At 33.7% G+C, this 236160-nt stretch overlaps 31 protein-coding genes, 3 long non-coding RNA genes and 6 pseudogenes across 39 annotated transcripts; 23 read left to right on the forward strand and 17 right to left on the reverse strand.

Annotated features, from left to right (window-relative positions):
• Positions 1-2080: 2080 nt before the first annotated feature.
• Positions 2081-4821, reverse strand: LOC120171426 (annotated as a pseudogene).
• Positions 4822-12903: 8082 nt separating this feature from the next.
• LOC120171418 lies at positions 12904-15901 on the forward strand (annotated as a pseudogene).
• A 1511-nt stretch (positions 15902-17412) lies between these two features.
• On the forward strand, positions 17413-21896 carry LOC120171486 (cyclase-associated protein 1-like). Its single transcript, XM_039179196.1, has 10 exons — positions 17413-17769; positions 18349-18517; positions 18941-19005; positions 19440-19746; positions 19831-19981; positions 20074-20183; positions 20285-20340; positions 20424-20480; positions 20629-20772; positions 21694-21896. Exons 1-10 carry the CDS (start codon positions 17491-17493, stop codon positions 21778-21780), a joined length of 1425 nt encoding a protein of 474 aa, XP_039035127.1. The 5' UTR covers positions 17413-17490; the 3' UTR covers positions 21781-21896.
• A 4031-nt stretch (positions 21897-25927) lies between these two features.
• LOC120171625 (glucan endo-1,3-beta-glucosidase 7-like) lies at positions 25928-29226 on the forward strand. Its single transcript, XM_039179305.1, has 6 exons — positions 25928-25985; positions 26077-26372; positions 26528-26896; positions 28137-28460; positions 28553-28841; positions 28999-29226. The coding sequence occupies exons 1-6, from the start codon at positions 25928-25930 to the stop codon at positions 29034-29036; spliced, it is 1374 nt and encodes a 457-aa protein (XP_039035236.1). The 3' UTR covers positions 29037-29226.
• Positions 29227-31659: 2433 nt separating this feature from the next.
• On the forward strand, positions 31660-34211 carry LOC120171624 (annotated as a pseudogene).
• A 4640-nt stretch (positions 34212-38851) lies between these two features.
• LOC120171628 (ras-related protein Rab7-like) lies at positions 38852-41551 on the forward strand. The gene is made up of 7 exons (XM_039179307.1): positions 38852-39148; positions 39358-39384; positions 39506-39605; positions 40510-40656; positions 40750-40830; positions 40919-41064; positions 41286-41551. The coding sequence occupies exons 1-7, from the start codon at positions 39096-39098 to the stop codon at positions 41350-41352; spliced, it is 621 nt and encodes a 206-aa protein (XP_039035238.1). The 5' UTR covers positions 38852-39095; the 3' UTR covers positions 41353-41551.
• Positions 41552-43074: 1523 nt separating this feature from the next.
• LOC120171629 (protein NONRESPONDING TO OXYLIPINS 2, mitochondrial-like) lies at positions 43075-60358 on the reverse strand. Of its 2 annotated transcripts, none has more exons than XM_039179309.1 (5): positions 60158-60358; positions 50885-50888; positions 44144-44305; positions 43945-44063; positions 43075-43178 (listed from the first exon to the last, which is right to left on the reverse strand). In XM_039179309.1, the coding sequence occupies exons 1-5, from the start codon at positions 60345-60347 to the stop codon at positions 43159-43161; spliced, it is 495 nt and encodes a 164-aa protein (XP_039035240.1). In that variant the 5' UTR covers positions 60348-60358; the 3' UTR covers positions 43075-43158. The 2 variants fall into 2 exon arrangements, with proteins under 2 accessions (XP_039035240.1, XP_039035239.1); XM_039179308.1 differs by lacking the exon at positions 43075-43178 and adding an exon at positions 43444-43795.
• Positions 45324-47704, forward strand: LOC120171626 (NADH dehydrogenase [ubiquinone] iron-sulfur protein 8-B, mitochondrial-like). Its single transcript, XM_039179306.1, has 8 exons — positions 45324-45392; positions 45752-45830; positions 46145-46198; positions 46291-46382; positions 46499-46612; positions 47103-47170; positions 47240-47351; positions 47428-47704. Exons 1-8 carry the CDS (start codon positions 45339-45341, stop codon positions 47521-47523), a joined length of 669 nt encoding a protein of 222 aa, XP_039035237.1. The 5' UTR covers positions 45324-45338; the 3' UTR covers positions 47524-47704.
• Positions 48022-50877, reverse strand: LOC120171623 (probable LRR receptor-like serine/threonine-protein kinase At2g16250). Its single transcript, XM_039179304.1, has 4 exons — positions 49243-50877; positions 48971-49099; positions 48823-48845; positions 48022-48684 (listed from the first exon to the last, which is right to left on the reverse strand). Exons 1-4 carry the CDS (start codon positions 50445-50447, stop codon positions 48200-48202), a joined length of 1842 nt encoding a protein of 613 aa, XP_039035235.1. The 5' UTR covers positions 50448-50877; the 3' UTR covers positions 48022-48199.
• Positions 60359-69421: 9063 nt separating the features above from the next.
• Positions 69422-71401, forward strand: LOC120171435 (3-ketoacyl-CoA synthase 4-like). The gene has a single exon (XM_039179143.1). The coding sequence runs from the start codon at positions 69720-69722 to the stop codon at positions 71238-71240; it is 1521 nt and encodes a 506-aa protein (XP_039035074.1). The 5' UTR covers positions 69422-69719; the 3' UTR covers positions 71241-71401.
• Positions 71402-81923: 10522 nt separating this feature from the next.
• LOC120171583 (polyphenol oxidase I, chloroplastic-like) lies at positions 81924-83819 on the reverse strand. The gene is made up of 2 exons (XM_039179258.1): positions 83629-83819; positions 81924-83541 (listed from the first exon to the last, which is right to left on the reverse strand). Exons 1-2 carry the CDS (start codon positions 83736-83738, stop codon positions 81957-81959), a joined length of 1695 nt encoding a protein of 564 aa, XP_039035189.1. The 5' UTR covers positions 83739-83819; the 3' UTR covers positions 81924-81956.
• Positions 83820-87617: 3798 nt separating this feature from the next.
• On the reverse strand, positions 87618-90034 carry LOC120171568 (annotated as a pseudogene).
• A 65-nt stretch (positions 90035-90099) lies between these two features.
• LOC120171584 (protein RER1A-like) lies at positions 90100-92194 on the reverse strand. Of its 3 annotated transcripts, none has more exons than XM_039179261.1 (4): positions 91980-92194; positions 91061-91420; positions 90515-90695; positions 90100-90397 (listed from the first exon to the last, which is right to left on the reverse strand). In XM_039179261.1, exons 2-4 carry the CDS (start codon positions 91408-91410, stop codon positions 90344-90346), a joined length of 585 nt encoding a protein of 194 aa, XP_039035192.1. In that variant the 5' UTR covers positions 91411-91420; positions 91980-92194; the 3' UTR covers positions 90100-90343. The 3 variants fall into 3 exon arrangements, with proteins under 3 accessions (XP_039035192.1, XP_039035191.1, XP_039035190.1); XM_039179260.1 differs by having other exon boundaries at positions 91061-91429; XM_039179259.1 differs by lacking the exon at positions 91980-92194 and having other exon boundaries at positions 91061-91456.
• Positions 92195-96500: 4306 nt separating this feature from the next.
• Positions 96501-98142, reverse strand: LOC120171401 (40S ribosomal protein S25-2-like). The gene is made up of 4 exons (XM_039179104.1): positions 98055-98142; positions 97905-97979; positions 97650-97784; positions 96501-96732 (listed from the first exon to the last, which is right to left on the reverse strand). Exons 1-4 carry the CDS (start codon positions 98055-98057, stop codon positions 96619-96621), a joined length of 327 nt encoding a protein of 108 aa, XP_039035035.1. The 5' UTR covers positions 98058-98142; the 3' UTR covers positions 96501-96618.
• A 5672-nt stretch (positions 98143-103814) lies between these two features.
• LOC120171448 lies at positions 103815-104608 on the forward strand. The gene has a single exon (XM_039179155.1). The coding sequence runs from the start codon at positions 103945-103947 to the stop codon at positions 104605-104607; it is 663 nt and encodes a 220-aa protein (XP_039035086.1). The 5' UTR covers positions 103815-103944; the 3' UTR covers position 104608.
• A 5996-nt stretch (positions 104609-110604) lies between these two features.
• LOC120171569 (salicylate carboxymethyltransferase-like) lies at positions 110605-113020 on the forward strand. The gene is made up of 5 exons (XM_039179247.1): positions 110605-110679; positions 110987-111403; positions 111466-111726; positions 112450-112477; positions 112674-113020. Exons 1-5 carry the CDS (start codon positions 110605-110607, stop codon positions 113018-113020), a joined length of 1128 nt encoding a protein of 375 aa, XP_039035178.1.
• Positions 113021-124878: 11858 nt separating this feature from the next.
• On the reverse strand, positions 124879-125653 carry LOC120171570 (protein SHI RELATED SEQUENCE 3-like). Its single transcript, XM_039179248.1, has 2 exons — positions 125383-125653; positions 124879-125258 (listed from the first exon to the last, which is right to left on the reverse strand). The coding sequence occupies exons 1-2, from the start codon at positions 125651-125653 to the stop codon at positions 124879-124881; spliced, it is 651 nt and encodes a 216-aa protein (XP_039035179.1).
• A 3310-nt stretch (positions 125654-128963) lies between these two features.
• LOC120171491 (coatomer subunit alpha-1-like) lies at positions 128964-134450 on the reverse strand. 2 transcript variants are annotated; one of them, XM_039179200.1, is made up of 4 exons: positions 134297-134450; positions 133943-134172; positions 132300-132794; positions 128964-132002 (listed from the first exon to the last, which is right to left on the reverse strand). In XM_039179200.1, coding segments are annotated over exons 1-4 (3675 nt in total). In that variant the 5' UTR covers positions 134299-134450; the 3' UTR covers positions 128964-129054. The 2 variants fall into 2 exon arrangements, with proteins under 2 accessions (XP_039035131.1, XP_039035132.1); XM_039179201.1 differs by having other exon boundaries at positions 133943-134182; positions 134297-134410.
• Positions 134451-141072: 6622 nt separating this feature from the next.
• Positions 141073-144247, forward strand: LOC120171505 (squalene synthase-like). Of its 2 annotated transcripts, XM_039179209.1 has the most exons (12): positions 141073-141162; positions 141322-141396; positions 141593-141662; positions 141880-142023; positions 142132-142236; positions 142333-142479; positions 142600-142675; positions 142925-143013; positions 143152-143243; positions 143333-143378; positions 143469-143536; positions 144179-144247. In XM_039179209.1, coding segments are annotated over exons 1-11 (903 nt in total). In that variant the 5' UTR covers positions 141073-141160; the 3' UTR covers positions 143526-143536; positions 144179-144247. The 2 variants fall into 2 exon arrangements, with proteins under 2 accessions (XP_039035140.1, XP_039035139.1); XM_039179208.1 differs by lacking the exon at positions 144179-144247 and having other exon boundaries at positions 143469-143584.
• A 683-nt stretch (positions 144248-144930) lies between these two features.
• Positions 144931-147865, reverse strand: LOC120171502 (SH3 domain-containing protein 2-like). The gene is given in 11 exon segments (XM_039179206.1): positions 144931-145256; positions 145352-145426; positions 145520-145669; positions 145763-145825; positions 145923-146123; positions 146206-146307; positions 146526-146677; positions 146774-146806; positions 146809-146842; positions 146930-147046; positions 147664-147865. Coding segments are annotated over 11 exon segments (1104 nt in total). The 5' UTR covers positions 147724-147865; the 3' UTR covers positions 144931-145139.
• Positions 147866-148807: 942 nt separating this feature from the next.
• Positions 148808-150170, forward strand: LOC120171503 (GATA transcription factor 5-like). The gene is made up of 3 exons (XM_039179207.1): positions 148808-148925; positions 149070-149374; positions 149472-150170. The coding sequence occupies exons 2-3, from the start codon at positions 149075-149077 to the stop codon at positions 150132-150134; spliced, it is 963 nt and encodes a 320-aa protein (XP_039035138.1). The 5' UTR covers positions 148808-148925; positions 149070-149074; the 3' UTR covers positions 150135-150170.
• A 1432-nt stretch (positions 150171-151602) lies between these two features.
• On the reverse strand, positions 151603-154047 carry LOC120171506. The gene is made up of 5 exons (XM_039179210.1): positions 153816-154047; positions 153522-153670; positions 153070-153133; positions 152126-152195; positions 151603-152015 (listed from the first exon to the last, which is right to left on the reverse strand). Exons 1-5 carry the CDS (start codon positions 154003-154005, stop codon positions 151904-151906), a joined length of 585 nt encoding a protein of 194 aa, XP_039035141.1. The 5' UTR covers positions 154006-154047; the 3' UTR covers positions 151603-151903.
• Positions 154048-155021: 974 nt separating this feature from the next.
• On the reverse strand, positions 155022-164371 carry LOC120171508 (zinc finger CCCH domain-containing protein 19-like). Its single transcript, XM_039179213.1, is given in 13 exon segments — positions 155022-155337; positions 155340-155465; positions 155468-157312; positions 157393-157538; positions 158133-158203; positions 158525-158576; positions 158670-158728; positions 159118-159245; positions 159343-160255; positions 161239-161426; positions 163287-163366; positions 163449-163792; positions 163901-164371. Coding segments are annotated over 13 exon segments (4539 nt in total). The 5' UTR covers positions 164336-164371; the 3' UTR covers positions 155022-155185.
• LOC120171509 lies at positions 157970-163130 on the forward strand. Its single transcript, XR_005520878.1, has 3 exons — positions 157970-158100; positions 161284-161289; positions 163119-163130. It is a non-coding gene; the product is annotated as an uncharacterized LOC120171509 (long non-coding RNA).
• On the reverse strand, positions 164371-165082 carry LOC120171507. The gene has a single exon (XM_039179211.1). It carries the CDS (start codon positions 164962-164964, stop codon positions 164386-164388), a length of 579 nt encoding a protein of 192 aa, XP_039035142.1. The 5' UTR covers positions 164965-165082; the 3' UTR covers positions 164371-164385.
• Positions 165083-166297: 1215 nt separating this feature from the next.
• On the forward strand, positions 166298-169019 carry LOC120171571 (annotated as a pseudogene).
• Positions 169020-172496: 3477 nt separating this feature from the next.
• Positions 172497-175355, forward strand: LOC120171473 (NADH dehydrogenase [ubiquinone] 1 beta subcomplex subunit 9-like). Its single transcript, XM_039179181.1, has 6 exons — positions 172497-172704; positions 172799-172840; positions 173128-173209; positions 174078-174133; positions 174703-174777; positions 175133-175355. Exons 1-5 carry the CDS (start codon positions 172573-172575, stop codon positions 174742-174744), a joined length of 354 nt encoding a protein of 117 aa, XP_039035112.1. The 5' UTR covers positions 172497-172572; the 3' UTR covers positions 174745-174777; positions 175133-175355.
• Positions 175356-185131: 9776 nt separating this feature from the next.
• LOC120171670 lies at positions 185132-188350 on the forward strand. Its single transcript, XM_039179349.1, has 5 exons — positions 185132-185421; positions 185671-186994; positions 187072-187204; positions 187285-187369; positions 187831-188350. The coding sequence occupies exons 2-5, from the start codon at positions 185676-185678 to the stop codon at positions 188070-188072; spliced, it is 1779 nt and encodes a 592-aa protein (XP_039035280.1). The 5' UTR covers positions 185132-185421; positions 185671-185675; the 3' UTR covers positions 188073-188350.
• A 5805-nt stretch (positions 188351-194155) lies between these two features.
• Positions 194156-194516, forward strand: LOC120171454 (auxin-responsive protein SAUR50-like). The gene has a single exon (XM_039179162.1). It carries the CDS (start codon positions 194196-194198, stop codon positions 194511-194513), a length of 318 nt encoding a protein of 105 aa, XP_039035093.1. The 5' UTR covers positions 194156-194195; the 3' UTR covers positions 194514-194516.
• A 2371-nt stretch (positions 194517-196887) lies between these two features.
• LOC120171661 (auxin-induced protein 15A-like) lies at positions 196888-197404 on the reverse strand. Its single transcript, XM_039179344.1, has one exon. The coding sequence runs from the start codon at positions 197291-197293 to the stop codon at positions 197054-197056; it is 240 nt and encodes a 79-aa protein (XP_039035275.1). The 5' UTR covers positions 197294-197404; the 3' UTR covers positions 196888-197053.
• Positions 197405-199066: 1662 nt separating this feature from the next.
• On the reverse strand, positions 199067-199559 carry LOC120171663 (auxin-induced protein 15A-like). The gene has a single exon (XM_039179346.1). It carries the CDS (start codon positions 199468-199470, stop codon positions 199234-199236), a length of 237 nt encoding a protein of 78 aa, XP_039035277.1. The 5' UTR covers positions 199471-199559; the 3' UTR covers positions 199067-199233.
• Positions 199560-200162: 603 nt separating this feature from the next.
• Positions 200163-200701, reverse strand: LOC120171662 (auxin-induced protein 15A-like). The gene has a single exon (XM_039179345.1). It carries the CDS (start codon positions 200609-200611, stop codon positions 200372-200374), a length of 240 nt encoding a protein of 79 aa, XP_039035276.1. The 5' UTR covers positions 200612-200701; the 3' UTR covers positions 200163-200371.
• A 1433-nt stretch (positions 200702-202134) lies between these two features.
• On the forward strand, positions 202135-202811 carry LOC120171660 (auxin-induced protein 15A-like). The gene has a single exon (XM_039179343.1). It carries the CDS (start codon positions 202333-202335, stop codon positions 202732-202734), a length of 402 nt encoding a protein of 133 aa, XP_039035274.1. The 5' UTR covers positions 202135-202332; the 3' UTR covers positions 202735-202811.
• A 1306-nt stretch (positions 202812-204117) lies between these two features.
• LOC120171664 lies at positions 204118-206972 on the forward strand. The gene is made up of 2 exons (XR_005520888.1): positions 204118-204218; positions 206875-206972. It is a non-coding gene; the product is annotated as an uncharacterized LOC120171664 (long non-coding RNA).
• On the reverse strand, positions 206683-216052 carry LOC120171666. The gene is made up of 3 exons (XR_005520889.1): positions 216040-216052; positions 212635-212641; positions 206683-206826 (listed from the first exon to the last, which is right to left on the reverse strand). It is a non-coding gene; the product is annotated as an uncharacterized LOC120171666 (long non-coding RNA).
• A 630-nt stretch (positions 216053-216682) lies between these two features.
• Positions 216683-220277, forward strand: LOC120171573. The gene is given in 9 exon segments (XM_039179249.1): positions 216683-216726; positions 216826-216889; positions 218549-218615; positions 218618-218835; positions 218980-219067; positions 219213-219430; positions 219514-219735; positions 219820-219948; positions 220071-220277. Coding segments are annotated over 9 exon segments (1257 nt in total).
• Positions 220278-222093: 1816 nt separating this feature from the next.
• LOC120171431 (protein XAP5 CIRCADIAN TIMEKEEPER) lies at positions 222094-225323 on the forward strand. The gene is made up of 12 exons (XM_039179137.1): positions 222094-222345; positions 222471-222536; positions 222647-222711; positions 222803-222915; positions 223847-223925; positions 224045-224121; positions 224199-224260; positions 224373-224504; positions 224613-224666; positions 224841-224906; positions 224994-225068; positions 225218-225323. Exons 1-12 carry the CDS (start codon positions 222175-222177, stop codon positions 225266-225268), a joined length of 1011 nt encoding a protein of 336 aa, XP_039035068.1. The 5' UTR covers positions 222094-222174; the 3' UTR covers positions 225269-225323.
• A 1010-nt stretch (positions 225324-226333) lies between these two features.
• Positions 226334-229195, forward strand: LOC120171400 (annotated as a pseudogene).
• Positions 229196-230197: 1002 nt separating this feature from the next.
• Positions 230198-233313, forward strand: LOC120171445 (probable magnesium transporter NIPA6). Its single transcript, XM_039179152.1, has 9 exons — positions 230198-230582; positions 230993-231049; positions 231163-231253; positions 231352-231512; positions 231605-231732; positions 231842-231979; positions 232316-232408; positions 232533-232650; positions 232936-233313. Exons 1-9 carry the CDS (start codon positions 230456-230458, stop codon positions 233031-233033), a joined length of 1011 nt encoding a protein of 336 aa, XP_039035083.1. The 5' UTR covers positions 230198-230455; the 3' UTR covers positions 233034-233313.
• Positions 233314-234002: 689 nt separating this feature from the next.
• LOC120171430 (dirigent protein 23-like) lies at positions 234003-234699 on the forward strand. The gene has a single exon (XM_039179136.1). It carries the CDS (start codon positions 234104-234106, stop codon positions 234659-234661), a length of 558 nt encoding a protein of 185 aa, XP_039035067.1. The 5' UTR covers positions 234003-234103; the 3' UTR covers positions 234662-234699.
• The last annotated feature ends 1461 nt before the right edge of the window (positions 234700-236160 follow it).

A 236160-nucleotide genomic window follows, 5' to 3' on the forward strand; every position in this document is an offset into this window, starting at 1 on the left:
CTTAAACAGATTAAAATTGATAGTTTAGATATTAAACACGTAATTTACCAAAACATAAGTATTATAAATGATATTTTGTAAGGCTAATATTTTGGTCCGGACAAACCTTTGATGTGTATCTCAGCCGTTGAACAAGTCAAATGGACGGATGGAAATGGCTTTGGATCGGAGCGTCGATTACACGCTATTTGATTGATAGTGAGATGTACATCACCTCATTTTCTTTCCATGTGCTGCTGTTTTTAATAGGGATAACTTATCGAACTACAATTTATATTTTATATTCGTCGAAAATTTTAAAACATTTTAATCTAATGTCAAAATCATATTTTATAAATAGTGTGGTCGTATCGTTTGAAAATTTTAAGTCATCGTGTAATTTAAATATTTTTTTATTATTGATTTAATTTTATATCTTTGAAATTTTATACCCTCTAAATTTCTAATATAAACTTATTTTATAAACTATCTTGTACACTTGTAGACTTGTCTAGATAACCTCAAATATTTTATTTTTTAAAAATATTTTTATTTAAAATTGAGGAGCAATTATATTTTTAATGATTTATATTTAATCACATGGGTTTTCTCTTAAGTAAGGGAAATAGGTGAATACTAAGTTTCAAATGAAAAGAAAATACAGTTGACAGACTTGACATTTTTGTATAAAAACAAATGACTGACGCCCAGCATATCCAGAAACGTGGGTGTTGTTGAATTACAAAGGAATTATCGTTGAATTTCTTATGTATGTTGTAATTAATTTCATGATAAATTTAATGTTGACTTAATTGTTTTCTTGTAATTACAACTCAATTTGTGTTTGTAAGCTAATAGGTTTTAATAGGGATACACATGGGACTCGAACTAACGGATTCTGACCGATCGGGTCGATTTTTTAAAAAAAATTTGGGGTCAGATTCGGATTTATGGTGAAAAATACCCGACCTACCTGACTCAGAAAAATTATAATTTTATATTATATATTTAAGAATAATTACAACAATACCCCTCTATATATTATTTTTTCAACTAAGTCATTGTTTTTATTGAATAAAAAATATTTTTTATTATTTCGAGTCGGGTTTGAATTTTCTCTAAAAAAATCAGGTCGAGTTTGGGTTGAGTAGAGTGTATATATTTTTAGGGTCAGGTCGGGTAGAGTCAAGTGAAGGATATTAAATTTTCGGGTCGGGTCGAGTTGACCGAAACCCGACCCATGCCCATCCCTAGGTTTTAATTTGAAAAAAAAAATCAATTCGATAATTGTTAACTCGAACTGGAACCCAAGTAACTTGTGTTATTGATAGAACCGAATTTGAGTATCCCTTATGTTAAATTCTAAAGTAAATTACACATTCATTACCTAAGCTATCAATTTTGATCTATTTTAATACTTAAACTTTCAATTATTTTAAAATTATACCTAAAGTTTAATTTTTATTTCATTTTAATACTCCACCGTTAAAAATTTAACGCATTTAGTACCTAAAATATCAGTTTTGGTATTTAAACTTCCAATTTTTTTAAAATTTAACATTAAATTTTGAACAAATGTACTAAAACGAAACGAAACTTTTTAACGGCGGTGTACTAAAATGAAACAAAAATTAAACATAAGATATGATTTTGAAAAAAATTAAAAGTTTAGGTACTAAAACTGACCAAAACCGATAGTTTAGTACTAAAATTGATCGAAACTGATAGTTTAAATACTAAGCGCGTAATTTACCCTGAAAAAATATATCAATCTGAGTCAAATAGCTCGAGTTATTGAGTGAACCGAACTCGAGCATCCCTTACGTTTGACTCAACCAGCACATGAGTTTGATCAACTTCTTTGAAAAAATATTAATTGATAAAAAAGAATCAATTTGAGCTTGAACTAGAAGTGACAATCAAGTTAACTGAACTTTGAAACCCAGATTTCGATCAAGCTCGAGTTTCGTTCAACTTGAGCTAGCTCAACTCGGTTGCATTCCAGTGCATCATTATAAACCATAAAAAGTATGCTAGTCTTCAACTCTAAATATGGACATTAGAATACCACAAAGATAAGCAACATCAATACAACGCGATAGTTATATCCGTATACTTTTAAGTTGAATCAAGGACTGGAGTTCTTTACCGGAGGAGATTGCCGAGAAAGAAAAGGAACATTTACCACTGTCCCGATAATATTTTCTCCGACAATCAGTGTCTCCATCTGAAGCTGCTTTTCTCTTGATGTACCCTAAAGCAAAATGGTCTCATTCCTTTCTTCCGGGTGTATAGCTTGTCAGCTTCCCCACCTGCAGGAATTTAAAGGATAGCTTAGAGTAAATTAGTTTCCAAAACCGATGTTACTCGGACTTGAACATGAGTGCGGATATGGCATGTGTGTGGCAAAATTGGAAAACTTTTCCACGTATTTGGTAGATCCTTGGATATCGTATCTCGTATCCATGGGTGGGACGAGACACGATACTTCGATGAAACCGAAGAGTCCGAGCAACATAGCCCTAAACTACCCGAAATATAAACCATAAATATCATTTCAGGGAAAGGGTCAGATTAGAACCTTTTCCCCATCAATTGTAATGGGGCTGCCCGGTTCTGCTGGTGCAGACAGACGAATGCCCCATAGTCTCTGTTTAACTCCATCGTATGTGACGAGTCTTGATATTGTCTCTTGTCCCTTATAACAGCCTAAGGATCATAATGTTAGAAAAGCATAACTTTTACTTTTCTTAGCAGATATTCAATGGTATGAATCGGTTTACCCTTGTTCAATGAAATCGAGTTCCAAAGGCCGGCCTCCAAAACATTAAAATCATCGGTTAGCTCCTTTCCGGGAGCTGGTCTTCCTGCACAATTTAGTTAGATTTTCCTAAGAACTTGTTACAATAAATCGACCTTCACGAAACAATAAATCAGAAGTTACCACCTTGTGTAATCCTTAGCTTTTTAAAACCTAACGGAATAGCGCCGTTAGATAGAAGAGTTTTCCAGACTGGACCAGCTGCCGCTGGTGACATCAACAACGAAAACCCGTCTTCGGAAATGATATGTCCCACCCCGACAATTAGATGCATACCATTCACCTGAAATTAGATAACAATCCTCGTTTTGATTCACTGAAATAAACATTTAAACCGAATGAACTTTTACTATTTTCTTATCCAGAATACTGTTTTGACATTAGATTTCCTCATACTAATACATAATATAGAATTACAGAATAGTTCAAATGTTTAAACATTTACAACTTGGCATTGGCGATATCCAGGTATCTTACACTGTAATGACGATTTGTGCCGTACGGTTGTCCAACAAGATCACCCATATTCAAATTAGCCATCACCTGTTTGCACATTACAACTAAAATCATTCAAGATTATCAAATTCAAGCCAAAAACTTAAAGAGAAATGCCATGGAAGAATACCAATTTATACAGAATTCCTTACTTGGGAGCACTTCGGACCTGCTAGAGCAAACAAGCAAGTTTGCTTGGTGATATCTTGAATTTCTACCTTGTCAGCGAAAAATATGTACCTGGAATGGATAAGAAAAAACTAATCACTTTGTTTTCTTCATAAATGAAGGGTCTAAAAGAGATTGATGCACTTACTTATTTAGCATTTCAGTTATGTTTCCACAGGTCACTGGTGAAACCGTCAATATGACCGAATTTTTCTGTGAAAACATAAACAAAACTCCAGTAAATCAAAACCAATCAACTAGAATCAATCCATTTCTAAGAGGGAAAACCAAAGATCATTAGAAATAGTAAAGAAGACTACCATAATCCATGTACAAGCAATATCAATCGTCCTCGCTGTTGGCATAACAAAAACTGTATCACATCCCTAAGAATTTCACCAAATGGAATCCAATCAATTTCAACCAAACATAGTGTTAAATTGTGGCCGCAATGCAGTGTAACGCCGCATCGTATCATAGAAACATAGTTATTTTTAGGAAATCAAACATCGTAACGTTCGCAACATCTGCAACCGCAACACAAAAGCCTCAACCACAATTTAGTACTATGCAACCAAATGAAGCAAAGCTGCAAAAGAAGAGCAGAGCAAAGGGTAGATCTATTACCTGTCCTTCACTAAGACATTCAAAATTGGCAGTGGTTTGGTTATGAAGAAACCGAATCCGATCATCTCCACTAACTTCAACAATTCAATCCAATGCATGTAAATTTCATAAGAATAAATTCATAGTTAAGTAAAGGTTAAATTAATTGAAGTGGAGTCAAATAAGCAGTTCCTTATACCTACCTCTTATCCTTCCAAAATGTGAAAGGTCCATAACCTAACCAATTCATCAAATCAAAATTCAAAAACAAAGGAAATGTTTAGAAATAATAGTAAGCGATTGAAGACACTGAAATTTAAAAGTAGAATTTTACCACTACACCATTATCGAATGCATCGAAAGCTTCATCATCATTGTCGAACGTTTCTATAATCCCTTCCTCTGAAACCTTTGCTCCTTCAGCTGCAACTGAATCCTGCAAAATTTTCAAAGTTAAATCTCATAACCATAATATTACTTTTCTAGGGATTAAAAGCGGCAAAGGAGGTTGTACTAGGAAATCGTGCTCAATAGGGGGAGGGGACAGTTTGAAAGGTAAAGCGGCGATAGTAGATGAAGAATTTCTCAACGAGAGCCTCTTCTTGGTCCAAAAAGCGGCGTCCCAGTAAATAAGAGGAGCGGGTGTGGAGTATTGAAGACGAGTGGTGGAGCAGCCAACCAAGTGAGCCGCGCAAAGCGTCGCCCCTGCTGTCGCAGTCTTCATTCCTTCGTTCCGGCTGGAACGTGGAAATGCTTGAATATAGATAAAAAAACGAGGGAAAACTACGATCATGACCATTTGATTATAAGAATGTTTTTCCAATGACTTGAGCAAGTACCAGTTCAAAATACACCTAAATTACTATAAGTTTCATTGCCCTGTTCTGTGCTTTGGTTTATATATATATGAATCTTCATGCCGTTTTGTAGTGGTATGGCCCCTGATTTTTGAGTTTTGGTTCGGAAAAGTAGGAAGCAGGCATAACAGTATCACAGGTTGTACAATGTATTATGGCTCTTACTGATATTTTGTTTACTTAATTTTTCACCTATGTGCATCTTGGAAAAAGTTATGACAGTTCAAATCATGATATTGTAGCCTTGGCCTATTGCATTTAACACCTTTTGATGCTGCATCTGGGTTTTTGACATTGTATTATTTCCTTACTGAAAAACTATGCATCATTTGGAAAAGATTTTAAGGTAATGCTGGTACAAAGTTGATCACGTAACCTATTATTTTAGATAGGGTTGTAAAATCGGGTAATCGTTCAGGTTTCAGTCGGATCCTGGCAGGTCGGATAAAATCAGATACATGTCAAGTCAGGTAAATTTAACATCAGATCCAGATCGGGTTCAGGTCAGGTCAAATCAGTTCGGGTTATTTTTAGGTTGATTTGACACCAGATCGGGTTCAGGTCATGTCATTTTCAGTTCGGATAGTTACCAGTTCAGGTCAAAACAATTTAGGTCTGAAGCAGTTAAAAAGCAGGTTAATTCAGGTTCGGATGGACTTCAGGCGGATCTCGTTCAGATCAGGTCACATCATTGGCAGGTAAAATTCAGGTCGGATCTCTATCTGATACGGATTGAGTTCAAATCGGGTTAATTTTTATTTTTTGATTAATTATTTTCGTCTTTCGCGAATGTTGAATTGTAATTTGTAATTGTATATGATATAGAGTAAATTACTAAGAATATAAATAATCATGGTTCAAATTTATGAAAAATACAAATTTAAGAATTAAATTGAACAAATATAAAATTACAAATAAAAATTTAAATAAATTAAACAACACTCGTTGATGAGGGATCAAATCGAAATAATTTTAAATTGTGAGGTTGAAATTAATACAAAAAATACTAAATTATACTCATTTAAAAAGTTATTGGCCAATTAAAAAAATATAATTAAGTAATAAGTATGGATCAATTTCATATACAAATAAAATTTGGAGGACTAAATTGAATAAATATAAAATTACAAATAAAAATTTAAATAAATTAAACAACACTCGTTGATGAGGGATCAAATCGAAATAATTTTAAATTGTGAGGTTGAAATTAATACAAAAAATACTAAATTATACTCATTTAAAAAGTTATTGGCCAATTAAAAAAATATAATTAAGTAATAAGTATGGATCAATTTCATATACAAATAAAATTTGGAGGACTAAATTGAATAAATATAAAATTACAAATAAAATTAAATAAATTAAACAACGCACATTGATGAGGGATCAAATCGAAATTTTAAATTGTGATGTTAAAATTAATACAAAAAAGTACTAAATTATACACATTTATGTACAATTATAAATATATATATTGTATACATTATATAGTTTATTAATATAAATATATAGTTTATATATATAGTATATGGTTTAGGGTTTATATTTATATTTATATACTATATATATGAATTATAGTTTACATATGAACTATATATAAATATATATACTAAGGTTTATATTTATATATGAAATATAGTTTACATATAAACTATATAGTTTATATACTAACTATAGTTTACATATAAACTATATAGTTTATATACTAACTATATAGTTTATATACTAACTATAGTTTACATATAAACTATAGTTAATATTTACATATGAACTATAGTTTACATATGAACTATATATATAAACTATATAGTTTACATATGACCTATATATATATATATATATAATAGTTGATATTTATATACTATATAGTTTACATATGACCTATATATATACTATAGTTTATATTTATATACTATATATTATATATATAAACTATATATACTATATAGTATAATTTACATATGAACTATATATAAAAATTCTAAACCCTAAACTATACATTATATAATTTATTAGTATATATAAACTATATAATATATATAGACTATATGGTATATATAAACTATACATTATATATAGTTCATTAGTATACATAAACTATATATTATATAGTTCATTAGTATATATAAACTATATATTATATAGTTCATTGGTAATATAAATTATATATATAGTTCATTAGTATATATAACCTATATAATATATGGCAGATACAACTATATTATATAGTTCATTAGTATATATAACTATATAGTATATATAAACTATATATTAATTTATTAATATAAACATATATATTAATTGAAAGAATTGAAAAATATATAAGGATCAAATTAAACAAATTTTAAATATGAAGCTTAAATTAATAAATTATAACATTAAATTTGGATTAAATTGAAAAAAGTTGAAATATGAAGCTTAAATTAATATATTAAATCATTAAATTTAGACTAAATTGAATAAATTTAAAACTAACAGACAACATTACAATATCAAATAAAGTTAAAAAACGCGGATTTTCTCCCTCGCTTAAGCCACAAGGCTACAACTGTGGCGCAAAAAACAAGCGGGTTTTCTCCCTCGCTCTTTTTTTCCTTCTTTTAATTTTTAAAATGCTTTATGGTTCTTTTTTAATATATCTATTTTTCAGTTGTCTTTGGATTTGGTTAAGCGCTGGCTAGCAGACAATGCAGAGCAAACCATATTGAGAAACGGGAAAGAGATGAGCATTAGCAGGATTGCCGCTTATCAACCTTTCGATGGACTGATGGAGTTCAAAGTGGTAAACATTGTAAAATACCTGTTTTCTTTTGTACTTTAGTTTAATGCTATCACTCTATTCACTATCACACTTTCAGTTTACTGCTAGGTGTTATTACTATTTTCAGAAGAGGCGTGGGGTCTGCTAAATTGCTAATAAGCTTCATTGAACTTGTCTTAAATTGTATTTGTACGATCTAAAATTGGAGATCTCATTTTGTTGTAATCTTTGTTATTGTTTATCTATGTGGTTCCTTACACTATAAATTACTTGAATTTCAGGTCTTGCATGGTGCAAAAAGGGGAGAAAAAGTTGCCCTACTGCTTTTGCCATTGAAGCCTTTTTTGTATGAAGTATTTAAACCTACTTTCCTTCCCGTGTCATTCCACTTCGCTTCCCCCAAATTTCACAGAAGTTTCTCCTCTTCTTATGTTCCCTAAAATTTACCTAACACTTTATGCTATTTTAGGTTCAATTAAGTGGATTTCTACAAACCCTCTTTGCCTCTCTGATTCAACTTTCACTTTACGTCTTCGCTGGTTTCTTCTTTAACGAGCTCCGTTTCTGGGTAGAGAAAATCTCACCACTTTGATTTTCCAAATTTTCAGTTATCTGATTATGTTCTATCATGTATTATTTCTCTTTTTTATTTTATTTTATTGATTCAGTCTTTTTATACATAACTAATCGATCTTTTGAATTGGGTTATTTGATTTGCTTATGTAGATTAGAATTTTCACTTTTTTTTGTTGAATGATTGTTACGGAAGATATAGATTATGTTAATAATTATAACATCTTAGAATTAAAGGGTTGGAGATTATAAAGGTTTAATTAAGAATCTGACAAATATTGAAACATTTTAAGTTATTAACTTGGAATGAATTTTCTTATATTTGAAGAATTTGAATGTCTTTCTTTTATTTTGTTACAATATTGGTTCTTAGTAGCTTCATTTTTGTTCCTTCGTTTCCCCCTGCACCATGGACTGATCTGCAGCATTTTTCTCTGATTATGTGAAAAATAGAATTGTGGCAATCTTGTCGGGTTGTGGTCTGTTTTACCTTTAATTTTTGGAATCATCTTCGAAGCAGGTAAATTAATATTAATTCAGATTCAAATAGTGATAGGGTCATATAATAGAACACTAATTTTGAGTGTGGTTTAAGTGTCGAAGCCCTTATTTTTGTGGAAATATGCCTTTTTTTTCTTCAGTCTAAACCTACAGTTTTGCTTTATGGGTTTGTTGAAACTTGATTTTTTAGAGGCAAGTTTTAGTTTTGTGATATCTGCGTGAATTTTGTGCAAAGTGAATTTTGTGAATTTTTTGGGTTTAAATTTTGTTTCAAAAAAAATAGTAATGAAGAGACGTAAAGATGATGACAAGATCATGGGGCCTATGTTCGCTAGGCTTCATGTTAATGATACAGAGAAAAGAGGGCCAAGAGCTCCTCCAAGGAATAAGATGGCCCTTATGAGCAGCTTAGTATTCATTCTCAGAGGTTTAACCCTGGAGTCTTGCCTCATAACCCTAACAATTCAAGCAGCTGGGTTCCTACTGGTTCAAGCCAGGTATTTTACTGCAGTTTATATGTCTCTGTTGTTCTTATTGGTTAAAGGTGTATTATTTTTCTATTTATGTTTGAATAGCGTATATGTTTTATGCTTTCTACTGAAGTTTTGGTTTGGCTATATGCTTTGTTTGAATAGCATATATGTTTTGTGCTTTCTGTTGCTTGTGAATTGCTTTGGTTATGTCGCTTGCACTAGAGTGGACTGGAGCTCGGTAAGATTGATGGTGCCAGAGATGTCCAAGCTTCTGTGGTTTGCGTCTCTTTAGCCAATGTTAGGGAGGATCCCTGTTTAAATACTTCTTGTACAATTCCTCTGCTTCACTTGGAGGCTTTGTTTTTGGCTATGTTTGGGATGCGTTCTGCAGGTTTAGCCCTTCGTTTCGGCTTAATTATGGTCTCCATGGGTGTGTGGCTGTTATTATGAGTGGAAGATTATTTTTAGTGCTTATCTATAGGAGTGGATTTACCCAACTGTATGTGCACTCTTTTTATTTCACTTAGGTTTAGTGTGGTTTTTAATGAGGCTCTTATTGTTGTGGTGTGTTTATATGACTATTAAGGCTGATATCAAATACGCAGGAAAAAAAAGTATAAAACAGTTTTAGAACTAAACTGTCTATTACTCACTAATGCCTTGTAAATTATTGTTGTTGGTCTGATTTAATTCAATTTTTGAACCTTTTAAATTCTTATCTAAATAGTTACTCATGTGGAATTATGTTGGTGGCATTTTGGCTTTTAAAGTTAGAAAGTTGCCCATAATTATAATGTTGACATCATTTAGGTATAAATGCTCGATGATGATATTTCTGGTAGTATAGTTACTTTTAACCTTGTAAAACCTTAACTATAAGATCTTAGAGCATTTATTCTAATATAAATTTATTTTGTTTAGTTGATTTTTTGTAGTTTTATTGTTTGCAAGTGTAATAAATTAACTTCATTTATAATTTTTTATTTTAGTTTTGTAATGTTATCCAAGTTTCAAATCTTTAATAATTTATCATTTCAACTAATATCTTTTTATTTTTAAATTTTAAATTAAGTTATATTTAAATTATTAATCAATTTTCACATTAAAAGTAAATTATATTTATGAATATTTTAACTCAATTTATAATTTAATAAAAAATGTTCAATAAGTCAATATTTAAATTTAATTTAGTGATTATAATAAAATTTATATATAAGAATTATAAATAATATAAAGAATTTGAATTAATATAAAATCAGATTTATAATATACAAATTATAATATAAGAATTATAAAAAAATATAAAGAATTGTAATTAATATAAAAACTAAATTTAATTATCATAAGTTTATTATAAATTTAAAATACATAATTATATTAATTGTAAATTATTACTTATAAGTCAGGATAATATCATATCACTTTAACATGTCAGATCATTTACAAGTTGAGTTAATTACAGGTCAGGTGCATAACAGGTCAGGTTGAAAAACAGGTCGGGTAATACCAGTTATTTACCAGGTCAATCTCGGGTTCGGTTCATATCAGTCGATGCAGTTTGGGTTCGGGTATCATATTTCGTTCCATTCGGGTTCAAGTCGTTCTCAAGTCGGATGTAGGTCGGGTTCAGATCCACAATTTCCAGGTCCAACTCGGGTTCAGGTAAACACCAGTTCCGACTCAAGTCGGAACACATGGTTGAGGAATAAAGGCTAAAATGTTTTAAAAAGAAGAATAAGGGCCAATATGATCATTTTGTCAAATATCATGGTCTTTTACCCTAAAATAAAATGATGAGGCCAAAATACTCTAAAATACGAGATAAGATGTAAATGATCATTTTAATAACGTTGGGGTTATTTTTTGCATGTGCCTAATTATAATCCTTTTATCTTTTTTTCCATTTAGATAAGATATCCTAACTTTTCTTGTCACTTCCATAAACTAAATAAGACGTGTGATAATAAAATGATACAATAAAAAAAATATTATTCTTTATAAAGGTCCCAAATTCGAGTAGTCATTTTTATAGAATGTGTGCGTAATCATTATCAATTTGTTAGAAAAATTATAAACATATATTTATAATTATCTCATACTAATTTAAAAATATATAATCTTAAATGAAATTATATGAAATTATTATATTTTGTTTTAAATCAAATTTTATAGTTGTTAAATGAGAAAATATTTAACCCCAAACCATCAAAATAAAATAATTTTATTAAAAAGAAATCCAATTGAACAATACTTCCACTAGATCTTAAATACTACAAACGGAAATGTTAATTAGTTTTAATGATATTGATTAAGGATGATGGTATTTAAGAAAAATGAATTATTTTTTAATTCAGTAAAATACATAATAAATAATCAATCATCAATGCTTGTACCCACCAATTAATTGGATCATTATAATCTTTATTACAACTAAAATTAATAAATTTATTAGAGTCAAAGTTTCTTACTAATAGAAAATTTGCATTATTTATAATCACCGTTTTAATTGAGATTACAACGGATTAAATACTTATAAGTTATATATATATATATATCAAATTTTGTTTTTTTAATTGTCTGTCTAGCATAGTTGGTAGAGCACAAGGCCCTTAATCTTGTGGTCGTGAGATCGAGTCTCACTGAGGGCAATTTATAACGGAGATCTTCCACGGAAGTTGCTCTCAACCTGACGTTGGGGGCAACCTACTACCCTACATCCCCTTATCCCATTACATATGCGAATAGGGTCAACTAGCTTTAAAATCTAAATATATTTGTTATTTATCTTAAATTTAAGTAAAGTTAGAGATGAAAATAATTGCATGAATCAATTTACCTCAATGTTTAAATGAATCGTTGTTCCTAGAGATCATGGGTTCGAGCACCAGTGGTTGTAGCAGGGTGATGAAGGGTCTATTGTCAAATGATTGAGAGTATTTAGAGTCGATAAAAAATAGTTGAGATTCATGATTTTTTAAGTTGATTTTAGGTTTAATTGTTTTATTTGGATAAAATAGTTTTTGATATTTTAAAGGGTAAATTATGCATTTAGTATCTAAACTATCAGTTTTGGACCTTTTTAGTTGCTAAATTTTTAAAATTATACATAACGTTTAGTTGTTGTTTCATTTTAATATCAACCCTTAAAAACTTAACGTGTTTAGTACAAAAACTATCAATTTTGGCTCGTTTTAATACCTAAACTTTAAAAAAATTAAACTTAACATTAAGTTTTTAACGGGTACTAAAATAAAACAAAAAAAACTAAACTTTAAGTATGATTTTGAAAAAATTGAAAGTTTAGGTATTAACCAAAACTGATAGTTTAGATACTAAATGCATAATTTACCTTATTTTAAAATTAAACGGAAAATATTTTTTATAAATATCGATGATTTTTTATATATTTAAATATTTTATTACACTTGACATGTTTTGATTATGTCAAATAATCTTTTAATGATAAAGATAAAATATAAAATGTAAAATAAAAATAATAATACATGAAATAAATTATAAAACATATCATATAAATCAAACTAAAAATTAGATTAAAATACAAAAAATATATTAAACATTATAATTAAGATATAAAAAAATAAAAATAATAAACAACTATAAATATGCGTCTTTAGTCGTTCGAGGTCATTTTCATTTGAGCAATTTCTCTTTAAAGCACCAAAATCTCTCAGCCCCTTTAACTTTTTTTTCCTTCTCAATTATCATTTTCCTTCACTTTCCCGATAAAAAAGAAGTTCCATATCTCGCCGGATCTAATGCCGGTCGCCGGCGATACCGGCGGCAACAGCAACAGAACCAACTCCGTTACTCACATTCTTTCCTACAAAACACCGCTGTTCCATCTCAAGCTCTACGCATTAATCTCGATTCTCGTGGTCTTGTTACTTCTTTTATCTTTTACGATCTTCCTATGTCTCCGTTTGAGCAGAAACGCGCGCAAGCGGAAAGTGAAACATAGCTCCGGTCTGATCCCGCCGGTCTCTAAAGAGATCTTGGAGATCAAGGCGTTGAATCAGAATGCCGATTGCTTTGCCGAGGAGGGAAATATCGGAAACTCGGCTCCCAGTAAGAGTAGCGAGGGAATTAGCGACGATGTGTCAGGAGCCAGTGACGTGTCGGCGGCGGATGCTCAGAATATCGGTTGGGGTCGGTGGTACAGCTTGAAGGAGCTGGAGATGGCGACACGTGGATTCGCGGAGGAGAATGTGGTGGGTGAAGGTGGGTACGGCGTCGTTTTCCGTGGCGTTTTGCAAGACGGTTCCGTCGTCGCTGTAAAAAGTCTTCTTAACAACAAGTACGTACACAGTAAAAATATACCTCTTATGAATCGTTTCGAGATATTGTGCTTTTGCTCTGTTTGTTTCCCGGGAAAAGACAAAACACTTTCTGGGAAAATATTGCTCCTTGGTTATTTTTATTTTTTTGAAGTGGAGCTCCTTGGTTATTTTATTCCTGCATGATAGATCCAAGACTGACCGTTGAAGATTGTGTGTTTTTTTGTTCTTATAATTACTGGTTTGACTTTTTATTCGGTTCAACATTTTTCTAATAATATTAAAAAAATAGTATTTTTATTTTTCAATTATGATTCTGATCCCTTAATCTTTGCACATTTAAAATTTAATATCTTTTTAACAATCATGTTGCTCATATGACAAATATTAAATGCGTGAAGACTGAATAAGCAAATAAAAATTTTAAATATGAGGATGAGATTGTAAGGCTTCTGATTCTAAATCTGGGGTTGTAAGATTCCACGGCAATTTTTTCAGAGAAGCAAAGCTTTTGACTCTCTACCTAGAATTAAAAGTAGAGATACTAAATTGCAAATTTTCAAAAATGACAGGGACTAGAAACAGAATTAGACAAATCTGTTTGTTCTTATTGATTCCTTGAGCTTACTGAACATGCTTTTACCACTACACTTATTAGAAGAACCCTTAATTTATTAACTTTATAAGTAGTTTATAAGTACAGGGACTAGAAACAGAATTAGACCACTTTGTTTGTTCACAGGGGCCAAGCAGAGAAGGAGTTCAACGTGGAAGTCGAAGCCATTGGCAAAGTGAGGCATAAGAACTTGGTGGGTCTGGTTGGGTACTGCACTGAAGGACCTCAAAGGTAAAATTTTGTGTATGAATACGTCGACAATGGGAATTCGAAAAACAACTCTCGAATACTAAATCTAAACATCATTCATTCAAGGATTCTTGTGTATGAGTACGTCGACAATGGAACTTGGAACAATGGCTGCACGGTGATGTTGGTCCTGTTAGTCCTCTTACGTGGAATATACGAATGAAGATCGCGATCGGAACGGCAAAAGGGTTGGGTGTTTCGTCTTTCGTTCTGTCAATTTTCATGATCTCATGAAGCAGAATGGTTTTTGGTTTTAGCTTTTAGTTGTTTTCTTGTTTATGTTTTCAGATTAGCTTATTTGCATGAAGGGCTAGAACCTAAAGTTGTGCACCGTGATGTTAAATCGAGTAATATCCTTCTGGACAAGAAGTGGAATGCCAAAGTATCGGATTTCGGATTAGCCAAGCTCTTAGGATCCGAAGCGAGCTACGTGACGACGCGTGTAATGGGACATTCGGGTTTGTTCTCTTTCACAATCTCATGTCTGCATGTATGTATATATATATGTATATGCCTTACATTCTTTATTCTTATTTTGGTAGTGTTTGTTGTTCTGTGCAGTTATGTTTCACCTGAATATGCTAGCACGGGCATGCTGAATGAAGGAAGTGATGTCTATAGTTTCGGAGTTCTACTGATGGAGATCATTACAGGGAGAAGCCCGATCGATTATTCGAGGGAGCCTGGAGAGGTGAAGGCAGTGTTTCTCTTGCATTACTTTCATTGGATGCCCGGAACACCATGAACAATGGCCATTGCCTTCTCTGTTTGCTGTGTATTTCAGATGAACTTAGTTGATTGGTTCAAAGGCATGGTAGCATGCCGTCGTGGAGAAGAACTCGTGGACCCTTTGATTGAAGTTCAACCCTTGCCTCGAGCTTTGAAACGAGCCTGCTAGTTTGTCTCCGATGTATCGATTTGGATGCCAATAAGCGACCGAAAATGGGGCAGATCGTTCACATGCTCGAAGCAGATGATTTTCCTTTTCGCTCTGTAAGCCCTCCTATCACATACCTGCAACCTGCCGCCAAACCTTCATAATCAATACTTTAGTATAAAAAGAATCATAGTTTCATGTTCCGTAAACGAAATCTACATTTATGTTTGTCGATCGATGATTCCGATGCTGGAACTTTTGTATTACACCGAAACCACATATTGAGCACTTAGCACATCAGGCTTGGCCTAGGGGGAACAGTTGGTGATAATGCGTCTATGAAATCCCTTAAAATGCCTTTCATTTTGCAGGAGCACCGACCGGCTGCACGGGAGGGATACTCGGTTCCATCCACAGTGCCGATATCCTCGAGAGTTCCACATCCGAAGAAGCACATCGATAAGGTTGACGCCACGAAATCGAGACGGAAATGATTGCTTTCTACTCAAGGCATTATGGTTACCGAGGTCAGAATTATGTTGTGAAATAGGTTTTCCATTTTGTCCAAATTGAAGGATGATTAAAAACACCTTGGATGTGCATATATATATATATATATATGTTTTCTTACTCGGTTACTTTTTATCGCCATTTTTTATTTCACCGAGCCTTGTATATATGGACTTGCTTCAGTACTGATATAATACCAGAGTCGCAATATCGAAATTCGAACTTCAGATTTATCGGATCGAGTTAACTTCATCGGTCGAATCGTTCTTCGGTTGAACGGTAACTCTCGGGTTAACAGAAGAGGAAATGCTGGGATATTCAGTTTTTACCTAACATGGTAACCCCGTTGGTTTCCCCTGACAAGGGCACAAGCAGCGGCTTTTTGTTTGCTTTAGAACGATGCCGTGTTAAAGTGTTCAATGGTTATTATTGTGGATGTGGACATCGAATGTCTCGTTGTTTGTTGAAGTAGGCCCATCTCTCTGTTGATTTTTCAGCATGAAAATGGCATCTGCCGAATATATATATATTCGTGTGTATTACTCCAAGAAAATAACATCTAAATATGTTGCACGAATTGTTTGCGTTCGAGTATCATGAATGTCAAGAGTGTGAACGTTCAATATCAAATGGTTGAGAGTTATCTTTGAACAAATACTAATTTATATCCTGGATCAATAAAAAAATGTTAAAATTTATTGAACTAATAAAATAAAATTGAGGTATCTTGGTTCATACAGAGAAAAACATTATTAAATTAAATAAATTAAAATTTAAAAAAAAATGTAATCAGATGGGACACATATTGAGACATTGTTACTAGTGATACATGTGGTGTCACGTTTTAATTTATTTTAAATCAGATCTCATAAAATAAGATGAATCAAAATCTATTAGGTTCAGATTAAATACTAGTCTTTAAATCCACATGGCTCTTAATCAATTGCATGAGTATTTTTTTAAGAGAAAAACAAATAAACTAAATTGAATGAAATGAAATTCCTTAAGGCAAAAGAAATAAAAGTAAATGGATTATATTTTCAATGTGTGAAGAGTATAGAGATCAAAAGTATAATTAAATTTTATATTATTTAATTTTAGGATAAATTACATATTTATTATTTAAACTATCAGTTTTGATCCATTTTAGTACCTAAACTTCCAAAAAAAATAAAATTATGCCTAACGTTTAGTTTTTATTTCAATTTAGTACCCCATTGTTAAAAACTTAACATGTTTAGTACATAAACTATCAATTTTAGTACCTGAACTTTCATTCTTTTTAAAATTTAACGTTCAATTTTAAATGGGGGAACTCAATTGAAATAAAAACTAAACTTTAGGCATGATTTTGAAAAAATTGGAAATTTAGGAAGTAAAATGAATTAAAACTAATAATTGAGGTACTAAATACGTAATTTTACTCTTTAGCTTATAGTAATGTCAGCCTTACGATGCAGGTACAGCCGTTAATCCAGCTGGAATTACACGTGTCACCTTCACGTTCAATCTCTTAAAATGACTATTGCCCATGTCTATACACTCCACGTGTACAAAAAATCAAGCCCCCTTAAAAAATTCCAAAAGAAATTGATGAGTTAGTTATTACGACAATCCCTTCAAACTCTCCTCATTTGCTGTGTGGAAGTTTGAAATACATTTCGAGCGTTTCGTAGAGAAGAGTGTGTGTGGAGGAAGTTTGTTTTGCTATGGAGGCGAAGCTGGTCGAGAGGTTAGAGACCGCGGTGGCGCGGCTGGAGGCTCTAGGCGCGGGTGTAGGAGTCTCCTCCAGGGGCTTGCCGGATATCGGTGTCGATATGTCTTCGGATCCGTCTATCATGGCGTTTGACGATCTGATGGATCAATACGCGGCGAAGGTTTCCTGTGCGGCGGAGAAGATCGGAGGTCCAGTGCTGGATGTAACTATGTTGCTTCTCGAGGCTTTTTCGGTGGAAAAGCAGCTTCTTATGGAGATTAAGCAAACACAGGTTACTGTTTTTCTTTCCTTTCCTTTGTATTCGATTATTATTTTTGTTATTCTTTCGTTTGTTTGAGCTTTATATATCTCTCTCTCTTTTGGATGAATTATGTGAAATCCAGTGAACTAGATTCCGGCGCAATCTATTTTTAGCGCAGTGTGGTTTTGGGGATGCATTGTACGAAATAGGAAAATGCGAAAAGATATCTTATTCATTAGATAGCTATCTTTCCAACCAGAAGAGTGTCCATTTTGTTTATGAAATTTGACTATGATTGTTTCACGATCTTAAGGAACATTAGAATTATTGAGAAAATACAATATTATTTAGCCATTTTTAACCAATTAAATTATCACGAAGCATTTCACTGATAGAGTTTATAGTCAGATATCTTAATAATATGTTATCAAGGAGGAAGTTAACATTTGGCGGCTTGAGTGTTTCATATTATGATTTTTTCTTTGAATAAGTTGGTTCTAGCTATTATCTGCTTTTTATCCATTTATTCTACAAGTATTGTATTCAGTGTGGCTACATCGTGGTAAATATTAATGAGACGTTTGAATGCGTTTTGCTCTGTTGGTACAGAAACCTGATATGGCAGGGATGGGTGAATTTCTCAAACCATTGAATGAAGTGATCATGAAAGTTACTGCTAAGGCAGAACAGAGAGGTTCCGAGTTGTTCAACCACTTCAAGAGTGCAGGGGAAAGTCTTTCGGCTTTAGTATGGATTGCTTACACTGGCAAAGATTGTGGTATGTGAATGTATGCTCTAGCATATTTGCTCATAGCTATTTCTGCATGAAGTGGCCACTTTTCTCAATGATGTGACTTACGTGTAGGGTGTAGTGTAGCATAAATCTTAAACCAATTTTGATCAATGCTGGCGTCTGTTTCACACATATGTTTAAAGTGTGGATTTATATTACTGCCTTTGTTTTATGCTAGAATTAGGCTCATGCATTCAACTAATCACAACTCATGAAAAGTGTGACCTCCATTCGTACTTTCATGCTTAGGCCTTTAGTAAAAGAATTTTAGAAGTGCTGCTGCTTGTATGTAACCATATCGAGTGAAGTTGATTTTATGTGTAAATGGCTATTTTACAATTTTACATGACATTAGCATATGATCTCCTGCTTTTTATTTGATTCTTGGTAATGCATTCTTTGATCAAGGTTTGAGCATGCCTATTGCACATGTGGAAGAAAGTTGGCAAGCCGCTGAATTTTACAACAACAAGGTACCTTTTATTTCTAGGAAGCCAGCAACTCAAGCTGGAAACTGTGATCCACTAGCGAGTTTTCTATTATTTTGAAGCTAAGGAAGAAAATTAAGGAACATCATTTGATCATGGATGCATATCATAACAGGGTGTCAAATCTTCTTATATTTATTTTTAACGTTTCCTTTTATCTTAAAATAATGGATCGACTATGTTAATGTTTTTAGGCAGATTAACCTCTTTTTGATGCAATTGATCTTTTTCCATACAAAATATGAATTACAAACACACGCATATTTATCAGAGTAGAAATTCTAATAAGTTGAAATTAATAGTAAGTTGTGATTAACACTTTATCTTTTTATGTAATGGTGTAGATTGAATTGCTATAATCATAGATTTGAGCAAAATGTCTAGCTGGTTGGTATTGAAATATGTGTTGTAAATTTCAGGTTCTTGTGGAGTACAAAAGCAAAGATCCAAACCATGTTGAGTGGGCCAAAACATTGAAGGAGATGTATTTACCAGGTCTGAGAGACTATGTCAAAAGTCATTATCCTCTTGGACCGGTATGGAATGCCTCTGGTAAGAAGGCATATGTTGCTCCATCGAAAGCTCCTCCACCAGGTGCCCCTGCAGCTCCTTGTCCTCCACCTGCTTCTCATTTCAGCTCAGAATCTTCTAAACCTTCTTCATCACAACCAAAACAAGGGTTGTCAGCTGTTTTCCAAGAGATCAATTCCGGGAATGTCACTGCTGGTTAACACCCCTCTCTCCCCTTCTTTCTTGACTAATTTTCACTTCGATGTTGAGCAACTATGATCCTATTCTCTTAATGTGTAGGCCTGAGGAAGGTTACCGATGATATGAAGTCGAAGAACCGTACTGATAGATCAGTGGTTGCTAGCACCAGTGAAAAGCGACCACGTTGCAGCCCAGCTACTACTGCCCCAAAAGTAGGACCACCAAAACTAGAGCTGCAAATGGGTCGTAAGTAAGTCGGGATATTTTCGGTGTTAACTTTTATTTGGGTGGTTGATAGTGGTATTTGATTTTTTGAGTGTCTATTACTTGTAATATTGGTAGGTGGGCTGTCGAGAATCAAATTGGAATCAAGAACTTGGTTATTGAGGATTGTGATGCTAAACAGTCCGTGTATGTTTTTGGATGCAAGGATTCCGTTTTGCAGATTCAGGGTAAACTTGTTAAACCCATGAATGTAATATATATATATTTGACAATGCAATTTGATTTATCTCGGTGATTCTTTTTTTTTTTTTTTTTGGTTCTTATGCAGGGAAAGTTAACAATATAACACTTGACAAATGCACTAAGATGGGAGTGATATTTAAGGTTTGTAGGGAAAGATCTACTTTTTACGTGTACATCTTCTGAAGCATAATATGCACTCGTTATGCCTTTTCTTAAATCGACAGGATGTTGTGGCTGCTTTTGAGATAGTAAATTGCAATGGTGTTGAGGCACAGTGTCAGGTATATTCTTCATCCTTCTGATATAAATACCTTGAAAGCAAATGCTGGTCATGTTCCCTGCTCTTTGTTTGATATTTTTACCATTTACCACTGCTGTAATTAGTGTTAATTTCTACTCTAGTGATTATCTACTTCGTATCTGTTCTAGGGTTTTGCTCCAACAATTTCAGTGGACAACACATCTGGGGCTCAGTTGTACTTGAGCCAAGATTCTTTAGATGCATCTATAACAACAGCAAAGTCAATTGACATCAATATATTAGTACCTGGTGCCGACTCTAATTCTGACTGGGTAAGTTTTCAAGTTTTCGAACCTTTTCACTTTACGGTTTTATTGATTACATAACTTTTGCTTCCTCTGTTTGGAATTCATTTGTTTTACTTATAGATAGATGAGTTTGAATTATGTTGATATCCATTTGATTGACATGTCTTGTAGAAAACAATATTTGTTTTAAGGGTAAAGTACACAAATGGTCTCCCGACTATAAGATATTGTTTTATTAAGTCCATCGACTATTAAAAATTACAAAATAGTCACCCGACTATTTATTATGTTCCACACTCATCATTTTTCATTAACAAATTAGTGGTTGTCTAAGCTGGACATTAACATGATTACTGAGATATTATAGTCGTTTGAGATTCTAGGACCATATTTTATCATATCACAGTAAACATGTTAACGTTCAGCTCAGGATATCGTCCATTTTTTTAACAAAAAATGACGAGCTTGGAAAATAATGGATAGTCGGGTGACCATTTTGAATCTTTTAATAGCTAACGGACTCAACAAAGTAACACTCGGAGGACCATCTTATAACCTTCAATAGTCGAGGGACTTAAAAAGTAGTACCCTATAGTCGAGAGATCATTTGTGTACTTTATCCTTATTTTAAAGAGTTAGTTGCATTAGACATCCCCAAAATATGCCCAAATTCTTAATTGGTCTCCAAACTTCGAAACATTCTAATTGAACTTATTAAACTATCAATATCATTTTGGACAAGTCCTCTTAGTCTGGCAATATGTTTGAGTATTAAATGTGGATATGATGTGAAGCATGATTAAAATATCTGGATCAAATCTTGAACACATATACATATATTACATGGATAGCAGTTTGGATCTTATGCGTAAAAAACTATATAATTAAATTAGTAGAATTTGTACTTTAGAATTTCTAAACTATCAGTATCATCTTGGGTCGTAGGTGGAGCATCCTTTGCCGCAACAATACATCCATGTATATAAGAACGGCCAATTTGAAACTAGTCCAGTCTCGCACTCGGGAGCTTAAAGTAAGACACTTCATTCGATATCTTTAGCATGCTTCCATTTTTTAATTTCTTTTATTTCTCTGGGCCGATTTGATCAAATTTCTGACACGTATCTATCTGTCATCATCTGAGTTTTATTCCTTCAGTTTTACTTGAAACAATTTGCATCTCTTGAACGAGGAGCTTTATGCAACTCTATATATATTATGTTGCAATTGGAACTTCAATTTTGCAATGCTCTATTTCCCATTTTTCTTCAATTTCTCTTTGGATTTAAGTTGCTTGCTTATTCACTTGTTGGAAGGATGTCCTGGAAAGTTGGGTGATACAAATGTGAAAGGGTAAACTACGCATTTAGTACCTAAACTTTTAATTTTTTCAAAATTATACCTAACGTTTTTTTATTTCATTTTTGTACCTCGCCTTAAAAAACTTAACACGTATAGTCCCTAAACCATAAGCTTTTGTCTGTCTTAGTACCTAAACTTCCATTTTTTTCAAAATTTAAAATAAATTTTGTACGAGATACTAAAATCAAACAGACACTAAAATTTTTAACGATGTGTATTAAAATGAAATGAAAACTAAACTTTAGGCATTATTCTAAAAAGTTTAAAAGTTTAAATACTAAAAAGGACTAAAATTGATAATTAATGTATTGAACGTGTAATTCACCTAATGTGAAAACGTCAAACGGACGGCTTATGTTTCCGGGTATTGACAGAAACAGTAAATCGGTCCGCGTTGGACATTTAATTCCCGTAATTTGAATTTAAATATGATTCAATCTTATTTGATCGTATGAATTAATATTTAAATCCATTCAGTTTAAATTTAACCTATCCAAATTTAAACTGATTTGAACTCTGTTAAGAGATTTATTGATTGTTCGATTGAAACTCTCACCTTCATTACTTCTCCAGTTGTGCAATTCAATCCTTCAAGTTTATCAGTTAGGTCTTCAAGTCCCTAAACAATCCAATAAGGTTTCTATAAGTTTTTCGTCTAAATTAATACAGTTAAATAATACATAATAGCATACAAGATAAATTATGATAGGTTAAACATGATTTTACAGTTTGTGTTTTCAATCAAGACAGTCTCATAGGGACAGAGAAATTTGAGGTTAAAATAATATATCAAATGTTCTGAGATTACAATTTCTTGGTTGTTGAAAGTTTCATCCATCCATAAAACCGAAAAATAAAATTAATTTTTTGAATAACTTAATTTCCGAAATATTTTTAGCAATAAATTTTAGGGTGAAGTACACAAATGGTCCCTCAGCTATAGGATATTTTTTTATTAAGTCCCTCAACTATTAAAAGTTATAAAACGATCCACTTATAGAGTATTGTTTTGTTGAGTCCCTTGACTATTAAAAGTTACAAAAGGATCACCCGACTATTCATTATATTATGAAATCGTCCTTTCTGTTAAAAAATAGATAGTATTCTGAGCTGAACGTTAACTTGTTGATTTTGATTGATAAGACCTGACCCCCGAATCTCAAACGACTATCATATATCAGTTATCATGTTAACGTCCAACTTAAACGACCGTCAATTTTTTAACGAAAAAAGAGGAGTTTGGAACATAATGAATAGTCAGGTGACTATTTTGTAACTTTTAAAAGTTGAGGGACTCAATAAAGCAATATTCTACGGTCAGATTATTATTTTGTAATTTTTAATAATTGAGAAACTTAATAGAACAATATCCTATAGTTAGAGGATCATTTGTGTACTTTACCCTAAATTTTCAAAACTCTAGACTAACCCGACACATGTTTATTTTAACCCAAAACAATCAAACACGAGAGTTCTCTATGCACGCTTGGTTAATCAAATTTAGTTACTTTTCACCCCCCCTGCCCCTGTCTAAAGGTGAAATTGATGGTTGGTGGGCCTGTCAGCACATGTGCGTCCTCCAAATAAGCACGAGGCGTCTATTTTTCTGAATTTGTTGGTATTTAATTATTATTATTATTATTATTTTATGAGATTGGTTTTTGAATTTGAAAAGTGACGTGAATGGGTCGGGACAGGAGCGGCTGTATTAAGTTTATACGGGTAAATTGCATCTTATTGTTTTGAAAAAAAAATTAGTTCTCATATGTAATTTAGTAAGTGAAGGTAGGATAGTAAACTGTTTATAACGTCAGATTAAGAGTAATTTTCGTAGGAAACCTCAGAATTATGAAATATTCTCCATGAAACTCGAGATACATAACAACACTCTTCCTTCATTCTTTGTCGTTGTTCAGCCTCCTAAGCAGGGACGAAACTACATATATTTTCAAGAGGCCACTGTCCCATTCAGAATTTTCTATTATTAAAATATATATATAAATAAATATCTATTTAGACCTTCAAAATTTTATTTATTTTGATTTTATCCATCTCGTTTTTTATTATTAATTATATTTTATTTTCTTAAACTAAAATCCTGACTCCATCTGTTATTAAGTTAAAGCATAATTGATTGAATCGTAATTTTTTTTAAACATGTATAAATCACTATGAATCAACGTGGATAGATTGTTAAAGGAAGCAACGTGGAAAATATAAGAGGAGGTTATTAATTTGGGTGTTGTAAATCAGAAAGGTGAAGACAACTAGATTGTCCTTCCAGACAAAACATCATCAATGTCTTCCATGCACCCATCTTCTAATGTAAATCTAATTAGAAAGAAAAGAGAAAAACACAAGTTGTGGTCCCTAAAAAAGCATAATTTATGTATTTAATACATAAACTATCAGTTTTGATCCGTTTTAGTATCCGAACTTTTAACTTTTCAAAATCATGCCTAAAGTTTAGTCTTTGTTTCATTTAAATACCTCGTTATTAACAACTTTAGTTTTTGTTTTATTTTAGTACCACGTTCAGAATCTACTATTAAGTTTTGAAAAAATGAAAGTTTAGGCATTGAAACAGGCCAAAACTGATAGTTTAAGTATTAAAATGAAATAAAAACTAAACATTAGGTATAGTTTTAAAAAAAAATTGAAAGTTTTGATACTAAAATGAATCAAAATTAATAGTTTGAGTACTAAATACATAATTTACCCATAAAAAGACAATAAAAGCTTGTGAGCATTATTCAAATGGTGGAAAAACTGGTAAACATGTAAAGGACAAATGGCCCCACTTCCACAGCATAAGGTGGTTGATATGTTAAATCCCCATCACCTTCTTAACCTTACATATAGATAGAGTACCCGTAACCTCTAGAAATATATAGATAGAGTACTCGTAACCATAATAATGATTTCTTTAATCATTAAAATAATATTTTTTTAAATCATCAAAAAATTTCTACAAATTCATTATATGTTGATTTTGAGATCATATCCAAAATAATAAGTTTTTAATAATTTTTAAATTTAATTCTAATTTTATTTAGAAGAAAAGGAAACGATACTGTAGGTAACTAAATATGAGTGTTTCTAATAGGTTTAGAACGCATGACGTAAGAAAGTAATATAATAGAACAAAGATAAATAATTTAATCAACAGACTAAATATATTCGTTATCGTCCAAAATAACAAGTAAATAAAAGAACACCCTTTGTATCAACGTAAAATTAAATATGACAATAATTATATGTGACAATTAAACCCATAACCATCGAAATAATTTATTTGAATGATTTAAAGCGTGTATTAGTATAAAAGGTTTAAGGGACACTTTTGTTTCTATAGTAGAATTAATTTATTATTTTTTTTCTTATCATATTTTTGTATCAAATTAGCTCTCAAAATTACTCAATTACATCATTTTATACCCTTCACCGAACTTAAAATCTTAAATTATATATTATAAATTATTGTTTAGTGTTTATGATTTATGATTTATGATTTAGATATAATGGGTTATGGTTTAGAGTTTTAAGTTGGGGGTAAAATATAAAAAAATATAATTGAGTAATTTTAATGGTTAAAAAATATAATATAAATAAAAATGATAAATTAAATCAACACGATATAAAAGAACTAATTCGAAAATTCAAATAAAGATAAATAAAAAAGATAATTAAATAAATCATTCGTTCGGTTTATCAAATGGTAATAACAGTTTTGCCCTTATATATATAAGCTCATCCCTTTCTCAGCTTAGGAAATAAGCAAATTCTCTCTCTCTCTCTCTCTCTCTCTCTCTCTGTAATGGCAATCGTCTTCGTCTTCCTCTTCCTCTCTCTCTTCCTCTGCATTCACTTCTCAAGTGAGTTCCTTTCACCATGAAACGACATCACCTTTAGTTAGTTAGCTTTCAAATTCCAATTAATAATTTGTGTCTTTTTTTTCGAAAATAGGTGCTGAGCCGTTTGTAGGAGTGAACTACGGCCAGGTGGCAGACAACTTGCCGCCGCCGCCGGCCACCGCGAAGCTTCTACAATCCACGTCGATAGAGAAAGTCAGGCTGTACGGTGCGGATCCGGCGATCATCAAGGCTCTAGCTAACACCGGGGTCGGAATCGTTATCGGAGCTGCGAATGGGGATATTCCGGCTTTGGCCTCCGATCCCAACTCAGCTGCTCAGTGGATTAACTCGAACGTTTTGCCTTTCTACCCCGCTAGCAACATCATTCTCATCACTGTTGGCAACGAGGTCACTTTCGCCCTTTACACTTCCTTTTCATTTTTTTGAAAAAAAAAGTTCCAAAAATTCTTAAATTTCAGTGAAAGTGAGCTTTTTGCAGTTGAAAATAAGCTCGAATCAATAGAATTTAGTTGTGTTTTGATCCGATTTTATTATTTCACCAGGTTTTGACTACAAATGACCCGAACTTGATAAACCAACTGCAACCAGCGATGCAAAATATGCAAAACGCCATTAACGGGGCGAAACTCGGTGGTAAGATCAAGGTCTCAACGGTTAACTCAATGGCGGTGCTGAGTCAATCCGACCCGCCGTCTTCCGGGTCGTTTAGCCCGAGTTATCAACCGGCATTGAAAGGCTTGCTTCAGTTCCACAAGGATAACGGATCCCCCTTTGCCATTAATCCTTACCCGTTTTTCGCTTACGAAAGTGACTCGAGACCTGAAACGCTTGCTTTCTGCTTGTTTCAACCCAACGCCGGACGAGTTGACTCGGGAAACGGCGTCAAGTACATGAACATGTTCGATGCTCAGGTTAGTTAAAACACCATTACTTGGTTACTTAATTAATCCTCAATTTAGTTTCATCATTTTAATAACTATTCCTTTTTTTTCAAAAAATTATTAATGAAAGTAAATAAAAATGTGATATTCGAAAAATGAATAAAATACACACACAAAGGAATGTTTCAAAAGATTTTCTGTAAATATGTAATTGTCGGTGGGATTTTGTCATTCTCATTCACTCACGTGTGAATAAATCTTCATCACTATTTTTTATAGGTAAATTACGCATTTAATATTTAAATTATGTATTTTTAATTTTTTTAAAATTATACTTAAAGTTTATTTATTTTTTATATTTCAGTATCTTACCGTTAAAAACTTAAAACGTTTAGTATCTAATTTTTTGTTTTTTTCAAAATTTAATGTTAAATTTTGTACGTGTTATTAAAATGAAATAAAAATACTAAAAAAGATTAAAATTAATAGTTTAGGTATTAAATGTGTAATTTATCTATTTTTTATAATGGGCTGAGCAGACCTTTGTTTTGGATTGGAGTCAACCAACAACAGTGACATTATGGAATAAACGTAGAAAATACGTTAATTTTAGCCACTGGTTCACGATATTGACGTAGGATGTCTAGGGATTAGATTGCACGAATTATTGTTAATAGTTTTTTTCACTAAAGCCCCCAGTTTCTTTGTTCTTTCTTCGCCTAATCCATCTTCTTTTTGTTCTTTTCAAATCAGGATGTTATGATATTCAGGGTTTTATCTTAGTGTGTTTCCTTTTGGAAAATAGCTGGCGACACCGACACCCTTGATCATGTTTAGTTGATTAATGATTCTTAAAGTAACATTTTTCATTAGATGATTGTTCATTCTGTCTTGTCTTTTCCATGGTTTTGATGAGGTGTTTTTGTTTCTTGTTCCATACATCACTTGAATACAAATGAGGTGTTTTTGTTGCGAAGTTTGATTAAAGTCATCATCTTGTTACAATCTGCCAAGTGTCATCGTATGGGGTTGGTTAAATTTTTCTTCTTGTCCAAAATTGTAGAAATTTTAGTTTTTAAAATGGTAAAATTACTCTTTTGGTCCAAAATTGTAGGGTTTAGTTGATAACATGTCTTTAACGCATCTTGACCCTTGCATGAAATAATTGTAGGCCCTAAGTGAAGTTGATTTGACTTATTGTGCTTGGTTACAGGCTGGCCATTGCAATAATTCTGAATTTAGCTCCATGATTTTGATTATGATTCTGCAGGTTGATGCTGTGCATTCTGCTTTGGGTGGTATGGGGTTCAAGGATGTCGAGATTATGGTTGCCGAGACAGGATGGCCGTATAACGGCGACAGTAACGAAGTCGGACCTAGTGTCGAAAATGCGAAAGCATACAACGGGAATTTGATTGCACACTTGAGATCAATGGTTGGGACTCCATTGATGCCTGGGAAATCTGTGGATACTTACCTCTTCGCACTCTATGACGAGGACTTGAAACCGGGCCCTGGTTCCGAACGCGCATTCGGACTTTTCAAGCCCGACCTTTCCATGACATACGATATCGGCATTTCGAAGAGTAGTCGGGTGAGACATTTCTGAACTTTTTGAACTTCATGATCCATTGTAGCGGCCACAGTGGTAACTGACATTCTTCCACGATTTCCCCCATGTTCAAGACTCCATCGACCCCTAAAACACCGGTGACTCCCCAACCGAAACCGACCGCAACCGGCTGGTGCATGCCTAAGGCCGGTGTCTCTGATGCTCAATTGCAGTCGAGTCTAGATTATGCCTGCAGCCAAGGCATCGACTGCGGCCCGATCCAACCAGGAGGTGCCTGTTTCGAACCGAATACCGTAGCATCGCACGCAGCTTACGCCATGAACCTTTACTACCAGTCTTCTGCCAAGAATCCATGGAATTGCGACTTCTCACAGACGGCAACACTAACATCCCAAAATCCTAGTAAACATCTTCACTCTAACATATCAGATCTTTAGTATTCATCTTTTTCATGACACGAATATAGTATCCGACACACCCGAATCCGAGCAACGTAGTATACGAACACGGCATACACGCCTTTCTCTCATACAGGCAACTCTATTTCCTTTGATTGCAGGTTACAGTAATTGCATCTACCCAGGTGGGAGCACTTGAAAGAACTTTAGTGTAAAAGAAATGGGGTCACCCTTTGCTTCTTGCATGTCTTAGTGTGTACCATGTTTTCAAGCATAAAAGTATTATATTATGGTCAATGATTAATGCCTAAACTCTGTAGATTCATGTCAGTTTTTTGTTGTTTTTGATCCACTATTATTAATTTTTTCTATTATGATTTAGTTATGAATTTAATTTCTATATTTTAGTTTAACTAATTTTGAATTTTATATTTTCTTTTAATTTAAAGTTTTTTTTAACCATTAAGGAAGGGTTGTTATTTCTAGAGCCCCTAGGTTCGAGCATTAGAGATTATAGGATATTCGAGCGCTCATTGTCAAATGGTTGAGAGTCTTTAGAACATATACTACCACTTGTAGGTATCCTAGATTAATAAGATTTTTTTTTGTTAGGAGTCATATTGTTATCCCTCGAGATCACAGGTTCGAGCACTGCTTTTATCAAGGGTATAAGTCTTTATGTCAAGGGTACAAATCTTTGAATATATGTTGACTTATATACACCTCATATTTATTTTTAAAAAATGGTAAACTATGCGTTTAATACCTAAACTATTAGTTTTGGTCCGTTTTAGTACTTAAACTTTCAATTTTTTTCAAAACATATCTAATGTTTAAATTTTGTTTCATTTTAGTATCGCCATTAAAAACTTAATGCGTTTAGCACAAAATTATCAATTTTTGTCCTATTTAGCACCTAAACTTTCAATTATTTTCAAAATTTAATTTTATATTTTGAACGGAAGTACTAAAATAAAATAAAAATTAAACTTTAGATATGGTCTTGAAGATTTTAAAAGTTTACGTACTAAAATAGACACAAACTGATAGTTTATGTACTAAATGCATAATTTACCCTAAAAATCATATATATTTAGAATTATGTATTTTTTTCAAGTTGATATCTAAATTAAAATATATTTTTTAAAATTGATCTAACATGTTAAAAATTTAACATTTGATCCATTTTTGCATTAAAAAGCAACAATTCAATACTTTTTGGAAATTTGAAGATCAAATTCAACGCTTACGAAATAGTAAGAATCATAATTAAGGATAAGGGCACCCTTAAATTTATCATTTGGAAATAATTAAATATAAATAAAAAAGAGCTTGGCATTTTAGATAATCATATTCGATTTAGAATCTAAGACCATTTCAAAGCATAATTAGAAGAATATAATATATATGCTTAACATAAAATAAAAAAATTTGGCAATTACAATGTCAACTTCTGCTCTGTCTTATCTTCCTCAAAGCCTAACCTCCCTCTTGTTGTCTTATGATTACCAACCATTTTTAACGGTTAGTATTATTTAGGTTAAAGTACATAAATGGTCTTTTGACTATAAGATATTATTTTGTTAAGTCTCTTGATCATTAAAAGTTATAAAATGGTGCTTCGACTACATGAAGTTGCTTTGTTGAGTCGTTTGATTATTAAAAGTTACAAAATGGTCGTCTAACTATTCATTATGTTCCGAACTCGTTCTTTTTCGTTAAAAAGTTTGATGACAATGTGAGTTATACGTTAACCCGCTGACTGAGATATGATAAAATATGATTTCATAATCTCAAACGACTGACATATCTCATGATCATTAATTTTGTAATTTTTAATAGTTGAGATACTTAACAAAGTAATTATCTATAATTGAGGGACCCTTTCATAACTTTAAGGGGGTGTTTGGATGGGGGAATGTGGGATTCTCATGAGAATAGAATCCACATTCCCCCGTTTGGTTAGCCGGGAATCTCATTCCTGGTAATGTAAGATTACCAATAGTGAATTTTTTGGGGTATATTACTTGAAATGTCAGTACCTCCATTTCTTTAGGTATTGTTGGATTACCGGCGTTTTGGGACTAAAATGTCCTTATTTTTTTTTCTCAAAAATATACTTCTTATGTCATTGAATAATAAAAATTCTACGAAGGTTAAATTACAAATTTATCCTTAAACTATTTTAGATTTACAAAAAAGTCTATAATTAAAATTTTATATGAAGTTCAGATGTTAAAATAAAATTTTAACCTTTCATTAAACATTTTTATATTATAATAAAGATAATTTGGTTAAATATACATTCTAATAATCTTTTATTCCTTTAACCAAACACGGTAATCTTACATTCATGCTAAACCAACCAAACACAAAATACAACATTCCTAGTAATTCTATTCCTTGTTAATCTTACATTCCCGATGGTAATCTTACATTCCGTGAACCAAACGCACATAGTTAAAAGATTTAATAAATCAGTATCTTATAGTCGGATACCCTTTGTATAATTTACCCTATTATTTATTAGGCTAATATAATGCATTGAAATCAAAATGAAAATTTACCTATCAGCCATGGCTTTTGCTCCTGTTTTATCATAGGGGAAAAAACAGAGAAATACAAAGAAAAATTTAACCTTGTTGACAGCAGACATCCACGTGGAACAGTGGGTGGGCCTGGCGGCGACAGTCAAAAACACCTTACCCATTCACCACCAGCAGCCATAAACCCACCCTTTCTTTCTCTTTCAGAATCTCACAACAATCAATCATCACTTTCACTAATAAAAATCCTTCCTTTTTCTGAGGTTTTCATAAGGTTTTCATTTCCTTTTTGTTTTTCAATTATGAATCCTTAGATGAAAGAGTAGAGAGAAAAATGTTTCCCTTTTGATTTAAAGAGTTCTCGGAGGAGAAAAAAAGGGTAAAAAAATGTCTGTTGCAGAGCTGAAAGAGAAGCACGCGGCAGCGACGGAGACTGTGAATAATCTGAGAGAAAGATTAAAGCAGAGACGCCAGCAGTTGCTCGATACTGACGGTAAAAAAAATTCAATCTCCCCCCCAATTTTTGGGTTTGTTATATGAATTATTTAGATTCTAAGATCTGTTTGGGTTCTGGGAAAATTATGTGTAGTTGCCGGATATGCAAGGTCTCAAGGGAAAAATCCAATCACTTTTGGTCCAACCGATCTACTTTGTTGCAGAACCTTGCAAGGTCACACCGGGAAGGTAATTTTTTTTAGCTTTTTTATTGCAAATTTGTAGCTAGATTGTATTTTTAAGCTTGAATAAAGTGAAAAATGTGTTAATTTGTTTAAATTTTATTTTTTCACTGCAATTTTCTGATGTTCTGATTGTTTTTTAAGCTTGAAGAAAGTAAAATTTTATGGTTTGATGAGATTTGTTGAATTATTTGCTGAAATGGAACAAATGAGTTGCTAAATCGAAGCAGATGGTCATTTGGATAGCTTTAGAACTATGCATGATAATAGGAAGGAAAGAAAATCAACTTCATTATGATTCATTTGTAGATCACTTGTTTTTCGTGCTGATGTCTATCGATGAAGTTGTGTATTTGAACTTAATGTATATGAGCTATGCAGGTATACTCATTGGATTGGACTCCGGAAAGGAACCGAATCGTTAGCGCTTCTCAAGATGGTCGCTTGATTGTGTGGAATGCACTAACGAGCCAGAAAACACATGCCATCAAGCTGCCTTGTGCATGGGTCATGACTTGTGCTTTTTCTCCGACTGGTCAATCGGTTGCCTGTGGGGTCTTGATAGCATGTGCTCTATTTTCAACTTGAATTCTCCGACCAATAGGGATGGAAACCTACCTGTATTGAAAACCCTTAGCGGGCATAAGGGTTATGTCTCCTGCTGTCAGTATGTTCCTGATGAAGACATCCATATTATTACCGGTTCCGGCGATCAGACCTGTGTTCTATGGGATATTACGACTGGCCTCCGAACTTCTGTTTTCGGGGGAGAATTTCAATCAGGACATACTGCTGATGTGCTGAGGTATCTTACTTTTTTCTTTTGTTCTTTTTTGTTACGTTGGTTCGATCTTATATGGTTATCAGCTTAAAGATTGGTTTGTTCTCGTTTTATTGGTATGATGTACCCTATGACCAGTGATATGCGTGTTCATAGAAAATTCTCATGAAGGATAATAAGTTCTCTTCTATACTTCTTTTGTCCTTTCAGTGTCTCGATTAATGGATCAAACTCAAGAATGTTCGTCTCTGGTTCATGTGATGCGACCGCCCGATTGTGGGATTCTCGTGTGGCAAGTCGAGCAGTCCGTACGTTTCATGGTCACGAGGGTGATGTTAATACTGTGAAATTCTTTCCAGATGGCAATAGATTTGGAACAGGATCAGACGACGGAACTTGCAGGTTGTTCGACATTAGGACTGGTCATCAATTGCAAGTATACTATCAACAGCACGGTGATAACGAGGTTCCACACGTGACCTCCATTGCATTCTCCATTTCTGGAAGACTTCTCTTCGCTGGATACTCGAATGGGGATTGCTATGTATGGGACACATTATTGGCGAAGGTAATAACTCAACCTTAATCCCCCCTGATTGTCTCACTTTCTTCACCTTTCGATCCCCTTTATATGATTCCCAGTCGTTTCTTTTCACGATGACACTTCTCCACTTTTGTTGGTTTTGACGTTCGTCTAAATTGTGCCGGCATAGCCTAGATATGGTTTCGCCTTTTGCATTGTGAACATAGATGTTTAATAAATACTTTAAGCTAAAACCATGCAAATTCATACTATGAACTACTTGCAGTCATTAGCTTGAGTTATTTATATCTGATTGGGTTTGGCATATAGCAGGCACCGGTTTTTTCGATTTACCTTGTCTGTTTTGTCAGGTTGTTTTGAATCTGGGATCCGTCCAGAACTCGCACGAGGGACGGATTAGCTGTTTGGGTTTGTCGGCCGATGGTAGTGCTTTATGTACAGGAAGTTGGGATACAAACCTCAAGGTTAGTTTATCTTGTTTCTTTCATCACTTGCTTTTTCGAGTATGGGCTGAGATGTTAGGGTGAGCAAAACTCGATCTAATATTCGTAAAATGAGAACCCAGAATCTGTTTTAAATCGTGAAATGGATCTTGTAATGGCAGATTTGGGCATTTGGAGGGCATAGAAGGGTGATTTGATTCGTAAGACGGAAAACCGATTCGACGTTGCCGACTACTCTCCATCTCAGGTCCACCCTACCTGCTGTATCCTGTATGAACCCTAATCCTTTGTATTTGAATCATGTTCATGGTTTAGGAACCCTAATCTTTGCACTGTTGCTTGTAAAACTTCCTTGTCTAAAACCCCAATTTGATTAGTGCATAGAGAGATTTTGGACCGTTTTCATCCCTATTTCAACTGATTCCACAAACTATATTAAATTTGGTATAGTATATATTGATGTCCGGGTGTTCAAACGGTCAGTTCGGTTATTAATCGAACAAAATCACCCAAAACTGAAGTAACCAAATTCTTAAATTTTTTAATCATTAATCTAACCAAATTAAGTTCGATTAATTTGGTTGGTTTTTGAATTAATTAAGAAAAATTAACAATTTTTTTAGTTTTGATTAAAAATAGCAATTCAAGTAGTAATGAGTTTCTTTTATTAGATATTTTCTATTTCTAGTCTTTATTTGTTCTTTTGGGTTGGGCTTAATTCTGGAATTAAAATATAAATATTATATTTTAAATATCATAGATCGTTGATAACCAATAATCAAATTTTAAAGGCTTAATATAAAATTAAGTATTTAAACTATATTAAAATTTGACTTTTGGTGTTTAAAAAATATTTCGTTAAAAATAGGTGTTTAATGTTTTGTTCGTTATATTATTAGGTGCTTAATTTTAAGTCACGTGGGTCATGTTTAAATTTTTAAAAAAAATATTTTCAAATAAATTTTTATTTAAAATATAAAAAAATATAAATATAATACGTGTCACTTAACTGTCTCTTTAACGATAGGCATCTAAGTGCAATGAAAAAAACATTAGATATCTATTTTTAACAACAACAAAAATTTTAAGCACCAAAAATTTATTGTAAATATAATTTAGGTTCTCACTTTTATATTAAACTAATTTTAATGATTGATCAATTATTAAATTAAATTTTAATTTGATCAATTAACCGATTTTAATCGAATAATGAACACCTTTACAGATGTCACATCACTGAGCTCTGTGATTGCTCTAGCAGCCTAAAACAATCACCATCTCAGCCTTGTGGCGCAGACACACCTCAAGAAAATCATAAAAAGGTCGGGTGGGTGAAGGAAGAGATATTTCAGAGTTGGGAAGTACCTGACTGGTATAACGTATCAATATGGCATGGGCTAAAGGTGAACGGACGCTTCCCCTAGTCAAACTACGAACCAGCTTATTAACAGCTAGTCGATCATTTTGTGGTATCTGCAAGTACGAAACCACATAGAATCATCACAGATGTAAATCAATTTAATGAGCATTGCCCCGAACCCAACCATAAACAGACATGCAAGAATGAAAAAGTACCATGGGTTTGTACTACATGAAATTACTATAATTTCCTCTGTCACATACATTTTAATTTCTGCATGATGCACTGTGTTAAAATCCAGTAAAAAAGAAAACGACAGTGTGCTAAATTTTGTCTGAAGAAACAATACCGGGGGGAGCAATGCTAGAGCATGAAACTGCACAAGGGCTGCTCTTGATCGAACAGCTTCTTGAACCTCATTATTTTAACACTCAGGGGATGTTTGGTTCAAGGATTGTGCGATTCCCATGGGATGAGAATCCCACATTCTCATGTTTGGTTGGCTGAGAATCTCATTCCCGGTAATGTTTTATTACCAATAGTATATTTTTTGGGGTATATTACCGGGAATGTCATTACCTCCTTTTCCTTAGGTATTGTAACATTACCGGTGTTTTGGACTAAAATGCCCTTAAATTTTTATTTTTTTCAAAAATATCCTTCTTATGTCATTGAATAATAAAAATTCTACGAAAGTTAAATTACAAATTTATCCTTAAATTATTTTAGATTTACAAAAAAAAATCTATAATTAAAATTTTATATGAAGTTCAGGGGTTAAAAAAAATTTACCCTTTCATTAAACATTTTTTTATATTTTTAATTTTGTAAAAAAAAAATTATATAAATATTATGAATTTAATTTTTTAAAGAAAATATATAAATATTTTACAATTTGTAATATTATACAAATATATAATAAGGACAATTTCGTCAAATATACATTCCAATAATGTTTTATTCCTTTAACCAAACACGGTAATCTTACATTCTTGCTAAACCAACCAAACTAACAAAATACAACATTCCCAGTAATCTTATTCCCTGGTAATCTTTTATTCCCACTGGTAATCTTACATTTCGTGAACCAAACGCACCCTCAGGGTTTGTCTGCCCAAATGTTTTTGACATGTTAATAAATGACAAATGTTTTGATATTAATTTAAAAACTACGCGAGAATATTTGTGTATGTAAAGCAACCCTAAGAAAACTGTTACCTGCAGTAAGTGGATACCGCTGACTAAGGCTGCACTTGCAACAACTGGGTGTTTGTCAACAATGGCTTGTTTCAAGTATTGTTCGACCACGGTTAGAAGAGTTCCATCTGTTATCCGACAAAGTACACGAATAGCATTTGCTCGATACATATCAGTCTTGCTAGTCATGTCCTTCATGAGAGAGCTTGTAACAATAATAACCTATTATCATCAAGAGGAAGGATTAATTAGTATCTAAATAAGCAAACATGCATGCACAAACACACAAAAAGTTATTCAACGAGTATAGAAAATTCAAGACATATAAACTGATAGTTTATGTAGTAAATACGTAATTTATTCTAAATTTATATTATTTTTATAAATTTATTTATTTAAAATGGATTTTATTTTGAATTAATCACTTGTATCTGATTTATTGATCAGAAGTCAATATTTTTTCTGTAATACTTAAAAGTATTTATGTTTGTTATATTTATAATATTTATATTTATATTTAATTTATATATGTATATATTCATTTATAATTGTTTGTTTATCATTTATGAATAACTTTTAATTGTTTATAAACATATTTAATTATATATTTATGAAAATATTTATTTAGTGTTGGTTTGATGTTTGCGAACATATTGATAAATATATTTGTAAATATTAAACACATATGTTCAATGTCAAAAGGATGAGAATTATCTTCGAATAAATATTGATTTGTACTTACCCCATATTAATCAGAAATAAATAAATAAACGGCATGAATAAAAATTCGATATTCTTAACGAACACAAGATAAACCCGAACATACTTAAAAATGAAAGAAATAAATATAAAATATAAATGTATTCATTAAAACTTGATCCATTTATCATCATAAGTATAACCTTTCAAAATAATTAAATAAAAACATAATATTTTCAAATCAATATGATAGATAATCAAATTTAAGTTTGTTAATATATTTTTATAAAAAAATCATAAAATAGGTTTAATTAAAAAATAAATTATCTAACTATGTTTGTTGTTGTTTATAGGTGTCTAAAAGATTTTTTTTTCAATCTAAATACCCAACATTTTAAAGTTACTATTTAAGGTATTTGACAGCTAAAAGACGTTAAAAAATTCGTTGTCCAACTTTTTAAAGTTACCATTTAAGGTACATGTCCGTCAAAAGATGTTAAAAACTCGTTACCCGACATTTTAAAGTTATCATTTAAGGTACTTGACCGTTAAAAGACGTTAAAAGTTCGCTACTTGAATTCTAACCATTTAAGGGAATTTGAAGATTTCCGGATTATGAGAGATTAGATACTTATAAAGGTTTTTTTTAAAAAAAAAATATGTTTTTTAAAAATAATATTGATAAGAAATTAATATAACGTGTAAAATTAAATGTTTTACGAAATTTTCTAACATATGTTGAAAAGATAATCTTGAAATGACAACGGAATAAAATTTCATACATCTTAAAATTGTAACGGAAAAAACAATAAACACATACTTTAACTCGGGAAACTTTTAACACCTCAAATTAATAAAATTTATATTTTAGGCATTTATTTATGTTAATTAAGTAGAAATATGGTGAAAGTGATCATATAATGTTTTAGGAAAAAAACATTTTTCTCATATAAAGTGTTAAGGTGATTTTTTTTTCCATCTATGGTGAATGTTACAATGCTTCACGGAAAACATTAAAAAATTCGACGACTTTCTAAAGACATCTAGAAGACATGACGATTTCTCTAAATTTTATGCATGTCCGTAAGACTACGTTTTCTCAAAAGATACTGACTGCATCATATATTTTAGACATCTTTTAGAAATCGTCGAATCTTTCGAGTATCTTCCATAAAAAATTATAACATTAATTATAGATGGTAAAAAAAGTCACTCTAACATCTTATATGAAAAAAATCATTTTTTCTCAAAATATTATCGGATCAAATTTACCCTAAAAGATATTAAACTTATTAGAGTAAATTAAAAATATATTATACTTTTTTTACTTTTAAATTTGATTTTTCTAAGAATATACTTTATATTTGGGCTTAATGCAAAAATAAGAGTTTAAACTTTATTTAAAATTAACTTTTTAGTATTTTTTTTTTGTTAAAAATATGTGCTTAAAATTTTTTCGTTATATTTGTAGGTATCTGTCGTTAAAAGTCTATTAAGTGATGTGTTACATTTATATATTTTTTACTTTTTAAAAATAAAAATTATTTAAAAAATTATTTTGAAAAAAAATTAAATGTGATATGTGACATTTAATAATTTTTTAACGGTAAACTTAAAAGTGTAACGTATAAAATATTAAACGCTTATTTTTAATAAAAAAATTTAGTAAGTAAAAATTAATTTTAAATATAATTTTTACATTTGTTTTTATATTAAGTAAATTTTAAAAATAAAATAAAAACAGAAATGTCGAGTTACAGGTCAATCCAGCTTTTGCGTGACTCACAAGAGAGAGAGAGAGAGAGAGAGAGAGAGAGAGAGAGAGAGAGAGAGGAAAAACAACTAGAAGAAACTTAGAAAAAAACGCTAGAAAGTTGAGCCGATTTTCCTGTCAGACAAACAAGTCCACAAAGCCTCTCCTTTGCTCGCTCTCTCTCTTGTAAGATTTAGTAAATTTTCTTTTTCCTTTCTATCGATCTGCACATCCGTGGATTCCTTTGTGTTTCTGACGATGCCGTCTCGCCGTAGAACCCTCTTGAAGGTCATCATCCTCGGTGACAGCGGGTTAGTTGTTTTTCTTTTTCTTTTCAAGACCGCCCGTACAATTTCCGTGCTTATATTCACGTCTATTTTCATCTTTTAAAAATTTCGTTTCTAGGGTTTCCGTACGGATCTCTCGATTCCATTTACTGGTCTCGCTTGTTGTTAATGTCGAGTTAATTTTTAAAATACAATGTTTATGATTTTGATTTGCGGTTGATCTTTATTTGCAGGGTAGGAAAGACATCTTTGATGAATCAGTATCCTGCAGTTGTTGTTATCTCTAATTGTTGAACAAAATTGAAGTCTTATTTGTTGTCAGATAGTTGTGATTATGTTACTATTAGTTATGGTTTTGTTTGCCTTTACATTTTACTCTAGATATGTAAATAAGAAGTTCAGCAATCAGTATAAGGCTACGATTGGGGCCGATTTTTTGACCAAGGAAGTGCAGTTTGAGGATAGGCTTTTTACCTTACAGGTTAGATTTCACAGTTATCTCTACGTTTTATCTGATGTAATGTTAAAATATATATAATTCTTTATTATGCACGAATACAAGCATTTTAGCATTTTGCTGAGCCTTTTTCAGCTGTTCCATTTGTCTATTGGGATCTTAATTTCCAATTCTGAGTATGGCTTTTTTTTGACAAAGAAGAGGATTGATTTTCATCCCTAACTCATGAACCGAGCTTTAACTTTTATGGACTAGAGCTTAACAATGATTTTTCGATTACATAAATGTATCTCTGCATTATGATATTTGTTAGGTCAAAACTGCCAGTGGCAACCTTTCTTTATATTCATTGAAAATCTTACGGCTTCTTTTTTCAGTAGTTATATAATCACTCGTTAGTGGATTTGCGATGTTTGACTAGATAATTTTGTTGTTCCACTCATTGATTATGCTTATGATGGCTACTGCATGGATTTTGTTTTTATTAATCGGCTCTATCTTTGATGGGCTAGAGCTTAACCAGGATTTCTCCATTGCATTTAAGATCTGTAACAAATGTATCTCTGCACTATGATCTTTGTTAACTCAAAACTGCCACTGGCAACTATTTTTCACATTCATTGAAGAACTCATTGGCTTCTTTTTTTCTGCAATATTATTTTACAAGGAGCGACATTGTGATGAGTGTCTAGAGAATTATGTTGCTCTACTCATTGATTAGACTTATGTTGACTACTGCATGAATTTTTTCTTATCAATCGGTTTTCTGTATTTTAGTATTAGGCAATCTTATGGGCCAGTATCTCGAGTATTTTCTAGCAAATTTTAGCATTACATTCTAAAAATATTCAGGTTTTCTTTTGGTGTTATTTGAGAGTGACCACTTTGCTCAAAGTTCATGAACATTTTTGTGTTTTCCTTTTCCCAGATCTGGGACACAGCTGGACAGGAAAGATTCCAGAGCCTCGGTGTTGCTTTCTACCGTGGTGCTGATTGTTGTGTTCTTGTATATGATGTGAACTCAGTGAAATCATTTGATAATCTCAACAACTGGAGAGAAGAATTTCTTATTCAGGTATATATTCTGAACTTCTGAATGCTTTTGAAAACCATCAGCCAACTCTCTGGGATTTACCCTTGTAAACTGATGATTTGAAAAACTTTGTAGGCAAGCCCTTCGGATCCAGAGAATTTTCCATTTGTTGTTTTGGGAAACAAAGTTGATGTGGATGGTGGAAACAGTAGAGTAGTATGTATTTTTTAGTTCTCCTTCCCTCTACAATCTCTCTCTCCCCACCATGACAGATATAATTATCTCATTTGTTCCGACTCTTTAGGTGTCTGAGAAAAAGGCTCGAGCATGGTGTGCGTCGAAAGGAAATATCCCATATTTTGAGACATCTGCCAAGGAGGGAGTTAATGTGGAAGAAGCTTTCCAATGCATTGCAAAGAATGCCCTAAAGAGCGGGGAAGAGGAAGACATGTAAGTTAAACACCATTATCAGTTCTCTTCCCACACGCTTTTACATTCCCTAGTAACTATTTGCATGACATATTTGATTTTGAGGACTCATAGTTAACAGCTTAGCTTCTGAAGTCATTTTTTTCTCATTAGTTTTTGCTTAATTTCAAACCTTCTGATTTATACTTTAATTTATTTTCTTCTTTTTTCTCATGTTCTTGGATATTAAATAACTCATGAAGATACCTGCCCGACACCATCGATGTTGCAACCAGCAGCCAACCGAGGTCTAATGGATGTGAATGTTGAAATGTACCATGTGATTTTTCCTCCTGGTTCAGCAACAAGTACCCTTAAAGTGTTAATGATTTGGTCTTCCCATTTCCCCAACCATTTTTATGGATTCATAGTGTTTGTCTGATAAACAAAAATGGTGTGTTTATGCTTTTGGATTGGTTGGATTTAGTTGTCTGGAATCTTTGTAATATTCTATGTTCCTCATTTGCTTTTCTCTGTTTGGAATAAGATTTTATGCTATTTCATAATGTCAAAGTCAAACGCTGCCCCCTGTTTAATTTGCATTTAAAAGCTTGCTTTAGATTATCATGCAACCAAATCAAACGAGTTTATGAAAAGAATTAAAAAGTTGCAAATTTCATCAGACGGCTTGAATCGACATCATTGTTGTTCTCGGTTTTACCAAGGTAAATGACCTTCTCTGCTGCTTTCTTTGTAGGGATGATAATTTAACTCGAAATCGACGGATTTTGACTTGATCCAATAGGGTCAAACTGTTTTTTTTAAATCGAGTTTGGGTCGGGTCGGGGTAGATTTTTTTAAGGGAGTGAGGTCAGATCGGATTTGGGTGGATATTAAAAAAACTCCGACTCGATTCGTGGATAATAACATAATATCTATTAAAAATATTATTTTTTAATTAATTTCTTATTTTATATAAAGTTGGGCGGATTAAATTTATATTCTAAAAGTTCGAGTTTGGTCAAAGTTGAATGAAAAATATATATCTTTGGGTTGTGTTCAAGTGGATGATACGTATTTTCAGGTTGGGATCGGATTAATCAAAAATTCAATTCGTTATCATCCCTATTTCTTTGACGGTTGAGGACAGATAACTCTAATAGGCTTATATGAAGCACCAACCATTATTATCTCACAATTTCTTACCTTCTAATTAGAGAATTCTATTTTTATTAGGATTAACCTTACATTTTTTTTCTAAAAGAAATATAATTTTATTCATTTTAAAGATATCTTGGTCCGAGTAGAATTAGGTTCAATCTAGCGTTGTTATGGGCTGTAAGATAAAGAATTTGTTTTTGTAGGTCTATATATGTCAAGGGTCCCTGTATTATTTCAAAATTTAATGTTTAATCCTTACATTATTTTGTTCAAGCTTGTACATGTACTATATTTGAAAGGGTCAATTATGCATTTAGTATCTAAACTATCTGTTTTAATCTATTTTAATATCTAAACTTTTAATTTTTTCAAGACCATACCTAAATTTTAATTTTTATTTCATTTCAATGCCCGCCATTAAAAATTTTAGTTTTTATTTCATTTTAGTACACTCATTCAAAACTTAAAGTTAATTATTTTAAAAAAATTGAAAGTTTAGGTACTAAATGCGTTAACGACAGAGTATTAAAATGAAATGAACTAAATGTTAGATATGATTTTAAAACAATTGAAAGTTTAGTTACTAAAATGGATCAAAAATAACAATTTAGGTACTGAAAGCGTAGTTTACCCTATTTGAAAATTGTTTTCTCGCTATCTGACATATAAAAAAGACAAAATGCCTATAGCAATCCCTTACGTTCACAATTTTTGCCAATTCGACCCTTATCCTTCAAAAGTAAATTGAAATTTCTTTTGAAAAAATTATCAATCAAGTCATAACCTTTACTATTCTGAAACAAATTTAAACACAATATTACTTCATACAATATTATCGGACACAGAAAATGATTCTCGCAAAGAGATGAGAGATGCAAAAGTTAGCCAAGACAGGGATGGAAAAACGACGGGCAGATCGAACTGCTGGTCGAATGCAGGCTGGTTAGGTTTGGAATGACAGAAGCTCTCACTCCGTCACCGAGGAACTGCAAAGTCTAGGACATAACAAAGAAGAAACACCAACGATAATCAGTAGAAGGAAAAGCTCAACCGAAATATTTTACGATAACTTTGTCAATTACAGCAAAAAAGTATGAAGTTGAAGAAGAAAAACATGCAAGAAATGGTCATGGAAGTTAACAGGAAGGGTATATAGCGATTCCGGGTTCAAGATAAGCGAGGTATAAGGACATCAATTTGGAACAGATTCAAGACTGATATGAACATCCAAACCATATGGAAGGCCTAAAAGTCCCATAATGTCGAAAACGTTCGAGTACCCTAGCAAGAACAGCATGTCATTCTATCATTCAACACGCCATAAAGAAGCTCGAAAGTCGAAACAAATCTAAAAACACAGCAGAGCCAGCAAAAACAAAGGAATGAAACTAATCAATCTCTAGGAGATTATGATTTTGGAGCCAAAAAAGATTCACTTGTGCAGAAAACAAAACATACACGGCTAAGTTAAAATCTTGGAACAATGCATGAATTCAGAATACAAAGACAAAATCTTGAACAGATTGTTTTCAATTACATAGGTTCCTAAAAGGATCCCTGCTTTTATTTGTCCAACAAAGGATCCAGCTTTGTCACAGTGGTGCTGCAAATCCTATTTCATGAAGTGGGAAAGCAAGCTACAAATCATTAAATGTATATTATATGAGCATCACAAATCATTTCTATCTAAAATTTCAACTTTGGGTTCTTGAAAAAAATCATCCAACGGCATTACAAATTCAAAAGAAGAGAAATTATCACCTTGAGAGAGCCAGCTCCAGCAGGAGGAATCAACAGCGATGCTTGATTGTAACCGAGCAGAAGCAATGGCACTGTGAAGTGGTATCATCGACTCTACTCCTCCCAGCACCGATAGGATCCTTTAACCCATAAATAATTTAATAATTTGAGACGAGATTTAGATGAAAAGAAAAGAAAAGAAAAGCTAAAAAGAAAGTACCTTGAAGCACAAGGGAGGGCTCTTGTTGATGGAGAAGAGAAAGGAATAGAGATTGACTTTGGGGTTAGGTTCTTTAAACTAAGGGCTTTGGATCGAACAGAGAGGGATCTAGAACCCGCCATTATCACTGACCTGCAAAACGACGCCATTTCTAGCTTCGTTCTGGATGGTGAAAACCAGAGGTTGAAGGAGGAGGCTAAGTTCACGAGCTCATTTCCATTTCATCCTTAAACCCTATAATTTGGATGGCTTAATATATTTTTAGGTACCTAAAGATTTTAAATTTACTTTTTGGAACCTAAAGATTTTTTCGCTAAAAATAGGTGTTTAAAGTTTCCAACGTTGAACTTTTAGGTGTCTAGACCGTAAAACCAGTTAAATTTGACCGTTATTTAACACGTGTCACTCATATAATTTTTTAAATATATTTAAAAAAATATTTAATATTATAATTTTAAAAACAAAAAAAAACTAATTCCATCGTTCATCATCAGTCCAGTCCATAGGCATCACCGTCGACATCATCAGAACTGTTTAGCAGCCACAACCAAAACGCAATCGCCACCCATCATAAAACTATGTCGATCTTCGTGACAAGCATCGCGAAGGATCGTCGATTTTCTAAATTTTCCTTCGTCGTTTTCTGACGATTTTGACAACTACAGATGGTCGTACATTACATGGTCACCACCATTAAGTTCATCGTCCTGCTTCGAATAAAATCCAACAGGTGGTGACCCTTCGTCATCGTCGTCGAAGATGGGGAGATGGGAAGGAGATGGATGATGCATAGTATTTTTTTTAATAATATTTTTATTATTAAAAAATAAAAAATATAACTATAGGTACCTAAAAGTGTAACAGAAAAAAGTTAAATACATATTTTTAACGTAAAATTCTTTAGATACCAAAATTTAATTTAAAGTACACCTAAAAGTGTATTAAGTCAATTTGGATTTGAGAATTTAGGGTTGGGCTTAGATAAAACGACGCTGTTGCTGGACTTTACCTAAGCCGAATAGCGTAACAGGCCTGCAGTTGCGGTACGAAAACGGCACCGTTTGAATCCAAAAACTGTTCTTTAAAAAAGTATAAAATGATCTCCCAATCAAACAGGTAGGTTTTCCAGTTATAGCTCCGATCCTCGCAGACCTAATAGTCTCTCGTCAGTGAGATTACACTTCCCACCGAATCAATGGCTGAGATCTTCGCTCGCAACTCTCTCAATTCCCTCCTAGCTCGACATCTCGCAAGAGGCTCACTTTACTCTCCTCCTCTTAACGAATTTTCGCATTTTTTGTTTGAATTTTTCTTTTCAGTGATGCCCTAGATTTGTATTTTTCATGGTCTCGATTAGAATTTTCCATTGAAACTTGTTTATCATCGACTTGTGGGAGTTAAATTGTTAATTTTATGGCATGTGGTCATTTAATTTGGAAATGAATTGAAGAAAAGGGCAAGGCTCCGTCGGTAAGTTTAGGTTAGAGATGTCCTCTATCTTGTTGTTAATATGGATCTTCTTCTGGTTTTCTATTCCTTTCGAAATTACCGTTAACCAAATCGATTTTATTAATCAAGTTTGGCAATTATTTGGTTATGTATGAATAGGTTTTTTCAGGGAAAGCGTTGCATGGTTCACAACACTATGGATCTCGACTCAGTGCAAACTCCTACAGCACCAATAAAGGTTGCTCTACTCTGTATAATTCAATTTGTTATAATATCCTTATTTTGAGAGGAGGGAGAATTCTTTGGGATATGGATGTAAAGTTAAGAATATGAATTATAGAGCAATTGTCTTTGCTATTAATGGAAGAGAATGAGAGATATTTTGTGTTTCGGAGCAGCCTGCAATGGGGAATAAGTCCTTTCTGTTTTTTCTTTGGCACTATTTCACTTGGAAATCTCTCTGACATGCCTGTAACTGCCTTTTTTTCAATACATGATCCCCGATCCTGGTGCTGTCTAGTTTGTTTATGTTTTCATGTATGTAAACTGCAGATGATGAAGAAAGAGAGCAGCTTGCGAAGGAGATTTCGAAGGACTGGAGTTCTGGTAATTTAGAGCAGTGAAATTTTCAAGTTCCATCACTTGTATTTGATTTATGTTAGGTAATAAATGGTTTCTTATACTTTACTAAATTGCAGTTTTTGAGCGAAGCATAAACACATTGTTTCTAACTGAAATGGTCCGGGGTCTCAGTCTGACACTCAAGTATTTCTTCGAGAGAAAAGTTACTGTAAGGTTCTTTCTGATCCTTTTTTATTTATATTTTCTGTTGGGGGAAGGGAGCAGATTGTATGGATATTGAAGCAATTCATGAATTATGATACAATCCTGGCTTTTCATATGCAGATTAACTATCCATTTGAGAAGGGTCCATTGAGCCCTCGTTTTCGAGGGGAGCATGCTCTCCGCCGATACCCAACCAGAGAGGAACGTTGCATTGCTTGTAAACTTTGTGAAGCTGTAAGTCGAAGCTTCATGCTACTAATCCCGTTATCTAAATTTCTTTTTTATTGGATGGGACTGATAACATCATGTGGTGCTTCAATATGATGACAAATATTATCATTTTGGTAGAAACCATCCACTGCTTTCCGGTATCGACACCTAACTGCAAATGGCGTTGCCTTGGGCTTTAACTTTTGAATCTGAATGTTGTTGTTTTAGTTTGAAATACTGACACTTAAAAATGGATTTTATGGTCAGTGTATTCATTCTTTTTGTATCATGCATCAAACATTAGTTTTCTATATTTCTTGTGTATTTCGTCTCTATTACAATTTCTGGTTATAGAAAGGTTGTATAGCCTGCCATTGTTTATCTGGGAGAGAAAGCAATCTTTGAAAAGTTGGACCTAGTCAAACTGATCTGTTGTTATCTCTGATTAAGCTTCTTTTATCTTTATTAAATATGGATTTACTATTATGATTTTCATGAAGTGGTGGTTTATCAGATATGCCCAGCACAGGCTATCACAATAGAGGCTGAAGAACGAGAGGATGGAAGTCGTCGGACAACAAGGTTGATTCTCCCTACTCCTCTTCTCTGTTAACGTCTTTTTCTTCGTCTAACCTTCGTTCAATTTTGTAGGTATGACATTGATATGACCAAGTGTATCTACTGTGGACTTTGCCAAGAGGCGTGCCCTGTCGATGCAATTGTTGAAGGACCCAACTTTGAGTTCGCCACCGAGACTCACGAGGTTAATCTTATTTTCAGTTAAATCTACTGTCGCTTGTATGTTGAAGTGAATTAGTTAATTGTCGGTGTCGTTGCAGGAACTTCTGTATGACAAAGAGAAGCTGCTCGAGAATGGTGACCGGTGGGAAACCGAGATCGCAGAGAATCTCAGGTCCGAAAGCCTTTACCGCTGATGTGCCTCTGTACTTTCCTTTCTTGCTCAGATAGCAACTGATGTTTTCGTAGTTGCTGAAAAATAAAAGGATGCATGCATGTTTCTTGCCATGACATGTACCATGTTTTGTAAGCATTTACAACGTGTGAATCCATCCTATGAATTATTTCGTTTTAACTACATTTTAAGGCAATGATGGATAAACAGTGACCACCTAGCATGGTTATAATTAAAATTTTGGGTTAATTGTATAAAATATCCTCAAATTATGGCTTAAATTTTAAAATTTCTGATTTGAGTTTTTGAAATATCAAATTACGGCTTAATTTTTTAATGCATAAATTTCAAATTATGCTACAACTTTAAAACTTTTAAGTTAGTTATTTTTATTATTTTCAAAATGTGCCTAAATTTTCATTATTTTAATTGAGAATGATGTACTATCACGGTGGATAAGGATGATTATGGGTTGGATTGAGTAAGATTTTCAATTACTTCGATTCGATTTGACCTCTTATTAAGAAAATAATCGAGAACAAAAAATGAAACCTCTCTGCTGCTAGTTACAATCCCAGTCTTTCGATATCTTGCGCTTCTTGCGGCTCCGGTAATATCTCCGAATGCCGTCGATGCGAGACCGAATGGTCTCCTCCCCCTGCTTTCCGAGCACTGCTGCCCTTCGAACAGGTCGTTCCCTAATGTTCGAAACTGTTTCCGCGTTCCGCTTTAGCACCGGAGTTTGCGGGAACAGCTGCTATATCCGAAGAGCTTTGATGCAAGCTACCGAAAATAGCAGCATTCCAAGAACCTCTTGAGGACACTGTCCTTAGCCTTGCTGAGCTTGAATTATCCTCCCTAACCACCCTCAATGGATTTTCCAATGCTTTGAGAACATATTTCATTAGGGGCCGCCGTGACGGTTTCGGATTCAGACACCGTCTAGCGACAATGGCCATGGCCCAGACTTCCTCCAATAGGTCCTCGTCCACGAGAAGAGACGGATCCAAGATTTTCGTCATGAGTTCCCTGTCGTATATACTGATACATGGTAGTGTCTGCTCTAACCATTCGTTCATCCCGGTCTCACTTGACGCATCGATGTCGAGCTTACCGGTTACCAATCCGAGTAAAACCGTCCCGAAGCAGTAAACATCGTATGCACATAATGCTGCAGATGAATCTAGCCGTTTTCCAAATAAAAATGCAGTTTCAGAAAAATGCTCAAAGATATCACAGCAATAAACATGTCGGAACTAACAACTAACAGATCGAATAACGAAGGGCGAGGAGATAACGATCATATAAAACATACACGTACCTGAAGAATCCTGTTCCGATGACCTGCAGGCATCAAAGGAAAAGCCATATGAAACTCGGTACATTTTGTTCGAAACAGCAAACATCGAAAACGAGAACATAGAGATAAAGCAACGATTACACGGGTTCCGATTCTACCGAATACTTACTTTGGCAACCGCATTAATCTTGTAATTCTAGTTTGAGTGCAACTGCCTTCTTGAGGGCAGGCCTTGCTCAAGCTCCCGAGTCGGACTTCGAACTTATCATCGAGAAGTATACTGCTAGCTTGAACATCTCTTCAACGACAAAAACAGAACATGTCACCGCCAGTTCTTGTCGAAATATGTATTCCGCAGCCGAATGATATAAAGATGAAAACGAGGCTGCCGGATTCCGTATTCGCTAATCGATAATATGCATAAGAGAACTGTAAAAATACCTGTGGACAAGCGGAGGCGTGCATTCATAATGCAAATAAGAAAGGCCTTCGGCAGCTCCTATGGCGATCTTCAATCTTGTTATCCAATCTAATGACTTTAAAACATCACCTTCCGAATTGTTTTTCAGGTACAAGGAACTCGACAAGTCCCCGTTCGACATGTACTTATAAACCAGTAACCTCTCGTTCTCGTTCTCGAAGCAATGTCCCAATAGCGGAACTACTCGGTTATGTGCAACTTTGCTAAAGAAATCTAATTCCGAAAGGTACATTTCCTTTTCAATCGACCGCAGATCAATCTTTTTGATGACAACAGTAAGCCCGCTTTCTAAGATACCCTTGAAGAGATCACCGGAATGACCGTGCTTGATGAGGTTCGCATCGGTGAAATCGGCGGTTGCTTGAAGAAGTTGCTGATACGTAAACGGATTGCCTAGGCTCGAGAAATCACTAGCCAAGCCAGATGAAGGATGTGTTGCTTCAATAGGAACTTGTCCTACATCAATGCCTCTATGATTCACTTTCCTCCGTCTACGGACACGTCGGACCAGCAATAGCAACGACATGAGTAATACGATAAACCCGACTCCTCCCAGGACTGCAGACAATATAATTCTGTTGCTGTTGCCGTTTCCGTACCTATTTTCGGGAGCCGAAGGTTCCAAGGAATTCGGGCGTCCGAAATTGTCGAAACTTAGGCCCATCTCAGCATAGAACATTACACAATCGGTCAAAGTCCTCTGGCTAGACACATTTTGGAGACAATTAGTACTAAGAGATGCATTCACAGACACATAGTCCGGAACCCTGCCTTCGAAGTAGTTCCCCGATAAATTCGACGAACTAAACCTTCCGACTACGGTCGTGAGACCTCCGTAGAACATGTTCCCGGAAACGTCGAGTACCGCGGCAATGGCATTATCATCGTTCGAAGAAGCATTAGGCAGCCTACCGGTGAAGTTATTGCTAGCGATATCGAGCAGGTTCAACCCGGATATCGACCATATCACTTCAGGAAGTTCACCAACGAAACTATTGCTCGAAAGATTCAATATTCGTAGCCTCGAAAGCGCTCCGATGCCGGGAGGAATCGATCCGGTAAGTGAATTCTTCGAAAGATCGAGAACCAATAGGCTCAACAATTGACCGAAAGTCGACGGAATCGCTCCGGTGAGTCTGTTATCCGACAAATACAGACGTGACATGCTACTCAAATTGCCAATACTCGAAGGCAAAACACCAGTTATGTTACAAGACCTGAGATCCAACACTTGAAGTTTCAACAGCCTTTGTCCGAACCAATCAGGGATCGAACCGGGAAGCAAGAACCGGGAGGCATTAAAAGAGACCAAACCGGTAAAATTCACAAGAGAATCGACGGCGAACCGTGGGTTTTGTTCACCGAGCCGGGTTCTTCTAAACCCAGAAATGTTAATACCGGAAACACCACCGTTTTCGCACCGGACACCGTTCCATCTCGAGCACGGGTCGACTCGTCGAGGCCAATCCCTTCTTCTAACACCCAAAGACGATCTGAGTTCAAATAAAGCTGCTAACTCGCCGCTCGAACTCAGTCTCTGCTCAACCGTAGACTCAAACAAAAGCAAAAACAAGGCATAAAACAAAGCCAATACTCCCATGCTTCTCTTCTTCATCGCCATTTTCATCTAAACATTTTTTTCTAAATAAAGCTCCGATCTTGATGCTCAAAACTTCAAATTTAATATAAAAAAAAGCTGTTTAAAATTGCTGGTAAGCGATCTTTGTCAAATTCTCTTCTTCTTGGTGTTTTTGTTTCCTTGTTTAAAATTATGAAATAATTTCGTTGACAAAAGAGAGTAAAAACAAATCTGGAATTGATTAATGGATGATGATGATGATGATGATGGGTATTAGATAAAAGATGGTGGGCGGTCAAATACTCAAGTGGTGAACTTTGAACATTCTCGTCTCTTTCCTCTTTTGAGCTCTGACAAATCAACTAATGGAAAAGAAAATGTGTATTTTCCGGGAAATGGAAAGAAAAAAGGTAAAACGGTGGCTCCATGATTCATGAATTTTACTTCCAGCTGAGGATGAACAAATAGACCCGAATTTGAGCAATTTACAGCAATTTATTTTAGGATAAACTACGTATTTATACCTAATTTATCAATCTTAATCTCTTTTAACACCTAAACTTTTAATCTTTTTCAAAATCATACCTAACGTTTAGTTTTCATTTTATACTCCGCCGTTAAAAACTTAACGTGTTTAGTACCTAGACTACCAATTTTAGTCCGTTTTAATATCTAAACTTTCAATATTTCCAAAACTTAAATTTTGAACATGGTACAAAAATGAAATAAAAACTAAAGTTTGACACCTAAACTATCAGTATTTATGTTTTTTTTTTTCATTTTTCGACTTCTGTTTTTATGTGAGTTTGTGTTAAATTAGTTGTGGTGTTTGTTTGTCGTTTATGATTTGATTTAGTTATGAGAGGATTTTTAACGAGGCCTATTTTAAAAAATAATGCTTAAATCATATTCAAGTAAATCAAAATCCGATCTAATTTATACCCATTTAATCATCAATAGAGCTATTTGGGTTTTAAAAAGTATGGATAAATTGGATCAAACTAATTGATTATAATCTAAGTACGTAAATGTAAAATAGGATAAACTATGTATTTAGTCCTAAACTACCGGTTTTAGTCTATTTTAATATCTAAACATTTAATTTTTTCAAAATCATACCTAATATTTAGTTTTTATTTCATTTTAGTACCTCATAATTAAAATCATAACGCGTGTATCTAAACTGTCATTTTTAGTCCATTTTAGTACTTGAACTTTCTAAAAATTAACTTTAAATTTTGAAAGAGGTACTAAAATGAAACAAAAGCTCAACTTTAGTTATGGTTTTGGAAATTTGAAAGTTTAATACTAAAACGGACCAAAACTAATAGTTTATGCACTAAACACATAATTTACGCTATAAAATAACTCAAATGAAAATTTCCGAATTAACCCAAAATTAAAATGGCAAATTTTTTTTTGAAGTCCACACCAACCCATCCAGGTTGAACGATTCAAACCATCTCAATGGATAGCTTTTTAAGTATTTTATAATTTAAATATCTTAGTGTTTATTAGCTTAATTTATACTGATATAGAATGTAATGGTATGAATATAATCATTTTTAATTGATGATTATAGAAACATTAATATAATTTATTTAATTTAAAACAACTTTGACTATAATCCAAAATTCAATAATAATTTTTATTTTAATCGTAAAATAAAACTCGTGTTTTATAAAAACTATAATATAATGAATTAATGCGTTTATTTAAACTCTGTGTCATTCTCTTTGAATTTGATTGGAATTTTTTATTATTGTTCTTGAAGATATGGATTAACTGCAATAATATTTTTTTATAATTGGATTAAAAAAATTGTTTTTATAATAAATTTTTATAATATTTAATTTAAATTAATCGATAAAAAATTAATATTAATTATCATACGAATAAAATAATAATTTTGACCGAAACTATATTAAAATTTTGATATCAGAACTTTTGTCAGTTTACCCTTAATTTAGTCTATGATGTGTATAATTAATGCTAATAATTGAATTTTGTATTTAAATTGTTGATTTAGGATAGTTGGACGAGTAAAAATAGATGATTGAGATTAACAGTAGAAAATAAAAAGATATTTACTTGGAAAAAAATTCAAGGAGTCAATTTCAACCATCTACTTTTACTTATCTAAAGGTCTTAAATCTGTGTAAAACTAAAGAGTTTTATCTTGTGTGAGTGGATCCTAACCCTTAACCAACAACTAATTGGTCTCGTGGGATGAGAGACTATATCCCTTAAGCAAAGGCAGTGATTCGAATCCTAACGAATGTGATTAGAATAAACTGGGTTTGGAGGGTCTCCCTTGCCTTTACAGGACTCGATCCGGATTAATCGATCAATAAATTGAATTATGCTAGTTATATAAAAAAGTGGATCCTAACCCTATTTAGTTTTATAGTTATTTTTTATATATGAATTTTTAATGATTGCATAAGCTACGTATTTAGTATATAAACTATTAGTTTTGGTATGTTTTAGTACTTAAATGTTTAATTTTTTTCAAAATCATACTTAATGTGTAGTTTTCATTTAATTTTAATAACACTGTTGTTAAAAACTTAATACGTTTAGTATTTAAATTATCAATTTTGATTCGTTTTAGTACTAAAATTAAAAAAAAATAAAAAACTTAACGTTAAATTTTGAATGAGTACTAAATGAAAGAAAAACTAAAGTTTTTGACGACAATATATTAAAACGAAACAAAAATTATACTTTAAACATTATCTTAAAAAATAAAAAATTTAAGGATTAAAACAGATCAGAACTAATAATTTAAATGTTAAATACATAACTAACCCTTAGGGACTGTTTGGTTTAAGGAATGTGGGATTCCCATGAGAATGGAATCCACATTCATCCACATTCCCATGTTTTGTTGGTCGGGAATCTTATTCCCGGTAATGTTTTATTACCAATAGTAGATTTTTTGGGATATATTACTGGGAATGTTATTACATCCATTTCCTTAGGTATTTTTGGATTATCGGTGTTTTTGACTAAAATGCCCTTAATTTTTTTAAAAAAAATATGCTTCTTATGTCATTGAATAATAAAAATCCTATGAAGGTTAAATTACAAATTTATCCTTAAACTATTTTAGATTTACAAAAAAAGTCTATAATTAAAATTTTATATGAAGTTCAGGGATTAAAATAAAATTTTACCCTTTCATTAAACCTTTTTATATTTTAAATTTTGTAAAAAAATATAAATTTTATGAATTTAAATTTTTTAAAGAAAATATATAAATATTTTTCAGCTTGTTAAAAAAAACAAGTATATAATAAAGATAATTTGGTCAAATATACATTTCAATAATATTTTATTCCTTTAACCAAACACGATAATCTTACATTCTTACTAAATCAACCAAACATAAAATACAACATTCCTAGTAATTCTGTTCCCTGATAATCTTATATTCACATTGATAATCTTATATTCCGTGAACCAAACGTACCCTTAATGATTTTCTCCTTCGAGGAGGAAAGGTAATTTAGGGGTGTCATTGTCACCATCGTCATGTTGACTTTTCCTTAGTGATATAATAGATTATGATAGTGTCATTTTCGTAATTAATTAATAAATGAATCGATAAGATAGTAAAATTAATCAAGAAAACTAATGGGAGTTTAGAGGTTGACTATTATATATAAAATATTAATCGCATTTATTTAAATATTTTCAGCACTTATCTTAAATAAAAATAAAAAAGAATTTGTCTTTTCAGCACACAATTGTGAACTGGTCAATGAGTCCTTGATGTTAGAATATATAATTAAATTATATAAATTCAGAATTATCTTACTAATTTTATATAAAAATCATATTAGTAAACAATATTATATGGAGCATAATCTGATCTTAATTTTAATTTAATAAATTTAGTTTTTTAATGAGATGATATGTCGGCTCTTTAATTCAATGTTGATGATAAATAATTTAAATAGTTAAAAAATCTAATTAATAAAATTAAGAGTAAAGTATACAAATAGATTGTTTTATTAAATCACTCAACTATTAAAAGTTACAAAACGGTCCTCTAATTATATATTATTGATTTATTGAATCCCTTAGCTATTAAAAGTTATAAACTGTCACTCGACTATTCATTATGTTCTAAACCCGTCATTTTTTCTGTTGAAAATTTGACGGTATTCTGAGCTTAATGTCAACGTGCTGATTGTAGGATAAAATTTAATCTCTGAATCTCAAACGACTATCATATCTCATTCATTATAGTAACATCCAGCTTAGATAACTGTTAATTTTTTCTGGAAAAGGGCGAGTTTAGAATATAATGAATGATCATATGATCATTTTGTAACTTTAATAGTCGAGAGATTTAACAAAGCAGCAATCTATAATCAAATGACCATTCTATAACTTCTAATAAAAGATGAATTTAATAAAATAATATCATATAATCGAGAGATCATGTGTGTATTTCACGATAAAATTAAAAAACGATGATCATATCGTGATTTACCATAAAGTAAAAGGCAAAGAAAAGGTAAAGTCGATACAAATAAGAAGTGTATGATTGATTACAAAATAACGAAGCATACACGAAGGAAAAGGACATGACAAGATGGGCATAAAGAACGTCTTCCCATTAGAATCAGTGTGTACCATGAAAACTGCCAATATTAAAATTTAAAACCTTTAATTAATTTTAGAGATTAAATTTGATACATTTTTAGGGAAAAATTACAAAAGATATGTGATCGAGAAGCTCCAAGCACAAAACCCTTATCGTCCCTAACTATAGCAGCTGACCATGAGATTTTCTGAGTTTGCATGTATCTGGCGTCAACGTTTGCTGTGACAAATGGCTCTCTCGGAGGAAACCAACGGGCAGTGTTCACCGGAGTACTGATCAGCAAAGATTTTGTGGCTGAGTCGTAACGGGTGCAGTGCTCTCTAATGGAGGTACTTATTTCATGCTTCATGGTGTAGCTTGTTTCTAGCATAACAGAGATACCAAACTATTGTCATGATCTCACCATATGATGTAACTGGGTTGTGCTCAAATAGCCAACATAACCGATTTGTAAAATTGAAAGAATTGATTTGCACTGGCCAACGATAACCAAAAGATGACCACGTATCCACGGCTAGCCCACAATCACGCGCAATATGAATACCCGTCTGAAATATGATTAATTTATAATTCAAATTTAAATAAAGATGGTAATATATGAAATAACATGTAATGATTGGCATGTGACATTGTATATTCCTTCCTACATACGCCTATAGCTTTTGTTTTTTTCGACCTAGGCCTCTCCCTCAGGGATGGATTTAGGGATGCACGGGATCTAAATTTGATGGATTTCGAATCGATATGATTGAGTTAGATTTTTTTTTTAAATAATCAGGTTTGAGTTTCGTCGGGTCAGGTTTTTTAGATTTTATGTTTTGGTCGGGTTGGATTTGCATTTAGGGTGAAAAATATCAAACCCAAAAAAAATATAATTTTACTATATATATTTAGAGATAATTACAATAATATCTCGTTATATATATTTTAAATTAAATCATTATTTTATTGAATAAAAATAATATTTTTAATAAATATATTATTTCGAGTCAGGTCGAATTCATATTTTATCTCAAAAAATAGGTTGGGTGGAAGGTGTATATTTTTCGAGTTGGGTGAAAGATGTATAATTTTCAGGTTTGGTCGGGTTATCCGAAACCCGATCCAAATCCGACCCGTGTCCATCCCTAGATGGACCGAGGGGCGGGTGGGGGCAGTCGCCTCCCTAAAAATTTAAAATTACCGTATATTTTAGATTATTTCTATTGAAAAACTATTTTCGACCCCTAAAATTTTAGATGTTCAAATTCAGTCCTAACATAAAATCCTGCGTCTATCCTCCTACTCAAATTAACTAACGCAACCCAATTGCATAACATTCCCTTGTCCGAAATTCCACTTCGTTCAAAGATTACATGGAAGAAAGTTTAAAATACCATCATCATCTTTATTCTTTTGCAGTTGAGTCTAAGCCATGTAAAGTTGCATCTTTATGATTTTGTGATATTTATTGTGTATGTCCTAAGAATATAATTCGAAATTGTTCAAAATATTTATATGCTGACAAATTTCTATAAATTTTATCACTTTTTGAGGTATCTTTTTAAAATTAGATCTATATCCTTAAATATAAATGAGTGCATTATATAGAATAATTAATCAACTGTAATATGATAAAATTTAATCCTATAATCTCAAACGACTATCATATCTTAGTCATCATGTTAATATCCAATTTAGACAACCGTCGATTTTTTAACGGAAAATGATGAGTTTGGAACATAATGAATAGTCGAGTGATCATTTTGTAACTTTTAATAGTCGAGGGATTTAATAAAGCAACATTTTATAGTCGAATGACTATTTTATAACCTTTAATAGTTGACGGATTTAATAAAACAATATCTTATAGTGGGAGACCATTTGTTCACTTTACCCTTTTTGTATTACACACTTGTTTGTATGTTATGTCCCGGGTTCAAATCTTTAGAGACATTTAAAGGTGACAATAGATGCTCACATGTAGGTTTGGATATAGCCACAAGGATGGACCAAGGGGTGCGAGAATTTTTAAATTCTCTTATATTTTAGATTTTTTTTGTTTCTATTAATTATTTAATTTCGAATCCTTTTAAATTTTATAATTTCATAACCCTAAAAATTTTAATATAACTTTTTAAATTCGTAATCTATGACAAAAGTTGTACGTTGGTACTTCACCATATATAGGCAATAAACCCCACTTAAAATCTTAGTAAAACCCCAACGGATTAAGCTTGAAAGGCTTGAAATGATTAAGAAATCATTGGGGATAGCGAAAGGCAATTGGACGAGAGAAGGACCACTTGGAAAAAGAACAAATCTTGAGAGAAAAAGGAATCCAAAGAGAGGGATGTAAGAAATCGCGTGGACTAGGCTATCGTCTCCTGAAATTTTTAAAATTTTATATAATTTAGTTTATTTAAAAAAACATTGATGATCTAATTTTGTATCTTAAATTTGTATTATAAATTATTAAATATAAAATTCGTGTAAGATCATTCGTTCGTCTTTGTCCAAAAATATTAGTGAAAGATAAGGATTCCCCAAATATCGTCGACAAAGTTGCATGGTGTAACTTTCAACCAATCATCACCCATTTGCATGTGGTCATCGTCCATGAATATGACCTCCCATGCACAACTTGACACACTAGAGGTCATCACCATGTGTGTGCTGCAAATGGTAAACCAGCCGATGCCCCTCTGCTAGTTGAGATCAATATGCGACCGACGTCGTCAAGATGCAAAGGAATCGTCGTCGTCGTCGTCATGCTTTTTCCCCCAAATGCTGAGGGCGTAGTAGTAGTAGGTCCATTATAGTTTAGGGCTAACCCTAGAACTCAACTTGCAAAGCTATACCAATGTCCGATGCTGTTGAGGATTTCGACTCGTTATTCCAAAACCAGATATTTATTCCCTCCGGAACCGGGTCGTGATAAACGATTACGGATCATCATCGTTGTAGGTACACAAGTATATCATTTATTCATCCAAGAAAAGCGAAAGATTTCAAATCAAATTCCCATTTCAGCAAGGAGAAAAAAATGGAAACAAATTCAGACATTAAAAGAAACAACAAAATGCATGTACGAGAGGGCAATAAAATTGAACCATATGGTTATCTTTTCTCATATACAGCAGTATTCTGTCTTGATTTCATCTGGTACCAGCTTTTGACGTGTTCTTCACATTTTAGGGTCAATAATTCTACCATGTCGGGTGAGTAAAACTCGACTCAAAATATCAATTTTTTCGACTCGACTAGAGAAAACTAACCTAAAACGCACCCCTAATTTTCAGGTCTTAAACTAACCTAAAACACACCTTTTTAACAAAAAACCGAACATTCGTCAAAGAAGACCCCGAATTGTAAGAAAAACTAGGTAATCAACAAGCCAGCTAGAATGCTTGGAATATGGTTCGGAAAGATAATATTAAGGGATAAATCAACTTTTATTTCCTGAAATTTGATTATTTTTCTCAATTTAGTCCCGACTTTTGTTAACTCTGCAGTAGTTCATGAAATTAGGGCCTTTTTTGTCATTTTGACGATACGACGCTAGAAGATTATGCCCTTTCTTTAGAAAATACTAAAAGTTGATTTTGTTTTTTGTCAAATTAGGAGATTATAGGGATAAAAAAATTAAGAACCACGGGAAAAAAATTAGGATTAAAATTTTATTTTATCCCCAATGTAGTATATTATTTAATAATGAAGTGAACACGTGACATTATAGTACGGACATTAGATTTTGGTCTATGGTTCGGGAATGGCCCAGTTAAGGGCATGCAAGGACTAGAATCATAAACTATATATATAAGATAATGTTACGCAATGTAAAATTCATTTAGTTTGATACAGATTTTTGACCGTTGGATGAGTGAAATTAGATGATTGAGATTAATAGTAGTAAAAGATAATGTTATTCTTTTTTGTGGATCTAAATCTGAACAGTTGTGTCTATAAGATATGTGTATGTTAATAAACTAAAAATTTAAAAATTTAGATCATATATTATAATATTTTATTACGGGAGTTTTCATCCCGACATAATTTACTTCATTTGCAACATTATAATTCAAATTTTTAAAGGTTCTTCTTTCTTATAAAGAGTAACAGTTAAATAAAAAAATTACCCTTTTTGCAATAATATATATATATATATATATATATATATATATATATATATATATATATATATATGGTGTTTTGGGTGTTGAAGATAATGATTCTCATGCATTTCCTCTTCATCATCTTTATTTTCTTACAACATTTTCTATGATTCCTAAGGAGACAAATCACTTAAAATTCTAAAAGCTGATGTGCAAATTTTCTAGGCCAATCGGCCTTTGCCCCCACACAATCTCATGTAGTATAGTGACCGACGTGGAATTTTATGTCGAATACGAACATAAAATGTTATATAATAAAAATTTAAAGATACACAATTATAAAATTTTAACTTATGCAAAATTAGTTCTTCAATAAAAAATAAAATGAGAGTTTAAAATTTTTAAGGGTACGATGGTATCCAAGCATACCCTCTATCCATCTCTAACCCCACACGCCCCCTATTGTCACTGCCTATAAAGAGCAGCCACTGCCAAGTCTTTCTGCTCATCCTACCATCCCTACTACGCAGTCTTTTTCTTGAAACATTATCGTGAAAATGGCGTCGGGCTCGATGTCGTCTCACGGTTCCGGTTCGTGGACGGCGAAGCAGAACAAAGATTTCGAGAGGGCTTTGGCCGTTTACGACAAGGACACACCCGACCGTTGGTACAATGTTGCCAAGGCTGTCGGAGGGAAAACTGTGGAGGAAGTGAAGAAGCACTATGAGCTGCTGGTGACCGATGTGATGAAAATCGAGTCGGGTCAAGTTCCATTCCCAAACTATAGGACCGCCACCGGCAGGAACACCCGAGGTAAGCACTCTCAACAGTGATGATAATATCAACAATCCCTAATTTTTTTGGGAAAAAATTGATGTCCCATAATCATATTCTTTTAATATGCAGGATGAAGAATCTCAATGCTGAATTAATGAAGGATGGCTCACGGACCTCCATTATGCACTTACTACTAATAATAATAGTAATATTAGAATAATCACGATTAGTGATTTCATAATATTCTCTTAATGTTCTAAGTTCAGTTTTGTGCTGCTTTATGTATATATATATATAGTATTATTTAAATAGTTTTAATAAATTCGTCATTATCATGACTTTTAAATTTCCATGAACATAGATATGGGATCTCTAAAGAAAGGTTTATCCGTTTGAAATTAATTAGCAAAAATGCGAGATGGCAGTAGGACCAACGTATCCTGCATGCATGTCAAAAGGTAATTATTTTTTTAGGTCAAATTTTAATATTCTTCGTACGTTATGAATTTAACCAATATATGTTAAATAATTTTTTTTAATCTCAGTTATAAAATTAGAAGAACTTCACCTTAAGTAAGAAGCGGTAATCTTGAATTGATATCACATTTTTAGAATAAAATTAAGATACAAATGTCACACCCTTGAAGCCTTAAACTCGGGAACGTGCGGCCTTAGATGCTTTGGAACTACTCTTGGGTGTTTAGTACCTAAGTCGGCCTGAAAAACACTAAACTAGAAGGCTTAGTACAATGCGGAAGCATAAAAGAACTTGGGAAAGAGATAGCTCACACAAACAAAAGAGAGAGAGTTGAGTATATGCTCTTTGTATTTCACCAAATGAAATGAAAAGTGAAGTGAATACAAATGTGGTGGGGAAGGCCTGTATTTATAGTTGAATATATTTACAATGGACGACTAAGATCAATCAAGATCAATGGCTAAGAATGAGTCTTATTAGTTACAAATCTTCCTATATAAGGAAACTCAATAAAATTAGCATCCATACAAATCAATTAGTCTCATTCTTTCATATATTGTTCATTCTCAGTGCCTTGGCTTGTTGCGGTCTCCCTATATGGACTGCTTTCTTTGGCTTTTGTTGTCATATAACCTTGTACTCTTTTGTCTCATTGCATACACCTCGATTATAGGAACCCCTTCCTACCCGTCTACACTTGTCTCCGAACGGACCGCCTTGATCCTTTGGCAAAGGCTTGGATGACTCCCCCGGTCCCTTCCCAACCTTTGACTGCTCCCATTTTGTGGTTAGGTTCTCATCAACTTATACTCACTGAAGATGGCAATTTAGACTTAACAACACAAGAGTTATGTTTGAGATGTACCTTGTCACTTTCGGTGTCATTCACCTAAAAATGGATCAATCATCATTTCTCCTTAGAGTTTGATGCTCCATGCATCGACACCTCTCCCTTGAAGTTTTGGTGCCCCTTGTTGCATCAGCTCTTCCACCTTGAAGTCTGGTGTCTCTACCACCTCACCCATTGGTGGTGTCTCCATGTCCTTCGAGAGCTCGAGTCCCTTCGTCCCTTCCTTGATGTTCGCCTCCTTTGGAACATCTTCAACAAACTGGATGGTTGTAAATCCTTTGATCCCTTTTCCTTCATCTCATTTCAAAGGCACAATGCATTTTTGTTTGGGATCAATGATGGTTAAAGCATCGACGTAAGGGAAAATGAAAGCTTTAACACAATCAATAAAACTTAGACTGATCATATAATCAAAATCATCCAATAGGACTACCTTGAAGTCCACCTTGTCCTTACCCTTTGTGTTGATCATCCCTTTTGTATTCTCCACTCGAAGACCAAGATTGTCGACAGCTCTCTAGGACATAAATAGATCAATTGCCCTAGTGTCCACCAGAGCACTCATCAACCATTTTTGCTTCTAGCTCTCATTCGCCTTGACATAACTTAGGATCATCGTGCCAAGCCTCATGGCCTCATCACTTGTAGGCTTGTCCACCTCCTTGGACGCCTTGGCTTGATCCTACAACCATATGACCCCTCACCTTGGTGGCACCTCGGTTGCTCTGTTTCTCCTTTCGACTTAGTCGCCTTGATACTTCTAATTATTCTAAGTGTGGCTACCTCTGGGCTCGTCCTTCTGACTTAAGATGACAACCAACTTGTCCCTCTTCAGGTAATTCTTTGCCATGTGCTTGTCCCTACAAATATAGCACGTGAGATGTTCTCTTTTTCTCTCTCGATCTTTGTCTCTGTCACTAGATGACATGAACTTACCCTTTACACGAAATCGTTCGGATCCTCCGCTCATTGGTATTCCCTCGCCCTTTTGATACTATTCGAATTAATCTTTGGTTGACTTCTCTTTATCTCCCCCACCATTGCCCTTGTATCTCAGCTTTGGCTCACTCTTCACAGTCTCGAACTATGATATGGTCTCGACTATGGTTAGCGCTTTAGAAAGGTCGTGGAAATCCATTCGTTGGATCTCCATCTCGACCCATCGTTATGATCCAACCTTAAAAGCGTAGAATCCCTTATCCTCGTCCATGGTCGGGATTTACAGTTTAAGTTCTATGAATCATTTCACATAATTTTGGATGGAACCATCATGCTTCAGTTGTTGTAGATTTTTCTGCACCTCAAGTTCGACATTCTTAGGGTAGAACTATTCCTTGAACTCCTCACATTTCTGTATTGGGATCTCTTGGTTCGTCTCCTCTGAGCATCTGCATCGCCACCATAACAGAGTAACATCGGTTAAGTAATTGGAACCCGCATTTACCTTAGGGGCTTCGTCCTCGACACCCATGCCCTGAAAGCATTGTTTTATAATCCAAATGAAATTCTCAATTTCATATGCCGAGCGGGTTCCCCTTAACTCCTTTGGCTTAAGAACATTGATCTTGGGTTTTGTCGTTGGTGCTTCTCCTAGCGCCTCATTCATCACGGTAGCCTTGTAAACCAACATAACACTCTGGAGCTCCTTTATTCTCTCGCATCATGTCCGCTTTCATGGCCAAGAACATGCTCTCAAGACCCCTGGTTCACTCATCAACCTTCTTGGCCATGTCATTGATGACTCCCTGAGTCTCCGCACCAAGTTCATCCTCGACAGCCTCCAACCTTAGGATGCGTTGAGACATATCCTCCATGGTGCTATTGACTTCGCTTATCTTTTGCCTTAAAGCCTCCACCTCAACCCTAATCGACTCATACTCACGAACTGTCTTGTCACTAAACTCGTCGAGAAACTCTTGCACCTCCCCTTGGGTCTGGCTTTCTAATTCCTCCAACCTGGTGACATTTTTCTCCAACGATGAAATAACATCCCTAGACTTTCATCGCTTCTTCTCAGTAGCAGCACGAGTCTCGAATCCCACAACAGAAACTGAGACATCCTCTTGTTTTATGGTGTAATCTCTCTTAAAAATCGTCTTGAAAACTTATCGTTTACCACAACGAACTCGCTCTGATACCACTTGGCATGCCCTTGGAGCTTTAAACTTGGGAACGTGTGGCCTTAGATGCTTTGGAACCACTATTGGGTGTTTTTCACCTAAGTCGATCTGAAAAATACTAAACTAGAAGGCTTAGTACAATGCGAAAGCACAAAAGAACTTGAGAATGAGATAACTCACACAAATAAGAGAGAGAGTTGGGTGAATGCTCTTTGTATTCCACCAAATGAAATGAAAAGTGAAATGAGTACAAATGAGGTGAGTAAGACCTCTATTTATAGTTGAATCATCTTACAATTGACGGCTAAGATCAATCTAGATCAATAGCTAAGATGAGCCCTATTAATTATAAATTTTCATATATAAGAAAATTCAATCAAATTAGCATCCATACAAATCAATTAGTCTCATTCTTTCCTTTGATTGAAGATCTCCTTGAATATGGAAAGATTCCTCCATAATCTTCTTTGATATGATATCATCCCCTGCCATATTTTGCCAAGCTCTTGTGATCTTCTTGTCACTTTCCATATTTGCAGGTTCAATGTGAATGGGCTCATTAGCTTTCTCCATGAATTGGGCAAAGTATGATGGATTAGTTACGCCCAACACCTTCTTAAGAACCTCTGTCCTGGTCTCAAGCGCACATGTCTAGGGTCTAATCTCTAGAGGCGTGACACAAACATCTATCTAATTTTTAAAATTAAAAATAAAAGAAACAAATGACGGATGATACATGGCATGGAAATAGAAACAAATAGGGATAAAGACAGGGTTGACACATGATTTTATGTTTGGGGCGAACTTGAGCTTATAAAATTTTAGGGGGTGAAAACATATTTTTAATATAAAATACATAAAAATATAAAATATATAGTAATCTTAAAATTTCAAGGAGTGACGGCCCCCACACCCCTGGTCCATTCCTGGGTAAAGATAAGATCAAATATTGAAAAGAACAATGTATTTATGCTCAAAATAGTAAGGACTAATTAGATATTTAATCTAAAATATTGAAAATAGCAAAAATCTACTTTTGTTTAAATTTGGGATGATAATAATTTAAAATACTATTAAACAGCATAGGAGTTAGTCCATATGCATGTCGGCTGGGGTAAATATTATTTTGTTCATGTCTATTTATGATTTTAGTCCTTGCATTATGTTAAAATTTAATATTTTATGTCATTTTATTTTAATGTTGCTTAACTCGGTCCCTTTATTTTTTATATTATTAATAGTCAGTCTGAATGTACTTATACGTTCAAAGGAAAAAGTCATTTTATTACTGTTTACACAACAATTAGCAATGTCTTCCATTTATACTTATTAATAATATTATAAAAGGATAGGACTAAATTATGTAAAATTAAATTTATTTTGAATTTTAAAACTTTGAGAATGATAAATTTAAATCTCAAATATAGAAGTAAAAGTAGATACTGGAGATATCATAATAAAGTTATTTTTTATTTAAATATTAATCATACAATTCAACTTTTATGATTATAGACATGTGTTATCTTATTAATTAATTATTCTATAAAATAAAAATTAAATAAATGAACGAGTCAATTTATAAATATTTATACATGGCCCACATACATCAGCAAACAATGATAGATGTAAGCCCATAGCAAATTTTGGGCGATTTTACCTAAATATCCCCGTATAAGTAATAATTACCTGTCATGCACCCTTTCTTATAATATTATCAATCTAGTACTTAAACTATCGGTTTTGATATGTTTTTGTATCTAAACCTTCAATTTTTCAAAACCATATATGACGTTCGGTTTTCATTTCATTTTAGTACCAACCGTTAAAAAAATAACGTGTTTAGTGCCTAAACTATCAATTTTGATCAGTTTCAATACCTAAATTTTCATTTTTCTTCAAAACTTAATGTTAAATTTTGAACGAATATATTAAAACGAAACAAAACCTGAAAATTTTAAGACGGAATGCTAAAATAAAACAAAAATTAAATTTTAGTTATTTTTTAAAATTTGAAAGTCTATGTACTAAAACAAATTGAAACTGGTAGTTTCGATACTAAACATGTAATTTAACCTAAATTGAAATTTTAGGTACTAAAAAATATCAAAACTGATAATTTAGGTATTAAAATGAAATAAAAAACTAAATATTAGTATAATTTAAAAATTAAAAGTTTAGATATTAAAATCGATCAAAATTATAGTTTATAATACTAAATGAGTAGTCAAAAGATCATTTTGTAACTTTTAATAGTTAAAAGATTCAATAAAACAATATTTTATAGTTAAAAAGATCATTTTGTAACTTTTAACAGACTTAATAAAGCGATACATTGTAATCGGAGGACCATCTGAGCATCATAATACCGACTTGAGCTATTCGTAACTCTAATTTAGACTTTTTTTTCCATTTCAATACACGTATTTATATTATTAAAGTATATTTATACTATTACTATATATTACTGAATTTGAGTAACTCAAACTTAGATGTCGATATTGATTAAACTCAAATCAAATAGATAATTATTATATTTTGAGGTCTCATATTCGAATACGATGTCAGTGTATTGTGAATGTATAAAATATGAGCATTTAATTTACGTTAATTTCCTTTTTCAAGTTATCTTTCTTTTCTTGTAGAATGAATGAGTTAACCTACCACAACAACATTGCCTAGCTGTCTCATAAAGTCATTATCAACCCTTTTAAATTCTTAACTATGCATGTCGTACGATCGGATCCAAAATTTTTAATGAAAGATTCTAATAATTTACACTTAATTTCATGTTGGAGGGATCTTTATTTTAAATTCGTCTCTAATTTTTTTAAAATATTTTAATTCCATCTCTAAATTATGTCTCGCACTCTAAATTGATCTTTAAACGGCCCTCGTTCTAAATTAGTCCATAAATTTTTTGATTATAATAACATCCCCAAAAAGCATTTAAAAGTTTAGGGACCAATACATAATGAGAGTAGTTTGGGATGAATTTGGAAAGTTCAAAAGTTTGGAGATCATTTTAGAATGAGAGTCGTAGCTTGAGAATAAATTTTGAATGTTCATAAAAGCTTAGGGATCAATTTATAATAAGACATAATTTGTGGATGTGTAATATAGTTAACTCTTTAAAAAGATTAATGTACCTTTTGACTCTATATGCAATTTGACTATGAACTTTTGTTGGATGCAATTTGGCCCTTGATTTTTTTAATTTGAAATATAAATATTAACACTTCTTTTTAGTTATTAATTCTGAAAAAAAGTTGAAATTGTAGAAAAATTATCAGGGGCTAAATTATATAGCAAGTTAAAGTTAAGTGTCAAATTGTCAAAAATTTTAGGGTCAACTTGTAAATTAAAATCTAAATTAAGGGTCAAAAGTACATTAAACGATTTTATAATATAAGGGTGTTGAATCAAAGATTTATTATTATTATGGAAAACAATGAAAATAAAAATAAAATGAATTGGGCACCAACCTGCATGGTTCAAACTTTAAAGATGATTTTTTTATAATTTTTTAATAAATTTGGGATGAATATAAGGTAGTATCTGTTTAAATATTCTTAATCAATTGATAATTAATGCCTATACCCCTGTTGGTACTTGAACCTGAAACTTATAAATAAAATTACAAATCTTTTAATCATTGAGATCGTTTGATTTGAACTCGGGACCTCTAAGAAAAGATACATTATAATTTTTTTTTTGTTTATTAATCTAGGGTATGTACAAGGCATTTTATGTTCAAATATAACTCTCATCCTCTTAACGTTGAACGCTCACACTCATGGTCTTCTCAGTTTTTGAACTCGAATTCTCAAAAAATGACAATAATTCATTTATTACGAATGTCACTTAGTTCGTGCAAAATATATTATAAGTTAAATGGCAAGGATTGGCAAAGGATATACAAAATATGGACAGCAAGGTATGTGGACCCATAATTATAATATTTCTCTAAAAAATCATGTCCTCAACTTGCATTTCCGGAAATTAAATACTCTTCACCTAAAACACATTCATTTTGCACCTCAAAATTATTTCATATCCAAGAAAGATATATATAAATTTGTAATTAAATTTTAAAATTTAAAGAAATTTTTTAAAAAGAAATTTTAAAACTAAAAAATATATTTTTTAATAGTTTGAAATAATTAAAAGCTAGTATTTGTTCATGGTTTTTTTAGTCATTTATAATGCGCACACCCTGCAGAAGCAATTTCTTAAATCTAAAACTAAAAAAAAAACACTCTTTTTAACCACCATTGAGGTCGTTAAGTGATCCAAAAAATATACGGATTTATGTAATAATAATAAAATGAACTGAAATAATATATTTAGAATGTTGATAGACCAAATTGAATAAAAAATTCTTTAAATATTGAATTAATAATGAAGTGTAACTTCAGAAGTCAAAATATATTTAACCCAAAATAAAATATAAAGTGATAATAATCTTAAAAAAGTTGGCTCATTATCAAAAAATATGAAAAGGTTAGGGAAAAAACCGAAAAGGGTAAATTCCAATAGCCGTGCTGGTTTGTTATATAAATTTTAAATTGGTCCCAAACTTCAATACACTTTAATTAAGTTTTAAAAGTATTAATATTATATCAATTATATTATTTCATCAGCTTGAATATTATATTGTCATATGACAAATTGGGTTCAAATTATTAAAAACATAGACTTGCTAAATTAGTATATTTAACAAGTTCAATCCAAATACTCCTAGCAATAAATGTATACTAGTCCAAAATGTACATCACATGTTTTAAGTATGCTTTTATTTATGCCTGATTTTGAATGTAACACCTAAGTCGACGTGATCCGACCCGAAAGTATAAACCCTCCACCCGAAATCCGATTCGATTTGAGTTTAGTGATGACTTCATTCGATGTTCAAATCCCCTTAATAAAATCCCCCTTTGATCTTCAAGGCATCAACTTGATCAACTTAAAATTCAATGTTCAAACAATCAAACCCCATTTCCCTGTTTTTTTCTGTCTTCACATCACTTAAAAAGAAAAACTCCCCTTAATAAAATATAGGGCAAAGTATACAAATGGTCCCCCAATTATAGGTATTATTTTATTGAGTCATCTGACTATTAAAAGTTACAAAATGGTCCATTAACTATAGAACATTACTTTTTTTAGTCCCGACTATTAAAAGTTACAAAATGATCACCCGACTATTCATTGTATTTCAAACTCACCCCTTTTTCGTTAAAAATTTGATGTCAGTTTGAGCTAGACGTTAGTCTGCTGACTAAAATATTATAGTAGTTTGAGATTTTGAGATCATATTATATCATATCTCAATCATATGGTTAACGACCAACTCAGACTACCATCAAATTTTTAACAGAAATAGACAAGTTTGGAATACAATGAATAGTAGTGTGACTTAAAAAAACGTCTTATAGTTGAGAGATCATTTTGTAACTTTTAATAGTTCGATGACTCGATAAAGCAACACCGTCTAATGAAGTCCCTTTATGTACTTTACCCTAAAATATAAAAAACCAGGGAAAAATATTCAGTCAAAGAGGGTTGCGAAATCAAAATAAATAAATGAATGAACATTAATGGTGATGGGGAAATGGATTTGTTTTCCGGCTGGCGTTAAGATCAGATCAGGAAACTCCCAACTCCCACCATCTCTATTATCTCCTTCTTCTTCTTCTTCTCTCTATGAACATTTCTACTAATGGAAACCTAACAATCTCTACGTGTTCTTCTTTCTTGGCAGCTGGTCGTTGCTGTCGTTTGATCAACCCACCCAACTTTCTCTATAAATACCCCTTTTGTTAACAAATAGGGACACCCAAATTCCTTCTCTCAAAAACCCAGACTTTGTTTTGGTCTGTTTTTGAAGAGAGAGTTGATTTTTTTGTTGGTTTCTACCAATCATGGCTAATGGTGAAGAGAGTGGTAATGGAGTTCAGATCCGGCAGCGTCGGAGATTGCCGGATTTCTTACAGAGTGTCAACTTGAAGTACGTTAAACTTGGTTACCATTACTTGATAACTCATCTTTTGACTTTTTGTCTGGTCCCTTTAATGGCCGTCATCATCGTCGAAGCCTCGAGGTTGAGCCTCGACGACATCCGCCAACTGTGGGTCCAACTCCAGTACAATCTCGTCAGTTTCATCGTCTTCTCCGCCGTTCTCGTCTTCGGGTCAACCGTTTACATCTTGACCCGACCGAGATCCGTTTATTTGGTGGATTACTCCTGTTACCTCCCTCCGTCGCATCTCAAGGTCAAGTACCAGCAATTCATGGAACATTCAAAGCTCACTGGCGATTTCGATGAGTCGTCCCTCGAGTTCCAGCGCAAGATTTTGGAGAGATCGGGGCTCGGCGAGGAGACGGTGGTGCCGGAGGCGATGCATTTGATCCCTCCCCGGCCGACGATGGCGTCGGCCAGGGAAGAAGTTGAGCAGGTGATGTTTGGTGCATTGGACAAGCTATTTGCCAATACTAATGTTAAGCCAAGAGACATAGGGATTCTTGTTGTTAATTGTAGCTTGTTTAACCCTACACCTTCATTGTCCGCCATGATTATTAACAAGTACAAGATGAGGGGGAACATTAGGAGCTTTAATCTTGGGGGAATGGGGTGTAGTGCGGGTGTGATATCCATTGATCTCGCTAAAGATATGTTGCAAGTTCATAGGAATACTTATGCCATTGTTGTTAGTACTGAGAACATCACACAGAATTGGTATTTCGGTAACAAGAAATCGATGTTGATCCCGAATTGTTTGTTCCGAGTCGGTGGCGCGGCGGTTCTGTTGTCGAATCGGCCGGCGGATCGGAGGCGGAGCAAGTACAAGCTTGTCCATGTGGTGAGGACACATTGTGGGGCAAACGACAAGGCGTTCAAGTGTGTTTACCAGGAACAGGATGATGCTGGGAAAACTGGTGTGTCCTTGTCCAAAGATTTGATGGCAATTGCTGGTGGCGCACTTAAGACCAATATCACAACATTGGGTCCCCTTGTTCTTCCCATAAGTGAACAGATCTTGTTCTTTGTAACATTGGTGTCCAAGAAGTTGTTCAATGCGAAAATCAAGCCTTACATCCCGGATTTCAAGCTCGCGTTCGATCATTTCTGCATCCACGCCGGCGGGAGGGCCGTGATCGACGAGCTCGAGAAGAACCTGCAGCTTCTCCCGTTACATGCCGAGGCCTCACGAATGACACTCCACCGATTCGGTAACACATCGTCGAGTTCGATCTGGTACGAGCTGGCCTATACAGAGGCAAAAGGCAGGATGCGGAAGGGCAACCGGGTCTGGCAGATTGCATTCGGGAGCGGTTTCAAGTGTAACAGCGCGGTCTGGGTCGCACTCCGGAACGTGAAGCCGTCTCCGAACAATCCCTGGGAAGATTGCATCCACAGGTACCCGGTGCACCTCAATCTGTAACCCTCAACTACAAGTTTGTCATCGAATCATTTCTCGATGTAACGCACCGTTGTTCGGTCTCGGCAGGGAGTTAGATGTCGTGTAGTTGAATGTCATGGATATAGTACTGTTTCAACATCATCTTGTTTTATACTTATGGTGAATATAGTGTCTGTACTTCAATGGTTTCTGATTTCTCTGGTTTCATTCCACGAGTTAGTTTTGAGTCAGACATGTGAAAGTCTATGGACTTGAGAAGCATTTAAACCAAAATATTAAGGGAGACAATATTTAATTTTACCTATATTTAAACTTGTAGGTATCTAAAATTAAAATAAACCAAAACTTTTGGGAGCATGGAGCCGTCCCATGTTACACTTGACTGTGCCACTGTCAACACCTTTAAAATAAACTCGGTCAAAGTTCAATAAATACTAGATTTGAATAGATTCAAGCTTGATTTGAGTCCTGAACGAGTCGAAATGAGCTACTTGATACTAAATTCGAAAGTTCGCGGCAACTAAAAAATATATATATTAAAAATTTTAAAAAATTAAATTATTAATAATATTAACGTTTATGTATTTTTTTAATGTAATATAAAATTTTCATATACTTAAGGTTCAGGTTCGAGTTTTAGCTTCGACCTAGTTAAGTATAAGATCTTTTATTTCGAGCTTTGGCGAACTTTTTTTAGCTTCAATCCATGATTTTGAGTTCGAGTCAATCTTAAAAAACTTATGCTCGCGAGTTTTCAAACCAAATGGAACTCTATTTTAAAGTTTTTGAGTCAAACTTGGTAATACTCGAACTCAAATCCGCTAGTTGAGGACCCTAATTGACCTTCCACCACCACCACAATTTTCATATGTAAATGGGAATATACTAAGAATACGTTGACCTTTTGATTTAGACATCAAATGAATCGGTTTCTTAAGCAGTTTAGTATAAAAACATGGCAAATACACTTTCAAACAAATCCTATTTGGGCAATAACATTTCCTTGTTTCTTGGGGTTATGTTGGAGGCTTATTTTGGGAAATGATAAAAGAAATATAGAGGTGACTGAAAATTATTTGAAAAAACAGGTAAAAATAAATAGTATTAAGTGAAGTTATATATTTTAATAATATTATAAAAAGTATCCTCAATTTTTAATGATTTTATTAAAGTCATCTTCAGTTACTAACGATTTTATTAAAATTATTAATGATCAAAATGAAAGAAAAAAAAAGTGACATGACCAATCAATAAAGTATGTATGAAACGAAAATTATTGAGATTAAGATTATAAAAACAACTGTAAAATAGAAACGTACATGTTTTCGTCTTGGAGATGGCACACATTAATTAAACGTTGCATTGTCAAGGACCAAAATGAAAGAAAAAAACATAATCAATCAATGAAATATGAATGAAATAAAAAAAATTGATGAAAATTATAAGAGTCGTAGTTGGTAAATCTCACATCGATTATATATTAGGTTTTATAAGTGTTTAAACATAGTTTTTATACTCTCCATTTTTTTAATGGTTTGAAGGTAGTATATATTCATAATATTTCTTAGGATTAATACTAAATTAAGTGCATAAACTATACATTTTTTCCAAATAGGTGCCTAAACTATTTTTTGACTAATCCAAGTGTTTAACGTTACAAACGTTACCCATTTAGGTGCATGGGTCGTCAACGACGTTAATTTCCCCGTTAAGTGACACATGTCCCAATCTGGTGATTTTGAAATTTATTTTTAAAAAATATATTAAAAATACTATTATATTTTTAAAAAAAACTAACTTTCATTATATTATAAAATAACCTCAAAATCCCAAATCCTAAACTTAATTCTCCACCGCCGCTCTTTTTGGCCATGACTACCGCTACCAACATAGTCCCTATCGATGACAAAAGGCGGTGATCGACATGGGTTTAGGGGTTGAAATGAAGGTTTTCAAAGTTTTGTGTTTATTTCAAAATTTGTGTTTTCTTTTTAATATATATATATATATATATATATATATAATTTTAATTTTTAAATTTTAAATAAATTTTTTAAAATTATCAGGTTGTGACACGTGTCACTTAACATATGAATTAACACCGTTGAAGGCCAGAGCACCTAAATGGGTAACATTTGTAACATTAGGCACTGGGATGAGTCAAAAAATAGTTTAGGCATCTACTTGGGAAAAGAGGAATAGTTTGAGCACTGATTTTGGTATTAAGCCTATTTTTTAATTATTGATAACATACACACACCTAATTAAACCCGTGTTCTCAAAAGAGAATAATACTCCCTTCCATCCAATAAGGTCGCTTAATAAATATAAGGCATAATATCAAAATTAGTACCCAATGTTTACTAAAATGGTCATTTGACCCTTATTTTTTGGAGCATTTTAGCCCCTAACTTTTTATTTCAGGGCAAAAAGGCTCCTAACATTTGACAAGATAGTCACTTTGACCCTTAATCTTTTTTACTATAGCATTTTAGCCCTCAATGTTTTATTTTAGGGTAAAAAGACTCATATTTTGGAGCGTTGAACGTGTGCTAATTAAAGATTTCCATCTATATAGGGGGCTTTTTGTCCTAAAATGAAATGTTGGGGTCAAAATGCTCTAAAAAGAATATGGGCCAAAATAATCATTTTAGTAAATGTTAGGGGACTAATTTTGGCATTATGCCTAAACATACACTCTCCCTTATTGAATGGTTGAAGCTAATTTGTATACGCACGAACCAAGCGACTTCGGTGGTAAAAAAATTGTTGTTGCTCCTTGAGGTCTCGGGTTCAAGCACCATGAATTTCAAGGGCAAAAAGGCCTAACATTTGACAGAATAGTCACTTTGGCCTATAATCTTTTTACCAATAGCATTTTGGCCCTCAATGTTTCATTTTAGTGTAAAAAATACTCATATTTTGGAGTGTTGATAGTGTGTTAACTAACGATTTCCATATATAGAGGGGTTTTTTTGCCCCAAAATAAAATGTTGAGGGATCAAAATGCTCTAAAAAAAGAATAGAGGCCAAAATAATCATTTTAGTAAACGTTGGGAGGCTAATTTTGACATTATATATAAACATAAACTCTTCCTTATTGAATAATTTAAGCTAATATATATTTACACAAACCAAACGACTTCGGTGGTAAAAAATTGATGTTGCTCCTTGAGGTCCTATGTTCGAACACTATGAATGTAAAAAAATTGAGCCTTTAACGTCAAATAATTGAGAATATATATATATATATACACACACAAACATACTATTATCACATTTCCTTTAACCTATAGCTAATGTATATACAACCATCCCTTAATAATTAACTAACATCCTTAAATCCCTAATTTATTTAATTTACCCTATTATTTCCTTAACAGGCCGTGGTAGGATGCCTACATCTATTAATCTATAAAAAAAATTGGGAAATGTGTGCTTTTCAACCCATCACTTTCAACCAAATCCTACTTGGATAATAAACATTTCCTTATTTCTTGGGTGTGTTGGGATACATAACCTCCATTTATCCACAACAAGTTTCAAAACAACCCTAAAGTAATTGGAAATGTACAAGGTAATCCACTTGTTTTCTCTTCTTAAACAAGAAAGAGAATGACACTACTAGTACAAATTTGGAATACTTGTTGATAAAACTTTGAGGATTTTATATTACTTGTTGGGATGATCTATTGTTGCCATAAGGTACAATTTAAATATGCATATGACATGGTACATTGAATCTAGTTAATTGATATATATATATTAATGTTTTTGAGTCCCATGATAAAAAAAAATTAATATTCGAGTTTTGAATACGATTTATTGGTTCAAACTGATATTTAAGTTTCATTTTTTTAGTTCAAATTAGTATTTATGATCAGGGAAGAACCGAAGGGGCTGGAGGCAGTCGTCCCCCTGAAAATTTTAAATTATTATATAGTTTAGATATTTTCTTTATATTTTCTATTGATGACATGTTTTCGTCCCCTAGAACTTTATAGGTTCGATCGTTTTCAAGATTTTATTCTCATTCCTAACAAAAAATGTTGTCATAAAATCAAATTTAAATACCAATTTAATTTTAAAACTCAAATTTAAATACTTAATTTGAATAGAAAATAAATATTAAAAATCAATTTGGGATATCAAAATATATATATTTATCTTAAATAGAATGAAGTTGAAGATCTAATTTTACAGGACGTAACTCATGTGGTGTCAGATAGGAATGATAGGTGGGGATTAGGGTTTTGCTTAGTTGTATAAGAATCTTATTATTTATGAGATTTCTCTTTATTGTTGTTTAAAAGGCCATGTATTCTTTTATTGTTGTTATTATTTCAACCGATCCGTTATGTATCTCTGATTATAAAAATTTAATAATTTTTTAAAACATTATTATTTAATAATCTCTCGGGTGTATTATTCGAATAATTATTTTTCTCCACCGCGTTATTTGAAAATTTGAGCCATTGTCGGTGAAAATTAAAATTTATATAAATATTGTTAAAACGATCATATATATATATATATATCTTTTAAATAAATTAAAAATCTAAAAAATAGTTAATTGAACATCCTTTCATTAGTATAATTATTTAGATTTTTCTTAGTCAATTGATAATAAATACATATACATTTTGCATATAGGGATAACAATTTAATCCGAAATTGACCGGTTCTGACCTGACCAGATCCAAATGGGTTAAAATTTTTAAAGAAATTTAGGTTTTAGTCGGGTTGGGTCGGATTTTTTAAGGGAGTGAGGTCGGGTCGAGTTCGGGCGGAGGGTGAAAAAACTCCAACCCAACCCAACTACGGATAATAATATAATTTCCTTAAAAATTATTATTATTTAATTAAATCCTTATTTTATAGTGGGTCGAATTTATGCTCTAAAACTTGGGTCGGGATAGATCGGGTGGAGGATATATAATTTTCGAGTCGAGTTCAAGTGAAGGATACATATTTTTTGGGACGGGTCGAGATTGGGTGGAGGATACATATTTTTCAAGTTGGGTCGGGTTGATAAAAAACCTGACCCTACTCGGCTCGTTATCATCCCTATCTAAAGATGTAGCAGCTCAAACTTAGAGTCGCAAGAAAAAATAATATTTCATTTTATCATTGAGGTCGTTCAACGTATTCTTTGTTATCCTATTTCTATTTGGGCCGAATTCATAATGGTAATGGGCTTCATGACTTTGGAAATGGTTTATTAGTTGAATCCATAAATGCTAAAACCTTTGGACCTAATCTCTTATGGTCTCCTTTATTAGAAATCTCTCCTTAAACAATACTAAAAGATAATTTAATTTGAGCAAGCGTATTTAGTCGATCGATCAAGTTGTTCATCTTTGTTCTTTCATATTTTTTTAATCGAGACCTAACTACTAAAGAAGATTGATTCTTATAATATTTGTACTTTGGATTTTGTAAAATATTTTTTTAAGTATAGAAATGATTGTTTTTATTTATTTAATGTTAACCATATTTGAAAATATTTCAAAAGAAATATTTTTATGAGTTTAAAGACTTGGAATTATTCTTAAGGTATTTGATTGAGTTTAATTTTCTTTTGATTTAATCTATTTTATTAAAATATTAATTTCAATAGCATAATTTTCTTTTTTGAAACGTCATGACTTTTGACTTGGTGACAACGACCACATCTTGCCTTCACCAATTAGCATGGTTTTCAGAATCGGACCGGTTAGCGAACCGGTCATATTACCGGTTCATTGGTTCAACCGGTCGAATCGGTTTGATCGGTCGGAAGAACCGGACGACATCATAATTATTTAAAAAATTAAATAAAAATACCAAAAATATTTAATAAAAAATATTTTTTTATATCACAAGTCATATTCAAAGCAAGTCATAACATATATAAATTAAAAATCATAAAATCAAGTGAAACAAAATGATTCAAATTAACTACAACATAATATTTAAGGTAAAACATATTAAATAATAAATATAATTATATAACTATAATTAAAAAAATAAATTTGGGGTTAAAAAAATCATAACAAAATGATATTGTTTGGTTTAATTTTTTTAAAAAACAATCTCACATGGCTAAGAAACATAGAAGAGCATCCCAAAAGTCTAAAGAGTAAAAATATGATAACAAAACAATCTCACATTGTTAAGAAACATAGAAGCGCATCACAACTAATTTCTATAAATAATAGAGGTAATTTAGCATTCAAAATCATGGAGCCTTTTGGTGAGCATTGAGTGAACTATTCTTTCACTTCAATCAAACTCGAATTTTAGGCTTCAATCGAGCTTCTAATTATTTTTTTGAGTTCAAACCTTTTTGAGTTCAAGTTTCAATATTATATTTCGAGTTTGAGTTGAGCTTGATAATTTTTAGCTTGTGAGTTTGAGTTGAGTTGAGCTTACTTTTAAAGTTTTAAAGTTCGAGTCGAGCTCAGCAATACTCGAGTTCGACTTGGCTCGTTTAACAAACGACGTTGTTTGGTTTAATTTTTTTTTTTTAAACAAAAATCTCGGTTTTTCTCGGTTTTTTCCGGTTTTTAGCCGGTCCGGTTCGAACGGTTCAACGGTTCACTAATAGCGGTTCAACCGGTTTAGATTGAATCAGACTAAGCAACGGTTCCCGGTTAAACCGACCGATCCGGTCCGATTTTCAAAACAGAGCCAATTAGCAAATGGAGCATTGTAATTTTATGCAAAATATTAAATTATAAAAGAGTTTTTTTTTAATATATAGATGTCAACATTATAATTTTGTTGTACATTTTATATATATTTTTCTAGTTCGTTTATAAGCATTATAATATTTAAATTTTAATTATTAATTATTATTTTTAATCTTTAATTAATTTTGTAGATGATGATGCGACACAATCTTGTAGTTTCACACTTCCTTTTAACATTAGGATAAATTACTTGTTGAGCCACTAAATTACAGGGATAATGTTATTTTTATCATTGAATTATAAACTTTATCAATATGGTCATTAAACTATTAAAATAGTTTAGTTTAAACATTTGATTGTTAACCATTAAAAACAATGCTGACATGACAGTTAAATAGGTTTATAAAATTATATATTTTATCAATACGAATTTGATTTTGATTTTGATTTTAATTATATTTAATAAATTAAATTTATTAATCATCATATGTTATTATCTTATTGAAGGAAAATAAAAGAAATAAGAAGAGAAATGGATGAACATAAACTTAGGCAATTTGGGGAAATGAGCACAACTAACCATTAAACAAAAACTTGTATTTGATTCAAGGATTTCGAAGTTCACCGGTGGGATAATTGTCATTTATGAAAATTTTACTTTTTAATATATAAATAATAAATATCAAATATATAATTATATTAATTTATTTAATTATCATCTTAATATTTCTGTTAATAAATAATAGTCAACGATTTAATTAAATCATTTTAATAGATTAATGACTTAATTAAACAAAATCATTGTTCACTGATTAATTATCTTTAGAACTAGTTTTCTTTTTAAATGTCACCCTAATATAGACATTAGCTAACAGCGACAGTGAAGTGAAGGAATAACACGAGTATCATATGGTGTAATTAAGTCCCCGCAAAATAGCCATTTTTTCCTAATATTACTTAAAAATTATAGTATATAATATTTATTGAATAATTATTATTTTTATTAAGTTAGAGTAAGTAATTGACAGTGTATGTTTAAATATAACTCTCAACCTTTCAATATAGAACTCTCACATCTCTGACATTCATGGTGCTCGAACTCGGGTTCTCAATGAATAATAACAATTTTTTTTATCACGAATGCCACTTGGTTTATGCTTCTTGAATAATTGTTTAAAAAAACATATATTTTATGAATTTTTAAGGGACTAGTGGAGTTTTTACTCCAAAAATCAATAAAATAGAGTTAATTAAATCATATGTCCCTAAACTATGACTCTATCCATAAACTTTTGAATATTATAATTTCATCCCTAAACTATGACTCTTATTTTAAATTAGTCCTTAAAATTTTGAACATTTTAATTTTATCCCTAAATATGACTTTTTCAAATTAGTTCCCAAACTTTTGAATATTTAAATTTCATCCCCAAATCCATCTAGCTATGGAATTAGTTTCAACCATAATTTAACCTAATTGTTTTCAAACATTTAATAATATAACCAGGGGTGTTCAAATCGGGTACCCGTATTTTGGGTATTAAAATGTTGACCCGTACCCGACCCATTAAGTTCAGGCACTCGTAAATCAGGTACCCATAAAACTTGGATACCCGCATTTTCGAGTCACGGTTACCTGATTTATATCTTTATTTTATTTTTTAAAATTATATTAATTTTTAAGAAAAAAATACATAGAAAAATTTTAAATTTAAAAGTTCATAATGCCATAATTCACTCATAAAAACTAAAATTAAAATTACATAATTAAAAATAAAATTTATTAAATATAAAATTAAATAAATATAATTATGTTTTAAACATTTTGAAGTTAAAAGAAACGATTTAGAATACTATGGTGAAATAATTTAAGAAACTAATAATTTAAAATGTGGAATTCCACCCGAAATCATGAACGCTTTAAAATCACAATTATAGGAGATTTTAATATGATCATAATTTTTTAAATTTTATCAATAAAATAACTTAATTATTTAAATGATGTCAATCAAGTCACATGTCGTCAATAGTTGACGGAGGAACTGACGTAACAGTTAAAAAAATTGATATAATTATATATTTGATCCTCATTACTCGCATATTCTATCAATTTTATCTTATTTTTAATTTGATTTGAGAAATTTAATCCTCGGATCATGTTATGACACGTGTCCTAACATATTTCATTACTTAATTTGAGAAAAAAATAAATTGAAGAAGATTGAGATAGAGCAAAATCAAATTGAGATTGAGCACAACATATTATTTTTAAATTATTATTACAAATTTATATAAAAATGTGTCCCATTCATTCAAGCTTTTAAAAAAAATAGGATAATAAAAAAGAAAAAAAAAGTAATAATTAGAAAGCGAGTAATTCTTAAAATTATATATATCAAGTTAAATAAAAAATCAAGAAAATCAAATCGAAGATATTGTTCTATAAGACAAGTCTACAGCGCATGTCGCATACTTCAGTGTACCACTAAAACGACGTATCAAATCGTACCACAAACAAATTTACTATTATTATATAACTATTAAAAGTATAAGGATTTGTTTAAAATTAATAATTAAAATTATATTTTAATTTTAATTTTAAACAAATGGTAAGTTAAACGGTAAACATATCAAGTCAACAGTTAACATGTCGGGTCAAATTTTTATCATCCACAGTAATATTTGTTAACGGTAAGAGACTGATTTATTACTTTTTAAAACTTTAATAAAAATAAAATTTTTATCATACATTGGTTATCATTTGTGTATCATAACCACACATATATCTTACCCTATTATATATTCTTAACCACACATGCTACCAACTACCGCACATTATGTAAAATATATATTAATATATTATCATTTATAAAAAAATATGATTAGATATTTTATTAGGTTTATAAATTTTTTAGTAACGGTTATAAATTTTATATTCGATCATTTTTTATATAAAATATGTAATTTACGTTCGAGGTTACATATATTAACAAAACGTTAAATGTTTTTTATATATAAATATTACGATAAAAAAAATTAAATTGATAAAATATTTTAATATTAATATTAGTTATTTTGGTATAAATTAAAAGTATTGACTGACCGTGTCTATTAAATAGCGTTAACTATAATTGATCCATATTAATCATCTTTGACTTTCACCACCTATTACCAATTATAACTTATATTTTATTATTAGTAGAAATCAAATTATTTAGTGATTAATTAGATCATTATTATATTTAAAGATATTAAATTCGAACACTAACAATTATGAAATATCTAATAATCTATTGTTAAATGATTAGAGTCTCGTTAATAAAAAACCCTAATGAATATTAAGTTTATTATATATTGTATATTTATTTTTCTTTAATTTTTAATAACTCTTTTTTATAACATGTTTATATTCATATATATATATATATATATATAACACGTTTATATTTATATATGTATATTCATTCGTTTACTTTTTGTAGAAATTGTGTCACTCAATCATGTAAGATTGACATAACAACTCAATGACAACTGACAAGGTACGGAGGTATACAGCTGTTTATCATTAAAGAATAATAAGACAATTATTTATTAGGCCTTCAAATATTAATTTATTTTGACATTGCCCCCAAATTTTTTTATCATTTAAGAATAATGAGATAATTACTTATTTAGGCCTTTAAATTTTAATTTATTTTGATTTTGACCCCTCATTTTTAATTGTTAATTATATTTTGTCCCCTTGAACTAAAATGCCGACTCCAACCTGATTGATACATCAATTCCTTTTCAAAGCTTGATGATAGTAAAGGTGATGAATTGAGATACGGTTTGTCGAACGAAATAATATTAATATTTTGATTGTTGCATTTTGAATATTTAGATGAAAATATAGTGTTAAATTTTTTGGTTCTTTTGGAAGGTTGTTTTGTTTACTAGGTTGTTAATATTTTGTAATGCGTTCTGTTATTGTCAGGTGTTGTAAGATTTTGATATGATTCTAAAAAAATTAAATATTTAGATACTAAAATAAATTAAAATTGATACTTTAGGTACCCTTAGTTCATTTGGTGTACTCAATTTGTATCCCTTCAATGGATACATTACTACAACTTACCGTCACCGGCGACAACGTTACCCATATGCTTTCTTCTTCATCGGCTTCCAAATCTTTCAACAGGTCCGAAACTCCCAGTTTAAGCTTTATCTTCTTCTTCATGGCGGCGCCGGGGATGTGCGCAAAGGTGCCGGCGAATTCCCTGAACCTGGGGTTCATTTTCGTTTCGTCGCTTAAGTTTACGTACACATCGAACTTCACGTAGTCGTTTCCTTTAACTTCAATGCCGTACACGACAATGGTCTCTTCTTCCTCCACCGATTTGATCTCCCTTTTCATCGACCGGGAAACTTTCACTGTGATTATACCGTCCAAAACTCGACCGTCGGGCCTGAAATCGGATACAAAAACTGGGTTTTTGTTTTCTTTGAGTTTCAACATCTGACGAGCTTGTTTTGGCGGAACCGACGGTGAAGGACGGTGGTTCAGCCATGGATGGTCGACTTCCTCGTAAGAATAACCCAGTTTCGTGATATCGAGAACATCACGAACTTTAATCTTTACTAACTTTGAATTCTGGTCGTAGAAGAAGAAGAAAGAGTCGAGCCAATCGGGATCGGTTATATCTAATTGGCGATCATTAATTTCTCTCCAAACTTCCCAGAGCCGATCGATGTTCGAATGATGGGCGTAGAAAATCGGGTCTTTCGCCGCCGAGTAAAACTTGCCCATGTCTTCTCTTCCGGGATTTAAGCCGCTTCCCATCCACGTGTGCAAAGTGTTGTGTGGCGCACTCTCGACGGTGCCCGGAGAATTACAGTAGCCATCGTGTGCTTTATATGCGCATCCCATGAACAACTCCGTTTTTCTCGCGCCGGAGACCATTTGAGTATACATAAACTTCAAGTTCACATCAATTTGTTCATCGTTGCTCACACGGGGAGGATCGTTTTCAGTGCTGTAATCTAAATCCGCCACCCGCGGTGGAAAATGCGAGAAATCGCGCTCCGTATGGAAGAAAGCTAAGTTCTTGTTGACGTAATAATCCGGTACCGGCATTCCCTCGGGGATATCCCAAGCCCAAAACGGCAACGTGAACGAGTCGTCGTCAATGAGGCTACCGAGGATCCGTTCGTGGAAGTATATCATCATGCGGTGCCAGGGGAAGAACAGCCATGTACGGTGGATGTTCACCGGCGAGTCGGAGTGGTTTAGTTGCTCGTAGGCGCCGGTGCAGAACTGGCAGTGTAACTCAGCTTGACGGGTGAAACTTCGAGGGTCGTCGTACGGCAGAGACTTCATTATCGATAAAGCCTTATTGTATTTGGCGATGAAGCTCTCGTTCAAAAGGTGCGCCGGACGGCGCACCCTTACCGGCGACAAATGATCGGGGAACTCAAATTCGACAAAGGGTACCGATTTCTCGAATCCCGGCGGGCAACAGTAAACCAAAAGATCCGGTCGGCCGTACGAGTGGTGGCAGGCCGTCATGTTCGGCCCAATAGCTCTACTCTTTGCACCGTCGCCGTCGACGCCATTGTTGAACGTTGCCCAGAACCGAAGCTTGCCCAGAATCATGCTCGTTAGTTCCCTGAAAAATCAAAATAAAAAAAACACATCATAGTTCGACTTCATATGATTATCGAACATCGAAAAATACACCAAGATTCATTCATACCCCATGTATGAGTACTGAAGTTGAGAGGATTTCATGATCCGAGAAGACGAACAAGACATAGCTACGATGAAAGCTAACGAAACTAGAAGAATCCATTTTCTTTCTGCCATGGCTAAACCTTGTTTGAATGATGAGCAAACTGAATCAAAAGGGTGAGTTCCGAATCAGCTGATCAATGGAACTCCTAGGTTTTTTGAGGATATTTAAACAGGAGAAGACGACGACGACGAAATTAAGATAAGTAAAGGGACGGGGTTGTTAATGGCGGCCACTCGTGGTTTATGGGTCACTAGTTTCTCCACGACAGTTCCTGCAGACTATTTGGAACTTTTTCGACTCATTTCCATACGTCTCTCTTTTCCTTTTGTAAGATTTTAAGTTTCCATAATTTTCACGAAACTTATTCATATTAGACAAAAATCCATATAAAGATCTAAAGATGTTCGATAAGATTAATTTTGAGTTATATTATTTATTTTTTCGAAATAATACTTTTCATAGTATACATTTTCAACGAACATCCAAAACACTTCAAATACGAGAAAATCCTCAAATCCAATTTTGATAAAATTTTATGTTTAGTTTTATAAGTTTTAAAAAAAAAGTAAATTTCAAACTTTGAAGATAACATAAATGAAGAAAATTAAACATAAGTTTTAGACCACAAGTGTAATATAATCATAAAATAATAGAAAAATATTAAGGTTGGACAAACAAATAATACAACAAGAGCAAACCCTAATTACTACGTCTCTGCATTGAAAACAACAATCCTCTCCATTCACAACAAATATCGGTTTGACATTTATGAGTCAGAAACTGAATTTAATGAACCTTAGTATTTAGATATTAAAAAATAAACTCAAATAAATATAAGGGTAAAATACATAAATGATCCCAGACTATAAGATACTACTTTATCGAGTTCAATGACTATTAAAAGTTACAAAATGATCTTCCGACTATAGATAGTTGCTTTGTTAGTCCTTCGACTATTAAATGTTACAAAATGGTCGCCCGACTGTTCATTATGTTCTAGACTCATTTTTTCGTTAAGATTTTGACAGTAGTCTGAGTTGTACGCTAGCCTACTGACTGTGATATGATAAAATCTGATCTCATAATCTCAAACGACTATCATGTCTCGATCAAAATATTAACGTCCAGATCAGATTATTGCTAATTTTTTAATGGAAAATGAAGAATTTGAAAATAATGAATAGTAGAGTGACTATTTGGTAACTTTTAATAATTGAGAAACTCAATAAAGCAATTCCCCATAGTTAGAGACTATTTTATAAATTTTAATAGTCAAATGACTTAATAAAATAGTATCCTATAGTGAGGGAATATTTATTATTTTGCCCTATATATAAATCGTTTTGGCCGGGAGTTGTTATTCATCACGTGCAATCCAACCTGTTTCGTGGATAGCGAATTTTTGCAAAAAAAAAATGATTAAAAGTCGAATTATTATTAGTTTTTTTTTCTCTAAAAGAATAGAGGAATTATTGGACGTCGATTTGATTGTAAACCTAACCTATAAAATAAACGATTTAGACAAAGAAAATATTTACAATACCTGAATAAAAAATTAATCTCTCCGTCTCGTCATTTTTGTCGTTTTAATTTTTATAATTATTTCACTTAAAGTATCGTATTAAAAAAATAATAAATAGCAACACTTGTTTTTATTATTTCGTTCTTTATATTCCATCTTTGTATATCTACTAAAATAAACCCATCAATAAATTTTAGGGTAAAGTGTATAAATAGTCCTTGAACTTTTAGGCCGTGTGCATTTTGGTCACCCGACTTTTAAAACTTGTAATACAGACATCGAATTTTTAGTTCGTTTTCAGTAAGTTCCCCGACGTTACCTCTTGTTAGTTTTATTTGACATGACACTTACATCTCGTAACCCTCCTATTCTCCTCATTCTCACCTATAAAATCCCACATCTCCCATGCTTCTCTTTCTCATCCTGTAATTCTTGAATCACTTGAATTCCACCATATTTGTCCCTGTTTTCACCTTCATGTTTCTAGTGTTTTTTATTTTTTTTATGGGTATTTGTTTTGTGGTTTTAACTATGATAGTTTCAGGGTTTGAGAAGCGTTCGAAGCTTCATTTCTTCGGTGATGATTCGTTGGACAAAATGGGTCTTAGGCTAATTGATTTTGAATCACTTGAACAGGTCTTGCATGCCACCCAGTGCACCATCATCTCCGCCATCGACAACCATTTCTTCGACGCTTATGGGTTATCGGAATCAAGCTTGTTCGTTTATCCGAACAAGATCATCATCAAAACCTGTGGGATCACTCAACTTCTTAAATCGGTTCGCCCATGCTATCACTCCATGAATAGAGACAACGATGATCATTACTCGACGATTCACGTTATGCCTGAAGACGATTACAGCTACGCTATCTTCAAGTGCATCGACTTCGTTTACGATAGAGACGTCGAAGTCGAGACCTTAAAAAAAGTCATTCAGGTTTTTAAGTTGACTATGATTTTGATTTCCACGATGAGTAATAACCGTGAAGTATGGACAGAGGTGGCGTGTGCTATGGAATCGTTGGGACTCAAATGTTAGACTTTCACAATGGATAAGTTCCCCGTCGTTGGTATCATCATTTTCCAAACATTCACAGCAATAACTCGCCGAAAATAACATCGAAAAAACACCAACACCAACGATAAAGGTAGATAAAAAGAAAATCGTGGTGAAGGGATTTTAGTTAAGAAGAATAAGAATAACAAGTTTTACTTTATGAGGAGGGGTTAATGGGAGGTAAGTGTCGTATCAAATAAAACTAACAGAAGGTAACGACGGAGATCTTATTGAAAACGAACTAAAAATTTGATGATTATATTACAAGTTTTAAAAATTAGAAGACCAAAATACAAGCGACTTAAAATTCGGTAACTATTTGTGTACTTTACCTTAATTTTAAGAAAAGAATGATGTTATCATTTAAGAGGACAACTGCAAAATATAAACATTTATTTTCAAAAAGAGAAGAGTTATTTCATCGGTAGAAGAGGACAACCAGTAAATATAAAAGAAAATTAACTATTTGAAAAGTTATTGTTTTTAAAAAATTGAGTGAATTACGTATTTAATATCTAAACTATTAGTTTTGATTCGTTTTAATACTTAAAATTTTAATTTTTTTTAAAACCATATATTACATTTAATTTTTATTCCGTTTTAGTATCTACATGTTAAAAACTTAACCAATAAAAAGAGGCCAAATCATACCTAAGCATTTAATTATTTAAAAATCACACTAATTATACATTTTATAATTAAAATTTAAAATTACACTAATTATATTATTTTAATTAAATTTAGCATTCCATGTATAATTAAAATTACAACCGTATATATATATCAAATATATATTAATATTAATTATACATTTTATACAAGCACAATTAAAATTGTACATGTGTAACTTATTTATAAATTGTTCTTTTTAACATCGGGGTGTGACCCTGTAAGTTCATGTAACATTAGTAATAATTATTAGAGTCATTCTAATATTACAAACAAGGAGTGACATCTAGCAATATATCATTGTCACTTAAGTTACAGGAAGTGATGATTTAATATAATCTTCGTGATTAATTATTTTAATGTATTACATCCTTTTGTCCTTTATATCTAGAACAAACACAAGTCTTGGAATAGTCACACTTATATAACCCATCTATTATTTCTTGATATCTAGAGTAGACTATAATAAACGAATAATTTGTCATATCTCATATCAACACATTCGAGTGTGACCATACATTTTTAGTCTCACTCAATCAAATGATCTGTGATATTTTTTCAATTATGTAGGATTGACAAATTCTATTTCGATCATTCACACCCCACTACATATATCGTGATATGTTCAATTTCAGTCTTAACTGTATTATTATTGTCCATGTCTATGTCCATAATCAATCAATCAATTGTTTAATTTCATCCAAAGTTGTATCTTTCAAAACTTTAAGTTGCTCCAGTCATGCTTGCGCGCTCCTTTACCTTTCCGCGCTTTCCCGTTCTTTCCCTTCTTCGAACCGCCTTTTCCTAGTATACCAGTTCCCTGAGCCCTGGCATCATTTTTCATCTGACGATCAACAAAGACTTTACCCTTCCCGGCCCTAACTTGAACCCCTTTCTTCGAGACCACGTATTCCTTCTGGGGCTTTTGGGGCGTAGTCTTCTTGTAAAGTTGTTCAATTTGCTTCCACTTTGACCGCTCGGAGATGTCGGCTTGGTCTAATATGATGTTTGTTTTCTGGCGGACCTTGTCTAGCTTTTTCATTGCAATCCACTTCTTTCGAGCCTTTGCCTCTGCAAATTGCTTAGCCGACCGAGCATTGATCTCTTTGAATTGTGCTGGCATTGCAGCAATTTCTTCCTTTGTAACAGGCTTAATTGGTTGACAATGCCTCTTTTCTTCATCTAAGAACCACTTGGGTAAGCCATCATCATGAAACATATAATTATTACACGCATCGTCGAGAGTTTGATCCCTTTGCTTTTTCCTGAGCGTCTTCTTAGCACAAGCTGATATCTCAGCTTTCGTCTCAACGTCATCATCTTCCGAGTCATCTGAGGATGAGTCATCACTGGAATCGGTAGCTGGAGCTGGGACAATCTCAAAATCATCCTCTGCCTTGGAAGCCTGGAGTTTGGTGCTTTTGGGGTCTGCAGCATTGTTTTCTTTATTTTCCTTGGCCTTGTTCGGAATATCGAGTTTTTCATCCTGTTTTTTCTTTACTTTGGACCTCTCTGGAATTGCTGGCCTTTCCTCTTTATTATCGGTCTCCATTTCATCGTCGCTGTTGTATTTCCCTAAATCCCCTTGCTCTACGGCTTCAGCAAAAATATCCCGACTGAACCACCTGTTTGTAATCTCCTCCTGAGTTGGTCCTTCCCTGTCATCTAGTAAGAGGATTTGCTTCAGGATCAGCCTCTTCCATATCCGAATCATGATCAGAAAGAATAATATCACCATCACCACCCTGAACAGCCATGAACGGAAATTCAATAAACAATATTCGACATTTATAAACAACCTTCGTCATTATCTACAAGGTTAATAAACAGAGAATGTTAGAAATTATATACACACACATATCAGTCGTGAGAAGCAGATACTAACCTTCTGCGTTCTTCATCAGAATCAATATCACTGGATGACTCATATTCAGTGCTTTCTTCTCGGTTTTGTTCATCTTCGCTACCCCTCAGCTCAACATTGCCATCATCATACTCGGTGGAATCAGCTGCCACAAGATCTTTCTTACCCTAGAGATAGTAATTGACTGACATCAATGAATGTTTCTACCAAAGTAGAAAGCTTAAGACAACCCAAGTAACTTTTCAGGAAATACCAAAGAACCACAACTGTAGGCAACAGTTTAGTATTGCACAGTAACGCATGCCAGAGCATTGTTTCAGTTAACAAAGTATAAGTAAATGGAAACGATGCTAAGAATAAAACCTGCCTTTGTTCAGAAACAGTAGATTAATAATCATTAAGGTTAAACGTCAACTATACCCCTGGTTCGAATGACATAACTGCAGCCTTGTGATGAGTGTCAGTTTAGTCGTCTTTTATACTTGCAGTAATAAATTGTATTTTTACTAGTTACAAACATTATTGGAGTTATCCAGTTTGCAGCCTTGGTAAAACAAACCTTAATGGAAGTAAGAGAGAACAACTCATGATCAACGTAACCCTCTTCCAGGGCATCTACTTGCATTCCAGTTGCCTTCCGTGATTTTTCCTGCAAAACAACAACGTAACAAATCATCAAATAAACGAGTGTGCATGAAAACATCCTACAACAAAGTGGAACGCCATAAATATCCATCACCCCTATAAGATGAAAGAGTGATTCTTTCAAAAAGATTACCAGATATCATTTAATCACTATATTGTAGATACATAATCAATGGTACAATCACAAAATTCGTTCCATTCATGATTTGTTGCATGGTAACGTGCACCAAGACATAAATATAGGGATCAGAGTTTTCTTAATAAGCAATAAACCTTTGCTCGTCATTTTGCAAGAAGCTTCTTTTCTCTTTTCTTCTTATGCTACATGGCATATGTAATCGAATGATTATTTTATAATTTTTAATAATTGAAAGACTTAATAAAATAATACCGACTAATACCCTATAGTCGAAAGACCATTTATGTACTTTATCCTATAATATATGTACATACTTTGATAGGATGCTCAATGTGATATCCGCACTCGTAAAATATCTGAGACGTGTTGCTACCTACACATGTAAAATGTTAAAATATATGATCTCTCACTCCATGTATTATTAAACACCATTGGTGCTAAATCAACTAACAAGTACCGCATTTGACATTTTGACAAAATACATGTACCTAATTGGATGTTTAAAAAAAATACATATTCCATGAGTAAACTGTCACTAACAACAAGCTACTCATATATAAGGGCAAAGGAGAGAAACAATAGTTTGTTGTATACATTTACTGGCCAATAATCTCAGAAACTTTGATCAAATCTTGGCAATGCATATAAACAAAAAAGTTTTAGTTCTGGGAAGTCAGTGTCTTCTGCATGTTAAAACAAAATCCATAAACAACATAAATGCATCTTCTCCGAAGGCGAAAATCTACTATAACGAATCGTCGTCCGAATGCTACTTCCCTCAATCGCCACGGTAGCCACTGCTACTCGCAGAAGCTTTCTTACCCGTATACTTCTGTCACGTAAACAAGGACAGATATTAGACTTCCCTGTTTCTACTAAAAGCAAAAGGTTATCATTGATAGATTTGCAAATATAGGAGTGGAAGTAATTCTTCGGTTCACGAGCTGACCTGCTTTCCGATGTTGAACGGGATATACTTGTACTTGATCATGTGTCCGATCTGACGCCTCATCGTAAGAACGAAGAGAACGACCCAATAACATAGCAATATAGGCCAAAAGACAGGAACATCAAACACGGAGAAGAAAGTCATGAGAAATGCTATGCAAAAAGCCTTTGTCATGGTGTACCTGGAAAAAATCATGAAAATTAAGAATTCTATTCATACATTAATACGCATTCATTTAGCATCAGTTCAACAACGAACATCAAAGATGACGAAATATGATAGACAACCACATGAAGTTTACTACTTTCTCTACCCGACGAAACCCGAACGTGGAAGCACATGTTCCTACATATCTTCTCTTTTCAGTAAACAATAAAGAGTATGTTTCCACGATCCATCTATCTCGAAAATCAGACAGTGCTTTCGAGTTGGCCTAAATAGATCAACAAACCTCGAGTACAATGTTGCCTCAGGCACAGACCATACAAAGGAGCAATTACAGCTTCATTACAGGTGGGACGTGAAAGACAATAGTTTTTCGATTACCAGAATTTAAACTCGGGTAGCCTACGAATAAACGGCTTGAATTCATCTGAGCCTTTCGTCGGCAACACAGGTCCATCGGAGCCTTCGAGTTCAGGATCAATGAGCGGAGACAAAAACCTGATTAGCAAATTCAGCAGGTAGATCCCCAGACCATACGAGACGATGTAAAACCCCTGAACATAATAGACCCGCAAACAGTAGATAGCTACCACAACAAGGGTTCCAATCCACCTATAAGTCGAATGCGGAGTTGACTTATCCAGATAATACTGATACATCCTCCACACCTCGTGACCCCATTGAGGTAACGGCGATGTCACCGATGCTCCATCTCCTCCAATTCCCTCCATTCGGTATCAGCTTCAAATGTTATAAAAGAAGAATCCAATCAACTTAGGCACAAGGATTCACTAAAAGTTCTCAAAAACATCACTGTTAAGCACTTCTAGTTGTGTAAATCATCAGATATAAGCATCACAACGTATGAACTAGATAGTAATTTTCAATCAATGAATCCAATCCAGAGAAAAACCCTAATGCTACGTTTGTTCACCATGAAATCGTATAAAAATCTCATCATCAAAATCCAGAATCTGCTACAAAAAAAACCCATAAACTAAAATGCAACAAAAAACCAATCACACATCACCAGAAACCCAGAGTTTCCTAGAAAACATGAGATCCCAAAAACTTTCCCTAAACTTTCTCACCATCCAAACAACAGAACCCAGTGTGTTTAAAAGTAGACACCTAAACTTCAAAAACCCAGATCCAGAAAACAACAAAGCCCTATATTTTATAGCATAGAATCGTTGAATAAAAAACAAGTTGAGATCTTTATGAACAATGAACATAAAACTGAAAAGAAGAAGAAGCTTTGAACTATAAAAAGAAAATAGTGAACTGAGAAAAGGGTTACCTCAAAAGGACTAAGCTTTGGATTCTATGAGAAATTATGAAACGTTCTTTGGGGTGTTTTGTGACAAAAATGAAGCAAAGAGCCGATAAACTAGGAGATCTATTCGGAGATATTTCCCTTTTTTTACCGCGTTTTTTTGGTTTTGCCGACGGTGACACGGCCGTCGAAAATAACGGAGCCGCCAAAACGGGAGAAATTTAGAGTTTGCCTTTTTTTTGGGGCTTACTGTAGATAAGTATAGTTATGTTGGCCTTGTATTGTTAAATGGGTAAAGGTCTTTGATTAAATTTTAGAGTAAATTATGAGTTTAGTACTTAAACTATTAATTTTAGTCCGTTTTTGTATATAAACTTTTAATTTTTTTAAAATCATACTTAAAGTTTAGTTTTTATTTCACTTTAGTACCCTGTTCAATATTTAACGTTAAATTTTGAAAAAAACGCGTTAAATTTTTAAAGGTGGGTACTAAATTAAAACAAAAACTAAATGTTATGTATGATTTTAAAAAAACTAAAAATCTAAGTACTAAAACAGATCAAAATTGATAGTTTAAGTACAAAATATATTATTTATCTCTAAATTTTATTTTTCCTCTATCGATGTTTTAAGAGTAATGATTTGATGATGAACGTTATCAATTTATAATAAATTGGTCACTAATTGTTAATGATCATTATCGGAGGCAATGAAATACGATTTTATGTTAAATCGGTTAATGCGACACTTTTTGGTCACACAAGACAGTTACATTATCGCTCTTTTATTTCTTATCGATGTTCTATACGGTAGTCTATAGAAAATCACAAAAGGATAGCCCGATTCACTAAATTATTTGAAAATTTCATGTACTTAAGTTTGATTAGCCATTACGGTGTATGAACGAGTTGAAACCGAAGACAAGTACGAATTGAATGCATTCATGCTTAACCCTATAATTATTTATGATATAAGATCGTTGGTTGAGATGAAATAAAAAATAGCCACGAAGCAGTTAATGGTGTACAAATATTAGTCACCCTTCTAATATTATTACTCATTTAACTATTATATTTATTTTAAAGATAAATTATCTTTGGTTATCGATTTATTCTAGCATTTATGTTTTGTTCATTCATATGTACTTTTTTTATTAAAAAAATCGTACCATTATTTTTCAAGCTATTAAATTTGATCGTGATGATATATTTAAGGATGAACATGAGTCGATTGGATCAAATTTTTGTCGACCCGCCCAAAAAAAATATAATCTCCGTTTGAAGCTAACACAAATTTAGAGATAACTTTATTCGACTCGAATAGGGATAGTCAAAATATTCGAACCTGACGGGTCTCGACTCGACGCTATAGGAGCGGATTTTTTTAAAAAAAATTGAGTCTCGAAACGGGATTTGTTATATGATATAAAATTTTGGAGTGGGTCGGGTCCGGGTTCTAAGTGAAAAATCACCGACATGATCGGATCATATTAATTTATATATATAATATTTTAGGTATGTTTATTTTTATTTTATTAAATTTTAATTATTAAATATAAAAATTATTATAAAATATATTGATTTAACCATTTAAAATATTATAAATATATTATTTTAATTATTTAAAAATTAATATATTCAGGTCGAGTCGGAGTTTTAATCTAAAATTTGGGACAAGTCCGGATAGAAAAAAACCTAAAATCTTTTGAGGCGGAGTCGGGTTTTAGATATATATATATATATATTTAATATTTTAAGAATTTTTATTTTTATATTATTAAAATATATTTTTTAATGATTAAAATATAAAAAATATTATAAAATATATTTATTTAACCATTTAAAATATAATAAATAATTATAAATATATATTATTTTAATTATTTTAAAATTAATATATTTGGGTTGAGTCGGAGTTTTAGTCTAAAATTCAGGACGAGTCCAGGTAGAAAAAAACTAAAAAAAAATTAGGCGGGTCGAGTTTTAGATATACGTTTTTGGGTCGAGGACAGGACCAGGATTTTAAATAACGGTCCGATCCCGCAATAGTGCCCGCGAAATAGCAATAGCGTTGTCTTCCGATATACTTGCTATATCCGCAATAGCACCCGCTATGGCCACAATTACGGTAAATGGGACATGACCGAAAATACGACAGAGACCGCGATTTGAATCCAATTGATCGAACCCGTCGAATTCAGATGTCAAATTCAGATCTCGTGCCCAAAAGATATAGTACAATATAATAACAGTTTTAATTCACATTGACAGCTAAGTAGGTTATATTCGTGAGGGCTAATTCCAGCAATAATGCGACTACTATTGCAATGACAAACTGTAAACTTCAATCCTGATGTTGAGCTCGTGGATTAAGTAGAGAAATAAATGCATTAGGGATCGCAAACAAGGGTTCCACCTTCGATCCGACAACTAGTCTGTTCAAGAGCCAATTCGAAGAAGCCTCATCCGTCGATGTTCGAGTTCATAGACGGCGGTGCAAACTGAAGGATAATGTCTCTCAACGTGAGAACGCCTTGTGGACGCTCTGAACCGTCGACCTGAAAACTGAAATCGCTTTTGGTTCCAGCGACATTCTTCATCGCTTGTTTGAGTGTGTTGGTTTTCTTGTTAGTGACCGGCGTGTCCATTCTCGGGAGGTACTCGTTTAATAGCCGAAGCATCCCTGCAGATAAAGGAGCCCCTGTGTCTCGGTCGATGGTAGGATCGTGGTCCGGGTTGGTAGTCTCCCTATGAATGAATTCCTCCACGGTCATAGTCCTGTAACACAGTATAAAGTCTATTAAGTGTTATGACATGGCAATGGGCGGCAGTTCATGTTGCATCGGAAGAAAACGTTTCTCACTTTCGATCATGGAAGATCTTATCGTTCTCCATTAGAAGGTACACATCGCTGTTTCGGACACTACCGATAAGCCTTTGCGTTTGTCTCTCGACGACCACAATGACGCCTATTCGACTCTTGAACAGGATACGGAGAGCCTCTGCTACGCTCTTGTCACCATACACACGACTTACACAAACTCGTTTTTGAACCTGAATACGAATACGACAAAACTAAAAACAGGATACGGAAAACTCAAATGATGCATTGTAAAGAAATGTTTGGGTTTTATCCTACCGAAAGTGAGTCCATCGGATCGAAACAACCGTTGAGTCCATCGGATCAAGTGATAACAAAATCAGGCGGTTTTTCTGCAATACTGTCGAACCAAGTGAGTCCATCGGATCGAAACAACCGTTGAATAACCGTATTCTATCATACAGTAATAACAAAATCAGTTTTTTCACTATGCCTTAAAATATACCTGCGTTACTAAACCTATGACCTGAAGATGAGATCGGTCGATGACCGGCACAACTTATCTGCCCTCGTTGTCTCTTCTGCTTCCTTCATTACATCTTCTAGTTGTCGCAAATCTGCCCTCCTTGTATCTTCCATACGTTTGTTGTTTATGTTCATGCCCTTTCTTGCGTCTAGATGTTTCTCTTAGTTTCGTTTTCATGCATGTGGATACTTGGTACTATGTAAACAAGGCCACGCGTGGTTGAACTACCACGTGGAGTCTAATGCGTTGACATTCAGAAGTATTATAAAATAAGGTAAAGGATAAACAACATAATTAGTACCTAAACTACCAGTTTTGATATGTTTTAGTGCCTGAACTTTTAGTTTTTCAAAACCATGCCTAACATTTATTTTTTTGTTTCATTTTAGTATCCGCTGTTAAAAAGTTAACTCATTTAGTACCTAAACTATTAGTTTTGATCGGTTTTAGTACCTAAACTTTTAATCTTTTCAACATTTAACGTTAAATTTTAAACAAAGAACTAAAATAAAACAAAAACTAAACTTTATGTATAATTTTAAAAAAATTAAAAGTTTAGGTACTAAAACAGACCAAAACTAATATTTTAGATACTAAACACATAATTTACTCTAATATAAACTATGTAATTAATCTTCCAATTATTTGTGATTATGTTTTAGTCACCCAATAATTTTTTTTAAAAAAAAAATCATATCTATAATCACATTTTTTATTCATTTTGATAACCCACTATTTAAAAATAAATATAACTACTAATGATATGATATTATCTTATTATGACAAACTAATATCATCTTTAACTTTTTAAAGATAGATGACCAAAACAAATAAAACATAAGTTTAAATGCAATTTAAAAAGAAATTTGGATGATTAAAACAAAACTACGATAACAGAAGAGTGACTAAATACATAGTTTATCCTATAAAATAAACTAGGACTTGGTCCATTACTAAAACCTCTATTGATTATTTTGATGAATATTGACATCAAATGGATAATACATAAGCAACACACATAAGAGATTTTACTGCAAATGCAGTACTTGGATGGAAATGCAACTTCTTTTTCAGGCAAAACCATATGCCAAAATCTCATTTAGAGGATAAATTTAGGAATCCTAGTGGCTAAAACAAAGCAAAAAAAATATGGAAAAAATCCATTAAACCATAATAAAAAAGAAACTGTAGCTCACTCATTATAGAAAGATCCCACTTAAGAGTGTTCTTTGGTAAAAAGAAATTAATTCATAGCCGTCAAGCTAAGGAAATGGAAATGACACAGAGAACTAAATAAACAAAAATATAACAGAACGTCTAGGTGTTTGTTGCCCTAGTGTAAATCTGCTGGCTTGAATGAGAAGACACCAACCGAATCAACCCTTTCGCCATCAATTCTCGAATGGCCTTCCTTGCAAGTGATCCGTTAATCTGCGAGGCATATGCAAAACCATATTAGACATGATAACAGAATGCTGGTTTTCATTTAATGGTGTTCACTCATGCATCTACAGGAGAAGATATATAAAACGAGGCAAAACTAATTTTTCTTTAAGAAGCACTACCATATTTGTCGTCTGAAGAATGAACACAAATCAGAAAGGGAAAGGGAGCAAATGTTCTAGAACTAAGCCCTTGCGGGTAACATCCCAACTCTACGACAAATACACAAATATACATGCATTAATCAGACAACAAGAAGTTTATGAAATTCTCTCCTATATTGGCCTGATGTTACTCGTGCATCTATGGGTGGGGACGGATATAAAAGGCAGCAAACCAGATCGTCATATAGGTGCACTCCCATAATGACTTGATGCATTCAGTATTTTACTTGCGGCTAAGAACGAACAAAAGATGGCAAGGAAAAGGGAGCACATGGCCTAGAACTAAGCCCTTGTGGGTAACATCCCAACTCTACAAAAAATGCATATATATATACATTAATCAGACAGTAACAAGTTTACAAACTCCTCCCTATTTGTGTGTATATCACTTTTAATTTGGTTAAACCGCATTGCATTTGCACAATTTACAGTAATATGATACAAATTCTAGTAAAGTTCGATATGAATTCACCTGGAAAATAACCAAAAAACCAGGATATATGATAAATCCCTTAAAAAGACCCCCTATAATCCAGTTTCCAAAAAGGGTACCCAAAATCATCGATCCATAGATCTCTACCTCCAGACAACTGACAACACATAGATGATCAAACTAAAACCACATGTAATAAAAATGCAACACATCAAGCAAAAAAACTACATATAATCAAAAAGGCAAAACAGAACCATACACGACCAAATCAAACGTTAAAGCATAAAAAAGGAAAATGGAAAAGTTACCCTCAAACGGTCAGACAAAATAGAGGGAGTGATGAGCTTGTATTTAGGAGCCTCCGAGAGAAGCTTATCATAGGTAGCCTGGTCAAACAGCACCATGTTGTTCACCTTCTCCTTTTGCTTTCCCTTGCTCCACTTCTGTTAATACACACACAAAAACAGAGAAGAAGAAGAAGAAGAAGAAGAAACCCCATTTCTTATCCAACTCTAAAATGCATTAAAACCAACATCATTGAATAAAACATTAAAGAATCCGACCTTCTTCTTCTGCTTTCCACCTCCAGACTTTGCAGGCTTAGAGGAAGGAGGAGGGGCCTTGTCTTTCATCGGAGCCTGTAAAAAATGAAAACACAAATTTAGGGTTTGGATTGAAAGACGAGGGGACGAAGATGATCAAAAGAAACGTACCATCCGATCTGCTCAAGCCTCGAAGTGGAGAGAGAATGGGTATTCAACGAAGGTGCAGTTTTAGGGTTTGGGATTTTAGAGTGTGGTGAGAGATTTTAACTATGGAGGGTTGATCGTTGTTGCCCTAGATATGGATGCGGCGTCGTTTTGCTTCGGTTTTCCTTGAACCCATATCAGTTTTGGGCCTCTGTCCGAAAAGACTTTCAACAGGCCGAAAAGGAAATTCTGGTTAAATCGCTCCTTGTAAATATTTAGGGTAAACTACGTGTTTAATAGGGGTATTTAAAGTTCAGTTTTAACCAAATTAACCAATTGAATCAAAGTTTTTTCGGTTAATCAATCAATTAATTTTTTGTTCTGTAAGTTAATTGATAAGAATTTTTTAAACTACAGTTATCAGTTAATTCGGTTCCAAATCGATTAATTAGTCGAAATTTAAAATATTATATATATTATATATAATTTATATATTAGGAGTTTTTAAACTTCGATTTTAACTGAATTAACCGAAAATATTAAATATAGAATATATATTAATTATAAATATCAGTTATTTCGGTTAACCGACATATTAACATAACTTTATTCGGTTAGATTAAAAATTTTCGAAAAAAATCGGTTAGGTTAACGGTTTTTTGGTAGTATGTTTTGATCAGTTAAACAAACTGACCGATTGAACACCCCTAACGCTTAGTATCTAAACTATCAATTTTATTCCATTTTAGTACCTAAACTTTCAATTTTTTAAAAAGCATACCTAACTTTTAATTTTTGTTTCATTTTAGTACCCGCTGTTAAAAACTTAACGCTTTTAGTATTTAAACTATCAGTTTTTGTCCGTTTTATTACCTAAAATTTCAATTGTTTTCAAAATTTAACGTTAAGTTTTTAACGGGATACTAAAATGAAACAAAAACTAATTCTTAGGCATGATTTTGAAAAAAATTAAAAATTTAGATACTAAAATGGACCAAATGTGATAGTTTAGATACTAAACGCATAATTTACCCAAATACTTAATGTAAAAAATAAAATTTATTTAATAAATAATTATAAGTGGAAACACAATTAATTTGTATACGATTTTATCAACTTTTTTTATCTAAATTTTATATGATTTTAATACTATAATTTAATTGATAAACAATCAAAATAGAGAATAAAAAATTGGAAGTCTATGAAGATTCGAGGTTTTAATCTATGACTTGATATGTAAATTTACTTTATAATCCAATATTTATTCTTATAAGTTTGATATTAAGGGTTAGAGTTTGAAGTTAGTTCATTAAGTCGATTAAATCTATCACTCCTATAGCAGTCTTTGGTGCTCGAAACCCGTGATCTCTAAGAATGATAACTATTTTTTAATCATTGAGGTCAATGTTTTTAAGGGTAAAGTACACAATTGGTCCTCTGACTATATGATACTACTTTGTTGAGTCCTATGACTATTAAAAGTTACAAGATAGCCCTCTGACTATAGGGAGTTGCTTTGTTAACCCCCTCGAATATTAAAAGTTACAAAGTGATCACCTGACTATTTATTATGTTTCAAACTAGTCATTTTATGTTAAAAATTAATAACAATCTGAGCTGAACGTTAACTTGCCGACCAAGATATGATCTCATAATCTCAAACGACTATCATATCTCAATCAGCACGTTAACATCTAGCTCAGACGATCGTTCATTTTTTAACAATAAAGGGCGAGTTTGGAACATAATGAATAGTCAGATGACAATTTTGTAACTTTTAATAGCCGAGGGACTCAGTAAAGCAACTCACTATAGTTGGGGGACTATTTTATAACTTTTAATAGTCGGAGGATTTAATAAAATAATATCTTATATTCGAGGGACTATTTGTGTATTTTACCCTTTTTTGAAATATGGTATTTGATTAGTATCATTATCAATGTAACATAAATGAGAACATATACTCACACATATTAGGTGCTTAAAGTTCTCTTCTTTAAAGTGAAGAGGAATCGTTTTCCTTTATTAATCTGAGTTAAGTATAAGACAATACTTGTTTATAGATAACTCTTAACCATTTAATATTGAACGCTTACACCCCCTGACTTTTATTCATCTGGGCTATGTATAAGACAATATCTGCTCAAACCCGAGACTTCAAGAAATAACAATAATTTATTTACCACTAAGATGACTCGTTTCGTGCAAAGTGAAAAGGAATCTAAATAAACTAAACATTGTATTAAAATATAGTTCCCAAATTATGCTTTTTTAGCTTATTGGTAAATTAAAGAGAATCAAATTGAAAAGGAAAAATAGTGGGATTCCAACTCAATAATCCAGGAATCCAACGTATGCTTGATTTGAGTGCTGACGTGTAACACAACCAAAGGCATAATTATCAGAAGAATAATCTCATCACCCCATTTATTATTTTTATGCTGATTCTTGCTCCTATTTCAACTATTCCATCACTATATTTTATTTTATTTTTAAAAATGAAAAAACAAAACATTGGTTTAATTATTCCCACAGTTGCTCTAATCTTCAATTTTTTTATAAATTTTAGGGCGAATTACAAGTTTAATATCTAAATTATCAGTTTTGGTTCGTTTTAGTACCTTAACTTTCAATTTTTTTAAAATCATACCTAACATTTAGTTTTTGTTTCGTTTTAGTACCTCGTCATTAAAACCTTGAAAAAGTGATTTGCATGTGGTCCTCTTTTTTAATGGGTAAATTACATCATTAATCACTCAACTAACTTCTCACTCCTATTTTGGTCACTAAAGTTTTATTTTTTTTAATTTAATTACATAACTTTCAATTTAATCCTAATTTAATCACTCTAACTTTCAAATTTTTTTATTTTTAATTATATATTAATAAAATAAAATAATAATAAATTTAATGTCACAAAAATTATTAATAAAATAAATTAGAGTGATTAAATAGGAACAATTTAAAAGTTGAGTAGTTAAATTGAAAATTATTAAACTTTAGTATCAAAATAGGAGCGAGAAGATAGTTGAGAGATAAATGATGTAATTCACCCATAAAAAATGCAACCTCATTAAGTTTTTAACAGTGAAATACTAAAATGAAACAAAAACTAAACGTTATGTATGGTTTAAAAAATTGAAAGTTTAGATAATAAAACTGATAATTAGGTACTAAATGCGTAATTTACCTTATATTTAATTTGTGAAGAAATTGAATCGTTAATAATTTAAATGTATTGAGGGCCTAATTCAAATAATCGAAAATAAAATGCTAAATTTCAAAAGTTTGAAGAGTGCATGTGTTGAGAACATAATTAGACATTTAAATCGATTTGGGTTTTTTTGCCCTTATCCATGTGTTCATGCTTCTTTATCAATCCTTTACGAGTAAGACAAGTAGCAACATTAATTTCTGAAAGAAAAGAAAAGGTTTATTTAAATCCCCGATTAAAGTTTTTTATTATTATTATTATTACTATTATTATTATTATTATTAAAGAGTATGGATAATAATTATTATTTGATTTAGCATTATGAGATGCTAGGTATTTTAAATAAGGTTACGTATTTAAATTTTAATATTGTGAATAAAAAAAAATCATGTTAACAAAATCACGTTATAATGAATTTTTATAACATCAATCCAATCGATCGGATATCAATGTTTATACTAAAAATAAATAGGGTAAATTATACATTTATTATCTAAACTATCAGTTTTGATCCATTTTAGTACCTAAACTTTTACAATTTTTAAAACTATACCTGACATTTAGTTTTTGTTTCGTTTTAGTATCTCGTCGTTAAAAATTTAACGACACTGCATTTTTATGGGTAAATTACATCACTCATCACTCAACTATGTTCTCACTCATATATTGGTACTACAGTTTAAAAAAAATTCAATTTAACTACTCAACTTTTAAATTGCTCCTATTTTAATCACTCTAGTTTATTTTATTAATAATTTTTGTGACATGACATTTATTATTATTATTATTTTATTAACATATAATTAGAAATAAGAAAAATAAATTTGAAATTTTGAATGATTAAATTAGGAGTAATTTGAAAGTTAAGTAATTAAATTAAAAAAAATTAAACTTTAGTGACTAAAATAGGAGTGAGAAGATAGTTGAATGAAAAATGATGTAATTTACCCATAAAATGGGTGTCATGTGCAAATCACCCATTCAACTTTTAACAGCGAGGTGCTAAAACGAAATAAAGTTAAACGTTAGGTATAATTTTAAAATTTAAAAGTTTAAGTATTAAAACAGATAAAAACTAATAGTTTAGGTATTAAACACATAATTTACCCAAATAAATAATAAAGATTATGGACTCTTTTTTTTCCTCTTAAAAAGACGATGGATTTATGTAGGTGTTTGGAGAATCTGAGGTTCAACTAGTTAGTAATTCCTGCCTATTGTGATATTCTATATTGGATTTCTAATGGTTTAGGGCAAGTCCTTATGGATGCATGTATATTCTATATTGGACTCCTAGCTCTTAGTGGTCTAAGGTAAGTCCTTAAAGATTCCTGTTTTGGGGTATTTCATATAGTGTACAAGTGGAGGGTAGCTAGGTGTTTTAAATTAAAACTATATGGTTATTTTTACTATGTGATTTCTGAAATCAGTTTTGAAATGTATCAACATGTTTATTTCTACACTTATTGGAACACTTTGAGCTCCCTAGCTCACTCCTCCTTTGTTTTCCCTATCGTATATTTTGGATAGGCTTCCATAACATGCACTGGGAGGATCAACATATTCCGTACAGTAATTTTTTTTCATAATATTTCAGTCTTCCGAATTGCATTTATTATGGTGACATGTGCCTATTATTTTGATATATTGGTTTATGGCTTATTTACTTTCACTTTTGATGGCTTATTTACTTTCCCTTTCAAATATTTTGGATAGGCTCCCTAGCTCACTCCTCATTCGTTTCCCCTTTCATGTTTTATATTATTTGATTTGAGTTTCAATATTAAATCATGTTTTAAAGAAGTTTTGGTTTTTAAAGTGTGAAAATTATTTTGAAAATTTATATTGTAATCAGTTAGATATGGTCGAAACGTATATGTTGGGTCTAGGGGGTTACAGAGGGGGTAAAGAGAGCAAATGGTCATCTGACTATAATGTATTGATTTATTAAGTCTCTCGACTATTAAAAGTTATAAAATGATCCTTTGACTATGGAGTGTTGCTTTCTTGAATCTCTCGATTATTAAAAGTTATAAAATTGTTACCCTACTATTCATTATGCTCCAGAATCGTCCTTTTCCATTAAACAATTGGCGGTTGTTTAAGCTGGATGTTAACACGATGATTGGGATATAATAGTCATTTGAGATTTTGGGATCAAAGTTTATCATATCACAATCAGCAAGTTAATGTTCAACTCAACAATCGTCTATGTTTTAACGGAAAAGGACGAGTTTGAAACATAATGAATAGTCGGTGACCGTTTTGTAACTTCTAATAGTCGATGGACTCAAAGCAACACTCTATAGTCAAATGACCATTTTATAACTTTTAATAATCGATAGTCTTCATAAAGTAATACCCTATAGTAAGGGACCATTTGGGTTCTTTACCCAAATAGAAGCAAAAATAAAAGATGGAATATAATATTTTTTATTTTGAAAAAGTTCATATTCCTCACCCCAAAAAAAATCCCTATGTCTATATATATTAAAACAATACATTAAACAACACTGGAAAAGACAGGAGAATAGAATTTAATCCATTACAGGAATACCATATCCTCGGTTTTGTTAAAAAAATCCACACTTTCATACTTCCTCTACTTAAAGGACACTCCTCTAACTCTCTTTCCACTGAGAAAAAAATTCCCAGATTTTTCCTTCGATTTCCTTGCGTTTTCTTGCCCTGTCTCGTAGAATGGACGCATTTGATATCAAACTCGAAAAGCGAAACGCGATGTCGAAGCAACACCAGTTGTGCAAGGTAGCCAACTTGTTGAGGTTCGTTGAAGTCTGTGTCCTTCTCGTGTTGATTTCCCGGTTCACAACTCATCTCCCCGTCGCCTTCGGCAAGTATTTCCGTGGGTTATCAGTTCTTTTAGTCAGCCCCCGGTTCGTGTTCGTCGTCGGTAACGTTATTGTCATCACTCTCTTCGCAAAGGCCGGGCAGTTTTCGGCTTCGAGGACCGATCTTTACGAGGAGTTCGTCGAGGCTAGGGAGAAAAATCACTCGGTTCATCGATATGAAACAGAGAGAAAAAGTGTACCGTCGGGCGAAGAGAAGAGAATAATTAGTCTCAACGTAAATACTCCGAAGGGAACGAAGAGTATGCGAAGAACGAAATCAGAGAATCTGAAAAGAAAAAGTGATCACAAACAACATTGCAACCAACTTCAGAGATTGGGATCGGAAAAGTACGTCAAACACGGCGATCCCGAAGAGGAACCGGCGAAGAGTTCGTGTCCGGAGGATGGAATGAGCAACGAGCAGTTCCGAAACACGATCGAGGCCTTCATTGCCAGGCAAAAGAAGCTACTAAGGGAAGAAGAATACTCGGTGATTTATAAAGATTTAGAGTGAATCGGTGCACCCTTTTTACCATAGTGTATGATTTGTATGTATGTTCATAATACGACTATCATGTACATGGTTTAATTAATCACATGATAACTTCATAATACTTTCTTAAATTACGAGTTTTGAAATATTCTTATTTGATAAGCTGATAATTGAGTTTTTCTAATTATTAATTTAACGAATATCGAAAATATAAAATGATTATTCTTGTTTTAGATTTTCCGGATATTATGATTCCGAAAGTTTGATTTGATGCACATACGAGATAGTATTTAAACTATCAGTTTTAGTCTATTTTAATACCTAAATTTTTAATTTTTTAAAATTATACATAAAGTTTAGTTTTTGTATCATCTTAGTATCCCGTTCAAATTTTAATGTTAAATATTTTTAAAAAAATTGAAAGTTTAGGTACTAAAACGGATCAAAACTGATAGTACAAGTACTAAATGCGTTAAGTTTTTAAAGGCGGGTACTAAAATGAAACAAAAACTAAACTTTAAGTATAGTTTTGGAAAAAATGAAAGTTTAGATACTAAAAAAGAATAAACTAATAGTTTAGGTACTAAATGCGTAGTTTACCCTAAGAATTTTCCAACTGTAATACCATTTTTACCCTTTAGCATATGGCTGATATGTCATCATGGTTTCGGAATGTATTCTGAAATCTGAATTTTGTTCTTTAGAAAATCGTATCCTCTTAGATGCCGGATTTAACTACACAGAAATTCGAATCAATTTGAGCTTTTATTCTTGAGTTATTTTTATGTTTTTTTTCCCATAAATCTATATAAGAGATTGTTCTTCGAGCAGTTACATTTTAGAAGGGTATTTTCAGACATAAACCTTCAGAGCTTTGCATCTGTCGAAAAATTATGATTTATAGATATCACATGATCTATCAGAGTCACGATCAATTGATAACTTACTACATTAATTAGGTTTTTCGACCTATGAGTAGTATCATAACTCTATATCTGACATTAATATTAAGAGTTAATTTGACTGTTCGCAGTTAAAAAAATTAATGGTGCCGTTGAGATGATATTTTTCTGGGGTGAAGTACACAAATGGTCTCCCGACTATAATGTATTGTATTATTAAGTCATTTGACTATTATATGTTACAAAATTTTCCTCCGATTATAAAATGTTACTTTGTTTTGTCCATCGACTATTAAAAGTTACAAAATGATCATCCGACTATTTAGTAGGTTCCAAACTCATCCATTTTCGTTAAAAATTTGACGGTTGTCTAAGTTGGACGTTAAATTGATGAATGAGATATGATAGTCTTCGAGGTTCTAGGATCAAATTTTAACATATCACAATCAACAGATTAATGTTCAACTAAGAATGCTGTCAAATTTTAAAGGAAAAATGATGAGTTTGGAACATAATGAATAGTTAAGTAATCATTTTGTAACTTTTAATAGTCGAGAGACTCAACAAAGCAACACTCTATAGTTGAAGAACCATTTTATAACTTTTAATTGTTGAGGGACTTAATAAAACAATACCCTATAGGTAGGGACTATTTGTGTACTTTACCCCCTTTTTATTATTTTAATTTTCATATGTCACTACTTTATTGGTAGAATAAAATTAATTAAAAATAATAAAAGGATAATGACATTAAAATAAAAAATACAACTTCTGTGTCGCCATTAATTTTTTAAAAATTGGTAATCGAAACAAAAATAAAAAGTAACCTTAGATACGATTTTAAGCAAAATAACTAGGTGACCAAAATAAAAATCAAGAGTATGTGGATGACCAAATAAAAAGTTTACCCAAAATTAAAACATAAACAATAGGTTGCCTGCTGGGTTTTACTCACACTGGTGTTGCGTTTAGGCATAAATTATAATTCCAACAAATCATAATTATAAAGTATAGAAATGGTCATCGACTATAAGATATTATTTTATTGATGTCTTTGACTATTAAAAGTTATAAAATAGTCTCTCCGATCATAGAGAGTTACTTTGTTGAGTCATTCGATTATTAAAAGTTGCAAAATGGTCATTCGATTATTCATTATATTCCAAACTAATTCCTTTTTTTTATAGAAAATTATTGTTCGTCTAAACTGTATGTCAACATATAAACTGAGATATGTTAGTCATTTGAGATTATGATATCATATTTTTGATTATATCTAAGTCAGCAAGTTAACGTGCAACTAAGACTGCCGTCAAAATGTTAACTTAAAAATATGAGTTTAGGACATAATAAATAGCCGGATGACCATTTTATAACTTTTAATAAATAATGGCTCAACAAAGACCATTTGTATACTTTACCTTTTTTTTTTAATTTATTCTTTGGGCAGTTTTTGGATAATCTTGTCTGCCCACTTGGTTTAGGTTTGTGCACACAAGTTCTTATCAGAATTAGAATCTAGGCAATTGACATGCACGTCTACTTTGATTCGCTGTTGGGTAAGTAGTTGTTTCCCATTATACAAGAAATAAGTTAAACCTCTATCGAATATTAATTTGATTACTTCTGTTTTAATATTTAAGAATGATTAAGGATGAATATGAAATTTAGATTCGACGGGTTTCGACTTGACTCGATTATATATGATATTTCTTTATAAAAAATTATATTAGATTGAATCAAATTTAAATTTAGGTAAAAATGCATCAGAGGTCCCTTTACGTTAAAAACTAATGTGACACTTGTATTATTTTTTCTCTCAATATAGCCCTCCAACTCAGGAAATAAACCCAATGTGACCCTTTGACCAATGTATTTCGTCGTTTGACCGTTCCGGTGCTGAGGTGACGGTCTACAGTATTGACGTGACAATCAATTTGTCATGTTTGAGTTACCAATTTAACCTATTTATTATATTATCTGTCACGTTATCAACTATCGTGGACTACAACATCAACATCGTGAATCATCATGTTAGCACCGTGGACAACCACGTTAGTACCGTACCGGTCAAATGACAAAAACTTTGGTCCAAAAGTCACATTAAGAGGAAAAAATAATATGATAGTCAACATTTACCAGATTAAACAAAAAGAAAAAAAATGTTGGACGAGTATGAACTTGAGCCCACCTAATGTTCATACTTTCTTATTGGATGTTTAGTTATCCCTTTGGGCTGACAATGCAACTGATTATTGACATTATTTTCCACTATATATATACTTTTTTGGGAGCCTTGCGCGGTCGCGCAGTTCGCGCCGCCCCAACCACGCCCCTGCTCTTAATCTCAACCATACCCACGTTAGGGTGATTATCGAGAGAGTCGGGCAATGTTTGATTTGTGCTTGTTAAAATGCTTTATCGCTCGATTCGATTCGTTGCTTGTTAAGCTCGTTAAAATTTTATTCGACTCACGCTCGTTAAAAAAACTTGTTGCTCATTAAGCTCGATGCTTGTTAAACTTACCGAAATTTTTACCTTATTTTCTTAACTATAGGTAAAATCTACTAATAGTATATAGAACTTAAAATAAATATAAATTAATAAATTTAACCCAAAAAGTTATCAAAAAGAGTGTATGAAACAATTTCAAAATCAAAACTCCAAAGTAACGATTCATACATACATTAAAATAATAAATAGGGTTTGATTTTTAAGTGTAGTAAAATATTAATTAATAATTTAGTATTTTTTGTTGTTTATTAGAAAATTAATAGATTCTTAATCTATCATCTTTTTTTATTATCAATTAGTATATTAGTAATTTTTTTAATGAAATAGTTTTTTAAGACAACTACTAAAAAATTCATATAAAAAATATTGACAAGCTACTCGTGAACTTATCGAGTCGAGTTGAACTTTATTCAACTCGACTTGTAAAGTTTCGAATCGAGCTCGAATTCAAATCGATATTTTACCAAATTTTTACAGAATAAAATTCGAACTGTTCAACTCATTAATCATCCCTAATCCACACCCCCAATGATGTGCTAAGCCTTACTTTCTTATACACTATGACTGACTACACATGACATAAGGGTAGTGATGAAATTCATATATATTATTATTGAGTCAACATGTGACACCGTCTTAATCTAAAACTTTACACACACATATTATTATTATTATTATTATTATTATTATTATTATTATTATTATTATTATTATTATTATTATTATTATTGTTGTTGTTGTTGTTGTTATAGAACATGTAAACACATGCAACTTGTGTTCATAAAATATAAGGGATAAAACATGCAGAGACCGATTAATTAATGACTTTATTTAGTTAAAAATTAATTTTTGTTAAATATATGTTACTTAAAATTTTATTTTTTTCCTTTTTTTCTTGACAATATTACGGTACGGTCATTCATTTTCAGGATAATCAAATAATCGTTTTTCAGAAAATTAAAAAAGGTTTTTTTTTTATCATTTTCTTGACAACCGAATATTAATTTCAGATAAAGAAAACAAAAATTAGATGAAGATAGTTTAAAACTTTACTTTTCTTCATTTTCTTGGCAATCAAACAGCCATTTATGTTTCCATTTTACTTCATTTTCTTGAAAAATAACTATCATTCTAGGAAAAAAAATTAAAAATATATATATGAAGATCAATATTAAATTTAATTTTAAATATTTCGATTTAATTTATGATCCCGTACGAAATTTGAAGTCATTAGAAACTTTGGAGAGTAATTAGTATGACAAAGATAAGACGTATATTTTGATAAAAAAAAACTATATATAAGTACTAAGGATGATACGTAATTTAAATATTTAATTTTCATGTAAACCTAGGGTAAATTACACGTTTAATACCTAAGCTATCAGTTTTGGTTTGTTTTAGTATCTAAACTTTAAAAAAATCAAAAGCAAACCTAACATTTAGTTTTTGTTTCATTTTAGTATCCCGTAGTTAAAAACTTAACGTGTTTAGTACCTAAACTATCAATTTTGGTTTATTTTAGTATCTAAACTTAAAAAAAATTCAAAATCAAACCTAACATTTAGTTTTTGTTTCATTTTAGTATCCCGTCGTTAAAAACTTAACGCGTTTAGTACCTAAACTATCAGTTTTTATATGTTTTAGTACCTAAACTTTCAATTTTAAAAAAAAAAAAACTTAATGTTAAGGTTTTAGCATGATACTAAAACGAAACAAAAATCAAATGCTAGCTATGATGAAAAAAATTATATATTAAAACAGACCAAAATTATAGTTTAAATGTTAAATACGTAGTTTACCCATTAATCTAATAGTAATAATAAGTCTAAAATGGTTTCCAGTGCCCCACATCATCACTAGTATGAAACCATATTCCCATCTAACAACCGCACTTAATAGGAGCCAGTTAATTAACATCCAATGATAATCAAACTATTACAAATTGCATATACTAATTACTTATATTTAATTAACAAACAAATATTTTTGTGAAGTACTAGAATTATTACAAAATATTTATGGGTGTTTTTTTTAATATCTCTTTCTCCGTTTTGGTCCACAATCACAACCCAACAGTGTTCACACTATTTTTTTTTACAAGTATGGAGTAAATACAAGGTAATATTTGTTCAAAGATTCTCAATCAATTGACAATGATCGTTCATATCCCTGCTAGTGGTTGAACCCGTGACCTCTAAAGAGAACAATGAATCTCTTAACCACTGAGATTATTTGGTTCATACACAGTGCTCACATTAAAAAATATTTGATGGGTATTTTTTAATAATTTTTTTTTAATTTTTAAAAATTTAAAGTGACCGCAATATACTTTTAACCAAATAAAAACTCCGAACCGACCTTGGTGGTAAATGGTAAAGGAATTTTATTACTCCTTGAGGTCTTGTGTTTGAGCATAATGAATGTCAGGAGTGTGAACGTTCAATATCAAACATATATTATTTTATGCTTACCACAAATTAATAAAAATAACTTAATAAAAACTCCATGTGGAATAACATAAGTAGCTTGTGCCTATAAATACAAGGGAAAGCGCTAACCAAAGGCAAGCAAAGCCTTCAGAAATAGCCTTGAAAGTATAGCAATGAAGGTTGATCAAGTTCTTCATATGAATGGAGGAGTGGGGAAATACAGCTATGGAAACAGTTCCTCTCTTCAAGTTATGTATACATTCTCTTTATTGTTATCTCGTATTTAATTTTGTTATTTCGATAAGAGATCGAAGTCTGTAAAGTATCGTTAACGTTTTCTTATATCGATGCGCGATTTTATTGAGAACCCTAGCAAGCTACACACTCGTATCTTGTTAGGGTTCACAGAGTCGAGACATCAATATTGAGTGTTGTTCTCGACTGAGGTTTTGTCTCTCGTACATTGAGTTGGACTCGAATTTAACTAAACTCGAACAATTTTTATATAATTTTTATATGAAATTTTCTTTAATATATGCACTTTTTGTTTTCCAGAGGAATGTGATATCAAAGGTGAAGCCAGTGCTAGGAGAAAGCATAATAGAGCTTTATACTTCAATGCCAGCCGCTACAGATTGCCTGAAGATTGCAGATTTAGGTTGCTCTGCCGGACCGAACACGCTTTTGGTGTTGTCGGAAATCGTTGACATCATCGACGAAACGTGCCGGAGATTAAAGCGAACCCCTCCGTGTTTAGAAGCATTCTTGAACGATCTTCCCGGAAATGATTTCAACGCCATTTTCAAGCTGTCATTGCCGAGCTTTTACGAGAGACTGGAGCGAGACAAAGGCAAAAGGTTTAGCAACAAATGCTTCGTTTCAGGGGTTCCAGGGTCTTTCTACGGCAGACTCTTCCCTCCTAATAGCTTGCACTTCTTTCATTCTTCTTATGCCATCATGTGGATCTCCAAGGTACATACATACAGACATACATGCATGCATGATATAACTAGGAATTAACGTATTGATTTTAGGCTCCGAAGGAGTTGGTCACTAAAACAGGAGCAGCACTTAACAAGGGGAACATTTGCGTGGCCAAAACAAGCCCGCCGGCGGTGTTCGAAGCATACTTGAAGCAATTCAAAAGAGATTTCGCACACTTTCTCCAGTGTCGAGCCGATGAGATCGTACCCGGTGGTTGTATGCTGCTAACAACCATGGGCAGCATCAAGAGCAGTGATCCCCTCACCATGTGGGAATTCGTTGGATTGAAACTACATGACATGGTCTCCGAGGTATGAATCCCTAAAGACAATGACCTAATGTATGAAACCCTATTAGGTTTGACCATGGGTCTGGCCGGGTTTAATATTTAGGATAGAGTTTTTGGGACATCCGAACTCAATCCGAAAATTAAGCCTCCTCTTTCCGCACTTGACCCGATACTCAACCCAATTTTCTAGGTTAAAACCTACACTCAACCCGTCCTATATATAAAATTCATTTTTATTACATAAAAAAGAGTATAATTGAAAACAAATAAAATAAAAAATAAATTATTGAAATTATCTCTAAATATATAAGGGATAATTATAATATTATGTCAGGTAGGGTCGGGTCAGACATTTTGCACACCTGAACCCGACCCGAAAGTTAAATCCCCTTCACGCACACGATCTGAAATTCAACCAAAAATTTTAGGTTAAAATCGACACCCGACCCGCCACATATATATATAATTTACTTTTATTAGGTAAAACAAAGACTTAAATGAAAACAAATACAATAAAAAGTGTATTATTATGATTATTCTTAAATATATAATCGATAATTATACTATTATATCGGATCAGATCGATCTTTTTTCACCCTAAACTCGAACCTGACCTGACTATACTCTTAAAAAATCCGATTCAACTCAAATCCAAATTTATAAAATAAAAAACCGGCCCAATCAATCTCAAACAACTATCATATCTCAGCCATCATGTTGACGTCAAACTCAAACAACCGTTAAGTTTTTAAAGGAAAAAGACGAGTTTGAAACATAATAAATAGGCTGATGACAATTTTATAACTTTTAATAGTTGAGAGTCTTTATAAAATAACATTCAATAGTCAGATAATCATTTTATAACTTTTAATAGTCGAAACACTTAATAAATTAATATTCTATAGTTGAAGACCATTTGTGAACTTTACTCTTTCATTATTATACAATATAAGTTTAATCATATTTTTTATTTCAATCTGCCATATTACGCAGCAAGTAGAGAAGAAGTCAAAAGCGTGATCGAAGCACAGGGATCCTTCGAGCTGCAAAAAATGGAGGTTTTCAACTTGGACTGGGACGATTACATCAAGAAAGGTGACGTCAACCAGGTGCTCGATGAGTCAGCAAGGGCTGCAATTATTGCCAAAGACATTAGAGCGGTTGGTGAACCTATTTTGTCGAGTCACTTCGGGGAAGACATCATGGATGAGTTGTTTCGTAGGTTTGAGGTTGATGTCTTTGACTACATGGATGCACATCAATGTCAGTACGTTAATATAGTCATGTCATTGATAAAGAAGGACAAAATATATTGAAGTTTAATGGAACGGGACAGTATTTCAATACACAGCGTGTAGGCTGTTAGTAAAATGTTAAAAAATATGATTAAACTTATATTGTATAATAATGAAAGAGTAAAGTTGACAAATGGTCTTCAACTATAGAATATTAATTTATTAAGTGTTTCGACTATTAAAAGTTATAAAATGATTATCTGACTATTGAATGTTATTTTATAAAGACTCTCAACTATTAAAAGTTATAAAATTGTCATCAGCCTATTTATTATGTTTCAAACTCGTCTTTTTCCTTTAAAAACTTAACGGTTGTTTGAGTTTGACGTCAACATGATGGCTGAGATATGATAGTTGTTTGAGATTATGAGATCAGATTTTATCATACACAGTCACCAGGTTAACGTTCAGTTCAGAATACCGTCAATTTCTTAGAAGAACGAATTTGGAACATAATAAATAGTTGAGTGATCATTTTGTAATTGTTAATACTCTAGGGACTTAATAAATTAATATCCTATAGTCGAGTAACCAGTTACATACTTTACTCATAATGAAAGCAAAAGTAATAAAAGGGAAATTCAACACATTAATTCGTTATGTGTATATAAACTTTTTTTAAGATATTATTAATGTAGATGCGTAATTTTAGAGGATGGTGGTTGTGACTTTATTCTATTTAATTTAAATAAAAAATTATTGATAATATAATCAAAGACGTTGAGAATAAAACTCGAGAGATAAAATATAAGACCAAGATAAAAAAAAAAAGGAAGAAGAGAGAAAAAGCAAAATTATTCTATAGCGGCGTTTTGAGAGTAAACGCCACTAACTTTAAACATATAGCGGCATTTACATTCCAAACGCCACAAAATGGTAACTTAAGCGGCGTTTTTATACAAAACACCGCGACAGAGTAGTCATTTTGTATAAAAACGCCGTAATAGGATTCATCTATAGTGGCGTTTTTTCAACAAATATCACGGCAGAGTAGTACTTTAACGGCGTTTTTATAAAAACACCGCAATAGGTTCATCTATAGTGGTCTTTTTCAACAAACGTCACAACAAAGTAGTACTTTAGCGGCGTTTGTTTAAAAAAATCCACTATTTATAAACCTTATTACGGCGTTTTTATACAAATACCGCTAAAGTACTACTATGTCACGGCGTTTTGTATAAAAACGCCGCTTAAGTTACCATTTTGTGGCGTTTGGAATGTAAACGCCGCTATATGTTTAAAGTTAGTGGTGTTTACTCTGATTTATCTTTTAGTAAGATACCAGTTCATCCTCTGGTTTATTTACTTTTTCACTCCCTATTGATTTTCATATTAGAGAAATTAAGCCCTAATCTAGGAACTTTTCTGGTTTAATTATATTTCAGGTCCCTGGTAGTTTTGAAATTAGATAAATTAAGTCATAATCTTCGTTTTTTTTCTTTAACTACTTGGGAGGTCTGATGCAGGGGGATCCGAGACAGATGATGCTGAGCTGTCAGATTGCACGTTGATGGCGCTGAGATACCATGGGTTGGCAGATCAGCGCAAAGGCGGGAATTGATTGTGACATGTTCCTCATTGGGGTCGTTTTGAGTATGTTTCAGTCTTTTGGCCATAACTTTGGCTACAGGTGTCAGAATCGCGCATAAGACCCCAATCCGGAAAGCTCTTTTCGACGCGCACGCTCTCCACATGAGCTATGCTCCATGTGGCCTTTTTTTCAACCTCAAATTCTGCCGTTTTCCCCTCCGAATCACTAGATTTAGTTATTTTTTACTATTTATGGTAATATTTCGATTGTTAATTAGGAAGTCAATTTAAATCCGATTTAGGCCGGATTTTTGGGAGATTGCTTATTTTATTTCGAATTTCAATTTAGAGTGATTTTCGGGATTTTGCTATTTTTGGCAAAATTCGAATAAAGATGATTTTTTTGCTATAACAGTCCGGCTTGTGGACTGCTTTTTGATAGTTTTGATTTTATAATATTTTATTAAACCCTAGAGACTTTTTTCTTTGGTTTTTGGGAGAATTTTCTCTTGTGAATCGTCTGTCGGAGCTAGCCTACAGGATAATCACTATTCTGTCTGGCGTCAGTTGGTGTCAGAGCTTCAACATCTTCTTAGGAAATTTCACCAGTTTCAATGGCTGGAGGTCGTGGTCGTGGTCGTCGTGAGCAGGTTCCAAATGAGGAAGCCCAATGCCGTGATCGCAGCGTTCAGGATGTGATGATTGCGGATTTGCAGAGGCAAGTCGCAGAATTAACCCAGCGCCTGGCGGCGCAGGATTTAGAGGATCGTGAGGCCTCTGATCACGATACCAATTCCACTTTCGAAAACCCATATCACAATCGCGCAGGATTCCGGGGCGCAAGATTCCGGGAGCACCGTGGTCGGGATGAGCGTCATGGAGACCTCGGTTTTCGGGTCGATCTCCCTGAGTTTTCTGGTACATTACAGGCCGAGGGATTCGTGGATTGGATTAATGAAGTGGAGCGTATTTTTGAATATAAGGAAGTCCCCGATCGTGTGAAAGTGAAACTGATCGCCATCAAACTCAAGGGCAGAGCATCTGCGTGGTGGGAACAATTACGACGTTCACGAGAAAGACAGGGCAAAGCCAAGATCACTGATTGGGAGAAGATGAAAAAGAAGATGAAGGGCCACTTCCTTCCCTTCGGCTACACGCAAACCTTATTTCAGCGACTTCATGCGTTGAGGCAGGGCGCGCGATCAGTCGATGATTACACGGAGGAGTTTTACCAATTGGTCGCCCGGAACGATTTATCTGAGACGGAGGAGCAGATGGTGGCGCGATATTTGGGGGGTTTACGCCAGCCCTTTCAAGATGTCCTCAGCCTTCATTCATTGTGGAGTGTTTCGGAAGCATACCAGCGTGCACTTGCTGTTGAAAAACAGCAAAACAGGAGACCAGTGATCAGGAGCGATCACAACAGTCGACCAGTTCGCCCGCAAGAGTCCCGTCCTGCTCAGCAGCCACCGCAGGGTAATTCTAACCCTACTATTAGATGTTTTCGTTGTGGTGAACAAGGGCATAGGGCGACTGATTGCAGGAAGCCTGCTAGTCAAAAGGGCAAAAATTTGTTGATTGAGGAAAACGTGGAAGACGAGACTGAGGAGATTGGCGAACCCGTGTATGACGATGATGGGACTGATGATGTGCTGTATGGAGATGGTCATGAGACTCTGGTCGTTCGCAAGAGTCTACTTACCCCCAAGGGCGATTCAGGGGACGATTGGTTGAGAACCAATATTTTCCACACGACTTGCACAGTTGCAGATAAAGTCTGCAAAATGATCATTGACAGCGGCAGTTGTGAGAATGTAGTGTCCGAGGAGGTTGTCCAGAAATTGCAGTTGAAGACGGACCGTCATCCTAAGCCATACAAGTTGTCATGGCTAAATAAAGACAGTGAGGTAACAGTTGATAGGCGATGCCTCGTGTCTTTTTCAATTGGTAGAAAATATTTTGATAATGCCTGGTGTGATGTTGTGTCTATGGATGCGTGTCATATATTGTTGGGTCGACCTTGGCAGTATGATCGCAGTGTCATTCATGATGGACGGAAGAATACATATTCCCTTAGCATCAAGGGAAAAAAGATTGTGTTGGCACCCCGGCGGGAATGACTTACTCCTACCCCAGTAACCCATAATACTAATCTGCTTTCTATGTCCAGGTTTTTAGATGAGATTGAGCATGGCGACGTGGTCTATGCCTTGCTACCTTGCGAGAACAATGCAGTAGACGTGGATACAGATTTACCAGTAGAGGTGCAGCGATTGCTAGCTGAATTCTCTAACTTGATGCCAGAGGATCTTCCTCCTGGACTACCACCTATGAGGGATATTCAGCATCAAATTGACCTTGTTCCTGGGTCAAGTTTGCCAAATCGACCAGCATATCGCCTCAGTCCCAAGGAGGCCGAAGAGTTGCAGCGACAGGTGGAAGAGTTGTTGGAGAGGGGCTATATCCGAGAGAGTATGAGCCCATGTGCAGTCTCTGCTCTGTTAGTGCCAAAGAAAGATGGTTCTTGGCGTATGTGTGTTGACAGCCGAGCGATCAACAGAATTACAGTGAAGTACCGGTTTCCAATTCCCCGTCTAGATGATATGTTGGATCAGCTATCTGGTTCTAAGATCTTCTCAAAAATTGACCTTAAGAGCGGTTACCACCAAATCAGAATAAGGCCTGGAGATGAGTGGAAGACGGCGTTAAAAATGCCACAAGGGTTGTATGAGTGGATGGTCATGCCTTTTGGGTTATCCAATGCGCCCAGTACATTCATGAGATTTATGCATCAGGTCTTGCGGCCTTTTATGGGGAAATTTGTTGTAGTTTACTTCGATGATATCCTCGTTTATAGTCCGACATGGACTTCACACTTCGATCACCTCCGTGCTGTTTTTGAGATGCTGAAAACGGAGTGCTTGTTTGTCAATCAAAAGAAGTGTTCTTTCTTCACTACTTCTGTGACTTTTCTTGTTTTATTGTGTCTACTGATGGTGTTCATGCAGATCAGTCAAAGATAGATGCAGTCTTGGAGTGGCCCAGACCAAGAACCTTACATGACATCCGAAGTTTCCATGGCTTGGCGTCTTTTTACCGTCGATTCATTAGAAATTTCAGTACTCTGATCGCCCCTATCACAGAGTGCCTCAAGGGGCGTGATTTCCAGTGGTCTGAGGAGGCAGAGGCCAGTTTTCAACTGGTCAAGCAGAGGATGACCGAGGCTCCAGTTTTGGCACTTCCAGATTTTGACAAAGTGTTCGAGGTAAATTGTGATGCATCTGGCGTTGGCATTGGTGGTGTTCTGAGTCAGGCAGGTCGTCCGGTAGCTTTTTTCAGTGAGAAGCTATCGGGATCAAAGAAAAATTATTCCACTTATGATCTGGAGTTCTATGCCATAGTTCAGTCCCTGAAGCATTGGCGTCACTACCTAGTACAGAAGGAGTTTATTCTGTTTACCGATCATGAGGCCTTGAAGTACATCAATGGCCAACACAAGCTGAGTAGACGTCATGCCAAGTGGGTAGCATACTTGCAAGAATTCACTTTTACGCTGAGGCACCAAGCAGGGAGTTTGAACTGCGTCGCAGATGCCCTGAGCCGTCGTACCTTACTTCTCACCACCATGAGTACTAAAGTTGCAGGATTTGAGACGTTCACAGATATGTATGCAGCTGATCCTTCCTTTGGAAGGATATTTTAGGAGGTAACTGAGGGTCACCGTCATGATTTTGTTTTGCATAATGGGTATCTGTTTCGTGGATTACAATTGTGCATTCCAGATTGTTCATTGAGGCAGCAAATTATAAGTGAACTCCATAATGAGGGACACTTTGGCCGAGATAAGACATTGGCCCTTATCTCTTCTGAATTTTATTGGCACAAGTTGACTAGTGATGTGGCCCATTATGTGGACCGTTGTTATGTGTGCCAGCGGTCTAAGGGAGTTCTCACCAATGCGGGATTGTACACTCCCTTACCTGTTCCTGAAGCTCCTTGGTTCGATGTCAGCATGGATTTTGTACTAGGCTTACCCCGCACCCAAAGGGCCTCTGATTCTATCTTTGTTATGGTTGACAGGTTTTCCAAGATGGCTCATTTTGTAGCCTGCAGAAAGACTATGGATGCTGACCGGATTGCCCATCTCTATTTCAAGGAGATTGTGCGTTTACATGGTGTTCCTCGATCCATCACTTCAGATCGTGATACTAAGTTCATCAGTCATTTTCTGGAAGAGCCTGTGGGGGAAACTGGGAACGCAGTTGAATTTCAGTAGCGCCTACCACCCCCAGACGGATGGTCAGACTGAGGTGGTGAACCGAAGTTTGGGAAACCTTTTAAGGTGTTTGGCAGGAACGAAGCCGAAGCAGTGGGATTTGGCATTGCCTCAGGCAGAATTTGCCTACAACAGATCAAAAAATAGAACCACAGGTTTAAGCCCATTTGAGATTGTCTATGGTCAGAACCCATCCGGGGTGTTGGACTTAGCCCCTATTCCACGTATAGGACATTTCAGTCCTAAAGCAGATGAGATGGCAAAGTATCTTCGGGGTATCCATGAGCAGGTGAAACAGACCATTCATGAGAGCAATACCAAGTACAAGACTCGGGTTGACAATCATCGTCGTCAGGTACTTTTTGATGTTGGTGATTTTGTTTGGGCTGTATTAACTCGTGATCGTTTTCCTGTTGGTGAGTATAATAAGCTTAAGGATCGGAAGATTGGACCTTGTGAGGTCGTGCAGAAGATCAATGAAAATGCTTACAGGTTGCGACTTCCCAGTCACTTGAAGACTTCTGATGTCTTTAATGTGAAGCACCTGAGTCATTGTTTTGTGGATCCTGATGACACTACTCTGAACTCGAGGACGAGTTTTTTCCAACCCGGGGTGACTGATGCAGGGGGATCCGAGACAGATGATGCTGAGCTGTCAGATTGCACGTTGATGGCGCTGAGATACCATGAGTTGGCAGATCAGCGCAAAGGCGGGAATTGATTGTGACATGTTCCTCATTGGGGTCGTTTTGAGTATGTTTCAGTCTTTTGGCCATAACTTTGGCTACAGGTGTCAGAATCGCGCATAAGACCCCAATCCGGAAAGCTCTTTTCGACGCGCACGCTCTCCACATGAGCTACGCTCCATGTGACCTTTTTTCAATCTCAAATTCTGCCATTTTCCCCTCCGAATCACTAGATTTAGTTATTTTTTACTATTTATGGTAATATTTCGATTGTTAATTAGGAAGTCAATTTAAATCCGATTTAGGCCGGATTTTTGGGAGATTGCTTATTTTATTTCGAATTTCAATTTAGAGTGATTTTCGGGATTTTGCTATTTTTGGCAAAATTCGAATAAAGACGATTTTTTTGCTATAACAGTCCGGCTTGTGGACTGCTTTTTGATAGTTTTGATTTTATAATATTTTATTAAACCCTAGAGACTTTTTTCTTTGGTTTTTGGGCGAATTTTCTCTTGTGAATCGTCTGTCGGAGCTAGCCTACAGGATAATCACTATTCTGTCTGGCGTCAAGGTCCCTGCTTAATTTCAACTGGTTTCATCCGACTGACATCGTTGCTTGCCGATGAATTACTGGTTTCCACTTCGCATCGTTAATTCTCATTTGTTTGTTTATTTTTCAATGGCACAGTGGCTACAAATGCGGTGTTCATGCAGACGTACATCGGGGGTGTTTCTTGCCCTAACATTTGCTCTAAACGCCTCGATCACGGAGTACTGTTGGTGGGGTATGGTTTGACAGGCTATGCTCCGATCCGGTTGAAAGATAAGGTATAATGGATCATTAAGAACTCATGGGGGCCAAACCGGGGAGAGAATGGGTTCTACAAAATCTGCAGGGGTCGCAATGTTTGTGGGGTTGACCCATTGGTCTCAACTGTTGCGGCTGTTAATACCAACTCTGAATAGCGTGTGCACAAATTATTTGAGAAACTTGATTTGTTTTTACATATAAGCTTTGTCTGTTTCATGTTTCTGAATTGTGTTAAAATATCTGAAAATATTTATAAATATATTCTTATAGTATTTTACGATTTATATTATCATCAATAAAAACTTTTTATATGGGTAAAATACACAAATGTTCCCCGATTATAGGGTGTTTTATTAAATCCCTCGATTATTAAAAGTTACAAAATGGTCTTCTTACTATAGAGTGTTGTTTTGTTGAGTCCATCGACTATCAAAAGTTATAAAATGGTCAACAAATTATTCATTATGTTCCAAACTTGTTATTTTATGTTAAAAACTTGACGGTATTCTGAGTTGAACGTTAACTTGTTGATTATGATATGATAATAATTGATCCTAGAATCCCAATTGACATTCACGTTTCAATCATTGTGTTAACGTCCAGCTTAGACAAATGCTAATTTTTTAATAGAAAAAAACGAGTTTGGAACAAAATGAATAGTTAGGTGACCGTTTTGTAACTTTTAATAGTCGACCATTTGGAACAAAGCAACATTTTATAGTTAGACGACCATTTTGTAATTTTTAAAAGTTGAGGGAGTTAATAAAGCATTAACCTATATTTATTTTCCCACTAATAGAAATGATGATATGTGTCTCTTATTGGATGATATTAATTTAATTAAAAAATTGAACGATATTCACTTGTATTCTTATTGGATGTTAAAAAGAAGGATGAAATCGGCAATTAGACAAATACTAATTATGATTTAGTGAGCTGACACTGCATGTCTTGTTGAAGTGGATGATGGGCTTTTATCATAGCCCATTAATTCTCAATCTAAACAACAGAAAGAGAGTATTATAAGGCATCATTTAGCCCATGGTGGTTAAGCCCATGGACTGAATAATACATTATTCAAAAATAAATTAAATATATATTTCCCTATAAATTTCTATCTTAATTAAATTTAATTATTGGTACCATTTTTTTGAATACTTAAATATGTTTATAATTTTTTATCCGTCGATAACACACATACACCCTACAAACATAATATAACTATTCGAACTCGAATCTTTTAAAAAGAATAATCTTAGGTCACTTGAGTTCAATTGGCATTATTTTAAATTTTAAAAATAATCATATTGATATATTGATAGTCCACTTGAGAATGAACCTTTTTTTAAAAAAAATATTTTTATAATGAATTGTAAAAGGTTACTTATTGTAAAATAAAATAATTTAATAAATTATTATACTCTTTTAAGCGATTCAATTATTAAAAATATTTTTTTTAGCTATTCAATTATTTTAAACTCTAACGGAATGAGACGTTAAATCTTTTGAATAAATTATAAATACAACTTCTAATATTATAAATAAAAAAATTAGATTGAAAAAAAAATATCTATACAAAGAACATATACAAGACTCAATTTCGATCTACATTAATAGATTAAATACCGACAATTATGTTTAAAATATTTTTAATTCAGAAAAGACTTATACATCCAAAATTTAATGGGTGTAATTATTTTTAATAAATAAATTAAATTGTGCAGATTCTGATGAATTCAGATGAAATAATAAATCAAAAAAGTCTTTGCCCGTGAAACCCTGCAGAATCAAGGGAAGGCTGGTTACCAGAATCTGTAGGTTTTAACCATTTGCCATCAATGACCTCTGAGCTGCTTTTAGGGGTATAAATACAAATAAAAATATTTTAAAAAATGAATCATAAATATATAAAATAAAATTTGGTACGTCAAAAAAAATTAATTTTTTATCTTGAATATATACTTCAAAGGACTTCGTTGAATTTATAATTTTTTTGAGGTGCTAACAAGTAATTTTTTTTTCATTTAACCAAGGGGTCTAAGATCAATTTTTAAGGGTTAATACTTGATGTGATAACGATTTATAATGGTGTGCATTACAATCATTAAATTAAATAATGACATATCATCATAAATTGATGCTCAATCACTCTGCTACAGTTGTTGGTGCTTGAACCCATGACTTTTAGGTCAACAACAACGATTCATGTAATCACTGAGGTCAATTGATTCATGTTGTTTTAATTTTATTTCTAATGATACGATAAATTAATGTATGTGATGTGGTGGTTTATGGTGACAATTTTGGTTTAAAAAAAAAGTAATGAATTGGTTAACTTATTGTGATTCATCCCTTTCGATACGAGTAGAAAATCATATTATAATTCGAGTAATGAGAATTACAAGAGAAATATATTGACCAAAACAATTATTTGAACATAGTTTAATGATCTTCTGTTTAATTTATTCATTTTTACCCTAGCAAAAGGGCCAAGACATGATCTCTTCACACTATTGCTGTAGGTTAGGTTAGTAAATGCTGGGGTTTATCACATTTCCCTTACATTGCTCTCAAAAATAGTATTCATATCATAGCCCTTTTTCAAAGGCAAATGATACAAAGTAAATGTCTTAATCACATCACACACACATTTGAGAGCTCTCACTGTTTCACAATATTTACTTCCCTAGTAAAAGTTCCCTTTTTTTTACCGTCAAAAGACTTCGATCTTCGATCTTACTTTAAAGATATCAAGCTTTTTATATGTTGACGAAACATGTGTTTATTGTATATATGCATTATATTATGTAGGCTACAAAATTTTAAATGAATTTGAAAGATAAAAAAAATTAGGGTAAATTACACAAATGATCCCTCGATTATAGGATATTACTTTATTAAGTTTCTCGACTAATAAAAGTTACAAAATGATCTTCCGACTATAGACAGTTGTTGTGTTGAGTCATCCTACTATTAAAAGTTACAAAATGATCACCAACTATTAATTATGTTCAAAACTTGTCATTTTTAGTATAAAAAAAAAACTGGCGGTTGTCTAAGTTGAATGTTAACATGATGATTGAGATATGATAGTAGTTTGAGATTTTAGGATCAGATTTTATCCTATCACAGTTAACAGTTTAACGTTCATCTCATAATACCATCAAAATTTTAACGGAAAAAAACGAGTTTGAAACATAATGAATAGTCGAGTGACCATTTGATAATTTTTAATAGTCGAGGAACTCAACAAAGCAACAGTATGTAGTTGAATGACTATTTTATAACTTTTAATAGTCAATAGACTTAATAAGATAGTATCCTATAACCTGAGGACTATTTGTGTACTTTTCTCAAAAATTTATTAATTATAAAATATAAATAAATTAGAACTAAACTCGAGGTTCAAGTCAGTTCATTCGATGAGTATTATTTTTAATTTAGCTATCGATATTTATTCTATTAATTGAATAATTCGAATCAAGTATTACATAGATTCATTTATGGGTGGGGCCGTAACTTTCCTAACCTAGTTTACTTCATTCATAATGTCAGGATTCAAACTCTGATCTTACTTAAAAGATTTAGTACACTGTACCACTAAAGCAACTAGTTGGTTTATAATATTTAATTAACACTAAAAAGCAACGAACCAAGCGACTTCATTAATAAAGAAATTGTTATTATTCATTGAGATCCCGAATTCGAGCACCAATAATGCAAGAATGCAAAAAATGAGAGCGCTTAATGTCAAATGATCGAAAGTTATATTTAAAGAGATATTGACTTATACTTATCTCATATTAATAAAAAAATTCAACACTAAAAGCTTCTTAATTAATTAAGGCCATTCACTTTATATATAATATGCACCAAAATGTATGGTTCGTCCACAAGTTTTGTTTTATAATTATTTCCTCCATCTTTGGAACTATAAAAAGAAAGCCATCCCAGATATAGAATATAGGGAGGAATCCACACCATATGCTAAGCTTTATGAAGGAATTACTTTGATTCTATATGCTAAGCTTAGCTCATACTTTATAGCTCTATAGCTCGGAACGATTCCCATGCCATAATTCATATAAAATTACAAAGAAAATATTTAATATAAAGTAATTTAAATTTTTTTAAGGGTGCAACCGCACCCAAACACCCCGGCGGTAGGCTGGTGCCTAAACCAGCAAAGAAACGGATAATCTGGGAAAAAGTAGGCATTGGGGTTGACAAACAAATCAACAAAGATATGAAAATGCAGATTCAAACTCAAGTTCATGTGACAATATGAATAAAACAAGTGAAGAAGAAGAAGAAGAAGAAGACAAAACAGCTAAACCCCAATCTTTAGTTTTGCCTGAATTCTTTAATATATTAAAGACAAGACCAAATAATTGAAGGGTTTGGGGATTCAAAACAAGATTATTAGAATTTTAAATCGTTTGATTAAACTTTTTTTCCTTTGATTTTTAGGGTTGATATATCAGATAATGCACCTACTGCTGCAGTGCTATGGCAACTTTCAATGAGCTGCTGCAATGGTTAAAAGTACAAGAGAATAAGGGTGTGTTTTTATGGCTTAAGATTTTGGGTGGAGGAAAAATGGCGTACCAGCAGGTGACATGAACGCGCTAAAAGGAGATGCATAAGGGGGAGGAAGAACGGTGGTCGTGGTGTTAGTTGTCGCCATTGTTAGATCGGCGGCGGCGGCATCGGTTTGATTCGGCAGCTGCAACCACGGCGGCTGAGGAGTCTCTCGTGAGGAGCATTCTCCGAGCGAGTAATGGCCTCGATCCGGTCCTTGATCATATAGGATACCCTTGAAAACATGTCCTCCGATCGTCACCGCCGTCCGATACGCGTACTGATCGCCGGCGACGTCTTCGATGGAGCTCACTCGAACGCATCGGAACATCGCCGGCAATGTCACTTGGGCTGGAAAATCCCCCACTTCTAACCCTAAAAAAAGCAGACATCATAATGGAAACAAAATCAAATCAACTTACACCAGTGAATACTACTTACCAAAAGTAGAAAAAGGGAAACAAAAGCTGCTAGGGTTGCAATGAACAGTGTGTTTTACCTGAAGAAGGATAATTTTCCCTAAGCCTTTTAGGGTTACTAAGCAAAGGGTTTGGGAGAGAAGACCATCGCTGGTGTTCTTCTTCTTGTTGTTGTTGATGATAGCGGTTTCGTCTCCGGTAAGCCGGAACCCAATTGCTCTTTACGTGTGTTTGACACCCGAACCCTTTGCTCCGGCAACAAGTCCGGCACCTCATGTAAGCACAATCTTTCTTGGCTATGTTCCCACAATCTTGACACCTTGTGCCCCCATGTCCTCCTTGCCTCGACATCATCTTCATCATCATCCCTTCTTCTTCTTATATATACACATATATATAGATGTATGTATGTATGCTACACTGAGTGACAAGGTGTATGTAAGGTGGTTGAGATGGTGGAAATGATGGGTTGTGGTTTATATTGATGAGCTTTGCCTATTTGGATTACTAACACTGAAGTTCATGGCTCATAATTTTTATGGGAAATATCTTATTTAGATTTCACTTCTTATTATATACAGAATTTAAAAAATTACAGAATTCAAGAGATAAGAAATGGAATCACAGGCCGCCATAGGATCATCGCCTACTCAACACAAAAACTTTGTTGAATCGATGAAATCACTTTCAGAAGAGACATTAAAAATATTTTTAAAAAAATGTAAGTCAATCTAGCGAAACAAGTTAGAGTGTTTAATCTCTTTATATGTTTGAAGATAATTACTACCGACAGAGATTAATTTAAGTGGTTAAACAGTTTGATATCGTTTAAGTAAATTTCGAGTTCGAATTTTTGTGTATGCAAAAAACCTGTTGAGAGATTCACCCATCAAAATTAAGTGTGCAACACGGGTAGATTCGGATTACTCACTATATATATTAATGATGTTCTTATTTTATCGAATAAAAACTTATGTTTGTATCAGATCGACTCATATTTGGATTTTATCCTAAAAATCGTATCAATAATACCTTCCTAAATTCAAATTCGATCAAATTTAAATTTAGAAAATATATCTTGAGTGAGTAGGCAAAAAATTCGACCAATTATCATCTCTATGATTACCACGTAGGCAAGTGCCAGAAATCGACAAATAAAAAAAATGGAAAGTGGATCATCATTTTTGAATTCTTATCAATCAGATCACCCAACTGTTTGAGCTCTTAGTTTTACGCTAGGTATAAGTGGATCGTAACCCATATATATATATATATATAAATATTTCTTCTATTTCATTTAAGTTATCAAAACGTTATTAGAAAAGGTCAAAACATTACGTATTAAGATGATAGAGTAATTTTTTAATAGTCTAGAGTAATAATACAGTATTTGTTCATAACTTTTTTTATCAATTGACGATGAACATATACTCTACAAATACAACTGCTCGAACCCAAAATCTGTAGAAAAAACAATATTATCTTTTATCAGTGAGATCACTCAATGAGTTCTAATAAAATATCTTTTTCAATGGAAGTGAAGCTAATTTAATGAATGAAATGATTTAATTTTGACCTTAGTTTTTCTACTTTACTAATATTGGAAAAAAATAATCTTTCTATTTTGATTTTTGATAATTTGATCATCATACTTTATAAAAAATAAGAAGTTGACTTAATTGTGTAACGTTGTTAAATTTTTATGTCCAAGTTCATGCCAAACTGTGTATAGCTTTTATATTATAAAATATCTTCAATTTTTGGCCAATATTTTGTTTGTGTTAATTTAAATTTTTAGAAGTAATCTTTTTTTTTAAAAATATTTTGAATTAATTTTTGTAAATGTGTACTTTTTATAAAATACTAGGATATACTTTTTCTAAACTTAACGTTAAATTTTGAACGGATACTAAAATGAAACAAAAACTAAGCTTTAGGTATAATTTTGAAAAAATTGAAAGTTTAAATATTAAAATGGATCGAGACTGATAATTTATGTACTAAATGCATAATTTACCCAATTATTTTTCTATTGTAATTTTTAAAGTTACTGATGCTTTTTTTATCTATTACAATAAAGATGTCGACAATTGATTGATTTTTTGTGCATCATAGATATCGAAATAAGAAGAATATAAGATCAAAATATAAAATCGTAGAAATTATGTTGAAAAAGAAATAATACATGCATTATGTTTTATAGACACAAACATGAACATGAATCTAGTTTAACGATGATCTTCAATTATTTAATGTGTATATATTTTTTTAAAAAATATTTAAATGCATTATGATTTTAGGAAAAAAATCTTAATACAAAAATAAGTGCCTAAAGAATGTCTTGAAAAATATTTTAGTGTCTAAAGAATTTTTCGTTGAAATAAACGTATAAAGTTTTCTATGTTACATTTTTAGTTACCTATTGTTAAAAAAATCGTTAAGTGACACATATCACATTTATATTTTTTAAAAAATAAAATATTATTTATTTTTTTATAAAAATTTTGTACGTGAAATGTGTCACTTAATGGGTTTTTTAACGGTAAATACCTAAAAGTGTAACAGATAAAACTTTAGGCACTTATTTTTAGCGAAAAATTCTTTAGACACCAAAAATTAATTTTGAGTATAATTTAGACACTTATTTTTATATTAAGTCTGGAAAAAAATACTTTGATAATTTACTCGATGTGTATATTTTGAACATGATACGATTTATTTAATGTATAAAGATGAAATCACTCTGTTTTTATCTATAAATTAATTTACAATAAAGAAAACTTAAGAGAGTATTAAACGATTTTTTCCCTAAATAGACAACTATAAAATTGTGTATTTCCATGTATCATGACAAAGTTATCGGTTAAAGAAACTATAAAGCAATCTTTTATATTTTTGGCATAATAATAAAATTACCCTCACATTTGTATAAATGATCATTTTGCTCATATCACTTTTTGAAGTATTTTAATCCCTAACATTTTATTTTAGAGCAAAATACCCCTCAATGAATGGAAATCATTAGATTACTCAACTTTTCCTATTGATGTGATAATTCCACGTACGTCGTCAAAAATATTTTTAAATATATTTTTATAAGTGTATATATAATCAATTATAATTATAGTTTACTCTAAAAATTATTTTTTGCTAAAGTAACATTACACATGGACTTATCACGTCCGTAAATAACATTAACAGCCAACTAATAATTTTTATCCAACCAAAGGACATTTTACTCAAAAAAAATAAACGTTAAGAACTAAAATACTCAAAAAAAAAAAGAAAACAAAGTAACTATTTATACGAATATTAGGAGACATCTTTATTATTATGCCTATATTTCTTTATAAGTTAAATTTTAAAACTTTTTTTGACTCTAAAATTTATATAATAAAGCAATCTTGAAAATGGCAAAAATGTGAACCGATTTGTGACAGCTGATGTCTACCAAAAATCTGATTCTTATATACAATAGCACACATAATTGATTACAATGATAATATGACGTTGTCGATCCAGTGAAATCATTTATTTTGAATATTTTTAGAAATTTCGGATTATCTAAGGCATTGTGGATCGTCTCCTAGAAAAGGTTTTGTTTCTCGATTATGTTTTGTCCATGAAAGAATAAAAATCCAAAATTCCCCAAATTGTTTATTGAATATTATAATGGAAAACAAAAGGCAAAAATAAAAGTAGGCGGTGCAAGTAAATGAACTCGATATCAAATTACCTGCAGATGGGCCCGATCATCGGATTTGCGATGGAGAACAGAGAAGTCCTGAAGCATCGGCTCCGACAATGGCGAGATCACAGACCGTACACAACTGTCCTTCCTGGGTAGGCACGAAACGAGTGGTACAGTAAGGGCAAGATACATCCTTCTGTCCTCGGTAAATCGGTACATAGGTTGCTCCACATGGGACAAACGGGTTCCTGAAATCATAGTTCAACTGGGATGCATCGGTCATGTTCCTCTCGGCAGCCTGAAGTACTTGCCTTGCCGTCTTTGAATGGCTCTCATTCGTGGGGTTTGTTTCTAGAAGACGCCTGGCGAAGTTAGCTGCCGTAGCCAGGTTCTTTGCCTTGTAGCAGACGGTCATTGCGTTTAACAGAGCGAGTCTGAGATGAGGCAACTGAAGATTGCAGTGGGTGAAGTAGGCAGCCAGCTCCTGCTGGCGTACTGGATTGTCTTTCAACTCTCTACGCTTAAGCTCCATCTGCAGACCGAGAACATACTCCTTAGCGATGATAATTAACTCCTTGACTTCATCAACTTCCCTCCTCAACTCCACGACAATTAATGGAATTGTATGAAGAATGCCAAGGAAAAGCCGAAGAGCCTCGGTAAATTTTCCGGCTGTTGTGGCCTTGTATCCAGCCTTCAACTTTTCATCCAGCTGAGAAAAATTGAATACTAGGGCTGGTGGGCTCCTGACATTAGGACTAGCAGACTCATTCCATCCCCTCTCGACCGCCAAGGTCACCACCGGAGCAGATGCAGATGCACGGAGATAGCTATGGCTGCCAGTGTAGAGATCGAGAAACACAGATTTTAAAGGAGCAAAGTTTTTAATTCCAAGTTGCCTGCTCAGCAAATGCATACCTGTATCAAAATTGCCAGCCGCTGCATGATCAGCAGCAAGTGAAGATCTCTGTGTCCAAATTTGACTCACAGGCATACCAGGAGACGGAGCCACAAAAACGGAAGAACGAGCGTTGGAAGAAACCCTTGGTGTCTCTACCTCAGGGGGGAGTTCCAAGTCTTCGAGGTCCCACCCACCCTCTTCGTTTTCTTCACCCACTTCCCCGTCTTCCAAAATTGCAGTAACATCTCCATTCTGTACGCCATCAACATCCACTATATCAAGATCTTCACCCCAATCACCTTCTGCACCGTCTTCCTCTTCACCCGCAGCGCTCCTACCGATATTATCAAACCCACCATCAAATATGCCTTTCATTACTCTCAACAAGGGCCAATCACCACCACACATAACAGGTGCCGGTGGCATCAATAAGGAAGGCTTTTTCCCTTCTGGCAAAGAAGGGACATCATCTCCCAACTCAGCAGCTAACCTTTCGGCCACATCCTGTAGCCCATGGACTGATGCGGTAACATAAGCAAGAGGCAAATGACCAGTATTCTCCAAGATCTTTACACGTTCTTGGACATCACCGAGATATAAAGCATTGTGAAACTGGCCCATAACATCGTTCTTGACTTCCGCGATTTTCAGCATCTTGGACAGCTTATCCAGGTTACCATTTATGAGATAAAGAAAAGACAACCTCTCAAAGTTCTTTGTCCTCTGATAGGCATACTCCACTATACCTGCATTGCCTTGGCGAAGGGCTTCAACACCCAATCTATACCAATGATCTTTGTCATCAATCTCCTTAGCTGATGCAACAGCAATTTGGATATTCCCACTCTCTAGAGCCAAGTTAAACCGGGTTCTCTCATCTTTGACAAAATGGAGAGCAACTTCAGGGAACCCCTTTTGTTGTAGATAGGCAATCACGGCCTCACCGCAAAGCTGGGAGTTTCTTATCATGCTCATAACATGATCATACCTCTTCCGAAGTAAAGAGAGCTTGAAAATGTATTCTGTGGCATCAATGACCAGTGTCTTATTCTTTCCATCACGGTCCAGGCAAAAGATTGTATTTCCAGAAACCTTGGTTATGTATATTGGAATATCGAGGGTTCGAATTAGTCCACTATCTCCGTTAGGAAGGCAGTATTTTATATGATTTAGAGTGGTGTAAATAAAAACACCATTTTCATCCCAAGCCCCACTCTTAACACGTATTGTCTCATGAAAAGTGCACTGATGCACAAGCTTCTTGTTAGTAATTATAATGGAATGCTTGCTGAGCAAAGCAACGCTCTCCATGTCACTAGACCAAACAACATACTTTACAAAAGGAGTTTGTAGATCACCAATAACAAGCCTCTGCTGCAGATCAAAGACGACGACTCTATCATCTGATCTACACAACAAATTACCTGTTCCAGCATAAAATATTGCATCCGTAGGCACCGGAAGACCACTCTTTTTAACAACCTCATTTTTAAGATTCTTGATTAAGACTTGGTTGTTGCTTTTGTCAAGTACAGCAAACCGGTTCCGAGCCACAAATATAGCAGAATTACCCGGACCTTTCTTTGCCTCCTGTAAGTCACTCCGACCAATGCTGTCTTTTGGTATCAAATACAACTCATAAGTTCCTCCATCAACATCTGAGCAGATAAGAACCGCATTTTCTGTAGGACTATAAGAAAGAGTCCTTGGAGATTGATTTAGGGTAGTAGAACCAGGCCGTCGAATTGGAACTACTTGTGTCTCTCTTTGAGTTGTAAAGTCATAATATCTTAAAAATCGATCCTTGGCATAAAACAGAGAATCCCCACTCACTGCAAAAGCAGGTCGTTCTCTCTCTAGCTTAAATACAATCATGCCACTGTCATGTCCAGCTGCCAAAAGATTAATCTCTGGATGAGCTGCAAGAATCCAGAACCTGTCATGTTCTCGACGGAAAGTTTGAAGTCCAGTTCGCTTTGTTGCATCCCACACACGAATACTTTTATCCTCAGAATTAGATACAATGATGTCTTGTTTGGCATGGAACATAACACATGAAACATTATTCATGTGTCCTCTCAAGGTATCCACTTCCCAAGCCTTTGTATCTGAAAAAATAAACAATTTACTCAATCCCACAACAATTCAAGACTCTAAATTCCCTGCTGCACAAAAATTTATCCGCCTACTTTTAGCAGGTTTTATATACACAGCCAAAATCATAAAATAAAATGGAGAAGCTGGGGTAGCGGGATCAAATACCAAGGATAACTATATCCAACTTTTTTTTTGGGGGGGGGGGGAGGTAAGTTCTTACTTCTTATGAAGATTTTAATTGGTAAATAAGAATGCATACAAAAAATTTTAATCAGTATATCTAATGAATGCACAGTTCCTGTACTTACCATTCATACGCCACAGTTTCACTTGGCGATCATCAGCACCAGATACTATTAAAGGTAAGGTCGGATGAAAAGCGGCCCAATTTACTCCTCGGTCATGACCTTCCAACACATACTTCACAACAGCATCAACACCACCAAAAAGATCAGTGTTCATCTGGCTCAACCGTAAAATATCATCTGTTGGAGAGGCAACCTTCTTTTTCAAGGAACTGATATCCCAAACTCGAACAGTCTGGTCAAGGGAGGCAGACACAACAAGGTCTTCTTTAGGATGGAATGAGGCGCACATAACATAATGATTATGACCAGTCAACACAGAGATGCAAGTTCGTGACTGCCAGTTCCATATGCGAATAGTTTGATCATCACTGGCACTCACAATCCAAGGATGCTCATGATGAAATTGCACAGTACGAATATAATCAAGATGTCCAAGAAGGGTGAAAAGACATCGATGCAACTTGTAGTTCCAAACCTTTATCTTGTAGTCATCTCCTGAAAAATAAAATAATATCATTTGAATGGCACAAGCATCAACGCTTTGTAACAGAAAATCATAGCACAGAATGAAATTTTTTTAGCCGATTTCAAATTCAGAATTTCGTAGCCCAAGTTGAACAATTCAAGGAAATTGCAAATATAACACCTTATTGAATCTATTTATGATTCCTTAATTCTAATGATATAATCACTAATAGGAGTGAAATGAGACTCTCATTAAAATTATAATTAAACTGATGTGAACTTCTCTACATTACAATCTATTTGTATCTACAAATTCTAGATGTATATATGCTCAAATATTTAAAGACATTTCCCACGTATCTTTCTTCAAGCTTTATATAAAAGAATCTTCATGTTGAACTCTTATTTTATAGTAATTTGCCCTATAAAATGCATCAAACAACCAAATAAAAAATATCCTTTCAGAAAATAATGGTTTTGTTATAAAGATTTTGACCATCTTATAAAAGATATCACAGGCTGTACTAGCAGACTAGCAGTTGGGTAGTTAAGAGACTTCAGTTCTTCCAGCTAGAACAATGAATAAGTTCAACCAGCTTCACACTGCATCCATGCGGAAAGGCAAAGAAGGGAGTGGCAAGGAAGCCAATGAGAGATGGGACATGGTTGCTACCCTAAAGGGAAGGTAGTTTTGGGCTGAAATTTTGAGGACTTGACAAGCTGCTTATATCTTAAGGCACATCTGGTCATATATTTTGCAGATCAGACTCTCATCGAGGGATATTGTTGTAAGCTTACAACCTTAAAAACAAGTTAGCAGATCTTGACCCCAAATTCTTACAGTTGGCATTGGAGAATGCTCTTGCATTAAGGGCACAGTGCCAGATCTTTAGTTTCCACTGGCCTTGACTCAGGTGTTCATATCAGGTAGACGAAGTTTTAGGCAAAATCCAACTACATAAAATCTCTATAATGAACCTATATCCAGAAAAATATCATTCGCATTGGATTTCTCAAATGCCATACAGTTACAAGAATAAAAGATCTCCGGAAGCTAGCACAACACAATTAATAACCAAAATCCAAAATTTGACACTAAAATCCATAGATCATTAAATTAATCAACGAGATCCATTAAGCAGAGATAAAACTGAGGCAAAAAGAAAAAAAATTCGAACCTCCAGAGACAAACAAAGGCTGGGACATGTGGAAATGGACACCGCGAACAGGGCCATCATGTTCGTCGAACCGATCAATCAAAGTCCCCATTCGATAGTCCCATAACTGGATAACGCCACTGTGGAGACTAGCTAAGATCCATGGCCTCTTAGTGTGGAAACTTAGTCCCTTCACTCTATTACTCTTCGTCTCGAACTTCGTCAACATTTTGTTTCTGTATCTCAATCTCCTGATTCCCTCTGCAAAATCAAATCAAATCAAATCAAACTCAACGTCTAGAATTTAAGGATCCGCGTAACCAAACAGGGAGAATCCGATTTGAAAATTGAACAAAAGATATTGAAGGAAATTACATCAGATCTGATCCGGCATCTAAAATTAAGAACAAAAAATGAGATGAAATCGTATTTGGGTTTAAATAAAGAAGAAAACAGAGAGATTTGGATCCTCTCCCCCTCTATCAAGTTCTGATTTTTAAGATCTGAGCTTGGAATTCTAGGAATTTTATTGTTGTTTGTACAGTGGTCACCCCTAACTTAATGTATTTACGACGACGTTTCTGTTGGGGTAAATAGGTCTGGTTTCGGGGTACCATCGAATAAAAAAATATTAAATACAATTATGGTGCAGAATATACTTTTTGGTCTCTATATTCAAAAATGAATAAATACTTTTTTTTATTAAATACCGATTTCTAATTTATTGACAGACTAATTTAGATAGAGTTTTATAGAGGTTTATTATGGGGCGACTCTCCCAATTCAGTTTGTTTTATACGCAAACGTCAATATTCGATTTTAAAGTGATATATTTATAACATCATTCAAAAAAATTTAGGGTAAATTACATATTTAGTATTTAAACTATCAATTTTGATATGTCTTAATACATAAACTTTCAATTTTTTCATAATCATACCTAACGTTTAGTTTTTGTTTCATTTTAGTACTCTATCGCTAAAAACTTAACGCGTTTAGCACCTAAACTATAGATTTTAATCCATTTTAGTACATAAACATTCAATTTTCTTATAAACAAATTAATTTTAAATTTTGAACGATGGTACTAAAATAAAACAAAAACTAAACTTCATGTATAATTTTGAAAAAATAAAAGTTTAGGTACTAAAACGGACCAAAATTAAAATATAACAATTTTAATTAAACCACAACAAAATCATATCAAATAAGAATTAACATAGGTAGGTTGAGAAGGGATTTTGGTAAATTTGAACCTGATTCGATTATCATGTTCTTTCATTCGTCACTTGATCTGACCCGAGTTTAAAAAAACCATTTAACTTAATTTAAAATGAAAAAAAAACTCTCACTTGATCCAACATAAATATATATATATAATTTATTAGATAAAATAGTGATTTAATTGAGAAAATATAGAGAGATGTTTATTACAATTATATGTGTGTATATATATATATATTTTAGTGTAAATTATGCAATAATCTTTCGGTCTGACTGACTTTAGTAATCGATTTTTTAATTAAGTACGTTGATCTCTAATATTATCGATCCAATCGATTTAAGTCTCTCGACTGTACCTTCTATCAATTCATTAACGGAATTCTGAATCCGCAAATAAAAATAAAACAAAATTCAAAAACTAACGAGTCAAATAAAAAAAAACCCACGAAACCCACGCTTCTTCTTCTTCTTCAAGCTTTCTTTGCTGCAGACTTCTTCAAGCTTTCTTTACTGCGGATTTTTAATGTCAGATTATGTTCATCCCCATGCGTTGACAACTGACAAATGAGAGTTTGTCTGCTAATGCTGACGTTGTTGGAACACCCCATCAGATTTGGTCTGTTTCTAATGTCACGTTACTACGGCTATTTGACATAACTGATACTTTTTTTTTAAATTTTCTCTCTGACACCGTTTGACCAATATTTCCAGAAGTAGCACCTTTTGTGCTGAGTTGACAAAGGCGCGTCCCCGGGGACGCGCTTTACCCGTGTTTTCGCTGAGTTGGATGCCACGTGTGGAAGGCGCATCCCCGGGGATGCGCCTTTGCCAACTCAGCAGACACGTATTTTATTTAATAATAAATAGTTTATTTTTATTATTATTATTAATAATATATTATGTAAAATGATTCGATTATAATGTAAGAATTATCAAATGTAAGAATCAGCAGACACGTATTTTATTATTATTATAAATGTTTCGATTATAGGAAAAATGTATGAAATTATAATATTACACATATGGTTATATTATTATTTTTGATTTTGATTATCGATCTATTAATTTTATCAGTTAATTATTTAAATGTTATCAATCTAGTCATCTCATATCAATATTTAACGAAAATATTGATGTATAAGTTAATAAATTAGTATAATTACATATTTAATCTTCAAGACTTACATATTTTATAAAATTAGTCTTATTGAAAATTTAATTTAATAAATTTAATCCTCCAATCAGAACATGAAATGTGTCATCGTATACATAAATTTTTTAATAACTTTTAATTTGTTTAATTTAATATTTAATCCTCCAATCATAACATGAAATGTGTCATCGACCACCTATTAAATATAATATAAACTAAATATCACTCTATTTAATTGAAAATATTTAAATCAAAATTTAGTTCGAAAATTACCTCAACAATAAGGGGAATACGTATGGTTCATTCACGATCGGGCATAAGAAAGACATGCGAAACCACGCCCATGATTGTAGAAGCAGAAGACATCCACCGATAGCAGTTTTATTATAATTCGTCGCCGACACATTTCTCTAAAGAGAAATGTCAAAACTGCAGCACCCCAAATATATCTTCCAGCTTCATCAAAATCGATCAGATGCCGCAACCACATACAATGCACCTGGTTGCGAGATTTGTCGGGCATCAATATTCCTCCAATTATTCGTAGAATATATGCCCGAGCACATGCCTTTGCTTGATCCTCTGAAGCATTTTCATTTAAAACCTCAAAATTAGCTTTCAACCAAGATAAAGCTATTCTACCTCCATTAAACTCTGGCAGAGCAGCTCCAAGATAATCAATGCACATTGATTGCCAATCACCATCCGCTATACCACACATCATATTTCCGTCGACGGGAAGCCCCAGGTGCATAGAGACATCCTCCAATGTAATTGTCGCCTCTCCACATGGAAGGTGAAAAGTGTGTGTCTCGGCCTCCACCTCTTAATCAGTGCATAAATTAGGACAGGTTCGAGTTTGCAACCGCCTATAATTGTTGCAATATACCCGAACCCGACAGAAGCCAAATATGGCAAAATACGTTCCGGTGTCGGTATACGTGGATTTTTAATAAAAGTCTCTAAAATACGATCAGCATCCTAAATAATATACATTATAAAAAATAAAAATTAATATAAATTCATAATAACTTTAAAATAAAAATAAATTTAAATATTAACATTAATTATAAAAAATATTACCATATCGCTAAAATATCTGGAGATATGATCAATATCCAATCGCAACAGCATTTCGTTTTCCATTATAACTGTAGACAAAACAATATAATTAGCAAAAAAAAATTAATAATTCTAAATAAATAATAATTATATAAATATTATTTTAATAAAAATATAATATTTACATAAATATATTAATATAAAAAATAATAACTATTTAAAAAAATACTTACATAAAAATAAGTTTCTTACCACTAATAACAAATTTAAAACTCAAATAGTTGGAGAATTTGAGTTATATAAGAGATGAGAAGATGATTTTGGTGTGAAGAACGAGGGAGGGTTGAGGGGGTTTATATAGGGGAGGAGGAGGGGTAGTTAGGAAAAACGGATGGGGGCATTTATGACATTTAATGGAAGGTGCGTCCCCGGGGATGCGCTTTCCACACGTGTCTGCTGAGTTGGCAAAGGCGCGTCCCCGGGGATGCGCCTTCCACACGTGGCATCCAACTCAGCGAAAACACGGGTAAAGCGCGTCCCCGAGGACGCGCCTTTGCCAACTCAGCAGAAATGGTGCTACTTCTGAAAATATTGATCAAACGGTGTCATAAAGGGAAAATAAAAAAAAAGGTGTCAGTTATATCAAATAGCCCGTTACCACGGTGCTTCAATCTGCCGAGCTTAGAAAAACTGTAAGTACTTTCTTTTTCATACCAACAACTCTTGTAATTTGTTTTAGGGTAAATATACATTTTGGTACCTAAATATTTTGTTGTCAAATTAAATATTGGTAAAAAGGTACATGAAGCCCCATGTACTTTTAGGAAAAAAATTAATGTGACTCTCGTATTATTTTTTCTCTCAATGTGGCCATTCAATTAAAAAAAAACCCAATATGGTCATTTGACCAACGTTTTTCGTCATTGGCCAATATCAACGTAAGTTCATTGTCATTACGATGCTCTAAATCAACCATACGTTTTTTGATAAAATCATCTTCATAATTCTTCTTCTTCCTCTTCAACAACTATTAATGCAATCGAAATTGATTATTGCCGTCTCTACCATCAGCCACAAACAATATTCCATTTGTAAATCATTTGTCACTATGAATTAACGAAGTCGTTGATCAATGACGGAAAACGTTCGGCAAATGATCATATTGAGTTCTTTTAAGTTAGAAGGTCACATTAAGAGAAAAATAATACAATATTTACATCAATTTTTTTAAATCACACAAGCTTCGCTTACCCTTTTACCTTAAATATTTTAAATTTGACTTTGATATATAATTTTCGTCATTACGATGCTCTAAATCAACCATACGTTTATGGCAAAATCGTCTTCATAATTCTTCTCCTTCCTCTTCGGCAACTACTAATGCAACTGAAAATTGATTATTTTCGTCTCTACCATTAGCCACAAATAATATTTCATTCGTAACAGATTTAAGAAAACATCCACGTTAACATGAATTAACGAAGTCGACGACTTAACAAAGCAATGTCCTATAATTAAAAGATCATTTGTGTATTTTTACCTAAACTAATTTAATATACACAATTTTATTATGTTAAATTAATGAAAATCTGCATTATTGCAATAGCTATGTAAGTACTAAGTGCCAAACTGCCAATCAATGTAGTAGATAGACGTCACATCATTTAGTAAATAAAACCTTTATTATATTGCTAATGACAGTTATATTGCCAATCAAGTTAGGGCGTGTTTGGATAATTATGGTTTGATTGGTACACTTTAAACTGGAAAATATCCAAAAAAAAATAGAAAATAAAAGGAATAAAATAATATTTAGTCCTTGAATTTTTTTTTTTTGTGTATAATGGTCTCAAAACTCGATAATTTTCTCTAATTTGTCCCTCTTCTGGACTTGGAATTTATTATGATGAGACGATGTAGGCATTTCTTAACACTTTTTTGGTTTTTATGTTTTAATTTTTAGTCAAAATGATCAATATTGAATGAAAATTATTAATTTTTTAATGATATATAATAATTATAAGATAACATTTGTTCAAATTTTTTAAGCCATCGATAATGTGTACATACTCTACAAACACGATTACTTGAACTCGGAATCTTTTAGGAGAACAACACTCCCTTTTACAACTGGAGTTGTTTGATGAGTTTAAGTATTAGTTTACTAACGTCATTACATGTTGACATAATACTTTTATGTGTGTTAAATTATTGACGTGTCACGTATCATATTTTTTAATATAATTATGTGATATATTTCATATAATCCAATATAATGATCTTGTATGTGTCATATCAATTAAGATAATGACATATATATATCAAGTCCTTAAAATAATAACATGATATTTGTGACATCATCTAAGACAATTAAGTGATGTGTCGCATCATTTAATTTGATATGATATATTTATATCATCAAGGTGATTACATGATATGTGATAATCAATCGATGTTGGTTCAAGTGGTAGTAACTTGATATCGTTTAAACATATCTCAAGTTCGAATACTTGTGTATGCAGAAAATTTCGATTGGGAGACACACCCACTAAAATTAGGTATGCGACACGGATCATTATAGATTAGTTATGACGAAATCTTAAAACTAAAAAGACAAAAAAATAAAAATATCACATCAATAATATATTAACAGTTAATTAATAATTTTCATCTAATATAAAAAAAATCAATAGCATCAAAAAGGCTACATCCAAACACACCTTAAGTACTCTGTACAAATGCTGAAAAAGATTGAATGTCCAGACAGCCAAAAAGTCCAAATTACTGAATAAATATATCTCAAATTTCAGCACTTTCCGAGCCACGGGCTTTCTGGCAATAAATTCCTCAAAAATCAAGTAGAAAATCAATAAAAGATCGACTCACAAAATCAAATTCGAAATCTGTTTAGGTAGCAAAGTAGGCCAAAACCAAGCATCATTTCAATGAAACTATAAATAAAGACACACCCAGTTTGCATTTCCCCCTCGGAAATCCAAACAACCATTTGTTTCGCCATATACCCCAGATTTCGTTTTGTTGTTTTGGATCTGATTTCAAAACAAATCTTCAATTATGGGGAGTTTGGGAGCGCTTGTGAAACACCCGGATGATTTCTATCCATTGTTGAAGCTGAAATTGGCTTCGAGGCATGCCGCGAAAAAGATCCCGTCGGAGCCTCACTTGGCCTTTTGTTTCTCCATGCTTCACAAAGTCTCTCGTAGTTTCGCCTTCGTTATTCAACAGCTCGACACCGAGCTTAGAAAAGCCGTAAGAAAACTCTATGGATTTCATATGGTGTAGTCTGATTTCGTAAATTTACTGTCCATTTCGATTGTATTTATTAATCCTTAAGAATAGACTAATCGTTGTTCAATCTGGTGATTTGATTTTTTTCCTATGCTTGTGGTTTTGCAGATCTGCATATTCTATTTGGTTCTTCGAGCGCTGGATACTGTTGGTTTGTTCTTTAGTCTTCTTAACCCTTTATTTCCCTTTCTTTTCAATGTTATTTTCCCATTGTGCATAATCTTTCACCGATTCTAAATTACTAGGACAATTTCTGCATATTTGGCCTCTATAATCTGTGAATGATAGGAATATTCTGCATTTCCTTTTCGAGTTGTTCGATAAGAAGCCGAGTTTTGTTCTCATATCTTTAGATCATTACAGTCAAGTGTTGATCTGTACTGATGCTTTTTTTTTCGTGCAGAGGATGACACTAGTGTAGCAACTGATGTCAAAGTTCCTATCCTCAAGGACTTTTATCGTCATATATACGATCGCAACTGGCACTTTTCATGTGAGCATCTAGAAGTTTTTTCTCCTTCAAAGGAGGATTCCCGATTCTCTGTGGAGTAGAGCAATTTGGCACCAGGATTGGGCTAATTTTATTGCCGAAAACTTTACCGGTTAATGAATCCCGGTGTGTTTGCTTATATAGCTTTATCTCTTTTTTCAGGTGGTACAAAGAACTACAAAGTTCTTATGGACGAGTTTCATCATGTATCTACTGCTTTTCTCGAACTCGAAAAGGGTCGGTTATTTATTTATTTTTCTCAATCTTCCTTGTTCATGAAGACTTAAATGTGGTGCTGATTTGTATGTGTTTATTTAGTTTATGTCTTTATCTCCTAACTAGGCTATCTTAGATAAGTGGTTCAAGTTGTTTTTGATTGTGGATTTTGATCCCGAAGGAGAAAAAAGTCGATAATTCTCAATTGATTATGCAGTTATCAGGAGGCTATCGAGGACATTACGAAAAGAATGGGTGCAGGGATGGCAAAATTCATTTGCAAGGAGGTTTGTCATTCTTGCATTATTGAAATCCGGTTGATCTCTTCTAGATTGTCTTCTACCATATATAAGAACTCGATCTCTCAAGTTTAGCCCCTGAATCTGTTCAATATGCATGCAAGAATACAACTCTTAAATGTCTTCATATCATTTTGTATACTTGAGCAAAATATGTATTTATATTATCTTATATACGATCCCGGGAACTTGTGTTTTGCTGCAGGTTGAAACGGTTGATGACTACGATGAATATTGTCACTATGTAGCAGGACTTGTGGGATTAGGTCTTTCCAAACTTTTCCATGCCTGCGGCACAGAAGATTTGGCTCCAGATTCACTCTCCAATTCAATGGGTTTATTTCTTCAGGTATTGTTCTGATATATGAATGAAGCAACATTTCTTATGCGTGCATTTTGACATTTGTTTGAAGACATGATTCTTAAATTATGTGATCTGGATCTAACAAAATGGCAGAAAACGAATATTATCCGAGATTATCTTGAGGATATTAACGAGATACCAAAGTCTCGAATGTTTTGGCCTCGTGAGATTTGGAGTAAATATGTCAACAAACTGGAGGTATGCCTCCTTTGCACCTTCTATACTAACTTCCAGCTGAAACCGTAACCAAATTTCATGCCAGTAACTTATAAATGTGTATGAATTTAACCGTAGGACTTGAAATACGAAGAAAACTCGGTCAAGGCAGTGCAGTGCTTGAATGACATGATCACTAATACTTTAATCCATGTGGATGATTGCATGAAGTACATGTCTGCTTTACGTACTCCGTCAATCTTTCGGTTTTGTGCTATTCCTCAGGTTTGAGGCAGTATTCCATCAGTTCATATTCGTTATATCATTCGAGTTGCACGCCATATTTATCAAATATTGATCTGCTCAACTTTGTCTCTGTTTTTGCTCATGTCATGCTGTTACTAGGTCATGGCTATTGGAACGCTAGCCTTGTGCTACAACAACATTGAAGTTTTCAGAGGCGTAGTGAAAATGAGGCGTGGTAAGCTTCGAGTCTTTGGAAATGTTTCCTTTGAGCTTAAAGCTTATTAGGGCACAGGCCTTAAAAGGGGTTTTACGGATTCCCTTAAACTTGTTTCCGTAAATAGAATCATAACAAACCTGATCTCGGTGCTTTGATCGTTTTATGTCGAACTGTGATAATTCAATCTTTCATCTTCAAGTTTTGGTCCAGGGAATGTAATGTTGAAAAGTAATTAAGACTTGAGTCCGTCTTTGATCGTGTTTTCAGGTCTCACTGCAAAAGTCATGGACCGAACAAAATCGATGGCTGATGTCTATGGTGCTTTCTACGATTTTTCTTGTATGTTGAAAGCTAAGGTATGTGGTTATTCTCAATATTCGATATTCCACTGTATACCCGACCAGGATAAGTCGATAATGTCATCGAATGCAATCGTACTCGTATTGTATTTTCCGGGTTTAACAGCACCAAAACTGCATCTTTGGCTATTTTAGGTTGATCATAATGATCCCAATGCACAAAAAACTTTGAGCAGACTAGATTCAATCCTCAAGACTTGCAGGGACTCTGGGGTCCTGAATGAAAGGTCTACATTTATATATATTTTTATTTATTATTTATTTATTTATTTATTTATTTTCATATCTTTATACTTAAAAAAACAATTTTGACCAGGAAATCTTACATTATTCCGAGTCAGTCCAATTACACTCCACTTCTGGTGAGTTTACTATGCCTTTTTTTTTTTTTGCATCCTTTTTGTGTGTATTTCCTATGATATTTTCTAATATTCTTATTTAACCCAATGCAGGCTGTTATACTTTTCTTTATACTGGCCATTGTTTTGGCTAATCGTGGTTCAAATTGACCTAACAACTAGTGAGTTTTATTACTTAATTAATTATATGTGATGATTTCTTAATTCTGCTCGTTGAGCCTGTAAACGAACCGAACTTTCACTTAACTGTTTGGCGGAAAGTTCGTTTATATATTAAACGAACGAATATGAACAAGACTTTTTGTTCGTTTAATTAAATAAACAAGCATGAATAAAAGGCTCGTTCGTTGTTCGTTTAATCCATTCGTTTATGTTTGGTTATTTGTTCGTTTATGTTCGCTTACGTTCGATAATTCATTCATTTATATTTATTTGTTTCATTAAATTTATATTTTTTATTTATAATTTTATATTCTTCTAAGATTTTTTGCTTGATTTAAAGGAAAGTTACATTTTACGTTTATTGTTTATTTTCATTTGTGTTCATTTGTGAGAGTTTATCACTTTAAAGAACGAACACGTACAAGTTATATTCTTTAACAAACAAGCACGAACAATAAATTATGTTCGTTTAGTCGTGTTTGTTCGGCTAAAGTTAAATTCACATGAATATATCCTTATTCGTGTTCGTTCGATTAGTTTACGGGCCTACTGACAGTAGAATTAATAAACTTCACCGTCAACATATCAAATAATTATTCAAAATTCTTTTGTTTTGTTTTGTTTCGTTTCCCTTTGTGCAGGACCTTGGTTTATTTTCGAGCAATCATCTCATTAGCCGTCATGTGTTTAGACTGCCGCAATATTTAGAAAATAATGATGTAATAGTTTTCTTTCAAAATAAGGGATACTATGGTATTCTACTTATGCTCGTAAAAGTTTTAATATATATATATATATATAGTCAGCGTGGTGAAATTGATTTTACCATGTTTTTGTAAAACAGAGATAAATATTAAAATTGTACATTAATATTAGTTAAATATAATATATAGATTTTGATTTTGTACAATTAATTTTGATTAATTATAAAATGAAAAACATATTAATATTAGTTTTAAAAAATTGTGAAAATTAAATGAAATTAAACTTAATGCATATATAGAAATTTTAAAAACAAAAAAAATCAATTCATTTTGATTTTTATTTAAATGGGAATGATAAATGCATTGATAACAATTTTCATAATTTATAAAAATTGAATAAAAATAAAATACATATTCAATTTGCTCAGGAAAAAATTACGTATTCGATCAAAGTTTGTCATTTTAGTACTTATTCCTATAAAGTCCATGCTTATATTCTACCCAAAAAAATATGCTTGTAAGTTGAAATCTTTGAGGGTACACCATTTTGATTATTTTATTTGGATAAATAATTATTTTAAAAAAAATATACTATTAAAATTTTGAAATTGAAAAAAAAAAGGTTTAAATGAAAATTAATGATGTTAAAAATAAATAATAGCAAAACATGCGACATGTATATCAATAAATAAAAAAAGAAAATAAGGACATAAACTCGTGTAAAAGAAAAGAGAGGATAAACAGAAACGTAAAATGTATTCACATATTGAGAAGAAAGCTTCTATCCGTGACAAATTCTCAAGCTTCCCAATACGAATATAAGCACAAAGAAACCACCAAAAAAGAGAAGATGCACGTACCAAATCGTCTTCTCCGACACCACCAAGCAGAGAATGTGTTAGAAAACTTCTGCAACTTTGCTCGCGAGAACACGTTCCCTTCTTTCGATGTATCCGAAAGGGAACCAACCCGCTTTTCCCTTGCATTCGCCCTCAGCCCACCCATTGTTCGTCACCTGCCAATAAGCCATGAGTTTTTACATAGTGAATCCATGTTGGTTGCCCGAAAATCATATACAGTTGCAAAATTGTTAACTTGAGTCTGTCGAACCTTTCGCACAACTACGTAGTCACCAACTGACAAAGAAAGCTCCACGTTCGATTCACCATTATACGTATGCATAACCTGTAATAATACAACAATTAGTAGGCCATTGCACAGATTAAAGCTACTTGCTGATACCAATCTGCCGTTGGTATATAGGACCGTTTGACAAACCTCGCCTAAAAAGTACCCCATGCTGACCGTTGACCCATTACTTGCTTGAGAAGCATAAACTCCATTAACTTCCTCATATGATGGAGGTGGAGGCATAGTGTCCACACTTGGGGTGGGAGGTGCTTCAATTCGTTGTCGTTCAGATCTCATCTATTATGACAGAGGAAATTGTATTGTAGTAATACTGTTTAATCAGTTTCAGCAAAAGAATATCGAGAAAGGATTCAGTAGCGCAATTCATACCTCCGCGTCGAGCTGATCAAGTATTTGAAGGACTCGTTGATGATATGTACGTTCAGCTTCAACCTTTCAGTATAAGAAAAAATAGGACGAAATGTTAAAATTAAATTCCTAGACATCCAATATAAAATTAAGATTTTACATAGAAGGAAGTTTGCATTACCATAGCAATAAGTCTCTGAAGTGTCAATCTCTGTTGTTGAGCTTCAACAGCGGTCATTGCTGCAGCAGCTTCTTTCCCCAATATTGCCATGTTTGACTTTAGATCTTGCAGTCTCGTTTCTGCGGATTCCAATTTGATGACATTCTCAGGATTTCCAAGTGTTTCCCTCACTCTCGCTTGGCGTTTCGAAACTTCGATTGCCTGTCGTATGATCAAGAGATGGTGTCAATACGCACTTGCAATACAATCAGCATTTCAAATTTAAGATTTGCTAATTGTAAACCTGTGCTTCAGCTTCTTGTCGCATTCTGTCATAACGTTGAGCAAGATGTCGTGCATCTTCCAAAGGAGCTCCCATTACCATTGCTCTTAGTGGCTCGGCAACCTAACAATCAAATCATCAAAAATAGCATCCTGATGATTTAACGGCGGACTACATAACTCAGGATAAAGATAACACATATATACGTAACGCCAAAAGTGAATAATCCATGTCCAGGTCACCACATAGCCTATTATACTAGTTTTCTTCCATAGATTCAAGAACATAGCAACCTAATTTGCTAGTATTTTATGTTATAGTAATACAAATACTAAACAAACCTGTGTGCCAAGAGCCTTCAACAGATTCCCTTGTTCCTTCTCCATTTCAGCACGAGCACGTCCATAACCTAATGAAGCATTTGATAATGTATTGCCGCTGGTACAAGTATTTTCAGAACCATATTTCCTGCTATCATCGGACAGCTTTGTCCCTGTCAAGAAAAGATGTACATGACAGAACAAAGAAGTCAGTTCCATTGAATTCAAAGTGGAAATTTTAAAAATTAACAAATGCTTCACCAACTTGCCTATTTCAACTTGTTTGGACCCAGTGACGATATTCCTTCAACACCGCGGACAATATCCCTTTGAAAATGCTGAAACACAAGAAATTTGCAAAGGTAAATGAAGAGAACGCACGATAGAACAATTGATGCAAGAGACCAGGTGAACAACTTAGTAACCTTGCCAGCACGGGTCGAGACATAAAGCTTTTCGAGTTTCTGATGTTGCTGGAATTCTGCATCATCAGTAATTACATTGTCTGAACCTCCATATCCCCCAAACTGTTTTAAGACGGCCTGAAGTAGCATTCAGGGAAAAAAAGATTAGATAAGTTCGAAACAACAAGAACATGGCCACGCATTTGAGTTAAAACAAGTAACACTCTACGTAGATGGTAAATCTGAAACCAATAAAACATACGGAGGATTTACCATACTGATTTCAAAAGGGAAAAACAAAATGGAACACTTATTTTCACTTTTATCATCATTCGATTGAAACGCAATTTTTAAAAAGACTACCGATCCAATTTCAAATTCCATCCTCCAAACTTCAAAAATTTCAATTAAGCTAATAAAATAACATCAAATAGCTCATCATTTTCAGTTTAATATTTTGATCCGATTCATGAATCATAAACGCGCTATAAGGCACATAGAAATAGATCCGACACTTAGCTGAAAATCGAACACTGAATCAAAATAAAGCAGATTAACAAGAAAATCAGATCGAAAACAAACAGCTCTCTCTCTCTCTCTCTCTATATATATATATATATATATATACACACATAGAGAGAAAATATATAGAAAGATGAAGTATGAAGCTGATAAATAGGCGTTGACCTGGATCTAAAGCAACTATGAAAAAAAGAGGTAGAGATTGAATTAGGAGATAGTAGAGGTAGAGAGACCTGTTGCTGGCGGGCGACTTGTTCTCGGAGCCGCGTGGCTTGTTTTCTTATCGCGTCCATTCACCGGAGGACGATCGGAGCTTTTTTCCGATGGATTCAAAGAGCTATAAACGGAGAAATCGGTAAACAGATGCCTTCGGTTTTGCGAGGGTGAGGGTGGTTCAGTGAAAGAGCTTTTTGTCGTGGGCAAAAATTCGGTGACAATGTGATTTTGAAATTTTTTGAAGACTATAATCTAGAAAATATGTTGTTATGGTGCGCACGTTCCTATTTTACTCTTTCTGAGCTCTCCCTCTACAATTCTATTTTCATGTTGAATATTAATACTGGAATTATTATAAATGAATTCATTTAAGTGGATTTTTTTTCTTTCATACTTAATGTATGATAATTTAATGATTACGTTTTGTAACATATGATTCTAGTAATCTATGAGTTTAGAGCCTGCAAAAAAATGCACGAACAAGCTCTTAAGATATGAGTAATAAACAGATAATATTCACTCTTATATTGTGTCATACATTTATATAGTTTCATAACACGTTATCAACACGACTTGCTTAGAAATAATATGTTTGTATTGAAGATCAGATTTATAATTCACGATTCTTCACTCGAGATCTTAGACGATAAGGATCAGACTTCCAATCATATCAATACATCACAATCTCAATAAATGCATCTCATATTATCTTTATGTGTTCTTATTTTGTCGAATGCTTGAATGCTCGATTAAACATACGACCTAGAGGTTTATGTTAAATTTGTGGAAACTGAAAACTTAATTTTGTTTAATTTGTGTGAATTTGCATAAATTTCTATATGATATTTGATACTTTTATTTGTGGTTATGTCTTTACTATGAAAGGAATGTTGTTTTAATATTTATGATAGTCTATGTGATAATAACCATGATGATGATGGCCTTGTTAACAACCTCCAGGTACAAAGAAGAAGAAGAAGACATGTCAAAAGGAAATCCAGTGAACATGAAACAATCGGAAAGAAAGATCTTTATGGAAATTATTGGATTCGGTCCAAACAAGGCCACCGCAGAAAAGTCAAATCTCTTCCAACAAGACTTTTCTTTTTACAGTATAAATAATTTCACAAATTGAAAAAAATAAATTGTAGAGTGAAAGAAAATAAAGAAGATAAAATCCATTAAACTCTCTTTCAAAGTTTTAGCATTAGTCTCGCCGTCGAACAAGCCTTAACCAACTCCTCACCTTTCCATCTTTCTCATCCTTCATCCGTATCAGGTAATTTATTTTAAAAAATATATTTTGTTATATATAATCTTTATCTTTTCACTTTCCCGTTGCTTTTGAATTCCTGGGTTTTATCCAATTAGTGATTTTGTGAATTATTTAACTAGGAAAACAAGGTTTGTTGTTTGGGTGTAGATAAAATGGAGTTCTGCATGGAGGTAAGAGCGTTGAAATCAAGTGCAAGGGGAGAATTAACCATGCAGAAGGACAACCAGCATGCTGTTTTTGATGATTTATTGTGCCTGAACGGCGGTGAAGATTTCTCCGTCGATTGCTTCTTTGATTTCACGAACGGAGAATTCGAAAACGAAGAAGAAGAAGAAAATGAAGAAAATTCTGGTTTTTTTCTCTCGCAAGAACGTGTAGCGGATGATGATAGCAACTCGAATTCCAGCAGTTTATCCTTTGATTCTGTTATCACCAACGAATTATCCGTACCGGTAAACTTCAATTTTCTTAAATTTTTTAAATTACAAAAAAATAAATTAAACCCTTTTTTCCATGCAAAATTTTGATTCATGTATATTTGTTTTTTAGGATGAAGAAATTGCAGGGCTTGAATGGGTGTCTCAGTTTGTGGACGATTCGGTTCCGGAGCTTCAATTTCCATGCCCGGTTTTCAAGGAAAACCCGGCAAAAGCTCGGTTTCAATCCGCGCCGGCGCCGGTTTTTGTGAAAACGCCGTGTTTTTCGTCACCGGTTCCGTCTAAAAGTCGGAGCAAAAGGGCTAAACCCACCGGAAAAGCATGGCCGGTTGGGTCGATTCCTCTTTCCGAGTCATCGTCTTCGACGACGGCGTCGTCATCTTCAAGTGCTTCTTCCGGATTTTCCATGACCTCGGCTCTGGTTCTAAAAAGCGACCTGACCAACGATTTCGCTGAACCGCCGGCGAAGAAGCAGAGGAAAAAACCGGGTGTTCAGGCCTGCGGCGGCAGCGCTTTACAACGGAGGTGTAGTCATTGCCAAGTCCAGAAGACTCCTCAGTGGCGAACCGGTCCACTCGGTGCCAAAACCTTGTGCAACGCTTGTGGGGTTCGTTATAAGTCCGGTCGGCTCTTTCCCGAGTACAGACCGGCTCGTAGCCCCACTTTTTCCGGTGACGTACACTCCAACAGCCACCGGAAAGTTTTGGAAATGAGGAGAAAGAAAGGGGTAGCAGAAGGGAAGGTGTCAGATGATTCCGAGTTTTTGAGAGCTTAGTTTAGGAAAATAGCAAGCTAAGCCAGGGTTGAACCGGGTTTAGTTTATCTCTTATTAGGTTTAGCTTAGTTTAACTCTTATGATAAGTTTTAGTTTTTAAGGGACGACTGTCTTATTCGTCCGTCTGTTTTGGTCTATCCCTACTTACCATTGATGGGTTTATAATCAACCTCATGCAATTCTGATATGATTTTGTATGTTGGGATCAGTGTCGGTATTAAAGAGAGACTAGTGGGGCTATGGCCCCCAAAATTTTAAAAAGTTATAATTTGGACCTTTACTTTTTAAAAAAAGTTTAATTTAACCCCTTCTAAATTTTTTAAAAATTTAGATTAAACTTTTAATATTTTTTAATTAAATCCGCTCCAATAAATTTTAAAAGTTCTCATTAAGCCTATCGAAATTTCAAAATTTTAGTTAGATCCTATTTTTTTTGTAAAAAAAATGTAAAATAAACCCTTCAAAAATGTTTAAAATTTTCAATTTAAACCACCAATCTTTTTAAATTAACCTCAAACTCTATCACCAAATTTCGCCACTGGTTGAAAATTTTTGTATTGGTAAAGTTATAAAATTTTTAAAATATAAAGTTATATTATCAATATAAAATATATAAAAATTTAAAATAATATAAAATTTTGAAAGAATATGATCACCCAACATTTTTTTTCTAGCACATCTCTAATTATTGAAAGTCTGATTTATATCTTTCAGCAACAGATTTACCATTAACAGCTTTACAATATCAGCATGCAAAGAATGTAAGATTTTATGTTAGAGGGAATAATTTTAAAAAAATTTAAAGACTAAACATTTTATTCATAAAAAAAAAGTGTATTTAAAATTTTTAAGAAGATGAACGAGACTTTCACCCATCATCCTTTTCATTCGTGCATGCAGCTTATCTGATTTTGTCCATTGTGAAATCATGTGATCCATTGTAGTATAAGGATTGGTATAATATTTTTATTTACCTTTTTTATTCGTTTTAAAAGTATAGAATTGACACGAACCAAGTTACTTAAGCAGTTAAAGGGATAATTATTATTCTTAGATGTACCAGGTTCAAGCACCAGCCTCCGCAAGCAGAAATGTTTGAATGCGTTCATAATATCAAATGATTTAACCGTTAGTTATGCAAATATGTCTAAGTTGTAGCAAATTACTTTGAAGTAATCACATGCTAATTAACTTGTGTAATAGTATAGAAAATATGCATTTTTTAATTATAGAGAGAAGTTTTTGTTTAATAAATCTATTTAGTATATTATTAAGCACGAACCAAAGGACCTTGGTAGTAAAAGATTTGTAAGGTCTCGCGTTCGAGCACCAGAAATGTGAACGTTCAATGTTAAATTGTGAAAATTTATCTATGAACAAATACCGTCTTATTCTTACCCCTTAATAATAATAATAATAAAAAGTATATCACTAAGTATAAAATCTATTTGAGAATTGCAAGTGGATATTCTATCCAACAATGGTAAGTAAACAACAAAATTTTAACAATTTAGCACACTAAACAACAAAATTTTAACAATTTAGCACACTATCAAATCAAAGATTGAGCATTGGAAATGAACAAAAGCCCCATCGGCAGCCACCTACTTTCATGTATACTCAACAAAAATGAGTATAGCAGCCAAATGCTTCATCTTCCAGCGTTGAAAAACGGGCTCAGTGATTTAATCCATGGCAAAAACGCGAAAAATACAATAGAATTCCTTATTAGAATGATGCATTCAATCATATAACAGTAGTCATAATTCTCACTTTGGTCGCCTATACAGAATGTCATTCAGAGTTACTTTGATGCGGTTTCCGATTTTATTCACATTCTTGACAACACCCATTGCCACGAGGCCTGCGTTCCTTTTAAACCTGTATTTATATTCAGTGATCGTGATTTAGGATATATTACGAAGAAACGTGAAAGAATGCGTAATCGTTAATGCATCTAAGAGTATTCCAAAATCTCAATCAGTGCTTGCCTGTTATAGAACTCATCTCCTGTCGACGGTGTTGACCTCTGGGTTCGGGTTTGAGGAAGTGCATGACTATCTGCAAGTGAGCAAATACAAGAAATACTATATTAGAGAAGAATTGAAACCTAATAAAGAGGTTTCCCTCTCTCATTTCTCGGCTTTATCTCTACTTAAAATTTTCTCTTTTCCCTTGCTTGTTCTCCATTTTGTATCATCCTCTCTTCAGAATACCTTTCCTAACGAATCACCAAATCCAAACAAATTGCTCCTGGGAGCTTTCAGCATCACTGAATTTTTATTATATCATCTCTGATTCAACCTTTTAATGAAATTACTCTCAAGCATCTGGTTCAATAAATGCTTGAACTAAAACTTTCAAACACTAAAGTAATCGTCAAGAATTTCTAACTGATGACCAAATCCAGTCTAGGACTATAATATACCATCAATGAACATCATGCAACAAGAGTTAGAACCAGGAAATTTTCTTTACAACTTCCATCAAGAAACACTGCAAAGAGGTCAGGATGTTCGTGTTTGCGACTCAAATTCCGTTGTGGCCCAACCCAAAAAATATGCGGTCTTGGTTAAAAATAAATTGGGAGAAAACGATGGGACTTGTGGTAGATGCAGAGCCCTCACAGTACGATACAGTTTTAATCAACTAGGGTTACTGTATCTGTATAAATATATATGAATTTGAGGTTCTAGGGTTTCTCTTATAATTTTGTCGCCGACTATAGTAATTTCTTCTCATCTACCCGTGATTTATCCCTTCATTCTTCACGTAAATCTGTGTTCTTGTTCACGATCTTGTTTGATTACTCACCATTATCATTTCAATTATTGTAACATGGGACTTCGAGTGAACTATTGGTGTATCATTATTCTCAGACTCATGATTGTTTTCTCACATATGGAAAAGAAAGAAATGAAATGACTTCAAATACCTTTGTTTTTATGGATATTGACAGGAACATGGTCGTTCGAAGCAGCTGTTCTGTCCAATAATACCTGAAGCAACAGGTAACCAGAATAGTGTATTATTTAACCAGGGACATACACGGGTGTCAACATGTATTGTACGGTGAAATACATTTTAAAACCGTTAAAACCATTAAGACGGTGCTCGTGATTCATTCTGGTCCTTGAAAAACATACACAAATTGTTAACATTTTCTATAAGCGATGAAATATATTTTTTGTCGGACAATGCTAACGATTCATTCCAGTAATTGAAAAAACCACATAGAAAAAATCATATAGATTGGCACTCATTTAGGGTATCATGAAAATCAACAATTCAAATCCGAAATGAAATACAACTAATCTGCAACCAAACCCCACAATCTCCAAACATGCATTAGGAATACAGAATAAACAAAAAGGGAAAGGGAAATACCTCGAGACCAACACAGAAGGGTAATTCAGGTGAAGAATCTTTATTATCCAAGAAAACCGAGTAACCGACACAAGCATACTTGAAATCCGTAAGAGTACGGCCTTCCTTGGAAGCTTCCAATTCAGATTCCCCACTTATGTACCTAGGTACTATCATAACTTCCATTCAGTTCATACCGTTTCACCCCCAAGTTTTAACAAATAAATTCAAAACAATCAAAGAAATGAAAAGAAACATAAGAAACCCAGAATCATAAGAAGAGGAGAAAAAAAGAATATGAAGGGAGATAGAGACCTTGTTGGAGAGTTCTGGGGATGCCGATGCAGGTGGGGTTTTGGGATTTGAATTTAAGAGCGGAGGAGTAATAGAGGCATCCCTTGCATGTTTTCCCTTTGGATCCTCGGATTTGATTTTGATTGTTGGGGTTCGCGCTAGAATTAGGATTTTGATTTTGGGTGTCGATTTTTGCCTCTTCCTTGTTCATCTTCCTACTTTTACTCCCTGCAACTGAAATGGATGTTTGGGTTACTTTTGGAGTATAATAGAGCAATTTTGCAATTTCAGCACACAAGCGGTGGGCTGTAAATGAGACGAGACAGATAACGAGTTATTTGAGATTGATTTAATTAAAGTTCGATAAATATTAACGAGTCAAAATGAATTATTTGATATTCGACTCGAAAAGCTCGTGAGCAGCTCGAAAATATAATATATTAAGATTTTATTTTTTAAAAATAAATTATTAATAATATTAATATTTATTTATTAATTTTTTTTAAAAACATATAGTAAGATTTTTATGTATTTAAGGTTCATGTTTGAGTTTGAGGTTTCGATCGAATTAAATTTAATTTTATTTTTTCATTTCGAGCCTTTTCGAGCTACTCACGAGCTTCGGTTCAGGATTTCGAGTTCAAGTCGAGCTTGAAAATTTTAAGTTCGAGAGTTTTTGAGTCGAGTCGAGCTTCATTTCAGAGTTTTCGAGTCGAGTCGAGCTCAGCAATACTCGAGTTCGACTCGGCTCGTTTACACCCCTACCCACAAGTTAAATTCATTTGTATTTCATCCTCAAAATTTCTCATTTTCTTATATTAAAATGGAAAATATAGAAAATATAATTTTAATTAATATTTACATAATTAAAATCAATAAAACTATTTTAAAGTTATTAAATTATGCCTAATCAAACTAAACCATGTTGTCTCAATAATAAAAGAACTGTTATTATTTCTCGAAATCCTGAATTCGAGCATTAGGAATATCATAGATGTAAACGTTTAACGTCAAATGGTTAAGAGTTATCTTTAAACAGATACTACTTATACTTATTCCAAATTAATAAAAAAAATAAACAGGTCAGATCCGTGTAAAGTCCAAATCGAACCGGACCAATCAGGGCCATCCAACCATTTTATGCACAATTTACCAAACAGTTTGGTAAAACTCTAAGAATTGAACACAAATTCAAGATAACTTATTTATAAAAATATTCACTTAAAATGGCTAAGACGGCATTCCATTTGGAAGAAGAAAAGAAGAGTTAAAACTACAAAAAGGGTTTTACAAAGCATAAATCATTCAAAGAAACTGTGAAGTCGGGAAATTTCCAAATGGACACAGTACAGACATACCTATTCTAAGCTGATTTACATGTACCAAAAATTCTAAGAGTGCATATAATCACAAGAAGCCCCTTTCTTGCAGTGCCCATTTTCATGGAATTTGCACGCTTTCTGTCCTTTAAAGGAAGACCTAGAACCACCCTCGCCGCCGAATGATGACTGCCTACTCCAAGGTTTTGCCCCACCGAAACCGGATCACCGCCCTGGGAACTCCTGTCCCTTTGATCAGAAAACTTGTATCCGTTGTGACTCGGTTCGTTTCCCCACATTCCGCCTGTATTTCTAGACGGTGCCGGATAACAAGGATTTGCCATTCCTGGGCAACCCACCCAGAATTTGCATTATTAACAATATTGGGTCCTTGTCCAGGTGGTGTCCATCCTTGCATTGTATTCCCAGGACCAGTCCAACCTGGATTCGCATTACCTGGCACTTGTCTTTGGCCAGGTGCAGCCCAATTTTGATTTGGATTAACAGATGCTGAACCCTGACCAGAGGCCCCCCAGTTCATATTTGTGTTTGAAGGGACCGGTGCACCCCAACCCATGTTTTGATTCCCTGGCATTGGCCCCCAAGCAGGGTTCTGATTTCCGGGTGCTTGTCTCAGGGCAGTACCTTGGTTATCTGCGACAGTCATACCCCAGGGTAAATTGGGTGGACCAGGAAGCTGAACATTTGACTGAATTGGAACGGAAGGTCTCCAAGAATCCAGTGGCATCATACTCTGTTGGCCAGGAGTTGGAAAACCCCCAGTTGGATTTCCTGGGTTGAAAGGAGCAGGATTTTGACTGGATTGTGATGCATCATCCCAATGACTATAAGCAGCAGGTTGGGCAGGCATGGCACGTGACAGATTTGGCTCTAGCTTCTGAGTTGAAGCATTTGCCCACTTTTGAGTTCCAGTGGCAGGTAAGGAGAAAGCATTTTCTTCGTGCCTTGAAACTGAGACAGAACCCGGTCCATGAGTCTCGGCAGAAGGATTATGAGCACTCATAGATTGAACCAAATTCTGGATAGACGCAGCTGCATTTTTAATATCAGCAGCTAAATTAACTGAAGCTTGCACATTGACCTGTCTCCTGTGTGATTCACTTGACACCATTGTATGCGAATGCACTATAGGAGCAGCTGGGCTCCCACTCTCTGGAAGAACAGTAGCAGGTTGCAGCCCTACTGCACCTCCTTGGAATGGATTAGGTACTGGAAAAGACCCCGAAGGCTGTGCGGGAGTAGGAGACCATTTGCTTTCAAACGCTTGTCCCCTATTCCCACCAGAGGGAGAAGGTAGATTTGTGTCAGAGGCCCATGTATCTCGAGAATGCTTCGGGATCTCAAGTGAAGATGGGGCAGGTCTGACTGTGGAAGAAATGATTTCTGTTTGAGATTTCCAACTTTCTACGACAGATTGACCTGGTGAAGCCAAAACACGTTGAGGACTCCAAGCTACATGGTGTTGATCAAGCCTTGATCTTTCTCCAACTTGGCTTTCCATTCCTTGTTTCAAGGTTGCTCCAAGAGAATTCCCATACAAGGCCATTTGAGCCTTTGGCAGGCTATTATCTACTACTGGAGGAGGGTCTTTCTGAAACTTTCCAGCCAAGGCATCAGTCAAAAGTATAAAATCATCTTGCGTCTCATTAGTTCTCCATATTTTCAAATCAGCAGGGAAATATCCAGTGTTACTCCATTTCCGTAGCTGCACTATTGAAAACGGTCCTTGAACCTTACCAGATGGATCCTGGTAATGCCACATTTTCTCCGATTCATTAATTTGGACACCAGTAGTTACTCCGGCAGATGAAGGTGCAGGTGAAATTTCTGACACGACCTTCAAAGACGGTTCCTGGATTACAACATTGTGGGCATTCCTCGTCCCAATTTCTGAGATCAAAGCAGTTTTCGGCTTGCTCCGACTGTTTGGTTGTTGTGTTTCTCTCTCCCGTGCAAGACTCCGTGAATTTTCATTCCCCATTTCACTAGCTCCAATAGGATCATCCCCTTTGCTTGTAAATCCTTTACTAGATAGGTTCCTGCCTAATAACTGATTCATGCTAGAATAGTCTCTATTCCCACTCCAAGAATCATTTGAACTGTAACCTCCCTTCCTGGGAGAAATCGGTTCTTTTCCTCGCCTGCTAAAACCACTACCTCTTGGCCTCAGATAATTCTCTGTATGAACCAAAAGATTATCAAACTCAAAGACAAATAAGAGATAACAGGGCATTAAAAAGTTCACAAGAAAAAAGGACCTTGCTTCTTATCATCTTCCTCCTCTTCTGATTCGTAGCTAGGATCCATGTTGGGGTCAGCATGTATCTCAGGAAACTCCTCTAATCTACGCTGTAGCTCCTCAGGTGTCTTTAAAACCTGCAGTTTCTCTACACATTCTCTAAGCGTGAACAGAAGTCAAGGACTACAATGAAACAGTCGGCGATGGTTCTTTAAACGAAATATATCTACCACATAAAACTGTATATGAAATCAGAAAAGAACAAGAAATTATTTTTTTATAAGTTCAGTTAATCGTTCAACCACAGGAAAGTACTCCCAAACAGCTACATTCCAGAAGTGTTTAATTTTTTCCCCTTAAAACAACGCAAAAAATATCTTTTTTTTTTCAGATTGCACCACCAAGATGATCATTTAGTTCATTCTTTTCAATCATATACTTTATGATTATAAATCATAATAAATACTATTGAAAAAGAAGAAAATTCGTCTGTATAAGTAAAACTGTTTATCAAGGCATCCTACTCCACCAAATCCCCGAATTTTGACAGTTCAAAAAATTTGAAGGTCTCCAGGTTTAGCAGGGATATCTCTCCCTTTCAAACCTAAAAGATGTTCTGAATAAAGGTGAGGCTACTGGTCTTCCTTCCCTCAATCAAGACATCACAGTCGAGCCTCTAGCATATCCAATGTCCAAAAATGTTGCAAGTCATCAAAAACTAATTGTAGTGAAGAAACTAAAATTATAAGCAAAGGATATTCCTTTCTACGTCCTAAATCACTGGCTCGATCACGAAGATGACTGAGGCATGTTATCTCCGATTCCAACCACTGCATTTTGATAACAGAGAAATTTTGGTTATTCTTTGTTAATAACACAAACTGATATGATACAAACAATGATACTACTCCCAAAAGATCAAATTCAGGATTAAGATCGTGATCCTTTTTTGCCTATTATCCATATTTAAGAAATTTCACTCTTTTTTGTTTGAGGTATCACACTTAATCTAGACTACCCACCAGATAAGTTGTGCTTCATGATTTTCAAGATCAGGGATCATACTAATTAGCCATTCTAACAAAAGTGTCTGCATGTCTACATACATGCATATATATATGATAACCCTAGTTGAAAAGAAAGATATTTACATCTTTGACTCTGACAGCCTGGATTGCCATGGCCTTTTCCTGTATATCTCCCTGCAACAATCAATAAATCTAGGAAAAATTACTCCAGATGAAATTTAAAAGAAAATAAAGGTAACAGTGGGATAAAAAAAATGATAACCAAGTGAAAGTCAGCCGGTTGATAAGTCCACACTTGATGCTCTGACGCAGACGCTTGCATTCATCCTAATAGATCAATTGGCTTAGCTTATTCTTAACATGAAAAAATTTTAAAATAAAATAATTAAAACAAAATACTGGCTAAACAAGACTCCAATATGTGTGTGTATCATAGAACTGCTAATATTGACACTTTTTATTCCCTATGAACAACAGAAACAGTATTGTCAAATTTTAGGCTTCAAGCTTCTAGTGAAAGATTTTGAATTTTTTTCTAATACATTAATTTGGCAGGTTTCTAGGAAGGGCATCCTCTATTTTCATACACAAGTTTTTATATAAGATCATATTGTCCTTTAGTTAGAGAAAAGGGCATAGGCATAGAACTCCATCAAAGATGCAGATGGTCAATAAAGGAAAAATAAAACGCAATTCCACTTTCAGATAAAAACTACCTCAGTGAACTCTTGATTTGATATAATATCAATTGACACGGCCTCCGTCTTATTTAAATTTAGAATCTCTAGTAGAAAATCGGTTGTTCTTTTGCCAGCTCTATATGGTTCAGCAACTTTGCTCGGACCTGAACAACAAATCATAACGTTTAACAATCTTATGAGATTTTGGTACTCGTGCTGAAGTAAAAGACATGCAATGGTAGACAGTTTCCAGGTATTTACCAACAACTTGCACTAGCCTATACAAATCTTGCTTTTGACCAGCACCAGATATTCTTATTCTCACAAAAGAATCAACAACCTTGTCATGGAATGTTTCAGTATCTTCAAGCAATTCCTCCACCAAATTTCGTCGCAAATAAATTAGATTGATATTATGCATATCAATGGAAGCATAGTCATCCACGTTCGATTGAAGTCCCCTTGAATCACCCTTCTTACGATTCTTACGTTTCTTATCTTTTCCGGTCTTTGTCAAAGCATCAGAGTTCCAATCAGCCTCAAGTTGATTAGCTTCTGCATCAACAACACTCCCTTGGAAATCATCAGTCTGAGAATCCTCCTCCGTGAAAAATATGTGAGGGTCAAGGAGATTTAACATTTCAATATGCCCCACTCTCGGTTTCCCAAACAGATTCTTAAGCCTTGTGTCACAAATGACGTAAGACTTATTGCGATGATCTCGAAGCTTGTACTTGTGAATGTAATCCAATATAAGTTGACTAAGCTCCATTCGAGATAAAACAGATTTGTCGCCGTTTCTCATGTTCGTAACAACTTCCAAGAGCTCTTTTGATGCCCACTCAGCATTTTCATCTGCAGATGCCCCTTCACCACTAGCTGCAAGAGTGCTTGGTGAATCACCCTCCCTTGCACGTGCCTTTGATTGACTCCTAGTCTTTCTTCGTTTAGAAACAGTTACTTCCACATTCCCAGAAGAATTATCAGAGTCAAACCCTCCAGCATCATCAAAACCATGAAGTTCATCAGGTGATTCCTGTTTGGCAGCACCTTTCCAGGGATTTTTAGGCTCAGAAAGTTCATCTAAAGTTATAGATAACCTCTCTTTTAAATCAATCCAATAATCCTTGAATAGATATTCCCAGCTACCTCGGTCATCAAAATCTATTTGTGTCTGCAAAAGTAACAACAAATATTATGAATAACCACAAATTGGAGAATTTCCACCAAACTAGCAGCGAGAGAGCAAAGCCACTAATAAACCCGAAAACCCCAAACAAAGATTGAATCAACATTCATATGTGAATACAGCCACAAAATAACTAATACTCTGTTGAATTTATTTACTGAACCAAGACGAAATATTAATGCATGTTTCTCAGTTTCCCTTTTAGCTCAGGCTCGGCACGGTCTCTCAATCTGAAAGACTTTAACATGTGATGTTCTCCGGTGGACACTCTCCAGTCTTTTTCATTTTTCCTTACAGACTCAACAAAAAGCAGAAACCATTGAAGAATGCAACTGAAAACAATGCCAGTATGAAGGTCAAGAGGCTGGCATAGCCATACAATTCAAACAAGTAGACTATTTTTTTCAAAGAGAGTGAAACATTTAAAGAAACATAGACTTCAAACAATCTATAATGAAGCATGCTAAAAAATAAAAAAAAAATCATCCTAATAAAACAGTCCAAGGACACGGAATACCCCCCCTCCCCAAATAAAAAAGGAAAAAAGAAAGAAAGAAGAAGCAAATACCAAGAGGCAAAAAAGAGCTCAAGAACGATATTAATAATTTTGACATTATATTAGGAAAGAAAGTTGATGCTATGAAATCACCAGTTACATATTTACAACTTACCACATTAATCTATTAGGCTAAAAAATTATTAAAAGAAAATTTTGAAACACGGTATCAGCCAAATTGAGATAAGTGCAGAAATTATTCCAAATATCAAATTCCCACAATCAAATAAAATCATGGAAACATACTGCAAATACAAAAGACAACATCAGAAGTCACATTCTTAATGCATATATGACTGAAAACAACACGATCAAGCTCACAATGTTCAATGATAGAACAATAATCAAACATTGCAAATGCAATGTTTTTAAACAGAAATAACATGGAAATACAATAACAGTATAATAATACCATTTCTTCGTTTTCCTGATCCTTCCTTTCAATCAACATGACAAGATTCATGTATGACTCGCAGAAACCTTTGTTACCCCTAACACATAGGATAACAGCATCTTTGATGCATCCCTTGCACAAGGAAAAGGTACATGTGTAACACATATAATGGGCATTCTTCTTACAGTTGCTACACAGATGGCAACCTAATTCACAGAAAGCACAACTTGATTTAGAACAGAGAAGTAAAAAGTAACATAAAAACATTTTCTCTATACATAAAAGTCAAAGTTGATAAATGAATAATGACAATAGAGAAATCAGACCACGGTGTCAACCAACATATTTTTTACCTGCAGCATCTTAACAGAAAGTAACAGCAAACAAGTAGTCACACAAATAGGCAACAAAAAGATAATGCACATTCCAAGTCCCCAAGTGCATATGGCCCCTTAAGCCTTGAGCAAGCAGCCTTGCATAAAGAATTGTAAAAGCTTATGAACCGGTCTTTCTTTCTTCAGACATTGAAAAAAAATTGCAAACAAAAAATGGTATAACCTTGAACATAAATATTTTAGTAGACGCTTTTATCACACATTATAGAATGTTCATCATTCTTTGATGATCAGAAGCATTTAACACGGCTGTCACTCAGTAGATCATGCCTACACAGTTAGCTTATCCTACCAATTGTATCCTGAAATTTATATAAGCAGTTCTGTCAACCGTCTTGGCTATTGCTAATTCAAGCCAAAAGGTATATTTTTCATTCAGGTCTTTTCCCTTCATTTTTCACATAAAAATGTTATGCTTCCCATTCCTCACTGCATCTTCTCATACTAATGAGCATCTGAAAGTTAAATCTTTCTCAATAAGAAGGGCACTGCTTGGAGGTACAAAAGAAGAGAAAGGAAAAAATTCTATGAAAAATAAGACCAAGAAAGGCTTGTCCAGTGTTTGCAAAATAGTAGCCTCTTTTCCCATTATCATTTAACACGAATTAATGAAACTGTAAGTTCTTATTCCATTTTTGTGCATAGTTTAAACAAACAAAGAGAAGTATTTCTGGTGGCTCAAGTGAAGGGCATTTAGGGCAGATCCAAATTGCCTTTTGCAAAGATAGCTACATGTCATTCTCAGTTAACATCAGAAAAAAATTGACCAAAAGTTCAATTCAGCATCCATTGCAGTCCATGTGAAATTTCAACTGTCCTTAGCACTTAAAAAACACAATTTTAGAGTTGCCAAACATATCATTAGTTAGCCAGAAATGCACGTTCAGCATGCAAGTGGGTATCTGTCACTCCACATGAAATTAAATCAATTTGCAAGCTCCAAAACTGAGGTCATAATTTCTGCCCACTTATAAAGTCAAAGTACAGCAGTTGCATGGTTCTGCACTTGTGTCTAAATAAAAGGCAGGTAAACAAGCTCTCAGACACTTGACCGGGTGTATTACAAATATAAACACTGAAGTCACTGGAAAACTCAGCCTTTGTGACCTTGATTGAATTTTTTCATGAGCGAAGAAATGATTGCATTCCAGGACAATAATTACAATGTGCAGTTTCGCTTCAAATCCAAGCATTGTGAGTAGCCACTGCCTTGACTTGGAATGAAAGGTGAACCCTAATTACTACATAGAGATACTACACTTCAAATGTTCTTTTGAGCGCCATTAAACCCATTCAAGAAGCATGCAAAACTTTAGCGGTGTCCTGGGCAAAACTAAACACTGAACTTCCTTGCCTTCGGAAAAGCCCACTCCAGCAGGTTTCACTGTCATTTACATCAAACATTTCGCAAAGAAAAGAAGTAATGACTTCAATAATGGCGCAATTAAATACAAAATCAAAATTTTTGGAGCCCATGTTCCTAAATCAGTATCGGCTTGCAAGCAAACAGCAATTTTCCCTAAATATTGCAAAACTTAATCATAAGACGATACGCTCGTGGTAAAAATAAAATAGCGCCACTGTGACAAGCAACAGATTGTTTCATATTCCACAAGGCCCTAAAATAAACTCAGATATTAGAAGTTAAGAGAGTGCAATAAAGGAACTTACCACAATTCCATTTACCCCTTGTTTGAAAGAAAGCCTCATCTCGACCAACACAAGCAGGATGATAAGCCTTTGGGCAACCCCTAAGGAAGAATAACAACAGAAAGAGTAAGACATTGAATACAAATATACAGCTGGTCTGAGATTCGGATTTGGTACACTCACCTGCGGTCACAAAGCACAAGGGCACCACCATCAAAGCATATGAAACAGACATCCTCTTCTGCCTTCTTCCTAGATGGAGCTTTTGCCTGAACCTTAGTACTTGAATTCTTTCCCCGCTTCCTCTTGCCGCCACTGGCTTTACTAGTATCCGCTGTCTCCTCCATGCCCTCCGTCTCCTCTGCTGCCTCGGTTTCCAACTCTTCTGTCATGCCTGGCATCTCAGTGTTATCTGCCGCTTCCATTACCTCTGCAGTATCTGTCATCTCGGCCTCCATCCCGTCTGCTTTGTCAACGTCCTCTGCTACATTTCCGAACTCTGTATCTTCTTTATTATCCGATCCCTCCTCCATCACAGGGTCCTCTGCATAAACCCTATTTGCGCCTACTTCCTCTACAGCATGCATATCCTTCAAATTTTCAGTTTGTTCAGACACATTATTCACCATTTTTCCTTCCATCACAGGGTCCTCCTGTGCCTCGACCATATCCATACCTGCTTCCCCTACAGCATGAATATCCTCCAAACTTTCAGTTTGTTCAGACACATTAGTCACCATTTTTCCTTCCATCACAGGGTTCTCCTCTGGTTCAGTCATATTGGTACCTACTTCCCCTACAGCATGAATGTCCTCCAAATTTTCATGCTCAGACACAGTCGTCACCATTTTTTCTTCCAAAGTTCCAACTTTCTCAACCATGTCAGTGCCAGTTTCTTCCGCAACCTCTGTTGGAACTGCAAGATCAACAACTGGTTTATCCAGATATTCACTTTCCTCGTAAATGTTATCCACTCCAATTTTATCCATAATCTCACCACTTTGCTCCACCTCAATATCCACCAGTAATTCACTTTTCACAGATATGTCAGCAGCCTCTCTTTCCTCCATAATTCCAGTTTCCTCCTTAACCACAGTCTGCTCTGTTGAATCAGTCACTTCTACGGCCACGCTTGTTTCTTCCTTGACCAATTTTTTTCTGTCGCCTCATCAGTCCTTCTTTCATTCGCCACGTCAGCCACATCATCAGTCACCTTTTGCTCCACCTGAGCCAGCTCAGCAACTTGTTGCCTCGCCGGAGGAACGTCAATTCCTTCCGCCGTCAATCTTTCATCCGACACATTACCCGCATCCTCCGTTTCGTCCATCGCATCATCCACTGTCTCATCCTCCACGAATTCAGCTCTCTCCCCTTCCATGTGACTATCCTCTCCGTCACCACCTTCCTTATTACCATCAACCGGATACGAATCTTTCATTTCAACACCAGAACCCAACATCCCGTCCTTCTCCTCTCCAACTATCAAATCTTCACCACCAACCGCCACTTCCACATCAACAACCCCCTCCTTTTCAGCAACAGGAGACACCGCCGACGGAGCAGACTCGAGCTCGGAACGTGGCTCAGTGTATTGATTCTGCAACTCGGAGTCCGTAGCTATAGTCGCCGGAGCATCTTCCAATTTAACAGAGGAATCAACATTGGAGAAGTGGCGAGCCTCTTCTTCCTCGGTATCCATAGATGGAAAACTAAAATTAAAAAGCGAACTGCAAAATTAAAAATCGAGTGAAACCCTAGAGATTGAAAGCCCTAGGGTTTTGAGTTCTGGGTAAAATTTCCTGGGCGTCGTTTTCTCCTTAATTTATTTATTTAAAAAAAACAAATATTTTCATTTTTGCGAAATGGAAAGAATCGACGGGTAAGGGATAGGGTGTGGGACTCGAGTTTGAGTATTGTTGAGTTTAACTTGATTTTAAATTTTGAAATAGAGTTAGGTTTAATTTGAAAATTTGTGAATTTAAAATTTTTAAACTTGACTCGAATTCAAAATTTTGAACTGAAGATCGTGAGCAATTCGAAAATGCTTGAAATAAAAAAAATCTTAAATTTAACTCGATTGAAATCTTAAATTCAAACTCGAATATTAACCTTAAATACATGAAAATCTTATTGTATTTTAAAAAAAATCAATACATAAATATTAATATTATTAATAATTTATTTTTAAAAAATAAAATCTTAATATATTATATTTTTGTGTTGTTCACGATTTTTTCGAGTCGAATATCGAGTAATTCGTTTCGTTTCGGTTCTTTAAGAACTCGAGTCAAGCTCGAGTCTAATTCATTCGATCTGAGTATTTATCGAGTATTTATCGAATTAATCTCGAATAACTCACGATCTGTCTCGTCTCATTTAATACGGGAGGAGAGAGCTGGTGTTGCCGTTCGACTTCGCAGAGAATAAAAGAAAAAACTACTAGGGAGGGAGAGCAAGAGATCCGATTTTATTGTCCTAAAGTGCAACGTAATGACGGATCTAACCTCATGGGCCTTTGTAATTCAATCCATCATTCCAAGGTAAAATTGGCCTAAAAAGCTATTCAAATTTTTATTTGGGATCTACATTAAATGCTATAATACAAAGTAAATTCATCATGTTCACATGATTAATTTGTCAAATTAATATTTTTTATTCAATCTAATCAATCGATTTAGGTCTATACTTTAAATCAAACAATATAAAAAATATTTTCTAAAATCACTTTTCTATGATCTTTTCTAAAGGTAATAAACATGTTTAAGTAAATTAAGTCGGTTTGAATCCATTTAAGATCATTAGATGAGTTAAAAATAGGTAATTGAGATTAATTCTTTTATTTCTTTCGATAAATATATTCTCATTTCTTAATCATCTATTTACCCATCCAACGATATTAAATTTGTGTAAAATTAAAATAGTTTTACACTGTGTAATTGAATCTAATTATATATATATATATAAGGTAGTATTTGTTTATAGATAATTCTCTATCATTTGATATTAAACGCTCATACCTCTGATATTCTTGGTTGCGTGATGATCCTGAGGTGAGTAGCAACATCCATATTACAATATTAGTTCCGTAAGTTTATGATTGCTCTAAGACGTTCTTTTTGTCAGAGAGGAACTATTGTGGAAAAAGTCACAGAGGAATCTCTGAAGGACTGGAACCACTTGAAAGAACTCCTTGCAATTTGTGAAGGTAAAACATTTTAAAGAGTGCTCTGTTTACCGGATGATGTTACACATTTACGTATTATAATTAATTCTTAATACATTGCACTGTTGCAGCTCAAAGAAGAATAGGAGACACTTCCTTGAATGAGAGAAGCTCCCGATCTCATCAAATTATAAGATTGGTAATCTCCTCTGCCCGTTCTTTTGACATTGCTTGAACATTATATTGCTTACAGCTTATGTGTAATGATGTTAAAAACTTCCCTTTTCATTTTGGCTTACCATGGTGTGCGTTCTAACTTTTGTAGACAATTGAAAGCTCTGCTCGGGAGTTCCTAGGAAAAGAAAATTGTACAACCCTTGCAGCAAGTGTAGTATAGCTCTTGGAATTGGCTTTCACTCACAGTTTGCTAGTTCTCAAATGGAAGGAAAAAAAAATTTAAATGACAGTTATTTGGGTGCAGAATTTTATTGATTTGGCTGGAAGTGAAAGAGCATCTCAGGCCTTATCCACTGGGACAAGACTGAAAGAGGGTTGCCATATAAATCGTAGTTTACTGACTCTGTCAACTGTTGTTCGCAAGCTAAGGTCGGTTGGATTACCTTATGTTAGAGTGCTCTTGTTTTTCATTTCTATCATCTGCAAGAGATTGTTTAATCTCTAATTTCTTTAAGCATCTATATGTAGTTATTTTGTTACTGCGAGGCTGAATGAATTCCTGTTTGTTTCCTTTATGGTTAATCACTTTTCAGTTTTAGACTGGAACAAGGCATTTGGGGCATAGTTTTATGATAGTGTGCTTAATTAGATTCAGATCTGAATCTTTCTCGATGGCACTAATATTTAAACCTCTGTTTACTATACTTCTTGAGTGTTTGTTCCTTCAATCCAGTAGGATTTTTAGTAATAATCACTGTTAGATTGCTCAACTCATCAATGTGGTGCTATGGTGGATGCAGTAAAGGCAGACGAGGACATATTAATCACAGGGATTCGAAGCTGACACGCATACTGCAGCCTTGTTTGGGTGGTAATGCCAGGACTGCAATCATATGTACTTTGAGCCCTGCACGGAGCCACGTTGAACAAACCAGGAACACTCTTCTGTTTGCTTGTTGTGCAAAAGAAATTACTACAAAAGCTCAGGTCAATGTCGTCATGTCCGATAAGGCCTTAGTTAAGCATTTACAAAGAGAGTTGGCCAGGTTAGAAAGTGAACTCGGGAGTCCTGTGCCTCCTCCTTCCTCTAACAGCGACTATGCAGCTTTACTGAGAAAGAAAGATCTTCAGATCGAGAAGGTAACCATCCCCTTTGAGAAATTTATAAAGGATGTCAAGGGGTCCTCTTTAATGGACAAAATTAATTTTTTTTATTTAATTTTGTCAAAATAAATAATAAAAAAATTAATATAGAAGGGAAAGCGTAGGCATTTACATTTTACATGTTGCCTAACATTGATAACCGACTTTGCACTATTCAGCTGGAGAAGGAGAATAGATAGTTGACTAAGCAATGTGATCTTACTCAATCTCGGGTCAAGGATCTGCCAAGGATGATTGGAAGCGATCAAGATTCAGGACAATTGGTTTGTGTTTTGCCCATAGTATCTTTACATGTTATTATTTTCACTGAATATACAGTGCCTGGTTGCAATATTATTCATTATTTTCATCTTGAAATATATTATTAGTTTGATTTGAATTCCTTAATGATTGATTAAACTTCTTTCTCTTTCTCTGATCAGGCAAGAGTCAATTACCATTCCAATCAACGAGCAGGGGATACATATGAAGATGACTATTCAGAATCAGAGTCATCATGTTTGGCTGCTTCTAATCAATTTGATGCACGTGTTAGAAAATTTAATCCAATTCATTGCTATGACATAGAGAGGGGGAGTCATCGCAGGCCTTTGAACGATCATGAAGATCATTCCATGACTCTAGCTAAAACTGCTGATGACCCTGGTGAAAATAATGATTCTGAATCTCGTGCTGTACCAAATGGTGTAAGTCAAGGCCCATTGAATGGAGACGGAGAAGCAAATCACATTCAAGAAGGCCCGGAGTTGAGTAGAAGCTGGAGTTGTAGAGCAGATGTCATGGATACTACATCTTCTTCATATATAGACAGGGAACATATTGCAAGTACCCGTCCTAATGGGTTCGATAAAAGCTTTCCTGGAAGACCAGACAGTTACCAAATGAAATTTCCTTCATTAAGTTATGGTCCCGATAGTGGGATGCTCTCCAGGAATGATTCTCTGTCTTCTATTGGGAGTGCTTCAATCCAGACTTCTGCAGATGAGCAAATTACTAGCATTCATTCTTTTGTTGCCGGACTGAAGAAACAACTTGCCAATGGCCAGGTGAGACTATGCCTATTTTTCCTCTCTGTTGACGAAAACTTCAATATATGCACTCGGGCATGTCTCATTCAATTTCTTTGCAAATGTGTGATACTTTCTCCATTGGTTCGGGGCACTGGCATAGAAGCAGGTGAGTCTGGAAGAAGCATTAGAGATGCTGGGTTGAATCCGATGTGTGAAGCACCAGGAACTCCTGTGGATTGACCACGACCACGACCACGACCCGACCCGACCCGACTTGAGACGAGACGGACGGCGACGGCGGCGCGCGAGAGTCCCCTTGTTCTCTATCATTCAACAAAGAAGTGGGAAAGCCAAGCCTTAAATACCATTTCCAATAATGTTTCTAATACTATGTGGGATTGAGCATTACCAACACTTGTTTCCAATACAATATGATTATTCAGGAAACAATTAACAATCATGCATCTTAAAACAACTGAATCAACAACCAATTGCATTAGTATTATACGATTAAATATGTCATAATTAAAAGTCAATATACAATCAATCGTGATTATTACAATTTTAAGCAAAACATTCAAAAATAATATCACTATTTAAGGCTCAATCCCACATAGTATTGGGAACAAGTGTTGGTAATGCACAATCCCACATAGTATTGGAAACATTATTGAGAATGATATTTAAGGCTTGTCTTTCCCACTTCCTTGTTGAGTGATAGAGAACAAGGGGAACTCTCGCGCGCCGCCGCAACCGCCGTCCATCTCGTCTCGTCTCGGGTCGTGGTCGTGGTAATACGTGTCTTCGACACGTCCGCGCGAATACTATCTTTTTAGAGAAAATTCTTAAGAAACAAATGCAATACCGTCGTTGCGATTTTGGACTATCGCAACGCGAACTTCGACTACCGCAACGAATTTGGAATAAATCGCAACACGAACTTCGACTATCGCAACGAATTTGGAATAAATCGCAACGCGAACTTCGACTATCGCAACGAACTTGGAATAAATCGTAACGCGAACTTCGACTATCGCATTAACGCGAACTTGGACTATCGCAATGCGATAGTCGAAGTTCGCGTTGCGAATTATCGATCGCATTGCGATTTAGTTGGTCATTTTGACAAATCCAAAAAAAGTTGGTTAAAATCGTATATTATAAAGCATTTTTGGTCACTGGGGTTATTTTATCTTCTTTTAATGATGGCGGTAAAAGTAAGTGTTTAAATTATATTTAAATTTGATTTTTGGTATCTAAAGAACTTTTCGTTTAAAATAAGTATCTAATATTTTTTTCGTTATACTTTTAGGTGTTTATCGTTAAAAAATCCAGCAAAATGACATGTGTCACGTTCATTTGATTTTTTTAAAGAAATCAAAAAATATAAACGGAACACGTGCCATCTATCGTTTTATTTAAAGGATAGACATCTAAAAGTGTAATGGAGAAAACATTAGACCCCTGTTTTTAAAATCACACTTAACGTTTAGTTTTCATTTCATTTAAGTACCCTGCCATTAAGAACTTAACGCATTTAGTACCTAAACTATCAGTTTTGGCTCGTTTTAGTACCTAAACTTAAAAAAAAAATTAACGCTTTTAGTACCGAAACTATCAGTTTTGACCCATTTTAGTACCTAAACTTTTAATTTTTAAAAAAATAACATTAAATTTTATACGGGATACTAACATAAAGCAAAAACTTAAGTTTTTAATGACGGGTACTAAAGTAAAATAAAAATTAAATTTTAGGTATGATTTTAAAAAAAATTAAAAATTTAAATATTAAAACGTATTAAAATCGATAGTTTAGATACGAAATACATAATTTACCTTTAATTTTATCATAATAATGACTATATTTTATAGCGTTTGTTATAATCTGAAAAAATAAATCGACGATGGAAAATAGTTTTAAATAAACTGAGTTGTTGACTTTTAATAGGATATTTTTTTTTGAATAAAATTGATCTTTAAATTTGATAAATTGTTATAAAAGTTTAGAAGATTAATTTAACAAAAACAATTAATGGACTAATTTGATTAAACTTATCATTCTCAAAGGTCAAATTAAAAGGAACAAATTCAAGCGCCAATTTGATCGAACTTTGCAAGTTCAAGGTCTTTTTTGTGTAGTAATTTTTTCTAAATCATGTGTGATTACTTTAAGGGTGTGTTTGGTTCACGGAATGTAAGATTACCAGTAGAAATAAAAGATTACCAGGGAATATAATTACTGGAATGTTATATTTTGGGTTTGGTTGGTTTAGCAGGAATGTAAGATTACCGTGTTTGGTTAAAGGAATAAAAGATTATTAGAATAAATATTTGACCAAATTGTCCTTATTATATATTTGTTTTTTTAACAAGTTGGAAAATATTTATATATTTTCTTTAAAAAATTTAAATTCATAAAATTTATATATATTTTTTATAAAGTTGAAAATATAAAAAGGTTTAATGGAATGATAAAATTTTATTTTAACCCCTGAACTTCATATAAAATTTTAATTATAGATTTTTTTTTTGTAAATCTAAAATAGTTTAAGGATAAATTTGTAATTTAACATTCGTAGAATTTTTATTATTCAATGACAGAATAAGGATATTTTTGAAAGAAATTTTTTTAAGGGCATTTTAGTCCAAAATACCGGTAATCCAACAATACCTAAGGAAAGGGAGGTAATGACATTCCCGGTAATATACCCCAAAAAATCCACTATTAATAATGTAAGATTTCCGGGAATGACATTCCCGGCCAACCAAACGGGAGAATGTAGATTTCATTCCCATGGGAATCTCACAGTCCCCCAACCAAACACACCTTAAGGGTAACTTAAATATTTAGTATCTAAACTATTAATTTTATTTTATTTGAGTACTTAAACTTTTAATATTTTTAAAATCATACCTAACATTTTATTTTTGTTTCATTTGAGTAGTCGCCGTTAAAAACTTCACGCATTTAGTACCTAGACTATCAGTTTTAGCGCCCACACCTTCATTTTATTTTAAAAAAATTAACGTTAAATTTTGAACGTGTACTAAAAATAAAACAAAAATTTAGATTATTCTGTTATTACTGTTTTATTTTGCTATAACATTCTTTAAAACCTCTTAACCTGATTTGTTAATTTTACCCATTATGCTCAAAGGTTTTATTTCTCCATTGCTTACATCATTCCTCCTCTCTTGCTAAATCAAACTGTCAAGTGTAAGCAAGAAAGTTAAAATCAGGGACTAAAACTTAGAGACTAATGTGAGCAAAGTAGTTATAATTGAGGGCTAAACATAGATTATCCCTATATGTAAGTAAGCAGCAAATCGAAATCATGTGTTAGTTGCTATATATAAGAGTTTATTGAACTAATTTACATTATAAGTAAATATTGATAAAATATTTGGACAATTAACTTTCATTATTATAATAAAAAATTTGTCAAACAACGGAAAATGATTTACATAGCTTCATATAAATACCGAAAAATTATTTTTGGAAAAAGAATTGCATTTTCTAAAAAACAAACGGACCCCATATTTATATTATATAATAATTAAAATTATTTTTATAGTAGAAAAACAAAATAATAAATAGAATAATTAAGACATATGGGCTAAAATGTAATTAGACTAATTACTGGGGGCTTTGAAAAGGGTAAAACGATGTCGTTTCATCATCAAGAGGCCCGTGTCCACATTCATAGATCAAGCTGAAGCCGAGTGGGGAAATACCCTGAGAGAGGAGAGTGTAGAGTCTAAAAGAGAAATCAAAAGCAAAAAGGTCACCGAGATGAGCGGAGCCACGACGGCGGCGTATTTAGCACGACGAGCAGCCCAAAAGGAGAGGGTTCGGATCCTCTACCGCCGTGCCCTCAAAGACACCCTCAACTGGGCCGTCCATCGCCACCTTTTCTATCAAGATGTAACTCCTCAAAATTTCACAATCTCATTTTCTCCTCTCGTTTTTTTATTCAATTGAATCAATTTTTTTAATCTTATTTCATTTATATGTTTAGGCTTCTGACCTTCGCGAGAAATTCGAAGCCAACAAGCATGTGGTTAGGCCTCCTTATTTCTCTATCTTCACCTCAAGTTGATTTTACAGTAAACCTGAACGAGTATTTGTTGAATCTCAAATTTTCTTTTTAACTTATAGTGATTTGCGATTCACATTTTTTTCCTTTCTTTCTATGAAGATGGTAATTTGAGCTTATTGGCCTTCTGCATTGAACTTATCAAGACTCATGTAAATGGTGTTTATCGTATTCAAATGGTCTAATTAATTAATAGGTTTAACTTGAGGCTATTTTGGCTTTGCTTTTTTCAATTTGGTGTATTTTTGCAGGAAGATCTTGACACAATTGACAAAATGATAGCTGCAGGTGAAGCAACTTATAATAAGTGGCGGCATCCAGATCCTTATATCGGTAGGTCTAAGATACATGATTATTATAGAAGGGGAGAGAAATAAGGATTGGATTTTGAATTTTATATCATGTCTCACTAATTATCACGTGGAAGGGATTCGTAAGTGAATTTTGAGATTCATAAGTTGTTTTGAACCTTTCTTTTCAAACAGTCGAGAGGCAAATAGCACAAAATTTTGATAAGGGGTTGGAATCTTGTTGGCAACTAATTAATTATTATAGGATTTTATGGTTTGTTGATAAAAGATAACTTTCAATCATTGTGTGAAACAAGGCAAATGAGAGCAAATGTTTGTGGAAGTAGTTTAAGATATGCTATCAAACAATTACTATGTCGATGCTTTGTTGCATCGCTTTTTCACTTACATTATTGTGTGTTATTACGTTCTTTCATCTGGTCCACCAGACCATTAATATGTTAATTCATCTCTTCTATTTCTAAATGAATTTCTGATTTCATAAGTTCACTTGAACTTTCTTTTCTAACAATTAAGAGGAGAATAGCTCAAAATTCTGAAAATTGGAAGAAATCCCATAATAACTAATTAGTTATTAGAGGATTTCAGTTTCTTCTCATATGATAGTTTGATGGTACCAGTGAAATTGATTGTGTGAAAGAAGACAAATAAGAGCCAATTCACTACTACTAGTCTACTATGCCAATTCACTACAACTAGTGGTGGCATCTCTTTTCCACTTACTTTCTTGTGTATATTCCACCAATAGTTGATTATTGCTTGTTAGGTCTCACTTTTTTATGACGTGTGATTGATTAACTGTGATATAGGTAGGTTTCTCATCAGGTGCTTAGTTTCCAGTTTTAAACCTAGTATGCTGTTTGAAGCTCATGTGTTAAATTCATTTGCAGTTCCTTGGGCTCCTGGTGGTTCCAAGTTTACTCGAAACCCTGTCCCACCTTCTGGGGTAAGTGTTAAGCTAACATTTCTTGCTTATCAGTGTTTTTTTCCTTCTTGCGTTCCGGCATTCTGCCAATGCCTCTTGTCCATAGTTAAGAAAACTAGTAAAGAGTAACTAGAACCCTTTTTCTTGTCTCGTTTTACTACTTGAAAGCAGATAGTTTGGTTATTTCTTCCTTTAAGTAGGTTTTATCTTTATCTTGATCAAGCATCATAATTTTATTTATTTTGCTGGAGAATGGTGGGTGAATTGAAAGTCTACTTGTCTTATAATATGCTTACAACCACCTCCTAATATATACCGCGTTGTCTTGTTTTATATTGTTGATTACCTAGATCATTTGTGTTCTGACAGATATTGTTACTAAATTTCTGATTGGTCTCATTGCTTTTTATCTGGTTCTGATCAGGGGCGGATGTATGTGGCCTTGATGGGGTCAATTGCATACCCATTATTTTGGAAATATCGTTAAATCTAGTTTAATTTATTAGAAAAAATAGAATATTAAAATTTTGAACCCCCATTTTTTAATTTCTAGATCTGCCGCTGGTTCTGAATGTTCACTTTTGATGCAGATTGAGATTGTGTATGATTATGGTCGAGAAGATAATGATTAAAACATCCATCTTTTCATATCCCTAGCAATAAAGGTTAGCCACATGCTTCATATAGATTTTTTTCTATATTTTTTTTATAAGGAGTAGGCTTCGTCCAAGGACTGAACACAGACTCGAGAACAAGTCCTTGCCATTTCACCTATGGCTCAATAAACATACTTTATTTAGACTTTCATCATCTGTTGTATAATTTATGGGATGATTCTACATGTTTGTCTCTTCTAAATTTGGACTATTTTTGTATTAAGGTCCGAATCTCTAGAAAGCATACTCTTTGCTTGAAAATCCAACGTGGTATCGCCGAGTCAGTGATGGAAAGAGCTTCTCTCGCTTGCTCTGCCCGTTTGGTTTAACTTTAATGTTGAAACTCTTAATCTGGTTGATGCAGGTCTAACGGATCCTCTAGTGCGTAACAAGGGATCTTGGACAACTACTTTGAATTCTTTCAACTGAGATAGGACTTTTTAATAACATTCATGTTGATGCTCTTTCGTGGTTGTTGCTATGTGTCTGGTCTTTTGTGTAACAAAAGATCATTGGTCGGATTGAAGGTACAAAAATGCTTGTTGACATGGCATAGAATTTCAATCTTGAATCTTTCTTGTGACAAACTATTTTTATCTAATTTTTATATGCCGTCTTTTGTCATTCCGGCTATTATTGTTAGTTGGCAATTGAGCCGATGGAGAGATCCAAAAATCGGAGAACCGGTTCCCATTCAAAAATAGGAGGAAAAAAAAGTATGTAATATATATAGTATTAAATAAATGGGTAAATTACACGTTTGATATCTAAACTATTAGTTTTGATCTATGTTAGTACCTAAACTTTTAATTTTTTCAAGATCGTTCTTAAAGTTTAGTTTTTATTTTATTTTAATACTCATTTAAAATTTAACGTTAAATTTTGGGGGAAAAATGAAAAGTTTAGGTACTAAAATGGATCAAAACTGATGGTTTAGGTATTAAATATGTTAAGTTTTTAATGGTTTGGTATTAAAATGAAACAAAAAGTAAATGTTAGGTATGATTTTAAAAAGATTAAAAGTTTAGGTATCAAAATCGAGATATAGGTATGTTTCGGAATTAACGCGAGCACGATCGAATAATAATTTCGGAAACAGTGATACCGATATAAGCAATAAAAAAAATTGAGAAACGCTATACTAAGCAGCAGCAGCACGAGAATCATATTATGCTCTAGATTGGCCAGCTCTGGAAGACAAGATGATGCCGACGATAAGGCCATAGAGAGCCAAAGATAAGGATCATTCCGACAAAAAGTTCAGGCTGCTGTGCGTTGGCTCTGCAAAACAAAGTTCGATTCAAAGTTTCAGACATGAAGATTCATTTGCCAAACGTATGACATGTTCAATTTCATCCAATACTCGAAAAGCATTTCTAAAGATGACGTATTTTTTAATTATATTTTTTAAATAATATTTTTTATTTAAATTCGTCACGTCAAAATGACGAGTTCTAATAAAATATATATTTTTATTGAGTTTTTTAACTATTAAAAGTTACAAATAATACTTGACTAATGATGTTACTTTTTTTAATCTCAGACTATTAAAAATTACAAAATAGTCATCGACTATTCATTGTATTTTAAATTCGTTTTTTTGTTAAAAAAAAGATAGAAGTTTGAGTTGGGCATTAACATAGTAAATGAGATATGATAAAATGTGATTCCATAACTTAAACGACTATCATATCTCATTCAACAGTTTATGTCTAGCTAGCTCACACTGTCTTCAATTTTTTTTAATGAAAAATGACGAGTTTGGAAGATAATAAATAATTAGGTGACCATTTTGTAACCTTTAATAGCCGAGATACTCAAAAAATAATGTCCTATAGCCGATATTTCATTTTATAACTTTTAATAGTCGATAGACTCAATAAAATAACGCTCTATAGTCAATAAAGTATTTGTATACTTTATCCTACAATAAATTACCCTTATTGTTTTTAAATATGGATCGACATTAAATTAAGAATTTGAAACAATACATTACATTTATTTATTTGACAAGCCCGATTGGAAGACAGCCGTTGGCACAGCCGGTGATGGAGAAGATGAACACCAAGAAACGCGACGCAAGTGGGGAAGCTAGGGATTGGAAAGAAAAACATAATAAAAATGATTAAATTGAATTTTTATTTAAAGTCAAGGGATTAAATAAAAATAAAACCATTTTACTAACGTATCACATTAACATTAGGTCTAATGGTAGTTAACCATCAATAACCGTACCTTAATTAAATAACAACAAATATTATGTTTTTTTAGAATCAATGAGAAAAAATGAACAAAACATAAATGAAAGTGACCAATCATGTATTTAACCATTTTTTATTAATCTTAGGTAATTACAATCTAGCATTTGTTCAAAGATAACTCTCAACCATTTGACATTAAACGCTCACACCTCTAATAGTTCGGATACTCAAACTCAATACCTCAATATATAACATCTTCTTTACAGATGTAGATCGGTTCGTGTCCCGTATTAAATATATAATAAAGGAAGTTAATGCATGTTTAGTGGAACATTATTGGACCCCAAACTTTTTGGACTTTCGTCCTAAATATCGTGGTTCACTATTTAGTGTTCTGAAACGTGAGAGGTGAATCATTATAAGAGTTTGGTAATTTTATTGATAATTTCAAAATAATTTGATAAAAATATAATGATTGTTTTGTAATTATATTTAAACAATTATCTGTTTTTTTAAAAATCATTCCAAATTATTTGAAAATTTTAATAATAATTTGCATTTAGACAAGCACAATTTTTTTACAACATTAAAGATAATTAATGGATTTGAGCCGCTTTGCTGTTCGAGGAAACGTGTAAAATCTTGCGTTTGATTTGTTTTACTATTAATGTGGGTTGTTTGTTTGTCTCTTAATGGAATTATTCAACGTTGTTCAGCATTCAACGTATTTGTTTCGTACCTCTGAATGATTCAGTGTCGACTGATTCAACAAAACAGTGCTGAATGATTCAGCACAGAAGTACATTCTGAATCATTCAGAGTCAGTTATCAAATAGTATGTCATATTCAGAGCCAAACCATTCAGAGCATCTAAATCATTCAGTATTTGAATCATTCGGTATTTAATCATTCAATATTTAAATCATTCAGCGATTAATCATTATGAATTAAACAATCAATCTTAAGATGAATGTCTTAAAGAAATTTAACTTAGGAGACAAGCGATGTTTTTCAGCAATGTAATTTGGACAAATACAGGAAAATCCACTAACCTTGGATTCCACGTTTGATTTGACATAAAAAAAATATGAACTAAATTCATAATTGATACATATTATAGCTCCATTTTAACCTCGATCTAAGTATCTAACTGATATATAAACAATATAATAAATTGATAGAATATAAACTAAGACTCTAAGTAAAAGTTTACTTGTAAATAATTCATATATAGTAAAACAAGTTTTTTCTTGTTGGTGTGTGTGTTTTTTTTTGTCTTTGTTGATCAGTAAAAACATCAAATTTAATATTAGTTATTGAGCGTATAAATTTTTTATTTTTTTATTTTTTTATATTGTATTTCTATTTTCTTTTATTTTTTTATTTTCAACAAGTATGTCTGTATGACACATTTTCGTCTGTCTTTTGGCATGTTTTCAGATGTTTGATCGTTTTCTTCATTTATATTTTTCTAAGGGTTGATTTGATATCACCACTATAGATTGAGATGACGTTTATCTAATATCTTGTTGATCTTCTCTACTTTAGACACTCATATTGGATTTAGATACTCAATTTGCGTTCTTGGATGGCTTTTTAAGGCTCGAGTCTGATTTGCGTACTATAGATAGTAGGGGTTTTCATTTTGAATAAAATTAGTTGATTATATAATTTGAGATATTTCCTAGTTTGAATCAAATTAGTTGATTCTATAAATATATATAACTTATGCGTACTATAGATAGTAGGGGTGTTCATTTTTTGGTTTTAACCGAATTAACCGATTGAATGAAATTAGTTCAGTTAATTCGATCGACCACCGAATTAGTTTGGTCGGGGAATGGTTAATTTTTTTCAATATTCGGTTAACGATTAATTCGATTCGAAATACGTTAATTAATCAAATTAACTAAAAATATTAAGTTTATAATATATATATATATATATTAAATACATATTTAAGCTCAAATTCATTAAAATTTAAGACCAAAATATTAAATTATCAATATCTAATTAAATTTGAACTCAAATAAAAAATAATCTACTAAACTCAAACTAATCTAACTAAAAGAATATTTAAAAATTTTGGTTGATTCAGTTCAGTTATTTTTTCCTAAAAAATTCGGTCCAATTAATTTAATTAACCGAATGAACATCCCTAATAGATACGCGATTCAATTTTTAAAAAATTACATAATTATTGGAATCAAATTAGAAGTTATTTTAAAAATATATATGATCAGAATTAGAATATAATGATGGATTGATAGAATAATTTTATTATATAAAAACTCTGTAATAATATTTTATATTAAATATTGCGTCTTTGAGTGGCAGGGAAACAATTTTAGGAATATAATAATTATCTTATGATATATAATATTAACGAAAATATTACAAAATCAAATATAAAAAATATCATGCCTTAAAAAGATGACTACTCTCCTATAAAACAAAAAGTAATATAATAAAAGTTTAAAACATTATATATTTCATCGTATAAATTTTCTTTTGATGAGAGTAATTTCTTGTGAAATAAGTATATATAACTAAGTAATAATTTAACGAGTTAATTGTACCCTATGTCTTCAAACCATGATTTTTATTTTAAATTGTTCTTTAAACTTTTGAGTATTCTAATTTCATCTTCAAACTATGATACTCATTATAAATTAGTCATTAAACTCTTGAATATTCCAATTTCACCCTTAAACTATAATCCTTATTCTAAACTAGTCCCTAAACCTTTAAAGCTTCCAATTTATCCTCCAATTCATCCAAATATGTAATTAACTTTAACCATAATTTAACCTAAATTTTTTTAAAACATATAATAATTATAACTTGACCTAATGATATTATTAACATTGAATGTGATTAGTATATGCATATAATTTCGGATGAAATTGAAATGTTTAAAATTTTGGGGGTACCAATTTAGAATGAAGGATATAGTTTGGGATGAAACTAAAATGTTCAAAAGTATGAGGACTAATTTAGAACGATAATCACAGCTTAAGGATGAAACTAAAATGTTCAAAAGTTTAGGGACATATTTAGAACAAGAACCATAGTTGAAGACGTATAATGCAATTAACTCTTTAACAACTTACTACAACAATCTGGACATGATTTGATGACAACATACGTTATCTTCATTTTTTGGGGTCAAATTAAGACGTTATTATTGTAGGAAAAAAAATATATAATTTGTGGAATATTTCAGTTAATCATAACCAATATATGTTGGTTTGGTGTCAACTGCATGTACCTGTCTGTCTGTTGGTAGCTTAGAACCAGGGTCAATGATATATGTATTTCAGAACATTATTTACTAGAAATAATATATCTAAAGCAAGATTAAGATAGGGATTGCTTTTAAAAGTAGTATAAGTTTGGGTCTGGTGGGCCTTAGCATTAATTAGTATGGATCAAATGTTTAAATTAAGAAATAAAATATCAATAGAGTTTTTATCCATTCGAATTTGATTATAATATTTTTTATTTGATATCTGGTACGATTAGGGATGATAAAAAAACCTGAACCCGATGGGGAAAACCGAATTAAACGGGTCGGGTTTGAGGATGATAAACGGGGATGGAGACGGGAAAAAATCGTTTATGCTAAACAGGGACAGGACAGGGACGAGTTTGGTAATCTCCGCCTCGATTACCCGGCCCGATAAATATTAAAAATAATTAATTATATATATATATATATATTATTAATAAATTTAATTTAAATTAATATATATATAATATTTATATATTTAATTTAATTTATATATATATATATATATGGCTCGATACCCGGCGCGATACGCATTTAAATAACCGTTTATGCTAAACGGGGAAACTCGTTTCCACGCGGTTTTTCCCGATTACCCGATGGGGATCCCCATTTAAATTTCCGTGGTTTTTTAAGTAGGGACGGGTTTCTAAAACGGGGACAGGGGGACCAATACCCGGCCCGTTGCCATCCCTAGATACGACTTGAGTTTATAAAAGTTACATCCGATTCAATTTTTAAGGTAGAAACTCATACTAGTCTCGACCCAATATATATATATGTATATATAATTCTTATTTTTATTAGGTAAAATATAGATTTAATTAAAAAATATAGAGATAAAAGTAATATAAGTTATCCTTAAATATATAAAGTTCAATTATACTATTGTTTTTTATTCAGATCAAATATTTTTCATCGGAAGTCTGACATGAACCTACTTTTAGAAAATTAGACTAGAACCTATTTTTTTTTTAAAGAAACGGATTTATAAGATTAGATAAAGTCAAAATCTATTGAATTTGAATTGAATGTCTATCTCTAATAATGATATATATATTTATAGGATGATTTTTCTACTCTCGATGAGCAGCGATGAGTACCAATAACGACGAGTACTATTAATTTAATTTATATTTAAATTCTAAATGACTCAACGTATAATAATAAATTAGTTAAAAATTTAAAGATAATTATTTAAAATAAAGGGTAAACTACACCAGTGACCACCTAACTATTGCCTCTTTTCATTTTGACCAATATTTTTGAAATTATGCAATCATGTCACTCAACTATTTAAATGCATTCAATTAAGCCACTTGCCGTTACTATTTAACGGAGAAGTTGATGTGGCAGTTAAAATATTTGATATAATTACACATTTGGTAATTGTTACTTATATATTATATCAATTTGATCCTAATTTTAATAAATTGAAATAAATTTAACCCTCAAATTAAATGTTGCCATGTATAATGAACCAAAATTCAACTTTTTATTTTAATTTTAAAAGTTACAACATATTCTGTATTTATAACAAAATAAAATTTATAACAAAACCTTTTTCTAAAAAATTGAATAACTCAAGCAATAATTTATGATATTAAATTTAAAGCAAACTAAATTTATCGCCCTTTAAAATAAAGGATTAAGTTTATTTTAATTTATTAAAATTAGGACCAAATTGATAGAATATATAAGTAATAGTGACCAAATGTGTATTTATACCAAATATTTTAACTGCCACATCAACTTCTATGTTAAATATTAACGACAAGTGGCTTAATTGAACGCATTTAAATAGCCGAGTTACCTGATTGACAAAATTTCAAAAATATTAGTCAAAATAAAAATATCAATAATTAGGTGGTCAGTGGTATATGTTACATTTTATTTTAAATAATTTATCTTTAAATTTTTAACTTATTTATAGTTATACGTTGAATCATTTAGAATTTAAATTTTTATAAATTAAATTAATGGTTATTGTCGTTAGTTGTGTTCATCGCTCCTCGTCCGGCGTTATAATTTTCCTATATTTATATATTATATGTTATTTGTAATTTGTGTGAGATTGCTTCTAAGCATTCATAGATTTTAATGCAAGTTCATTGCATGTTCTTACACGGCTTATCTAACAAACTTGACATTGAATATTGTAAAGATTAGCATTTTCAAAACAGGCGTGCATTGCCTAATTTGTGTGCATCGGTCAAATCGAATCAAACTAATATTCAAATTTAAAGAAATCCGGAAACGATTATTCTTTTTTAAAAGGAAAACATATTGCTTAAAAGGGTAAATTACGTATTTAGTACTTAAACTATCAACTTTGATTCATTTTAGTACATAACTTTAATTTTCTTTCAAAAGCATACTTAAAAGTTTAGGTTTTGTTTTATCTTAGTACCCGCCATTAAAACCTTTAGTTTTTGTTTCATTTTAGTACTCTCGTTCAAAATTCAACGTCAAGTTTTGAAAAAATTGAAATTTAGGTACTAAATGCATATCAAGTTCAAAAGATCATAAGTTTTAACAATTAGAGTTGATAAAGGGTAAATTACGCATTTAGTATTTAAACTATTAGTTTTGGTCTGTTTTAGTATCTAAACATTCAATTTTTTTCAAAACCATACTTAAAGTATAGTTTTTTTTATTTTAGTATCCGCCGTTAAAAAACTTTAGTTTTTGTTTAGGTATGATTTAAAAAAAATAGATATTAAAACAAATCAAAATTAATCATTTAGATGCTAAATACGTTGTTTATCCAAAAAAGAATATGTGAAATGAGGTCTAAATCAAAGTGAAATGCAAACCCCAAATACAAATTTCACGCGTTAAGATTATTTAAATGACGTGTATCTCATGAAAACCCATCTTTTTATAAACCCCAAATCTTTGCGTTTTACCCAAATACCATCTAATAATAAATAATTATATGTTATACATTATTTTTCTCCAAATATTACGGATCTAATATCTTTCTGACAAAGTGGCAATAAAGCGTGTAGCAGGAGACACGCCTTGCAGACATGGACGGAAGGCGCACCTTCCAGAGGATCTGCCCGAGTTGGCGTCACGTGGAAAAGCACGGACCATGAAGCGTGTCTTCGTAGGTTTTTCTGACACGGGGAAGGCTCGAATCATGAGTCGCTTCTTCCATAAATACCGCTTTAATACCACCCAACCGTCCGTCCGTCCCTCTTAATTATCATCTACCCCTTTAATATCGTCCGTCCCCCTATAAATACCCCCTTCATACAACTCTTTAACCACACTAAAAATTCTCTCATTATTCCTTTTATCAATCTTTCTATTAAACTTCAAGTAGGTTTTGTAATCATTTTTAGAATGTAATTTTTTATTATATTATAACATTTAATAGTTTATTATTTTATTATATTTTATTATATTATTTTTTTACTTTCTGTAGTCATAAAATAGAAGGTTATTGCATTTAGATGGGAATCACATCTTGAGTCATTTTGTCAATACGATAACAATTTGAAATTTTGTTATTTTAATTATTGTGAATGTTTTATTTACTTATTTTTTAGTATTAGTTTATATTTTAATTCGTATATTATTTATTTAATTAGGAGAATGACCATATATTATATCCATTTATTCGTAACGCTAAGTTAGAGATATCGAGTCGTGTTTGGCCGTATATATCTGAGGTTGGATTTGGTTACATAGCAAAATATTAAGAGCATTGTAACCTTGAACCGCATACACTTCAACAAATGTGACATACATATGCGTAACAACGTTTGAATTTTGATTCTGAGCATCAACCGTCATAGCAATATCATCATCGTTTGAGAGTTCAAAAACTGTATAAGTTAACGAAAATAGTGCAGTTGGAAATCTGTACTGAAGTGAGAACAATCTTCTAGTACTTCCAACATGAACATTCCTTAAAATTTTAGTTATCAGCTCTTCAAGAATGATGTTTCTCTTAAATAATAAGGTAACAAAATAATTTGATGTGAAGACAACATCGGTTTTATCTTTTTGAATTTCTTTATCATAATAAACAATAGTTGAAATAACCTCATTTTGAGAGTTTGAAAGATTGAGAGTTTTATATCTGTAAAAAATAAATAATTGTTTATAATATACGAGTATTCTCTTAATTAAATAAATAATATACAAATTAAAATATAAATTAATATTAAAAATAATTAAAAGATATTCACAATATTTTAAATAAAAAATTAATATTGTTACCGTATCGGCAAAATATCTCACAATATGATATCATCTTCCAATTTACAATCGTGAAAAGTAATAAAAAAATAATTAGTGTAATAAAATTTGATCAAATAATTAAATATGAAATAAATATAATCTAATAAAAAATTGTTTTACGTTTAAAAACTATAATAAAATCTATTTAGCTTGATAGAAGAATATGAAAGTAATTTTAGTGTGATTTAATATTTGGATTCAACGGAATTTATAAAAAAGGTATAGGAGATTGACTGGGATTTACAACTCATATTTGGGGTAATAATAGAAGGGGAAATAATTGAAAGGGAATAATAGAAGATGTGCTTCACGATCTGCGTCTTTCTGCGCGTGTTAGATTACCTTACGAAGGTGCGACTGGTGATCCATGCCTTTTCACCGTGAAGCCAGTTAGGACAGAACTCCTAGAATGCACGTTTTATAATCCTCGCCTTAATTCCACGTGCAAGGCACGTTTCTTGATATGCGCTTTATTAACACTATGTTAGAAAGGTGTTAGAACGGTAATATTTGGACAATTGATGCCTGAACAGTAATATTTAATTATTAGAGTGATTTTGGGGTAAAACGCCCAAATCTCCCCCTAAAAAGGGTATTTCGTTTTTCTACAGTTAGAAACAAAAAACAGAAAAGCATGTTTTCTTCTTCCTGTCAAAGTTTGTAGAGTGAGAAAGCACAAATCACAATCACATAAACCCTTTATCCCTTTTATTTTAATTCTCCATTTTTTTAATGATCTTATGATTTAGGATCTGAGAAACAAGGAGGGAGAAGTGTATGTGTGAAAACGAAAGCGCCTGCCGCTAAATTTGGCAGAGATTTTAGCTGTGGAGGTGCCACCTTCCTAATTTCCACCTGCTTGTTCTTTGTTAATCTCCTTTTGCTTTGATCCTGCATATTTTTACTAGGTACTTGTAACACACTACTAAATGATCTCAATGGGTTTCTTTGCCCATCTTCATTTACTGTTACCTTGTTTTAATTTCGGTTGATTTCTACTTTACTTTTGTCATTTTGTTTCTGGGTTTTAGTTTGTTGTATTGTTGCTGTTTTGGTTTGGACTGAAATGGGGTTGAGCTTGAATTGGCTAAGTGTTTATCTTCTTTTGAGATTTTTTGGTATGATATTCATGTTTTTTGTAATTATATTATTGGTAGGAAAAAATGGGTGATAGTGACGAAGGTAATACTGATGTGATGCATAGGATTAAATCTTCATTTGGAACTTCATCATCTTCAATCCCTAAGCAACCTTTATCAATGAATCATCTTGAAATCCCTCAGTTGAATCCTAATCAAATGAGGACTGCTAGGCATTTCTCTCAATTTGGCCAAAACTATAGTGGTAGTGGCGGCGGCGGCGGCGGCGGTGATGGTACTAATAAAAGAGTTGGAATCCCTCCTTCACACCCTAACCAGATCCCACCCATTTCGCCTTATTCGCAGATCGCCATGTCCCGTCCTTCGAACCAGCAAATTGGTTCTCAGAGTTTTAGTCCGGGACCGACTCATTCCCGGTCTTTGTCGCAGCCCTCTTCCTTCTTTTCGTTTGATTCATTGCCCCCTTTGAGCCCTGTCCCATCTCGCAATTCTTCGTATATGGCAGTTTCGGACCAGATCACTGATTTGTCAATGGAAGACCGGGATGTTGCTTTGCATTCTTTGTTGCCGCCCTCTCCTTTTTCCAAGGGGAGTTCTCCACGGGTCGGAGAAAGTTTGCCTCCACGAAATAAACATAGGCGGTCCAATAGTGATATTCCGTTTCAGTTTAATACGATAATGCAACCTTTGCCGCCGCCACTTGTTCCAGAAAGGGGTGGTGGTTTGGAGCGATCTCTGTTGGGTATGGAAAATTCGGGTGCGCCTAGGCCAGCTGGCCCAGCTCAGTTGGTGAAAAAGGAAACGAGCTGGGAAAGAGGTAATGATGGCAATGCGGTAGGAATAGGTGAGAGGAAATCGGAAGGGGAAGTTGTGGATGATTTGTTTTCTGCATATATGAATTTGGATAACATTGATTCCTTGAATTCTTCTGATGATAAGAACAATGGTCATCATGAAGATTTGGACAGCAGAGCAAGTGGAACAAAGACCAATGGAGGTGATAGCAGCGATAATGAGACGGAAAGCAGTGCGAACGAGAGTGGGAATAGTGCATCACGAGGTGGAATGAATTCATCTGAGAAGAGGGAAGGGATCAAAAGGAGTGCAGGAGGAGACATTGCTCTTTCTTCTAGACATTTTAGAAGTGTTTCCATGGATAGTTTCATGGGGAAGTTGAACTTTGGTGATGAGTCGCCGAAACTACTACCTTCAACCGGAACTCGTTCTGGACAACTCTCACCAAGCAATTCAATTGACGGAAATTCAGCTTCCTTTAGTTTGGAGCTCGGAAGTGGTGAGTTCAGTGAGGCTGAAATGAAGAAAATTATGGCAAACGAGAAGCTTGCAGAGATTGCAATGACTGATCCGAAGCGTGCAAAGAGGTATCATACTTTTCAAGTCTGTAATAACTTTGATGATTATAAAGCAATGCACTTAACTAATCGGTTGATCTTTTAAGGATTTTGGCTAATCGCCAATCAGCTGCCCGTTCCAAAGAAAGGAAGATGCGTTACATTTCGGAGTTGGAGCACAAGGTTCAGACTCTGCAGACCGAAGCTACCACATTGTCTGCTCAACTAACACTTCTACAGGTAGAAAATTTAGAGCTCACAATGTTATAGTTTTATTTCCTACTTTTCTTTTTCTCATCCTCAACTTTAAATCAACGCAGAGAGATTCTGCCGGGCTCACAAACCAGAACAACGAGTTGAAGTTTCGTATTCAGGCCATGGAGCAACAGGCACAACTTCGTGATGGTATAATCCGATTTTCATTTTGTTAGAACTTTTATTCCTCTTCTTTTGGCCGAAACGTATCTGTTTACTGCAACTATCCATCTACTTTTATGGAGAAGTGAGAACAAGATATTCTTAAGACATTTATACGCGTGCAAGTATCTAAGATATTCTTATCTTGTATAGGAAATGTATGGTTTGTACCTAAAATCATAGTGCATTGATAAGGCAAAATATCCGGCAACGGATATTATACGTGTTTGTATAGTTCTATTAACACGTTCGATCGGTACTCGTCTAATAAAATAAACATGTTACCTCTGTTCCACGGTGTCTCGTACACGGGAACAATTAAACCTGCTGAACTTTATGTTTAGCCTGTCTCAGAGGTGAAGGTTGTGGTTTGCATATTCGTCGTATTCATTTATCGGTGAATTTTTATACCTCAATAACTCGACCCTTGTTGTGTTGCATTTGGACAGCTCTCAATGAAACCTTAACTGCCGAGGTCCGGCGGCTAAAGCTTTCTACTCGAGAGCTAGGCGGTGATTCCAATCCGTCCAAGGGGATGGTTTCACAGCAGCTTCCTGTTAACCACCAGATGTTCCAGCTACACCAGCAGCAATCTTCCCAGCTAAACATTCCCCATCATTTCCACCACCAGCAGCCGCAATTCCAACAGCAGAACGGGAACACGATGACAAAATCTGAGTTGAACAAGTAGCTCGTTACTTCTCGAAGAGTTGACGAGTCACTATGCCTATTTCATTATGTTATTATTTCATGTCCTCTTCATCAGCATCCATTCATTGGTTTTCTAACTTCGAGCTCAACGAGTCCCGGAGTGTAGTGGTTCGGGTATCCATCTTGGATCACGGAATATATATATATATATATATATATATATATATAAACAATCATACATCATCTGTAATCATAGCTTTTACTTATAGTAGATAATTATATTGGAATGTAAGCATTAAGTTGACATTATTTGTTGCACTAACATTGGCTTAACGAGCTCAACGAGTCCGGTTTGTTATATCAGTTGGCTTAACTATGAATTGAAGCTGGACTTGCAAAAATAATTAATCGAATCGAACTAATTTTTTATAATATTTTTACTAAATTTGAGGTTTCGTCTAATGTTATAGTTTTTAGGGTAAATTATGCATTTGGTACTTAAACTATTAGTTTTGATATGATTTAGTACCTAAATTTTCAATTTCTTTAAAAATTTCACGTTGAATTTTAACAAGGTTATTAAAATGAAATAAAAATAAATTTTAGGCATGATTTTGAAAAAAAAAATAAAAGATTAGTTACTAAAATGGATCAAAATTAATAGTTTAAGTACTAAACGTATATTTTACTCTAGTTTTTATCTGGTTGGTAATTATCTTCAACCTTTTCCACTATTTTCAGGTATTTGAAACAGGGATAAACATTTTCGCTTGTTACCATCTTTGATTCAGGTTTAGGAAGATTTCATGACTCGAAATTTAACTTGATTTTTTGTACTCAATTCGATTCGACTTGACACAAGTATATATATGGTTCTCATTTTTATTACGTAAAACATAGGAAAAGATATTATTATAATCATCTTTAAATATATATGAAATAATTATATTATTATCTCATGTCTTATATTTTTTTATCTTAAACTTGAATCAATTTGACCTAATATTATTACTTTTAAAATATCTAATTCAATCCGATATGAATCTAAAATTTTACAAAAAAATATGAATACTCTTTTTTTGTTCTTCTGTTCTTCCACGTTTAGATCTCAATTAAAATGTCGATTATGAAACAAGGCTTTAACGAGATGAATTTTTAACGAGGTCTCATTTTCTTTCAAAGAAAATAAATAACAAAATCAGATCAGAGTAAAATTCGTGTATTTCAAATATTGCATCTATCCCTAATTTAAAAGGTATTTATATCATACTCATACCTATGAGAGAGTCTAACGAAAGACAAGTCTAGTTTAAGACTAAGGACAAACGTGACCGAAAATGTAAAAAAAAAACATAATATTTTCGGTTGGAAGTAATCTAAAATGTTATTTTTTCCTTAATTTTTTTAGTTACAAATCTTCTTTATAACATTTTTTGTCGGCTAGTGAAAACAATACATTTTTTTATAATATTTTCAGTTCAACAAAATAATGTTTAAAAATTAATAATTTAAGTTACATCTAACTGAAAATATTATTAATTTAAAGTGAAATCATATTTTAAGATAATGTTTGGTTTGATTTAGTTTTTTATTAAAAATAAATCAAATCATATTTTGCGAGTTTTTAAAAAGTGAAATCAAAATCGAATTCTTATTTTTCAAACTCAATCTCCGAAAAAAAATTAAATTTAAAGTTTAAATTGAGTGCAAATATATAAATTTAAATTCATAAAAAGTATTATTAAGTTTAAGATTTTATTTATTTCAATTTGTCCTATAATAAATTCAAAATAAATTTGTTTTCGATCCTTATTTTATTAATTCGATTTTGATTCGGTTCATACGGTTTGCATATGAAAAAATTCAAACCGAATAGAATGGTCTATTGGTTTTTTTAAATCGAATTTTTGATTTTCTCGAATTCGTTGTTGAACCCTAGACCTTACTACGTTGTCTTCACAATACATGTTCATGGCACCCGAGTAACATTGTCTTCATTTCTGGGGATTGACTGAGGGACGAAAATGATCATATATTTTAAATTTTTTATTAATAATTTATTTTCGTCTTCAATAATTTTATAAATTCAAGTTGTTCTTTTAGAATTTTATAAATTCAAATTTGATTTTATTAACATAAATGTAGGGTAAGTATATGTTCATGTCCTAGACAAGAAAGCCAATGTATTTTCTTTTTTCAACTATCAAAGAAGAACAAGAAAACACTGTATTTAGGTGATCAGTGGGTAAGTCTTTTGTTGTTGGTTTTCATCCATTTTTTCCCTCACGGACATACAGTTGTTGCTGTCGTACGTAGATGGTGACTTGTGGGGTCTGATCTGATTGATGTCTGGTTGGTTGTTCTTTATTTTCGCAGTAAATCATGCAGCTTAGTCTTAAAGAACAACGCCTGATTGTCTGTCAGTACTATGATTTGATTTGGTCTTTGCTTTCAGCTGATTAATTAGGCAAGATTTTGGATATGGATTTGGAATCAGTTGAGGAATTGACCTATATTGCATTCCAGTTGGCCTGACCTTTTAAATTCAACGTTCTAATTTAATTGATCGAGTATTTATCAATACTTTGTTGAATATTTTAATTAGGGTAAAGTGTACAATTGATATCATGATTATATAAAATTATTTTATTAAATCTATCGATTATTAAAAATTATTAAATAATCATATGACTATTAATTATGTTCTAAACTCATTATTTTTCTTTAAAAAATTGATAATCGTATGAGCTAGATGTTAACATGATTACTGAAATGTTTTATCATATCACAGTCAGCAGGTTAACATTTAGCTCATATTACCTTCAATTTTTTAGCGGAAAAATATGAGTTTGGAACATAATGAATAGTTAGGTGATCATTTCGTAACTTAACAAAGCAACACTCTATAGTCAGATGATCAATTTGTAATTTTTAATAGTTGACGGACTTTAATAAAAGAATACCCTATAATCGATGACCATTTGTGTTCTTTACGATTTTAACTAAAACCTTTAAAATTATTATTTTTTAAAATTATTGATATTTAATTTATTAACCTACTAATTTGATCCGATTCTAAAAAAAATTATTATAGGACAACTCTTACTATATAATTTTCTTTACCCATAATTAGACTGTAAACGACCTGAGTCGAGCTCGACTCGACTCAAAAACTTTGAAATGAAGTTTGACTCGACTCAAAAACTCGTGAGCCTAAAATTTTCAAGCTCAACTCAAATTCGAAATAATGAATTGAAGCTCGTAAAAGCTCGGAAAAAAATCTTAAACTTAACTCCATTAAAGCCTCAAACTTAAACTCGAACTTAAAACTTAAATATATGAAAAACCTTATACTGCATTTTAAAAAATCAACACTTAAATGAACTGAAGCTCGGAAAAGCTCGGAAAAAAATCTTAAACTTAACTCCATTAAAGCCTCAAACTTAAACTCGAACTTGAAACTTAAATATATGAAAAACCTTATACTGCATTTTAAAAAATCAACACTTAAATGTTAATATTATTAATAATTTATTTAAAAAAATAAAATCTTAATCTATTATATTTTTGAGATGTTCACAAGCTTTTCGAGTCGAGTATCAAGTAGTTTGTTTCGGCTCGTTAAGAACTCGAGTTGAGCTCGAATCGAGTATTTATCGAGCTTTAAATAAATCGATCTCGAGTAGCTTACGAGCTATATCGTCTCATTTACAGCCCTACGATAACATCAATAGTTGAATCTTTAACTTTCGTTAAAATAACCTAACACTTCATCCGGTTATAACAACGGATAACCGATGAGTTACTAAAAAAATTCCATTAAACCACCTAAAATTTTGGAAAAATTCAGTTAGACCCTCATGTATTTTCTACAAAATTCTCATTATTTTTTATTTTTATTTTATTAAACCTCTAAAAGTTGATTAAACCCTCGATTTACCATCAAGATCCATCATTGTACGAGGGTCCAGCATGAGAAAAACAAAAAGAGAGTTGAAAATGAAATAAAGGACATTGCCGTATAAATAATAAATCTAGGCCTTTTTTTATCACTTTATGAGCCATAGAACATGGAGGATATAAGGTTTTTTCTGTGTCTGAAATGGAACTAGGTCAGACCTAGGAAGATATAAGTGGTGCATATTTGGAGTGCACCAACTATCTAAATATGCTCTTATTTTGATGGACCACATGCAATAAAACACATGAGTTTATGTTTCTTCTGCCCTTCAGACAGGAAAATCAGAAGACAAGGTAATCGCAAAGATCCAAATGTTCAAACCAACAGAACCTGTTGTACTTTCCAGTGAACTCATCATCGGTCCGTGATTTCAGGTAGGAGAGAGATTTAGGGTTTTAGTAGATTAATTAAAGGTGTATGCCACGTATTACAAGATTTAAGAATTCCTTTTAGGTTTTAAAAGATGACACTTTTAGTGTAATAAGATGCATGGGGCACATGTAGGGAAAAGTAGGAGAGACAGGATTTTCATTTTGTTTCGTCTTGTAAGAGAATCTAATTAAGATTGTTTTGAACAATGAACTTATTATTATTAACAGAAACATAGGGGAATGGGATTAACATCCTAAACAAAGCAACATACAAACGTTGAACAGTATAATTGCTAGTACTATTCAGTATCTTTACTGACCTTATTTGTTTATGTGCTCTTGTTTAATATATATATATATATAATACATGTTCAAAATGTGGTAATCTAACCCCTTCTTTTCTTAAGAATTTGTTAGAGTTTGGTATGATCTAAAAAGTTTATAACATAATTCTTTTGATTAAGAAAAAATTATTATAAAAAATGAAGATGTATGATATATAGGATGAAAATGGGTCTGAACGGGTCAGTATTTTGGTTGACCCAAACCCAACCCGATTACTATAACTTTCATCCAACACGCGATCCCCGAAACTCGATCTAAATTTTAGGGTAAAAACTCGTATAGTCCAGAATATAGAAGATCTTATTTTTATTTGATAAAATAAGGATTTAACTGTATCTAATTGATATATAGAGAGAGATAGATGGGTAAACTACGCATTTAATACATAAATTATCAGTTTGGTCCGTTTTAGTATTTAAATTTTCAATTTTTTTTTCAAAACCACACCTAACGTTTAATTTTCATTTTAGTATCCCGCCGTAAAAACCTAATGCGTTGAGTATATAAACTATCAATTTTAGCCCGATTTAGTATCTAAACTTTCAAAATTTTCAAAACTTAACGTTAAATTTTGGACGGAATATTAAAATAAAACAAAAACTAAAGTTTGTAACATTGATGTACTAAAATAAAATAAAAACTAAATTTTAGGTATGCTTTTGAAAAAATTGAAAATTTACGTACTAAAACAGATCAAAACGGATAGTTTAGGTACTAAGCACATAATTTACCCTATATATATAAGAGTATTATAACAGTTATCCTTAAATATATAGAGGAAAATTACACTTTTATCCTATGTTGGGTCGAAATCGATATTTCTATCCTAAACTTGAAATCGAACCAACCTGCCCTTACACATTTAGAACTCGATGAAACATGCATTTCCAGAAAAACTCTAGACTCTATATGATTAGATCACGTCAAAATTCAAGTTTGAGTTTAGGGCGAAAGAGAGATGACTCGACCCAAAAAAATTGTAATTTTACCTTATATATTTAGATATATTTGCAATAATATTTCTCTATATATTATTTTATTTCAATTAAATTCCTACTTTTTTTGGAAAAAAATATTTTTTTAATAAATATATTATTTCCGGTTGTGTCGATTCGGATTTATCTCAAAAACTCAAGTTGGGTTCGAGTCAGGTAGAAGACATATATTTTTTTGGTCGGGTGGAGGATTTATAATTTTCGGGTCTGGTTGGATGGACCGAAAATTTGACCCAACTCGACCTATACCCATCCTTAGATCCAATATTTAATTTTACCCCACTTTTTGAATTAACCAAAATAACGATTTTTCTTTTCAATTAAGGGGTACAATATGATTCTAATCTATAGCCTTGCCCTTGTCCTAAGCACTGCCCCCACACTCTCACATGACTTTGAATTTCATAAATAGACACCCCCTTTCTCCTTCTTCAATCCTCCCGCACTCCCTTCATCTCCCTCCTCCCCATCCTGCTTCAGAGAACTCGTCAATGGCGATCAGAAAATCATCCAAGCTCCCTCAGACCGCCGTTCTGAAGCAAATCCTCAAGCGATGCTCGAGTCTGGGCAGGAAACAAGGCGGCTACGACGAAGACGGACTCCCCCTCGACGTTCCGAAAGGCCACTTCGCCGTTTACGTCGGCGAAAAGAGGAGCAGGTACATTGTTCCCATCTCGTTCTTGACTCACCCAGAGTTCCAGTTCTTGCTCCGACGAGCCGAGGAAGAGTTCGGGTTCGACCACTACATGGGACTCACTATTCCTTGTGAAGAAGTCGTTTTTCGCTCTCTCACTTCCATGCTTCGATGAACAGAAACATAAAACAAACGATTGATTTGTTGAGTGAAGGGGGTTGGCTTTTGGAGTAGATGAAGATGGATGAGAGAAGCATATATAGCAGCATTGCATGGCGCTATGCTTTTCCTTTTTTATTTTTAAACATCGATTCTTCTGGGTTTTTTATTTTCATTTTTCTACTATTTTGAACCCATTAATCTGGGTTTTTCTTCTTCTTAATGTGACTCTAACTTGGCCCAAGAACTGTGAAGTCCCCCCCCCCCCAAGCTGTACAAAGTGTGCTCGTTTTTAAGAAAAGCAAATTTATTTAAGAGAGTCCTTTTATGATTTATTTTCATCATATTCAATTATATTTAAAAATGGGTAAATGACAAGCTACCTAAACCATCACTTTTGTTCCATTTCAGTATCTAAACTATATTTTTTTCAAAACTATACCTAATGTTTAGTTTAGATTTTAATTTGGTACCTTGTCATTAAAAACTTAACGACAATGATGATGTGGAATTATTTTTACTTTTTTGATATTCCACGCATCTTGTAATGTAAATTTCAGGTCACTGTGTCATTAATTTTTTAACAGTATGATACTAAATTGAAATTTAATCTAAACGTTAGTTATGGTTTAAAAAAAAATAAAATTTAGGCTAAAACAGAATAAATATGATAGTTTAAACACTAAACTTGTAGTTTACCCAAAAGAATCAATCAAGTGTTACCTTTCTTTCATTATTTCTTATTCTTCATAAAAGTTGAATTTAAAATACATTTTCTAAAAATATAAAAATTCTTCATCACTCATTCCAACAAGCATTAATAAATTGGAGCATTGATAAAAAGTTTCATTTTGATAGGGATGGCAATGAGTCGGGTCGGGTCGGGTTTTTGGGCCACTCGACCCGACCCGAGAAGAAAGGGTTCTCCACCCGTGACCCGACCCGACCCGATAAAATTAATGTTTCACCCGACCCGACCCGACCCGAATATATAAACTTAGAAACCCGACCCGAATATATGACTTAGAAATCCGATCCGACCCGACCCGAAATAATAATAAAAAATTTAATTCAATGAAAACAGTGACTTAATTGAAAAAAATTATATATGGAGGGATATTATTGTAATTATCCCTAAATATATTAAATAAAATTATATATATTTTTCGGGTCGGGTCGGATTTTTTTACCCTAAACCCGACCCGACCCGACCCGAACCCGAATTTTTTTTAAAAAAATTCGACCCGATCAAATCGGGTCGGGTCGGAACCCATCGGATTCGGGTTGAGTTGCCATCCCTAGATAAAAGGGGATCAATACGGTAAGATTGGATTGAGTTTTTGTCGAGTATTACACCCTTTCGTCTACTTTTCGATTCGAGTATTCCATTTTTTTCATCTTTTATTTATTATGAGTATGTTGGAGAAGCTGAAAGGAAGAGATTTGTTGTGCCGATTTCATTCCTTGACCATCTTTCCTTCCAAAATTTGTTGAGTCAAGCCGAAGAAGAGTACGGATTTGATCATCCTATGGGCGCTTTGACGATAACTTGCACTGAAGAAGCTTTCTTTGATCTCATTGGATGTGAACAAAGCTCATGAGAGTTGGATAAGAAATGGGCAACACTAAGACCAAACCGACAGATATCAATTTTGTATAGCAATTAGCAAGTGCATATGGTGGATTGTTTTTTGCAACCCCATTCTCTTGTGAACTATTCTTTGCAACCAATGTATTAAATGGCGATTTTTTCTTGGTTATTCTCATCAATTCTTGTTTATAATGGTAGCTGTGTACTAACACAATTGTTTTGAACTCAAAATCACGCATTGTTAATACTAAGAAAATTCTTCCAGCATCATCTCCTATGGCAACTGTTGTTCGGATACAATCATCCGACCGGCGGTCTGAGAATTCCGTGTGGTGAAGACGTTTTTGTTGATCATATTTCTTGCTTGAACGGGATTGACATTTGATAAATGAATTCAGTTCTTTCATTTTGTAAAGCAAACACTATCGCTGCGGTGTACAATTAGAGGTGGATTTGTAGTAATTGCAACTAATTAGTTCTTTGAAAATCACAATCCAATTTCATATAATTTTCTTGCAATTTCTTGTTCATGGGCTCATGGCACCCTGATAAACCATGTCCTATCCTACATGAATTACTCCAAAAAGTGTACAACTCAATCACTACTTATTTCTTGTGTTTATAAGTTTGTCGACATTAGCATGTGACATTCAGGCACTCATATGTCGTGAGCCAAGGTAAGTAATTCATTTACAGTTAAATTAAAGATGAAACTAGCAAGAAGAATGAGACCACAGGAAATTATGAAAAATAAATAAATTCCAAATGAATGATGAGTTTACTTTCATTTTCCATAATGGTTAATAGAATTTACAGTAACCACCATCTTTGATTTTCCTCTTAGGGAGATTGTATGTATCTTCTCCCTCTCCCCAAGGAAAAAAGGATGGGAAAAAGTGTTTACATAGTATTAGATGTTTGCTTTACAAAATTTTGTGTGATGGTTTGGACTAATTATCTCCCAATCAATTCAAGCGAGAGGTAACATCGAGAAAGATGTCTTCGTTGCAAGGAATTCTGAGACCGCCGGTAGGATGAGTATATCCGAACTCTTCTTCTGACATGCCTAGCAAATCTTGAAATGAAGGCTGGTTCAAGAACGCCACTGGTATCACAAATCTCTTCTGGTTCTCACCGACATAAACTGCAAAGTAACCCTTGGGAACTTTCTTGGAGGTCACGATACGAGGCAGGCGGATAGCCATTGTTGTTTTCGATGGATGAATAAACGGGAAGATGGGGAAGATCTCAGAGAACTCGGAAAGAAAAGGTAAGGATCTCAAGTACTTGAGAATGTGAAGGTAGGTGTTGCCAACGATCTTGTTCTTTCTTGTATATATAGATGTAAGGGTCACAAGGAAATGAGTGGTGAAGGGGCAATTGCTGGGGCCTGATCAGTAATGAGAAAAGCTTAGTTTCATGAGGATCACATGATCTTGTCTTCCAATTCATTATCAAGGTTCCATGGATAAGACTTGAAAGACTAGTTTGCCTATCCTTTCCGGAAAAACAAACCGACAAAGGACCCACTCAAATATGGATGATTTGGACCCTTGAAAAACTTCTTCACAGTTTGAAGAGCTGTACTACTTCGCCATTATTGATAGAGGCAACGTTAGAGACATACAATGACAATAAACATGTAACATGGGTGACCTTGACATCCCATTGCAGGCTGACTTCACTGAAAGGAAATGGAATAAAAAAATGAAAATTCTATATTAAAAGTTGATTGTATTAGGGGGTGGATCTTCTTAGGCAAACCCTTTTGAAGAGCACATGAAGTGTGTCCTACAGGCTGCAACTAGTCCTTACCGGAACCCAATTGGTTGCATTTTATCCAGGTTGCTGTCTATGCTGTGCTGCAATCAAATTGTTCAATGGGGCAGAAACACAATATTAAGCCTTACAGCTCGTCACATTTCTGGTAAATGCTGTTATGTATACGGATAACCTTACAGATGAACCCGTTTTCATTCCAAATTTCTGATGTCATGTTTGTTCTGTTCCCCGCATGTATTGACTATTCATTATTACATACAAAGAATAATTCCGAGCTGAGAAAAAAAGGTTAATTTTTCACTAAATGATTGGCATAAGAGGAGATAAGACGTAAGGTCAAAAGGAAATTAGGTGTAATGTGTTATAATACATATTTGATAGCATCAGCGATCATGTTCAAGTCACTTTGACCATACACTGGGGCTAAAAATTGATCTCTGGTTTTATAAAGAACTATGAGACATAGGATGAAGGAATGGATGGGGAAGTGATAATGTGACCCTGCATTCCAGTTGCTGAGCTGAAACTGAATCCTATTACTGCTGACATCTTCGGGTGTTGAATATTGCTCCGAGCGAAGAATGTATGGCTTAGCGAACTGACAACAAGGTTTTATTTAAAGATATAGACAGGGCAGGTTGTTCAGTGAGTTTTCGGTTTAAGTTAACTGTTTTCCATCAACAGAGTTAGAAAGCTATTATTTTCTATACTAATCACCATCACTATTTGTGGTCATGTGCTGTTGCCTCACATGACCTTTCAAACTACAAGCAAATTCAATGAAGGCTTCATCTGCACATGAGATTGTGAAACCAACCATTGGATGATCAAATCCAAACTCATCTTCAGCCTGGTTTTGCAGTTCTCGAAATAAATGGTGCTTTAAGAATGAAACTGGAATTATAATCCACGTCTTTTGGATTGGTCACCAACATAAACAGAAAGGTAGTCTTTGTTAGCTGTTGTCACCCTTCGACAATTTGCTTAGAGTGAAACTGTAGGCAAGGCTTCTTAAGATCTATTTCATAAAAGCATATATTGGACAGTGGGAATCACCAGAGGAAATGGTAAATCCTAGTCATTTAGTATGAAGTAATTTTGGTGCAAGGTAATTCATTTACAGTTAAAGATGAAATTAGCAAGAAGAATGGGACCACATAAATTTATGGAAAGAAATAAATTCCAATTGAACGAAATGTTTGCAGTCATTTTCCATACTGATAGAAGTTACAGTAATCACCATCTCTAATTTTCCACTAGGGTAGACTTATATCTGCTACCCAAGGGGAAAAAAGTGTTTACATTGTGTTAGCTGTTTGCTCTACAAAATTGTATAGGCTGATTTGTGTTAATTCTCTCACATTCAATTCAAGCAAGAGGTGACATCGAGAAAGATGTCTTCGTTGCAGGGAATCGTGAGACCGCCAGTAGGATGATTATATCCGAATTCTTCTTCCGACAGGCCAAGCAAATCTTGAAACAAAGGATGGTTCAAGGACACTGGTATCACAGACTTCTTCTGGCTTTCTCCAACATAAACCGCAAAGTATCCCTTGGGAACTTTCTTAGAGTTCACGATACGAGGCAGGCGGATAGCCATTGTTGTTTTCGATGGATGTATAAAAGGGAAGATGGAGAAGATCTTAGAGAGATCGGAAAGAAAAGATAAGGATATTAAGTACTTGAGAATATGGAGGTAGGTGTTGCCAATGAACTTTTACTTTTATTAATCAGCAAGGAAAAATGACAGTTAGAAGCACATCATTCTTTCGGAATTTCCTGTGTTTAATTTAACAGTGAATGATCTACCATGTTCGAAAATTACTTTATTCTCCAAGCTAAGCTATTTGGATTCTTCATTTGCTTCCGAATACAAGTATCCGTAACATAATCAAACATGAGAATAAAATAGTAAGATCATAAAAATATATGAAAAAAGTAAACTTAAAAAAATTTGAGCATCCGTATGCAGTGTTCAAGATCATAACTTTCAAAGTAATGTTCTTAATGCATATTTGACGCAGTTCAGGAAAGGCTCTCTTCAAGAGGGTTTGTCGTTCCAGATACACATTGAAGGAACACATGACTGTGATCCTGCATTCGCACATGTTATAAGTTCTGATTTACACTTGCCTTTACCAGCAGCTTGTTACGGTTCAATGATTGAAATAAATGAAGGGGACATCGATAGAAAATGAACTTAGCTTGTGGTATGAAATAATTTTAGCACAAGGTAGATCATTTACAGTTAAACTACGGATGGAATGAACATGAGCAAAAATAAAATCTGAATGGAAATAAAATTTCAACCGACTGATGTGCTTTGCACTATGATTTTCCTTACTGATTGGAAGCTACAGTAACCACCATCTCTAGTTTTCCATATAGGGAGACTTATTTCTGCTCCCAAGGCAAAAAGGATGGGAAAAAAGGTGTTTACATAGTTTTACGTTTTTGCTTTACAAAATTGTATGAGGTGAATGTGATAATTCTCTCAACAATCAGTTCAAGCGAGAGGTAACATCGGCAAAGAGGTCTTCGTTGCAGGGAATCGTGAGACCGCCAGTAGGATGATTATAGCCGAATTCTTCTTCTGACAGGCCAAGCAAATCTTGAAACAAAGGCTGGTTCAAGAACGACACTGGTATCACAAACCTCTTCTGGCTTTCTCCCACATATACCGCAAAGTAACCCTTGGGAACTTTCTTACAGCTAGCAATACGTGGTAGGCGAATAGCCATGGTTGATTTTGATAGATGTATGATTCTGAAAGAGAAGTGGAATATCTCAGAGAGATTGGAAAGAAAAGGTAAGGACTTTTGTACTTGAGAATGTGAAGATAAGTGTTGCCAATGAACTTACTCTTACTTGAATATATAGATGCATATCTATTATTAATGGGGGGATGTGGAATGAGCGAGGAACAAGCTGGGGTCCAAGCAGTAATGAGAAAGAGATGGATTCATGAGGGGAAGCACATGGTGTTGTCTTCCAAAAGATTATCAAGAATTCCATGGTGAAGACTTGAAACAATAATTGCCTACTCCGTCCCTCAGTAGAATCGACGTTACAGGCAGCCTTAGAAATATATAGTCTGTCATAAATGACAGGAAACACGTAACATGGACGACCTTGATCTGTTATCTACATGCTGACTTCTCTAAAAACATGTAAATTGATGATCCCTTATTTCTTTATATTAATCATTGACAGCAGTTGAACAGTAACAAGCAGATGGGAAAGACAGAGTCACTTGTAAATCAAAATTTATAACATGTTCCAGTGCAAAATCAGTCGTGTTCCTTCAATGAGTAACTTGTAAGACAAACCCTTGTGAAGAGTGCCTGAAGTGTCCTACAGGCTACAACTAGTCCTAATCAGAACCGAACTGTTTCGTTTTTATCCTGGTTGTTGTCTATGCTTTGAAGCAGTCAAATGATCTTCCTTGTTCTGAAATCACTCCATACGGCATGCTAAGTTGTATTGAGTTGGACTCTTCATTTTCTTTAAATTACATGCGTCCGACAAATTCAAACACGATATAAAGTATAGTCCTCCAAATATAAGGAAAATCTTAATGAAATTTGATCTTCCGTCGTCAATACTAAACTTAAGTGCAGGTAGCATAGACTACAAGTACTCTTTTTCATATGTAAGAAAATATACAGATGAATGAATAGTTTGGGATAAGACCAAGAGAAACTACCAACATCAGATGCTATCAAATCTGTACTTCAACGCATTACAACAAATTTCCTTTTGACCTGACCTATTATCTCCCTTTATCCTAATCATTTAGCAATCAGTTTTGAATCAGTCATTACAGATAATATCGAATAGTCTATATATGTGGAGGACTCAACAATTGTGCCATTAGAAATCTGGACTCGAAACAGGTTCATCTGTAAGGTTATCCATATGTATAGCAACACCTACCAGAAATTTGGTGAGCTGTAAGGCTTAATATTGTCCTTGAATGCTGCACAACATAGACAACAGCTGGGATAAAATGAAATCAATTGAGTTGTGGTGAGGACTACTTGCAGACTGTAGGACATACTTCATGTGCTCTTCACAAGGGTTTGTCTTACAAGATCCACCAACCCCTAGCAATAGGAGATCAAGGTCACCCATGTTACATGTTCCTGTCATTGTATGACAGATTGTATGTCTCTAAGGTAGCCCCTAACATCAATGGCAAATTGTTACAGATCTCCTACTGTGTAGAAGACTTTTATGGACCGAAGATCTTCCGTATTTGAATGGGTCCTGGGATGGGTTGTTCTGCCGGAAGGGGTACGCAAACTATTCTTTCAAGTCTTAGCCATGGAATTATTGATAATGAATAGGAAGACAACACCGTGTGATCCTCATGAAACCGTGCCTATCTCAATACTGACCAGACCCCAGCAATTGTCCCTTCACCACTCATTCCACATCTCCCACTTAATAATAGATTAGCATGATTTCCTCTATACCCTATACATCTATATATACATGTAAGAATAAGTTCATTGGCAACACCTACCTTCACAGTCTCAAGTACTTAAGATCATTACCTTTGCTTTCCGAGTTCTCTAAGATCATCCCTGTCTTTCCTTTTATATATCCATCGAAAACAACAATGGCTATCCGCCTGCCTCGTATCGTGAGCTCCAAGAAAGTTCCCAAGGGTTACTTTGTAGTTTATGTTGGAGAGAACCAGAAGAGATTTGTGATACCAGTGTCGTATTTGAACCAGCCTTTGTTTCAAGATTTGCTAGGCATGACAGAAGAAGAGTTCGGATATACTCATCCTACTGGTGGTCTCAGAATTCCCTGCAACGAAGACCTCTTTGTCGATGTTACCACTCGCTTGAATTGATTGTGAGAGAATTAGCACAAATCAGCAAATGTAATTTTGTAAAGCAAACTTCACTAATACAATGTAAACATTTTTTTCCATCCTTTTTGCCTTGGGGAGCAGATATAAGTCTCCCTAAGTGGAACACTAGAGGTGGTGATTACTGTAACTTTAATTAACCAGCAAGGAAAGATGACAGTTTGAAGCACATCATTCTTTCAGAATTTCCCATCTTTAACTTAACAGTAAATGATCTACCTTGTTCTAAACATTACTTTATTCTACGTTCTAAGCTTTTTTGACTTTTCATTTTCTTTAGAATTCAATTACTCAAAGCATAATTAAACATGAGAAACTTAGTATGATATTTCAAATATATGAAAACAAACTTAGAAAAATCTGTATATAGCAACACATACCAGAAATTTAGTGAGCAGTAAGGCTTAATATAGTCTTTCTCCACCATTATAAAAACCGGGATAAAAACGAACCAGTTCGGTTCTAATGAGGACTAGTTGAAGCATGTAGGACACTTCAGGCACTCTTCACAAGGGTTTGTCTTACAAGTTACTCATTGAAGGAACACATGACTGTGATTTTGGACTGGAACATGTTATAAATTTTGATTTACAAGTGACTCTGTCTTTCCCATCTGCTTGTTACTGTTCAACTGCTGTTAATGATTAATATAAAGAAATAAAAGGATCATCAATTTACATGTTTTTAGAGAAGTCAGCATGTAGATAATAGATCAAGGCCGTCCATGTTACATGTTTCCTGTCATTTATAACAGACTATATGTCTCTAAGGCTGCCTGTAAAATCGATTCTACTGCGGAACGGAGTAGGCAATTATAGTTTCAAGTCTTCACCATGGAATTCTTGATAATCTTTTGAAAGACACACCATGTGATTCCCTCATGAATCCATCTCTTTCTCATTACTGCTTGGACCCCGCTTGTTCCTTCACCGCTCATTCCACATCCCCCATTAATAGTAGATATGCATCTATATATACGAGTAAGAGTACGTTCATTGGCAACACTTATCTTCACATTCTTAAGTACAAAAAGTCCTTACCTTTGCTTTCCAATCTCTCTGAGATCTTCCACTTCTTCTCTTTTAGAAGCATACATCTATCAAAATCAACCATGGCTATTCGCCTACCACGTATTGCTAGCTCTAAGAAAGTTCCCAAGGGTTACTTTGCGGTGTATGTGGGAGAAAGCCATAAGAGGTTTGTGATACTAGTATCGTTCTTGAACCAGCCTTTGTTTCAAGATTTGCTTGGCCTGTCAGAAGAAGAATTCGGCTATACTCATCCTACTGGTGGTCTCACGATTCCCTGCAAGGAAGACATCTTTCTCGATGTTACCTCTCGCTTGAATTGATTGTGAGAGAATTAACACAAACCAGCCCATACAATTTTGTAAAGCAAAATCTAATACTATGTGAACACCTTTTTCCATCCTTTTTACCTTGGGGAGCAGAAATAAGTCTCCCTAAGTGGAAAACTAGAGATGGTTGTTACTGTAACTTTATCAATAAGTGAGGATAATCACAGTTGAAGAACATCAGTCATTTGAAATTTATATTCAGATTTTGGTTTTGTTCATGTTCATTCCATCGTTAGCTGTAAACGATCTACTTTTTTATAAAATTACATCATACTACATGCTAAATTATTCGAAGTTGTTGATTTTCTTCCAATGTTCCCTTTATTCATTTCAATCATTGAACCATAACAAGCAGCTGGTAAAGCCAAGAGTGAATCAGAACTAGCCTTTACTGTCTCAAATCTCAATTCTTTGTCAAGTATGCATTAAGAATATTACTTTCAAAGTTATGAATGAAACTGATATTTTAATAACCTAAATTAAGTGAAAGAGTTGTCTCTAAGTTACCCAGAATTGAGCTTGAACATTGCACACGAGTGCTCAAATTTTTCTAAGTTTTTTTTCCATATATTTTTATGATCATACTAATTTATTCTTATGTTTAATTATGTTACGGATACAAGTATTCGAAAGAAAATGAAGAGTCCAAATAACTTAAGTCTGCAGAATAAAGTAATTTTGGAACATGGTAGATCATTCACAGTTAAATTAAAGACAGGAAATTCAGAAATAATGATGTGCTTCTAAATGTCATTTTTCCTTGCTGATTAATAAAAGTTACAGTAAACACCATATCTAATTTTCCACTTGGTTAGACTTATATCTTCTCCCCAAGGGAAAAAAGGATGGGAGAAAAGTGTTTACATTGTGTTAGATGTTTGCTTTACAAAATTGTATATGCTGATTTGTGTTAATTCTCTCACAATCAATTCAAATGAGACGTAACATCGACAAAGAGGTCTTCGTTGCAGGGAATTGTGACACCGCCAGTAGGATGACTATATCCGAACTCTTCCTCCGACATGCCTAGCAAATCTTGAAACAAGGGCTGGTTCAAGACACTGGTAGCACAAACCTCTTCTGGCTTTCTCCGACATAAACTGTAAAGTGACCCTTGGGAACTTTTTTAGAGCTCATAATACAAGGCAGGCAGATAGCCATTGTTGTTTGGATGGATGTATAAAAGGTTAGACACGGAAGATCGTAGAGAAGTGCAATTCAAAGGTAAAGAAGAACTTGACAATGTGAAGGTAGATGTTGCCAATGAGCTTATTCTTGCTTATATATATAGATGTATAGGCTAGAATGGAAATCATGTTCATCCATTATTAAGTGGGGATATGGAATGAATGGTGAAGGGGCAATTTCTGGGATCACATGGTGGTGTTTTCCATGGCTAAGACTTGAAAGAATAGTTTGCCTACACTTTTTCCCCATCTTTAACTGAAAATGAATCACCTCGTTCCAAAATTACTTCATATTACAAGCTAACTGTAAATGAGTAGGATTTACCATTTCCTCCTGTGATTCCCACTATCCAATATATACTTTATAAGTAAGTTTTTTTTTCTCAGTTCGGAATTAGTCTTTGTATTTAATAAATGAATAGTCAATACATGGAAAGAACTCAGCAAACATGCCATCAGAAATTTGGACTGAAAACAAGTTCATCTGTAATGTTATCCATATGTATAGCAACACATACCATAAATTTAGTGAAGTGTAACTTTGTAAGGCTTATTATTGTGTTTCTCCGCTCTTTAACAATTTGATTGCAGCACAGGACAGACAACAACCTGGATAAAAGGCAACCAATTGGGCTCCAGTAAGGACTAGTTGCAGCCTGTAGGACACACTTATGTTCTCTTCACAAGGGTTTGTCTTAGAAGATTAACTACCTAATACAATCAACTTTTAAAATAAAATTTTCACTTTTTATTCCATTTTTTAGTGAAGACAGTCTGCAATAGGATGTCAAGGTCACCCATGTTACATGTTTTTTCATTGTATGTCTCGCCTCTAACAATAATGGAAAGTAGTACAGCTCTCAAACTACGAAGAAGCTTTTTAAGGATCGAATCATCCATATTTTAGTGGGTCCTTAGTCAGTTTATTTGGCCCGAAAGGATAGGCAAACTAGTCTTTCAAGTCTTAGTCTTGGAATCTTGATAATAAATTGAAAGACAAACCATGTGCTCATGAAACTATGCCTTGTCATTACTGATCAGACCCCATAAATTGCCCCTTCACCACTCATTCCACAATTCCTTGTGACCCTTACATCTATATATACAAGTATGAATAAGTTCGTTGGCAACACCTACCTTCACATTCTCAAGTACTTAAGATCCTTTACCTTTTCTTTCTGAATTCTCTGAGATACTCCCCGTCCTCCCCTATATACATCCATCGAAAACAATAAAATGGCTATTCGCATGCCTCGTATCATGAGCTCCAAGAAAGTTCCCAGGGCTACTTTGCAGTTTATGTTGGTGAGAACAAGAGAGATTTGTGATACCAGTGTCGTTCTTGAACCAAACTTTGTTTCAAGATTTGCTAGGCATGTCAGAAGAAGAATTCGGATATACTCACCCTACTGGTGGTCTCACAATTCCCTGCAACGAAGACACCTTTCTCGATGTTACCTCTCGCTTGAATTGATTGTGAGAGAATTAACACAAATCAGAAAAAACAATTTTGTAAAGCAACATCGAAAACTATGTAAACTTTTTGCCTTGGGAGCAGATACATACAAGTCTCTCTAGGAGGAAAATCAAAGATGGTGATTACTGTAACTTATATTAACCAGTATGGAAAATGACTGTAAACACATCATTCAAATGGAATTTATTTCTTTTCATAACTTCCTGTGGTCTCATTCTTCTTGCTAATTTCATCTTCAATTTAACTGTAAATGAATTACCTAGGCTCAAGACAAATGAGTGAATGAATGTCACAGGCAGGTATCGACAACTTAAACACAAGAAATAAGCAGTGATTGAGATTGTACATTTGTTGGAGTAATTCACGTAGGATAGGACAGGGTTTATCATGGTGCGAGGAACAAGAAATTTCAAGAAGATATATGAGATTGGATTGTGATTTTCAAAGAATTAAGTAGTTGCAATCACAACAAATCCGCCTCTATTTTCCCACTTAGGATTTAGGATACTTGTTCACCTACTCCCAAGGCAAAAAGACGAGGTGGAAAAAAGTTGTACACGGAAGCAATAGTTCACTTTACAAAATGAATACTGCATTCATTGATCAAATGTCAATCCTGTTCAAGCGAGAAGTAGGATCAAGTAAAACGCCTTCGAATTCTCAGACGGTCCGTCGGATGATCGTATTCGTACTCTTCTTCATATAGACTTTGTAACTCTTGAAATGAGGTTGTTCAAGTACGATACTGGTATAAACAAATCTCTTGTGGTTTTCTCCCATGTAAACTTTGAGTATCCCTTGGGAACGTCAGTTGCCATAGGAGATGATGCTAGAAGAATTTCCTTAGCATTAACAATAAGTGATTTTGAGTTCAAAACAATTGTATTAGTACACAGCTACCGTTATAAACAAGAATTGATGAGAAGAACCAAGAAAAATCGTCATTTAATATATTTGTTACAAAGAATAGTTCACAAGGGAATGGGATTGCAAAAAGCAATCCACCATTTGCACTTGTTAATTCCCAAACAAAATTGGTATCTGTCAATTGAGGTTGATGTTAGACATTTCCATATTCGTAGCTCTCATGAGCTTCGATGACATCCAATCAGATCAACGAAAGCTTCTTCGGAGCAAGGGATCGTTAGAGCACCCATGGGTGATCAAATCCGTACTCTCTTCGGCTCGACTCAACAAATATTGGAAGGAAGGATGGTTGAGGAATGAAATCGGCACAACAAATCTCTTCTTTTCAGCTTCTCCAACATAAACAGCAAAGTGGCCTTTCGACACCGATAACGTGGTCTCTGAAGATGAAAGACTCTGTTTTAGACTAGCCTTAGCATTAATATTCTCGGCAACCGAAAACCCATGGTTTACAAGTAGAACTAGACGGAAGAAAGATATGTTTTTTAGAACTTTTGGCACAGGTTGGCTGCCCATCATACATAGTGTATTTATAGAGCGATCAATCGCCTTATCATTTATAGCAATCATGTTGATTGAGAGGCCAAGAGAGAGCCCCTAAGGAAGATCTTTAAAGACATTTGGTATTAAACATCACATGGCCTTGTCTTCCAAATGATAATTAGTTTTTGACAAATTAGCCCCACCATTGTGTTCTTGTGGCAATCAACAATGCCTTACATTCAGTGAAACCAACAATAATGATCCATTCACAATGAATCCGATATCATTGAATCATGTCCTGTTAGTGTTGATAATAACTTTGCCTAGCAGATCATATGGATCAACTAACAGCTCTGGCCTTCAAGCCTAATCTGCAGCAAACATATGTAGGGTAGCAAGTCAACTCAAACGATCAGTATCCAATCTCATTTTACTTATTTGCATCAAAATGTTTTATCCATGTGATCTGCCGGGCAAAACTCATTATCACACTAACGGGACATGACTGAATGATATCATATTCGTTGCAAATGGATCATCATTGTTGGTTTCATTGAATTTTAAGGCATTGTAGATTGCCACAAGAACGCTATGGGTCTAATTTGTCTAAAGCTACATCATCATTGGAAGACAAGGTCATGTGATGCCTAATAGCCAATGTCTTTAAAGATCTTCCTTAGGGGCTCTCTTGGCCACTCAATCAACATGATTGCTATAAACCATAAAGATATTGGTATCTCTATAAATACACCCATTTATGGGTTAGCCAATCTGTTCCAAAAGTCTAAAATCTGAAAATACCTTCTCTTCCTTCTAGTTCAACTTGTAAAACCATGGGTTTTGGTTGCCGAGAATTGTTAATGCTAAGGCTAGTCTAAAACGGAATCTTTCATCTTCGGAGACCATGGTATCGGGCCGAAAGGCCACTTTGCTGTTTATGTTGGAGAAGCTGAAAAGAAGAGATTTGTTGTGCCGCTTTCATTCCTCAACCATCCTTCCAATATATGTTGAGTCAAACCGAAGAAGAGTACGGATTTGATCACCCTATGGGTGCTCTAACGATCCCTTGCACAGAAGAAGCTTTCGTTGATATTGGACGTCAACAAATCTCATGAGAGCTATGGATATGAAAATGTTTAACACTCAACCTCAACTGACAGTTACCAATTTTGTTTAGGAATTAACAAGTGCAAATGGTGGATTGCTTTTGCAATCCCTTCCCTTGTGAACTTAAATAGTATTCTTTTTTGTAACCAATATATGAAATGACAAAGTTTTCTCAATTGTTCTCATCAACCTTGTTTCTAATGTTGACTGTGTACAAATAAAATCGTTTGGAACTCGATATTTTCTTTATAAGTAATCATTTAAGTTCCATCCAAGAGCAAATGGATACTGTTCTTGCAAAAAAAACTTAAAGTGTTGCCAGATTGATTAAATATTTATTCATATTTAATGTGTTTGATGATATATAATTCACAGACCATAAGAGAAATTTTCATTTAACACAATGGTTACAGAGAATAATAAGTACACAATCGAACGAGATTGCAGAAAGCAATCCACCCATTTGCACTTGCTAATTCCTATGTAAAACTGTGTATATGTCAGTTGAGGTGTTAGCCATTTTGATATCAACTCTCACTAGCTTTGCAGACTGCCAATGAGATCGACGAAAGCTTCTTCGGTGCAAGGGATCGTCAAAGCACCCATAGGATGATCAAATCCGTACTCTTCTTCGCCTCAACTCAATAAAACCTGGAAGGAAGGATGGTTGATGAATGAAATTGGTACAACAATTCTCTTCTTCTCAGCTTCTCCAACATAAACAGCAAGTGACCTTTGGGCACCGAGACGTGTTCTCCGAAGACGAAAGACTCTGTTTTAAACTAGCCTTAGCATTAAAATTCTCGTAAAGCAAATAGTTTCCATAGGAGATGATGCTCGGAGAATTTTCATAGCCTTAACAATGTGTGATTTTGAGTTCAAAGCAATCGTATTAGTACACAGCAATCTTATTAGTACAGCAATCGTATTAGTACTGTAGTACATTGGTTATAAGAACAGTTCACAAGGGCATGGGATTGCTATTCAAAATTGGTTTTTTCGGTTGAGTCTTAGAGTTAGCCATTTCCATATTCAACTCTCATGACGTAAATGTTAGGCAACCTTGCATGACGTATTTGATGAGATTATGGAGATAGCAATGGGGGGACTCACATGAACATTGTTTCTTTCAAAACACTTGGTCACATGAATATGCTGCAACATCGGGCAATCCCCATGTGAATCCTTCAACTGCCTATAAATAAGCCTTCCAACTACAGCCCACTTTCATCAACCTCCAAAATTTAATACAATTTTTCTTCTTAATTCGGTTCGGGTTCAAAAATGGGTATCCATCTACCTTCGGTGATCCTTCATGCCAAGCAAGCTCTCAAGTTGCAGTCAAGGCAGCAGACGGATGTGCCGAAAGGCCACATTGCGGTTTTTGTCGGAAAAATCCACATGACGAGGTTTGTCGTTCCGATTTCGTACTTGAGCCATCCTTCCTTTCTTGATTTGCTCCATTGGGTCGAGGAGGAGTTCGGATTCGATCACCCGATGGGCGGTCTTACGATTCCGTGCGACCAACGTGTCTTCATCCATCTCACTTCTCAGTTGCATGGTTGCTTTGTTTAGCCTGCAGATTTATATTTTCCGTTGATTAGATTATTTTTGTTCCTTTGTAGAATGTAAGATATGTAAATGTAGATTTTTGTGAAAATTTTATAAAATATTAAGAGATTAATTTATAAAACTTTAGTTAACAAAAATATCTAAATTATATAATAATTTAAAATTTTCAAAGAAAAATTACTGTTTCTATCAAACCCCTTCGATCCATCTCTATCTACAACTCTGTTCTCCGGCCATAAAATAGACCAAAACTTGTCGGAGCTCAAGGTGAGCAAAGTGAGGTTTGGTTTCTTCTCAAGAACCATCAGTGTCTTGTTTTGATCACAGAGATGGATGCATAATTTTATATTAGAAGATTAACTTAAATTTTTAAAATTTTAGGGGACAAACTTAAATTTATAAGATTTGAAAGGGTGAAAATAATTTTTTAATAAAAATATATAAAAACATATAAAATATATGATAATTTTGAATTTTTAGGTATGTATTGATTTCAACCAGAGTCGACAAACATCGAAAACCAAGATTGTAAGGGTTTGTTCTTAGGCTAATAGGCTGTGACTTTCTTTGTAAGATAAAAGAAAATGTCAAATTTGTCTTTGGTCCTTGAACTATGTTCACGTTAGGCATTTAGTCCTTATAATTTTACATAATTTAATTCCAATATTTTTTAATATCATCACTCAGTCCAATTTATCATGTACATATATATTTTTGTGTCTTCATTAGGTGAGGTGTTTTTTTATAAAATATATTTGTATATGTCAATATTTTACAATAGTAGTTAATGATGTTAATCATTTAAACTGACTACTGATACTATAAAAATTGAAAATTAAATTATGAAAAATTAAATATATAGATAAATTCTTAAATTTGAGTACAATAAAATATCAAAATTATATTTTGACCAAGTAGGTTGATAGTTAAGATATATGATCTCGTTCAAGGATGGGATTAGAGATGTATATTCGATCCGAAAACGATAGATATTTTATCCGACTTTGTTATTGAAATTTTGAGTTTAAGTTTGATTAAGTTCTTTTTTTTAATAATTAGGTTAAACCGGGTTGAATTTAGAGTTAAATTTTTTTCTACTTGACCCAACACAACCTATTTAACGATAATTGTTATAATAATCCTCTCTCTATATTTTTTTCAATTACATCCTATTTTATCTAATAAAAATAGTAATTATATATATATGTCGGATCGAGTTGAGTCGAATCTTAGGTTGAAAATTATTACCTCACGTGATCCCGACGGCTAATCACGATAATTATGGTGGCTATAACTAAGAAGATGGCAAAACTACGTCAACGGTGGTGATCGTGACCGAAAAAGGCGACGTCTACGGGTTAGGGATTTAGGGTTTTTTTGTAATGTAAGAAAAATTATGGTTTTTTATAAATATATTTTTTATTTCTTTAAAATTCAAAATTACTATAAATGGATAAAATTGACGGCAATTATGGCTCGAACACATGAAGTGATAACACTTGTAACGGTAGAAACTTTCACTTTCTAAACACTTATACACAGAAAGCATAAGCAGAGAAAAATATTGTAACCATAAAAGTTATTAACGAAGTTCCTTGAGATTAGTTTGTTGGTGTTGCCTCTGCTCACTTTCGTCTGTGAAACTTTCGTATAATCCCGATTCGAAATTTTCTCCGATCGTGGCAGTAGAGTTATTTCACTGTTTTTTTGTTGGTGGATAAGATATCTTACTTAAAAAATTAAATTAGTTAATATACTATTCACCACCTAACTATTGTTCTTTTTCACTTTGACCACTATTTTTTAAATTTTATCAATAATATGTCTCAATTATTTAAGTACATTCAATCAAGCCATCTGCTGTTAACATTTGACGGGAATGTTGACGTGATAGTAAATAAAATTGGTATAATTACACACTTGGTCATTATTATGTATATATGTTATCAATTTGGTTTTAATTCTAATAAATTAAAATAAGTTTATCCCTCAAATCAGATCAAGTTATGTATCACCGTCCGATTGGAGGATTAAAAATATATTTTAATATATTTATTTATTATCAATCAGAATGTGACACGTGTCATCCTCTAATAAAAAGAACCTATGGGATTCTAACTCGGAGTATTTTTGATCGAGAAATAAGAAACTCAACCACTGGGCCAAGAGATTGTTAAAGGTTATGCTCGTAGGTGTTTATCTCCATGGTGTGCTTTAATGGTAGATTTGCAGAAGGCTTTTGACAGCTTGAACTGAGTTTATTTTGGTTGTGTTGGAGGCTATGAGATTGCCCGAGAAATTTAAGAGATGCATCTGAGTTTGCTTGATCATCGTTCGCTTTTCTATTGCGTTTAATGAGAGTCTTATGGATTATTTTCATGGAGAAAGAGGGATTAAGCAAGGTGACATCCTTTCTCCCCTTTTGTTTATTATGATAATGATGTCTTATCAAAGGTGGTGGATATTGTTTCTACTAATGGTGTTTTTCAGTTTCATCTGAAGTGTAAGAAGGTTAATTTCACACATCTTTGCTTTGTTGATGACCTCTTCACCTTCTTCAAGGGATCCATTGAATTCATTATTGGTATCCAGTGTATCTTAGATAACTTTTAAGATATGTCTGGGTTGCGCCTGAATGCAGAAAAAAGTCAGCTCTTTGTCTCTGGGACCTTTTCGGTGGACTTGGATGTTATAAGAGAGTCCTTGGGCTTCAAGCTTGGTACTCTCCCCGTTAGATACTTGAGGTGCCTTTGGTTATTAGAACATTAGCCGAAAGGGTTGGTATAGTTTGTTGGCTAAGGTTAATAAGAAGTTTGGCCATTGGGCTAAATATGAACTTGAGTTATGCTAGTAACTTGGAGCTGATTCGTTCGGTTTTGTTCAGCATCACCAACTACTGGTGCATCCAATCTATCGTCCTTAAAGTTGAGATGAAAAGAATTGATCAGTTTTCTAGAAGGGCTCGGATACCCTTACCACTAAAGCTAAGGTTGGTTAGCATTTTTTCTGCACCATTAAGTATGAAGAAGGCCTTTATTTGAGGGAGTTGGACTGTTGGAACAAGATTTGTCATTTTCTGTTGATAAAGGAGATCCATACAAATGAAGGCTCTTTATGGGTTGATTGGATGCATGTATATGTTTGAAGGATAGGGATTTTTGGTGTGTGGATCCCAAGGGGTCTATGAGTTGGTGTTCGAGAAAGTTTCTTGCTATGCGTGATGAGGCTCATCCTCTTTTAATTGCCCTTGCGAATCTGAATGCTATGAACGCTCGTGGATTGTGGTTAGAGATTAGGGTCAACAAGGACAGGGTTCCTTACATAAGATGGTTTGATTTCCGCTTCATGTGCCAAAGCATACTTTTATTGTCTGGTTGGCCATCTTAGGGAGACTTAATATGAGAGAAAAGCTCATTCAAATGGATGGTGGTCGATGAGTCTCTATGTGCATCGAATTAGGATGAAGAAACTCGTTCCGTCCTGTTCGGTCCCTAAATGTTAGGCAACCTTACATGACGTATTTGATGAGATTATAGAGATAGCAATGGGGGGACTCACATGAACATTGTTTTATATTTTCTTTCAGAACACTTGGTCACATGAATATGCTGCAACATTGGGCAATCCCCATGTGAATCCTTCAACTGCCTATAAATAAGCCTTCCAACTACAGCCCACTTTCATCAACCTCCAAAAATTAATACAATTTTTCTTCTTAATTCGGTTCGGGTTCAAAAATGGGTATCCATCTACCTTCGGTGATCCTTCATGCCAAGCAAGCTCTCAAGTTGCAGTCAAAGCACCAGACGGATGTGCCGAAAGGCCACATTGCGGTTTTTGTTGGAAAAATCCACATGACGAGGTTCGTCGTTCCGATTTCGTACTTGAGCCATCCTTCCTTTCTTGATTTGCTCCATTGGGTCGAGGAGGAGTTCGGATTCGATCACCCGATGGGCGGTCTTACGATTCCGTGCGACCAACATGTCTTTATCCATCTCACTTCTCGGTTGCATGTCTGCAGCTGAGATATGAAGCCATGGTTGCTTTGTTTAGCTTGCAGATTTTATATTTTTCGTTGATTAGATTATTTTTGTTCCTTTGTAAAATGTAAGATATGTAAATGTAGATTTTTGTGAAAATTTTATAAAATATTAAGAGATTAATTTATAAAACTTTAATCAACAAAAAAATATCTAAATTATACAATAATTTAAAATTTTCAAAGAAAAATTATTGTCTCCATCAAATTCCTTCGGTCCATTTCTATCTACAACTCTTTTCTTCGGTCATATCTCATAAAACGTGAAACACAAATAGATCGAAACTTGTCAGAGCTCAAGGTGAGCAAATTGAGGTTTGTTTCTTCTCAATAACCATAAATGTCTTCTCAAAAACCATCATAGGGATGAATGTATAATTTTATACTAAGAGATCAATTTTTAAAAATTTAGAGGAACGACTTGAATTTATAAGATTTTAAAGGATGAAAAATAAATTTTTAATAAAAAAAATATATAAAAATATGTAAAATATATGATAATTTTAAATTTTTAGATATGTATTGATTTCAACTAGAGTTGGCAAACATTGAAAACCAAGATGGTAAGGGTTTGTTCTTAGGTTAATAGGATGCGACTTTCTTTGTACGATAAAAGAAAATGTCAAATTTGACTTTGGTCCTTGAACTATGTTCACGTTAGGCATTTAATCCTTATAATTTTACATAATTTAATTCCAATATTTTATAATATCATCACTTAGTCCAATTTATCATGTACATATATATTTGTGTCTTCATTAGGTGAGGTGTTTTTTATAAAATATATTTGTATATGTCAATATTTTACAATAGTAGTTAATGATGTTAATCATTTAAACTGACTACTGATATTATAAAAATTGAAAATTATATCATGAAAAATTAAATATATAGATAAATTCTTAAATTTGAGTACAATAAAATATCAAAATTATATTTTGACCAAATAGGTTGATAGATAAGATATATAATCTCGTTCAAGGATGGGATTAGAGATGTATATTCGATCCGAACACGATAGATTTTTTATCCGACTTTGTTATTGAAATTTTGAGTTTAAGTTTGATCGAGTTTTTTTTTAAGAATTAGGTTAGACCGGATCGAATTTAGTGTTAAAATTTTTTCTACTTGACCCAACACAACCCAAAAATAATAATAATATAATTGATCTTTATATATTTAACGATAATTGTTATAATAATACTCTTTATATATTTTTTCAATTACATCCTATTTTATCTAAAATAATAGCAATTATATATATCGAATCGAGTCGAGTATGAATTTTACTTAAAATATCAGGTTTGATTTTTAGACTAAATTGAACTTTAGGATAAAACCACCCAACACCTTTAAGCTCCGTACCATAACATGTAAAATCCAGCAACCTTTAAAGCAATACACCTCTGTTTAGTAATCAAAAGAACCTCAACAACTAACCAGAAAAACGGAACTAGATTCCTCAAATCCGCTAATTCCAACCACAGATTACTTTATTCGATAACACGAGAAGCACCAAGGAATTTCCGTTTTTTTATTCATTCCAGAACCAAGCAAGATTTCGAAACCAAACATTACAAAACAGGCATCAAAGGTTCCATTTTTCATTTTCGAAGCAGAAAGAGAGGCTCGTTTTACCTTTGGCCTCTATCGTCGGGGAGAGCATTAGGAGAATCTGATAACTCTAAGACACGAATCGGGGTTTGCATGTGTTTTTAGGGGATCGATCTAGGATTATAGGGAGCGGAGAAAGGTTTTAGGAGAGACTATCAGAGTAACTCATGGTGGCCGGAGTAGAACGGAAGCGTCAGAAGCTATATAGGGGGTTTTAAAGGTTTTGTTCATAGGTTTTGGTCTCCGATTTGGGTTTAGGTAGATATATCTAAGGATTTAGGTTAGTTTAGGTTGGCTTTTGGTCTTTCAGGCCTCCGTGGCTGGTGGCCGGATTTGTGAATCGGCGCCTCGTTTGGGAGCTTGGTGGTCTGTTGGCAACTGAGAAGTAGTCGAATTTGAGAGTCAGATAAAGAAGCTTTCTTTTAGAGTTGGGCATGGTTTTAAGAATCGCATCGGTTAACGAATCGGTTATGTTATCGATTTATTGGTTGAATCAGTCTGATCGGTCAGAAGAACCGAACAACGTCATAATTATTTAAAAAATTAAATAAAAATATAAAAAATATTTAATAAAAAATAATTTTTTATATCACAATTCATATTCAAAGCAAGTCATAACATATATAAGTTAAAAACCATAAAATCAAGTGAAACAAAATGATTTAAATTAACTACAACATAATATTTACGGTAAAACATATTAAATAATAAATATAATTATATAACTATAATTAAAAAATAGATAACAAAACAATCCCAAAAGTATAAAGAGTAAAAATATGATAACAAAACAATCACACATTGCTAAGAAACATAGAAGAGCATTACAACTAACTTCTATAAATAATAGAGGTAATTTGACATTTAAAATCATGGAGCCTTTTGGTGAGCATTTAGTGAACTATTCTTTCACTTCAATCAAGCTCGAATTTTAGGCTTCAATCGAGTTTCTAAATTTTTTTTGAGTTCAAGCCTTTTTGAGTTCAAGTTTCAATATTATATTTCGAGTTTGAGTTGAACTTGATAATTTTTAGCTTGTGAGTTTGAGTCGTTTTTAAGTTCGAGTCGAGCTCAGCAATACTCAAGTTCAACTTGGCTCGTTTAACAAACGACGTTTGGTTTAATTTTTAAAAAAACAAAATTTCTGATTTTTTTTCGGTTTTTCCGATTTTTTCAGGTTTTCAACCGGCCCGGTTCGAACGGTTCAGCGAGTTCTGGCCGGTTCACTAGTAGCGGTTCAACTGATTTAGATTGAATCGGACTAGGCAACGGTTTCCGGTTGAACCGAATTAGACAACGATTCTCGGTTGAACTAGCCGATCCGATCCGATCCGATTTTCAAAACATGGGAGTTAGGTTTTTGAAATGAAAAAAAAACTGTTATATATTTATTTATAATTTTTTATTTTTTTAAAAAAAATCGAATGTGGCATTACCACGTCATTAATTACTATGACTTGGACATCTACGTTAGCATATTTCTTTACGTGTGTGTAATTCATTAACATCAACATCAGTTGGTTAATAGTTTTATATATCGAAAGGTATTTTTTTTGACTCAAAATTAAATATTAAGTGATTAAATATTTTAAAAAATTAATACGGATAAATTTAACAATATTTTTAAAAAGTTAGGATTATTTTATTACTTTATATCTAAAATTTAAGTAAGAACTTGTAATAAATATTTTTACACGAGTTAAAATTCGATAAAATTCTCTCTAAAAGCCTTCATCCTCCATTCCCAGGATTATCTCTATTGACTTTCAGTCTCATTGTGTTAATAGTCTCCAATTTTTATTTTCTATTTGTTTTTGGGGGAATCAACTGTTATAAATAGAGAGCAATTATATTCATCACCGTGTCGTATAAGACAGGCGCAACCCAAAGACACCCACACCAACTCAGAACAATCAAAGTTCAACTCACCCAAAATATTCTCGAAGGCCAAAGCCAAAACCTCTCTCGTCACTTCAAACTCGTGTTTAACTCACGGGACTCGCAAGAAAACCACCGGCTTTTGATCCGAAAAGGAAGAGAAAAAGGGCAAAAGAAATAAATGGCGACAAGAACATCAACAGCAGGAAGCCTTTTAAAGAAGAAAGGTGAAGAGATTCTAGACGGTTCGGATATAATGAAGTTGGTTGAGAACAAGGAGCTGTTTAGCAGTTTCGTTGATCATAAGTTCAATGAGCTCGATAAAGACAGCGATGGTCAGCTTTCTGTGAATGAGGTACGGCCTGCCGTTGCCGATATTGGTGCTGCTCTTGGCTTGCCTGCTCAGGGTTCTTCTCCCGCTTCCGACCATATTTATTCCGAGGTTTATATTTTCTTTGTATTTCATATCGATAATATGTTTTTCGTTTTCTAAAATGTTATATTTGTCAACATTTTTTCTCTCCATTACACTCTTGGGATAGGTTCAATGGGGTAGAAGCTGAGTTTTAGGCATGTTTTCTTGCAGGTTTTGAATGAATTCACTCGAGGAAAGCGAGAAAGAGTGAGCAAGTCGGTGTTCAAAGAGGTTCTTTCGGACAGGGTTTTAAAAAACGGTCCGTGACCGCGATTTCGGCCGCGATATAGCGGTTTCACCACCGTCCGAGTTACCCGCGACGGCCGCAATCACGGTAAATCCGAAATTACCGAAAACGTGACCGCGACCACGATTTAAAACCCTGCTTTCGAATATTTTACTAGGCATGGCTGCCAGTTTGAAGCGAGACCCTATCGTAATCCTCCGTATCGACGGTGAAGACCTGTTGAAGTTAACTAATGGTCCGAGTTATGAAGTGGAGATGGTGTCCATATTTCAACAGATTGCGCCGGACGATGCCGTATCGTTGAGGGATTGCATCCTTAAGGCCTTCGAGAAACTTTCGGTCGATCACGGCGTGCCGCCCTGCTTGGATTCTTGGGTAATTTACTTTCCATATGGATATATAGTTTGACCTTCAATCTGCAATGTTAAGAATCTGGCTTGTGTTTGCTTGTGGTGTAGGTTATCAGCAACATAATAGAACCGACTCTGCAATCATGGTCGGATGGCAATGATCTCGAGAAACTTGTGTCACAAGAAACATTCCTCGAAGCATTTAAGAAAGTTGCAGAGTGTGTGGCTAAAAATCTCAAAGGGATACCGGTATTCGTCGCCCATAGCGAAAACACCTTCGACGGAAGCGGCATTAAAAGAATACTATCCAACAAGTTTGAACTAGACAAGGTAATAAGTTGATCCTCTTGTTGTCTCCCCTGTATGTACTGTGTATGTTGGACTTATCAAGCAATTCATTTTCTGCAATTGCAGTCACTTAATATAGCATTGAACAACATTCCGAAAGATTGCTACGGTAAAGTATCGAAGGAATATTTACGTGCGGTGCTCGATTTCGTTGGTCCATCAGCCGGTTTACCTCCAGTCGGTGAAGTAGAACAGGTAATGCAACGACATATGTATTGGCACATACATGATCATCATAGGATGCAATACAAACTTGCAAAATGCAACTCTAGGCCTATGTCATTCCTCTTTAATCAATGCTGTTGAAATGTCTCCGGATCGACAAGGTCGTTGCCGATGCTTTCGACATGGTAAACGCGAATGATGGGAAGATGGTTAAAGAAGACGAGTTCAAGAAACTATTGACAGAGATCTTGGGGAGCATCATGCTGCAGTTAGAGGGAAATCCAGTCTCGATATCTTCGAATTCCGTTGTTCACGAATCCCTCGCATCGTCGTCGTCGCTGCTGCAGCCGTTATCGTAGTTGCTTATCAGAGATATATCGTTATATATATATATATACTATCAATCTATCATTAATTGATTTAATCACATGAAAAAAGATTAAAACAGATAATGCATATTCCAATCATTAATCGAAGTATAAAACAGTCCGGTCATACATGCAATTGGAAAAACCGTAAAAATAGCACGTTTTGATCAAACATAAGAAATAGCAAAGTGCAAAACTCGTAATATCATCAAACAGGCCAGGCAATCAATCAATAAAGGGCTTCCTTTCCCCTTGCATCGAAAAGAAATTTTTCATTGTGAATCGATATGATACCATACTATAAACATTTAATCTACGTTAATCTGACATGGATATAATTAGATTTTTTCATATATTTAGATGATCTTTGGAATTCGTATCCATATGAATTTCAATCATAATGAAGAGACATCAATGCATCATGTAATAAATCTGAAACTTTCTAATCAAATGATGAAAATTAACCTTTTTTGTGTGTGTGTGTGAAGGGAGAGGGGATTACCAGCACAAGTCTTCTCTTTCGTGAGTTTAAAGATGAGGACAGAAATTCCGAGGGAGTGGACGGACTCGGCGGCGACGAAGAGATTGTCGTGGTCGTGTACGATGAATCGGAGAAAAAGGAGCGCCGAAATCCCCGATACCAGCACCATGAGAGCCTTCGCCTTGGGCGGTTGTCGCCTCACCCACATTGTTACGGCCTGGATCAGCTTCTTCTCTGCCCTCATGCTGCCTTGTTTTCCCGGGAAAGAAAGAGAAAGTGTGGGAAAATTGGGAATGCGCCAATCATTAAATGTTAGTATTACGTTAATGGAAATCTTTGCGCTTTGGGATTTGATTTTTATATTTTTTGTGTTTAATTAAGGAAAATCCTTTATTAAGTTTGGGGTTATTTCCTCCATTCTAATTAATTATTTATTTTTGGAAAAAAAGAAAATAGTATCTAATTTTAAATATTCACTGAGTGGATTAATTTTAATCTAAAAAATTAACATCCAGAAATTATCCACCAACAAAAGCATTTGTTTTATTAATATTATTTTTCTGAATAATAAGAAGGAACTAGGACAAGGAGTTAAATAAAAACATTCATCACTTTATTAATTATACAACCAATAAACACTTATTAAAGTGTTTAAATTACAATATAATTATTTTAATTTTGTTTAGTTTATTTAAAGTATTTTAAAATATTGGGTAAATTACGCATTTAGTTTCTAAACTATAAATTTTAGTACTTACACTTAATTTTTTTTCTAAATCATACCTACGTTTAGTTTTCATTTCATTTTAATATCCGTCATTAAAAGACATAACATGCTTAGTACATAAACTATCAAAATTTGTCCATTTTAATGCATCAACTTTCAATATTTTCAAAGCTTAACATTAAACTTTGAACGGGTACTTAAATGAAACAAAAACTAAAGTTTTTAATAATGAATACTAAACTAAAACAAAAAATTAAACTTTAAATATGATTTTGAAAAAAAATAAAAGTTTAAGTACTAAAACAAACAAAAACTAATAGTTTAGGTATTAAACACAAAATTTACCCAGAATATAAAAATAAACTTAAAAAATAATTTTATTTTATCTATATTAATAAATAAATTAGAATTAAAAAATTGATTAAAAACAAATTTTTATAAAATTATTTTTTAAATTAAAAGTCTTTATTATAAATTAAATTAAATTATTTTAATTTTTGTTTAGTATTATCTTTGTTTTTTTTAAATATTTTATTTCGTATGTTATATTGTTTAAATCATATTTTCAAAACCAATATCGTGATTCTGATTGCTTTGCTTCAATCTCTGATAGCATTCATCTTTCGCAACGTCTGTTCGTACAACCTTCTTCTTCTGCCTTCTTTTGCGCTGAAAGGAAGATGTCGGGCATGGGAGACGGGTACGTGGGCACGGCCCAAGATGCGTTGAGGATCCGACGTCTGGAGAAGCAGAGGGAAGCCGAACGCCGCAAACTCCAAGAGCTTAAAACCAAGTCCGCCTCCGATAAAGGTCAACCCGGTCTCCTCCAATTCGGTTCAAGTACTTCCGAGGTTCGCCACTCTTCTTTTCCCCCTAATATTGAAACCCTGGGTTTTATTTTGCCCCCTTTTATTTTTCCATTCGAAATATATTAATTCCGTTTTATTAATCGTGCATTCTATATTTTCCTTTTCAGATTCTCGAGACTGCATTTAAGAAGGAAACTGTTGGTTTGGTTACCAGAGAGCAATATGTGGAGAAGGTAATTTAGGGTGTCATTGACATGTTGAAAAATTATGATTTTTTGTGTGTATTGATCTATATTTTTTTGAAGAAAGGCCTAATTGGAACTGTTATTGATATTTCTGATAGAGAGTTAATATCCGAAACAAAATCGAAGAAGAAGAGAAGGAGAAACTCCAGAAGCTTCAACAAGAGTAAGCTGCATTTATAATCTTTTATGTTTTTTGGTGGAATTTATTACTCATACTACTATTTAGGTAATACTTTATCATTGTAATCTTATAGGGAGGAAGAACTTCAATTGCAAAAGCGTAAAAAGAGGAAAGTTAAGGGGAATTCTCGCCTATCTTTTGCGGATGATTTTGAAAATGGAAGTGAAGAGGAAGATGAGGAAAACAGTAAGAATTTATCTGTTTTCTTTGACTCGTAAAAATGTTATAATGATAGATTATGGAAATCGCTATCTGATTTGTGCGTCAAATATACAACTATTGTAGCTTGGCGATGCAATTTGTCATCTCGTGCTCATCTGTTTAAACTTATTTATGGTATACGGAGATTTAGATTTGTTTTGTTTTCAACATTTCTCTGGCAAAGTAGTGAGTAGTACATGGATAATCTCAACAGTATAATGACTGTTGTTATTTTAACTTGGATGGATACTAATTGGAAGTGAAAACATTTGTTTTTGCTAGTTGTCTTCATGGATTATCTCCCTTCCTAAACTGGTGATTAGTTTCTTTCATAGTCCAGGATTGCAACCATTTCCTTTTTCTAGGCTATATACTGGACCCATCATAGAAGATTTAGTCTGTATGGATAGTTGGGTCTATTGGACATGGAGGATTAGCATAAAAGCACAAAGTTTTGTTCCAATTGCCTTTGTAAACACTTAATACCTATTTAGTCCTTTGATTGCTGTTGTTGGTCTGTCCGCTTAGTTTCATAGATGATGTGCTATTGACTTCTTGGTGTTATTCTTTCTAAGAATGTTGTCTGGGTGGCATTATGGTCTCTACCTTTTGGTAATTGAATTTCTAGTAACCATAGATTATTCAATTATTTTACTAGGATGCAAGGTTTCCTCTAGATTTATTTATGTAGTCTTTTCAATATTGTTTTACTTGATATTTTATCACTGTTGTGAATACAGTTGATTTTTAAGATCTCGATCTTTGTTATTATATGGTTTTACCTGAGATGATATGGTCACATTTTTTGTTTGATATATTGTTTTTTTATATTGATTCAGTTTCTAGAGACTTAAGCTTCATTATAGATTCTTTAGTACGTTGACTAATAATAGCAGCTTCCATGGTCTTTATGTAGAAAGTTCAGAACAAAAGAGGTTTAATCGTGGAAAATTTGGCAAAGATCCCACAGTGGAAACTAGCTTTCTTCCTGACAGGTGACATTCTCTCTGTGTCTAATGGTTTGCCATGGTTGCATGTGCATGTACATGTATAGTTATGTTTGTAGCAGAAATGGACCTAACATTTGAGCTTAGGGACGAGGATAATCTTTCAGTCAGAGGGAGGCAGAGGAGCAAGCTGAGCGTGAAAGGTTGCAGAAACAATGGATTCTCGAACAGGAGCAAATTAAGAGTAAGTGTTCTGGCATTTTCCTTTTTGATATTGATGCATGAAAAATGGTGTCTTGAGAGAATGTTTTTGTGTCTCAGATGAACCCCTTCAAATTACTTACAGCTACTGGGATGGAGCAGGCCATAGACGAGTGATCCAGGCAAGTGAAACTACCTTAATAAAATTTACCCATCCGAATGCTTTTAACTTATGCCTTAATTTACTTTTTCCATTGATTCATTATTTTAGTGGTTTATGTTTTCATTGTTCAGGTCCGCAAGGGTGATACCATAGGAGAATTCCTTCGAGCAGTTCAACAGCAGCTTGCTCCGGAATTTAGGGAGATTCGAACAACTTCGGTGGAAAATCTGCTTTATGTGAAAGAAGATCTAATCATTCCTCATGTGAGTTGAGCATGAAACCAGGCTTTTAATAGCTACTGCAATCTTTACCATGTTTATTGAATGTTAGCTAACTTGATTTCATTTCTTTCCATGCTTGTGAATCTTCAGCAACATAGCTTCTATGAGCTGATAGTTAATAAGGCAAGGGGCAAAAGTGGACCGGTAACAGTTGCTCTCTATGATTTCCTCTCCATATTAGTTTGCAATACATTGTTCAGTATTTTGCTAGTCAATATCAAAACATTTTGAGATTTTGAAATCACCCTAAATCTTAATATTGATAGGATTTATTATCACCCTTTTCTTATGAATGTTTGTATTTTTTTTCTCAAACAGCTTTTTCATTTTGACGTGCATGAAGACGTGCGAACGATAGCTGATGCTACAATTGAGAAGGACGAGGTATTCTCCCTCCCACTTATTCTTTGCTTCAAGAGCTTTGAAGTCAGTAATATGACGTATTGCATTGATTTTTCATTTTCTTAATAGTCTCATGCTGGTAAAGTAGTCGAGAGGCACTGGTACGAAAAGAACAAGCACATCTTCCCTGCTTCAAGATGGGAGGTACGTACTCGTTCTATTTGGTTCCGCGAATCCCCCATTGCCCTTGGCTTGCTTATGATGCAACAAAGATCAGAACCTATTTAGCCAAAATTATTTTGATTTGTGAGTGTAGGTTAAGTTTAGTTGTTATTCCTCTCTGTGTATGTCAGATATATGATCCAACGAGGAAATGGGAGCGATACACCATCCATGGAGATTGATCAACTGTCGAACCCTTGCGGAATAAGAGGAGGCTGCCTCTACATATGCATTAAACAAGTTAATTATTCTAGAGATCGTCTACAAACGGATGGTTTTTGTTTATCTATTTCCATGGAGGCTTCCTCTCATATGTGAAAACTTTTCTAATTGTAGATTAGATTTAGATCTTAGAGAATAAAACTTGATAATACAAGGACGTGTTGTGGTCTGACTGTTTTGCACATGTCAAATTTACTCCGAAATAAAAAATATTTTTATTAATGGAGCAGATTTTTTTTAAAGAAAATGACCCAAATAATTGACATAGATAATTTCACCACTCAATTTTGTTTGTATTGCTTTTCTATAGTCGATTTTAAATTATTTTACCGTGGTTACTAAGTTTTTTAGGATAAACTATATATTTAGTACTTAAACTATTAATTTTGGTCTGTTTTATTATCAAAATTTTTAAAAAAAATTTAAAAACATATCTAAAGTTAAATTTTTGTTTCGTAATAAAACTCTATTATTAAAAATTTAACGTGTTTAGTGCTTAAATTATCAATTTTAGTTCGTTTAAGTATTTAAACTTAAAAAAAATTAAATTGAAAGTTTAAATATTAAAGCGATCAAAATTGGTAGTTTAGATACCAAACATGTAATTTACCCAAATTTTTTAATTGCTCTTTCTATGTCAGGGGTGTTAAACAAAAGATAACATGGTGATTGAACAATACAGTCGAGTAATTTAGACTTAATTTAACATTATATGGATAATTTCAATCTACAATTTTTATAAATCAAAATATATAATTTTTCTCATTTTCTGTATTACCATCGTTAGAATTTGAAAAAAAAAATCTTCAATGTTAGAAATATCAAAAGAAATTGAACATTTATTTTTCAGGAAGATTTAACAGAGTTCTTTCCAAAAGAGAAATTTTAATTAAAATTCAGTGATGAGAATACGTAATTTACCTAGCATTATTTAAGCACGAGATTGACCAAAGACCCCACGTTTGGCTTGGTTTTATCCCGGGTTCGGGACTGTAATTTGAGTCCGATATCTGTACGAGTTGGTACTCACACGCCGATCGTTTCACTATTTCCATTTCCCTCTACTTTGACGAAAAATGGCGATCAAAACCTTCGAGGTTTTCTTCTTTGCGCTACTCCTCGCCTCCCCTATCCTCCAAGGTTCTTAAATTATCTTCCAGATCTGGATCTATTCGCTTTAGTTTTTAACATTAATTAAGCTATATATGCTTATCAATTCAATTATTTTCTGCATGCATGTTTACTGCGATTGTATTGATCTGTTCCATCGAGATGCATTGTAATTTGTATGGTCGTGATATTTCCATTAATTTATTTTTTCCTAGTTTCTGAAAAGAAGTTGATACATCGTTCCCCTAGAATTTGTATTACTGGTATTTTACTGGCTCTTAAAAGTTCAATTTAGCTTTCCACTTTTTTTTCTAAGAAAAGGCAACGGAAATAGAGCTTGTTAAGTACTCTGATATTTCTGTAACATTCATGAAGTGGGTATTTCTTGATGCTAATTTCCTTTTTTTCCCGTAAATTAATAATTAAATGAATGTAACTCTGTATTGGTTTATATTATGTTGTGATGTGATTTTTCTTTTGTGTGATAGTTGTTAGGTGTCAATCTGAAGCAGAGGCAGACGTTACAGAAGCTACCGAAGGAGGTGAACTTGGGGTTGTTGGCGACGATGTTCAAGATTTTGGTAATGGCAATTTTGACTCAGCTCCGGGAGTTGAAACTGTCAGTCTTTTCCCAAAGAATACCGCCAAATGTAACGACTTCTACATGCTGCTTGTGGGATTTTGTTGTTGCATGATTTTGAGAGATGTGCATTTTTATTAGTGGGCTAACCTTTTTCTGTATTTGGGAAGTGGTTCAGGCCGGAGAAGACACTGAACTGCTTGTTGGGATGGAAAATGTTGGTAATTACCAATTATTTTCTCTTCACAATGTTACTGGCTTGTTTTATAATGAAATTTGATGATATATGTTGAAGTGGTAACTCATTTTTTCTTGTCTTTCATTGTCTATGCTTAAATGCTTTCCTCTTTTTAATCAGCCATGTGGGGCTTTCTTCTCACTATGCTTAGCGTACTTATTTAAATTGCAGGCGAGTCACCTGTGAATGTTATTGCCGTCACAGCCAGTGTTCATCTCCCTTTTGATCATCGTATGCTTGTTCAAAATCTAACAACACTGGTAATCATAAGTTTTCTCAAGTTTTTGCTGGTTAAAATTTTCTATTTCTGTTGTTCATTAGTTAGTTCAGTTTCCATTTTGATTAATTTCTATTATTACCTAAATAAAATAGTGTGCCCATTGAATTCGTTCTTTTAGATCATTTTCATGTTTGTGCTTGCTTTACCCCATGTCTACAATGTTAAAGGCATTGACTCAAGCATGTTCTCTTGTAATATCTACATTACAAGAGCAGAGTGTTTGACACTTATTTAGAGATCTTTTCCTCAGTTTAAGAAAACAATGGCAGAGAGTTTGACACTAGTGTAGATTTTCCTAATTCACTAACTGTTATTGTATACCTTACAATGCTGTTACTATTTAGTTGGAGCCTGAGCTTGTAATCACAGTTTAGACATTCACGCTCAAATTGGTCATTGTGCAATTATTATGTTGTGCCACTGGTTTTGACTTTTTTTTTATATAAATTTATTTCCCTTTCATACTTTGTTATCAAATGTTTGTTGCATTATCTGAAAAAGATCTTCAATCTTTTGCTATATAGGTGATCATGCACTTTATTATGTTGGTGTTTCACAGCCTACATTGTTGGATTGAAACTGCCTGTGACATTTGCTTGTAGATTCAATAACTGAAAATGTCTGTTTGAATGTAGGCCTTTAACAATGCAACTGTACCCCCTTCAAAGCAAGCAACTTTCCCTTACACATTTGCGGTTAGCAAGTACTTATAGGTAAATGGTTACTCTGAGAGTTTTATGCCCTATAAGGCTAGAACTATATGTAGGATCTTTATGTTGGTTCAATCAGGAACCAAAGATCTGTTCGGTTCGATGTGTTATAGAGAATCCGACACTCGGTAATTGTAAAAAGTATGTATACTGGTTTTGTGTCGACCTAAATGTGTGATTTAAATGCATACTGGTTGAACTATTGATTGGAGGTCCCACTGGAATAACCTCCATTCTGTTTTTAATTCATTGGAGAAGGATTGCTATTGCTGTTAAGCTTACACGTTTAGAACTTTGATGCAGCCTGGAACTTTCCATCTTGTGGGTATAATTGTCTATGAGATTGACCAACACCCGTACCAAAATACATTCTATAATGGTACCATTGAAGTTGTTGAGGCTGGTGGTTTCCTGAGTGTGGAGTCCGTTTTTCTTGTTACCCTTGGGATTGCTCTTCTTGTTCTCCTCGGTTTATGGATTCAAGGTCAATTTCAGCGTATCTCCAAGGTATTCTAAGTGTGCCACCTTACCGCTGATATATTAATTTATTCCTATAACTACAAATAAGATCCACTTCCCCATAGACGAAGCACAGCACATCCATGTATCCATGGAGAAAAATCTCTATTCTTTTAGCTTGAATGGCATGTTTGTTTTTATTATTTTGCTAGAAAACTAAGAGGGCTCGAAAGGTCGAAGTTGGAACCGCGAGTAGAGATGCCTCATTTGACGAATGGCTTCAGGTTATCGCTTACACTTCTTTATCACTTACCATAATTTCCTTGGCGGTGATAAATTTGCTTTCATTTTCAGTCCTTTGAACCCTATGTTTATTCGATGTTTGTCCGTTAGGTCTAAAAACGAATGCCTGATGATTTCGTGTTTCGGCTTTCAGGGAACTGCTTACACCCGATCAGCATCCAAATCCAAGAAGAAGTAGCTGGGTAGTGCTTGAGAATTAGGCCAGGAAAAAGGCATAGCTTGCTTGTTGTAGCATGTGAAAGATCTCTTTTTTTTCCAGAAAAAACTCCATATTTAATTTTAACGAGATTTTGAAATTGAGCCTTTTTGAAGCAAACAAAGCCGTGTATGAGGCAACGAGTAACCTGCGGAATTATGAGCATAGTAATTATAGTTTAACCTTTTGGGTGTAATTATGCTTTCACTCCTTATACTCTTTGCATGTTTGAAATTAAATTGAATAATATTTAACTCAAAATAATTTATGATTTAGATTATAATCCAATCACTGAACATGAAATAACAATAACCTCAAATAATTAGAACTAGAAAAGAAACCCTATCTGCTTGTTTGTTGCACATATAATTTATTCAAGTTGTTTGGTTGAATTTTTAATCCTTTCTTAGTATGATCAAAGTAAATTCTCAATCATTTAACATTGAATGCTTACACTCTTGACTTTATCAACAATTCTTTTATCATCGAGGTCAATTGGTTCGTGCTTTTACTTCAACTACTTTACTCTTATTTTATGGATTCTTATAATTTTTTAGAATATTTTCTATTTAGTCAATAAAAACTAAAAATATTATTAATTAAAGAAAATGATTTACGATTAGAATTCAAAATCAATCCAATCTAAACTCAATCAGACACTCTCACAATAATTTAAATTGACCATATGAGTAAAGTGTTCTTTTATTCTTAAAAAATGTCACAAAAATTGAAAGTCGTGAAATTATCAATTAGATTTTAATTAGTAAATCAAAAGAGTAGAGCAAATTAAAAGAGAAGAGAGGTGAAATTTTAAATATGCGAAGAGTATAAGGACTGAGAGCAGAATTAGACCGTTCTTCTTTTAAATCCTGTAAACGGGGAAACTCCCTTAAGATTGATTAAAAAGATTAAAGGAAGCTTCCTTAGATTCAGTTCCTATCAACGATGAAGGCAAGTACGAGAGTAAGTAAAATAACGCGTGAAGCAGGGGATCCGTTAATCTACCGTTATGTGTACCGTACAAAAATTGATAAAGAGGAAGTTTCCAACAACACGACGGATCAAAGAGAATAAAAAGCATTTTTTGTTCAATTGAATTCTTCTTCTATGGAGGGAAAGAGGGTTTAAGCTTCTTTCTCTCTTTTCTCATTTTTTTATTAGTTCATTAATCTTTATTTCATTTTGGCGGGAATTCGATTCATCTGTTTTTTGAAAGAACAATTACTGTTATTATTTAAGCGTTGATTGATTATTGATGTGATCGAAGAGCAATGGGCGGATTATCCGACAATTCGAAGGGAGTGATATTAGCAGTGGCGTCAAGCGCTTTCATCGGCTCGAGTTTTATCTTGAAGAAGAAAGGGCTCAAGCGTGGCGGTATTTCTGGTATTCGCGCAGGTCTGTTTTCTCTTTTCTTTTTCTTTAATAAATGGATTTAATTCATGATTGAGCTACAGGATCTTGTTTATTGAAATTCATTTTCAGATGTAAAACTTTCGATTTAGAAGAAAATTCAAGAAACGAGTTGGGATATGTCGATCAAACATATGGCTATTGAGATTTTGCAATATAAAAATGCACAATAAGATCTGAGATAGACATAGTTGCTTCCGTAAAAGAATTTGTACAGATCAGATGTAGTGGGTATTCCATAGATTCAGCTGATAGTTTTAATTTGATTCTTTGTAGATTATGGGATTGGTTAGTAATGATTTGTTTCTTTGTCGAACTGTATGATTCAGTAGCAGAAATCTGCTCTGTTTGGGTAATAAAATTCACCATCTATTTCCTGTGGTATTATAACATAGGAGTTGGAGGATTTACCTACTTACTAGAGCCACTATGGTGGGCGGGGATGATAACGAGTAAGTCGATTTACTCACTACAATCTTTCATTTCTCCAAACATATGAGCATGATGAATTCATGTTCCGTGTTGAATTGATTATCGAGTTTCGTTCTGACTGCCATATGAATAGTGATCATCGGAGAGATTGCAAATTTTGTAGCATATATCTATGCTCCTGCAGTTCTAGTTACCCCACTTGGTGCTCTAAGTATAATCGTTAGGTAAGCTTCTTTTGTTGGCTGTAAGTTCTTTAGATATTATTGAATCTCCATCTATTTTTATGTTCTCGATAGCTTACAAGCTTTATGAATTTCAACAGTGCTTGCCTGGCACACTTTCTGTTGAAGGAACGGATTCAGAAAATGGGGATTGTAGGTTGTGTGTCCTGCATTGTCGGTTCGGTGGTGATTGTAATTCATGCACCCCAAGAGGAAACCCCAAGTTCTGTACAAGACATTTGGACTCTAGCAACACAACCAGGTTTGGCCCTTCTCTTTATATGTTTATTCTTTGTTGTTAAACTCATTGCAAGTCGTTGATTATTTTTCCTTTTCACATGTTTATGTCGGCAGCTTTTCTGTTTTATGTAGCAGCTTCACTTTCAACAGTTTTAGCTTTGGTTTTGCATTTTGAGCCTCGTTATGGGCAGACAAATATACTGATTTATTTGGGAATCTGTTCGTTAATGGGTTCTCTTACGGTATGTGGATCTCGTTATGAACTTTTCTTGGTAAATCTGAATAGCACCATGGTAGTTACTATGCTGTAAGCACAATGTAAAGGCATTTCTTTGTCGGTTGGTGTCGCAGGTTGTTAGCGTCAAGGCCGTCGGAATTGCTATAAAGCTTACATTGGGTGGGACAAGTCAGATTGCTTATCCTCAAACTTGGTTTTTTGTTACAGTTGCCACAATCTGTGTCATTACACAATTAATTTACCTCAATAAGGTTAGTATTATTGATTCTGTAATCTTCTTTCTCAACTTCATTCAACTGAATGACCTGAAAACATATGCTCTACTTACGTAGCTAGAATGATGTAGTTTACAATTTTAAGAATCGTGCTAAGAAAATTGTAAAGTTGATCTAATTCCGCATTTACTGCATTCAATTTACCCAGTGAATTTAATGTACAGTTGATATTTCATACACCGAGAGTACCCTTGTATGCAATCTGCCCCGAGTAATATGTATAACTATGAGCCTTCTCATTGTCTTTGTAATGTCATATAGAAAGGCTGGTTTTTCTCATGCTTGACTGATGTGTATGTATTTATGTTGTAGGCCTTGGATACATTCAATGCTGCACTTGTTTCTCCTGTATATTATGTCATGTTCACAACTTTGACCATTATTGCTAGTGTAATCATGTTTAAGGTAAGGTATTTGATTCATCAGAACTACAAGACTACAGGACTGTCACCTGATTACGCTTGTAAATTTTCCATGAATACCGGACTGACGAGCACAAGTGAATGTTGTTATCCTGTTCTTTTTACAGGACTGGTCAGGCCAACACGCGGGCAGCATTGCTTCTGAGATATGTGGATTCATCACCGTACTGTCGGGAACAATCATACTTCATGTGACAAGAGAACAGGAACCACCTCCTTCAGTAGGTATGTGCAGTACTAATCCTTTCCTTAGATATCAAATTTCAAAGGCCATGCAAAGTTTTCCCAGGAAATACATCCTTCTTAGCGTTGGACTGCCCCGTCTGTTTAATACATGCGCCTGCGACCGCACGTCAAAACTTTATACAATATGGTCTTTAGTAAAGCAAGACTGCAGACTAGGAATTGCTTCAACTTTCCATATCAACCTGTCTGAAAATGTTTCACATTGTATTAGGCATGCTAGCTCTTTCAGTAGAGCTTATTTCAATGCATATATTTACGTCGCAGGAATAGTTACTTGGTTTATTAGTGGGGATTCAATAAAGAATCCCGAGGACGAACCTTTATTCACTCATCGCCGTGTGGACGAGTATTACGAGCCGTGAGGTTTCATTCTAAGGCAATTGTTCTCATCTACCCCACTCGGATCAACGTTAATCCTCGGTGGTGTATATATACATGTCGAAAGCGAAGCAAAGCGAAATAAAGAGAGTTGCTTTCCGAGGATATAGTTTGTGCTGTTGGGGAAGGTAATCTCGGTGATGCCTTTATTTTCCCTGACAAGCTTACCAATGAGACCCCAACCTGTATCAGTTAATGCACCATGAACTGGAATCAACTGGTTTTCACAGACAGTGAATTTAGGTCAATTCTAGTTTTAGTCCTTGTTATTATACCCAACTTTGAACTTAATCCATGTACTTAATTTGGTATAATTTGATTATCTTACTATTATCATGTTAGTGATGAAAATGTCAGAAAGATAATTAACATAAAAAAACACATTATAATTGGATAATTAAACATGTAATTTTTAAAGTTTGGTCATGATTTAAATCTATTAAGCCAAATTTTACTATTAGTCGTTGTACTATGCATAAATTATAAATTTAGTTTATTTTATCCAATTCGATTTTTTTAGTTTTTTAGGAATATTAGTCATATATTGCTTGGGAGATTAAAGTTTCAAAGTTCAAATTGTACAAAGATTGAAGTTGACATTAGATTGACATGTGATCATTTCAATTTGAAAAATCAGACAACTTTCCTCAACTACTCAGATCACATTGCTCATTTTGTTGAACTAATCAGAGAGAATCCCCTAGGATCTCGGACAGATCAAAATCTGTCGGTTGCAGTATTTATTGCCATTTTTAAGGAGAAATAGGTGGCACAAATCACGTTATTTTAATAGTAAAAGAATTATTATTATTTATTAAAATTTTGATAGCATAAAAAATATAAAAATATAAACATTTAATAGCAAACAGAGTTATCTTTAAATAATATTACGTATCTCACGTTGTAAAAAAAAAAGTGGAGCCTTTATAAAATGGGGTTAGTAATGTTTTATCTCTCTTCTCTTGTAGTTTAACTGCCTTTGAATCCTTGTTTTCCTGCCTATTTATAAAGCCGATCGTTTACTGTAAAGTTTTATGTATCTTCTTCTTTGAAAATGTGCAAGCTAAGCTTCATTCTATTGATCATCTCCCTCGTTGCGGTCATGCCATGGGCGGCTCTAAGCTTCCTTGTATCGAGTTGGGCATCCACGAAGCTCGAAACCAAGCAAGATGCGGTAACCAACCTCCAGTTCTACTTCCACGACACGATCAGCGGCAAAAACCCTACCGCCATCAAGGTAGCTCAAGCCGCCGGCACCGAGAAGTCTCCGACGCTTTTCGGAGCCTTGTTAATGGCGGATGATCCGCTGACCGAGACACCGGATCCTAACTCCAAGCTGCTCGGTCGAGCGCAGGGGGTTTACGGCTCGGCGGGGAAGGGTGAGCTGGCCCTAGTGATGGCCATGAGCTTTTGCTTCACTGATGGGATATACAATGGTAGCTCCATTAGCGTTTTGGGGAAGAACTCAGCTATGACTCCGGTTCGGGAGATGCCGGTCGTCGGCGGAACCGGCGTCTTCCGACTGGCTCGAGGATATGCGTTGGCGAAAACTCACTGGTTCAATGAACTCGGTGATGCTATAGTTGGCTACAATGTTTCCATCGTTCACTAGCAGTAGCTTTACATTATTTTACGTACCTTCACTCGCTTTTAACGTAGAATTACTGTGTTCTTTTTTCTTTTTTGTTTTTAACGTAGAATTACTGTGTTCTTAACTCGAACTATATTGTTTTACTAAATAATTCGATAATATAATATATTAATTTCATTTTTTTAATACATTTTAATTATAGTAGTTTATTAACCTAATTATGGACTTTAACGTCGTGCATCAACACATGATTTAATATGTCGAATACAGATGTTTTATAATGATGTAATAGGTAGGGTTTTTGGCCATAGATGGAGAGACAAGTCAAGTTTCATGAATGATAATGATTCATGTCTTGTTTCATTGACCTTTTTATTATATCATCAATGATCTCAATCTATTAAAAATGGTTACGTTAATATTTTTTTACATGTCATTTATACATATATATTTTATTTTCCATATCAACATAGTCATTAATACATATTAAAATAAAAATAAAATTAATTTTTAGAAACTTCATTAATACCCTTTTCTTCTCCACCAAAACAATCTTCTTTCTCTTACTCCATTGTTTTTCTTCTCAATCGAATTGTTAAAATAATACCATTTTTTATTTGTTTGTAGTAACCAGTAGATTGAAAACACTGACATTTTGTAATCAATTGAAGCTCATATGTGCACATGGTAGCCCTCCTGGACATTCATCAATTACGTGCTGTCCGCTTTATTGAATTAGGCTATCTAATCACACCCAGGAGCCTTCGTCAGGGGTTGTAAGAGTCCAGGGGTGACACTTTTGAAGGATGACATTTAGATTAGGAGTAACACTTGTGGAGAGGTTGCTTGGGATACCCTGAGCACTATGGAAGTCCACCCCTGAATGAGGGGACACTTTTAAGGGATGACATTTAGATTAGGAATAACACTTGTGGAGAGGTTGCTTGGGATACCCTGAGCACCATGGAAGTCCACCCCTGAATGAGGGATACTCCGGGCTCCATGGAGTTCCGCCCCTGCTAATCACCCATTCTCTTCCTTGAAGCTCTAATGGCTATTTCATTTGGATGTTGGTAAATCCCGTCTCATTTGATCATTGAAGAGTAAATTGCGTTAAAGGTTGACCTTGTTTAACGGGAAAGCATTCATAAGGTCTAGTTCCGGTTTCAGCCCCTCTATTGTACTCAAATTTGGATTTAATCCCTATTTTAATTTAGCATAATCTGATCAGCTACGTTTATGACATCATTAGCCATCAACTAAAATACTAAGGGTGCGTTTGGTTCACGGAATGGAAGATTACCAGTGGGAATGTAAGATTACTATGAAATAGAATTACTGGAAATGTTGTACTTTGTGTTTGATTGGCTTAGCAGGAATGTAAGATTATCGTGTTTGGTTAAAATAATAAAAGATTATTGAAATGTATATTTGACCAAATTGTTCTTATTATATATTTTGTTTTTTAACAAGTTGGAAAATATTTATATGTTTCTTTAAAAAATTTAAATTCATAAAAT

This window comes from Hibiscus syriacus, unplaced genomic scaffold (assembly GCF_006381635.1).
Source record: "Hibiscus syriacus cultivar Baekdansim isolate YM2019G1 unplaced genomic scaffold, ASM638163v2 tig00111834_pilon, whole genome shotgun sequence".
Lineage (NCBI taxonomy): Eukaryota > Viridiplantae > Streptophyta > Magnoliopsida > Malvales > Malvaceae > Hibiscus > Hibiscus syriacus.

Coding starts and splice junctions, on each gene's coding strand:
- LOC120171486 (XM_039179196.1), top strand. CDS start 17,491: ATGGAGGCGAAGCTGGTCGAGAGGTTAGAGACCGCGGTGGCGCGGCTG. Junction 19,982..20,073: donor GAGCTGCAAATGGGTCGTAA/GTAAGTCGGGAT, acceptor TAATATTGGTAG/GTGGGCTGTCGAGAATCAAA. Junction 20,184..20,284: donor TTCCGTTTTGCAGATTCAGG/GTAAACTTGTTA, acceptor GTTCTTATGCAG/GGAAAGTTAACAATATAACA.
- LOC120171625 (XM_039179305.1), top strand. CDS start 25,928: ATGGCAATCGTCTTCGTCTTCCTCTTCCTCTCTCTCTTCCTCTGCATT. Junction 26,897..28,136: donor TGAACATGTTCGATGCTCAG/GTTAGTTAAAAC, acceptor ATGATTCTGCAG/GTTGATGCTGTGCATTCTGC. Junction 28,842..28,998: donor ACTAACATCCCAAAATCCTA/GTAAACATCTTC, acceptor CTTTGATTGCAG/GTTACAGTAATTGCATCTAC.
- LOC120171628 (XM_039179307.1), top strand. CDS start 39,096: ATGCCGTCTCGCCGTAGAACCCTCTTGAAGGTCATCATCCTCGGTGAC. Junction 39,149..39,357: donor ATCATCCTCGGTGACAGCGG/GTTAGTTGTTTT, acceptor CTTTATTTGCAG/GGTAGGAAAGACATCTTTGA. Junction 40,657..40,749: donor GAGAAGAATTTCTTATTCAG/GTATATATTCTG, acceptor AAAACTTTGTAG/GCAAGCCCTTCGGATCCAGA.
- LOC120171626 (XM_039179306.1), top strand. CDS start 45,339: ATGGCTGAGATCTTCGCTCGCAACTCTCTCAATTCCCTCCTAGCTCGA. Junction 46,199..46,290: donor TTCGAAGGACTGGAGTTCTG/GTAATTTAGAGC, acceptor ACTAAATTGCAG/TTTTTGAGCGAAGCATAAAC. Junction 46,383..46,498: donor TCTTCGAGAGAAAAGTTACT/GTAAGGTTCTTT, acceptor TTTCATATGCAG/ATTAACTATCCATTTGAGAA.
- LOC120171623 (XM_039179304.1), bottom strand. CDS start 50,447: ATGTCACGTCTGTATTTGTCGGATAACAGACTCACCGGAGCGATTCCG. Junction 48,846..48,970: donor AGATTAATGCGGTTGCCAAA/GTAAGTATTCGG, acceptor TGATGCCTGCAG/GTCATCGGAACAGGATTCTT. Junction 48,685..48,822: donor ATCGGAACAGGATTCTTCAG/GTACGTGTATGT, acceptor GAAAACGGCTAG/ATTCATCTGCAGCATTATGT.
- LOC120171629 (XM_039179309.1), bottom strand. CDS start 60,347: ATGGAACTTGACCCGACTCGATTTTCATCACATCGGTCACCAGCAGCT. Junction 44,064..44,143: donor GCCCTCCCTTGTGCTTCAAG/GTACTTTCTTTT, acceptor TATGGGTTAAAG/GATCCTATCGGTGCTGGGAG. Junction 43,179..43,944: donor CTGGAGCTGGCTCTCTCAAG/GTGATAATTTCT, acceptor GTTATGTCCTAG/ACTTTGCAGTTCCTCGGTGA.
- LOC120171435 (XM_039179143.1), top strand. CDS start 69,720: ATGGCTAATGGTGAAGAGAGTGGTAATGGAGTTCAGATCCGGCAGCGT.
- LOC120171583 (XM_039179258.1), bottom strand. CDS start 83,738: ATGGCAGAAAGAAAATGGATTCTTCTAGTTTCGTTAGCTTTCATCGTA. Junction 83,542..83,628: donor CTTCAGTACTCATACATGGG/GTATGAATGAAT, acceptor TTGATTTTTCAG/GGAACTAACGAGCATGATTC.
- LOC120171584 (XM_039179261.1), bottom strand. CDS start 91,410: ATGGAGGGAATTGGAGGAGATGGAGCATCGGTGACATCGCCGTTACCT. Junction 90,696..91,060: donor CTACCCGAGTTTAAATTCTG/GTAATCGAAAAA, acceptor GATTTTTTCCAG/GTACACCATGACAAAGGCTT. Junction 90,398..90,514: donor CGTTCAACATCGGAAAGCAG/GTCAGCTCGTGA, acceptor TTTACGTGACAG/AAGTATACGGGTAAGAAAGC.
- LOC120171401 (XM_039179104.1), bottom strand. Junction 97,785..97,904: donor GTGGAAAGCAGAAGAAGAAG/GTCGGATTCTTT, acceptor GTGTATTAACAG/AAGTGGAGCAAGGGAAAGCA. Junction 96,733..97,649: donor TTTTGTCTGACCGTTTGAGG/GTAACTTTTCCA, acceptor TATGCCTCGCAG/ATTAACGGATCACTTGCAAG.
- LOC120171448 (XM_039179155.1), top strand. CDS start 103,945: ATGGACGCATTTGATATCAAACTCGAAAAGCGAAACGCGATGTCGAAG.
- LOC120171569 (XM_039179247.1), top strand. CDS start 110,605: ATGAAGGTTGATCAAGTTCTTCATATGAATGGAGGAGTGGGGAAATAC. Junction 110,680..110,986: donor GAAACAGTTCCTCTCTTCAA/GTTATGTATACA, acceptor TTTGTTTTCCAG/AGGAATGTGATATCAAAGGT. Junction 112,478..112,673: donor GGAAAAAGACGAGTTTGAAA/CATAATAAATAG, acceptor ATCATATTTTTT/ATTTCAATCTGCCATATTAC.
- LOC120171570 (XM_039179248.1), bottom strand. CDS start 125,653: ATGTCGAGGCAAGGAGGACATGGGGGCACAAGGTGTCAAGATTGTGGG. Junction 125,259..125,382: donor GGAAAATTATCCTTCTTCAG/GTAAAACACACT, acceptor TGCTTTTTTTAG/GGTTAGAAGTGGGGGATTTT.
- LOC120171491 (XM_039179200.1), bottom strand. Junction 132,795..133,942: donor GCCTTTGTTTGTCTCTGGAG/GTTCGAATTTTT, acceptor TTTATTTTTCAG/GAGATGACTACAAGATAAAG. Junction 132,003..132,299: donor GAAACTGTGGCGTATGAATG/GTAAGTACAGGA, acceptor TTATTTTTTCAG/ATACAAAGGCTTGGGAAGTG.
- LOC120171505 (XM_039179209.1), top strand. Junction 143,014..143,151: donor CTTGTATGTTGAAAGCTAAG/GTATGTGGTTAT, acceptor TGGCTATTTTAG/GTTGATCATAATGATCCCAA. Junction 143,379..143,468: donor CCAATTACACTCCACTTCTG/GTGAGTTTACTA, acceptor AACCCAATGCAG/GCTGTTATACTTTTCTTTAT.
- LOC120171503 (XM_039179207.1), top strand. CDS start 149,075: ATGGAGTTCTGCATGGAGGTAAGAGCGTTGAAATCAAGTGCAAGGGGA. Junction 149,375..149,471: donor CCAACGAATTATCCGTACCG/GTAAACTTCAAT, acceptor TTTGTTTTTTAG/GATGAAGAAATTGCAGGGCT.
- LOC120171506 (XM_039179210.1), bottom strand. CDS start 154,005: ATGAACAAGGAAGAGGCAAAAATCGACACCCAAAATCAAAATCCTAAT. Junction 153,671..153,815: donor CCCCAGAACTCTCCAACAAG/GTCTCTATCTCC, acceptor AAGTTATGATAG/TACCTAGGTACATAAGTGGG. Junction 152,016..152,125: donor GGAGATGAGTTCTATAACAG/GCAAGCACTGAT, acceptor ATATAAATACAG/GTTTAAAAGGAACGCAGGCC.
- LOC120171507 (XM_039179211.1), bottom strand. CDS start 164,964: ATGGATACCGAGGAAGAAGAGGCTCGCCACTTCTCCAATGTTGATTCC.
- LOC120171473 (XM_039179181.1), top strand. CDS start 172,573: ATGAGCGGAGCCACGACGGCGGCGTATTTAGCACGACGAGCAGCCCAA. Junction 172,841..173,127: donor TCGAAGCCAACAAGCATGTG/GTTAGGCCTCCT, acceptor GTATTTTTGCAG/GAAGATCTTGACACAATTGA. Junction 173,210..174,077: donor GCATCCAGATCCTTATATCG/GTAGGTCTAAGA, acceptor ATTCATTTGCAG/TTCCTTGGGCTCCTGGTGGT.
- LOC120171670 (XM_039179349.1), top strand. CDS start 185,676: ATGGGTGATAGTGACGAAGGTAATACTGATGTGATGCATAGGATTAAA. Junction 187,205..187,284: donor CTCAACTAACACTTCTACAG/GTAGAAAATTTA, acceptor AAATCAACGCAG/AGAGATTCTGCCGGGCTCAC. Junction 187,370..187,830: donor ACAGGCACAACTTCGTGATG/GTATAATCCGAT, acceptor GCATTTGGACAG/CTCTCAATGAAACCTTAACT.
- LOC120171454 (XM_039179162.1), top strand. CDS start 194,196: ATGGCGATCAGAAAATCATCCAAGCTCCCTCAGACCGCCGTTCTGAAG.
- LOC120171661 (XM_039179344.1), bottom strand. CDS start 197,293: ATGGCTATCCGCCTGCCTCGTATCGTGACCTCCAAGAAAGTTCCCAAG.
- LOC120171663 (XM_039179346.1), bottom strand. CDS start 199,470: ATGGCTATCCGCCTGCCTCGTATCGTGAACTCTAAGAAAGTTCCCAAG.
- LOC120171662 (XM_039179345.1), bottom strand. CDS start 200,611: ATGGCTATTCGCCTACCACGTATTGCTAGCTGTAAGAAAGTTCCCAAG.
- LOC120171660 (XM_039179343.1), top strand. CDS start 202,333: ATGATTTCCTCTATACCCTATACATCTATATATACATGTAAGAATAAG.
- LOC120171431 (XM_039179137.1), top strand. CDS start 222,175: ATGTCGGGCATGGGAGACGGGTACGTGGGCACGGCCCAAGATGCGTTG. Junction 222,346..222,470: donor TCGGTTCAAGTACTTCCGAG/GTTCGCCACTCT, acceptor TTTCCTTTTCAG/ATTCTCGAGACTGCATTTAA. Junction 224,122..224,198: donor CGAACAGGAGCAAATTAAGA/GTAAGTGTTCTG, acceptor TTTGTGTCTCAG/ATGAACCCCTTCAAATTACT.
- LOC120171445 (XM_039179152.1), top strand. CDS start 230,456: ATGGGCGGATTATCCGACAATTCGAAGGGAGTGATATTAGCAGTGGCG. Junction 231,050..231,162: donor GTGGGCGGGGATGATAACGA/GTAAGTCGATTT, acceptor CCATATGAATAG/TGATCATCGGAGAGATTGCA. Junction 232,651..232,935: donor GGAACCACCTCCTTCAGTAG/GTATGTGCAGTA, acceptor TTTACGTCGCAG/GAATAGTTACTTGGTTTATT.
- LOC120171430 (XM_039179136.1), top strand. CDS start 234,104: ATGTGCAAGCTAAGCTTCATTCTATTGATCATCTCCCTCGTTGCGGTC.